General features: G+C 30.0%; 8 protein-coding genes across 12 annotated transcripts in view; 5 read left to right on the plus strand and 3 right to left on the minus strand.

Moving 5' to 3' along the window:
- The first annotated feature begins 8,153 nt into the window (after nt 1-8,153).
- LOC130675912 (uncharacterized) lies at nt 8,154-16,799 on the plus strand. The gene is made up of 2 exons (XM_057481812.1): nt 8,154-9,660; nt 16,739-16,799. The coding sequence occupies exon 1, from the start codon at nt 8,793-8,795 to the stop codon at nt 9,555-9,557; it is 765 nt and encodes a 254-aa protein (XP_057337795.1). The 5' UTR covers nt 8,154-8,792; the 3' UTR covers nt 9,558-9,660; nt 16,739-16,799.
- Nucleotides 12,336-21,479, minus strand: LOC130675911 (uncharacterized). The gene is made up of 5 exons (XM_057481810.1): nt 21,281-21,479; nt 20,279-20,365; nt 19,417-20,216; nt 13,547-13,849; nt 12,336-12,905 (listed from the first exon to the last, which is right to left on the minus strand). The coding sequence occupies exons 2-5, from the start codon at nt 20,347-20,349 to the stop codon at nt 12,487-12,489; spliced, it is 1,593 nt and encodes a 530-aa protein (XP_057337793.1). The 5' UTR covers nt 20,350-20,365; nt 21,281-21,479; the 3' UTR covers nt 12,336-12,486.
- A 1,772-nt stretch (nt 21,480-23,251) lies between these two features.
- Nucleotides 23,252-25,723, plus strand: LOC130675600 (uncharacterized). The gene is made up of 3 exons (XM_057481377.1): nt 23,252-24,835; nt 24,936-25,128; nt 25,493-25,723. Exons 1-2 carry the CDS (start codon nt 23,378-23,380, stop codon nt 24,999-25,001), a joined length of 1,524 nt encoding a protein of 507 aa, XP_057337360.1. The 5' UTR covers nt 23,252-23,377; the 3' UTR covers nt 25,002-25,128; nt 25,493-25,723.
- Nucleotides 25,724-57,041: 31,318 nt separating this feature from the next.
- LOC130675747 (uncharacterized) lies at nt 57,042-60,139 on the minus strand. Its single transcript, XM_057481588.1, has 8 exons — nt 59,840-60,139; nt 59,328-59,592; nt 59,042-59,236; nt 58,812-58,889; nt 58,627-58,731; nt 58,269-58,528; nt 57,351-57,525; nt 57,042-57,271 (listed from the first exon to the last, which is right to left on the minus strand). The coding sequence occupies exons 2-8, from the start codon at nt 59,578-59,580 to the stop codon at nt 57,150-57,152; spliced, it is 1,188 nt and encodes a 395-aa protein (XP_057337571.1). The 5' UTR covers nt 59,581-59,592; nt 59,840-60,139; the 3' UTR covers nt 57,042-57,149.
- A 248-nt stretch (nt 60,140-60,387) lies between these two features.
- LOC130676389 (uncharacterized) lies at nt 60,388-62,564 on the minus strand. Its single transcript, XM_057482541.1, has 2 exons — nt 62,384-62,564; nt 60,388-62,312 (listed from the first exon to the last, which is right to left on the minus strand). Exons 1-2 carry the CDS (start codon nt 62,562-62,564, stop codon nt 60,388-60,390), a joined length of 2,106 nt encoding a protein of 701 aa, XP_057338524.1.
- Nucleotides 62,565-78,324: 15,760 nt separating this feature from the next.
- On the plus strand, nt 78,325-239,230 carry LOC130675746 (hemicentin-1). Its single transcript, XM_057481587.1, has 12 exons — nt 78,325-79,771; nt 138,609-138,744; nt 149,154-149,365; nt 150,383-150,490; nt 153,962-154,189; nt 174,190-174,486; nt 181,604-181,734; nt 210,869-211,028; nt 214,098-214,400; nt 222,369-222,827; nt 228,037-228,246; nt 234,692-239,230. Exons 1-12 carry the CDS (start codon nt 79,675-79,677, stop codon nt 234,733-234,735), a joined length of 2,385 nt encoding a protein of 794 aa, XP_057337570.1. The 5' UTR covers nt 78,325-79,674; the 3' UTR covers nt 234,736-239,230.
- Nucleotides 171,667-173,503, plus strand: LOC130675748 (uncharacterized). Of its 4 annotated transcripts, none has more exons than XR_008991333.1 (4): nt 171,667-171,893; nt 172,025-172,615; nt 172,716-172,908; nt 173,273-173,503. XR_008991333.1 is itself a non-coding variant. In XM_057481591.1 (4 exons), exons 2-4 carry the CDS (start codon nt 172,594-172,596, stop codon nt 173,274-173,276), a joined length of 237 nt encoding a protein of 78 aa, XP_057337574.1. In that variant the 5' UTR covers nt 171,687-171,893; nt 172,025-172,593; the 3' UTR covers nt 173,277-173,503. The 4 variants fall into 4 exon arrangements, 3 of the variants coding, with proteins under 3 accessions (XP_057337572.1, XP_057337574.1, XP_057337573.1); XM_057481591.1 differs by having other exon boundaries at nt 171,687-171,893; nt 172,698-172,908; XM_057481589.1 differs by having other exon boundaries at nt 171,682-171,893; nt 172,025-172,908.
- Nucleotides 239,231-267,646: 28,416 nt separating the features above from the next.
- LOC130675458 (hemicentin-2-like) overlaps nt 267,647-288,358 on the plus strand; it is a 441,088-nt gene continuing 420,376 nt past the window's right edge. For both annotated transcript variants that reach the window (XM_057481164.1, XM_057481165.1), the window contains exon 1: nt 267,647-267,996. The gene's annotated coding sequence lies outside the window, so the exon portion shown is untranslated. The remainder of the gene's footprint in view (nt 267,997-288,358) is intronic.

Raw genomic sequence — 288,358 nt, forward strand, 5'->3', positions numbered from 1 at the left:
ATATGTTATGGTTGCCCTATGATATGTAGTTAATGAGTGGTTATCTTATTTATTTTCTCGCCAGTACGTTAGAATACTGCATCTCCAATTTTTAAAATGTTTTTATTATTTTATCTGAGATATAGGGTTTCCTGTTTACATCAACAGTCTCAACAATCATCTGGCCTTGGATATATAATATTTTTTTATTTCTAATTTTCCTTTTATTTATTAAATTTTAAGTTATTTCCGGAGTTTGACATGTTACGCCGAAGCATACCTCCCTACGTAAAAATAAGCATCGGGGTCTAATGATCGCAACGCGAATTCCTTTTGCCAATCTGGTATCCAACTGTACAATAGTATGTTACATTTTTTTTGCAACTAGAATCTTTTCACAACGGTACAGAAATGATAACAATTAGATGAGCAAGAATATAAATAGAACATCTTACCCATAATATTCAATTGCACAACGAGTGTCATCGGCTTGTGTTGATAACATTACTGATAAGGCACTTCTTGACCTTTGTTATGGTGGGAAAATTATCGCTTCCTGTTAGCTATGGCTGCGATGTTATTATCTCCCTGGCTGTTATTTACTTCTCTTCCATGGTGAACCGACAGTATATAAAATGCTGAACAGACCTGGTGACATCAGTAAAAAAAAATTGTTAGCAGTGAACAGTGTACTATGAATAAATATTTTGACGTGAATTGGGAACGAGAATTTATTATGCTGAGATAGAAAAGATAGAAATTATTATGCTGAGTTTCCTAAGGAAGGAGTGGCGGCTACTGTCAATTCTTGTTCGTTGAACGCTACGGCTGAACAAATGTGTCCTGCTGAACCGGATCCAACACCTTCAGCAACAGCCGCTAGAGATGTTTCACCTGTGGTCGTTGAAGTGGAGATGGATGACGACTATTCCGTATGTTCGCGTGATCTAGTCGTAGGTGAGGATGTATCCTACACGCCAGACCCGTCGCTGACTCCAGAGACATTGGCAATGAGACGAGTGGATAATTCTATTTCTCGGATTCGGGAAATATATCAGCAAGCAGCTACTGCAGCAAACTATGATATAGTGGTTGTTCCGATGGTAGTGGTGTTTTTAACCGACAGGGGTGAATCGACCTGTCGAATCTGGGTGGATCCACTGATGTTACTGGTTGATTTGGCTGATCCAATGATCCGTGAGTGATTGGCAAGAATACCCAATAAGGAGTTGCAGAAGGTTTCCGTTGCGTCCTCCTTGCTAGAGGTATAGTGTTATGGTTGTGGTTATTATCGTGATTATCCAATCACTAATTTTACTTGTTATCTCTAGCGTTTGGTTGACATGTGCCGGTCCCAATTGCTGGATTGGTTTGATGAGTTCAATACTCCATCTCGGGCTGTCCTGCGTTTGATGGAATACATTAGCACTCGTCGATCCAATAGTCTTCACTAAGCTTAATGCCTGGTCAGTAATGTATCTTCTTTATGGATCAACATTTATGTATTCGAATTTAATGGTAACACTTTTTATTTATTATTAATTTTTTATTATTTAAAAATTTTTGGATTACTGTGATTTTTAGTCATTGCATTCCTTATTCTTTATTTTACCTGTTCTTGTTAGAAGGTATGTTTTTTGGTTGTTTTTTTTTTCTTTATTATTAGTTATCATTTCAGTTTCCGTGTCAAGAGATACAAAATTTGATTACTGTATGTATATAGTATTGTTAGTATGAATAATGATATATATATATATATGTGTATTGTGGTTGGTGGGGGTGTACTCAATGTATGTTTTATCATGGTTGTGGTCTTTTTGTAGTTCCCCCGTTTTTGTGACACATCTTTAATATAATTAGAATATTTGAATATGTGTTATTGAACATGGGGTTTAAATTTATTCTTAGGATTAAATACTTCTTATTAGATATTTTGGTGAAAGAAAAAAAATATATATAACTTGTGATTAGATAGTATAATAATGCGTTTTGATTGATTAATACAAAAAAATTTTTTTTTTTTTTATCGTTTTTTTTTAATTATATATTGTGATTAAGATAGGAAAAATTTTTTTAACTTCCCGCTGAGAAAATCGACGATTTTCAAAAAATTCGGGAAGTTATTGGTTTCACCCCGATTTTCAAAAACCGGGTTTTCATCATATGTCGACATTCGAAGGTGCTAGGATGCTATTCTGAAATTTTCAGAGCGATGTCTGTGTGTGTGTGTGTGTGTGTGTGTGTGTGTGTGTGTGTGTGTGTGTGTGTGTGTGTGTGTGTGTGTGTGTGGATATAAACCTCTCATATCTTTTTGATGAATGAACCGATTCAGATGGTTCTTGCGGCATTCGAAAGATATCTTCTGAACATAGATTTTAAAAAAAATTTAGTTCATTTAGTCAAATAAACTCTGAGATATTTAAGAAATACAGAAAAAAAAAAAAAAAATTTTTTTTTCCGTTTTTTTTGGATATTGTGAAAACCGTTGGATCGATCAAAACCGAAAACGGTTTTTTGCAAATATCGTCGAAACGACTAAACCAATCATTTTCAAAATTCTATCAGCTCTAGACCTCAATAAAACGCGCCGATTGCCACCTCAACCGTCTCAATCGGATAATCGGTTCGAGAGATATATCGTCGACGAAAGAATGAAAAAAAATCGTTTTTTTTTTTCGTTTTTCGTAAGTATTTCGGAAACTATCGAATCGATCAATTCAAAAATCTAACCAGCTCTAGAACTTAATAAAACACCTTGATTGCCGCCTCAACCATTAAAATGTGTTAATTCGTTCGCGAGATATCACGGGAGAAAGAAATGCTAAAAAACGGTTTTTTTCGAAAACAATAGCATACAAAAGTATTTCCGAACTCGAAGAGCTCGAAAATGTTACCACAACAATGTTTGCGAGGTCCTCGAGCTCAAAAACAGCGGGAATTTTTAGGGCTTGCCCGCAGGGTCAACCGATTGACAGATTTTTTTTTTTTAAAAAAAGAAAAAAAAATCTTTCCTATCTTAATCACAATATATAATTAATAAAAACGATACAAAAAAAAAAAAAAAAATTGCGTGGTGTCGTGGGACACCAGATAGGAACGAAGTTCCTTCTTATAAAAATATTAATTTCAAGTTCTATTCGAAGTATAAAGAAAATAATTATTGGGGTATACATTTTTATTATGATTTTTTTCTCGATAGGTGTGTATGCTGTAAAGAATAAGCATACGCAATAGACTGGGCCAAAAAAATCGATCATTTTTTTTTTTTTTTTCGATACTGTAAAAATATTATTCCTGATGACCAAAAAAAACTATTGTTCAAGTTTGAGTCCTTAATATTGATATTAAGAGATGTATCGTTACGACTATTTTTATGACAGAAATTTCATGTATTACCTCAAACTCGTAAATGATCTATCTGAAAAATTTGAGCAATGTATAGTCTTAAAGAAATTGAATTCCCTACAAAAAATCTCTATTAGGAAATTGCCGTAAAACGAGCCGTTTTCTCGTAACCGTTCCTTAAACATTGATTTGTTCTTTTAATTCTTTGATTCTATTTTGGATTTTTGTAACTTCTAGAAATATTAAAATTTTTTTTTACGCAAGATTTATATTCTTGAAGAAAATTCAATGCTCTACAAAAAAGGTCTTCTAACATTTTTTGCTAAATTCACTCCTTCGAAAGTTATTCAAGGTTGAAGTTGAGTCAAAACGAGGTCAACAACCTGAATAACGTTCGAAGGAGTGAATTTAGCAAAAAATGTTAGAAGACCTTTTTTGTAGAGCATTAAATTTTCTTCAAGGATATGAATCTTGCGTAAAAAAAAATTTAATATTTCTAGTAATTACAAAAATCCAAAATAGAATCAAAGAATTAAAAAATCGGTCTGTCAGTTGACCCTGCGGGCCAGCCCCAAAACTTCCCGCTGTTTTCGAGCTTGTTGAGCTCGAAAACACTATTGTGAATACATTTTCGAGCTCTACGAGCTCGCAAATACTTTTGTATGCCATTGTTTTGTAAAAAACCATTTTTTAGCATTTCGTTCTCCCACGATATCTCGCGAACGAATTAACCGGTTTTGATGGTTGAGGCGGCAATCGACGCGTTTTGTCAAGTTCTAAAGCTGATAAAATTTTGGATTCGATTTATCGAGTCGTTTTTGAGATATTTCAGGAAAAATAAAAAATTTTTTTTTTTTTAATTCTTTCGACAACGGTTTCTCTTGAACGAATGAACCGATTTTGATGGTTGAGGTGGCATTCGACGCGGCTTATAAAGCTCTAGAGCCCAGTCCATTTTGGAATGAATCCATTGAGCACATTAAAAGTTATCCAAAAAAAACATTTTTGAAAAAACTTTATTTTTGGAATATCTCTGAACGAGCCCTACCGATCAAGCTCAATTTTCTCTCGGCTTCAAGATATTGACAATCCGCGTCGAATGGCACCTTAAAGTTCAAAATCGGTTCATCCGTTCAAAAGATACAAGTATTTACATACGTACGTACGTACGTACGTACGTACATACATACATACATACACTCGGACATCATCTTGAAATTAGTCAGAATAGCTTCCTAGGACCTCAAAACGTCGACATCTGATGGAAATTCGATTTTCGTAAATCGGACCGAAACCAATAACTTCCCGAATTTTTGAAAATTTACAATTTTCTTAGCGGGAAGTTAAAAAACAAATCAATGTTTAAGGCACGGTTACAAGGAAACGGCTTATTTGACGTCAATTTACTGAGAGAAATTTTTTGTAGGGAATTCAATTTCTTTTAAGAATATACATTGCTTAAATTTTTCAGATAGATGATTTACGAGTTTTGTGTAAAAAATGAAATTTCTGTCAAAAAACTAATAGTCGTAACGATACACCTCTTAATATCAATAATAAGGGCTCAAACTTGCACAGTAATTTTTTTTAGTCATCAGGAATAATATTTTCACAGTATCGAGAAAAAAAAAATATAGTCGATTTTTTTGGCCCAGTCTAATACATTCCTATAAATAGTGTATAGCCAGAGTTGCAAATAGCGCATTAAATTTATAATTGCATTAGTGTTTCAATTGAATTTTTTTTATGTTTCATAATCCAAAAACAACAAATTAAAAATGATTTTGTAATTTTCTAATTGAATATCTTTGAATTGAAAATAATTTTTTCATTTTTAATCCAACATTTTTCAATTAAAAATTAAATTTCAAATTTTCAATTCGTAAAGTATCGTTGAAATGTAATGGCTTAATTTTTAAATCTACGTTTTCAAATAAAACATTAAATAAAAAATTTCAATTCAGAAAACCAGATTAAAAAATTTCTTTCTAATCTCTAATTCCATATCTAATAATTGAAAAGTCAATCAAAAATTTTCATTAGCCATAGCTAAAGGGGATTAGAAAATTACATTCTGTTTCTAAATTTTCTATTTTCGAATAAAAAAATTAAATAAAATATTTTTAATTCTGAACATCGGATTGGTGTTGGTTTAATTTTAAATTCTCTGCTTACGCTGAAAATTATTCAAAAAATTTAATGCTCAAATGTCTTAACTATGCATGATCTTCTTAATTCAAATTCTATTATGTCTGACGATCAACAGTAAGTTTAAAAATATTCAAACTTGAAGATCAAGTAAAACAGTATTCTTTCCTGTTATAAGTGCTGTCAAATTTTTTGTCTTGATCACTTATTTGATTGCGTACCAAATCTGAATTAAAAAGTAATTTTCAATATTTGATTCCATGTGTTTGAATTAATAAGTAATTTTTTAATTTCTAATCCCACGTATCTGAATTAGAATTAATTTTTGAAATTTTATACCCACGTGTCAATTTAAAAACTACTTTTTTAAATTTCAATTTCACTTCTCTTATTAAAAATTGGTTTTTCGATTCTTAATCCCATGTGTTAATATTTAAATTAATTTTTCAATTTTTCAATTCAAGTTGTTGAATTAAAAATTAACTTTGTAATTTTAATCGATATAATTTCAATTACGGATTGAAAATTCAATTTTTGATTGCAAATATTCTCATTAAAGAATTCGCAACCCTGTGTATAGTTTCCCTGCGTTTAACGTAGTAGTAATGATCAGATGGTTCCACTTTTGACCACCAGATGGTGTAATTATCAAATGATATAATAATAATAGCAAACAGCAATAATAATAACAGTCAGCCCATAGACTATACATTAGACAGTGTATAGCCACCATACATAGACTATACATAAAAAGGTTACGATTTTTTGTCGCGTTACGGACGTTTTTTGCCGGCTAGGGTACCCCTCCGCAACGCGCCATAAGGAACTTCGTTCCAAAAGCTTTTTCGTATTAATCAATCAAAACGCATTATTATATTATCTAATCACAAGTTATATATTTTTTTTTTCTTTCACCAAAATATTTAATAAAAAGTATTTAATCCTAAGAATAAATTTAAACCCCATGTTCAATAACACATATTCTAATTATATTAAAGATATTATATTGAAGACAACCCGAGATGGAGTATTGAACTCATCAAACCAATCCAGCAATTGGGACCGGCACATGTCAACCAAACGCTAGAAATAACAAGTAAAATTAGTGATTGGATAATCACGATAATAACCACAACCATAACACTATACCTCTAGCAAGGAAGACGCAACAGGAACCTTCTGCAACTCCTTATTGGGTATTCTTGCCAATCACTCACGGATCATTGGATCAGCCAAATCAACCAGTAACATCAGTGGATCCACCCAGATTCGACAGGTCGATTCACCCCTGTCGGTTAAAAACACCACTACCATCGGAACAACCACTATATCATAATTTGGTGCAGTAGCTGCTTGCTGATATATTTCCCGAATCCGAGAAATAGAATTATCCACTCGTCTCATTGCCAATGTCTCTGGAGTCGGCGACGGATCTGGCGTGTAGGATACATCCTCACCTACGACTGGATCACGCGAACATACGGAATAGTCGTCATGCATCTCCACTTCAACGACCACAGGTGAAACATCTCTAGCGGCTGTTGCTGAAGGTGTTGGATCCGGTTCAGCAGGACACATTTGTTCAGCCGTAGCGTTCAACGAACAAGAATTGACAGTAGCCGCCGCTCCTTCCTTAGGAAACTCAGCATCATAATTTCTGTCCATCGAGTCTTTTGAAAGAGCGAATTCTCGTTCCCAATTCACGTCAAAATACTCATTCATAGTACACTGTTCACTGCTAACAATTTTTAACTTCCCGCTAAGAAAATTGAAAATTTTAAAAAATTCGGGAAGTTATTGGTTTTGGTCCGATTTGCAAAAACCGAATTTCTATCAGATTTTGACGTTTTGAGGTTTTAGGAAGCTACGCATGTATGTATGTAAATATTCATAACTCTTGAACGGATGAACCGATTTTGATCTTTGAGGTGTCATTCGAAGCGGCTTGTTAATATCTTAAAGCCGTAAAAATTTGAACATAATCGGTAGGGTGCGTTCAGAGATATTTCCAAAATAAAATTTTTTCAAAAATGTTTTATTTAGATAACTTTTAGTTTGCTCGATGGATTGATTCTAAAATCTAATCAACTCTAAAACTCTATAAGCCGCGTCGAATGCTACCTCAACCATCAAAATCGGTTCATTCGTTCAAGAGAAACCGTTGATGAAAGAATTCAAAAAAAATTTTTTTTTAGTTTTTTGGGAATTTCTCAAAAACGGCTGGATAAATCAATTTTAAAATTCGATCAGTTTTAGAACTTGATTAAACATGTCGATTGCTGCCTCAATCGTCTTATTCGGCCCATTCGTTTACGAGATATCGTTGATTAAAAAAATAGTGAAAAACGTTTTTATTCGGATATCTACAAAAAAATTGAATCATTCGATTTCAAAATCTAATCAGCTCTAGAACTTAATAAAACGCGTCGATTGCATTTTCTTCTAGACAATTACATACAGAAGTTCCCAACACTTCTAGACAATTACATACAGAAGTTCCTGACACTTCTAGACAATTACATACAGAAGTTCCTAACACTTCCAGACAATTACATACAGACGTTCCTGACACTTCTAGACAATTACATATAGAAGTTTCTAACACTTCCAGACAATTACATACAAAAGTTCCTAACACTTCTAAGCAATTAAACCTAGAAGTTCTTAACACTTCTAGATAATTACACACAGAAATTCCTAACATTTCTAAACAATCAAATACAGAAGTTCCCAACACTTCTAAATCAAACACCAAATTACCGAACGCTTTTAAATCAAATACAGAAGTTTTTTACACTTCTAATAAATGGAATACAGAAGTACCGGACACTTCTTGTAACAAATGGTACGGCCTCGAACAAAGGCGGGGTAGGCCGCGTAAACGTTGGAAAAGTCCCAATCATTTAAAATTATATAATAACGTAGTCACTAAGCTACAAACTGACAAGGAAACAGTGTACTCATCGAATGTAAGAGACACCAGTTTCTTGTTGAGCATAGTGGAAGCTGAGACCTCGAGCGAGATAACCGGAATCAGTACCAAACATCCCCAACTGTTCAATGCTGAAGACGAGAACTTGGGATGGTTGGGAAAGAAAAAATTAGTAGTTTCAAATGCAGATAAATTGGACATTTTATTGTACGTAAACGCCAAATTTATATTTGATGAATGCTATCAAAGGTCTCAGGTCCAGACTTTGTACTCAGATGTACTTAAACATAAATGTAGACTAGGAAAGGGGGTGCTGAGAAACACGCTCTCTAACGCATCAACACAGCCAGACGAGGTCGCCTTCAGGTACGTGGAAGGCCCAGGATTCATGGCGGTTGTGGCAGGAGAGGTGATTTACATCGTGGACTGCATTCCAGTGGAAATCAAGATCCAGAAATTTGACGGATGTTATAATCGTATGTCCATGTTACGGGGCAATCAACGACAATTCTTGACCTCAAGGACACACGTGATAATCAACTACGCAACAGAGTTGCCCTGCAACTGTCCGCTTTTACAGCATTACGAATTGGGCTCGACTTGGTATAAATTTATGCTAAGGGCCATTGAGACGTTGTCTACAAACACGTTGGAGCCTAATACAACGATGACATGGAGAGATCAAGGACCCACCAACCTAGCAACTGGTGGGATAGATGAAGTGGTTATGGTAACCATGGTACAACAAATCATCAATGGTAATCGAGGGTCATCTTCTTCAATCAACACCCTCAGCAAGGAAATATTAGAACATCTGGTCAAAATTGCAAGGTCCACAACCTGGGAAAAGTTCATTGGATTCGACACATGGTGGGTCGGTATTATTGAGATCGTCATGCTTCTTCGAACGATCCAGTTGATAGCAGACACCGTAATCCGCGGATATGCTCTGTACTCAGTCTACGGGAAGTCATTGAGCCTCGCAGGAGTTTTCGGGGACTCGCTGATCTACCTGTTACACGTAGGTAGGCAGAGAGAGGCCGAACTGAACGTGTCTCCACAAGTTCCAGTAAAGAAGATGGAAAAGGGGGACAAATTGATACCACCGGCACCCAAGATCTATCCGATCTTGCACAAAGCCGCCATGACCTGATCAACAACTCCGGAAGTCACCGTCGACACACCAACCTATCATCAAGCAACAGAAATCAACAGGACAGGAGCCTTCGTTTAGAGATAGCGTGTCAGCATTTTCCGTAAGTTTTAAATCTCTTGAAAATAAAATTTTGTCGTCGCACTCGCTTGCTTGATTCATTTTGAATCAGCTCGTGCTTCCGTCTAACGGCGGGGGTGTTACGTCCAGCTAAAATGCTGAACGTTGTATTTTATTGCTAATTTCTGTTTCCTTTATTAAAATCGAGTCGACGACCAGATTTCATTTTTTTTTATTATTATTTTTTATTTCTCGATAATATTTAGTGATAAGACATAACGTAGTTGTAAAATGCTTTTAAGGGATTTAGACTTGTTTGCTTTGACATTTTTTGAAATGCTAGAGCAAACACCTAAATGTAATCTTAATGACCCCTCGGGCAATTGTAAAGGCCCAAAGGCCATCTGGAAACTTTTTTTGAAGAAAACCAAAAATATTTATCAACAAAAGTGTACGTGGAATATATTTTTCGTTATAAATAAATATAATCTTAATCCCTTACTTTCTCTTTGAGTACACTTTTGTCGAGACATTTTGGTATCACAAAGCAAATAGAAAAGGTAAATTTTAATGACGAAATAGTCATTAAATAAAATTCAATAATTTAAAACAAATGAAAAATATTCAAATAAACAATTTAAAAGAATAAATAACAATCCAATAAATAATTTTTAAAACGTAATACTTCCTAAAATAAAAGAATATTCAAATAATCGAATTCTCAAAGAATAATTAATAACCAAACAAATAAATAAATAAATAAAAAATCATGAGTAATTTAAAATTTAAGATAGAAAATATAATTTTTAAATATTGTAAATTAGAGTCGGCTGACTAGCAACCTAATAATATTTTCTTTAATTATGATCTTAATAATTTTTACTTTTTAATATTATAAATAGAGTCCGCTGCTAGCCACCTATTTTAAATTCAAATTAGGATTTAATTGACTAACAAAAATATTAGAAAACTTATAACAACAAATAAATAATATAGGCTCAACGCCAATCAAAAAAATATAATGTTAATTAAAATTAATATTTTAAGTTAACAAATCATAATATTACAAAGAATTATAAATAAATTTAAATAATTAAATTTAAAATATTGTTATAAGTAAAATATTGTACATGTGGATGTATTTGTGGGTGCGCACGCACATAGGCCCACATAGGGGTGTGCCCTTACCGCTTTCCTAAGGTGAAAATATTAATGAAAGGGAAAGGACCCATAGGAACTGTGTTCCGATTGGACACAGTTTTCCCCCAAACAATAGACGAAATAGGATCCGATAAAAAAACATAAAAAGGGTCGTTAAATACAAAAATAGTTAGTTCCGGACAAGAGTTCCATTGAGGCAATGAAGTTCAAGTCACAGTGTCTTCACAAAAGTTAAGTTACACTAGTTCCGTACTAGTTCGATTAAATACAAGTGTTCTCACACTTTTACACTAGTTCCGTACTAGTTCAGTTTTTATACAAGTGTTCTCACACTTTTACACTAGTTCCGTACTAGTTCAGTTTTATACAGTGTTCTCACACTTAGATTTATTTTACACTAGTTCCGTACTAGTTTATATTATACAAGTGTCCGCACACTTACATTATCAAGCGTTTTATTAAAATTAGTGATTTTATAAGTCTAAATTTAACGGTTAAAATAAAATTGTAAGCGAAAGTAATACATCGAGTCAGTGTAAACTACGACCATACAAACATCCAGTTGCTGCAACTACAGGTACTGTAATTTTTAAGTTTATGTTGTATTAAAACAAAAACATTTCCAACACCCGAAAATATCGTGAAAGTTGTATTGTATTCAAAATTCTATAGTGCTCTCTAGTTATTAAAACGAATTTTATTGTAAATTAGAGTCGGCTGACTAGCCACCTAATACTTTCATAAAATAATATCAGATTTTATTGTATTTATATCATCGAAATTGTTAATTGTATAATATAGAGTATTTTAATTGGTACATCAAACATCTTTTATTTCAACACACCTCCCAGATAATTACACTCAGTGTGATCTCGCTCTAGTGGTCGAAAGACTAGGGCCGAAAATAAAAATAATAAATTTTGTCATATAATTATGATTTTTGTATAAAAGTTAAATAAATAAAAGATGAAATATTACATGAAGATAACAAACAAATATTATTTACTTATTGACAAAATAAAAGACTTAAATATACTCATATACAGAATGCTGCTGTACTCGCGCGCTTACATCTGTTTTTAGTTCACTGGTTGGAACCAGGGACTAAAAGTTCACTGGTTGAATCAGTGGAATTTCACTGGTTCATTTTAAGAGAGTACAATATTATTTATCAAATGTTTCAAAAAAATTTGTTAATGTTAGAAGTCAAAAAACTGCGTCAAATGCCTTTTTGAACGTAAAAATCGATTCATTCTTTCCATAGGTATTCCTGATTTAAATTTAAAAGCACGATTTACTATTGTATTTTTTTTGTTAGTTTATAACTTCAATTTTTGCAATGGAAGGTGTGACATTACTATATTCGAGCTTGAAGAGCTCAAAAATGTATGAACAATAGTACTTTCAAGCTCACGAGTTCGAAAATAGCTGAAAGTTTCAGAGCTGGCCCGCAGGGTCAGGCGGTTTTCAGATTTGAGAAACAATTTTTCAGGAAATAAATGAGAAAACAACAAAAGTTTAATATTCTGAAAAAATTAATGTAATTTTTATCTTTTATTCATAAAATAATTAAATACAACTGTATAATCGACATTGTCAAGTATTTTATAAAAAATATATTAGAAAATTGACGGCTTTTACTTAGATTTAATGAGGTAATTGAATTTCTGAGTGAGTTTTTGTATTTATTAAAGAAAACTCTTCTTAATCAACATTCAAATTTTTTCTCTTCCTTAACAGTTTCGTCTTTTGAAATCACTGTAACTTCTTGCGAAGTTTTAGTTTCAAGTTTTTCAAGTTCTTTTGCGGTTTCCATAATAGCGTTTATTCGTGATCGGAAAAGGAAGTGCAATAAAATCCAGCAGAAAGAAATTTTCAGTATAAGAGCGTCCCCGTTTTCCCAATGATCGAGGGAAAAAATTTTTATGAATTTTTCGGATGTTCTGAAGTCTTGTAAGAAATACATAAAGTGCTGTAACTTGTCCTCATTGTAAAGTAAATTGCATTCGAGACTGCGGGTGAATTCAGACCAGAGTAAGAATGCGATAGTGAAGAAAACAGGAAGATTTAATCCCCAGCGAGTTCGAAAATCGAATCCGTGGAAGAAACGCAAAATTATACTGTTAGCTGTAAATAAAATAATTATTTAATTATTTCGGAACATAAATAAATTACACTGTAAAAAGTTAACGGAGTGGATAATTTTTTGTTTATGCAATCTTCTCGGAGGAATTTCCACTCCAATGAAGAGTTTTGGAAAATGTTAATTTTAAAAAAACTCTGTAGAATAAAATTTGACACAGAAAACAAGGATTCTTTGCGTCAATCCTTTTTTTCTGTGCATCGCAAAAACTCGCGAAATAAATTACGAACACATTGTGAGGGTTGGATTTTATATTTAAACATTTATAGTGAATTCGTAAATAATTACGAGCTCCTTTTCCATACATTAAAACCTTGATATATTATGTGTTAATTGTTAACACCTGAATAAATTACTTATAAAAATAATAATGTTTCTCATAAAAAAGTTACTTCTATTAAATATAAATTTTTAAACTCCGAAGCAGAGTTAATGCGGATGTAATGAAATCCGTGTCCCAGCAATCACTGCTCAAAAAAAAAATCCCTATTCACTCCGTATGCGGAGTGATTTTTTTCAACTGCGGAACTCCGCGTGACGAAGGGAATTCGGGTTTAAATAAAATCCAGACTGATTTCTGATTTTTTACAGTGTAGTTCATTAATTAATTGATTAAAATACTTACGTTTCATATTAACGACAATAGATAACATTACTTGGAATGACACGATCAAAATTGGTAAACGTAAACCTCCGTTAATTGTAATTGGTTCCGTATTACGGTCAGAAGGCTGCAAAGTTGTATTATAATTCCTGAATGCAGGCCCAGCCATTGTGAAAAGTTCTGTTACGTTATAACGCTGGTTTGCCAATATTGTCAATGAACTTGCAATGAAAACAATTATTTTCCAAAGCGATACCCATGCGAAAATTGAATCTTTTACGGGATTCAATTTTTCACGAGCTTTTATAATAGGGGAGAGATTACCTAAAAAGTACAAAAATAAGGTATTAACTTCCGAAGACTTGCGCAAAATTCTAAGGCTATATAAATTTTTAGAAAATCTTAAAATTGTCTAAAATACTGCAGATTTGTATTTCAATTTTCTAGGATATTTAAAATTCCAAGACTGTCTAGAAAATTCAGGAAAATTTTTCTAATGTATGAAATATTCTAGAAAATTTCCAAAAACATTCAAAACAAGTAAGTGTAGTCTAGGTGGTCATTTTTGAAAAATCGTTTTTGTTTTTTTTTATATTTTTTTAATGTATATGTATATGTATATGTATATGTATATGTATATGTATCCAAGTATATTGTGCCGAATTTTTATGGAGATCCGAACAGTGTTTCGAATCTGTGAACCACCGCAGCTTGGACATATCAAGAGAGAGCAGAGCGGAAAAAAAGAAGGCCAGTTATGAACAAGAAAAAGGCACTTCGTATGATACAGGCATTGCAGATTAAATTTTGGTAATTTTTTTTTTTTTATTCAAAAAAACTTTAAACGCGTTTATCTCGAAACAACGTTTTCGCCGACGCCAATCACGATTTCTCCGAAACCCGTGAGCTGATCCTTTTAACCACATATTCTACACATAAGTACTTACAAGATAGACTAAAATCATATTGAAATTTTTATTTTAACTAATTTTTTTTTACAAATAACTATAACAGGGCTAAGCTGCTACTCTGGTCGTCCTTACAAAGGGCGCCACTGGAAGTAATAACGGTCTCCCAGAGCCGGATCTTAGATCGTCAGGGGCGGTGTAAAATTGATTTGTAAGAGAAGGAAGAGGAAGGATAATTTATAATTAATTAATTTGTTTCACTTTTAACCTTTATTTATTAAACCTTGACAATATTTATTTAAACCTTTATTTTATAAGCCTTGTAACCTTTTATTATAAACCTTTTTACCTTTTATAAACCTTTATAAACCTAACGTCAAGTACCGTTGACAATCTTAACCCAATAATTAATAACGCCAACTACCTTTGGCTATATCACACACACACTCACACTGAGTCCCCTGGACTATTATTACGCACACAACTTTTCTTAACTATTTTTTCCACGCGGTCATCGAGACCGTCTACGTGGCTAAAATCTAAAACTATTTCCCGCGTGGTCCCCTGGACCCTCTACGTGATTACACTTATTCAATTATTACCAATTTCAATAACAACGCTTTCTACACTCACACACTTTACAATATAAAATTCCATTATACCTATTTTCTGATTAAAATTAATTCCCATATAATTATTTATTACACTTTAAAATCACTAGTCAATTAACAACAACTAATTTCTTATAACCGTTAACCTTTTTTTTATTAACACTTTTGTTAAGCCGGTTTTAGGATTTAATTTATTTAACCACTTAACATTGTATTCACTGACTTTATATCCAATACTCAAAACTTGAACACGTTTTACTTTACGACATATCCAACGTTTATATTTTATTAAATTACTTAAATTAATTATAATTAATTTATCCTATTATTAATGACTAGATAATTCTGACTAGATCGCCATTGCTTTTCCGGCGAATGCTTTACACAACCTACCTGGAAAATTCCAGAAGAATTTTCCGGCGATGCTTTATACAACCTGCCTGGAAATCCCGTGTAAAAAAATTTTTATTCATAATGAATTTAGATCTAAATTTCATCACGAAATTCAGATCGTGACACAAATATGACTTTCATCATGAATTTGTATCAACAATTTCAATTACGACAAAATGATGACTCAGTCAAATTTTTACCCAAGTGATCCGAAGTTCATTCACTAAATTAATTTTACAATCGAAACTGATTTACGATAATCGAGTACTTGATAGAAGAAATTTATTGGTAATTTCTGAGTCGATAAATTTGACGAAAGGTTTAATTCAGTCAAGTTTCTATCGAAGTCATCCCAAGTCCAATTCAAAGACATAATAATAAATTTTTAGAAGTGATACGGATTTACTAGACGAAAAATTGTGGGAGCAAATTCATGATGAAAGTCATATTTGTGTCACGATCTGAGTTTCGTTATGAAATTAAGATCTAAATTCATTAGGAACAAAAATTTTTTTTACACGGGATAACAAAGCTAATTATGTTGAGACCGGTTTTCGATTGAATATTACACGAAAATAATTACGACAATACTTCGCGGACACGACGTTTAATTATATGTTTTAATTAATAAATATTCTGGGAGTAGTCTACAAAATACCTATTACGATTTACGTTGATTCTTACACCGTCGGTTGTCCAGTATTAGTTGTCCTGGTTCGGTATTTGTCCTGGTCCGTGTATTATCTCGTGGTTCCTCGGTCCTCCTGGCTCGGTGCTTCCCGGTTGTAACTTTGGGCGTCTAGATGGTTTGCCCGATCCTACTGACTCTGTCCCTGGGTGCGTCTAGGTCGTCACCCAGTCCTGCCGACTCTGTCTTGAACGTCTGTTCAGTCTGGTCGTTCCGGTCACTACTGTCCTTTTTCGCTGTTGTCTTGTAGTTTTATTAATTTCGATCGATTATTTTCGGCAATGATCAGAAAACTCCTCCCTTGATTAATTTTGATTGGGCCTAGCGTGAGAGTATTTTCAATTAGCGCGCCCGGCGACAAGTCGAAAAACTTAATCGAATGCTCATTTGGGGTAGCAGGTAAGGTAGGTGACCATCGGTGTTAAATCACGATTTTGGTCAATAAAATGACCCAATTTACCCCGTTACATAACAGCGAAAAAAAACACTTTTTTTCATTTTTTCTTATTTTCGTTAGTTAAAATTAGTAAAAATGGTCCAAACTTAATTTCGCTAGTCTATCTCATAGCTACTGTCATACCGAATCTAAAACACTTCGATTTTTTTGTTTCAGATAAGCCGTTGCTGAAATATCATGATTGAGCTAACCTGCCTTTAAATTATGGCGCTCCGTGAAAGTATACTTTTTGTATGAACATACTTATAAAAATGAATAAAGAAATTTTTTTTTTTATAATTCAAGACTTCATTTATCATCCCTGACAGTGCTTGTATACTTATCTTTCATAACAAGCTTGCAAGAAATTCCCAAAAATCGACAATTTTTTTAGCCCACGAACTAGACTACACCCTTAAGAAAATTTTCTATAGGTCTTAAATATTACAGAAATTGGTAGCAACTTTCTATAAACTTTTATATAATTTAAAAACTGACAGTGAGAATCGATGAATTTTTAAAACGGTCTGCACTGAAAAAAATAATTGCTAGCTGCTAGCGATTTTTTTCTTTAGCAGCTAACGATTAAAAATCGCTAGCTGGAAGCGATTTTTTCGATAGCTGCTAACGATTCTTTCGCTAGTTTCTCGGACGGTGTACTTTTAACTCGGTGTGAGTGTTATTTTATACACCGTTCGGTGTTATTAGCTATATATGTATATACATAGGGAAAGTGGGACAATATGGGTCACTTAAGAAAACAAGGCTTATATGTAATGTAAGTGCTTATATTAGGGTGGCGCAAAAAAACCGACTATTGCACACCTCAAGCGCGAAAGCGCAGGTGTGCTTTATGGACGGTTTTTTTTATTCGACTATTTTACTCACATAAAAATCTTTCTACACTATTTTTATTCCACCAAGATAGGTAAAATTGTATTCTAGCATATAGAGAATTTATTCAGGAACAATTTGAACCCAACATTAAGTCGATTTATTATTTTATTCGTTTAAAATAAATTAGTTTAACTCAAGAAACTAGTGCTGTCAATTGTTACGTATGAAACTTCGTAAACACGATAACTCTCGATGGATACCGTTAATCGGCCTAACTTTTTTTTTATTGTCTTTGTATTTTTTATTACAAGAACCCTTATGAAAATTACTATCTGAATCCTTTTAGTTTAATTGTTACTAATTAACGACGTAAAACTGATTATTCGTGAAAAATTTAGCTGCTATTTTTACTGTTGTTATTATTTTTTCATTTTTCTCTCTATCAACTACTGGTGGCAGCACTAGCGTTTCAATATGTTTGAAAAAAAAAGACATCTAAGACAAAAGGCGGGATATTTAAAAAAAAATGTTAATAAAAAAATATTAAACTGAAAATAAGAAAAAAAAAATCAAATTGATAATTTGTAAGTTGAATCAAAGTTCATAATAAAAAAAAATACATTAATATTATATAATAAAAGTAGTGATTAAAAATAAAATGAGCGATTGAGGTGTGCACTTTTGGATTTTCCAACATTTTTCTTTTTTTCCATCTCGCATGAAAATTTGTTGGTTTACGATGTTTTAAGAAGCCTCTCCACAAATCAGCTCGATAAAAAATTTTTAAGAGGTCGCTCACGAATTTTGAAAATATCAAAAATGATCGAAATACTGATTTTTATTAAAATTTTTTTTTTTTTCTCGTGGCAGCAATAGTTTACATTTGTAAAATCATGACTATGCTGAAAATTTCAGCCCAAAATTTAAATATTTAAACGGCGCTCAAGAATTTCAAATATTAACTGATAATATGTAACTAATAGTTTGAATTAGTTTTTATAACTCAATTATTGTCATTTCACTTAAATATAACTTTTGCATAACCAAAAATATACAGGACAGTCTTAAACAATAAAATTTGGTAAGTTTTGAATAAGCGAAAAAACCTCTAAATTGGATTAAAAAATAAAAAAGTATGTAAATAACTTATTATTTCTATTTCTCGGGTTATATTTTCATTCATTGTCATGCAAATTGATGGTGAAAAAATCGAGAAGCTTTATTATTAATATTTAAGGGTCGCTCAAAAACGTCCAAGAGACTGCGCTCGGAAACATTCAAAATTCTTGAGCGCCGTTTAAATATTTAAATTTTGGGCTGAAATTTTCAGCATAGTTATGATTTTACAAATATAAACTATTGCTGCCACGAGAAAAAAAAAAATTTTTAAATAAAAATCCGAATTTCGATCATTTTTGATATTTTCAAAATTCGTGAGCGACCTCTTAAAAATTTTTTATCGAGCTGATTTGTGGAGAGGCTTCTTAAAACATCGTAAACCAACAAATTTTCATGCGAGATGGAAAAAAAAAAAATATTCGGTTTTTTTGCGCCACTCTAGCTTATATATATATATATATATATATATATATATATATATATAGCTAATAATACCGAACGATGTGTAAGATAACACTCACACCGAGTTAAAAGTACACCGTCCAAGCTACTAGCGAAAAAATCGTTAGCAGCTAGCGAAAAAATCGCTTCCAACAAGCGATTTTTAATCGCTGCCTGTTAGCGAAAAAATCGCTAACTGTTAGCGAAATATCGCTTGCAGCTAACGATCAAAAATCGCTAGCTGCTAAAGAAAACAATCGCTAGCAGCTAGCAATTATTTTTTTTCAGTGTGATTTTCAAAATTCGTGAAAAAACGTATGAACCGTTTAAAATATTCTATAAAAATTGAGTCTTCAAATGAACTTTCTAGAAAATCTCAAAGTTTGTAAGCTGACTAAAAAATTCTAAAAAAAAATTTAAGCCGTCTTCATTATTCTAAAAAGTATAGAATAACTTACCAGTAAAACTGAATCTAGAATTTGAAACATCTTGCCAAAGTCCGCCATGAATGAAAACCAATGCCAGGATAGTAATCCAGCAATCGCTATTATTACGATTGATTCCATCAAACGGATTGAACATCGTGAAACGAAAGAAAATCCCCAAAATCACAATGTCGGTCACAATCAGCAAACTTTTGAGTTTAATATCTTTAATTTCAAAAATTGTCGATATCAGATTGTGCAGTCCCCACTCGACCACGCACCAAATTATGAACAAAATGAAACGACTGAAATTTTGTTGTGGTAAAGTTTCTTGTGGCAGAGATATTTCTGGCAAGACTGCGAAGATCATCAACGCAATTCCAATAGTGTGGAAAGTTTCTGGAATAATTACTGATAAAAATTGTCCAGCTGAAGGCTTATTTCTAGCTCTTCTGGAGCACACGAATGAATTTATTAATTCGGGAAGGGTATATGCTATAATTAAACACCATATCCACACTATTCCTCTCTCTTTTGTCAGGAAGATATCCACCCTGCCAATTCGTCTTCCGCGATAGTCTTCTTCAAGGACACAACCGTGCATATAGTAGCCACCTATCTGGTTAGTCATCGACAAAAGTGTTCCTTTGGTCGCGACAAGGGTGAACATGAATATAGTTGAGAATATCGAGACCAAAACTAACAGGGGTGGGGTGAGAAGAAATAATAGGACCAGAATTATCGTGAAATGTATAAAATTTATTATCCATCTATTCAGTGAGGGCCTGTGTCGAAATATTTTTATGGAATTCACGGAATCGAATATTCGCGCCCTAAAAGTAAAAAAAAAATATAATTACTATTTATTTTATTATAAATTAGTTAAGATACTTACGGATATTTATAATTCCTCAGCAATGGAGATTCGGCTTCGGATTTGGTCGAACTGAACTTAGCAGCCGTCATTTTTATTTCTTTTGTTCTGAAAAAAATAAGTTTTTTTTAAATTATTTTATTAGACTTTATAATCCACTGCTTAAAAAATTCGTCCGATGAAAAAAAAGTTAAAAAGTTTTCTTTAGGAAATTTTATGCTCTACAAATTTGAATACTCGACATTTTTTATTATTTTCAATATTTCTTGGGTTATTTAACAAAAACAAAACGTTTAGATTCTTCAAATTTTTCATTGCGTTTTCTATGTTCAATTTTTACGCCTAATGTTTAAAGAAACTGTCTAATGAAAAAAAGTTTAGAGTTTTTTCTTAGGAAATTTTATGCTCTACAAACTTGAATTCTTGACAATTTTCAATATTTTTTTAGTTATTTACACTAAACCAATTTTTGATTTATCCACAATTAAATTAAAAATGCTCACGGTCTAATTTGCCCCTCTGTTGATACTCCACCTTTTTAACTCAGTAACTTCTTTTGATAGTAAGTGAAAATTACCTTACTACCCTGATTAAGAAAATGAATTTAATTCATGCTAAGTGTATATCTTCATATGAGTCGATTCAAATTATTTTAAATCATTTCAAATTGTTTCGAATCATTTCCAATAATTTTTCTCAATCAGTGTAGAGGGAGTGAGAGGCTAATACAAATATTGAAAGGAGAAAATCTATTTTATCTACCCCGTTTTTGAATTAACCCTAAACCTGTTGATTTCCCTACTGATATAAATCGCGCAAGTTCACAGAAAATTTTATTCCCATTCACCCTCACAGATTTTTTATATTGTAATTTGGTTGTAAAAAGTCTCATTTCCAGTTCACAATTATTATAAAACATAACCACATTTTTAAAAAGTTATTATAGAAAAATCCGTTTAAAAATGTGATCAAAATATAATTTTCATTTAAATATCAAAATAGTACATAAGTCTTATAACATACCTGCAGTTATTTAACTTGACCTATTTATTTATTAATACTTTGTGTATACAATATTTGATATAGTTTTTTGAAGAACAACCTTTGAGAAATATTAGTGCGTATTACTACTACGCACTAATACATTAACACCGAGCTAATAAACATGACGAATTGGAAATCCTATCAATGACGTCAATAATGTCAACACAAACTAGTAATAAACATCGAGCTAGCGCCTGAAAAAAAACAACTGTAGTATAGCTTATGTTTGCTGCTGTAGCGCGCGCATGCGTTTTTTTTTTTACCTACATTTATTTTCATGAATGCCATTGGGCCTTTTCGGCTGAATACAGTTCTTAGCTATTCTCTTACTATTTACTAAGGGTTGTACTTTCTCCCTAAAGACCAGTTGATGCAAATCATATGAAAAGTAAATCATTGTTTGATTTTGCAATTCTATATGATAGTTACAGTTTGAAAGACCTAAGCATTTTTCAATGATAGATTGACAAGAAGTTATGATAAGTATTTCAAATTTGGATACAATCTGTTAAGTCATATGACTAGTGTCTGATGACACGAAAATGATGCCAACTGCTGATGCCAGAAAATTGGTGACAAAATCTACTAAAGAAACCTGGCGTCAACTTTCTGAGAAAATTGAAGGCAACTTTCCGTCAACTAATAGAATGCAAACTTTTGCCACTAACTTTCTCAGGAAGTTGACAGCAGGTTTCTGTCAACTTATGGAAATGCCAATTTTTGCGGCAAACGGCGACAAGTTTCTGCCGAAAGTTGTCGCCAGTTGGCTATCAGGGATAGTGCTTATCAAAGTTGGAACGAAAGTGTGTAGGTGTCTGAAGCCTCCTTTGTTTTCATTCGTCGAACAAGTACCGACTGTCATAATTGTTCTTTGTTGATGATAAAGTAGTTTTCAAATGGTAAATTGAAGACAGAAAGAGATAGTGGTTTATCGCTTATCATCTCACGATAAATTCATAATATTTATAATATTCATATTTTAAAAATATTAAAATATCTTTATAATCTACCATTAATAATTATGAATACTTAAAGCGTATCCAAATATCCAAATTTTTTAACTGAGTCATGCTTTAGCAGGCGGCAAAACAAAGTTTGGGACACAGCAAAATTTAATGGCTTTTTAAGTTATCTGAAATGGTATGAAAGACTTCCTAAATTCATCTAAAGTTACTTTCTGTGATACTCAGACAGATGATGAACTTGAGCCATAACTTATTAGGGAATTAATATAAAATATGAAACTTTTCGCCTGCAAACCAATGATTTAGATCTTTTGTATTTCAATTGATAGATCTATGTATGTATATCAACGGAAACATTTTATAGGTTTTTAAAAATCTACACGAAAAAAACAAATTTCGTTCTGATAACAAAAGACGGGATAACGAAAGATTTTGTTATAATGACAAACATGATTAGCTTACGGTAACAAATCAATTTGTTATAGTAACAAATGAATTTGTGTCGTAATTAAGAAGTCGATTTGTTATGAGAACACATGATAATTATTATAATAATATCGTCGTATTTTAAAGCCGACATTTGCTACCGTAAGTAATCTTAGCTTATGATTACAAAAATTTTTGTTAATGCTACAAATTCATTCTGTTACTTTAAGGGGTTAGGGGTAGTCAGAATTTTCAAAAAATCGATTTTTTTTTTTTTGCATTTTCTTAAAGTATAATATTTTAAAAATATTGTGTGAAAATTTGAAGTGAATCCGACAAATTCTTTTCGAGTTATTTAACAATGACCAAAGGACGCTCGGGTGCTACGTGGCATTCGAGAGCAGGTAGCTAGAAACAGCTGCAAGCAACCGACCTTTCGGGTTTCATTGTCATGAATATCTCCCCATTTTAATGTATTTATAATTATATATATATATATATATATATATATATATATATATATATATATATATATATATATATATCCTTCTACATATATTCACAATTTGTAGGTAGTACAAGAACTGAAAAATAATTTTTGGTTGCCAGTATACCTGTAGTCGTTGCACTGATCAGTCGATAGTTTTGTGATAAATTATTTCTCAAGTGAATTAAATTATTAACCATGGGACGTGATTCTAGAAAGGTTTCAAGAGAACTTCGGAGTTCTGAAAAAATTAATAAGTCGCGTTCAGTCAAAAGAAAGAATGTTTTTAATCCGAAAACAGCCGAACGTGATGAAAGTATTCAGAGTACATCTTCTAAAAAATTAAAACAAAACACTGAAGATGATGTACCTGAAGACAGCAGTACTGAATTTCGAATAATAAATTTTATTCAGGTATTCACTGCAATTTCTGCTCTTATAAAATGTAAAAAATGTGATGGAAATGTAGTGTTTCAAACAGCAAGTACACGTGGGCTGGGATTCAAAATTGTAGTTGCATGTAATAACTGTGGAAATGAATATATTCCTTCCTGTTCTTTCGTTGGGCATTCTTATGAAATAAACAGACGTTTCATTTTTGTAATGAGAATACTAGGAATAGGATACGAAGGATTGTGCAAGTTTTGCGGCCTGATGGACATGCCGTCTTTTTTAGATAAATCTACGCATACAATTTTACTGAAACAGATTTTGAATTGTAGTAAAGCCGTCGCAGAAACCTTCATGACGAAAGCTGTGAATGAAGAAAAGCAAGCAATGCCAACAACTGAAAATGAAGATATAAATCATCTAACTGTATCGGGAGATGGAACCTGGCAAAAACGGGGATATACATCGTCATTTGGAGTTTCTTCTATAATTGGCTATTTTACTGGAAAGATTCTTGACATAAACATTAAAAGTGCATATTGTAAGCTATGTGAGTATTGGAAAAAAAAAACAAATACTGTTGAGTTCGAGGAATGGTATCAATCGCATGAAGATGTGTGTTCTGCTAATCATCAAGGGTCTTCTGGGAAAATGGAGGTGGATGCGATGGTCGAAATGTTTTCGTATTCTGAAACTAAATATGGAGTTAAGTATGCCAACTATATTGGTGATGGTGACTCCAAGACCTATTCAGGAATTATAAAATCAGATCCTTACGAAAATACAACTGTAAATAAAAAGGAATGTATAGGGCATGTCCAAAAGCGGATGGGGAGTCGATTACGTACGCTGAAGAGTAAACAAAAAGGTCTTGGTGGTCGAGGTAAGCTCACAGGAAAATTAATAGACAAACTAACTGTGTACTATGGTTTAGCAATACGCCGGCATTGTGATTCTATTGAAAATATGAAATCTGCTATAATGGCAACCTTTTATCACTACGGCTCGAGTGATGAAAAACCGAATCATGATATGTGTCCAAAAGGCGAAGAATCTTGGTGCTCTTACCAGCGCGCTGAAGCAAGAGGAGAGCTTGATACCTTTTCTCACGATTATTCTCCTTTACCTTCTGATGTTTTAAAAGCTATCAAGCCTATATACGAAGATCTTAGTAATGAAAATTTACTTTCAAGATGTGTAGGTGGATTCAATCAGAATAATAATGAAAGCTTTAACCAACTAGTATGGAAAATATGCCCAAAAACGGTAAATACTAGTTTTACCATCGTACAAATAGCTGCATACGTTGCTATGTGTATATTTAATGAGGGTATAAATTCATTATTAGTCTTGATGAATACACTAGGACTTAATTGTGGGCCTAATTCTCATCGGTATGCAGAAAGAATGGATGCTGCACGTATCAAAGTAGCAGATAAGCGCGCTAATGATAACACCCGAGAAGGTCGATTGCAACGTAGGCACCAGCAAATCGATATTTTGGAAGCTGCTATGTCGGCTGAAGAGCTATTATATGGTCCAGGAATAGATGACTCAGTGTAAGTTATTAAATAATTCTTATAATTCGACATAAATCCATAGCAAAACTTTAAATGCGTTTTTCTCAAAACTATGTTTTCTGAACTGGTGATCACTGTAACTTAAAAACTGCTCGGTAGATTTCAATAAAATTTATTGTACTTTTGAAATACATTAAAAACTCGTGCCTGATCGAAGGATTTTTTTTTTTTTTCAAAATTTCGATTTTTTTTTAACAATAAACTGTCGGTTTTTTTCTCGAAAATTTGAAAAAAATTTCCTGAGGCCGCCATTTTGTTAATTTCGAAAAAAAAAAAAAAAGCTTCGATCAGGCACAAGATTATCTATTAATAAAACTAATTTTTCTTGTCCGATTGATTTTAGATGAATCTCCAAGGACTTATGATGATCACCGCAAAGGACTTCGGGAGGAACGGGCTCTACAAAAACAGCGATAACTTTTTGAATTATTAATTTTTTTTTTTGAAATTTTCGTGAAGTCAAATCGAAACGTGTTCTAATAAAGCTATGTTTTTATTTTTGTCAAATAAAGTAATTAACTACAAAAAAAAAATTATTGAAAATCATCATTTTTTCATACCCCTGAGTACCCCTAACCCCTTAACAAATCAGTTTTTTTATTGGAACAAAACAGTTTTGTTACAGTTACATACCATTCCTTGGCCCAACAAAAAATTTGCTAGCATTACAAAAACATTGTAGTCCCAACGAATGCTTCGTTATTCGTATATTAAGGCAGAATTTTGTTACCGTAAGTTATCTTATTTTGTGGTCACAAAAAATTTTTTTCCGTGTATAAATTATATATACAGTCCGCGTCACTTGGATAGCCTCACCTATTTTTTTCAATATCTGATTCTTAATCAAAATTTTTTATTCCTTCCGCAAATCATAAAAGTAATAGTTACATCTATCAGGCCCATCTAAATTAAATTTTATTTCATCTGAAAAATTTAGTTGTTGCCATTTATCGGTCCAACTCACATGTTCTTTACAAATAAAAGTCATGCAGATATGTGTTTTTGATTCAAAGCCGAATTTTTCTTCAATTTCATTCTCTTCAGAGGCTTTGACCGTCTTATCACTCTTCTTACAATTGAAATAGATGCTGCTGTTCCAACTTCTCCTGCTATTTGCCTCACAGTCTTAATGGAATTAGATGCCGCGTGAATTATCATTCGACGTTTCCTTGGCGTTGTCGCGAATTTCGTTCAACCTTTATAATTATTTCCGTAGTTTTCATTGTTTTTCACGAAATTATTAATAACTTTAACACTTCTATTCACTCTTCTAGCGATTTCATGATGAGATAAATTTTGATTAAGTAAAAAATTAATTTTATCAATTTCTTCAATACTTGACATTTTATTGAGCCCCATTTTATACAGTAACCAATTTTGGTGTTTTGAATCGATTTTAATTTATTCACCACGCTGTAAAATTGCAACATAATAATACGAAAATGAAACGTATTAGTTCCTTTGCGCAATAAATTTGACTGAGGCTATCCATGTGACGAACTGCCGACCAGTGGCATGTCCCCCTCACGATATCCTCGCTTTGTTTCTCGAAGACTAACAACATATCTTGTTCTGTCTTTAATAAGTAGCATAAAATATACAGATAATTTTATAAATCAGCAAGTAAAGAATCAGTCATTGAAAAAAAAAATAGGTAAAGCTATCCAAGTGACGCGGACTGTATATCTATCTATTTTTCCTGATTAAGAAAAATTATTTGAAATGATTTCAAACAATTTGAATTGACTAATATTTACACTTAACATGGGTAAAATCATTTTTTTTAAACAGGGTTGTTTGTTGTTAGATTTACGTAGACATGTGCTGAATCCTATATAGATCTATGTACATCTAAAAATACTCGTAGATCTACGTAAAACAAAATTGCTTTTCCCGGATATTTACTGATCATCCGTGTTCTTTTTTATACAATTAGGTCACTATAACCAATAACAAATCGACGCAAAATAAGGCACAACCATATTTCAATATTAAAATTTGCTGTCAGGCAAATATTTATTGATACGTTATTTTAATTTCATGTGCAATATCCATTAAAAATTTTAATTTTATAACTGTTCTTGAGCCAGAAAATTGTAATTTAAAAAACCATTTATGTGATACTTCAAATTAGCTTCACTCTAGTTCCTACAAGAATCGTAATAAAGATTCAGATTCTTCAATTATTTTCAAAATGTCAGTAATTTTTTGTCTTTTATTTGTCAGACCTGTCATCTAGTGGCTCTTCTTTTCATTGTCTTAGATTAACATTTTTCCTTTCAATTTTCTGAAATATATTCACAAGGTGTCAGTCATTGTCTTCAAAAGTAGTCTCAAGTTTTTACTACAATGATATCTTTTATTCTCGTCACTTTAGCAGAAAAAGTGTTAAAATTAAAAAAAATTTTAGCATCAATATTTAAATATTTTCATTGTAAAAATAGAGCATCAATATTTTATCGAAAAATAATTTATTATAAAACGCGTCGGTACTAAAAATAAATAAACAATAAATAACAGTACATTCAATTTGTCAAATATCTGTAATTGCATTGAATATTGTATGATAAATTGCAATGTATAGGAATGTATAAAATGGTTTTGAGTTGACTAATTGACAACACGAATGATGACATAATCATATTTGATCTATAACGTATGGACAAATAAATTTAGGGCAGCCAATAGGACTGTTGTTTTCGATAACACGATTCATTTAATAAACATGGTAATATCAAGTTAAATTCATTTCAGAGTCGATAATACTTGATACATAAATTGAGAGTGATCGAGTCCAATATATTGAAAAACCTATATATATATTGTAAAAATGCTAAACCAATTTGGTTAAATTATTGTGTGTATACGAAACAAAATTTCATTTGGGTTTTTTCAAATTTTTTTTTTTTTTTATAAATATTTTTGTTTATTGAAAAAAAAATGGATCAAAAATAAATATGACGACGACTTTTTTGGACAGTATATTCTTTTATTAACAAAAAATAAAAAAAAAAAGTGAATAGTATTACGTTTCATAAAATATTTAATATTTTTTCCACGTTTCCGTTTATAAAAACTAACTTTTGATGTTTTAAATTTTTTTCTATTTAAAATTGACTTAAACAAATAACCTGAGGGGTGACACCAAATACATTTTTCCCGTAAATTTATATATTCGTTTTTACGTTAAGTGAAACAGAAAAATGATGATATACTGTACAGAAAATTTGTTGTCTATTTATTTGATAAATAAGAAATAATTATTTTATACTAAAATAAAAAAAAAAAAAAGTAAATTTTATAAATTAAACTTTTCGTGCAGTCGACCGTTATATTCATCACTAGAATCAACTACAGATGAACGAAATAGTAGGCATAAAAAAAAATGTTAAATAAAAAGTAGTACTTGCGATTCATGAATATTGAAATCGGCTTGAAGCTTTGTATGTTGCTGGGGGGATGAGTCGTCAATAATTTCAAGTACCTTCGTTTTCTAGTTCTACCACTCGGCTTCATCTCAATTATCTGAGGGAAAATTATACGGGACAGTCGGTCGTAGACTGTTAAATTACGTGAAGTGGTCTATCGAGGACGTTATCAAAGTGCCGTTTATTTGTATATCTTTCGTGCGCATCTTTGTTAATTATTCTTATAACGAATTTCGAAAAAACTATTTCGGAAACCACTACGTACACGGAGAGAAATTTATGGTAACCGTTCCTAGTACGTTTATGAAATATCATCCCATACCGTTATGGTAATGATTACTTGGAATTATGGGATATAGGCCCATACTTTCTGGAAAAAGTTCCCATAAGTATGGGAATAATTCCTATAATTATGGTAACAGTTCCAATATCGCATGTAAAAGAATTATGGTAATGATTACAATAATATTAGGGTGATCATTCCCATAATACATGGTAACCGTTACCATAATATTATCGTAATCGTTACCATAATATTATGGTAACCATTACCATGATATATGGTAACCATTACCATGATATATGGTAACCATTACCATGATATATGGTAACCATTACTATATATTATGGTAATGGTTACCATCTCTGAAAATTATTATTAAAAGTATTTTTTTTTTAGTTATTCATTCATTCGAGAAATATTTGTTATTAATTATTCAAAATTCGACACTTTCATCTCAAATGCAATTAATAATATCATTAGAATAGTTCCATTTTATTGCACGCCTCGGAAGCGAAGCGGAGAGGTTGTGCTTTATAACCGACCTGTCAAGGTCACACGATTTCCACTCATTAAAGTGCATATATTTTTTTTCTATTACTCTTACACATTATGAAAAGCACATCAATATAAAGCTGAAACACTAATGAATAATCCTGATACTTTTTTTAATTTGTCCAATATGTATTAATATAAAAAAAAGTTCATTAAAAAAAATTTATCGTGGACGTCCATTAGTCTGTGGTTCAAAAAAACGGCGTGGTACGGATATCTCGAGAACGACTTGACGAAACTACTTAATTTTTTTTTCAAAATTTTCAGAAATAAGCAAAGAAGGTTCCTTTCGAAAATCACTACTGTAGGCCTTCTCGTTTTTTTTAAAATAAATCATTACGGTTAAAACCGGCAATCTTACATGTAAACAAACACACACTGCCGCCATTTTTCATTAGGAATGTTCTCCTTATTTATTTTTTTTTTTACTTTTATTACCGTATATTTACCATGGAAATTTCTATGGGAAAAGAGCGGGATATTCAATTTTATTCGAAATTTAACTTTTAAAAAAAAACATAACACGAGCGTTCGAGGCGTGCACTTTTGGATTTTCCAAATTTTTTAAATACTTTAGCGTAAACAAATAATGAGTAACAAACTTTTATTAGAACGGAGAAGTAGTTAGTAAAGATTTTTTAAGTACATACATTAAATTTGAGTCTGGAGGACCCCTAGAGTAGGTACTATATTTCACAGTCACACATATATGACCATAGGATAGCTAACCCGTTGGTCTGTTGAAGACAACCATCGAAATTTTAACCCCGGAATAAGTTTATCTGCCGAATAACAAACTCCAGTTTATCTCTCTCATGAAAAAATCGGCCATTATTCGTGTTCGGGGAGTAATTATCTAAAAAATGTGATCAATATAAGTGTTGAAAATGGTATAAAACACTGTCGATCATGTAAATACTATAGAATAGGATTTATAAAGAAGTAACTTAATACCAAAGTAAACCATATTATAAAATCTTAACGTCAACAGCTTCGTAATATAAGAAATTTTTAATGATGGAAGTTTCTATTATAAGCTATCCAAAAGATTGGACTACAATTTGTTTATCAACACTTTTCGAGAACACAAAAGAAAACATCAGCTTTTATCGAGAATCGACTAAAATTACATTATACAAAGGCATGCAAACAATTTTCCGCGTTTTAATTATAAATCTATCAGTATTTCATACTATAAATAATATTAACAATGTCGAAATAATTATAAGTTAATTTAAATACAATATCGTGAAATGAAATTGTTATGGCTATTTTATCCTCATACTTATATAGTATCCAAAATTAGACATGAAAGTGAACACACATAGTTCGCTTGTAACAAAATTGGTCTGTACTTATGTTATTTTAGCACAATTTCCAACGAATACTACAAATAGCTTCTGAAAGTCCCTTATCGCTGTAGCAGGGATTTTTTTTTTTGTTTATTCATTAATTTTAATTTTTTCCTTTGACTAAGTTTCAATTTGCTTTGTAGTATGTAATAATTTGTATATGAAGTTTCATAAATGTTCTATAACTTTCTTATTGATAACAATTTTCATTGTTCTTGCGTTGATTCAACTATAATTGCTTTGGTTCATTAAACAGGAATGTAATATTAGTCAATTAGGTTGAGGAACAAGAGAGCATTTTAAGGTATTTTTGAAATAAATATTCCTTTGACAATTACAGACTGTTGCAATGAACGTATGCTGTTTCTGAAGGAAACATTTTTCCAAAAATTGAATTTTAGGACCTTAAAATATCGAGATTTGTTTACGAAAATTGGACCGAAACCAATAACTTCCCGTTTTTTGATAATTTCCGACTTTCTTAGCAAGAATTTGATAAAAGAATCTGGAAACCGGTTGGCCTACGGGGCCCTGGACGTTCCCGCTGTTTTCGAGCTCAAGGAGCCTAAACATTTTTGCTAATACATTTTCGAGCTCAAGGAGCCTAAACATTATTGCTAATACATTTTCGAGCTCTCTGAGCTCAAAAATATCTTTAAGTATATTTGTACTTTGAAGCCCGAAAAAAATTATGTTTTGTATTAATTTCCGAGAATTTGAAAATCGAAAATAGTCAATAAGAATTGGTTTTTAAAGTTTTGCTCACGATTATGCTTGATAAATTCACTGTTTTTGAACAGAAATAAATAGAAATGATCATTGGAGATTTACATGAGCATTTTGAATCATACCCGAGTGTTAATATATGAAACATCCGAAAAAATATCAGTTTTTCCTCAGTTCTTTATTTGTTTATTTCATATACTCTACTATTTTTCACAATATTTTGATAATTTTTATTTCGATTCGTTACAAGATTTTATGTAAATATGACATAATATTCTAAATGTAACAATGTTATATTATATTATATCTTTATTAAAAATCACGAGAAATTGCTTAACCTTCTATTCATTGTTCAACTTACCTTACCCTCTTTTGTTGATGGACAAGCGGAAATTTTCTGGAAATGAGTACAAGTGAAAAACTCTTTTTCCTTAAAGAGTAAGCTATTACGTATGCTAATTTTGTATTCTAATAAACATTTAAATAAATTGATAAGAATTATGATTTTTTCGCTGGAAATTATTATATCATTTATTTCATTTTTCTACACATAAAACTAATGATTTAAATGTAAAGTACTTAATGTACTACACTAAGTTTTTTCTGATTATTCATGTTAATCAGTATCGTTTTGGTGAATTTCGAGAAGCCCTAGTTTGATGAAACTTTGATTTTTGCCCGCGGAACAATCGATCGTAATCATTGTTGAGTAATTTTGTTCAGAAACTAGAATTTTATTTAATGAAAAAGCAGATATCAGTTTGATATTTATTTTTTCGTCGACGATATCTCGAACGAATTATCCGATTGTGATATTTTTGGCAGCTTACGAAAGCTTCTGCCGAGTTCTAGAGATAAGTATTCTTAATATAGTTTTCAAAATATTCAAGAAAAATGAGAAAAATTTTTTTTTGTTCTTCGTGTTTCATAAATGTTTCAGAATTTGTTAGACTAAATGATCTCAAATTCAAACAAAATCTAAGTTTATAAGAACTTTTTCGAATGTCGCAAGAACCATCGAGATCGATTAATTTATTAAAGATATATGAGAGGTATACCCACACACATACACACACCGCGCATCTCTCTGAAAATGTCAGAATAGTTTCCTCGGACCTCAATACGCCGACTTCTGATGAAAACTCGATTGTTTAAAAACTCCGAATTTTTTGAAATTTTTAATTTCTTAGGGAATTCATAAAAAGTAGAGAAAGGGGGGGGGGAAAGGGGGTAGGGTAGGCAAAACGGGGCACCCCCAAAATTTTATAAAAAAAAATTTTATATTTTAAATGGTTTTTAAACATTCCGAAATCACTTTTGTAAATATAATTGAGTTATTTTGAAGTTTTTTCCTTAAACTTTTTCATAAATCAATTGTCAGTTGAAAAATATTAATGACTTTTGTTTTATAATAAAAACTTTAAAAAATTTTTTTTTCTTTCTATGCATCTATAATAATCATGTAAAATATAATTTTTCTTCGTGTAAATTACTTACAAAAAAAATTAAATTAATGAAATTCATTTAAAATCCAGAAATTTTTAACTTCCCGCTAAGAAAATCGACGATTTTCGAAAAATTGGGAAGTTATTGTTTTCACCCCGATTTGCGAAAATCGAAATTTCATCAGATGTCGACGTTTTGAGGTCCTATAGGAAGCTTTTCTGACTATTTTCAGACACATACAGACACTCGGACATCATTCTGAAAATAGTCAGAATAGCTTCCTAGGACCTCAAAACGTCGACATCTGATGAAATTTCGATTTTCCCAAATCAGGGTGAAAACAATAACTTCCCAATTTTTCGAAAATCGTCGATTTTCTTAGTGGGAAGTTAAAAAAAGGCTTAGTGTATTTGAGTCCTCGAAAACTTGGTATTTCCTTAAGTATCTCGTTTTGTCCTTCCCTTTCCTATACCTTTCTGCCACTTTAGCGGAATATTTTGTTGAAATCCACTCATATGATATCTTTAACGTGGCGTGTTTTAGCTCAGTTAAAGAGCTTCACACAAAGTGGCACTTGACTACAATGTCGATGATTGCAATCACTGTGTTGTCAATTCTAAACTACGTTTAAATACAAATTAACTTTATAAACGACTTTATGTAATGGCGACTTTTTTTTTGTACTCACCCCCAATAAATTCCGGAACTCTTGTAGCTAAGTAAGCGAAATTTTATAGATAAAACTACAACGTTAAATCTCCTCAGACAATACACAAAAAAAAAAAAACGATTGGTTAGAGTATTACTATATACTTATTCTTCATTAGTTTTTATTGTCGAGACATGTTTTTCATAAATTCGAGGAAAATTGTTACTGGTATTGAAAATATTTGATTTGAAATTTCCAGTTTACATTTGAAGAAAAAAAATATTAAATTGACAGTACTTATTAACATATATATTTAAAAAAAAATGTGTAAACAACTCATTAAATTGAAACAAGAATAATTTTGAAATTTATCGTTATTTTGTTCTTTAGATTTTTTTTCTGAGTCTGTAGAAATAATCGGTGGCATTGGCTTCAATATATTAGGACAATTAGTGATAGATATTACAATATTAACTTGTCTAATTAATAAATTCGAAGGTATTGGATGCTTAGAAGGTGATAAAACACCGGAATAGTAAAAAACCAATAAAATATAGATAAACTAAAACTCTATTCAGAAAGTTTACAAAGAGCTGGCTTTACTTGAAATTATTTTCAAACATATAACTTGCGAGTATAGTGCATTTCAGTGCACACAGGCAGTTCTTTTCATACAAAAATATATGAACAACAATAGAAAATACACATATGGAAAAAAATACAAACTACTACGCATGTGATTTTTTTTAAATTTACGAATCAATGAATTTCCCAAAAATTCAAAACTAAAACAACGTTATTATATATTTCATTTAATAGATTTACTTATTGAAAATCAATGTAATTATAAGTTTCGTTATAACTATGGACAAGATTTTTGTCTTATTTTTGAAATGAGTAGTTAAAATTTTTGATATTACGGCGAAAATATTGGTCTCATTAAAAAAGTTTTCGAACAAAAGTTGTAGGAAATTTAATTTTCTAAAAAAAATGTTTCTTATGATTTTCTTATACGATCAATATTTCTACCGTAATTCAAAAATTAAAATTCATAATGAATGATTCAAAATTTGAATAATTATGAAAATCTTAATTTTGAAATTATGGCTTTCTTATTAGTCTACGAAAAAATTATAAGAGACATTTATTGTAGAAAATTAAATTTCCTACAACTTTTGTTTGAAAAATTTTTTTATAAGACCAATATTTTCCTCGTAATATAAAAAATTTCACACCACTAAGTATTCATTATTTTTAAATTAACGCAAAAATTCTGGCCCTAGTTAAAACAAAATAAATAAACGGAAATTTAACGTCTCATTTAAATTTTACTTTTGAATACCTCAGCATTATCGTATAAAAAATGAAAAAGTTTTTAATGGCGAGCAAAATAAATGAGACATCCGATATTCAGTTAACCTCTAACAGAAAATAATAATTAACGAAGGATAGAAAGTCCTTGCTATACTGAACGATGCAGACCACTGACTATGCGATCTCTTCATATTTCAATAGCATTCTAAAACAATTTTGCTTGCATAGCACAAAAACCACTGAAACTTTATTATATTGTGTATGTAATGGGTTTTGTGTAAAAAGGGAACGTGTATTGATTATTAAATGCTCTATGAAGGGCATTAATGATTTCATTCTTCGTTAATATCTGTTTCCATTATTATTATTATAGAAGCAAGCTTCAACAAATTGAACTACTTAGGCTATTGTATTAATATCTCGGTACAGTAACATCACATTGATATCACAAGTCGCTGATTTCAATCTAAATTAGTGCAACGATTCAACTGAAACTAATATTCGAATGATTTTAAGTTTTTGATCGTCTAAAGACTCGATAAACTTTTTTAATTATAAAAGAATAAATTTGTTCAAGATCTTACTTTTTGTTCATTTTCGGTCATACTTCATTTATTTTTACTCTTTCCAATCTATAGAGATTATTTTTATAGAATATATATTTTTTAATACAAATAATAATAATTATTAAGTTTGAACTCATTAAAAAAATTAGCGAACGTTTTATTTTTAAAATAAGTATTGAAATTTATTTTTAAGGAAGTTATTGATAAATTTAAAAAATCAAAAAAAGTTTATAAAATTAACTTTAGAAGCTCTAAAATAGTTTTTATGTAAGGTGAAGGGCTCTGTTCCTGACACTTTAAGAGTGACTGCTGAGGTTATTCTATGATAACTAATATAAAATTTATTTAAATCAATAGTATTTTGTATAATAAACAAGTTGAGAATTTTTAGAAAAGGTCATAAGCGCAAAATGATTATTTGGAACTAATTAATAATTTAAATTAATGTTTCAAGAAGTGATATTTGAAGACCTACACGGAGAAAATTAAATAATTATGTTTCTTATGCTAAATTTTTAATTCTAATCACTTGAAATGATTGGAACGTTTTTCAGCCCGAGTAAAAACATAAAATAGCCGCAACACCGCTGCAACAAGTTTATGATGAAATAAAATTATGACTGCCGCAACACCGCCGCAACACTCGACAAACGAATCGTATATATTTTATTATTTTTGAAATTATTTTCTAAGTCGCATGCCATCACTGGTTTCAAAAGTGATGTATTCTTTCAATCTCATAGAGGACAAGTAAACTTTGTAGTCACTATCAGTAGCGTAGCCTAGTTAAAGCGTCGGTCGATCGTTCGTAAGGTTCCGGGTTCGAACCCAACTAAAGCGTGTGCGGTCGGTTGATAATTCTAGCGTTTTTTTCCTGAATTAAAAATTTCTACTGTTAGAAATTAAATTGACCAAAAATCTGATAACTCCCGCATCACAAAAATGATTGAACAAAAAAAAAATGAATAAAAAATACAGACATTGAGTAAGTCTTTTTTTTTAATTTATTTGAAATTTCTATACATAGCTATGTATATATTGGGAATTTGAATATATGGCCATATATAATTCTCTTTTCCCGGACAATTAAATAAGTATTTGATAAATACAATTATTTCTATTCTATTCAATCAAATGGAATAATAATAATTATTTATTATTATTATTATTTATTTTTTATTGCGCTGTGTTGCGGCGGTGTTGCAGTGGTGTTGCGGCTATGACGGCAGAGAATAAGAATTTAGCGTGCGGCAATTTTGTCCTCCAAACGGCTGTGGTACAGCGGTGTTGCGGTAGAAGATGAAAATTTAAATTTTTAAACGTCAAATTTTATTTTTACTCGGGAATGCAAAAATAGTTAGTGATAATTTTTTTTAATAGAATTAATAATATCCTGATGGTAACAGTTACCATCAGGATGGTAACAGTTACCATCAGGATGGTAACAGTTACCATCAGGATGATAACAGTTGCCATCAGGATGATAACAGTTACTATGAGGATTTTAATATTTACCATCAGGATGATATGTACTATCAAGGATGGTAATTAATATTATTGAATATTATGAGAAAATGTTTAAATTTTATTTTTCTTAGATGGTAACTATTATAATTTCTAATGGTAACTGTTATCATCTGGATTATAAATATAACAGTTAAGAATAATAATAATAATAACTAACTCTAGTTAACATACAGGATCGTAACAATGATTATAAATATGGTGAATGTTACAATCTTGATGATTGATTATACAACCATCTAGATAATATTCGCTACTATCGGATTGACGGTAAAAAATGTTACCATAACTAGATAGTAATTTTTATTATTTAATTTTCTCAGTGTAGTTTCTGACACTTAAAATTTTCTGTGCTGTAGATTCTGACTCTGACATTAGCCTAACTTCTAGGACCGATATTTAGTAATGATGTATTATTCGTTAAGTTATGTGATCTTAAGTTTAAATAAACTAAAATTATGAATTGCAAAAAGAAATGATAGATTTTTTATAAATACAACACAACTTTGTTTTAGACAGACACACAATAGTTTTTACTGTGTAAAATCTTTGTGTTGAAAAATAATTTTCTTTACTGTGCTATGAAAATTCTAATCAACGCTGCATCCTTTGAAATATAAAACTCTTTTTAGAATAAAAATTATCTTTTAATTTCCTTAATGAGCGTAATTAGTCTCACGAAAAAATTTAAAACATAATTGATTTACGTTTCTTATTAATTTTCCCTTTGAACTTTAATGTAATTTGTTTGTTTTATTCAGTGTATACCAATTGTCTAACAGGCAGCGTTGAAATTTGTTGAATTTTTTATATCTATTTTTTTAAATTTCATATCTATGCAAGAAAATAAAAGAACGCTTTCATATTTAGTACAAAAAAAAGAAAAAAAAATGACAAACTTAAATTTTCCGACAATTTGTCGAGAAAAATATATTAAATATGTACATCATTAAATTGCTTTATAGTGAAAGCGCGCACCTGCAAGCTGAAACGAACAAGAGTACTCTCATACAATATCACGAACTTTGCTCACTTTAAGGGTGAAAGACGGTATAGAAATTGAAAATTTTATATGTATATGTATATTTCTCAAAGTATTCATACAAGACATAAATGTTACTTTACAATAGAATAATAAGCATACATATGACAGAAACGCTTAATGGATTTTCGCAATTGTTAGCACTTTTAAAAAGTAATTTATTTAAATAAAAATTACTTATTGTTCAAACAATTATGAATTTACCGTAATATGATAACCTTTGACTATAATGATAAAAAATTATATTTATTTATCCAATATAAGTAAGAAATTATAGTACTGTTCTCTAAATTTTTTTAGCAAGTAAAAGTATGGAAGTATCAGATCTTATATTCGTAATTACTTTGACAGCTACCCTGGTAGAAAGTGCCCGACTGTCGACCATTAACTGGTCTGGGAGTGAAAATAAGGCCTGATGACATGTACCCGAGAAAGTGCTAGACCAGGGAAGATTTTGTTGCCCCAATTATTGAAAACCCATTTAGGTAACTGGTCAGGGAGAATGTTGTTAGCCTCATTTCTTATGCCCCGTCAGGAGCCTGTTGAGTTTGAAAATATATATCTTAAAACTCATTGACCCGATCGGGCAACTAAACGGCCAAAAAGCTATGAACCCGATTATACTGGCCCGCTCGGATGCCCAAAGTAGCTAAATGTTTGTATCCCGATAATTTTTTACCCGATCGGGCAACTAAATGAGTAAAAAAATATAATGGACCCACACAGAAAAAAAGGATATCTTGGCGCAAGAAATTTTTTCTTGCCGCAAGAATATTTTTTGCAACTTTAAATGAAAACGAAAATTTTCTTGGTTTAAGAACAAAATTTTCTTAAATTTAGTCATCTTGGCATAAGATTTTTTTTTTATTCAACCGATATAATATATGTTTCTTGAAGTAAGAAATATTTTCTTAAAGTGAGAAAAATAAATATTTTGCCCCAATATATAATCAATTGTCCGAAAAGTAAAATATTCTTTGTTTAAGAATAATTTATTTTGAATCGAGATAATTTGTGACTCGATTCAAGAATTAAAAGTACTCGACTCAATGGTAAGAAATATCTTGGTTCAAGTATTTTGTTGTGTTGCGGCGAGTAAGTGTAGACGTTTGAACCAACAGCAACTGCGTTCACGGCCCAACACAATAATTCTCTTGGGAAAGCTAACTGTACTATACTAAAGTGGCGGTAGTGTAGACTCTACATTGTACAGTGTGCTTACTGGATATAGGTAAAGTAAACGAACGTTCAGGGAATGATCGGATAGCATAATAGTCCAGTCGATGCGCACGAAAAAATGGTCAAAGATCATTTTTTCGGTGGGTAAAGATCGATTTTGAAAAATTTTTTTTTCAAAATACTAGAAAAAATATAAGGAAAAAAGTTACCATAAATTTGGAGGGTGATCTTTTTTTTTTTATAAAAAAATTAGATGTAAAATGAAATATCTCTAAAAGTATTGAGAAGTTATCGAGACAAACTAGTATCATTGTTTTTGGGATTTAATAACGAACAAAATGAATTTTGAACGAAGTCTCTACGACAAATAGTTGCTGAGATAAAAATTATTAAAGCGCGAAAAACGAAAAAGCGCGTCATTTCGTTCGAGCGCGGATAAACAAAAGAGTGTAACTCGGCAGCAAATCGATATTTTAACAATTTTTTTTTACTATTCTCTTAGTAAATCATATATCAACCATAAAAAAATTTGGTAACTTCCAAAAAAATTTTTTCGAATTTTAAATTTAAAAAAAGTAAAAATCACTTTTTGTTAAATAAAAAATAGAAAAAATGAAAAATAAATAAAATGACCTAATGGATAATTTTGTTTGAACCATTACCCAAATAATTACGGGTAATGACAGTTAAAAAAAATTTTTTTTTCATAAAAAAACCCGTTTTGAAAATTTTTGAAATTTATCAACAATTAAAAAAAAAAAAAAAATATTTTTTTTGATACGACAGAAATTCATCTCGCGAAATTCTGAATCGAATGGTATATACGAATTTTTGTCGATTTTTTGAAATTTTTCCTTTATAATTTTCAATATAAGGACTTAGAAAAGTTACTTGCTACGGGACTTAAAAAAAATAGGACTTCGGATATCTTCGGGAATTGCTAGGGAGAGAAAGTAGGCATAAAACGTAGTGTCGTTTTCTAACGGATAACGATTACTTTCTCTCTCTAGCAATTCCCGAAGATATCCGAAGTCCTATTTTTTTTAAGTCCCGTAGCAAGTAACTTTTCTAAGTCCTTATATTGAAAATTATAAAGGAAAAATTTCAAAAAATCGACAAAAATTCGTATATACCATTCGATTCAGAATTTCGCGAGATGAATTTCTGTCGTATCAAAAAAAATATTTTTTTTTTTTTTTTAATTGTTGATAAATTTCAAAAATTTTCAAAACGGGTTTTTTTATGAAAAAAAAATTTTTTTTAACTGTCATTACCCGTAATTATTTGGGTAATGGTTCAAACAAAATTATCCATTAGGTCATTTTATTTATTTTTCATTTTTTCTATTTTTTATTTAACAAAAAGTGATTTTTACTTTTTTTAAATTTAAAATTCGAAAAAATTTTTTTGGAAGTTACCAAATTTTTTTATGGTTGATATATGATTTACTAAGAGAATAGTAAAAAAAAATTGTTAAAATATCGATTTGCTGCCGAGTTACACTCTTTTGTTTATCCGCGCTCGAACGAAATGACGCGCTTTTTCGTTTTTCGCGCTTTAATAATTTTTATCTCAGCAACTATTTGTCGTAGAGACTTCGTTCAAAATTCATTTTGTTCGTTATTAAATCCCAAAAACAATGATACTAGTTTGTCTCGATAACTTCTCAATACTTTTAGAGATATTTCATTTTACATCTAATTTTTTTATAAAAAAAAAAAGATCACCCTCCAAATTTATGGTAACTTTTTTCCTTATATTTTTTCTAGTATTTTGAAAAAAAAATTTTTCAAAATCGATCTTTACCCACCGAAAAAATGATCTTTGACCATTTTTTCGTGCGCATCGACTGGACTATCTGGGTTCGATTCCTACCATGAGCAAACCATTTATTTTTTCTTAAGTTGTTCATAAACCATTAATCGAGGATGTTTATTTCTTATCCCCTCTACTGCCGTATCGTGATATTCTGAATATACACATATAATTTCCTGCTTTACAACATTTAATATTTATACTAGGTTAAATTCACTCAAAAATATAGGACGATATATTTTTTCAAGTAGAGTCATTTATTTTCTTGAATCGAGACTGCATTTTTTTTAAGTCAAGAAAAAAAATCATCAATGGGAGAATTTTATGTCTTCCGTGAAGTAAATATTTGCATGATTCAAGAAAATTTATTTTATTAAGTTAAGATTATAATTTATTTAAATCAAAATTAACATTTTCTCATTACAATAGTCCGTTGTCTTGAGTCGATAATGTAGTTTTCTCAAACTGAGAGTAAATGTTCTTCTGCCACGCAAAAAAAGTTCTTGGTTTGAGATGTTGATATATATTGTGACAATTTACTATACTCACCAACCAAGACAGAAAAGTATCTTGTTTTGATAGTTTTTTTTACTTGGTTGGAAACAAAATAAATTTGATTTAAAATAATTATTCTTGAATCGAGATTATTTAACTTGAATTAAAATTTATTTATTCTTGACACAATATTTTTATAATATTAGTCGAAGAAAATGTTCTCGGATTAAAAAAACCCAATTACTCAGCCCAAGAATAAAAAAATGAAGGCAAAAATTGTCTTAGGCCAAGTCAACCTTTTTTTCTGTGCAATTATACCAACCCGCTTGGGTACCCGAAGTGGCTAAATATTTGTTTCCTAACAACCTGACTAGAATTTCTTCCCGATTTGCCTGAAGTACCATAAGGACCTTATCAGGTTAATATAAGGTTTGCCTTATTAGGGCAAACCTGACGAGTTCCTGATCAGGACCTCATCAGGATATCTCTATTCAAAAAAAAGTTAGTTGCCATCGGGTCAACCTGACGAGTTCCTGATCAGGACCTCGTTAGGATATCCTTATTAAAAAAAAAGTTATCCCATCTCTTTAAATATTCCATTTACAGGCTAAAAATTAAACAAAGTACAAAAGAATATTATATAAAAATCACGTCAATCATTGCAGCACAGATTTTTTACTTCTTCATCAGTTATTCTTTGACATCATAATGAATATTATATTTACACTTTCAAGACCACATGTGTATGTCAGCGCAGTGGATAGCATCGAGGACTTTGAATAGAAAGGACGCAGGTTCGAGCCCAGCAGTCATCGGGATTTTTCCATCAATAAAAAATATGTTTACTTCCTCTAATTAATGCTCTCAATACAATAGATAACATTCTCGATCGAATTAAAATTCTCTTATTTTTTTTTTTGCAATTTAATATTTTTTTGAAAATAATCACTAATAAGGTAATCCTGATAAGAATTTGATGAGGATATCCTGGTCAGGACCTGATAAGGCAATCCTGATAAGGATTTGATGAGGATTTCCTGGCAAGGTCCTGATAAGGCAATCCCGATAAGGACCTCATGGGTCTTGAGCGTTACATCCATATCAGGATCCTCGTCAGGATACCCTGATCGGGATCTTATTTGAAATAAGGTTAACCCGATAAGGACCTCGTCAGGCCCTTATGATAAATTCTAATCGGGAACATTTTACCCGATCGTGTAACTAAACGGGCAAAAAACTATGAACCCGATTATACTGGATTGATTGATTGATATATCAATGTTCTAAATATAAGTATAATACACTAAAAAAAAAATGGCGTTAGTCCATGCTACCCTGTTGTTAAGTTTATCGGTATTAAATTTAACCCCGAAAATTTTTCACGGTGTTAAAAAAATAGTAATTTCATTCTTCTAGTCTACATTCCATGTAGATGTGCCCGGTCTCTAAAAATTTCAGATTTATTTCTTGAAAAGTTGAATGTTCGTGAATGGTAACGCCCAACATCGCGACAACAATAGAGTTTTTATTTTGCCCTAAAAATCAATTAAATTATATTAATTTATTTAATACCAAAAAATTTTGTTTTGAAAGTTAAATCATTACTTTACAATCAAGTATATTGAAGAAAATTTATAAATAAATAATATTCAAAAATTCTTAATCTTAGAATATGTTATTTAATTATTATCAATAGAATAGATTTCATAATCAAGATATGATCTATTTTTATAGCAGTATTATTTTTTTTGTTGAAAAAGCCTTTATAGAAAAGAGTATTAGTAACTATTTAACAAAATAGAGGAATTAACTTAATGATTAATAATTATTAATCACCGGCACACAAAAAAAAATAAGGTCTCTGTACTTTTGACGGGACCGATTTATTCCCATGTATTTTGACCCGCTGAATCCGAATCCGAGGTCCGTTTAACCCGTACACCCTCAGATTTTTAGAAAACTTTAAAAAACCTCAAAAATACACAGAAATCGCCCGTTTTTTAAATTTATAAATTTTTTTAACCCTAACTAAGCATGATTTTTATGTATTTCGGTCCTCCACATACTAACCTGAAGTTTATTTAAAACATTAGCCATTTAAAGTCTGAGTAAATCCCAAAAAACCCCAAAAAATTGCAAAAAAGCAAAAAAATTCTTAGTATTGTGATGAAAACCAATTTTATAGGGCTAAATAAATAATTATTTTCATGTATGTTTATCTGTCACATATAATTCTCGAACATCCATGGCTCAGACATCTCTAAAATTTTAAATAAATGGCAAAAATTCCCAAAAAATCGAAAAAAATAAAATTTGGTATAACAAAAATCAATTTTTAAATCGAAATGAATAAAAGAAATCATATTGTTCGATCTGTGATATATATATAAAAAATATTTTGGCCTAAAACATAAAAAAATTTTAATATGCTTCTAAAAATTTTTTTCATCACAATATTAAAAATTTTTTTGCTTTTTTGCAATTTTTTGGAGTTTTTTGGAATTTACTCAGACTTTAAATGGCTAATGTTTTAAATAAACTTCAAGTTAGTATGTAGAGGACCGAAATACATAAAAATCATGCTTAGTTAGGGTTAAAAAAATTTATAAATTTAAAAAACGGTCGTTTTTTGTGTATTTTTGAGGTTTTTTAATGTTTTCTAAAAATCTGAGGGTGTACGGGTTAAACGGACCTCGGATTCGGATTCAGCGGGTCAAAATACATGGGAATAAATCGGTCCCGTCAAAAGTACAGAGAACTTATTTTTTTTTGTGTGCCGGTGTAATCAATTGGTGTATCAAGTGAAGAATACTACAGTTAAATCTTTTAATAAACTTATCGGCACAGTTATCAGCATACAAATTTAATGTTTCCACTCCAGTTGGGACTTCATCTTTAATAAATTTTGCTAAACATGTGGAAATTTCTTGCGAGTTTTTTTTCCCATCGTATTCAGGCCAAATATAGCAGTATCCTTGAATAAAATTCATATATTTACGTTAATAAGAAACAAAAAAATTATTTCCAATGAGGATTTTCTCGACCTAAAGGATCATTGCTTGGCTCAAGAAATTTTGTTAGAATTAATAATTTAATTTATTAATTTTTTGATAGGAAAACATCAATATTTAATTTTATTATCATAGATAAACAAAAGAATAGCTTCATTTTAATTATTTTAACTAATTTAATGATTTTTTGAGGCAAGAATATATACTTTTGATAATTATCGAGAATATGTGTTTTTATATTGAAAACATTTTTTTGTGAAAGACACTTGAAATCTACGACATTTAGCGCCTATAGCCGGCAGCAAAAAATATTAGATAAGATACAGCTGGTAAAAAAGATACCTAATCGTTCTAATAGTGACGTCATCGTCGGATCAAAACATATTTTTTGGTTACATGTGCGATAACAAACGACCAAAAAATATCGAAGTAACTTAACGAGCCATCTTGTGACAAAATTTATCATCATTTTAATTCGTCCACTTACCGACTTCTCTCTAATTTTCAACAAATTCTCAAAACAATCTTACCAAATAAATAAACGCGGATTTATAACCTGCCATTTATAGGCACTAAATGTAGTAAATTTCAAATATCTGTCACAAAAACTAATGTATTTATCTAGTACAATCGAGTCTAAGACGCTCGTGTGTTGGTACCCTCGCCTTCGGCTCGGGCACCAATCTTCACACTCGCGTCTTAAACACGATCGCACTCGATAGATAAACTACTATTTTAACGGAAGTATGATTTTTCTTACGGTAAAACAATAAAGAAATTTCAACTATTGAAATATTTTTCAAACAAAATAGAATTTACTCAACTCACCATCATTTTTTCCTATGTTGAAAATTGTAAAATTGTGTGTGGCTAATTTTCGGCGGTAAAACAGTTGTTTGGTTTTAAAAAATGGTGAGTACAAAATAGCCTCCATGTCGAAAACAGCTGTCATAGTAGTAGTTGATTTTTTAGATGCTTTTGTATCGAGTTTTTTCTGATCACTGGCAGCATTTTTCCATTTGATATGTAAGTCATATTCACTTTGTTTTTCAGCTTTTTTGTCATCTATTAATTTACAAAATCCAGCACACCAACACTGGTCTTTGCGTGGCTGATGAAAGCCGATTTTTAGTTCTTCCAATTGTTCGTAGTATGTTGTTTCTGAGACCTCGCGATATCCATTCTTGATAGCATAAGACAGATACAAGTCATAAACTGATTTTTTTAAATTAAAACCTTCCAAATATATCTTAGAACTATCTTTTTGGCACCAGTATGCCGGTACTTTCGGCAACAAAGATAGATGGTAACGAATGTATTCAATATCATTTTGCGACAATTTATTTGGTGGCTGACCTTGGCCTCGACGATCAGGTGACAAAGATCCATTAACACAACGCTTTTCTTTCGATAACATAACTCGAACCTTTTTCTCGGAAATGTAAGACTTGAATTTTTTTTTATGCGCCCTTTTAGCATAATTCCCTACTAACCTGTAGCAATGCGCCCTTTTACCTTTTGGCACGCGATATGTTTTTTGATTACGATTATCTAAATTAGTTTTAATAGTAATCATGGCTGTTGGACTTCATCCAAATAACGATAATTAATATTTGAACATTGATCAAACTTGTTGTGAAAATTATAATTCTGTGAACGCCATAACAGACTATGGATAATATACTCTATTTGTAAAATTTGTTAATTCAAAGTACCATTGCTATATAAAGTTCTAATGATTGATCAATTTACCAAGATCGTAACCACAAGGAGTTTGTAGATTTGGGATAGACTTTCCAGGGTATAATAGAACATTCGCTGTAGTTCGTAAGTGGCCAAACTTGAAGGAGCTGTTGTGGTCGGTTGAGGTTTACCACAAACTCCTTCGGCACCTGAGCCAAACAATTTCTGAATTTCAACTAATAAAAGCAATTCCTCATCTTACATATAGACACAACATACTATTGTCTTATTCATTCACACAAACTTGAGCAGCCAGTTTACTGTGGTTAGAAGTAAATAAATGAATATATTATTTCAATAATTTGTTAGTTATTAGTTCTGATAACAATAACTTATTATTACAACATGATTGCGGTAAATTTAAAGAGTTGCTACGTATTAAACAATATTTACATTTTTTCAGAAGCTTAAAACAATTATATATAATAGCTCGTACATATTTTACATAACCGCTTGCCACGGAATTCACGAGAATTTAAACAATGAATTTGATTCCCAGTTTGGAATTCTCATTCTAATAACAGAGATAGGGCCTAGTTCATAATTGATCAATTTTTTTTTGCAATCCGGGTATTATCATTGTTTTATATATATTTTATTATCCTAATAATAAATCAGTTAAACGATATAAAACTTCTCTATTGAAAAAAAATATATATAGATAATAGTAGAGCTACTATATTATTAACTCTTACATAATTTACGACATAACGTACGACCGTTTCCTTAATGTATTTAATAAGGTGTTCTTCACTCTGAATGAGGGTTCAGTACCACATGGTTTTTTTTTATTAATGAATAAATAAAAAATGTTCACTTGATGATGTACAAGGGATTTTTTTTCATTTTTTATTTAAAAATAGCATGATACTTAACTTTAAGAACCTTAATGATGTTTTATCTTAAAGATAACTTTAATGTAATTAGTTCGAGCAGTTTGTAAGATTTCATGGGTCATGTATATGTATATATATATATACTTTTAGTAATTCATTCTCATTGCGTGTAGTACCCAAGCGGTGTTTCACGATTACTATATAGAAGGGTGTACAGTAGTGATATTGTGGATGAATCACCGAATAAGGTGACTGATGTAGATTTATATACATATATATATATATATATGTATATATATAATGCTGTAGGCAGAAAAAAGTCCGTGTTTGAGAATCATAGTATACCCACGCAAAAACGCAATAAAATAATACGTCAATTTATGGCGTGAAATGTGTGAGTCACGATGTATAAGCAAGAAAAAAAAAGATAAAAAAGGCTCCCTCTATTACTATACAGATTGAAATGACAGATCAATTTAGAGAACTGTATCTCTGGGAAAAGTAGATACAAAAAAAATAAATAAGTAAAGTAAAATATATAAAATATTTTCTATTCCATTCTTAAATCTCCACTAAGATATGAGACATTTTTTTTTGTTATTTTTTTTATTAGAAAAACTGCTAAAAATATTATGCAACTAGTCTCCTAAAATTCAGCGTATCATGGAAATGATTTTAGTAAAACATTTAAAAATATCGTTATTTTTAAATGAGAAAAGATGTGGCTATACAGTCTTCACCAGAAGGAACCCGCGCTTTAATTCTGAAGACACGAGTAATGGAATAGCACTGCAAGAATGTCAAGAAATTAAGGGTCTTAGGATAATAGTCGACAACAGATTAAATTTTAATTCAAACTTTGGGACTCATCTTGAGAATGGGTGAAGACTTCCATCAAGAATCTACACTAGTTTAGCTATATTCGTCGTTGGTTATACCATTGCTGGAATATGGTACCATAATTTGATCTCCGTACTACGATATACGTATACGTACATATGCAAATGCATAGGATTGAATTAATTCAACGAAAATTTTTAAAAGTGTACCCTGATTAAAAAAGTGAATTGAAAAGTATTGAAAATTATTTCAATTCTTTTCAATCCCTCGGCGGTTTTGGAAAGTATTGAATGGAATTGAAATTTCGATCGTTTGAATACTTTCCAATTCCAAAGTGGAATTCGAAAGTATTGAAAAGAATTGAGAATTGAGAAGGATTCAGAAAGATTCAAAAATTTCAATTCATTTCAAACTTTTTCAATCCCACACTTGATCCGAAATGTCAGATTATTTAGGTATTGAGAAGGATTCGGAAAGATTCAAAAATTTCAATTCATTTCAATCTTTTTCAATCCCACACTTGATCCGAAATGGCGGATTATTTAGGTATTGAGAAGGATTCAGAAAGATTAAAAATATCAATTCATTTGAATCTTTTTCAATTCCTCGGAAGTTCAGAAATTCTTTTACTATTTTGGGATTGAAAAGTATTCATTTTATGTCAAAATGAAAACCTTGGGGTATAGAAAGTATTCGAAAGGATTCATTTCTCATCTTTTTCAATACTTTTCAATTCACTTTTTTAATCAGGGTATGGCACCTAGCAAAAACTTAAGGTCTTACAACAAGTACTGAAGATATCAAGAATAATCATAACCTATAAGGCTTATATGTGCGGAGAAAATACTTTGACATTTATTTTCAACTTCGCACCAAGAAAATTGAAAATTTTCAAAACTTCGAGAAGTTATTGGTTTCGATCCGATTTTTGAAAATCGAATTTCTAACAGATTTGACCCTTTGAGGTTCTAAAAAGCTACTCTGACTAATTTCAAGATGATGTCCGACTGTATGTATGTGTCTATTAGGGTGTGTCAAAAAAAAATAAATTTTTTTTTTCTAGGTCTCATAGTCTCAAAAGTTTTTTTTGGACCTAAAAAAAATCCTCCTAAAAAATCAGCTCGGTATCTCGAAAATTGAGCTGGTGGTTTACAAGTTCATTTTCCCATTTAAAAAACATGTAAAATATGTTTTTTTTAGTTTTTCGAGGAAAAATCAAAGAAAAAATTGTTTTTACAATTTTGAGTTTCTCATCTTTATAGGAAATTAAATTCCCTACAAAAATGTCTTGAATCGTCATGCTCGTAACTACAATATCAAAAAAGTTGCAAGCTCCCAAAGTTAAAAAAAAAAAAATTTTTTCTTTTAGGTATAATTGTTGTTTCTAATTTTTGTTATTAATTGGTGGTAGTATTTTCTTCTAATTTTAATTTTCAATCTTCCATATAAAAGCTATTTTTATGCAAGAAATATTTATAAAATAATTTAAAACCGTGACGATTAACTTTTTATTTGTATTGGTGTCAGTCACTCGATAAAATAGATTTTTTTATTATTATAATGTTCTGTAGCGGTTAAGTGAGGTACTAAAACGTTTTAAATTTGAAAATTTTATTGAAGAAAAATAGTTGACCCTGCAGTCATCCTGGAGCCCAGACAGTACCCCCCCCCCCCCAATTTTAAAAAATTTTCAATCGTCATAATCGTATCAAAATTATATTAATTAATTAAAAAAAAAATTAAAACCTTAAGTAAAAAAGGGAAAACGTAGTCGTAATTTTACTAAGATATAGATTTAAAAAAATATTACTTACAGTTGATGTCAATTGGAAGCTGAACGAAATTTGTAAAATAAATTTCAGTAAAATCTTCATGTCAATTTTATAATTCCAATTTTCAAATTTTATAGGCTAAAATTTATTCAACAAAGTCCGTATAACTCCTCATTGATATCAATTGCAAGTCATTTTTTTGAAATTATATACGTCGGTGAAATTACAACTACGTTCTCCTCTTTTCAATTGAAGTTTCAATTTTTTTTTAATTAATTAATAAAATTTTCATACGGTTATAATAGTTGAAAGCCATTGAAATTTTTTAAAAATTGGGGGCTACTGCCTGAGAATGCCCGTAATATCACTCAGTAGTATTAACTCTTAAAAATTATAATAATTATCACGATTCAAAATGATCAGTGTTGGTTATGTTGTTGGTTATGTTGAGCTGTCAGTATGCCGGTACTGTATACTATACGCTTTATAGTGTATTAATATATGAGTATACTGACACAAGCGCGCTTGTGAATATAGTTACACGACTGAGCCAGAAAAAGAACGTAGTCCACCAGAGCGCGCTGTAATTCGTGTAAGCCACAAAAGTTGTATATTGTTCTTTCTGGAGCAAGAAGCAGCCAGAAAGTCCGTACTTTCGGGTCGGGGATTAAGAAAAATAGTAGATAGTATAGCGGGTGTGCAAGGAGAGAGATATCTTGATGAGCGTGGTGCGCATGAGCTGATAGCTTATGGCGCAGTCACACGAGTACTCATGTGACTGTAGCATAAGCAGAAGCGACCCGCATGCAAAAACTTTATATGTGAAAACATATATGATAGAATATATGAATATTATAATGTGATATATTGTACAATACATAAAATAATATTTATATTTTTGCCGTATTAATATATGATAATATAATGAAAAAGAATATATTGCTAGAATATATTATCAATGTATTTATCAATCTATGACTTTTTATGTATGTTTTACATATATATTTTAATATATCTTTTTTATATTGATATATTATATTGAAAGTAGTATATTAATTAATATATAGTATTTTTTATATTTTTTATATATGTTTTCCAATATATTGCAAAATATATGGTTTTCAATATATTGTAAAATATATGGCACTTTTTTTACTTTTCTTAGGTTATTGCCAGTAATAATAAGGTCAATGAAAAGAAGGAGAAAAAATAATAAATTTGACTTTTTTTTGTGGAATTGTGTAGAAATTGAAAAAGTATATTGAAAAAATAAAATTTCAATATATTGCGAAAGATATAAGTTTTAATATACTGGAAAAATATAATTCCAATATACCGCGAACTATATATTTAATCGTATAAATTCTTTTATATATAGTCAATTATATAGAGACCATATACCACTAATTATATGAGTCAAAATATATGGATATATATATCAAGTTTATTATATTATACTTATAAATTATATATATACTATCCATATATGATAAGAATATATTGAGCATGATATGAGATGATATATATAGAAAAATACAAAACATTATATACAAGTAAATATATTATGATAAATATATAATCGAATATATGTAAAAAACATATATTTTTTAATATAGATATTTTTGCCGCTATATATTTATCACATATTCACCATATATTTTTTTATATACTTTTAACAATATATAGCTTTTCCATGCGGGGAATGTAGCAACCACGCTCATCAGGTGTCCTTCTCGTTGCACACATGACATACACTGTACTTTTTGTGATACCCGCTGCAAAGGTTCGATTTAAGAGAAATGATGTAATCAAAATTAATTATAATTAAAGAGATAATTCATCATAAAAAAAAGAATAAAATAAATTAATAAATAAAAGAAATAACGTTATAAGAAATATTTTATTACAGAAAATTTTTATATAGCTGGTAACACATTTTTTTTTGTATGACAGGATAGAACTATTATTATTTCATATAGCAAAATTATTACCATAATTATTTATCATTGAAATTAAAGGTGATATTTGAACAGTTTTTAAAATTAAGAGATATATTTTTAAGTGGTCCATTTATTTTTGATGATTGTGATAAATTATGTGAGTTTATTGTACACACAAAAAAAAAAATTCTCGACTGAAGGTAAATATTCTTGATTCAAGAAAATTTTTTTGGAGACCTAAATTTTCTCAGATAAAGTAGAAATCTTCTCCAACCAAGACGAATTCTCTTGGCTCAAGAAAATCTTGACTTGGTTCCCGAAAACGTTTGTCTTCAAAAATATTTTCTTGACTCAAGATATCTGTTTTTTCTGTGTATCAATGTTATTTTTAATAGTTATAGCACAAATATTCATTTAAATAGGTACAACGTGAAACGTATGGTAGCGAAAGTATATTCTTTCGGCATTCGTGCCGAAAGTATTGACGAAATTATACTAAATTCTGATATGTGGGAATCGGCCGCTTTGCTACTGTCAGACGGCGCTCGAAAATCGAACCTTCGCAGCGGGTATCACAAAAAAGTTTTTAACGTCCCGCTAAGAAAATCGACGATTTTTGAAAAATTCGGGAAATTATCGTTTTCACTCCGATCGAGTTTTCATCAGATGTCAACGTTTTGAGGTCCTAGGAAGCTATTCTGACTATTTTCCGAATTATGTCCGAGTGTCTGTATGTAAGTGTGTGACCGGTCTATAACTTTTTAACTAATGAACCGATTTGGATGGTTAAAGTGGCAATCAAAAGAGCTTGTTGGCCATCACCTTTTTTGAAAATTTCAGATCATTTGATCAAGTTAACTCGTAATAAGTATGATATCTTAACTGTTAAGATATTTTATTTGCGGGAAATTTAGATAGTTTTATTATTAAGAAAAATTGGTTTAAATAGAATCGCAGTTCTAGTTGAAAGAAACTAAAATATCTATTCAATATTAAATGATATTTAATTAAATAGAATCGATTGCTCAAGTATATGATCTATTTGTATTAAATGCTCTAAAATTTTGTCATTGTTTGAATTATGGCTATATATATTTGCTATCGATAATATATCTTTAATGTAAATAAGACCTTATTAAAAACCATCAACTCCATCAATATATGTGTGTGTGTGTGTGTGTGTGTGTGTGTGTGTGTGTGTGATCATTTAAATAAAAAGAGACAGAACATACTAATATATCAACTATTTATATCTGTGAAAATTTTTACATAGTTGATAACATTAGTGTAGGTACTTTGGTATGCAAAATATGTATTTGCACATTTAATAGCTACTTTGATCCTCGATGTGATATTTAATTATTATTGATAACAAATTGAAACGATTAATAATCAATTAATTTGAAGATATAACCGCGAAAATATTTAATATGAAATAATTAAAAAATTAAATAATTTAAATTCAATCAAAACTATTCATTTATTAAATACATATTTTGGCTTGGTTACTCATCAAAGCCAATACATCACAAAGGAAATTTATTTAATTACATAATGCGTTTCATAAGAATTAACAATTATTATTGTATTTGACAGTTATAAATTTTTTCTCATCCAAAAAAAATTTCGGTTTTTAATACATAATGCAAAAATTTTATTAGTACAACTAAAATTTTTTTGGAGCGAGTAAAAATTTCTGTCCCTGTGGTCTTCCTAAAACATTATCACGATTTGGAGGCGATTTTGAGAAATCTCGTACTTAAATTCCCTGCGGTTGATGATTTAGTTTCAGAATGTATTCTATGATATAAAAATATTAATTTACTTAATGCCGTAAGATGATCGGTAGACCCGAGTCGAAATCTCAAGTCTGCTTTAATCGTAAAAGTTTCCAAACCCTTTGAAGTCTCATTTACCGCCTGAAACGAGACCTGATTTGAGCGTAGATGACGGTTTCGGAAAATAAATACGATTAAACCAGACCTGAGCAGTACCGTTTTAATCGTAAAGGTTATCAAAAGATGTACCATTATTATTATTTTTTAACTCATTCATTATTATTATTATTATTATGACATTATTATTTTACGACTAACTTATAACCCTTCCAGACAAGATCCAAAAAGTTTGGAAAATCCAAAAGTGCACGCCTCATAACACTTATTCAAAAATACAAAATAATTTATTATTTAATTATCCTACCGAAGGAATTAGAATTAAATAAAAAAATAAATGATATTGGTTTTATTATTATTATTATTTTTTTTTTTAATATTACTAACTTACTTGAATTTTAGGATTCATTTTTTCGCGGTTTTGGCGTCCGATGAGAAACGTACAGCGCATGCGTGTACATATTTATCAGCCTGGCTAACAGCGCCCGAACGTGGCCAAAGGCTGAAGTCCCACAATCATAGAAATACACCCATATATATAGATATGTAAAAGACCAGTGTTTTCAATATTTTTTATTAATTATTATTAAACGACAACGAATTAAAAAGTCATTTTAAATAGCGAAAAATCCGGTGTCATTCTGAAGCTAATAAAACAAGAATGGTCCTGATACGTTAAGTTTGTCGGCCGTGATTGTGGCACATCCACACGTACAGACATCCGGACGAGCACGTCAAAGTTTTTTAATCATATTTTTATTAATGTTAAACAAAATATGTGTTTTAAACACATTGAGTGTAATAATTAGAGCATTGATCTTGATAATAGTGCACTTGTATTACCTTACAAATACAAAATGAATGAAACACAGGCAATTTAAGTCCGGCAAATTGCTTGACTGGGACATGTTGAGAGTAATGCACAACCTCAAACGCTTCGCGTTATGAGGCGTGCAATACATCGGCCGTAGCGTAGGGAATAAAGCGATGGTCTGGCGAGTGTTAGGTTGTAGGTTCGAATCTCGGGTAGGGCGAAAATATTTAATAAGTTAAGCGTATATATGTGTAATATCTAAGTGTGTAGTGTGATTATAACTCTATAAAACGAATATAAGTCACTTCTTCTGACCTTGAAGCTATAACATCCTTTCTCCAATTACGATCCAGAGTAAAAAAAAAAAATAAAAATTTTGCTTCTTAATCCTAATTTTGAATCGCAAATAACATGATAGTTTTTTTTCATATTATGTATTTATCAATATTGATTTTAATGAAGCATTATATAATTATGATCAATACATTCTACAACTAATAATTATTATTAGCAATTATAAATAATGTTATGCTATTTAAATGAAAAATTATAAAAAAAAAAATATATGACCACAGTAGGATTCGAACCCGAGTCGCTAGGTATTTTTAAATGTAATATTACTATTATTATTATATTTCACATTATTATTATTTCGGGTCTGATTTGATCGTAACTGTGTCAGAATGGGACAAAACTCCTATGATTACGATGAAAACAGACCTGCGCCTATAGAGCAACCAAGAGCAGCAGGTCTGTTTTAATTTTAGAAATTTTCTGAAACTGACTTGCGAAAAAATACGATTAAAACAGACCTGAAATTTAGACTCGGGGAGTTTCAGAACGAAATTTCGCCGAAAATTCTTTTTTTTTTAGTGTAAAAAAAGTTCGTCATTGTATCACGTTTCGAAATTAAGAATAGTCAACGCTTTTCCAACCTTTTTCGACGATTTTTCTTTTACACGGGCCATTTTGTCTCAGGTTTTCATGTAATTCACAATTTGTTATAATTTATTTGTTTGCTTTTTTTCCCGGTCGTATTTATAGTAATAAATTAATTTATAATGCGCTTTTATTTATTTTATAAATTTTAAATTAATGTTGTCATAAGTTACAGTTGAGTTAAATCATCGTTTCCCAATATTTATTTAAATATGTCTACATAAATATATCATGAACTATTATTGTCAACACAGTAATGTAGCTAGAAAACACATTAATGTCAAGTAGATTGACTTCCCTTCCGGTCTATGTACTCAGGGTCTTTCCGGTTCTTCTAATGCACAAGCCCGCATGGGTTCCAAATACATAAAAGTAAAAAATCTCTAATGAGGAAGCTGCAGTAAAAGGGCTTCTACTTAATAATAAATCTACTAAATTTTTTAAATATATACAGACATAATTTATATTGAATTATATCAGTCTTTTAAATTATTATAAAAAAAAAAAAAAAATGGATAATTGTGTAAATTTGAGAAATATTAATTTCGATTTTGCTTTTAAATTGAAATATAACATCAGCAGAATTGTTAACATATACTAAAACAAATAAAATATCGTTTAAAATACACAAATATTTCAATAAAAAAAAAAAAAAAAACAAATATAATATTTATAGAATGTGATACGACTATACGGAATCCCAAATATGGTTGAATAATCAAACAATATTTATTGAATTTTATACATAATGAAAAAAAAAAAGTTTGGACAAAAGCAAACAAAAAAAGTTTTTTACTTCATTTAACAAATACTCACAATTTATATCAATTAACAGCGTATATGTAAAAGATAAAAATGTGAAAAAAATTTCTTCCACCTGTACAATTAACATTTATACATATTTTCGATTTTTATACACGGAAAGAATTTTTTGATGAAAATTACTTTGCAATTTCAAGTAATCCTGGGCCATTCCAAAAAATTAGTATTTTTTATTTCAACTTTTAATATTTGTCGTTGAAATCTTAATATCACTAGATTATATTTTACTTTACTAGTGAGTAACCCTGGTAGGAAGGGACCATTGGCCAAGGCTCGGACCAGGCATTGGCCAGTCGTCATGCCAGAGTCCCGAGCCTTGGCGCAAGCCTTGGTCAAGCCTTGGTTGAACCATTGGGTGAGCATTGGTCCAAGCCTTGGATGATGTCCATGTCCCAAGCCTTGGGAAACAATAAATCAAGCCTTGGCCAAGCTTTGGGAAGCAATCAGTCAAGCCTCGGCCAGGGCTTGGCAAACAGAGAGTCGAGTCTCGGCCAAGGCTTGGGAAACAAAATATCAAGCCTCGGCCAAGGCTTGGGAAACGAAATATCGAGTCTCGGCCAAGGCTTGGGAAACGAAATATCAAGCCTCGACCAAGGCTTGGGAAACGCAATATCAAGCCTCGGCCCAGGCTTGGGAAACGAAATATCGAATCTCGGCCAAGGCTTGGGAAACGAATTATCAAGCCTCGACCAAGGCTTGGGAAACGCAATATCAAGCCTCGGCCAAGGCTTGGGAAACGAAAAATCGAGCCCATGGCAAGTTTTGGGAAGTACTAAATCTGAAATTGGACCGAGCCTCGGGAAACTTTATAGGATAAAAGAATATTTTATTAATCATATAGTATGCTTTATATACTTAGTTTTATAAAAAAATATTTAAATTTGTTATTATAACATTGCATGACCTTATCAAATTATAAAAATATTGGATGCTGATATGTTGATAAACATTAAGAACTATAATTAGAATTAATGTTTTAAAAAAGTAAAAATAATCAAATGTAATAAATATATGCTATTAATTCTTTGAACGCGATATTCTTCCACCATCACGATCGCCTGCACCCGAAAGAAAAGTACTGACTATTGTTAATACTTTAAATTGACGGTTTTCATTTCCATACTTTTCTTTAATAAAATCTGAAAATGTTAATTTATATTGCGTATACTTTTAAAATAACAGTTTTACCATTAATTAAATTCTATATAATAAATTTACCTTCAATTAAAGTAAAAGTATTAGTTGTACTAAAATTTAATTTTCCCCCTTTTTTTGTGATCCGTCCAGCACCGCTATATAATAGTTGGACTTCTTTTGAAATCATTTCAGACATTATCATTTTAATGGCTTTCTCATAGTTTGAGCCGTCTGTTAAAATTTGATACATAGTCTTCTGAAATATAAATTGTTGATCCAAATAAGATAATACACAACAAATTAAATGATAATTATTATCTTATAATATTGCTTTTTGTTCATAGCTTAGCAGTTATCAAAATATAAAAAATATAGGAAATTTTATTAAAAGTCGACAACTGAATACATTTTATTTATAATTAAACAATTCAGCCTTGTTCATTTCAGAATTTATAATTTATCGACCATCAATTGATTATTTCAGTAATAGATGGTTCATTTTAACCTTTGTAATTTTGTTTTAAAGATAAAAAAAAAAGAACCGTAACTATAAATTTAAAAAAAATGGATAATTTTAATATTTAAATTTGTATATTTTTAGACGAATTAAAAATAAATAATAAATAATTTAATAAATAAAAAAATATTAACATGATAGCAAGTAATAGAGAGTGATAGCAAGTGACAGCACATGGAAAGGGCAGATAACCATAGATTCTCGACCCAAATCCATGATTATTCACCGTCATTTGGGTGGACCTAACGACTCCACCGTGCATCTTACGGCTTTAAATACTTAATATGTACTTTAAAATGTAGATTGTGGAAAAAATTAAATGAATACTCATTTAAAATTGAATTTATTGAACTTATTATAAGTTCATTTTAAAAAATGAAAATAAACTTTTCAACTTGGAAAATTGTCAGCTATGATTAGTAATTCAATATATAAACAAACAGGTTCTAATAAAATAAAATCAAAATCAAAGATATACATACAAGGGCTGCTTGTTTTTCAAGATTTACTTTCAACTCATCATCAAATGTTGAAAATGTTTCAGCGTCTTTTATCGGTAACTCAATATTAATTTTTTCTTTCCAAGAGTTATCAACTGTTTTGGCAGTTGATGTTGGTTGATTAGAGGTGCTTACATTATCACGAGTTCTATTTTTTAGGTCATAAAGAATGCTGCGCTTCGCATTCGTGATTTTTTTTTCCATTATCTCAAATTTTAAATCGACATACTCAGCCATAATTTCTAAAATTACACGTTATTCAAAATAAATAAATTATTCTATTCCAAATGAAGTTAGAATGAAAAGATAATAAAATTAAAAAAAAAATCGAGTCGAATACTTTGTTTGGAAGTCATGCTGTTTTTCAATTCCGTTAGCTTATCGTCTATTTTCGACGAGCTTTTTTCTTTTGTATTATTTTCAATTACTGTAGGATTTAGACCATCTGTAAAAAAATTTAGTAAAGACTAATAAATAATGTATCTGAAAAAATAAAAAAATTAAAAACTGAGTTTAAAAAATTACCAGAGCTGGCTTTTCGCTTTTTAGCTTTCCGAGAATGTTCATTAACATGATGTGTTTGATTTTGATTGCTTGTTGAAGCTATGGATACATAAAATAATAGAAAAAAAAATTTTCCAATTAATTTTCATAGATAATCATATATATTAAATTTTAAATTAGCCTATGAAATATCATTCAAATATGATAAATGTATTGTGAAATAAATTAAATTAAAAATATAAAATAATTACTTTCTGGTGAACCACTGTTGCCTTGAGGTAATTGTTCGGTCACTATTATCGAAGATGTTTCATCAAACATTTGTTGAATTTCCCTATGAACTGTATCATTTCGCAATTCCGGTTGGTATATATCATCAAAATCGCTCGCAGCTTGAGCGGTTGTAAATGCCCGGTAAAGTCTGCGTAATCCTTTGGTATAATTGTCTACTCAGTACGGAAAGATACAATTATTAATTAAATTCATGTAGCTATAGATTTAGTAAAACTTGCTTCAAGTACACCAACAGACACTTACTTGCTTTAGAGATAATTTCAACAGTATGAGATGACCATGTGTCTTCTGGCTCTTTAAGATTTTTGAGCCATTGGGTCATATAAGCTTGTGCCATTGAAGTAGGTGGATAACGACAAGTGCAGTTATCTTCCTCGTCAATCGTAATCCACGATCTTGGAACAAGTTCGATCAATTTTTTTTGATGATGATCATATTCATCAAATGCGACGATTGCATAAATCGCATCATTTAAAAATTCTTCAGCTGTAACCATGATTGATAGAATCTAAAAGTTTGATTGGTAAATAGTGAAAATTTTTTAATAAAAAAAATATATGTATGTACGTATATATTTTGTAATAGATCAAAATATATAAATTTAGATATTCGCCCCAATTGGAAATATTTGAACATCAACTTTATTACAAAATAGATTCTCTTGATATTTGATATCGAATCAATCACTTCATTTGAGGTTATGAAAAATGCTGCGTTGGATATTATTAATATTTTAAGTATTTAAATATACTTACATGTGCAAAGTATTTAGTTATAACAAAATAGCATCGATAAATAATAATATACCAGAGGAATAATGATGGTTATATTTAATGGTAATTAAAATTCAGCAGTCAGTAGAACTTCGTCTTGATAGAAATGATTAGAAGAGGCAGGTACTGGAGAATCCCCTCCATCGTAATAAAGACGCGAGACACAGCATTATAAGTACATCGCTGCGCAACTTTCAAAAATTTCGCGGCATTTTTAAATTTTTTAGTGGTTATTTTTTTTATCTTTAACAAGATTTATATAAAACCTATTTGAGAATCAAAATATAGTTTTTATATATTGTTGAAATACAAATTTTAATTAATTTAATAAAATAAGAAGGCTAAAAAAATATTTATTACAGTTGTTCACTACATATGACTAAATTTGAAAGTTATTAATGAATTACATATACGAAAATTCAAATAAAATTAGAATATTATTTATAAGTAAATAAAAACTGTGCGCAGAAAATAAAAATATTTAAGTTCATTACAATATAGCTAGCTCTTGTAGTTCTTTGTTTTTAAGTTTACTCGTAATTTTCTGTACAAATAGAGTGCAGAAATGTAATTGCATAGTTGTCATTATTAACTTTTAATAACAAACATTTGCTTTTCATTTTCTTCAATGAGAGACGTTTCATCTTTTCTGAAAATTCATTAATTTTAACAGAGCCTAAGTCACTCGATTTACATGGATTCACAAATATTTCTTCTACTCCAACACCTTCGAAGCCTTCTATATAAAAATCATTTAGATCTTTAACAGTGGAATCATTTTCCCTTAAAAGTATATCACTTATAATAAAGATCTTATTATTTTTCAATTGAACAGTATTATTTGGAGGACTACTGCTTATAAACATGTCATATATTTTGACAGAGTTGACTGGTATCATTCGACCTTCATCATCTCTAATTACATCTGCATTTTCATTAATATTATACTCTTCAAGTATACATTTTTTTTTAATTTTAATATTGCCTAAGGTTTCGACAGCATTTAAACGATTAATAATTTGTTGCAAGGGCTTTGCTGCTGATTGTACGAAATATTTTAATTTGCCTATAAAATTTTCACCCCAAAATGATGAGAAATCGCTCAATGGAGCTTGAAGATGTCTCACATCATCTGCAACGTGTATCAGATTGTGAAAGTTCATTACTTGACATGCTTCTCCATAAAATTTCGGCATTAGTTTAAAAAACTTTTTTAGTAAATTATCAGCATAATCAACGTTTTCAACTACTAGCTCTGCACTGCAGAGAATGCGACAAGCAACGTGTAACAGTAAAAAATGTTTGTACACATTCGTGTCTAGTACGAACTTTAAAATAATTGGGCCAGCATACAACAGCATAAAACGATACTGCGTGGCCTTCCAATGTGACACATCATCAGTATCGAATACCTTTCGCTGAAATTCTTTAGGTACATATCCACTAACAGAGTCCATTACTCTTTTGAAAGTCTGTCGATTTTGACGGCTTAGTCTAACTGAACTTCCCTTTTCTACCCATTTCACCAATAGATATTTCATTGCTCCTAGAAACAATAAATGCATTGAGTCCAGAATAACGTCTTTAACTGGATCGAAACCAGGAATCTTAATAAGAGGGGTAGTAACATCCTCTTGGTGATGTTCAGGTTGAGTTTTATTATCAAAAGAATCTTTAGAGCGTTTTTCAAAATTTGTTTCCGGATAGACGCGTTTTTTTTGTATTGTAACACCTCTAATGGTACAGCGTTCACATCCATAAAATGCTATTGGCCCCTTTATGCACTTCAAGTACGCTCGGGCTTGTCCGTCAGCAATCAAGGCGACTAGTTTAAAAGAATAACTTGTCCCTTGTATTGTCACACCATTAGTAACTAATAATTTAACTTCATCGACGAAATCATTCAGAAGGCTACCAACATCACTAGGTTTAGCATCACCGTAAAATAATCCAGCAATAAAAGGAGGACATATATATTTTTTGTCATACAGCTGTACTGCAATAGGCCAAAGTTGACCTTTTGAATTTTTATATATTTTCATACCATCTATGAACACAACTATTTTAATCGAATCTTCGTTGAATACTCCTGGATCAATTCGGTTTTCTAAACCGTTTAGTATTCCTAAGTATAAATACTGCCCAAAAGTACCATTTTTTGTTAATACACGTTGTGAATTAATACAGTGCTTATAACCTAAAAGAGCATGAGCTGTCGGAGGAAATGTTTTGTAACCCTCACTTATCAAAACTTGTAAAAGCTCATCTACAGATGTTAGAGGTAATTTATCAATATTATTAATTACCCATTTTATTAATTTGGAGTGAAGATTTTCATCTGCAGGTTTTTGTACCTGGACTTCATTGGGCTCTGATATTTCATCTTGAAGCTGATCATTTGATTCAATATGAAAGCTACCAGAAGACGAATTTGTTTCATTGCTATCTACTTTATCTAAAATTAAATATATATGATTATGATTTTTTTAATTATTTACCACAATATTAATTGATTGTTTTATTTACCAAATAAAATTCGAGATTCATCATTAGTAGCACTATGATTAGTGCATATACTGTTTGTAACAATTCTGTCATTGGCACAGTCACTGTCTTCGCTATCAGAATCAGATGCCACACTTTTCATGTACCGCTCTTTTTTAATTTTATAATAAAAATTATGAGAACTCGAACGTTTGCGAGACATTGTGATATGACACTTACCACTTTTAAAGGTTATGTTTACAATACAGGTTACACACACATACGGACAAACACTAACGCAAATTTCATATCTATACACAATTATACTGAATTAAAATTATTTATTGTCCTAGTAATTTTACTAATAATTAATAAATGTGAATTTTACAATGACGTACTGAAGTATGATTACTTGACAGAACTATATTGTATATTTATATTTATAAACTATTTGCACGATTCATAATTAAGTATTTTTTCAATTTGAATTTAGTAATCTAAGCTAATCAAATCGCTGTGTCCAGCTTAAACGAAAACTTGGTCCTATGATTATCTCTCAAGGCTCGATTTAATCACAATCAAAACATTGGACCAAGTCCTGGCCAGGGATCGGGCCAATGGTCACTACCCGAGGCTCGGCTTAATTTAATCAAACCATTGGACCAAGCCTCGGCCTAGACTCGGGCCAATGGTCAGCTGCCAAGATTTGGTTTAATGTAATCAAACCATTGGGCCAAGCACTGGCCGAGGCTTGGGCCAATGGTCAGCTGCCAAGGCTCGGCTTAACATAATCGAACCATTGGGCCAAGCACTGGCCAAGGCTTGAGCCAATGGTCAACTGCCAAGGCTCAGCTTAACGTAATCAAACCATTGGGCCAAGCACTGGCCGAGGCTTGGGCCAATGGTCAGCTGCCAAGGCTCGGCTTAACATAATCAAGCCATTGGGCCAAGCACTGGCCGAGGCTTGGGCCAATGGTCAGCTGCCAAGGCTCGGCTTAACATAATCAAACCATTGGGCCAAGCACTGGCCGAGGCTTGGGCCACTGGTCCGCTGCCGAGGCTTGGCAAGTGACAATAGGGCCAAGGCTCGGCCTATGGTCAATCTTGGCGATTCCTACCTGGGAATTTTATAACAGCAGATAAATCGGTATAATTAGGGGAAGGGGGGGCAAAAGGGGGTATAGGCAAAACGGGGTACCTCCAAAATTTGATAAAAAAAAATTTTATATTTTAAATGGTTTTTAAACATTCCAAAATCACTTCTGTAAATATAATTAAGCGTTACTTTGAATTTTTCGGTAAACTTTTTCAAAAATGAATTGTCAGTTGAAAAATATTAATGACGTTTGTTTTTTGATGAAAACTATTAAAAATTTTTTTTCTTCTTTTGTATCCAATAAATATGTAAAATATAATTTTTCTTCATGTAAATTACTTTTAAAAAAAATCAACTTAATCAAATTCGTTTAAAATCCAAAAATTTTTTTTTTTACCTTTTTTAGGGGGTACCCCACTTTGCCCGCAGAAATGAAAAATTTTTTTTTTCAACGGTAACTGAAAATTTCTTCTATTTACTTTGAATATCATTAAAAAAAAAAAAGATTTAGCGTATTTGAGTCCTCGAAAACTTGGTATTTCCTTAAGTACCCCCTTTTGCCCTTCCCTCCCCTATATGATTTTATATTCTGTTGGGATCCCATATTTAATCGGTTATTGTGAATATTTTATCTGAATCTACCGATTTAGGTTACCACCTATAATCTACGTGTATTAATTTTTACTCCCCAATATAGCATTTCTTTAAACCTATTGATGTTATGATGAAAAATTACTTGTACTTCGAATACAATTTCGAATCTATTCAAGTATTTTTTACTCTAAATCGCAGAGTAATAATTCAGTAGTCTTCGTTAATCTTCGGTTAATATCGGCTTCGATTAAGTGTCTTTTGTTATGCTCGCGACAACTTACATGTTACGCACACAAACGTATGTTTGGAACAAAAGACGATCTCTGTATCTCTCTATAACTTAATATTTAATTTAAAATTAAAAAAAATTTTGTATCTTTTCTTTTTCAACACAATACGAGTAATTTTTTTTTCTTTTTCAAAATATTTATTTTAAGTCATCTTCTAATACAATTGGATGGTTTTAGATTTTTTATAGAAATTTCAACCTATTAATTGTAATTTTTATTTTAACTTAATATAAATTTTATAAAATTAATCGTCAACTTTTTATCATAACCTATGAGTAAAAATTGAATTAGAGAGAATTTATTAAGACAGCCGCTAGGGGTAATTTTTACTCGTAATTGTGAGTAAAAATTAATCTGATTGATTTTTACTCACTAAAAGAGTAAAATTTCGTAATTCAAAAGTAAAAAGTCGTAATGGCTCAAGATTACTTGAATTAGGGTAATTTTTAAAACAAACGACATGACAATATTCATACAAAAATTATTTCCTCATACATATGAGAAATTTATGATATCACTAACACTCATAATTCAATAAAATATGGAATAATGAAGAGAAAAGACTTCTAAGTATTTTTTAAATCATAAAAAAATCATTCGAACCGGGTTATCTAATAGGTAAAGAGGCGACGAATGATCTCTATGAGAGTATACTAAATTCTTGACACGTACAAAATTTAATGAGCTATCAAGATGTTACTACTAGACAAGGCTATAAAAATCTTAAGCGATCCGGATATGGTATTTTACATGCAGCCGTTACACGTTTACAGATTTTTTAAAATGAAACATACGTTCTTGTAAAATCATTCCCTATTAGTTCTCACATAATATTTTCAAACTTTAAAATTCCTCATTTATTATTATATTTATATGACAGTATATAAGTCAGTGTTATGACTTGAAGACTAATAACGTGCAATGTTAAAAAAAAAACATTCATTCATTACAATATTTTATTTATATTTATTAAAAGTAACATTTCTATATATTTACATTTATTTATTATTAATTCATTATATAATGGCTACTATATTGATGCTAACAATGATTGTTGAGGGTACTGCAAATAAAAAATTTGGCATATGATGTTAATTACTAAGTACTCGAAAAAGTCTAAATAAATAGACGAAACATCGTACATTGATATAACCCAACATCTACAAGTTTTTCTTTAGTCCACATAGGGTAGAAGTACCGTTTTTTGCCACTTTAGGGCCAGTCTTGGCTACTTAGAAATTTTGAATAAAATAATTTGTAGAATACGCAACAACGTAATTAATTTTTTTAAATGTGTTTGAATATATTTTCATCACTATTGCAATGAAATTTTTTTTTAATATGTTTTCATTATTTAAAATAAAGTATTAAATGTCTAAAAATGGAGCAGTGGCCACAAATGGTACTTATACCCTACCTACGATTCAAACTACTTAATTAATTATAAATATGGACACGACACTGAATAACGATTATATTTATAGTATTTTGTAAGGGAACATTTATCAAGTCAGTGATGTTTTCTATTCTCGACAAAGATTTAATATAAAAATAAAATAATTATCAGATTTTTTTCGATTGACTCTGCGGGCCAGCCCCAAAACTTCCCGCTGTTCTCGAGCTCATGAGCAGAGTGTTTGAAAACGTTATTTTAAATATTTTTAACTTGACAATACCTTTGATTATTTTTATGTTTTCAGACTTGAAATGAAAATAAAAGGTTATTTTTCATTGTTTGGTTAATTATTTAAACGGTCGAAACTATTGAATTGCATTAAATAGCAATCGAAAAAGACTAGAAAGACGAAGAGCTGGTATGATTTCCGGACCATTTGGTAAATTATATTCTGTGTTATCCAGGAAGAACGAGGTAAATTGTTATTTTGTTAATTTTTTGACACAAAATATCTTTTGAACTAATTAACCGATTTCGATGTTCACTGTAATAATCGACGCGCTTTATTGAGTTCTAGAGCCGACTAGATTTAGAAATTGATCAGATAAATCACTTCAAAGATAGTTAAAAAAACGGTTTTATACCATTTCTTTCTATAGCGATATCTCTTGAACGAATTGACCGATCATAGTAAAAAAACATTGTGTTAAAATCAACACAATCTGTATGTTAGAAACAGTCCACACAATATTTGTGTTAAAATTTCAACAACAATTCGAGTAATGTGAGAAGTAACTTCAACACTTTTTAAATGTTAAAGGCGACACAAAAAAAATGTTAACTTTTACATTTTATTTTTGTACCATGAATTATTTTTAGGTTATCAAAAGTGTCAATAATTATTATTTAAAATTGAACTATTTTGTGATAGTAAACATGATCCTAAAGTTAGCAGACAGTTAACGATTTTTAAATTTTTTTATCAACAAATCAATTACGAAAAAAAATAAAAAATAAAAATGAGCGCACGTAGAAAAGTAGAAAAGCCACAGATGCAATTTTTTTTTTTTTTTTAAACTATACGAATCATGAACTTTGTCAACTTTATTTTTTTATGTCTAATTGAAAATAAATAAAATCAATGTCACAAAAATAATAACTAACCAAGCAAGACTGATGCTTAATGGCGCTTCCCGCGTGAACAAAAGAAAGACATTTTTTTAACACAATTCAACTGTCGCTTCAACACTTTTTTTGTGTTGATTTTAAAGTAACACTTAATAAATGTTGATAATATTGATTTTCGTACCAGGTAACCCTTATAAAGTGTTGAATACTAGATCGATTAAAAATTTTAAAGCAACCCAGAGAATTGTGTTGATGTGACCCAAAATAATCAACACAAAAAATTTAACACGGACCGTTTTTAACACAGATACACAATATTTTTTACTGTGGATTAAGATGATTGAGGCGACGATCGACGCACTTTATTAAGTTCTTGAGCTGGATAGATTTTGAAATCGATCTATTCAGCCGTTTCTAAAAAATTTCAAAAAAAATGAAAAAGAAGAAAATTTTTTTTTTCGTCTCTCTTCTTTATCTTATCGAATTCATTCAGGAATATGGAGAGTTTACATCCATACACACACGCACATACGGACACTCGGACATCATTCTGAAAGTGATCAGAATAGTTTCCTAGGACATCAAAACGTCATCTGATAAAAACTCAATTTTTGAAAATCGGAGTGAAAAAAATTACTCCGAATTTTTGAAAATTTTCAGTTTTCTTAACAGGAAGTTATAAATGTCAAAACACTGATGTCCGTTTAAATTAAAGTTCGTCAATAACCTAACATCGATATTTTAAACTATGAATTTTTTTTATCCTCTTTGTCGATATTTACTATCAATGAAATTCCGCATAAAATCACCAGCTGGCTATTAAAAAAACCTCTCATCCAATGGCACAATCGCCATTTAAATTTAACACAAAGTCACTTAATGATCCCTTAATTTTATTTAATATAAAATCTGCTATAAAAATGACAATTGAATAAAAGTTACTCGTTTAAGTCGTCAAAGAGAAAAAAAAAATATAAAATTTAGTTGATGTCATAAACATAATATAAATGTAATAAATGCATCGTATACTTAGAAATCTAACAATGATTCATTACAATTGAATTCCATCACCTGGAGTGATTTTATTTTTATACCACAGCCCCCATTTTATATTTTACTACGTACGTTTCCACGAAGACATTTTAGCGTCGAAAAATATTCGATGATGCAACAGAAAAAAAAAATATATAAAAAAAAAAAAAAAGAAAGAACCAAAGACATACAATAGGTAAGAAGTATGCAATAACTGACCATAAATCATAATTTAATTTCTCACAATTATTATCCTCAAATTCAATTTAGTTCTTGAATTCCGGTGATAGTTTGCGGGTGGTAATTGTGGTACATCCAATAGTTTTGTTACCACATATATATTGAACGATGAACATTGGTATTGATCTAGCTTTTTGACCATACACACAAAACTATCAAGTAGAAGACAAAGTAATAACTCAATAGCAATCGATCCTCTTTGTCTATTTTCGGTGTATAATGATAATAAAATCGAGTGAAAGTATGCTTTCTATAACTTTTTTTTTCCCTTCATTCAATACTCCGTGGGGAACCAAAACCTTTTGACACCCTGTGTTGTAGCAGCTGTCACTGACCTCTATTCATGTACACGTGTCGTTATTTTTATCCAATTTATAGTATCCTTGTGTTTCTGTTCTTATCAACCGCATATAAGTTAATTACCTATTTAATTTATTGTCTTTTTGACATAGGGGAGGGTGGGGTAAGACGGTTCCCTCCGAAAATTTGATCGAAAAAATTTTATTCTGTTTTTCTTCTAATCACCATAATTTAAATAAATTTGCGCATTTTTAACCCTACGCGTGATACCTGGGGCAAAATAGACCAGCTGAAAATTCTGAAAAAATGTTTTTTTCGTATTTTTATGGTCAAATTATAAAAAATTTAATATATTTATTCAATTTTTGGCTGAATCTTTATGCCTGGGGCAAATTGGGCCACTAAAAATATTTTTAAATAATAATTTTTTTTTTTAATTGATAAATTTTTGAGTTGGACATGGCGGCCACATTTCTGGAAAACTTGGAAATGTCAGGGAATTATAAACATACTGGAGAAGACAGGGAAATGTCAGGGAATTTTGTCACAAAGCTGAAAAAATTTTCACTTTCTTTCTTTTGACTAAAAAAATCCGACAAATTTATTTTCCCGTCAAAACTGTTCAAAAAGTGACGCAGCGCGAAAGCGATTGTAAAATCTTGAAAAAAAATAAGTAGAAATTGATTCCAATAGCGAAAAAATGAAGCAGTTAGAATTATTAAGGCTGTTAGAAAAAAAAGTCTTAGTAAAAACCAATCGCCAAGATCTTCAAGCTATTAACATCCATATTGACAAGTTAAAAAACTAAAAACATTAAATGTATACATAAGTAATAAACTAATAAGTTTCACTATATTTATTATTCGCGTACTTCATAAATACTTTATTAATATTCTATGAAATTTATTCTAGTGAAAATGAAAAATTTATTGATATTTTATTATAGAGTAAGTTATATAAAAACATGGATTTCAAATCAAAAATAAAAAATTATTCATTTAATTAATAAAAAAAAAAAAAAAATGAACATTGACAAATAATAAAAAAATTTTTCATTTAACGACAATGATTAATTATTGATTAAACTGACTCATACCATTTTATTTAAAATTAAATGAATATTTCCAATGATTTAATATTACTACACATAGTCATGGAATTTTTGAATTATTTGTCTGGAATACCTGGAAAAGTCAGGGAATTTCAGTCTCAAAAATCTGTGGCCATCATGATTAGATTAATTTTTGCAGTATTCACAAATAAACTCATCGGAATAATGTTAATCTACACCTGCACAGGAATCATGAGACCATTTCTTACAATCTCTATATTGAATCCACGATTCCTTAGCTTCCGAATGAAGTTCATTGCAATAAAGACAGTTACAATAATCAGTTTTAATTTTTGAACGATTTTTTTTTTGTGTTTTAGACTGCATTTTACTTTTGCTAAATCCAGGTGTTTCCTCCTTTATTTTGGCGGCAATTTCAAATTCAAATTCAATTGTATTGCAATAGTTGTGAAAATATCATTACAATTAAATTTATTTTAGTAAGAGTGGGGGAACGATTTATTACATCTAAACAGGGGTTATCAAATATTTTTGGCTAATTTTTTTTCGCAAACAAAATCTCTAAATACAAAATACAGACTTTACATCGATCCACTACTGTCTAATCTAGCGAAGTGCGCTCCAATTATTTGACAATATTCGTTTCTTTAAGAGAAAAACTCAGCTAAAGTTTCCATTTACTGCACAAGTGCAACAAAGATAGTACCATTTGTGGACTTGAGTGTAACAAAGAGATAAGTGCGAACCCCTGTTAAAAAAATTTCTCAAGTAATATAAAAGTAAATATTGTTGTCAAGAGCAAGAAATACATTTTTGACGTTAAAAACAATTTTACAAAACCAAACAAAAAATTTTTTTTTATCCTTTTTTAGAAGTGGGTCGTTATGCCCCAGTTAAAAACGATTTTTTTTTAAGTTTCGGCAAGATGTCCATGAAGTTGCCCGAGGTAGGACACAAGCAAACTGATTTGATGGTTAAAAGCCACTAAAGTAATACCCGGCTTAGGGGGTCCGTTTTGCCCCACCCTCCCCTACGTAACACAGATACACATACTCTATTCAATATTTAATATATTTTAAAAATATTATACACATAAATTTATCATTATCTTTGTTTTAATTACTTACTATCGTTTATAAATCTTTTTTTTATGACTATATTTATTCAAATAATTTATCGACGTTGAAAAAGTCTGTGTTGAAATAAAAATAAAAGCTAAATATGTGAGTCATAATTATGAAAAAGGAGGGTAGAAAAATTGATTGCGATTGTTGTGGATGACGCATCAGGTTTATAGATATTATAGGGCGTTGTCGTTTGTTTCTTATTGCACAGATAATTTTATAAATGGCTCAATTGGGTTATAAATTTTTTTTTATTATAAATAACATGTCATAGTCATAATAATAATTACCGGGGAAAATTTTTTTATTGTATCAGATTAATAGTAGTCAGAAATTTTTTTTTTTTTGTGATTTTTAATACTAGATATTTAATTTTAGATTAAATAAGAAGATATTGGGAATTTTCTGCTTGCAGGAGCAATAAATATATGCTTTGAACTACAAAAGCGTTCGTGTGAAACGAATTGGTTATAAATATATTTTCATAAAGTATATGATAAATATTAAAACAATAATAATAATAGTAATAATAAATATGCGTCCATTTACTGTTAGCATAAAATATGTATGGATTCTTATAAATATATTTGAATTATTTTTTAATTAATATATATGTATTTTATATTTTTATTTAAAATTAAACAATTGTTTAAATGAATAACCAAAATTATTAATAAAGGTGGCCCAGCGCCCGTGAATTTGACGAGCTTTGTTTTGTTTTTGTCAAAATGAGATAATTCGTTTATTTACTTACCTGGTGTTTGGAGACCTGACACAAAATTATATATTTTTGTTTTAAAGTTTTACAAATTAGTGCATACTTTAGATAACTTAACACGTGTATATAGTATGATCGAAATGCGGTTATCATTATTATCGTCGTTTATACCATTACCGCAGCTACTTCAATTTAAACTGTTATAGAGTACGTGGTGTTGAAAATGTACAAAAGAAGCCAAGTGTACAATTGATTTTACTGATGTTGGAAAGTAACTAAGAGATGAAGAATTAACGGAAATGTTCCAGGAAAGTACTTAATACTTAAATACCGGCCGGAAATGAATGCCCCTCACAAAATCCTTAGTGAATAAATTATTTTGTAATTAATACATACACGGAAAGAAATTTTCTTTAAAAATTACCGTTAAATTCACTGTAATCGTGGGACGAATGACACGACCTAATCATTTGTCGGTAAGTGAGATAATTTTTAACTTTTTTTCAACAAATTTTACCGTAGTCTACTGTAAATTTTATTCGGTTTTCGGTAAATTTTATGAAGTCTACCACAAAATAAATAAATTTTTTTGTAATTTTTATTTCAAAAATGGTAATAAATAAAAGCGCCGCATTATGTCCCACGATTACAGTGAATTTAACGGTAATTTTTGAAGAAAATTTCTTTCTGTGTAAATTTATTTTGTATAAGTCTAATCGTAATTTATCCACAAATCTAATATTGAGTCAAGGAAACATTTCTTCCCGACTAGAAATTTTAGTTAGACAGTGATTAGGCCCGAATAAGGCATGCCTAATTCCAGACTTGCGCCAAATGAGGCAACCAAACTAGGTCGAGATCCCGAAAGTAACGCAGTTGCGAGGCCCTGCCTAATTTGACTTCCTTCTTAGGCAGCGGTTTGTAAACCGTACTTGCTGGTGGTAGCTTGAACCGAGTTCGCGCCAAATTAGGCAACCGCATAAGGCTCGCATCGTATACAAGCCCTATGCTTATGCATGATGCTCTATGTTATGTATGACTGCGTACACGGTGAAAAATTTCCACTAAATTTTACTATGGGTGCATCGTAACGCTGGACTATAAGAAAACTGGTACAAAATTTACAAGTGTTCCATACTAAACGTAGGCGCAGATTACACGATTGTGGCCTATGCGCATACGTTTACTATGGGCCACTTGTAAATTTTGTACCAGTTTCTTATAGTCCAGCGTTACGATGCACCCATAGTAAAATTTAGTGGAAATTTTTCACCGTGTAATGATCATATAACTTTGCTCAATTTTTTTTTTTTTCTTCATCGTTTAAATATATTTTTGCAGGACAGTTATTATCAGATGTGCTAATTTAATGTTTTTTGAATGACCAATCAAATTAGAAATTTTTAATTCAAGGAAAAACGCAAAACATATCAAGGACCGCTATCGTGGGATTCGAACCCGGGACCCTACGCACGAAAGTCCAACGCTTAAGCTACTACGCTGCAGTACCGATTGTGGCTCCTAAGTTTATTTATGCTATTTAAATATTATTCAATACCATCCAGGAATCCCAAAGATATACCTAACTTAGGCAATGACGAAGATTTTCCTAATAACCGCCAAATTTGACATACCTAGCTTTGGAAAGCCTTTAGTTATCCTCATTGCGTTTTAGTCAGGAATTCCAAAGATACACTGAACTTACGTCCAACCGAAAACTCCTAATAACAACCAAGAAGGGAAAAGTGTTGGTATATTTAGTTTTGACTTTCCTCATAACGACCGGACAAGGTTCAAATTAGGCTTGCCGTATTTCGGAAAGCCTCATTCGTCCCAAATCGGTATTTCAGCATGTGCACTGGAATTCCAGTCGGGTTGCGCTAATAAATTTTTTCTAGTCCTAAGAAAATTTTTGTCTTCATTTTATGATGCAAAATTTTTTTTATGCCAAGAAATCCTTTTTTTCTGTGTCGCAAAAATAAATTATTTTTCAATCATTTATTTGAGTCTCTCATTGGACCCCGATTTTATTTATACACATAAATATTTATTTAATGAACGCTTAAGCAATCAATATTGAATATTTATGTTCGATAACTAAAGGTCGATTTAATTATTTAAGTGAAGGAAATGACAAAACTAATTACGTAAATGACGGATAAAAATTGTCATTTTATTTGATAAAAAACGAGGAATTTAAAACATTTAACCATAAATTTAATCCGGATGAAAGTCAGTGACTGGTAAAATAAGGCGTGAAAACTGAAGGGTGAACGGTTGATTAATATTTTTTTTTATGCTCGGAAAAATATTAGAGAAAATCGAGCTTAAAGCTGAACGACTATCTGCACGGGAGATAGCGCCGATAGTTTATGAGCCGCAAGTCTCCGTGCAAACTGAAATCGGGAGTATTCTCGATGAAAATTTACAATGTATTTTCAGAAGATAAAAACAAATAATATTTTTTCAAACTTCAACTAGAACGATTTCTAATGTTTTCATCGCGATTTTTATTCGCAGTTTACACCTGAATTATTAATATCGATTTAATGTACATAATAAAATACATTGAAATTTAATCGATGAATATTGAAATTAAATGGTACAATTTATTTGACCAAATAATTAAAATAATAAAACCTGCATTTTCAAAACAAATATAAAAGCTTTTAAAAAAATGACAAGTAAATAAATAAACTTTAGTGTACCTTACAATAACATATTTTAAATAATATCAACATTAATAATATTTATATTGCCAAAGTATTAATAGCTTGCAAAACTAAAATATTATTGTGATAAACTGTTACTGTAATAAAACAAACTCCGTCAATAACAATTAACAGTTTACCGTTAATTATTAACACGGAAGACAATAACAATTATCGACATTAACATGTTAAATTTTTAGCTGTATTAAGTCTCAATTAAATACCCGAGTCAAAAAATTTGATCTGATTTTAGTCTAACTGGACTGCGTTTGGAATAATTTGTCTGTATTTGAACTAGTAGATCTGTTTTTGATCTATTATTTTAAAAATCGATTGCGCTGCGGGCAGAAAAAACTAGATTAATTCTGGAACCCATACAAAGTCACCGAGCTCCGAAATTTTCCCATAGATTGGCCGATGCTTGGTTTGCAATGAGTGACCAATAAATGGCTAACAATACTGGTGCGTGCATGGTGAATCATTGGCAGCCGTTTTTTTGCTTATAAAAACGGTGCACAATTAACCGCCGTTCGTTGGCCAACGGTTTGATCGAGTGCTCTTGATACCAAGCTTTGGCCGATGATTGATTGCCACGATTGGCCAACGCTTGCGACTGCCATGCTTGGCATACCGTTATCATCCGATATTGAGCCGATCTTCGGCCGATGCTTGAAAATTGGCAGCCATTCACGACCCAGTAATGGGCCGATTCTTTTTTTTGTATGGGAACCTGGAAAAATTTTAGTTCTGAAAATTTGCAAGGACAAAACTAGATTAAATCATGGACTTGTAATATTTCTATTTATGGATAATATTTATGAAAAGTATTCAAAGTTCTGGAATTGATTATGGTTTGTTCACCATTTACTTAGTGTCTTTTGTTTAAAAATGTCGGCACACTCTAAAACCAAGTGTGTTACTAGTGTATTATCTTAACACATATTAAATGTATTCTACACTGATAGAAGGATTTTTTAGTATTCAAAAAGATTTCTTAATATTAAAGAAATTATTTTTTAACGAACTTTATCTAAGAAATTTTTCTTAATAGCTAAGAAATCATTTCTTAGACACCATTTGTTTGTATGAAACAAATATTTCTTAATATTTAAGAAATGAGATTTTAATATTAAATAAATCATTTCTTGTTATTCAATAAATTATTTTTTAATATTTTGTAAGCATTTTTTAATAGTTAATAATTATATACTAATATTAAATATACATTTATTAACATTTGGTAAATTAACTGCTTTACGCAAGGGTAAGACACTCGCGTAGGCTTCACGTATTTCAAGGTATAACCTAATTTTCTCAACATATATATATGTAGATATATCGACAAGTTGTGCAGCCATCTACCGACTAATTCTCCTAAGAAATATATCTTAACTATTAAAAAATCTTCTTTGGTGGTAACAAATATTTTTTTTAATATAATAAGACTTTTTTAGCATTAAAAATATTTATTTGATATCAAGAAGTGACTTATTTCATTATAATAAATGTTTTTAATTAATAAAAAATATTTTTTATTCCCAAAAAAGTCACTTAAAAAATTTTTAAGAAATGGATGTATTATTCCCTAACAAATTCTTCTATCAGTGTATGCTTAAAGTCATAAGCGAAACTATAGTTTATTGTAATCATTTAAAACACGTCTCACGGTGTATTAAATATCTGTGTATTGCTTACGGCGATTCAATGTTATTTGGGAAGTGTGTTAATTTTGACTACACACTCGGTTTTAGAGTGCAATTAATGATAGTTTGACAACTTTATTTTTTAGGTGTCGTGACTGAATACACTGTAAAAAATCCGGAGTGAATTCGGAGTGAAATAAAATCCGAATTCACTCCGCATTCACTCCGCCACTCGGAGTTCCGGAGTTTAAAAAAAAATCACTCCGCATGCGTTTTTTTTTAGCGGAGTGATCTCGGAGTGACGCGGATTTTATTTCACTCCCAATTCACTCCGGTCCGGAGTTTTAATACTTAAATAAATTTATACTAATTTATATTAAACTGCTAAACAATGTGTGTGTGTGTGCATGTGTGCAAATGTGTGCATGTGTGCAAATTTGTGCGTGTGTGCAAATGTGTACGTGTGTGTACAAATGTGTGCGTGTGTGCAAATTTATGCGTGTGTGCAAATGTGTGCGTGTGTGAAAATGTGTGCGTCTGTGCAACTGTGTGCGTGTGTGTACAAATGTGTGCGTGTGTGTGTTTGATTGTGTGCTTGTGTGCAAATTTGTGCGTGCGTGTGTGTGTGAGTGCGCGTGTGTGCCTAAATATGTATGTGCGTATGTGTGTGCATATCAGCTGATCAATAATGTAATACGCGAATTTTTACTTCGATTTTATTGAGTGGAGTTATATTTTATTAATAATATTTTCAAAACTCCGCTCTGGAGTGAATTTCACTCCGGAGGGATTAAATTAATAAAAAATTATCTACTCCGCGAAAACTCCCCTGTGGAGTGAATTTCACTCCGAGGGGAGTGAATAATTAAAAATTCATTCACTCCGCATTCACTCCGGATTTAATCCGCATTCACTCCGGATTTAATCCGCATTCACTCCGTGAATTTTTTACAGTGTATTTATAATATTGAGTAAAAGTAATAACATTACTCTTAAAATGTCAAGAAATTTTTCTTACTTACTGTATAAAATCGAAAAATATTTTGGCAGTAGAAACCATCAAAATTCTTGTGACATCCTATTACGAAAGCGCATTAGCATGTTTCAAATATCAAGAAAATTAAAATAAATTTATAATTCTAGATTATTATTATAATTTTTTATGTTTGTAAAAAGTCCCATTTTGATCTAAAGACGATTAAAAGTAGACTCAAAATTAGTAAAAAAAAGTGTTTTTGTTCTAAGAACAAATGAACACAGACAGTTATAACAAATAAATCTGTTTTTAATCTAAAATCGATTGAAAATAGACTAAATATAATACAAAAATAAGTCTGATATTGGCCTGGATAGGGAATAGTACAGACAAAAACCGATTAAATTCCCATATAAAATAAATCCGATTTAAAAGTCTAAATTAAATAAAAAATATTTGAATTTATCATTTATTTTTAAACAGATTTAATTTTTCGACCCAAGTAATCACGATTATTAAAAATTCAAATATAATAACTAAAAAAATTATACATAAACCAGTTTATTTTCACCCGACTGCAGTGAAAATCTCAGGTCACTCTTAAAATAGACTCGATTATTTATAAACGTTATACAGCAATATAACCCAACACATTTAAATTACAGAGCTCGTATTAGTTGCCCACAATGCGGAAGTAAAACAAAAAAAAAAATGTAAATTTTATTTGTTCGTAAGGTGCACAGATTTTATAGTAGTAGTTCACGGTCATTGGGTTGGTAAATCCCTTCGAATTTATTGCCAGTGCGCCACCCTCACGCATGACTGACTATTTTTTTCCACCCTTCGCAGTTTCACCGTCGGACTGCACAATTCGTGACAACAAAACCGTTTTTCCTCCCCGGTTTACTTCCAACATACTCGAACGTACGTCGTAATCATAGACGCGTGGTGATACATATAGAATACGATACATATACTCAACACTCTTTATCTCTATCTCTCAAATAATAATTTTTTTTCCCTTCTCCTGCCTACTGTCCCCTTCTCAGCGTGCTTTAGTTTGCCCTTCTGACTCGATGAGCTTCCGGGGAACACTAAAGTGAGCACACTGTGCCCCATACATCCCTTCTGGCGTCTTTCTGTCGCATGGCGCTTTCCATTCCCTTTATAACTTACCACATTAGATCTAGTATATGGGTATGGGTATGAGATGTATGCATACATATGTATACATATACAAACGAATCAACGCCAACGCAACAGTATAGTCTGTTATACTAGTAGATAAAGTTACTGTCTGTGACACATGTAGTAAAGTGCCGGTCATCCAATGTTGGTTTATTCCGTCACCGAGCCCTTTATATTCGTGTGTGCATTCAGTCAACTTTGTGTGTTACTTGCTTTACATTACATTAGTATATTCGGCATATACACCGCGACTCGTAAACGATTATAACCATGACATGATGGTAGATTGCATCTGTCTCTATATATGTATTTCTACTACTATGTACACTAATAATAATAATAATAACAGTAATAACAATAATGATGATAATAATACTCCTCTGGTACGTCTACTTCTGCACGACACCAAAGTGGGGAACTTAGACGCGTGTCTTTGGTTTTAGTTTTAGTTTCGTGCCAGTCGTCAGTCGAATACTATCTTTACTCTGCATGAGTAAATTATTATTAGCATTTATTTAAAAGTTTTTTTCAAAATAAAATAGAATTTTTTTGACATTTTGTCTTCATTATTTGGTGAATTATTTGTGCAAAATAAATAAAAAAAATATATATGTAAATTAATTCATTTTTTTTTTTTTATAGTGAAACAGTTTGTATTGATGGTGTAGTGAAAGTTTTTAATTAGATGGTGGTTTAATTGATTTGCTCGATCGAATGAGACTAGTTGGCGTAAAAAAATATTCATAAAAATTTTTTTTTTATTTTTTCATTTTCACGAGCGGTAATAGTCAAAAAAAGGATACAGAACAATAACGATATTGATTTAACTTGATAACGAGTATTGAAATAACGAAAAAAAAAAAAAAGTTTAAATACTTTTTTTCTGCTTCCTCTTAATTTTAGTCTGAAAAAAAAACGGAGTTGGACGGAAGCGGCAAAATAAAAAGATTTAAAAAAAAAAGTGACGGACACACGTTCCCGTAGTGATTACTGGAGACTGGCAGTATTAGATCGCCCGCGAAGTTGAGGATTTAAGCGAGCATTGTATCGCTTTAGATAAAAGAAAAGCGCTGAGCTTAAATCCAAGTTGAATAAAGTTCTTAAACTTCATGAATGGGATTAACATTTGGTGTTACAGTGGGTTAAATTAAAAGTACTGAAAAAAAGTATGAAAGATAAATATTTTTAAAGTTTTTTTTTTTTTACTATGAAATGATTTTGACATAGACCTGACATGGCTTAATAATGAGCACATGTGGCGCTTTCGTCACTACCGACAAACATATACCATCACCATCATCGTAGAATTATAACAAAAAATATATATATATAAAAATGTCACGTTAAAGATTTAAAAAAAAAAAAAAAAAAAAATGTGATGGCAATCTGGTGTACGCGACATATATGCGGGTTGTGATTTTAAATTTACCGCGCACACGAACTATTTTGTCGACAAATAAAATTTTATTTGAATTCGAAATGATAAAAAAGATCATTGATAAGATTCAATAATGAATCGACGAATATTTGGAACTTTTATTTGCGATTCGAATCATCGAGATGTTACGGTTATGACAATTGTGTGTCGAATAAAATTGGTCAAGGATATGAAGATCTTATCTGTAGAGCATTTACATTGATTGGAATCTGTTTTACGTTTTAATAAATATACGTATATATGTATACATATATTGTGTAAAATTTAATATGGATCTCGACTGTGTTAGATGGATGATTGTAAACGTGTTGTTGTGACAAGTTGAGAGTGTCAATAAGTATAAGAAAAAATTTAAAAAAAAGTTTAAAAGCGTTAGAGTGATTCAAGATGCATCTCACGTTATCGTTTGTATTTTTCATGAGTTTACTGATGCTGACATATTGTCTCGTCAAAGGTAATGGCGTGCCTGACTTTGCGAACAAAGGTAAAATATTCATTGTTTGTTATTGAAAGTATATTCATATACAACTGTATATAATATTATTTATGTTTTCTTTATACTTGCTATGAAGTAGTAATATTTTTTTATTTAACATGACCTTAGTGAGTACGCAATGGAATACTTATAGAATCACTATTCGATACATTTCATAAAACTTAGAATCTTTGAAAATAACTATGAGATTATTAAATGAGGGAACACTCAAAAATTTTTTAGCTCTAGCTTTAGCTAAATGAAACAATGGCGCGAAAATATTTAAATTTAAAAAAAATTGAAAACTGTTATAGACACACGCATTTAGGATAGAGGTACTGTTTTTGGCCAGTTTTGGACACTTGAGAAATTAAAATAAAATAACTTGTAAAACACGCAATGACATAATCAATTTTTAAAGTGTGTAAGAAGACACTTTTATCACATTGGTTTAGTGGAAATTTTATTTTATACTTTTTTCATTGATTGAAATAAAGTATTAAGTGTCAAAAAATCAAGCAGTTGCCATAAATAGTACTTCTACCCAATAGATACTTGCACGGAAAAAAAAATAAGTGCTGCAACAGGACCAATTTCTTTGGGAGCAACAGGACAAAATCCTGTTGTAGCAACAAGATTTTCATGTTACAGCAACAGGAAAAATCCTGTAAGAGCAATGGGATAAAATCCTGTTGCAGCAACAGGATTTTCCGTGAAATCAATAAAATAAGGAACAAGTTTCATGGGTTACAGTCCTAAATACCCTGTTTTTAATAACCATTACAATAAAAACTAGTCAAAAATAACCTGACACAATAATATCCTTGTAATTAATATCTAAGTACAAAAATAACCAGATACAATAATAACCTGGTAATAAAAACTTATTGCCACCATTTCATATCAATTTTTTTCAGCCATTTATTCATATCAGATTTATATCATATCGATTGGATATTTATGTATGCAAATATTGTTAACTAGATATTTTAGTATATAGTTTTTATTTTTATGGTTATTTTTGTATTTAGTAATTTTTGTATCAGGTTATTTTTGTCATTGGATATTCTAGTTTTATGGTATTGTATTGTATTGTATGGTATTGTAGCATGGTTATTTTTTATGGGAAATTTTTTTTGTGATATTTTGAGCGGATACCAGTTTCACGTACCACCTTTTTTTGTCAGCATAGTAAAATTTAAAAATTAAAAAAAAAATTAAGTTTGGAAAAAAATTCCACTCTTAAAATTAAAATTTTTTTTCGAAATTTGATTTTTTTTCATAATTTGAATTTTTTTTCAAATTTTGAAACTTTACTATAGTGACAAAAAAAATTGGTACATGAAACTTGTTCCGTATTTTATCTATTCCCAGAAAAAATTCTGTTGCTGTAACATGAAAATCCTGTTGCTACAACAGGATGTTTTCCTGTTGCTTCCACAGGACTGCATCCTGTTGCAGCGCCTAATTTTTTTTCCGTGTGGATATTATCTTCTGAATAAATTACAAGAATTTGGAAATGTTTATTTATGCCATTTGGAAATTTGATTTTTTTAAATAAAAGTGAAGCTTTTTTTCTTTTTTTAAATAATTTTTAAATTGTTCTGTTAAGGAGTGAAAAATAAATAAATAAATAAATAACTTTATTTTTTAAATTTTAACATTTTTGGGATTTTGCGATATGGAGCTAGATTGATATAGTTTCGAATGCACCTTAGAAATGCCTCAAAACTGAACTTATAAGCATACATACATTTTTCGCGGTTAAATAATACGCACACTGTAAAAAATTTGCGGAGTGAATACGAATTAAATCCGGAACAGATTCGGTTTAAATGCAGAGCGAATGACTCTGTAATGATTTATCCCCCTTAGAGTAAAATTCACTTTAAAGAGGAGTTGATTTTCATATTGAAACTCTGGTTTCTAGTAAAATTCACTCCTAAAGGAAGTTTGTTCTAACATTAAATCGAATCGGATTGAATGCGGATTTAAATAAAATCCGAGTCATTTCGAAATCACCCCTGGAAAAATAAACTCCCTATTTACTCTGTATCCGGAGTGATTTTTTCCGAAACTCTGGAACTTCGTGACGGATTTAAATAAAATCCGTAATCACTCCGAATTCACTCCCGACTTTCTGCAGTGCAAATATAAATATTTTTTAGATACCTACACTAAAATAGCGATTCAAACCCGTAAAATTTGAAATGAGTATTCCGAATAATGAATTGAGTTACAGACACATGTATATGGTGAGTAATCCACTGACATTTCATAACTTTTTAAATGTCGGAAACTTCCATTCTTATTGTATTCAAAGTTGGAGCATCAGAAATCATCGGATGTTTTTGAGGCGAGCACTTGACTCATCTGAACTTTAGGGTTTTTTGGTGATCGTAAAATATAACAGCCCTACAAAATTTCTTTCTTTTCTTAAAAAATATTTGATGTTGGAATTTAACGATTGATGACAAATAATTCATGACTAACTCAATTATTCAACTATATCTAACCTCAGAATTACGAAATAATTTATGAAGATAAAATAAGACAGAATTTTAAAGTTTTATTCATTTTTTTTTATATTTATAGTTTTTTTTGTAAATTAAGATTTTTATCTTGATGTGTAATCAACAAATTTTTGAGATGATAATAATAATGATATCTATCATAAAATTAAGGCGGAAGTTCTTTGGTATAAAAACTTATTAATTCAATTAGAATAAATTATTATTATTATTTTTATTAACAAAGTTTATTTTTCTATGATTCCTGCGGCGCCAGTTTATGAATGATTTTTAAATTTATTACGCTGTTAATTATGTGGTTCACCGTAATGGCTTTATTACTTTTATTTTATCTGACTCATCTCCATTCACAATTCTATAGAATATAAAAAAAAAAAAAAAATAGAGTTGCGCAATCTTTTATTTGATTTACGTGAAAAATATTTTTTTCCTCTCACGAACTAATAAAAATAAATTTTTAGATAAAAATCTAAGTGCATCAATAAATAAAAAATTAAATATATGCCCAAAAATTCTTGGTATATATAAAAGCATAAAGTCAACATGATTAGAAAATGACATAAATTTTATTAAATTTAGTTTTTTTTACTCGATGATTGGTCAATTATTAATTCAAATTTATCTTAAAAATTTTTTATTGTACTAAGAAATAAAAAGTAGAGGAGACCGGGGCGCTACGGCCCCCTGGGGTACGGCGGCCCCTCAAGAAAATTGTGTAAAAATTTTTTTTTCCATTTTCGGTCAAATCATGATACCTCTGATGTTTTAAAGATATTTTAAGCTGATCTGCGATATTTGGGGCAAAATGGACCACCAAAAAGAAATTTCTTAAAGAAAATTTTTTTTTTTAAACTAAAATGAATTTGAAAAATTTATTGATTAAAGCTCTTTTAGGTCAACAGATTATATTGTGGTTTAAATCTTTTTTTTCAATAAAAAAAAACAAAAATTTTTTTTAAGCTTTTTTGGAGGGGGGCTGTGGTGTCCCAGAAAATTTTTTTTTTTTTTGAGTTTTGGCAAAACCTTAATGGCTTTGCATAAGAAAGGACTAAATTAGGTTGACCTATAGATTAAAAGTCATAAAAAATAATTACCGGCTTAAGGGGTCCGTCGTGCCCCGGTCTCCCCTATATGAGTAATCATTAAATGAAAATTGATAATTATTATTTTCGTTGAATGTAAATGAAATTTTTTTTCACACAAAGAAATTTATAATTTGACAATATAACTACTATATATATTTAAATACTATCGATTTATAACTTATACAATAGCAAACATTAATCAGGATAAAGATTATTCGACTTTTTATCTACCGGAAAACTTTTATAGCTGATACTCTAGTAAACACTAGAGGCAATTCGATGCAGCACGTGTTTTCATTTTTTTTTAAAGCTATTATCTGCAATAATGTATATATATATATATATATATCCTATATTTCAATAGGAGCGAATGAAATACTAAAAGATTTAAAAAACGAAACTTGAATGAAAACTTTGTTTGTTTTTTAAAATTGTTTTTACTACTGATGAAGACATTTTATGACTACATGCATTTTAATAAGCAGAATAATGAAAATAAAAAACAGAAAAAAAAAAATTTTTCGTGACTGCATCGATTTAGCTAATAACTGAATACTTTTCTGGTATAAAGAAAAAAATCTGAAAACCCGCTGACCCTGCAGGCCAGCCCCGAAACTTCCCCCTGTTTTCAAACTCAAAGAGCTCTAAAACACTTTTGTCAAAATACCTATTCGAGTTCGAACAGCTCGACGCGCCTTATAGAAAAAAATACAATAGGCCCAAGCTTGGCAAAGGATTGGCGCGAAACTTATTAACTCTGAGGGAAGCTTGAATTTCCAGCTTGGCCCAAGATTATTTAAGCATCGAAATGATAACACCGAGCCAAGCTTGAGTGTCAGTATATTGTGCCAAGACTGCATCTTAGTATTGGCCCAATATCGAGAGCCAGTGTTGTGCCAGGACTGAAGCTAAATAACCACTTATACTTATTAAAAATAAATTTAAGAAAAAACATATATTAGTAAACATGTGCGTGATGGTAACGTATGAAAATAAATATGGACATACAGAAATCAGGTAAATCGAAGAAACTAATTTCTTTTGCATTTGCTGGGTCTCGAACCTGGTCCTTCATAGCTGTTAGGTAAGTGTCTTATCCACTAGGCTGCTACGCTATACATAGAAGCCAGAGGTTTTTAGGTACCATTTGTCATTTAGGCTGGTAAACCAGGACTTGTTACTTGAATATTGGCTGAATCTTGGCCCAAGACTGGCAAACCGAGGTTCGTCATCTCGGACCAACCTTTGGAGGCCAAGCCTGGGTAGCCCAGTATTGTGCCAAGCCCGGTCTCGATGTAAATATTTTTTTTCTGCAAGGGACAGTATCTTTTATTATATTCGTATTTTTGAGCTCTCCGAGCTTCAACAAGCAGTTTTTTAATTTTTACTTACGATTTTGCCAAATGAAATCAATGAATTCGAACAAAAATCAATGAATGCGATTAAAACAGTAAGTTCGTTGAATTTTGAATCAGATTAGAGCGTAAAGATATAAAATATCCGAGAAAAGTGTAAAAATCAGTGATGAGTGTTCCGTATTGCTTTGAAACATCTTGCCCCAGTTTTCTCTACTTGTAGTTGAACGAGTGTACCGTCAAAATTTAACTGTAAGTAAGTAGATTGTAAAGTGTTAAAAGCCATAGTATCTGATGTCCGTATTATATAAATTAATGAATAGCATGTTGTAGCAGAGTATTATGAGTTTCACATCCAGCTTGTGGTATTTAAAATATATTGTTCTTGTATTACTGAACCGTAAAAGCGGCGTGTATTTTGCATAGACTACTCGCGACAACCAACAGTTAACTATCAACGTAAAGCAACGATCGAATGACCGCATGATTGCGTGGATTACTCGCTCTCATCCTGAAACACGTAAACCCATGAGCGCATTAGATGAGAGAACTACTATATGCAATTGAATTACCCGTATGCATATACGGTCACGCATATAGTAATCTCCCTCTGCTCCATTATGTACTCTGTTATATAAGTACTTTTTAATGACTTTTGCGTAATAATTATTATGGATACTAAATTATCCAATTAGTTGTAACTTATTATACTTTTCAACTGTCGGGCTCTTTTGATACGTGTAACGTTAGTTTAATAAATTTCTTGTTCTACCAATGAAACTAAGTTTATTTCCATGACTATTCCATCACTGTTTTCGATTGTTGAAAATGCTTTCTTTAAATAAATCAGTAAAAAGTTGTGCAAATCAGGGGGTACTTTTCACAGATCCATTCACTGTAAAAACTCAGAAGTGAATTCGGAGTGATTACAGATTTTATTTAAATCCGTATTCACTCTGATTCAGTTTTACGATTGAAATAAACTCCACTTTGAAGTGAATTTTACTCCGAGAGGGTTAAATAAAAAAACAGTCATCCGCTCGGCCTTCACTCCGAATTTAATCCGCTTTCACTTTGCAAATTTCTTACAGTGTTTTAAAAAAGTATGCTGGCAGATCTTACAATAAATTTTATTCTGAGATATATATAGGGGAAGGGGGGGCAAAACGGGGTACCTAAGGAAATACTAAGTTTTCGAGGACTAAAATACGCTAAATCTTTTTGTTTTTAGTGATATTCGAGGTAAATAGACAAAATTGTTAGCTGCCGTTAAAAAATAAAATTTTTATTTTTGGCGGGCAAAACGGGGTACCCCTAAAAAAAGTTGAAAAAAAAAATTTCTGAAAATTGATCAAATTTTATTACTTGAATCTTTTATATGTAATATACATAAAGAAAAATTAAATTTCACATCATTGGTGGACACAAAGGCAAAAAAAAAAATTTTTGTGGGGCAGAGAGGCCTCCCTCCAAAAAATGATATTTTTTTTTTTTTTTTTTTTTTTTTTAAATTGTTTTCATTATTAAGAATGTATTTCTTTCTCTTGACAACTATTTTTGGTTTTATAATACTCAAGAAAAATTTTTTTCAGTGTAATAAATAGTTTCCCCTCGATTAGCTTAATTACGAATTGCTATTTAATAAAAAAAAACAATTCTGTATTTCTTATTTGTCATTATTTTGAACCCAAAAAACGTGTTTTTTGATTTTTTAGATTGCAGATTATTTTGCATTATTTAAAATATTTTATCAATAAAACAATAAAATATTATTTTCGAATATTTTTAGTGGCCAAATTTGCCCCAGCTATAACAAATCAGCCGAAAAATGGATTAATGTATCATATTTTATTTAATTTGACAATAAAAATATAAAAGAATCATTTTTTCAAAATTTTCGGCTGGTCCATTTTGCCCTAGGTGTTATGGGTAAGGCTAAAAATGCGGAATTATATCAAATTTTTTTTAATTTAACGATAAAAATTTGAAAGAATCATTTTTTCAGGATTTTCGGCTGGTCCATTTTGCCCCAGGTGTCATGCGTAGGGTTAAAAGTGCGCAAATATATCGGATTTATACTAATTGGACGAAAAAAAAAAATTTTTTTTTTTCATAAAATTTTGAGGGTACCCCGTTTTGCCCACCCTACCCCGTTTTGCCCCCCCTTCCCCTAAATATGTGTTTGAAAAATTCATGTAAATGTGAGTGATACTTATGAAGAATTAATCGTTTTAAATGACATTAGTCATTATAATTTGTATAAATGATCCACTTAAAAGTTTTAAATGGCTAATTTGCCAGAAAAATACTAGATTTATTAGTAATTTTGTATTGGATTTTTCAATCTAAAAAAATACTGCGAATTATCACGTCTTATATATGAGTTTAGATAATTAAAATTCTTAATTGGGGTATTAATTTAAGAAAAATTGTTTGTCTTCCATTTCTCATCTTGGTTACGAAAATATTTAGACGATGTAATATTTTTTTTTATTTTTATTAAAAATTGTATTTTTTTACATACACGGAAAAAATTAAGTAATTGGGTTTATTATACTAAATTTTTAATTCCAGTCGTCTAGAATGATTGAAACTTTTTTCAGTGCAAAAATAGTTAGTGTTATAATTTTTTTTAATAGAATTAATAATATCAGGATGGTAACAGTAACCATCAGAATGATAACAGTTACTATCAGGATGGTAACAGTTACCATCAGAATGATAACAGTTACTATCAGGATGATAACAGTTACTATCTGGATGGTAACAGTTACCATCAGGATGATAACAGTTACCATCAGGATGATAACAGTTACCATCAGGATGGTAACAGTTACCATCAGGATGGTAACAGTTACCATCAGGATGGTAACAGTTACCATCAGGATGATATTAATTACTATCAGGATGGTAATTAATATTATTGAATGCTATGGAAAAATTGATCGGAAATTCAACAATTTTCAAGTACTGCTGCAAAATTGCAAACTTTCGAATACAAAAATGATGACAAACATACTCAAGTTTTATTTACAAAATTCTTACAAGAAAATGACAATTTTTTAACAGTTAAAATACAAGTATTAAAATTATTTATATTATAAACTCTTCATTGGCGTACCAGCCCTATTTTAATTTTACTTTTAAATTGTAAACAAATATTTTCTATTTAAATCCATAACTTAGTAATGTACATTTTATTGTTTAAAATGTTGAAATAAGTTACTGTACAATCGTCTAGATTAGCGTAAAATAAAAATTTCCAAGCGAGAGAGCTTCTGTCAATAACTTTGAATGATTGATTATGCTCATCAAAATAAGAATCATTCAAGTACTGAGTAATAAAAGAAATTTGGTCATTATTAACATTTAGTATTTTTTTCACCTTGTAACTATTATAATTTCTGATGGTAACTGTTACCATCTGGATTATAAATATACTTATTTAGAATAATGATAGTAGTTAACTCTGGTTAACATACAGGACTGTAACAATTATTATAACTACACGGAAAGAAAATTATGGGAAGTTTTGCTATGCATTATGGGAATGGTTCCCATAATGGTATGGGAATAGTACCTATACTACTATAGGGATGGTTCCCATATATTATGGGAACCATTCCCATAATAGTATGAGAATAGTTCCCATACTATTATGGGAATGGTTCCTATAATGATATGGGAATGGTTCCCATACCATTATGGGAATGGTTCCCATATTGGTATAGAAACTATTCCTATAATATTATGGGAACTATTCCCATAATGTTATGGGAACCATCCCTATAATATCATAAAATTTTTTTTTGCACAATAGTGTAGAAATTTCCCAAAATTTGAATTTTCTTGAATGTTTTGTGCTGACAAAAAATTCTTGTTAAAAATTTTAATGTTTTTTTGCCAAATACGATTTTTTTTTTCAATGTTTGAATTTTTGTTTCTATGTTTAATAATATTTCTGTGTATTGTAGAAGTGATTACCACACTTCTTTAAAATAATGTTTTCATGATAATATGGGAACCATTCCCATAATATTATAGGAATGGTTCCTATAATAGTATGGGAACTATTCCCATAATATTATGGGAATGATTCCCATAATGGTATAGGAACCATTCCAATTGCATTATGGGAATCATTCCCATAATATTATGGGAATAGTTCCCATACTATTATAGGAACCATTCCCATAATATTATGGGAATGGTTCCTATAATATTTTAGAAAGTATTCCTATAAATTATAGGAACCATTCCTATAATTATAGGAATCATTCCTATAGTGTTATGGGTATCATTCCCATAATTATAGGAACTATTCCTATAATTATGGGAAACATTCCTATAATTATAGGAACCGCTCCCATAATTTATGGTCGTAATTCCTATGATAGTATAGGAAAAAATTTCACAAAATTATGGGAACCGCTGCCATAATTTTCTTTCCGTGTATGGTGAATGTTACAACTTAGATGATTTATACAATCATCTAGATAGTATTCACTCCACACAAAAAAATATATATGTGACATATATGCATCAATGTATTTGCTATATGGGACATATATGTTATTTATATATTTTTTTGTGCGGGACTACTATCGGATTGATGGTAAAAAATTTTACCATAACTCGATAGTAATTCCTATCATTTAATTTTCTCAGTGTAGTTTTTAAAATTGTCATTTATTATATTTACAACTATTCCGTAACCATTTAAGGTGCCAGAAACTTTTTTCTATCTTTTTCTTTACTATTTTCCGCGAGTATGACAAATTACTTTTTTTGACTCTAATTTTAACGTAAATTCTTACTTGAAATGTTGTCAAAAATAAAAAAAAACAACTTTATTTTTAGGAGTATCCAATTTTATTTAAAAATGATTTTTTTAATGCCACTATATATACTTTGTTTTATTTTTTTCTAAATATAAATGTGAAATAAAAGATCCAGTTTATTGAAGTTTAAAAAAGTCCGTTACTCTCGTAGCGTTTCCGTTTTGCTCTGCTTTCCCCTAAATCATTAGATTAAATTAACACTAGACCGTATTAAATATTCACCACACAGAAGTTCATAAACATCAACCGCTTTCAACATAATAACAAAGATTTTTATTGTGTCATTAGAGTAGATCCACTTGATCACATTAAATGATTTTAATTAAATTAATTTTAATCTAATGGTCAGTTATTATTTATAATAAAATTATTTTAAAAACAACTACGACCCTGAATTGGCACGGTAAAGTATCATATACCGCTCGGCTTCAAATGAAAATTGAAAAAATTCATTAATCGAGATCAGTGATCGAGTCTAATTTCGACGGTTATTTTAATTAGCGGAATTTTTACTAGATCAACTATTTTTTTTGTAATGAATTACTGTACTAAGACGATGTAGTTGTTTGAATCTTCCAAAAATCTAAATACAGAATCATTACCATCTTTTTTATTAATAAACTAACTCTTAAAATTAACTAAAAAGATAAAAAAACAAATTTGCATCACTGTTACTGACAAGCAGACAACGAAAAATATATAGGGGAGAGGTGCTGCAATCGTAACAAAGGGCAACTGTAACACTCAATAAAAAACTATTCAAAAAACTAGAAATTATTATTGTTCGTTTTTTAACTAATTTAAAATAGTAAGTTATTGATTAGATCAAAGTTTCAGTTATTAATTTTGTTCCGATATCAAAATATTGAGAATTGTTGAAAATACGCGTGAAAACTTTTTTTTGTACGCTTCATAATTTTTTTCATAACAAATTTATTTTCTAGTATTATGATGTGAGACTTGTATTAATACTTTAAGACACATATCAAGAGTATTGTATAATCGAATTTCATGTCAATTTACTGATTTTTGTTCTTGTAATTAGATTTTTATTAACAATTCTGCGTGAGCGTCAATTGTAACACTTGAACGAGTAGCAATTGTAATACTCAGAGTCGTGTATGGGATCTGTGCAAACTGGATGCGGCACAAATCTACTCTGGGATAGTGTAATTTTTTGATTGTTTCAATATTTATAAATATTTAATAATTTATGTTAAAGATCCCAATATATGTGATACTATAAGTTGATACTTGACTTTGAGAGTTAATAAAGTATAATTGTATGTATTAAGACTGAATAATAAAAGCAATTTGATGAAAAATATCTATTTCGTTTCGTGTTACAATTGCCCCTGCACTGTGTTACAATTGCAACCCACGCGCGCCGCCATCTTGGTCCCTGACTTTAGTTAAATAAATGGATTTTTTAATAAGTTAACATTGACTTTTTACTAATTAACTAAATCAGTCACATAAAAGATACTATCAGCTAACTTTCTGACAGTTTTTAAGTTTACTATCTTAAAAAAAACCTGAAATAGAAAAAATAAAATTTTTTGTTACAATTGCAGCACCTCTCCCCTACACTGTTCATAACGGACGTTTAAAATTTTTATTTCAATAAGGTTCCAAATATTACGCAGTGAATTTTTGAAATCGAAAATAAATTTTCTATTAATAAAAGTTTTTGTTTTTGCACAGAAGTAGGGTTGCACACATTTTTCAAAGTTCCAAGTGCCCACACCTTAAATATCCATAAATAAACTTTCTCACGTGTTAAGTTACACGGCGGATTATATTTTCTGTGTGTAATTTTGTCTCTAACACTAGATAACTATCCGAGCCTCGCACCTCAAGGGTAAAAAGTTGATGAAAATAACTTGAAATCTTACAAAGTTTTTAAAATAAATTTTTAAATATATAATTAAAATTTTTATGTAATACCGCAAGATCGACAGTGAAGTTTTAGAGGTCGATCTAAGAGCTACGACAATTTTTTAGCTCTTGTAATACTTGAAAATTGGCATATTTCTGTTATTTCATTACTTTTTGGTGTCCAACAGCTTACCTAACATTTGGATGTAAGTGGTTTGGACAGTATCTGCCTTGCTTTGCTAGTATAGTGTTGGATTGAAGCCCGCAACACGGTTTTAGCTCGGCGCGTACTAGTATAAGGCGTAGTCTAAGGGAAGAGTACGTTAGCATAGCCTTGCTGATGAGTTCGTTAACGTACTCAGGACGAAACTACTACCTATTATGGCACATAGACATATAACTTAAGTTTTGGTGGTTGACTTAAGAGTCAATACATAGAAAAATAGGAACTCCTGTTAAATACTGCAGTGTGGCGCGAAAGTATGAAATTTCAAAAATAATCTTGAAATTAATCAATGTAACGGGACCGAAGTCCACCTCCGTTTACGGAAAGCCGTTGCCTCGCCTATTTCAGGCATAAACGAACTGCGAATATCCTGTCTTTTTGACCATAATATTATAATTGCGAATTATTGAGCATAAGCTCGTTATTGGCAGTACCCTAGGATCGATGATCAGATCACAGATCCTTTGGCGTGTGGGTGCCGAACTAACAGCCATTACGAGTCCAGACAGTGAAATCCTAGCATTCGGTTTCCCTTATATTATCAAGATCAAAGGCCGGCTTGGAAGGATTTGCCCATAGTAACAATTCTATCCCTAGTAGAAATGAAATCGAGGCACTGGCTAGGGCCTGGCTAGGTTTACTGGCCAGTATAATATCGAGGCACTGGCTAGCGCCTCGCTAGTTGGACTAGTAATGGAATAAAAAGTAGCGATACTAAATCCCATGATTTCCGATTATAAGTTATCATATTAACTGAATACAAATTAACTATTATGAATTAGTATTTAAAAAAATTGAAATAAAAGTCATTTGTAATAATTAAATTACTACTTTTAATTATAGGGAAAGGGGGGACAAAAGGGGTAGGGTAGGCAAAACGGGGTACCCCCAAAATTTGATAAAAAAAATTTTTATATTTTAAATGGTTTTTAAACATTCCAAAATCACTTCTGTAAATATAATTAAGCGTTACTTTGAATTTTTTTTTGTAAACTATTTACTTTGAATATCATTAAAAAAAAAAAGATTTAGCGTATTTGAGTCCTCGAAAACTTGGTATTTCCTTAAGTACCCCCTTTTGCCCCTCCCTCCCCTAATAATTATTAATAATCTGAATAATTTGAAAACTTTTTTATTTAACATTCTTTTATTCAAACTTTTTTATAAAACGAATATTATAAAAAACAATACAATATTATTTATTTATTTTTTTTAATATTTTAAAATTTGAATATTTAATCACTTATCAATTATTGTAGCATTAAAATTATTATTTCTTAACTGTCATCAATACTTAACGATTTAGTATCACGTATTTTTCTACCTCCACCCCAGTCTTTCGAATTTGTAAAAACAACTCCGACAGCTTTCACAATCTCTGAAGAGGATTCTAAATTTTTCGATTCAAAAAATTCATACAAGCATTGCATAATGTTATAATCTTTAAAAACTGTTTTATTCCCAAATCCTTTGGAACTTGTGTTAATTGCATCCATTATAAAAATTAATTATTTATTTATACACTGAGATATTAACTGCATAATTACAAATTAATTTACACTTTATTATTTTTTCAACTGCTCATAATATTTATAAACATAATTTTCATTCTTCTAATAGGTTATTTACTGTATACAATAAAATACACACATACTAGCGTACACGGATATTGGTTCAAGCAATACTCACGCATCAGTTGTAGGTGGCGCGATTTCTAGTTTTCCCTCGATATCGCTAGCGAGGGCCTACAGTCGAAGTTCTCTAAAGTTGCCCTCCCTAAAGTTGACAGGACATGCTCTCTAAAGTTGCTCGGATTTTCTCCCACTCTTCTTTTTACTAAACGAATCAGAATTCAAGATTCTGGCGCGCGATTTAAACTTCTATAATTGATTATATACATATTCTGTTATGCGAGATAGTTAACCTAGAAATACAATTTTTTCATCATTAATAAAACTATCCGAGAAACTTATAATTAATGAACAAAAGTATTTTCGAGGTGTAATAAATTTTATTAGTTTATTTTTTCAAATTTCTGGTCGGCAACCCGGGTAAAAAAGTTTATATATAATTATATATAATATTATATATAATTATATATGGAAATTGGCTATATATAATTATATATAGTTATATATAATTATATATAGTTATATATAGTTATATATAATTATATATAGTTATATATAATTATATATAGTTATATATAATTATATATAGAAATTGGCCTTATTTTTCCTGTTTATTTTTCTCTTTGGTTTATCTATATTTTTCTCAATTTATCTATAAATTGTCTTATTGAGAAGCTTATTTGCATGTTTGCATGTTTAGGTTTCCACTATATTTAAATGGTGTATTACCGTACGAAGGACGGTGTAGCTCAATAAGTTATAGATCAAATTGAATGGAATATAGTATAGGGCCGGATAGCTCAACTGGCAGAGCACTCGGCGCGATATCGAATTGGTCTGGGTTCGATTCCCAGTTCGGGCTATCTATATTTTTCTCAATTTATCTATAAATTTAGTGGAAACCTAAACATGCAAACATGCAAATAACCTTCTCAATAAGACAATTTATAAATAAATTGAGAAAAATATAGATAGCCCGAACTGGGAATCGAACCCAGACCAATTCGGTATCGCGCCGAGTGCTCTACCAGTTGAGCTATCCGGCCCTATACTATATTCCATTCAATTTGATCTATAACTTATTGAGCCACACCGTCCTTCGTACGGTAATACACCATTTAAATATAGTGGAAACCTAAACATGCAAACCTATCAATAACACCGTTTATAGATAAATTGAGAAAAATATAGATAGCCCGAACTGGGAATCGAACCCAGACCATATCGGTATCGCGCCGAGTGCTCTACCAGTTGAGCTATCCGGCCCTATACTATATTCCGTTCAATTTGATCTATAACTTATTGAGCCACACCGTCCATCGTACGTCAATACACCATTTAAATATAGTGGAAACCTAAACATGCAAACCTCTCAATAAGACAATTTATAGATAAATTGAGAAAAATATATATACGTGAGAGAAAGATATATATAATTATATATAATTATATATAATTATATATAATTATGTATAATTATATATAATTATGTATAATTATGTATAATTATATATAATTATGTATAATTATATATAATTATGTATAATTATATATAATTATACGAAATCACAAAAGTCATTATATATAATTATATATAAAGTTTTTTACCCGGGAAATAATAGTTCAGTCAATGTTTCAAATTAGTGATTATTTTATAAACTCTAAGTATTTTCCATTTCATTTCTTTATTATTTATTTATTAATATTAAAATATTAAAAATCACGATTTGAGGTTAGCCTCAACGCATATGTATAGTCGTCCCGGAAGAAGCTTGGGATTTTTTCCCACCATTGTTATTTCCCCTTCTATTATAATATTCTGAAAAAGATATTCTGCGCATGCGCAAATCCAAATATTGTGGTAAAGAAGGAATAATTGCGGTAGGGCAAAATCCCAAACTTTCTACGGGACAACTATATCACACACGGAGAGAAAAGAATACTAATTATTACCATTCTACATGGTAACCATGCTCATTTTCAGTAAAATGGTAAATGATGCTATGTAGAACAGGATACATTACCATTTTTCTGGTAATGATTACTATGCTACATTGAAACGAGTGAAATGGTAAATATCGCTAGTCTGCACGGGAATCAGAGCTATGTAGACTGGTAATGAGTCCCATGCTAGAATAGCTGTCCCTACAGTTTAATAAATATACATGCTATAGTATGCGCGAAAGGTTGCGCAGTAACAAGCGTGTATGTGTTTATGTATGTGCGAAAGTTGGCGTCATCTCCTTTGTTAATAATTTTATTATTTTGTGTAAAAAATTTATTAAATCTACAAACTAAATTAAGAAATTGATTTGACTAATTAGTAATTAATTAATTTGACTAATTATTAAAAAAATATGTTTTTTATGTTCTAACTTACTTTTAGTCTAAGTTATTGGCCAAAATGTAATTCTAATAAATAAATTATTGATTGTTTATTACAAACCATTTTAATTAATTTAATTATTATTAATTTATAATTAGAAAATTATATAATAATTGTAATTTTATTGTTAAAAGTTAATGATTATTAAAAAAATATGTGTTATATGTTCTGATTTGCTTTTAATCTAAGTTATTGAGCAAGTTGAAATTCCAATAAATTACATTTTGATTGTTTGTTACAAAGCATTTTAATTAATTGAATTATTATTAATTTTCAATCAGGAAATTATATTTCATTATAAGTGCTCATTTAATTATTTCAATGAATTAATTTAATTTATGTATGTGTATTTTAAATAACCTGATTTACGGATTCTATCATAACCTTATTCACTAAATTTTACATAAATAACATAGCAAATATTGCTAGGTAAAATTGTAATCTCGTCCATTTACATAGTCAGCTCGTCAATGTAGAATGGTAATCATTCCTATGCTAGCATAGCCAACGTTACCATTTAGAATGGGGGGGATTACTTTGCCACTTGACTCTCATCGCTAAAAAATCCTCGTTTCTATGTAACATAGGAATGATTACCATTCTACATTGGAATCAGATCTATTCTTTTCTCTCCGTGCACTGTTCGTTTTGATTTTGTGACGCATCGAAACGCACATAAGGAAATCAATTATCCTAGCGAGAATGCAGAGTGGGGAGAAGGGGAAAAAGCAACTTTAGAGAATGGTCCTGTAAGAAGAGAGCAACTTTAGGGAGCTTCGTCTGTAGTTTGAAATCTAGGTGGTCTTCGATTATTTCTACTAGGGATATACTGGTCGACGTACCACAATTTGATCAAGAGGGGACATGGTTTCTTCCCCGGTCTTCTTGAGAAGACACCCAGTTATAATCTTTAAATTAAAGATATTTCACAACTTCTGTATAAACCTATAGTATATTGATGCTCATATAACATCTAATGAAGCAAATATATCATCAATCTGCTGACAAATACTTGCGGACAAAGTTGGGTTCAAAGCAATATGTATAGAATTGGTTTTTTGGTTATCAAAAGAATAAGCAGCCCAATTTCTATATAAAGACTAAAATTTTAAAATTAAATTTTTCTCTTAACACCGTTCTGAATAAATATAATGTCATAATTGAATCCGAATAAAAGGTCTAATTAATTGTTTGGTATTTATAAAAAATGTTACTTTAAAAACACATTTTTTTAAAACTAAGGGAATATTAAGTAACTTTGTTTTCTGAACTATGAATACTTAACATTTAAAAAACTATTTTTCCTCCACTTAAAAGTTACATTTTTTTTAAAGGAATGCTTTTGTTCGCAAACGAAGATTTAAAAATAGAACAAATTCCATACGACACTTAGGGAACCTAAAACTTGATTGGAATTTCAAGATTTTAAAGTATCAAAAGACGAAAAAAAATTTTTAAAAGATGAACTAGATCGTAAATTGTAAAGTTACCTTCTATCTTAACTTTTTTCGTCTCAACTTTTAGTAGAAAAATACAAAATAAATAAACTAAAGTTTCTCAAGAATTTTAATTATAAATTAAATGGACGAGCTCCTGATATTATCTCATCACTGAGTGAGAACTTCATCAAATTGATCTTGATAATATTAAATACGCTAAACGTGTTTTTATTTACTTGGCGTTATAAAGTAAACCCACGCTAGTGCTTATTTATATTATATATTTATAAGTTAGAATCCAATCTATTTACGTATAGTCGATGTTAATTTTAGCAAAATTAAATAAGCATGAGCACTAAAATCTATTTAAAATTAATAACATCTAAAAGTTTCAGCGGTAAATGGATTTTTTTTAACTTTTATACAATCTCGATAAAATTTTTTTCCTTGAAATTTATTTTTCAAAGAAGTCTTCATTTTATTCCAAAGTTTAATTAAGGGGCACACCTAGTGTAACGGCCTAAAAAAAAGGTGATTTTTGGGAATTTTTATTTAAAAAACTACGTCATTAATTGTTTCAAAATTTTAAGAGTATATTTAAACATGTTTTAAGAATATACAGCGAAATGTTTGAAAAAAAAAAATTAAATATTTTTCAAGTTATACACGATCTCCGACGGCGCGAAAAAAAAGGTCCTCCACTGCTGCAGTAATTCCGGCCTTCTCCGGGGATGAAATCTAAAAAAAAAAATTTCTCGTTAAACTAGAAGATATTGTCCGTACAATGATCTACGATCAAAAAAAAAAAAGGCAAAAATTTACAAAATGGCGGCGTTTTAAAAAAAAAGTCGAATTTCACCCAAAATTTTGGTCGTTTTTTGCCTACCAAAATACGATTTTTGATCAGATCAAAAAATCGATAGGTCATTGTATGAAGAACTATATAAAGAACATGTAGGAAAAAATTCGGTAGTGATCGGATCATTTGTCTTTGAGTAATCACTGCAGCAACTTCGGAACATGCTGTTTCGAGAAAAACGCGTTTGAAGATAAAATGGTCATTCTCACTGTTGTAAATGGTTTAAAATCATACTTACCCATACAGGAGCTGCCAGAGTTAAACAACGGGTCCCTACTTGGCCCAGCACTGGGGAACCTAGCTTTGGCACACCTATATTGGCCCAGACTTGGGCCAGGACTGGGTAACCTAGCCTTTCCGATCCAATGGTAAGCCAGGTTTGGGCCAAGACTGGGTAACCTAGCCTTGGCTATCCAATGGCAAGCCAGACTTGGGCCAAGACTGGGTAACCTATCCTTGGCCATCCAATGGCAAGCCAGGTTTGGGCCAGAACTGGGTAACCTAGCCTTGGCCGTTACAATGATTAACCGGGCTTGGGCCAAGACTGGGTAACCTAGCCTTGGCCGTCCAATGGCAACCCAGACTTGGGCCAAGGTAGAATTACCCAAGTTTGGATATACCTATGGTTTATATAAGTAGATCATATAAATGTACCAGTTCAACGTTAGTAGGTTCGTCCAGTAGCTACCGTTCGGACCCAGTAATCAGAAGGACGGCAGTTCGCGCCCAGAGTCCAGCAGAATTTCCACCGAGTTTTTTTCACATCATTTACCTCCCTTAGATAATTAAAACGTTAATGATCATGAATTCTACGAGGTTAATAATAATAAATTTTTTTAAATTAAATTTATTCGTTTCCTGGAAGCCTGGGCCAGGTCTGGCAACCAAGCATGGGCCAGGTCTGGTAACCAAGCATGGGCCAGGTCTGGTAACTAAGCATGGGCCAGGTCTGGCAACCAGGCTTGGCTCGAGATTATGATTCCAGGCTTCTACCAAGACTGGGCCAAGACTGGCTTACAAGCCTGGCCCAAGGTTCTACAAAGTTGGCCCAAGTCTGGGCCAAGCCTGGGTCCGTGGTACTTTCCTCTCTGGGTACAGCTAATCTGCGATTCCAGGTATTACACACCACTAGATTGCTAATTGCACTGAAAACTGATATGAATTGTAAAATACAATATTCATGAGATGGGTCAATCACAACATTATTGTCATTATTACGTAATTGTCTCAATATCTCTATCTGCCGAGCGGCTGCACTTTAAATGGCTATAACTCAAAAACCATTTGAGATATCGATTTTAAATTTTGATATGTTATTTTTAAAAATGTAATCCATCGAAATATGAAAAAAAACAAATCGATTTTTTTGAAATTTCACACTAGGTGTGCCCCTTAAATGAAAAAATATTATTGAAGATTCTTTACTTAGGATTTAATAAATTTCGATAAAAAAAATACTCATCTTTAGATTGGCTTCATTTTTTTTATTTAACTTCGAGCCTGGTTGAATTATTGTCGGATTCATCTTTACGAACTTTTAGCTTTCTTCAGTGAAGTTAAATTTTTTTTATTGATAAGAAGCTTTAAAAAAATTAAACTTTGATTTTATACTCAGTTATTAAGACTGAATAATTTACCTGTTCCAAATGGAAAGTAAATTATAAAATTTTTTTATCAATATTACTGATATTCGTCATGTATTTAAATCTTCCCTATATATATATATATCTGTAAAATACACGTGTATATAAGTAAGTATAATAAAGGAATGAAAAAAGAGAAAAATAGCATTATCTGCAACGAGATTCCAGCCATCAAAAAGTCGTGTTTTCAACGACACGCCGTTTCGTAAACGACCTCGAAAATCTTGCATCGAAAATAGGAATCGCACAAGAGGGAGAGCGTTTTAAGATATTTTTGGAGCTCCCTATATTCCTCTTTAATCTTTATAGCAAACATAGGCGCCGGATTAATATAGCTAAAATATGGTTACTGATAATCGTTTTATTATATTCTATCATATCAAACTTTCCATTCCCTTGATTATTCTAAAAATGAATTCATTTGATCTGCATATTTATGTTTATACATCAATATATTTACCATTAGTTTGCCATTTCGTAACTCATGATTTTTTGCTTTTTTTCTTCTTAACCAGATATGGATTAAATGGATCCAAAAATAATTCTGCACACAAGATACCGCAGTAAATAATGTTCATCATATCTTGTTCTGTATGTTATTTTATAATATATATCATGTTCTTTGAACTTAAAACTTCTGATATCTATTTAGAGAATTTTGCATTTAAAATAAAGAAACTAAATCGATTGGATAGGGAGGATAAAAAATTTAACGTTCTATGAATAGAAAATTTTATAATAATTAATTATCTTAAAAAAAAAGAAATTTTAATCGAGTTAATTATGAATTGCTTAAAAAGATATATAATGTGAAAGAACGGTGTAAGCCCACACGTTATCTTGGTGTTGAAGCTATCGGTGTTAAATTTAACTTCGAAAACGGTGTTTTGATTTTTCCAGGTGTTAAAAAAAAGTAGTTATTTTTTCAAAGTATCCAAAGTACCCCGCATTTATACCGTTTTCACTCCGGTTAAATAACAACGATAAGTAACCCCACAACATTGGCGTGAGTTCATTTTAACACCAGTGTTAAAAAAGTACATTTTTGCACCTATTCTTTTACCTTGTACATTTTAGTTCTTTTGTTTGAAAATGTTCAATTGTAGTTTATTTAAAAAGATGCCCGTGTAAAAAAGTTGCGGAATTCCTCAGGTGATGCGCTGAATATCATGTGGAATTCATATTTTGACACAAATATGAATTCTGGATGAATTCCTGATGAATACACAAAGATAGTATAGAAATATAGTTCTAGTGAAAGATTGTATGAAAAATTTTATCAGAACATCATTCAATTTCCGACGTACTTACAGGTTTTATTACAAAATTTTTTTTTTTGCGGAGTGAATTGGGAGTGATCTCGGAGTGACGTGGATTTTATTTCACTCTCAACTCACTCCGGTCCGGAAGTTTAACATTTAAATGAATTTATATTATGTTATATTAAACTGTTAAATATTCCACGAATTTTTTTACAGTGTATTGACCTAAAAGAGCTTTAATCAATAAATTTTTCAAATTCATTTTAGTTTAGAAAAAAAAAATTTTTTTGTAGAAAATTTTTTTTTCAGGTGGTCTATTATGTCCCAGATATCGCAGATCAGCTTGAAATATTTTTAAAACATCAAAGGAATCATGATTTTCTTCGTGCTCCAGGTTCCCCTATTACTTCGGTAGTGCTAATTTAAAAAAAAAATATCTCTCATTTTACGTGTCAACTTATGATAAAATCATAACAATCTATCACTAACTTTCTTTCCATATTATCTTTGGATATTCATCCGAAAATCATCTGAAATTCATATTTGTGTCAAAATATCACTTCCACATGATATCCAGCGGATCACCTGCGGATTACCGGCAGAATTCCGCAACTTTTTTACACGGGTGGGGAAATTGAACAGTCTTCAATGGGTCAATTAAAAAATTTCAGTGTAGAAAATTTTATTTTTTTATAATCGTGGTTCATCTCACTCTTTTTTTTCAGTTGTGTTTTAAAAATAGTGATTCCTTTTGCTCCGTATTTCCCTAATAATATTTATTGTTTCAAAAATCTTTAATTGATTAAATTAAATCTAATAATGGAAAAATAATTACCTTTAATATTTTTATAATAGTCTTTGGTTGACATTTAAGATTAAAAGTTGACTTGAAAAATTACTTCTATCTCGGAAGATTAAATTTGAATGTGATATTTTACTCTAAGCGCTGATTATTTCTTTTTGAAGATTCACTTTCACTTCATCTATAATCATCAATTTAAGATCAATCATCCTTATTTTACAAACAAAAGTTTAAAAAAAAAAATCATCTTATCTTAAATAATTTGAATTCAAATTAAAAGTTGTGCAAGAAATTGTTAAATCGAAAGTATTATTTAAATAAGACATTCATCTATAATATAAATTATAACATTTCAATAACTTGATTTCATTTATTAGATAATTTTCCAATAAGATTATGAGAAGTTTAAATTTAGCGAACAATTTTTCTTAAAGATAAGAATGATTTATAACATAATATACCAAAGACATGAAAGTACTAACTTTTTAATTTACCTAACGTTCAATTCAATCCGATTCTCTTGTGACCACACATTTCAGCGTTATCTCTTCCGCGTTATAAAACTGCATAGAACTACTTTCAATATCCCTCAAGCTACTTAATATTTCGTTTTGCATTTCCTTTTTTTATAAAATATCGCGAGTCATTTAATATTTTATGAATAAAACCGTACAATTTTTTATTTCGATTTTTTTATCAATAATTATTATTAAAGCTTTTAAAAATAATCAAATACACTGTAAAAGATTCGCGAAGTGAACGCGAAGTCGATGTCATTTTTTTTATTCTAAAATAAAAAAGTTTTTTTTTTAACGGTAACTGAAATTTTTTTCTATTTACTTTGAATGTCATAAAAAAAAAACATGTAGTGTATTTGAGTCCTTGAAAACTTAGTATTTCCTTAAATACTCCGTTTCGCCCCTGCCTCCCTAATTGTATATAATTACATATAATTGTATATAAATATTTTTTCTCGGGTAGGTCTTTTACATTTTGACATTTATATATATCTATAGTGGGTACGGAAATAATTACGAGCTTCCTTTACATATATTCACCAAAAAAAAATTTTCAAAAAATACTAAACAGCTGGTAATAAAAAATTTCAGGCTTTTGAAGTTAAAAGAAATAGAGTTTTCCTATTCCACCATTGATATAATTTATCACTCAGTCACAAACTGTCATATGAATTACATCAATCATTCCGCAAAACATTATTTTATATTGTACCGAGAGACAAAATATTCCCATAAAAACTATGTCACTATAACTAGTAAATAATATAATGTTTTTACTATGTATTATATGAAATTATAATTTAGTGAGTTACTAATATATTTTATAGCCCGGGTCAAAAAATTAGATCTGTTTTAAAATAAATGATAAATCCACATATTTTTTCTTGAATTTAAGTTTATAAATCGTATTTATTTTATATAAGAATTTAATCAGTTTTTTCCCGTACTATTCCTTATCCAGGCCAATATCAGACTTATTTTCGTATGATATTTAGTCTATTTTAAATCGCGATTAGACTAAAAACGAACTTTTTTATTATAATTCATGGTCTGTGTTCAATTGTTTTTAAGGACAAAAACAGACTTTATTTACTATAATTTTTAGTCTGTTTTAAATCAGTTTTAGATCAAAAAAAGGAATTTTAACAAATATAAATAATAATAATAATATAGATTCATAAATTTATATTAATTTTGTTGATATTTGAAACATGCTAATGCGCTTCCGTAATAAGATGTCACAAGAATTTTGATGGTTTCTAATGCCAAAATATTTTCGATTTTATCCAGTAAATAAAGAAAATTTCTTGACATTTTAAGAGTAATGTTATTACTTTTATTCAATACTATAAATATTCAGTCAAGACAACTAAAACATAAAGCTGTCAAACTTTCATTAACTGTCGACATTTTTTAACAAAAGACACTAAATAAATAGTAAACAAAACATAATCAATTCTGTAACTTAATATATTTTTTATAAATATTGCCCATAAATAAAAATATTACAAGTCCATGATTTAATCTAGTTTAGTCCTTGCAAATTTTCAGAGCTAAAATTTTTTAAAGTTCAAGAATTAATCTAGTTTTGTCTGCCCGTAACGCAATTGTTTTTTAAAACAACAGATCAAAAACAACTTATAATTTTTATAAAAGATCAAAAACAGATCAAATAGTCCAATTGGACTAAAATCAGATCAAATTTTTCGGTCCAGGTAGATCAAAAACAGATTAAAAATTTAATAGAAGTTCAATAACAGACCACAAAGTCCAAATACCGTCCAGTTAGACTAAAATCAAATCAAATTTTTTACCCGGGAGATTAACACAACATAAAAACATAACAAATTATGTTTAATTATTGATTAATACCTGAATAAATTCCGGATTCACTCCCAATTTTTTACAAAAATTGTCAATAAACATAAAAATAAATTGTCCAGTTATTATTTTATTCGTAATAATATAACAAGAGTTTTTTTTCAAATAAAGTAGAGATGAAATTATTTTAAATTCATAGAATATATGACCATAGATAAAAAATGACAGTGTATAGAAAATGAAATCGCGCCATAAGAAACGAAATGGTATAACGTATTATAGTGATATCAAGGTGAGTTCTGTTAGAGTACCTAAATAAACCGAGTGATCTACATGACAATTCAACAATCAGCATTATATATCTGGCCATGCTTGTCGTCCGATGAGCTCGCAACTCCATGAAGTGATAATCGTAGTTTTGGCTTGAATACAATTGTACTCTCAGAACTATGAAGTAGACGAGAATACAATAAGCAGGTAGTGCTGTGACTAGAGACTATCCAGACTCGAGAGAGATCAAAGAATTTCCCATGACAACCCTCATCTCATGTGAATTGAAACTGTTATCTTATTATCTCTCGGGTATACCGCACTATAATAATATAATACACGGGTTTATTGGATGTTTGTTTACTTATCAATTTTTTACTACCTCTATTTTGCATTGTATATTATTTATCTTTAAATTTTCATTGTTTATTTCTCTTAAATTAAGTAAAATTTTAAAAATAGAATACGATAAATTTATAAAAACCAACACGGAGGAAAAGTGACAGTAATAATTACGAAATATTATGAGAATGGTTCCCATTTCTTAGGGTAACAGGTTTTTTTGAAATATTGATTATAACTATAAACTGGTAATAAGCTAAGATCAGTTTTTAGATACTTTACGATCATTCGTGTGTAGCATCCCGCATGAAATAACGTTATATGTGAAAAAATATACTTTAAAATATATGAATATCATAATGTGATATTAGGGTGCTCCGTTTGAAACGAAGATTTTTTTTTTTCGTTCCCCATCAAAAATCTTGTTCTACATGTAAAAATAAAAATTCAGTAAAATTTTGGGCTCTTAATAACAATTTTAAGAACTGGAACAACGTCGTTGAAGTTTTCTCATGCTAAAAGCATGTAAATTTCCATTCTTTTCTTTTTATCGAATAAAACTCAGCCTCATATTCACGTATCTTATTGGTTCAAAGTTTTCTTGGAAGAGAATTGTATGCTCTTTGAAAAAGCCTGTATGGGCTTAGCAGTACCTTCAACTACAGCCCTCATGGAAGCCTTGAAAGTTTAATTTCCTACGAAATTAGTGGTTTTTAGTTGTTAACTTTTAAACGGTTGACTTTTAGGAAAAAAAGCACATGATATTTTTTGTAGGAAATTTAGTCTTCTACAAAAAAGCTTCTATAAATCTAATCACTAAAATAAATATTTAGAAAGTGCTACGAGGTTTGTATACTCTTCTACCATAAATGGCGACTATTTTAACAGTAACCAGTCATATGTTTCATGTGCTGTGTAACACAGTACTGGTTACTGTTTAAATAGTATTAGTACGTGTTGAGCAATGATTTACTTCTGTTCTAATATGAATCAGTTATGTTAAAATGTATTTTTCCATATATTTTTTTACTGTGCAGCACAGTAATCAGTACTACTTATTTTTTCCGTGTAGATTGATATTTTATAAAGATACTACACGGAAAGAAAATTATGGCAGCGGTTCCCATAATTTTGTAAAATTTTTTCCTATACCATCATAGGAATTACGACCATAAATTATGGGAGCGGTTCCTATAATTATCGGAATGTTTCCCATAATTATAGGAATAGTTCCTATAATTATGGGAATGATACCCATAACACTATAGAAATGATTCCTATAATTATAGGAATGGTTCCTATAATTTATAGGAATACTTTCTATACTATTATAGGAACGATTCCCATAATAGTATGGGAATGGTTCCTATAATAGTATGGGAACTATTCCCATAATATTATGGGAATGATTCCCATAATGCAATTGGAATGGTTCCTATACCATTATGGGAATCATTCCCATAATATTATGGGAATAGTTCCCATACTATTATAGGAACCATTCCTATAACATTATGGGAATGGTTCCCATATTATTATGAAAAAATTATTTTAAAGAAGTGTGGTAATCACTTCTACAATACACAGAAATATTATTAAACATAAAAATAAAAATTCAAACATTGAAAAAAAAAATCGTATTTGGCAAAAAAACATTGTAATTTTTAACAAGAATTTTTTGTCAGCACAAAACATTCAAGAAAATTCAAATTTTGGGAAATTTCTACACTATTGTGCAAAAAAAAAAATTTATGATATTATAGGGATGGTTCCCATAACATTATGGGAATAGTTCCCATAATATTATAGGAATAGTTCCTATACCAATATGGGAACCATTCCCATAATGGTATGGGAACTATTCTCATACTATTATGGGAATGGTTCCCATAATATATGGGAACCATCCCTATAGTAGTATAGGTACTATTCCCATACCATTATAGGAACCATTCCCATAATGCATAGCAAAACTTCCCATAATTTTCTTTCCGTGTAGAAACGGTGACCATAATTTTCTCTACGTGAAAAGTAAAGTTTTCATGACTTTATTCGGAAGGCGTTGACAGCTTAACGGAATTGGTTTGAAATGATTCTTTAATATACCAGAAAAATATAATAAATTTTTGGATAAATTCGACAGTGAAAAGGCAGTTAAAACAAACTCGAAATAGAGGGGAATGAACTTGGGGTTGCTCAATATCAGAGATGGTTTCTAAATTCAAAAGTTGAATAGTGCATATCATCCAAGCAGTTACTGAGAATATTACCTAGCGTATCGATAAAATGACTGAGGAGGTTACTTTAGATTTTCAAGAGTTCAGATCAACATCTGAAAGTCCTTCAAGTGTATAGAGAGTTTACGAAGGATATTCATCGAGGTGTTTCCCTCGAGGTTAGAAGTTTGGCTAGGATTATTCAGTAACCGAATATAATATCTTATCCATGTCAAACTATATGACTCCTAATCCATCGACATCTTAACATAGAGGACGGGGTCAGGGAGCGGGGCAGGTCGGGCAAAACAGTGTACCCCCAAAATTTTATAACAAAAAAAATTTTTTTTAAGCGCAACTGAAAATTTTTTCGATTTACTTTGAGTCCGCCAAAATTTCGTGTTTCCTTAAATATCCATCCCCCCCTCCCTGCCCTACGTTCATATATATATATATATATATATATATATATATATATATATATATATATATATATATATATATATATATATATATATATTCAAGATTATTGAAGTCGTTTTACTTAACTTCAACCTTGAATAACTTTTGAAGGAGTGAATTTAGCAAAAATTGTTAAGAGACTTTTTTTTTTAGAGCATTTAATTTCCTTTAAGATTATTTGTTGGCTTTTTCCGGAAACTTATTTTTACATGAATTACAAAATTCCTAAGTTGAACAATCAAATTTTAAAATCATACTAATGTTCAAAGCATGATTATAAAGGAACGGTTCATCTGACGAAAAATTTTAAACAAACCTTTTTTGTAGAGCATCAAATTTCTTTTTAAAAATGTATCTTAGTCAATTTCGTTTATCTCGATAATTTGAGAGTTATGAGACAAAAACCCGCTCATAAAAAAAAAAATAGTCGATTTTTTTGGCCCAGTCTAATATATGTGTCATAACATTTGATATAAAAAAATAAAAAATATTTATTGTTATTTATTACAATTAAAAAACTTTTTTCTAACCTAATTAGTTAAATAGCTTTATAGGGCATGAAATTTTCTATGAAAAAAAGCCACTAAGTGAAAGCTTAATTTTTGATTAATATTTCAATGAAATTACTCGCAACGGCTAAAAATTTTACATTACATGGAAAAATGAGATTACGATTTTTTCAGAGAATCATATATGGCGATAAAAGGTTTCATGAAACAAATTGATCGATTGAAAATTTCTAAATTGTATCACAAAAAAAAAATTTATCTATTTTCGAAGAGTTATAATTTTCATGCTCTATAAAACTCAAGATTGAAAAGATCAAAAATATTTTTTCAAACTGTAAAACTAAACAATTTTTTCCACGGTTTTTAAATGGCAAACGTAATAAAGTTCAGATTAACCTTTTTAAATTCTCCTTAGAGGGCTATATTTCAAGTAGGATTGTTGATTTTTAACTGTATGCTAAAAAATGTAAGAAAGAAGATCAGGATAATGGGGACGCTACGGAAAAACTGCTTTTCATTCTGAGTTACGCTTAATCTCTTATTTTTCGCTAGTATTTCAACAAAATGAGACAAATTTATACATGGGGAGAAATTTATAGTAACAATTACAATATGTATAGAATATACTTGAATGAATATGTTAAGGGGGGGGGGGGGGCAAAATCGTGAAAAAAACGCTTTTTTTATGAATTTTTTTCCGGCGTATGGATTGAGCTAATTTATTAAAACCTTTTGAACATTATTAAGTATATATTCAACAACATTAGGTAATTTTTTTATGTAAAAGTATTCGCAAACAAACCGGTGACGGAGCTTTTCCTAGAACGTCTTTAAAAAAAGATGATTTGCGGTGAGCAGTGTATCTCAGCTGGAAATTATCTGAAATAAAAAACCTTTAAAATTTAGTCAAAGCATTATCAAAACCTCCCCCCAACGTTCCCTGATTATTATTTTTTTCATTTTTTAATGGTCATTTAAAGTAAAAACTGCTATTTTTTACAAATTTGCGCCGTTTTGGAGCTGGAAAACCCCCTTGATGTAAAAAAAAAATTCTAAACTTCAACGTTGGGGGGAGGTATTTTATACGTAGAAAGTGTGTACCAAGTTTGAAATAAATCGGTAATGTAGTTTTTAAATAGCAGTGCTCACGGACTTTGCTCAACTTAAGCTGAAAAACTAAAAATTGAAAAAATTTGGAAAATCCAGAAGTGCACGCCTCGAACGCTCATATTATAATAAAATTAATTATAAATGTTTTTTGTTTATTACAAAATTTTTTAATAAACATCTAGACATTCCTTATTTTATTTTTTTTTAATTTAGTTAATTGGATAACAGTTGGCAAGTCGATTTGTCACACGATATAATAAAAAAAAAATTATCTGATGGTAAAGTGGAGCCTTACAATATCAGCAAAGTTTCATGATAATCATGCCTACTTATATTTGTAGGGGAAAAATGGCGGATTAAGCATTAGTAAACATAATCAGTTTTCAGTTTTTAATTGATAATAAATGAACGAGAAGGACTACAGTAGTAATATTTAAAAGGCTTCTATTCTACTAAAATCTGAAGCTATTGAAAAAAAAAATTGGACTGATTAATTGAGTTTTTCGAGAGATATCTTGCTCACACACGGACATCCCAATTGACGTCCAACTAGTCTCATGGTAAATAATTTTTTTCTTATTATAGTGTAGCTTAATTAAATTTTTAATTCAATCCAAATTATTCTTTAGAATTTTCTCTAGACATTGGTGGACTTTTTTTTCCACAGAGGTGATTTATGAAATTAGCAGAAATGATTAAAGGTAGGAAAATCCCGTTTTCACGACGAGTCGATTATAGAGCACAACCTCTCCCGCTATCGCGTCCGAGGCATGCAATAGACTAAGGTACCGGTGGGTAATAAGGCCTAGCTAAGGGAGATTTTCAATGGAATCGAAAATATTGCATTTAATTATCGAAATATATCATTAATTTTTATTTCAAAACATTAGCCATAAAATATAATGAACTAATGGTAATTTGTACTACAAACAAACAAAAAATGAAACTTTTACAAAAACCATACGAATAGGCCTTATTTTACTACGATAGGGTAATAAGGCCTACGGGTTAAACAAACTGGAATAGTTAAACTATACTTAATAAAATTGGTATTAGAGATAAATCATCACTTAAATTTAGTAAGAATACTTTTTTAAAGGCAGAAGACTAGATTGTTTTGTTCAACAGCACTTAAAACAATCAGTATCTTTTTTAAGAGTCAGAAGGCTAGATTGTTTTTTATAATTTCTTCTGCGCTATGACAGCATATGACGAATGATGAAGTATAGAAGACAGGGAACGTGGTATCGGGATTCTATAAACTTGTCGTAACATCGCTATGCAAGACCCTTCTACTAGAGAAGCCTTTAGCGGAGGCGATTATTTTAAATATCATTTCTGTCACTTAGGCCTTATTACCCGCGGGTACCATAGTAATCACATACAAATTCGATATTGTCATCATGAATATCCATGGCCGCTTATTACAACTTTGACACTGAGTCTGCGACTTTACAAACTGTACTGCAAATCTTTTATTTACTTAGATTAAATATACACAATTTTATTATAGTCGTTTTTTTAGATGAAAATTAAAAATTGGTTTTCTTTTACTTTTTTTTTGGAGTGGTCCATTTTGTCTGCCCGAAAAAAATTTCTAATATGGCTAGTGAAAATTTGGTTTATTCGCTTCAAATGGAAGTCAAAAAAAAGATCCAGCGCATTCGAATATACGAAAATCCATTATTTCCTTAGCGGTCCGGTTTGCCCGCCCTCCTCCTTATATATAATGTCAATATTGCGAACGGAAAAATGAAGTCCTAAAAATGGTTTCGGAAATGAAGTAATGACAAGTCGATAAGAGACTTGAGGGTGGTTTTGAAGGTTTCAAGTCCACTAGAAAAGTAGAGTTGACACTAGAATTTCATGATAAAAGTGCCTATATATATGTGTATATATATACACACTTTTGTACATGTGTAGGTGTACATTGTGGTCACTGAGCCAATAGCCAATTTTTATCTCGAGTGCTCTATAAATATTGGTACACTCTTTGGCCCTTACGTATTGATTACCGTGTCGAATTTTTCTTTATTTGTCTTTTCTCATTCGTTTCACTTATTTACTATAATTTAATCAGTGATCCATACGGTTTCACCGTTATCAAATTAGCTTTGCTTTTTTCTAAAACAAATGGTACTTTAAGGTTGTGGTTTATTTCATCATATATATATAGGTATATACCAACAATATCGTGAGTGCGTACTTATTTATATCGAGTTCTATTGTATTGATATTGTATTAACTTAATTTGTACGGTATCATTTTTTCAAATCTGCATTTTAACTTTTGAAAGCCTTTTTTTATTTTTTTAAATTTTTTATTATCTACACGGAAGAAAAAACGTAATTTTTCTGTCTTACATGGTAATATTTCTTTTGTTCGCATAAAATTTTTTACTATGCTAATATAGGAAAATTTACTATGTTAACATAGTAGAATTTCTTATGTGATCATAGAAAAATAGACTATGTAACATAGGAAAATTTACCATGCAACATAAGGATAATTACTGTGCTAACATAGGAACGATTTCTATGCTGGCATAGAACTGTTTCTTATGATGACACAGTAATTTTTACCATGTTAACATAGGAAGTTTTCCTATTCCTATAAGAAAAATTCCCATGTAATAAAGTATTTTTTTCTACATTTATATAGGGAATTTCCCCATGTTGACATAGGAAACATTCCTATGTCCTCATAGTAATAGTTACTATGTCATTATGGTAATAGTTACTATGCCATTATGGTAATAGTTACTAAGCCAAGATAGTAATAGTTACTACACGGCAACATAGGAAAAGTTAATATGTCAACATAGTAATAGTTACTACATGGTAACATAGTAATAGTTACTACATGCTCACGTAGTAATAGTTAATATATGCCAACGTAGTAATAGTTACTATATGCCAACATAGTAATATTTAATATGTCAACATAGTAATAGTTACTACATGGTAACATAGTAATTGTTACTCCACGCTAATGTAGTAATATTTAATATATGCCAGCCTAGTAATAGTTACTATATGTCAACATATAATAGTCACTATATGCTAACGTAGTAATAGTTAATATATGCCAACGTAGTGATAGTTACTATATGCCAACATAGTAATATTTACTATATGCTAAAGTAGTAATAGTTACTACATGGTAACATAGTAATAGTTATTATATGCCAGGATAGTATCAGTTACTACGTGCCAACATAGGAATAGTTACTACATGCTAACATAGTAATAGTTATTATATGCCAGCATAGTAATCGTTACTCTATGCCATCATAGTTAAAGTTACCATATGCCATCATATTTATAGTTACTATATGCCAACATAGCAATAGTTATTATATGCCAGCATGGTAATAGTTACTATATGCTAAAGTAGTAATAGTTACTACATGGTAACATAGTAATAGTTATTATATGCCAGCATAGTAATAGTTACTACGTATCAACATAGGAATAGTTACTACATGCTAACGCAGTAATAGTTATTATATGCCAGCATAGTAATCGTTACTCTATGCCATCATAGTTAAAGTTACCATATGCCATCATATTTATAGTTACTATATGCCAACATAGTAATAGTTATTATATGCCAGCATGGTAATAGTTACTATATGCCGACATAGTAATAGTTACTATGCCACTATAGGAAAAATCACTGTTTTTTTTCTCCGAAAAGAGGGAAATTTTGTTGAAAACTTTGAAATAAATTTTCGGAGATAACTTTTAGCGTAATCAACAACTCGCACGCGTGCTTGTAAGTTTTTTGACCATGCATATATTATTTTGTTTTGCTATTTTAGTTGTTGTCTTGTTTTTGAAATTAAACATTCGAAAGACAACAATAAAAACGGTGATAACAATGAGAGTACTGATGACATACCCTCAAGCATTCATACCGTTTCACTATACTGCCTCGAGGTTATAGACTGTACACTGATTTATTTTTCACACAAAAGTTTGTCATACATGTGTCATGAAACTTTCATGTCATGGATTATTTTGACATTTTGAAAGGTAAGAAGATTAATGGAAATTAAAAAAAGTTAAATATTAAAACTCGGACTGAATTCATTTTTATTTTTATTTCAAAGAAAATTATTAATTAATAAATATTGAAAAATATATCAATATATATATTTTCAGTCCGTCTGTAATAAAACAGATATTAACTTAAAAATAAACAATTTTATAAATATTTACAAAAGATATTTTCTATGTTATTTTTTATTAGAAATTTTTTTTAAGAATTGACGTCATTTTGTCAATATTTTTTTTAGCATCGTCATTTTCTTATAATAACACTAAAGTCATAATCTTTGACATTTCTCTTAAAAACACGATGTCACTTAACTGTATCTTTTTTTATTACAGCTGAATAACTAATATTCTAATTTTATTTTTTTTAACCTGTTCTCTAATGCTCGATAAATCATTTGAAAAAAAAATAAAAAATAAATTTACTCAGATATTTTTTTTTATCTGTAGAAAAAAGAGAATAAAATAAAATTATTTTAAAATTCTTTAAAAAAGAGTAAAAAATTCCATTTGTAATCCGATAAAGTATATAGTCGAAAAAATGTAGGATTGAAGGTACTACAAAATGGAATGTTGTATTTTTTGTGAATTTGACATTAACGAGCAGGAGATTCGGTGTATGGATTGATAACGAAAGAGAGTGAAAAACGTGGTGATATAAAAAAAAAGCTAAACCCAATGGAGTACAAAAATAGAAGAGCGAATGAAAACGTGGTTTCCCAGCGTGGTGGAACAAAAATAGCGATTCTAGTCCCCATGGCTCTTGCCACATTTACATAACCAAGCGCCGTTCTCATCGAAATGAGACTATACAACTCGTCACTTGTGTCGCTTTGGGACTTCGGTCAATCGGTTTCATCTAGGCACATACTAATTTTTTTTATTTTATCTTTCATTTTTTTAATACAGTTAAAAAAAAATTTCAACTTTACAATGTCGATATTTCATTATCAAATATTTATTTAGTTATTATAATTTATGAATAAAGTCACAACTTGAGTCAATTAATTTAAATTAAATTACTGCTATTGTATGTAATATTTAAGTGCAATTGTTATATGAGCGTTATAATACTCGGCGAGAGCAAGTGTCTTAAATTAGCAAGCAGCTAAATAGCGTGTAAGACACAAGTTTTCCGTCTGCTATTTAAATGCAAGACACTTTTCAGGAAATTAAATATAACATGTAAATATTAATTATGTAGATTTTTTTCTCTAATTTGGGTGTAGTATACATGACATTTTAGTGAAAATGCAAGGTTGGGCTTCACCTTTTTTGCCTGTAGACTACAGGCTGTAGTTAGCCCAGGTACAATAAATAACCTAATTTTGGGGTAATTTCGAAAATTTAAAATAAAGCAAGTCTAGCAAGACAAAACGAAGTCAAGTTAAAATTCTTTTTTGAATAAATGATAAACATATTTTAAGTTATGAAAACACATTTGGTTTTGACTAAGTTGTCTTACCTTGACTCTACACCCGGTAGCCCAACATTAAACGTTCTATAACTCAAAAAGTATGGACATTAGAAAAAAAAGTTTTAATCAAAAGTTGTAGAAAATAAAGTGATCTTCGAAAATGGTCGGATGCATTTTATTGATTAATACCAATTTTAAGAGTTATTGGCCGAAATAGAAAAACAGGTCGATTAAATGGGCTATAAATCATAAACGGCAAGTTTTACAAAAAAGTTTACTCACAATAAAAGATGCGGAATTTTATTCTCTACAATAATGGTTTTGATAACTTTTGCCCTAAAGTGCATAGTTTCCGAGATATCGGCCAAAAACTTTTCTTCAAGACTGCGATCGAAGCTCCACCTGGATCTGTCAGCATTTTGTGATTTTATGGTCAGTAAGTGACCCTTAACCTAAAAAAAAAAATAAAATTGGATCGAAAATTTATTGCGAGGTTAAATGCTTTATTTACTGGCCTACTAGTACCGATTTGCGCCGACTAGTTAAATTTTTAAGGGGAGGGTAAGGTTAATTCGTACAAAGAAATATATCTTTTTGTGAATTTTTTGTAACGACACAGTTAAAATTTCTTTATTAAAACCAATAGTACATTAAAGTATGGCGTTCGGAGAATATTGTATGAAATTTTCACGAAGAAATATTAGAAAATATGGCAATGGCAGCAATTACTCGGACGTGCCTCGGAAAAAAGTAGGATAGCGGTGCCCCTTATAACTTTGTGATGGATCATCTAAAATCAAAAAATCAAAGTTTATTCATTAGATAATAGTTCTCCCCAGGTAACGCTGGGAGGGTTATTCAAAATTTCAATTTTTCACTTTTTTGGAACACTAAAGGGGGAAAATGCGATTTTTCGCGAGAAAATTGGCTTATTTTGATATTAAAAAATACAAATTATTAATAAATTTTAAAAAATCTCTCCAGCGTTACCTTGTAAATTATGTACAGAAAATAGTGTTCAAAATTTTGAAAGGATCGGTGCAGTAGTTTTGAAGTTATCAGGGGCACCGATTTTGAAAACGTGAGTTGTGGGAAAAACGCTACAAAGTTTTGAACACTAAAAATTCTGGTATAAAACATCTATAAGCGAATTTTATCGGCTTACCTCACACTGAATCATCAATGCCAGGTCCATAAAGGATGTTGCTATCATCCGTGATGTCTAAAGCACCTTTTTGCTCCTGTCTACGACGAACCCTGCCTTCTTTAGTTTGTCTTTCAGCTTCCTGCTCTGCTCGGCTTATACGTATGGAGTCAGTTGATCGCGCCCAGTCATGATTGCTTGATCCACTACTGATTCCCACGTCTTGTAAATTTTGACACAATATTCTTGAGATATTATGCATTCAGTTTATACAATAAAAAAAATACAAAAAAAAAAATTTAATACCATACCCCCCCCCCCCCTTAGTTAAAAAGTCATATTGAAGTTAAGAAAAGTAATGCAGAAACAGTTATTGATAGTATATAAAAAAGATGGAGTACACATAGTAATTAATGAAATCATTTTTTTTTTTTCTGCAATTAAATAAAGAAATTTATAAAAAAAAAACCTTTCAGTAATGATTTATTATAATTTGGAAATATAGTTGAAACAATTGCAGGGAAATTAATTATTATACTCTAAGAAATGTAATTCTGTTTTGACTTACTTTTGGCGCGCTTTTTTAAGTAAGAAAAAAAAAACAAGAATTACGTGATTTTAATTTGCTTAGACCCGTATGTGAAAGCAATGTGACTGTACTTTTACAAAAGTTTCCAATGAGCGGCGTTCAACTAACCGCTTCAATTATATTGTTTTTTTAATTTGGTATGCTATACTTTTGAACGTGACTACCTCGAAACAACTACCTTAACTGGCTTACTTCGTCACGATCTAAGACCACTAAGTCTAAGTCGTTTTATTTTTGACACGGGAGGTGAAATTTGTAGACCATCTTATATAGATTTAAAAGCCATAAAATGCGTAATCGGGGTCTCAAATTAATGCTGCTAATTTATTTTTTAAAGCTTTGAGAAACCTCGTAACTGAGTTAGAGTCGTTAAACATTTCAATTTTGGCATTATGTCATTGCAAACTACTTACAAAAAAAAAATTAAATTAACAAATCCATGTGAGCTATTTATGTTCGTGTCACAATTCAAGATAGTTTATTTGGAAACGTCACTCGAATTGTCACCGAACAGTTTTTTATCTTTTTCAATACCGCATTCCAAAAATAAAATAAAGTAGATACTTTTGTTGGGCTTTTTGTATTGATCCCTTCAAGATAGTGAACGGCTCAAGACATTTATTGATCTTAGCTACTTTCGTCAAATTATTTATGAGTACTGATCTTAATGTTTTAAAATAAAAATTTTAGATCACGTGATTTTATTCTTGAAGTATACTGCAATAAAGCTGTCGATAAGGGTTTATTAAAAAAAATTTCTTGCATTTAATTGAACAGTTAAAATTTTCTTGTTAAAAGTTATTGAAAATTCCTGCATTATCAACCGTTTACATTTTTAAGGTTACAAAAATTTAATTGCTTTAAATTACACGTCTTCTAGTTGCTTACCCCGAGCACCCCGAGCCGATTGTTTGTCCCCACCCTATACTCCGTACCCTGCCAATAGGTTTGAAAAACAAGAGCGACACCTAAGACAACAAGGCGGGATATTTGAAAAATATTTGAAACTGAGAATAAGAAATAAAAAAATCAAATTAATAATTTACGTTAAACAAAAATTCATAATAAAAAAGAAAATAAATTAATATCATAAAATACAAGAAATGATTAAAAATAAAATGAGCAATTGAGGTGTGCATTTTTGAATTTACTAAATTTTTTTGTTTTGTAATGACATAATTTTTCGTTTGATGAAATCACGTGTCCCAAAAATTAAAACTTGAGAATTAAATTTTTGGTTCTCTCTTTAGTTGGCGGTAAATTTTTTTTAACCAAATAGACAATGAGCGAAGGGAGTCAAATTATCGCCAGGGGCATAATTGCCACTTTGTAACTTGCGTCAAAGTTAGTAATCCATAAAAACTTTTTATGAATTATTTCACCTCAGAATGAAAATGTCAATTTAAAAAATTTACAATATTTTAAATATTTTTAAACTAAAAATTCCCAAGTGGCCATTACACAGTGTCTATTTATCTCTTTTCCTTCCCTTATTGACACACATTGATGATGCTTTTTACCTGAACCAAAATTTTATACAAAATAATATAATCCCTTTGCTAACATGTGATATGAAGCACTTTGATAAATTATTAACAACAATTAGCATCAATTATTGAACAATTAAAACATATATTATGTATTCAGTGAATTAATATGCAACAAAGTTAAACCCAACTCAATTTAAATGAATGATTTACGATATGATTTAAATAGTAACTGTAATTACATCGCATCGAAATTCGCACAAAATAGTCGGGAAATGGATTTGTATTAATCAATAAGTCATAAATTTATTCAATTTGATATTTAAACCTTTGAATGTTCATTTGCTATTTCGAGTATATGTGAGTGATTAAAACCATCAATGGGAATGAAATAGACTTTTATTACAGCAATGTATGCAATACAAAAAAAAAAATTGAATATAAAAATGGAAGAGATATAAAAGTTTGTAATCCTTAACGTTAGATTAGATTGAGGACCATTCTGAAAAAGTTTTTCTTCAAGACGAATATACAGAGCGCGGTTGGTTTTAAAAGAAGTCGAGTAAAAAGCTTTCTATATAATTTTTTTATTGCCGGCCTCCATTTCTGATCTTAAATCATTCCTTATACTGAAAGATCCTTTCTATACGAAATCGATGGAATTTCCTCATACTTATTGTCCGTATGATGAATAAGAAAGAGAGAGAAATACGATAAAAAAGAGTAAGAAGAAAAAGGAAAGAAATCAACTGGACAAACCAAACATTATTCTAATGGCTATACTATACGGTCATATTATCGTTGGCTATGTAACTTTATCACTAAATTACGTTGATAACAAAGCAATTCGTATTAAAGTTATAAATTTTGAATTTCAATGCTTTTTATATATATTTATAATATAAATTATTTTAAATATATATTGCGGCTGTTGACATTTTGAAAGAGATGATTTCAATTTTTTTTTTTTTATCATCCACTACGCAAACTTACATCTATACGTTTCATTCATATTTCTATGAGATACGAAGGATCGATAAATGCAAATTTTATCACTACGATTCTTCATGTAGTCAAAAAAATTCATCGCGATTTTTATGAGATCATATTTTTTGAATTATGCTTTTCAATTTTTACAGTATGTTAAAAATAATTTATTGTATGGTAGTAAAAAAATTGGTGACACGCGTTTTGGGCCCAAGACAAAATATCCCCGACAAAATATCCCCGCGACAAAATATCCTCCGACGAAATATCCCCGACAAAATATCCCTGCGATAAAATATACCCGTGACAAAAAATCCCCAGACAAAATAAACCCACACAAAATATCCCCATGACAATTAATTGACGAGAATTTTCCAATAAGTATTGGTCCAATTTTCTTATAATTACAACACATGTGACCTGTGAAAAATGGCACAGTACTATTTCAAGCGTATAGGTTTATATATTTTATAATTACACACACATATAACCTGTGAAAAAAGGGCACAGTATTATTTCAAGTGTATAGGTTTATATATTTTATAACTCTACGCACACAAAATCTGTGAAAAAAGGCATATTGTTTTACATATTTTATAAAGTATACTATCAACAACAATAAAAATAAATATCAAGTGAAAATTTAATAAATATAAAAATTTATTTTTATAAATATATATCAATGATCGATTATTCTGTAATATCATATTTATACTATGATAAAAACATAAATGTCTGATCAACATTATACTCTAATAGTTTGAAATTGAATTATATTTGGCGCCATTACAGTATCATTGTATCGTGCCATCTGTTGGTTTAAAGCACTACTACTCTCTTACTAAATTATTTATCTTTGATTTGATTCGTATCATCATCGACTTTTCATTAAAATTTTCCACGTGCTTTGAGCATACAGTACTTATGAAGGTTATATTTTTCTATTTTATTCTGTCATCATTAAAAATAAATGATTATTTGTAAAAATGCCTTTGCAATTCTTTAAATCACAAAAAGGTAAAAATTTATTATATCATGATGGAATTTTATATTGCAAAAAAAGAGTATTTTGCTCTGGTATCTATATTTTTCTCAATTTATCTATAAATTGTCTTATTGAGAGGTTTGCATGTTTAGGTTTCCACTATATAAATCCACTACCATAGATATATATAAAGAACAATTATTTTCCTTAATATTATGCTGCGAGGATTTTTTGTCGCGGGGACGTTTTCGTCACGGGAATATTTTGTCGGGGATTTTTTGTCGCGGGTATATTTTGTCGGGAATATTTTGTCGGGGATTTTTTGTCGCGGGTATATTTTGTCGGGGATATTTTGTCGGGGATTTTTTGTCTTGGGCCCAAAACGCAGTGGACCAAAAAAATTTTGATTATCCCGAGTCGAAATTTTTTTTAACTTAAACTCTGTTTCGTCCTAGTATAGTTTTTAGTCTGAACGTCAGGGTGAAATGGGTTTGAGAAGATAGAGAAATCCATTGAAATTAAACCCTATTTCAGTCCAGTAGCGCCTACATACGTTCGTTTTCAGACGAGTTAGGTTGAGAAAGGTTTTAAATTCAAACTCCTTATTGGCCCTACTCATGTTCGTTTTCAGGCGAGTTAGGTTGAGAAAAGGTTTTAATTAAAACCCCGTTAGACCCTAGTTCGTCTGATAACCTATATTTACGAATATTATGTACATTATGAGATTGCCCAAGAAATTTTATCTGTCGATCAATTTAAGGTAAATAATGATACTGATATAAATCCTTACCTTCACAGATGTGAAGAAACAAATAATTATTTAACTATTCCTGTGTCTTCTTTAGAACATGTATGCTTTTTTATTTCAATCGATGATCGAATTTATTTATCACAACCAATTAATTCAAAAGAATTTGAGTAACATTTTCATCATACTTGTCACTTTTAACATTTTTACATATATTTTATCACACTATCAGTTTAATCAAGCCAATCAACGTTTTTGACTTGGAAAATGAAATTTTTTATGTACTTTCGAATCTCTAACTCAATCATTAAACTCATTATTCAGTTATTAAATTATCTTTTATTTATTAATTTCTTGCATATTTTTTCAAATTTTAGTTTCCTATCAATACTACAAGAAAAATAATTTATAAGTTTTAATCCCATTTTCATCCTAAACAAAAATTTACAGGTTCGACTAGTATGGGTTGAAACAGAGTCTTAAATTTCAAATTAAATCCTGGTTCATTCTTTTTTGAACTTATTTAAGGCGTACTAGGATGAAACAGAGTTTTGAACTTCGAACTAAACCCTAATTCACTTCTCCTTACCCGAATTTCAGGCGAGTTAGGTTGAGAAAGGTTTTGAAATCGAGGCGGCAAATACCCAGATCAAAAGATTCAGGCTCTACAAGGCTCATATGGGGTTTTAATATTTCGACTCGGATAGTAAAAAATTATAATGTCATATATTTTTTTATTTTTTTATAGCTCATTTACCCCGCCCCCCCCTCCCCCTCCCACACATACTTTCCGCCCCATGACGTTGAACTTTATTAGATCAATATCATTTGATATTACTAACACAGTTTTTATTTTTCGATAGTTATTTTTTTGTTTCCTGACAACCTTTAGATTGTTTTTTATTATTTGAGTGACATTAGAAAACAACGAGACTCGTTGACTTTAAATAAAAAGTTGGCATGTACGGTGTAGATAAAAACTATGAAATGTCAGCAAGAGGAATTGGACGGCAAAACATTTTACGTTATTTTTATTACTATTTTCACAATGTCACCGAATTTTTTAAAAATCAAGCCAGAACATTAGGATGCAACACTTACTATTATTCGTTATGACATTATTATTTGATATTGTGCGATAACCAGGTCAGTTAATGAATAACACCAGCATCAATTTTTGTGCATTGTAAGCTTTTTTGCATATAAATATATCGAATTGGAAGTATGAATGTAAAAGATGGTGAAAGATCGCCAACAAGCATCATCGCGCCTTTTTGTATACATTTTAAAAATAAATAAAAAAAAAATGTTGGAATATCCGAAAGTGCACACCTCAATCTCTCATTCTATTTTTAACCATTACTTATACACGGAGAGGAATGTCAAGTAAATATGCCTACTCGAGTCAAAATTAAAAAAGTAGTTTAAACCTCAAAAGCCTCAGGTCTTTTGATCTTGGACTTGCCGCTGAATGTGGTATTTAAGTCCTCGATGTCCTAGAAGTAGCGTATGAAAGAGTATATCACCTTTTTAAAATGGTGTTTTAACCCTCCAAGGTTTACCATACTTTTAATGTGTAACTTCGAATGAGCTCAATTCTTTAGCATGTTATTATTGTTAGAATAATAGCTGCGCTCTAACTAGATAAAGATATTTTTTCATCCGATCGTGAGCGTTCGAGTAGCAGTGCGGCAGTGATTATGCTTCATATTCGTTAGGTCTTGGTTTCAAATCCCGGCGGCAGCAGATTATTTTTCAGCAGTTTTTTTCAATTTCTTTGGCAGTTTCCGTTATCCTATACATCATTCGTATTTATTGTTCAAATTAAATAATTAATTAAGCATATACTACTAAGTCAAAGGTTTTAATTATTCAAATCGAATTTCGAATGACTTAGTACTATTCTATTCGAACGCCTACTCGTATAACTTTAGTTATTATTATTAATATTTTAGATTTTATTGTTTTTAATCTTACGACAAAACATTTATTACTAAAACATTATTTTTGGAATTTTTAAATTCCAAATTTTCTTCGATCAAGGCAGCCATTTTTAATTAGTGGCCCCCTTTTCTCTTCTGTTTCTTTACCAATTGTAGGCGATCCGATGAGAGTCTTTCTCGATCTATAGATTTAGGCTCTGGAGGCTTAATTTACCTTTTTAAAAAGATGATTTGAACCTAAACTTGATAAAAGTGGACAAAGTTACCACTTTTAGGTTCAAATCACCTTTTTGATGTATGGATCTTCATATTCTAAAAAGATGATTTGAACCTCCTTACCCTCGTCTAGGATTTGGAGGCTCAAATCACCTTTTTAATTTTGACTCGGGTATGCATCATGGTAATAATTACATTATAGTTTGTATAAGCAGTCACATAAGAGCGGCGTGACACAAACTATAGAGTAATGTAATTATTACTATGCTGCATAGTAATAATTACTTGACATATCTCTCCGTGTATTTCGTAATATTAATTTTTTTTTAGTATTATAAATTTTTATTCAGCTTATAAACTATCAATTTGATTTATTTGAAGATCAACAATCCACCATCACTTTTGTCATTACCTTGCATTTGTTATTACCCTACTTCTGCCTTTGCCATACTTACATTAGTTGCTTGTTTGAAGTACGTTGGTAAAATAGGTAAAGTGGCCGCTTAGGGCGACTGCACAAATATACCTTATTAACAAACTATACTTTAGTTATACGAGGCTTCTTAAATATTAAAGGCCAATAGAAAATGACCAAGTCAGCATCTTGTGTAAAAGATGTATGGTATTGACCGTTTAATAATGGGTCATAACGACCAAGGACACTCACTGACCATTCTCAAACAAAGATTACAAGACAGTTGGCGAACGAGCAAAGCTGCCATCTGCAAGCATATTATTGCACGTTCTCTGAGCATTGCTTATAGAAGCTGTCGTATACATTTATTGCCTTATGGATTTTTTATTTCTCTGTTAACAAATGGAAAAAAATATGTCACTGCTACATTTATAGAGAAAAAGAGACACAGGTGTTAAACTATAAACTAATAGTTATATGCACATTAAAAAAACAAGAATTGCAAGAAGTACAAACCAGGAATTCTAATGATAATAATAGTATTCCGTTAAAATTACGAAATCATCGTTAATTGAGATAAAAAAAAATTTTACTGCCTATAAAATAAGCGATGTAACTTTTATTAAACTAAACTAATTCCAGAAATTTTTAATCTCTCATCAAATTACATAATTAGGAATAATATAGGGGAAGGGGGGGGGGCAAAACGGGATAGGCCGGCAAAATGGGATACCCTCAAAATTTCGTCAAAATTTTTTTTTCTCGAAAAACTTTCGAAAATGGTCAAAAATGACATCTAGTATCATTTTACACTATTATAAGCTAAAAAAAAACATTTTTATATTTGTTGCGAAAAAAATAAATGAAGAAAATGTACAAATTTTATCGTACTACAAATTTATTTTCATGAAGTATCACAAATTAAGAAATTTATTTCTTTAATTAACTCAAGAACAATAACAACAATAATACTAATAAAAACTCTAAAACTGTAACATTGGTAATCATCATAATTTGAACTGTTACATTGTAACTTTCATAATTTTGTAATATTTTATAACTTTAGTGCTATAATATCACATTATTAACAGTTATGTTTATTTTCTAATATTCATTTTTGTGTCCACCATTTAAATATAGTGGAAACATAAACATGCAAATATGCAAATAACCTTCTCAATAAGACAATTTATAGATAAATTGAGAAAAATATAGATAGCCCCCCGTGAAAAAATATTCTGATCAGACTATATCAGGCCTGATATGGAAATTGGCCATATCAGACTATATATGCTTTGATATAAGTATATCAGACTATATATCAGACCAAATTTATTTAAAAAAAATATGTAAAAAATAAATATCAATAAATTTTTATTGTGTATAAAAAAATCTATCGTGTTCAACTTTCATGACACATCTTTTCGAATACAATTTGAGGTAACTTGATATTTTTAACCTCTATAAAGGCTTATCAAATTATATCAAGTCTGATCAGGATTTTTATTCACAGGTATATCAATTTATATATATATATATCAGACTATATAAAGTCATATCAAGTTATATCAAGCCTGATCAGGGATTTTTTTTTTAAGTATATCAAAGTATATATAACTTTATAAGGTTATATCAGGCCATATCAGGACCTATTAGAAATAAATATAACATTATATATGAGCTTATCAAGTTATATCAAGTCTGATATAGACATATCAAATTGATAAGGCTTGATCTGGCCTGATATGGCCAATTTTCATATCAGGCCAGATCAGGACCTATCAAAAATCAAATATGGACATATCAGATCATATCAGGCCAGATATGAATATATCAAAAACTTTGATATGGCCTTATCAGCTCATATCAAGCCTGATCAGAATATTTTTTCACGGGCCGAACTGGGAATCGAACCCAGACCAATTCGGTATCGCGCCGAGTGCTCTACCAGTTGAGCACATTCTTTAAAAATATGTTGAGAGTAAATTTTATTACTTACATCAATTTAGAAAGACATTATTACATCAATTTTATTCACTTGAAAAAAAAAAAAAAAAAAAAAATTTACTTTTTTTTGGGGTATCCCATTTTGCCCGCAGAAAATAAAAATTTTTTTTCTGATGGCAGTCTAAAATTCGTTATATTTATTTTAAATAGAATCAAAATGAAGCCAATTTACGATATTTATACCCCTAAAAACTAAATTTTTCGTTAAGTATCCCGTTTTGCCCCCCCCCCCCTTCCCCTAATAATAATTATTTTAGTTATAACTTTGATGCTTTTCTTGAGGTGATAAGTGATTTAAAGATGATAAATTAATCATCGTTAATTCAATTTTATGTTTCCCGCTGATTTCGTTTGCAAAGAGACTTAAGGCATAAAAATCTGTTTCTCAGATTTTATACAATAACCTAAACATATCTTATTACGGTTTGTTCGAAAGGATGGACAAGATTATCAGTCCGGACCGAGCTGCAAATTAAAAATTTTCAGTAATAATTTTTTTCTCCACAATAGTGTCCCACTTTACTTAAGCGTCATTTTACCCTAAATTTTTATAATTTTTTTTGTTTAATTTCCGCAAAGTTTAAGTTGTAAAAAATAACAACAAATAAAACTGAATATAAAAAAAAATTCTCAAATTTATTATGTTTGTTTGTGCAAACTTGAATAGAAGAAAATCAAATTTACTGATTAGTTAATTTTATTAGAAGAATTTATATAAATGAAATAAAACTTTAACTGCTGTCCACATCCAAATAACTAAACAAATAAACTCTGCACTATACTGCCACCAAAACTGTTGAATTGGAAATGCAGACATAAATTTTGTTAAAGCGACATTGAACGAACAGGTCGAAAAGTTTTGGTATCAAACTTTGCAATGATCAATAAAATTATAAACTGGATAATATTTACACGCTCATTACATTTCTTATGAGAGATAACATGACAACCAGATACTAATTTAAACTTTAAAGTTTTTTTTATTACTCAATTTATGTATTTAGTTTCCTTAGAATTTTATGTATAGAATTAAAGTTGAATATAATCTATACATAAACTACAGTCTCACAGTTTTTCATATAAGTTTTTGATTGCTTTATATATTTACACATAAATTTTAAATATTTAAATGCAAGAAAATATACATTCTGAAAACCTGCGTTTTAGTTTTATGTTAATAAACTGTGACAGTGTGGCCTTGATTTGTAACTTGAAAATCGGGCGATGCTAATTTTGTGTTATTCTTCTTACTCTGGGCCCTTTAAAAAGCCTATCAAATCCTATTCTAATTTAGTTTAAGGTCGAAGTTTGATAGATTCAACGTCATCAAATTTAAAATATAAAAGGGCGAGCTACAGTGAGCTCGAGGACTTTGGTCTTGGTTATCACCTAGAGTAGAGTAGGGCTGAGGACGCAAGAGATCCCTAGTCATATTTACAGTTTCTAGTGTAAAGTTTTATTTTCATCTTACCTATACAAAAAAAAAGAATCGGCCTATTACTGGGTCGTGAATGGCTGCCAATTTTCAAGCATCAGCCGAAGATCGGCTAAATATCGGATGATAGCGGTATGCCAAGCATTGGCCAATCATGGCAATCAATCATCGGTCAGAGCTTGGTATCAAGAGCACTCGATCAAACCGTTGGCCAACGAACGGCTGTTAATTGTGCGTCGGTTTTATAAGCAAAATGACGGCTGCCAATGATTCACCATGCACGCGCCAGTATAGTTAGCCATTTATTGGCCAATTGTTGCAAACCAGGCATCGGCTGATCTATGGGACTATTTCGAAGCTCGGCGACTTTGTATGGGCATGTCCGTTATCAAATTTGTATTGTGGGTTCATCCTATTTATTGCATTTTAATTGTTCAACGTATTCTGTGTTCACTGGGACTGTCATCGTCAACGGTGCTGAAGCTAACACGCATCGGCGGGAAGCCCTCGAAGCCACATCATTCCGGGAGTCCAGGAAGTCGCACCTTTGCCAAGTATTCAAGCGTTCAAGTGTTATAAGTGGCCTATTAAATTTATATCTGATCTGGTCGTGTTAAACTCTCTTTTCACGTTATTCATTATTATTGTTCACTGATTTAAATTTACCCCAAGTTAAATTACTTATTTGTACCGATAATTAACTGCTATAGATTTGGGATAACTTAGAGATTACTGTACACCTGCTGACATGATTTATCTACTAAGATATGTTATTTAATACAATAAAATATATATCTATTATTATAAATTTATTTCATATATATGCATTAGTAAAAGGGGAACATATATTGCGGGTCTTGATTAAATAAAGATATTTGTTTATATGTTCGAATATTAATAAATCTTTCTTATTAACTATGCAGCAATCACTAGCGTCCTTCCTTTTTATTAGCTAAGATATTTTACTAAATATTTCAGGCTGCGTGTTATGGTTACAGGACAAAGAAGCACGTGCCCAGTATTCATAATTATTTAATCTATTTCATAAATTTTTCTATTTATTTATTTATTTATTTATTTATCAATAATTAACTTATTAATCAGTAACGTAAGCTTTTATTGGTCGACACAGGCCAGCTAAGGACCGTCATTATAAAATGGATATAAACAATAAAGACTGCCCGCATGAAAATAACATATATTTTGATTATATATAAAAAAATATACCGTAAATATATAATTTTATAGAACGGCAAAAATGTATGTATAATAAAATATAATATTTATATAAATTCAAAGTTATACTTTGATTTATAATTTAAATTATAAAAAAATATATACATATTTTCATAATATGTAATATAATTATAAAATATAATTTTTAACTTATAAAATTCATTATAAATTTACATATATTGGAATGATATATAATAGAATATATTTTTTTATATATTAAATATTATATTGTTAAATATATTTTTTTATATAATTGACGTTGGAGAATCTCAAGATATTGAATTGTCTATTGTATTATATAATACATTATATATCTAAAAATATAAAATAAAATATGAAAAATAAAGACTTTCAGTTTGACGATGATTGTGAGTATCAATGAGAATATATTTTATTCGAGTAAATTAAGTATGTAGATCGAACTTGAAAGGAAGTTTGTAGAGAGAGTCGTTATGACTATAAATTTTCATTTATATGATTAATTTTTAATATAAAAAATAATTACTCAAAATAAAATAAGTTTTAGAGGATACCGAAAGAGCATTCATGGAACTGAAAATTTTTCGAAGCACAAAAGTGTCATGTATATCTTTTAATATATACAAGCTTATATACGAGCATTATATATTATATTAAACTGTTAATAATATAATTTGAATTATAAAATCATAATATATATAAACCTATAAATTGATACTATATAATGACATATATTTTTAACTTCCCGCTAAGAAAATTGTAAATTTTCAAAAATTCGGGAAGTTATTGGTTTCGGTCCGATTTACGAAAATCGAATTTCCATCAGATGTCGACGTTTTGAGGTCCGAGGGAGCTATTCTGACTAATTTCACGATGATGTCCGAGTGTATGTATGTATGTATGTACGTACGTACGTATGTAAATACCTGTATCTTTTGAACGGATGAACCGATTTTGAACTTTAAGGTGTCATTCGACGCGGATTGACAATATCTTGAAGCCAAGAGAAAATTAAGCTTGATCGGTAGGGCTCGTTCAGAGATATTCCAAAAATAAAGTTTTTTGAAAAATGTTTTTTTTTGATAACTTTTAATGTGCTCGATAGATTGATTCCAAAATGGACTGGGCTCTAGAGCTTTATAAGCCGCGTCGAATGCCACCTCAACCATCAAAATCGGTTCATTCGTTCAAGAGAAACCGTTGTCGAAAGAATTAAAAAAAAAAAAAATTTTTATTTTTCCTGAAATATCACAAAAACGACTCGATAAATCGAATCCAAAATTTGATCAGCTTTAGAACTTGACAAAACGCGTCGATTGCCGCCTCAACCATCAAAATCGGTTAATTCGTTCGCGGGATATCGTGGGAGAAAGAAATGCTAAAAAATGGTTTTTTACAAAACAATGGCATACAAAAGTATTTTCGAGCTCGAAGAGCTTGAAAATGTATTCACAATAGTGTTTTCGAGCTCGTTGAGCTCGAAAACAGCGGGAAGTTATAGGGCTGGCCCGTAGGGTCAACTTATAGACCGATTTTTTTTATATAATCTAATATCATATGGAGTTTTTATAATGATAATATATGCCAAAATATAAAATTATATATTATATTGATATACTTTTAAAATATAAAATTTTATATTGAAAACGGCAAAAAAATAGTTATTTTCAAATATATAATTATTTACATTCTAAATTATACTATAATATAATAAATATTATATTATCTGATATAATATCAGAGTATAAGTTTTTTTCATGCGGGTGGCGCATGATCATTTATTGCGAATTTTATTTTTCTGTTCATCTTTTAATTGTAATACAATTAGAGAAAGATGAACAGTTACAGCAACTAAAGTGCTTGCATGAAATATTAATCAGCCATTTAAGCATCTCAATTAATAAATGCTTAAGATGTTTTGATCAATGCAACTCGGAATTTTTCTGAGTGTACCCAAAGTAATAGGGTCAGAGTTATTTACAATGCTATGAATCAAAGTAACTTACTAAGAAATATTTCTTGATTCAATACGTTAATTTCTTAATAATTATTAAGAATGAATTTTTCTTTCATGATTTATCTAAAGCCATGATATATTACTCTCTACATAAAATGTAAAGTTTTCTTACGTGCTAGGAACCTATGCTTCACCAACCATCTAACTTCATAAATTTTAACAATATATATAATAATGTAATTAACCTCCGTACTACAGCACCTGACATGTAGCCTTTTAGAAGCAGTAACCAATAAAGATTTATGAAAAAAAAAAAATATATAAAAAGAAAAGAAGGGTAATTGAGCTCTTTGAGCTCAAAGAAAACGTGAATTTTCAGGGCCGGTCCGCAAGAGCAACCAGTGCCTTAAATATTTTTTATTTGAAGTGAAAAAAAATTATAGTATCATTGTAATATATCTTATAATTATTTGAAGTGTAGACAGAAGTAAAAATTTAGAGACTAAATTTATAAAAACGCACAGAAAAAAAAAATTCTTAGCGCAAAAAATGTTTACTTGCCCCAAGAAAATTCTTACTTACACCAAAAAATTTTCTGTATTATAAATTGAAAACAAAAATTTTCTTGGGGTGAGGAATCATTTTTTTTTTGTGCCTGAGTAATGTATAAAGTTTATTTAGTTCTTAAAGAATTAACAATTTTAATGTTTATTTTATACTTCTTTGTGACATGAATTCAATATTTGGATACTCTCATAAAAGTAACTTCATATATTGATACATACACGTATATTTATATATGAATTATTATGAGTCATAATTCAAAGACATTATAAAAAAAGTTCTCAGACATCTAAAAGGTCAGACAATTTAACAGCTCATTTTTTTTTTTTTTTTTTTTTTTTGCTGAAGACAAAATTTTATTGATAAAAAACATTTCTTCTATATAAAGTATACTTAAAAGTTAATTGCATGATAGCAACCGCATGTTTGACTTTCTTAACAAGTCACTTGAATATTTAGATGATCTCTCAAGTATGCAATACAAACAATGAAAGTTTGAGTGCGTTACATTAGAAGCATCCAACACTTAAAAACGGCAGTTCATCTCAAAATTTCTCTATAGATTAAATACACAATACCCCCTGACATGAAAATTGTTAAAGTCGCATACTACTATTCATTAATAACGTTATAGCGTAACTCCAAAACTAACTGTTTTATCGTTCAAAATTTATTGAAGCGTGAATTTGGTATTCGTATCTACACATGATCACTGAGTTTATAATGTTAAGTTTCACACAGAATTGAATTAAAAGTTAATATTATTATATGTATAATTTTGTGTGTATTTTGCACTACAAATTTCTTGAGTAATAAATTAAACTTATGGTTTTATACTCTTTATAGAAGTTGAAATAAAACAGATAAATTCAAATAATTAAAAAAAAAATCTCTATACTAATTGAATTGTTTCTTCTTGTACATTTTTTGAAAACGTTAAATTTGGAGAAGGAAATGGCTTCTATTTTAAAAAATCGAGCTATAGTATGTTTGTAGATTTTTATATTTTCATGATATTGAAGATAAGGGAACAGCCTTATCGGCAGTAGCCGCTCGAGTCAAAATTAAAAAGGTGATTTGAGCCTCCAAATCTTAGACGAGGGTAAGGAGGTTCAAACCATCTTTTTAGAATATGAAGATCCATACATCGAAAAGGTTATTTGAACCTAAACGTGGTAACTTTGTCCACTTTTACCAAGTTTAGATTCAAATTATCTTTTTACAAAAGTAAAGTAGGCGCCCAGAGCCTAAATCTATAGATCGAGAAAGACTCTCATCGGATCGTCTACAATTGGTAAAGAAACAGAAGAGAAAAAGGGGCAACTAATTAAAAATGGCCGCCTTGATCGAAGAAAATTTGGAATTTAAAAATTCCAAAAATAATGTTTTAGTAATAAATGTTTTGTCGTAAGATTAAAAACAATAAAATCTAAAATATTAATAATGATAACTAAAGTTATACGAATAGGCGTTCGAATAGAATAGTACTGAGTCATTCGAAATTCGAATTGAATAATTAGAACCTTTGACTTATTAATATATGATTAATTAATTATTTTATTTGAACAATAAATACGAATAATGTATTGGATAACGGAAACTGCCAAAGAAATTGAAAAAAACTGCTGAAAACTAATCTACTGCCACCGGGATTCGAAACCAAGACCTAACGAATATGAAGCATTATCACTGCCGGACTGCTACTCGAACGCTCACGATCAGATAAAAAAATATCTTTATCCAGTTAGAATCCAGCCATTATTCTAACAATAATATCATGCTAAAGAATTAAGCTCATTCGAAGTTACATATTGAAGGTATGGTAGGCCTCAGAGGGTTAAAACATCGTTTTAAAAAGGTGATTCAGTCCTACATGCGCTTCGTTTAGGACACCGAGGACTTAAATACCATATCACATTCAGCAGCAAGTCCAAGATCAAAAGAACTGAAGCTTTTGAGGTTTAAACAACTTTATTGATTTGACTCGGGCGGAGACAAAAAGGGTATTTCATTATAAGTGGGGCTCACACATGTTTCAAATTTGATCAGTAAGCATCTTTCGGCGAATTGATGATACATTTGCTTAATTGGGTCTTCAACAAGCATCAATATTCAATGTGTTTATACAAAAGGTATAAAATATACTTAGTTTCAATGTTAACTTTGAAATTCCGTAGTTTCGTGCTATACTGCACTATTTGACATGATTTCCTTATTTTTCCATGTATTGACTCTCTAGCCAATCACCAAAACATTAAGTTATATGTCTATGTGCCATAAAAGGTAGTAGTTTCGTCCTGAGTACGTTGACGGAATCATTAGCAAGGCTATGCTACGTACTCTTGCCTTTGACTACCCCTTATACATACGCACCAAGCTAAAGCCTTGTCGCGGGCTTCGCCGAACACTATACTAGTAGAAGGAGGCGGATACCGTCTAAACCACCTGAATTCAAATGTTAATAAGTGAGCTGCTACATAAAAATTATAATTATAATTATATATTTAAAAAAGTTATTTTGAAAAATTTATCAGATCTAATGTTGTTTTCATCAATTTTTTCATTTTAAGATGCAAGGCTCACATAGGTATCTAGTGTTATAGACAAAATTACACACGGAAAACTTGATCCGTCGTGTAACTGAATACGTGGACATAATTTATTTACGGAAATTAAACTATGAGCACTTGGAACTTTGATAAATGTGGTAAATCCTGACTCTAAACAAATACTGAAAAAGAAGATCTTTTTGTTGTATAATATTGTCTGCTATAACAGTGAATGTATAGCTTGCTCGTCAGATATCCTTCAAGGAGAGGGATATCTGACGAGCGTCAGATAAGCTCGCCTACGGCTGGTGCGTTTGATTTGAGAGGGATATTCTATCCTTGTATAACATAATAAAGGAATATTATATGATGATGAAAATTCAGTCTGCGTCACTTGAATAGCCTCACCTATTTTATTTCAATAACTGATTCTTTACTTGCTGAGATATAAAATTATCTGTATATTTTATATTACTTATTTAAGACAGAAAAAAATATGTTGTTAGTGTTCGAGAAACAAAGCGAGGATATCATAAGGGGGACATGCCACTGGTCGGCAGTTCGTCACATGGATAGCCTCAGTCAAATTTATTGCGCAAAGGAACGAATACGTTTCATTTTCGTATTATTATGTTGCAATTTTACAGCGTGGTGAATAAATTAAAATCGATTCAAAACACCAAAATTGGTTACTGTATAAAATGGGGCGCAATAAAATGTTAAGTATTGAAGAAATTAATAAAATTAATTTTTTACTTAATCAAAATTTATCTCATCATGAAATCGCTAGAAGAGTGAATAGAAGCTCCCAGGTAGAAAATTGTCTTAGTCGGACAAGTTTGAAACTTACAAATAGCTTTATTTTAGCTTAACATCTAAGTCTTGTTTTGTAAGCTTTATTCTAGGTTGTTATTAGGATGAATTCTATGACAAGTCTTTAGAGTGTAACTAACCTTCAAATATACCTTGCTGTTAGCTCTTTTTCCACGCGTATGATAAGATTTGTTCTAAGCTTGGATTCTAAACTTAAAACTACCTTATCTGCTAACATTACTCCAAGCGTACATTGAAAACTGAAGTTTGAGGTTAATTAGGAGTTTGTGTTATTGTTTATAAGTAATAAATAAGTTCAATTTTATTTGCAACATATATAAAGAAAAATATTTACTAAGCAAGTAAGTTTTGATTTTTTTTAATTTATTGAATCACAAGTTTTTAATGCTCATAATAAAAAAATTTGAATTTTTTAGAACGTCCTTACTCTCTTAAGTTAAATCAGTAAAAATGTTACTGATTTTTTCAGTGGTTACAAAATTTACTGAAAGATCAGTAGCTTTGAATAAATTTACTGACTAATAAGTAATTTACTGACTAATAATGAATTTAGCTTCACGGCAATAAAGAGTGCCATCTACTTGGAAGCTTGTTTGTTAGACAGAGGTTGATTGCAAGTTATAATCAAAGTTTATTATTTATATTGCACTATTATTAGGGTAAGTTTAAAATATTTTAACAAACAAAAGTTAATTTATAATTTATATACTAATAAAACTTATATATTTTTCTCTATTGAATGTGACTAGAATAATTCTGAAATGTATTTGTAGTTGATTTACATCTAAGGTAATGCGTAACCTCAAATCGTCTTATTAATTATTTTATGTTTTGAAATAAATATTATTATTATTTTCAGATAAATGTTTATACGGTGACGTCAAAACCACTAGGGAAAATATATATAACACTACACATTTAATGCCCAATATCTGATGTTTGTTTACAAAAAAAAAAAATAATAAAAAATTTTTCTCTGTAAACATGTTTTCAAGCTTGAATTACCAAATCTATTCTAGCTAAGAATAAGATATACTTTTAACCTTATAGTAAGCTAAATTGTCACTGTTTATGCAAGCTAAAACTGCAAGCTTTATGTTAGCGATACAAAGCGTTACCAACTAACCTTGTGTTAACCATAGTTTGTTAGCTAATTTTAGGCTAAAACTGATAAAATTAGCTTAATACAAGCTAATTCCATTGATGACTTTCTACCTGGGAGTGCTAAAATTATTGATAATTTCGTGAAAAACAATGAAAACTATGGAAAAAATTATAAAGGTCGAACGAAATTTGCAACAACGCCAAGGGAACGTCGAATGATAATTCGCGCGGCATCTAATTCCATTAAGACTGTGAGGCAAATAGCGGGACAAGTTGGAACAGCAGCGTCTATTTCAACTGTAACAAGAGTGATAAGACGGGCAAAGCATCTAAAGAGAATGAAATTGAAGAACAAATCGGCTTTGAATCAAAAACACATATCAGCACGACTTTTATTTGTAAAATAACATATGAGTTGGATAGATAAATGACTACAAGTAATTTTTTCAGACGAAGTAGAATTTAATTTAGATGGGCCTGATGGATGTATTTTTTATGAAATAGTATATTACACACCAAGGGAGGAAAATTGGACATTCCAACCCGCGTATATAATTGTCTACTCGAACAGAATGCGAACTTTTTTATTTAAGAAGTTTAGATGAGGGTGGGGTAAATTGATCACATCCAATTGCAGAGTATATTTTACGCAGTGAATTGCAAACTCTGTCTCAAAATAGAGTTAACCGAAAAATCAGTGAAGTAAATACTAAGCTGCATTAAGTTTTGTTAACCCTAAAATGTTTCATAGATTATATATTTTAAAATTATTAGTAGTTATTAATATAAAAAGAATGATCAATGAAAATGATAGTGAGTTATTATTGTACTGTATTGAGTATTTCATGTATTTACTAAAATAATTTTGTTTATCGTCTCAAAAAATGAATAAAATGAATAAATTGTTGAATTAATATGGTTGTAATTTATTTAAGAATATAACAAAAATTGAATGTATATGTATATTTTTTGATCAAATGAAGGAGCATTTGATGGTCAAAGGAAAGCCTTTTTGTTCTTGAATCAACAAAGCTTTTCTTTCTTTTACCAATACTTTTTTTTTCACTCTTTTCTTTTACTCTGTACAGCCTCGGAATGCCAGAGCTCTTTGATAAACTGCGAATAAAAGACCATTTTCAGTGCCCGGCCGAATATATTTCCCTCGTAATCCGTCGACGATGTTATAGAATCGAGAAAAAGAGAAAAAAGCAAGATCGAGTAAGAAAAAAAATTTCATAAATATATATATATACGTATAAGGAGACCACAAGAACAAAGAAATGCAGTGAAAAGCAGAACAGACTATAGCAGATTTAAGCTTTAAAATTTTGGATAAATTCACACAGATCCTCTGAGGATTCACAATGTCTTGAATATAAACAGACATTGTCAACAGATATATTTCAAAATATATATTTTTTCCTTATTCTTATTTAATCAAAACATTTTTTCATACTTTTAAAGCCCACTCATAAATATGGTAAAAGCTTCTTCATGAATTATAATTAGCAAACATAAATCAATTTCCGTGTTATTTTGCACTCAAAAAAATGTACACGGAAAAATTGAAATTTCATTTTTTTTCACTCACATATTTTTAAAATATTCGGTAACGCTGATTTACTTTCTGTTAAAAGAGAAAGAAAAAAAAATTGTTCCATTGTTATAATCGCCCGCATGAAAAAAATGTATATTTTTATCTTATATACGAAAATATATAATTATATCAAACAGCAAAAATTTATGTATGTTTGAATATAATGTTCATATAACTTGAGAGTATATTTTTTCTTATAACAAACTATAAAAGAAAAAGTTTGGAAAATCCAAAAGTGCACACCTCGAACGCTCATGTTCCAATGAAATATATAAATTATTGATTTTCTTTTTAATTACAAAATTTTTTAATAAATATCTAGAAAGAAATTCGTCGTTTTTTTTTTTAATTTAGTTAATTCTATGACAGTTGGTAATAAAAAAAAAAAATATTTGATGGTAAAGTAGAACCTTATGATATCAGCAAAGTTCGATGATAAAAAAAAAAAAAATTCCCGATAAAATAAAAAAATGGCTGCAGTGTGTGTTTGTTTACATGGAATAGTGCCGGTTTTAACAGAAATGATTTATTTAAAAAAAAACAAGAGGGTCTACAGTAGTGATTTTCGAAAAGAACCTTCTTTGCATAATTCTGAAGACAGTGAAAAAAAAAATAAAGTCATTTTGTCAAGCCGTTCACGAAATATCCGTGCCACAGACTTTTTTTGGACTACAGACTAACTGACGTCCTCGAAACATATTTTTTATTGAACTTTTTTTTATTATAATATGTATCGGACAACTTAATGAAAGTATCAGTCTTATTAATTAGTGTTTCCTCTTTAGGTTAATGTGCTTTTTATAACGTGCGAGTGTGACATAAACATAATATATACAGCTTAATGAGGAAAAGTCAAGTGACCTTGACAGGTCCGTTATAAAGCACAACCTCGCCGCTTCGCTTTCGAGGCGTGCAATATATATTTTAGTATAGAGCATTGTATATTTTCAAAATATAATTTGCCGGTTATAAATTGCAGTCTAACGAAATATAATCGAGACATATATTTTAAAGTATAGTAAGTGTTATAAGAAAACAATAATTTTCATTATATTTTTCCAACATATCGCATTATATATTGGATAATATACTTAAAAATATATAATATAAATATTTTTTTAATCGGTAAAATGAACATTCAATTTATCAGTTTAACTCAGGAAAGAAAATAAAGGTACAGATTAATGAAGAAAAAACAGATATCTCAGTACATATTAAGTAGATCTGACCATAGATGTTTATATGTAAGTGTGCGATTCAATCAGGGGATGTCAACATACGACTCTGACTATAAAAAACTGAATTAAACTTTTTTAGGTTTAAAACATGATATAGGCTTGGAATAAACCTTTTAGACTTGAAATTTTATAAGTCCATAATATATATTAGCTTATATATTAACATTATAAAATTACTTATGTGTTTATAATATAATTTTAAATATATGGAGTTCATATAGCTTGAATATATGCTAACATATAATATTATATATCATGTTTGTATATTTTGAAAATATATAATTATATAATTAAAACGGCAAAAAAATAGTTATTTTAATATATATGACTTCTTATATAAATAATTATATTGTAATAAAAGCTGTGTTATATTATTCAGTATAATTTTAGGATATAAATTTTTTTCGTGCGGGCGGAGTTGAAAAAGTAATGAAATAACCTAAATAATTTGTGATTTATTTAAATTTAAATTTCATATATCTCTCAAGCGTAGTTTCATTATTGAAGAGATCCTTATACGAATAGAGAGTAAGCGAAATACTTTTCTGATGACTATCAAGTAAAACTATTTTTGCTGTTATATCTGCACCCTATTCATTGAACTTTTTTTTCCATCATCATATAATATATATACTCATACATATGGCAACTTATAACTTTGAAAAGTAAGCATTCCGGACGTACTTTTGGCGGGCGTACCACCCAGAAATAGATATCGAGGCCGGATGAATTCCCCTCTTATTCCTTCTCCATTTGGCTCTATATTCATTGGTACGTTGGCGCCGGATCCATTCAAACTATGACTTAACCCGTGGAGGTGTGTATCAAACTTTACAGTTCACCCGAGTTTTGCTTTCACGAATATCAGAGTATCAGGACAAAAGAACCTCTTCAATATATCTATATCTATCGATTGATTGCTTTTTCATAAAAGAATTTTTCGTTTCAATTTTTTAAATTACAACGAGATTTTTTTTTGTTTATTCGTTTGTTGTATGCCCATTATCAGAAATGAGTTTGTGGAAATGCCGTCAAGCATTGAATTTTTTTTTTTTATACAAAAGAACAAATACTGAAACAAAAAAATAATTAAAATTATTGACACAAATTATTTTAGTTTCAAATCATTATTTTTATATTAATGTATTTTTTTATCATTTTATTTTTGTAGGAACGCCAACTAAATTGGTGTGGGCTGAGGAATACGACGATGTTGAACTACCTTGCGATCTTACACCTCCAACGCCGATGGATTCTGTGATCATGGTACTTTGGTTCAAAGATGATGTTGGTATTCCTTTATACAGGTATATGCCATTCTAATATTCAAATATATTAATATTATCATTATTTTGTTCGTATTATTATCATGCAATCAACCTCATACAGTCCGCGTCACTTGGATAGTATCACCTATTTTTTTCAATATCTGATTCTTGATCAAAATTTTTTCTTCCTTCCGCAAATCATAAAAGTAATAGTTACATCCATCAGGCCCATCTAAATTAAATTTTATTTCATCTTAAAAAATTACTTGTAGCCATTTATCTATCCAACTCATATGTTCTTTTACAAATAAAAGTCGTGCAGGTATATGTTTTTGATTCAAAGCCGATTTTTTCTTCAATTTCATTCTCTTTAGATGCTTTGTCCGTCTTGTCACTCTTGTTACAGTTGAAATAGATGCTGCTGTCCCAACTTCTCCCGCTATTTGCCTCACAGTCTTAATGGAATTAGATGCCGCGCGAATTACTATTCGGCGTTGTTGCGAATTTCGTTCGACCTTTATAATTTTTTGCCTAGTTTTCATTGTTTTTCACGAAATTATTAATAACTTTAGCACTTCTATTTACTCTTCTAGCGATTTCATGATGAGATAAATTTTGATTAAGTAAAAAATTAATTTTATTAATTTCTTCAATACTTAACATTTTATTGCGCCCCATTTTAAATAGTAACCAATTTTGGTGTTTTAAATCGATTTTAATTTATTCACCACGCTATAAAATTGCAACATAATAATACGAAAATGAAACGTATTCGTTCCTTTGCGCAATAAATTTGACTGAGGCTATCCATGTGACGAACTACCGACCAGTGGCATGTTCCCCTCACGATATCCTCGCTTTGTTTCTCGAACACTAAAAACATATCTTGTTCTGTCTTAAGTAAGTAATATAAAATATACAGATAATTTTATATCTCAGCAAGTGAAGAATCAGTTATTGAAAAAAAATAGGTGAAGCTATCCTTGACGTGGACTGTATATTATATGAATAATATTGACTATTACGTAAAATGAGCAGTACATAAATCTACCAAGTTTATTAGGGTGCTTCATTTGAAACGAACATTTTTTATTTTAGCGGACACAAGAAAATTTTGTTGCTTATGTTGAGAGAAAAATTCCCTGAAAATTTCAGCTCTTAATTTTAATTTTAAATACTTTCTATCGAGCATCAAAGTTTTCCCATTAAAAAAGCATGTAAATCGAATAACTTTTCTTTTTAATTACTGTAACTTAGCCCGATCTTAAGCTTTCTTTTTGAAACCAGTTTTTATTTGTAGAGTAATTATTGCTTTTTAAAAGTGTATGAAACGGTTTTGGTCTAACTCGATCCATGTCTATTGTATCAGCTCCGAAAGTCAATTTTTCACTTTTTTCGTTTATTTTTGTTAATAGTGAAGAAACGGCTCATCTTAAAAAAAATATGCGCAGGACCAATCTTCTAGGAAAATTTGTCTTTTACAAAATAGCTCGTGACACTTATATTGCTAAAGTGCACTGTTCATGAGATACATGCATTTTAACATTTTACAGTAAAAAAGATTAGTACTATAGTAAGCTTACAATTTTCTTAATGTTAAAATGCATGTATCTCATGAACAGTGCACTTTAGCAATATAAGTGTCATGAGCTATTTTGTAGAAGACAAAATTTCCTAAAAGATTGGTCCTGCGCATAATTTTTTTAAGATGAGCCGTTTCTTCACTATTAACAAAAATAAACGAAAAAAAGTGAAAAATTGACTTTCGGAGCTGATACAATCGACATGGATCGAGTTAGACCAAAACCGTTTCATACACTTTTAAAAAGCAACAATTACTCTACAAATAAAAATTGATTTCAAAACGATAGCTTAAGATCGGGCTAAGTTATAGTAGGGGAGGGTGGGGCAGAGCGGCCCCCCTAAGCCAATTATTATTTTTTGTGGCTTTCAACCATATGATCACTTTACATTTGTCCTATTTCGAACAATTTTATGGACATTTTGCCAAAATTCTGAAAAAAATTTTTTTTTTTTTGTGGGGCAGAGCGGCCCCCCTTCAAAAAGTGATAAAAAAAATTTTTTTTTTCGTTTTTTTTTTTTTAAATTGTTTTCATCATTAAGAATGTATTTCTTACTCTTGACAACTATTTTTGGTTTTATATTACTCGAAAAAAATTTTTTAAAGCGTAAAAAATCGTTCACTCTCGATTACCTTAATTACTAATTGTTATTTAATAAAAAAAAAAATAAATTCTATAATTTTATTTTATTTCAAAAATTTATCAACTAAAAAAAAACATTTAATTTTTATAAATTTTTAGTGACCAAATTTGCCTCTTACATAAAGAAACGGCCGAAAAAAGTGGAAAAATAATTTTTTCGGAACTTTCGGCTGGTCCATTTTGCCCCAGGTGTTATGCGTAGGGCTAGAAATGTGGAATTATAATAATTTTTTTTTTAATTTGACGATAAAAATACGAAAAAATCACTTTTTCAAAATTTTGGGCTTGTCCATTTTGCCCCAAATGTCATGCGTAGGGGTAAAAATGCGCAAACATATCGGATTTATAGTAATTAGTCGAAAAAAAAAAAATTTTTTTTTTGGTCAAAATTTCAGGGGGGCCGCTCTGCCCCACCCTCCCCTAATATAAAAAAAAAGTTATTCGATTTACATGCTTTTTAATGGGAAAACTTTGATGCTCGATAGAAAGTATTTAAAATTAAAATTAAGAGCTGAAATTTTCAGGGAATTTTTCTCTCAACATAAGCAACAAAATTTTCTTGTGTCCGCTAAAAAAAAAACGTTCGTTTCAAATGGAGCACCCTAGTCCACATAATATGGTTTTAACTCAGTATAAATAAAAAAAAAAAAACAGGAAAATATAGTTAGGAATATTTTTTTTTTTTTCGGTGTGTAGGTTAGCTTTAGAAATATTGACAATGAAATGACCGAAAATAAAAAAAAATTTTAAATGCATACTTGAAACTTTTAAATCGTTTTTTTTCTCGTTTCAATATGAAAATTTTATATATTTCTGTACAAAACTTAAATTTTATAGTGGGTACACCTTAAGGCAATAAAAATAGAGTTATTTATTTTTATTCAAATTTTAAAATATTTTTTGCTCAACAATAAATATTATCTTATGCATATATGCACTTAATATTTATAATTGAACCATTTGATTTGTTTACAAAAAATAAAAAGTAAATATATTATTTTAAGCATCGCTGAAAAATCAACAACTTTATGGAATATAATATTTTTTTATCAATATTATTGTATGACGCTTGCGATATGAGATATATTATTTTGAATTTATTCATCCGTGACGATAGAATTCGTCTACGCGCTTGATTACCTCAGGTTTTAATCCGGAATTTGTTGATATCGAGAATAGAAAAAACAAGTTTCGCTCACTCAGGATTTTTCTTTATTTATTTCACAAAACTGTTTGACGTATAAAATACAAACGATAAGAGAAATATATATGTTGCCCACGTTATCAGAGGTAAAAAAAAAAAGAATTTTATCGATAGTAGTCGTTCTAGTATACAGTAATACATAGCTTTAAGCTTCAACATCGTTATGTATTACAGAAAAGCTAAAAAGTTGTATTCGTGTCTCTCGTTATAGATATTTGCTGCAGATTTATAAAAAAAATAGTAATAAAAATCAAATAAATCTCTAAATCTCTAAATGACTCAGTGTTAAGTCACGTATTGTTAAAATTTCTACAAACATTTAAATCGACATTTACTTTTAATAAAATCAGCAAGTAAAGTACAGTCCGCTTTATTTGGATAGCCTCACCTTTTTTTTTCAATATCTGATTATTAATCAAAATTTTTTCTTCCTTCCGCAAATCATAAAAGTAATAGTTACATCTATGAGGCCCATCTAAACTAAATTTTATTTCATCTGAAAAAATTACTTGTAGCCATTTATTTATCCAACTCATTTGTTCTTTTACAAATAAAAGTCGTGCTGATATGTGTTTTTGATTCAAAGCCGATTTTTTCTTCAATTTCATTCTCTTTAGATGCTTTGACCATCTTATCACTCTTGTTACAGTTGAAATAGATGCTGCTGTTCCATCTTCTCCCGCTATTTGCCTCACAGTCTAAATGGAATTAGATGCCGCAAGAATTATCATTCGACGTTTCCTTGCCCGTGTAAAAAAAATTTGTTCCAAAAAGATTCCAAAAAAGTTCGGCATGTGGAACTTCTAAACATGAGACAGATTAGAACTTCGAATGGAACTTTTTTGAAACGTTAGTAATTTTGATGGTAAAAAGAAAGTTTTTATGATCAAATTTAGAGTCAAAAAAGTTCCAGAATTACCACTTTTGACTTTTTTTATGAACTAAAAAAGGCATTCCAAATCACTACTTTTGCATCTTTTGTAGACCAAAGACGTTCCAAAAACATGTCAAAATAGTTCAAAAATCACTACTTTTGAATTTTTTATAGAACAAAAAAAAACATCCATAAAAAATTCCAAGAACGTCCTTTTTTGACTTTAAAATTGCCCATAAAAACTTTTTTTTTACCATCAAAATTACTAACGTTCCAAAAAAGTTCCATTCAAAGTTCTAGTCTGTCTCATGTTTAGAAGTTCCACATGCAGAACTTTTTTGGAATCTTTTTGGAACGAATTTTTTTTACACGCCATGGCGTTGTTGCGAATTTCGTTTGACCTTTATAATTTTTTCCGTAGTTTTCGTTATTTTCACGAAATTATTAATAACTTTCGCACTTCTATTCACTCTTCTAGCGATTTCATGATGAGATAAATTTTGATTAAGTAAAAAATTAATTTTATTAATTTCTTCAATACTTAACATTTTATTGCGCCCTACTTTATACAGTAACCAATTTTGGTGTTTTGAATCGATTTTAATTTATTCACCACGCTGTAAAATTGCAACATAATAATACGAAAATGAAACGTATTAGTTCTTTTGCGCAATAAATTTGACTGAGGCTATCCATGTGACGAACTGCCGACTAGTGGCATGTTCCCCTCACGATATCCTCGCTTTGTTTCTCGAACACTAACAACATATCTTGTTCTGTCTTAAATAAGTAATATAAAATATAAGATAATTTTATAGATCAGCGAGTAAAGAATCAGTTATTGAAAAAAAATAGGTGAAGCTATCCAAGTGACGCGGACTGTATAATTTCATAAGTTTTTTTTCTCATTAATGAGAAAAAAATTTTTATAAATATCATTATTTAAAAATAAATTGCATTTACTATATTTTTATTGAATGAAAGTGATGGAAAATTTTTTAATAAAGGAAACAATCAAATATAATTGGTCAATATTATTATTTGAGATTTAATATTTGAAATATAAAATTGTGCAAAGAGAAACGTAAAAAATTTATATAAATGTATAAAACTTCATTAATTATTTTATTAATGAAATGTTTCAATTTATGTATCTTTAGTCTGACTTAATCGTGAGAAATCATATTAAAAAATAAAAATAAAAAATAAATTAACAAAACACTGCTGGCAAAAAGCATTTGGATTGAAAAGAATAATTCTCGTATTTATGAAGGTATGCGCGACATTTATATAAAGAAGTAAAGATTTAAATGAGGTCGCAGTATGAATGAAGAGGAGAAATAGAGCAGAAATGAATTTGAAGCGATAAAAAATCATAAATACAAAAAAAAAAAAAAAAAAAAAAAAAAAACGAAAACAACAATCGTGAGCATCACTACTGGTAACCGTTTATACGAGGAAAATAAAAGTACTGAAGCATAAGTAAAATATGAGGGAAAAAATGTACAGATGTGTCAGGAGATGTTGAGTTTAAAGTTGTATTAAAATTTTAATATATACTGTCAGATTAAGTTGAATATGTGGTTTCATAGAATTGATTTTGTTTTATGTTTTAAATACTTGGATGTCTATCTGGTGCAAAGTATACGCCAACAAAAATAGACCCAGTAATAAAGTGCAACAATTTTTCTTTTTTAACTTCTCGCTAAGAAAATTGGAAATTTCCAAAAACATGAAAAGTTATTGGTTTCGGTCTGATTTTCGAAAAGCGAGTTTTGAATAGATCTCGATGTCTTAAGGTTCTTGGAAGCTATCCTAACTATTTTCAAGAGGATTTCCGTATGTATGTATATATATATATATATATATGTACGTACGTATGTATGTAAATATTTTAACTTTGCAATGGATCAACCGATTTACATCTTTAAGGTCACATTCTAAGCGGCTTCTTAATTTCCAAGTACTGTGAGAATTGGAACTAGATCGCTACAGTACATTCCGAGTTATTCAGAAATTAAAATTCTTCGAAGAATGTGTTTTTTTTATATCCTTTGATATACTTAATAGTTTGATTTCAAAATCTAAGCAGCTCTAAATCTCTATAAGCTGCATCAAATGTTATCTCAATAACCAAAATCGGATCAATTGTTCAAGAGATATCACACAGTAAAAGATATTGTGTATTTGTGTCGAAAACGGTTTGTGTTAAACTAACACAAAGTTTGTGTCACTTTTTGCAACATAAAAAATGTGTTATATACTCTTTATTAACACATTTTGTGTGTTACTGTGGAATTCTTTGCGCCCTCTTGTGGCGATATTTCAACATAATCTTTGTGTTAAAAAGGGCTTACACAAAGTTTGTGTCGAAATTTCAACACAAATTTTGTGTCAACCGTTTTTAACACATACACTGTGTTGATTTTACACAATATTTTTTACTGTGCATTGTCGAATGAATTTCAAAAAAGTGGTTTTTATTAATAAACTCAAAAATCATAAAACCGATTCATTTCAATAATGTTTTAGTGTTATAGGTTGAAAAACTGCGCCGAATGCCGCCTCAAACATCAAAATTGATTAATTAGTTCAAAGGATGTCGGCGATGAAAAATAATAAAAATAACAATTTACTTCATTTTTTTCGGATAACGCATATTGTAATTCCTCATATATTCCAAAACTTACATCGGTAATATTTGGCTTTATAGTGTTTTATGATCACTATACATATTATTGCAATCGGTTCGTTAGTTTAAATAATACCATCATCAAAAATTTTGAAAACTGCCGCTTCTGACATGTTTTTCGAAATGTTTCATTTACATTAATTCACTAGTTTGATTCAAAGTTCACGTATCTTTTCATCTTGATCATTTCTATTAATTTCTGTCCAAAACATTTAATTCATCAAGCATAATCGTGAGCAAAACTTAAAAAATGATCCTTATTGATTATTTCCAATTTTTGGATTCTCGGAGATTAATAGGAAACGTTACTTTTTTCGAGCTCGAAGGGCTTGAAAATGCCAATGTACTTAAAGGAATAAAGAGCTCGAACATGTATTGACAATAACCTTTTATAGCTCCTTGAGGCTGCCCTGCAGGGTTAACCGTTTTTCAGATTTTCTTTTTGTTTTTCATTATTATTGTTGTTCGAAGGGAAAATAGAACCAAAATTTCGCCTGAGGATATATCCTCTAAAGCTTAAATAAACAAAATTTTTTTATCTCTGTATCTTGAAATGTCCCACTATAATGTTAAAAGTTAATAGTATTTTAGATAATTAGTGCCATCGAGTCTTGTACTCAATTTACGCTTACGCTAATAGCTGATTATATTATTGGTCTTAAAATAATTTGATTCTGACAGGCCGCTCACATTAAAAATTGAAATTTCAATGCAGATGATCATGAAAAATATAGCGTGTGACACAGGATAAAACACAATTCCAGACTGTGAGGTTGATGTCAGCCCCCGCCTCCGGCTCGGGCAGCCAACTTCACCCTGGTCTAAAATCGTCTTGTTTCATCCCTTGTCACACAATATACTATTCATTTTTTGTTACCTGAGGGTGACTTAGGCAAAACCATTGCTATATTTTACAAGATTTCAATCAATCATTTCGATACAGTCCGATAAATGGCGCTGATTTAGTTTTTTAAAATTAGTGGGTCACTTCAAGATATTGAGATAAAGAAAAATTTTGGATCATTACAAACTATGAAATGAACCCTAGGGCGACGTAAACAAAATTTTCTTTGTCTTCCACTTCAAGCTACTAGATAATGATGTATAGCTCTTCTGAAAAAATCACACTGATTTTAGTAAGTGAACAAGTATTGTACTCTCAATAAATATCTTGAGTTCTGGCGAACTCAAATAAGACATGAATTACAGTCCAATGGTTTTGTTTATCGACTGTACAATAAATCATGCATAATCTCGCCTTTTTTACTCAATCCACTGTACATAACTAAACTAAATAATAAATTTTAATTAAATTAATGAAAAAGAAACAATCAATTCAATCTTATAAATTAGTAGTTTTTACAGTTATACTTCTGAAATAAATTAATTATCTGCTATTGTCTTAAGTCCGGTAATAAAAAAGAAATTATTGATAATATTTAACTTATTAGACAAAATTGCGGTTAAAATATTGTAGTAAAATTTTTTGTAAAAAATTTCTGTGACTCTCTACACAGTAAAAAAGGATTCGTCAAAATTGACACTTGCCGTGTATAAAACGATCGATTGACACTTATTTATATGTTATTTTAACATACGTCGTTAATGTAGAAAAAGTTACACTCGTTTATGTTAAAAGTAACGCGTTATGAGAGTCAGAATATTCGAAAATGTAACCTTCAACTTTGACACAATCAAATCACCTTTTTAAAAAGATGTTTTAAACCTCCAAGGCCTACCATATTTTTAATCTGTAACTTCGAATGAGCTTAATTCTTTAGCATGATATTATTATTAGAATAATAGCTGCGTTCTAACTAGATAAAGATATTTCCAACGGATCGTGAGCGTCCGAGTAGCAGTGCGGCAGTAATTACGCTTCATATACGTTAGGTCTTGGTTTCGAATCCCGGTGGCAGCAGGTTATTTTTCAGCAGTTTTTTTCAATTTCTTTGGCAGTTTCCGTTATCCAATACATTATTCGTATTTATTGTTCAAATAAAATAATTAATTAATCATATACTACTAAGTCAAAGGTTTCAATTATTCAATTCGAATTTTGAATGACTTAGTACTATTCTATTCGAACGCCTATTCGTATAACTTTAGTTATTATTATTAATATTTTAGATTTTATTATTTTTAATCTTACGACAAAACATTTATTACTAAAACATTATTTTTGGAATTTTTAAATTCCAAATTTTCTTCGATCAAGGCAGCCATTTTTAATTAGTGGCCTCCATTCCTCTTCTGTTTCTTTACCTATTGTAGGCGATCCGATGAGAGTCTTTCTCGATCTATAGATTTAGGCTCTGGAGGCTTCTTCTACCTTTTTAAAAAGATGATTTGAACCTAAACTTGGTAAAAGTGGACAAAGTTACCACGTTTACGTTCAAATCACCTTTTTGATGTATGGATCTTCATATTCTAAAAAGATGATTTGAACCTCCTTACCCTCGTGCAGGATTTGGAGGCTCAAATCACCTATTTAATTTCGACTCGGGAACACTCAGAATTTTAACATACGCTTTTTTTTACACTTTGACGAGTCGTTTTTTACTGTGTACCTCCGTAATGTAAACAATTACTAATTTAAGACGGAATTAACCCCTGTAATTTTATACGCAACGATAAAACTTTAAAATTATATTCATGGTGATGGAAAAATTCCCTAGACATTATGGACAACAATTTCATAATTCAAGTAACTAATCCTATACTCTTCAGGGGATGATTTTCTTGTAACCAACTGGCTGTAGTACCATTCCCATAAACTTGTTCGGGTAATTGAAAAATTAACATATAGAATTTAAAACAAGATATATCTCGTAAAATATATAAGCGCGGTTATTTCAGATATAGTGCATCAAAAAGGGTTTTAAAAATTAACGGTATCGTTATTGTAAATCATGAATGTCAATCAAAATCGATACATACATATGTCTGAATATTCTACATTGATATGAACTGTAATTTGAATATTTTATCGCCATTCCGTAACTTCAATCAAATAGAAATATTTAATTTTTAATAATATATATGTATAAATTTGTAATTAATTCCTTTGATTAATCAAAGGAGATATTTTTTATTGAGTACAGAAGTAAAACTCAACAATTAAATTGGATTTATTTTTCTAAAGCTTTGATGTTTTCACTTGATGTAAACATTTATAATTCAAATAATAGTTAAATAAAAATAATTTATTTTATGGAAACTTCATAAATAATTTTTAATAATATTTTCAATTTATACTTCGAGATAAATGTTTCCATTTTAATTATTATTAATTTTGTTTTTATTTAAAAAATAGTTCTTATGCTAAAATTGTTGGTTAAAGAAGAAATAATCAGGCTCAATTTGATAAATTTTCAAATATATTGTTAACGATATTTTCAGAACGAAATTTTTGAATCTAGTAATTTCTAATCATGAAATTTTATTTTAAAGCCTTGATGCAAGAACTAAAGGAATGAATGACGCCATACATTGGGCAGCAAGTGATGATTTAGGAAATAGGACCCATTTCTTTACTGGCGATGGTCATCATGCAAGACTCAAGGTGAAAGCTGTTAAATTTGAGGATCAAGGAATTTTTCGGTGTCGAGTTGATTTTTCAAATTCACCAACAAGAAATTTTCGTGTTAACCTTACGCTAGTGGGTAAGTTGTTTTGTTTATCACATGATATGAGTTATAAGATCGCTGAAAAACAGTTTTAATCCGGACATCGATTAAAATAAGACAGTGCAGTCTCTCTAACTTTGACTGAGACGAATCCAAAATTCCAGGAATTGAAATTGTAGAAGTACTCCTTCTTTTTACTAGAAGGCGTGGCTTAAAAAAAGTGTAAATAAAAAATATGTCAATTTTATTATTGTTAAACTTCTTAAATAGAAAATTAATTTTTCCAGTGAAACTCATTTTTCATCAAGTAATAAATTTTTTTTTTTTTTAAAATGATTTTCGCAATATTAAAGCTTATTTAACTTAAATGTTTATTTACGTACACGAATTTAGGGTTAGAATACTCAGTTTACACGCAACGCCTATACGCAGAACCGCGCTTCACCTTTGCGCATGTACAATTGAAAGACAGAGTGGGAGAACACTTCCCCTACTGTCGGAAGAGAAATGAAGGGAAGTCAAAGTTACAGAACGAAAAAGTTATAGAGACTCTACTGTACCCATATAAGGGAGGGGGGATATACTTCCGACTCCCCCCCCCCCTTGGATTCCTCTGTAACTTTGTAAAAATATTTCTAATACTATAAAAAACAACGTACAATAGGTCTTTTTTGACGACTAGAACGGAAACTATAATTTTTTTTTTTATCACAATAGTTTAATAAAAAAATTTTTTTTTTTTTTTCACAAAGAAATTTGAGAAATTACGCCATTTTTTTACTAATTTTGGGTGAGTAATTTTAAGAATATACTCACACAGAAATAAATGTGTGTGAGTATATTTTTATTTTATAAAAATTTTTTTTATAAAATTTCGAGGGTACCCCGTTTTGCCCCCTCTCCCTCCTTACTTTATAATAAAAACCATTTTTTATATCATTTATAAAAACAACAAACTATGAATAATTAAATTTATACTAATTATTAATTCAAGACATTGTCAAAGTAATTTGTAATTTAATAATAATATTTACAAAATTTTTTGCTTTTCAGAGCTACCGACACGGCCAATAATTTACGACGCGCAGGGACGTGAGGTTATGGGCGTCCCCCGTTTCTTTGAAGGCTATGATCTCAGGCTTACTTGCCAAGTATCTGGAGGTAAATATCAACAACCCTTGTAATTTAATCCAGTTTATGTTAGCGTTATCGTATAGAACCCGTAGAAATTTAATATCTTCCTAATGAAAAAAATGCAGCCTTTTATAATCAAAATTATCTCACCTAATTTAAACGTCTATATTCTATTCGCTCATTAATATTTTGCATAGAAAAGTTTTAATGAAATAAAAAAAATGACTATGAGTAAATATACTGACGATATAACTCGAAATTAATTAATTGATGCATCGATATATCGATATTTATGATGAGGTTATATGCATTATGTACGAGTTTATCGCGTTTAAGCTAAGCAAATTGAGTTTCAGGGTAGCCGTCTATGAAACAGCGTAGAGTTTAAATTCAAACCAACTTCACATTATCTAAAGATAATATTATTAAGTATTTAATAAGCAAACAAATACAATAAGTAACTCGCACGGAGAGAAAAAAATAGTTCTGATTCCTATACTAGAATGGTAACCATTACTATGTTACATACCCGAGTCGAAATTTTTTTTTTTTAACTTAAATTCTTTTTTGACCTAGTATATTTTTTAGTCTGAACGTCAGAGTGAAATGGGTTTTAGAATATAGAGAACTCCATTGATATTAAACCCTATTTCAGTCTAGTAGCGCCTACATACGTTCGTTTTCAGACGAGTTAGGTTGAGAAAGGGTTTTAATTCAAACCTCATTAGACCCTAGTTCGTCTAATGACCTATATTTACGAATATTATGAACATTATGAGATTGCCCAAGAAATTTTATCTGTCGATCAATTTAAGGTAAATAATGATACTGATATAAATCCTTACCTTCACAGATGTGAAGAAACAAATAATTATTTAACTATTCTTGTGTCTTCTTTAGAACATGTATGCTTTTTAATTTCAATCGATGATCGAATCTATTTATCACAACCAATTAATTCAAAAGAATTTGAGTAACATTTTCATCATACTTGTCACTTTTAACATTTTTACATATATTTTATCACAATATCAGTGTAATCAAGCCAATCAACGTTTTTGACTTGGAAAATGAAATTTTTTATGTACTTTCGAATCTCTAACTCAATCATTAAACTCATTATTCAGTTATTAAATTATCTTTTATTCATTAATTTCTTGCATATTTTTTTAAATTTTAGTTTCCTATCAATACTACAAGAAAAATAATTTCTAAGTTTTAATCCCATTTTCATCCTAAACAAAAATTTACAGGTTCGACTAGTATGGGTTGAAACAGAGTCTTAAATTTCAAATCAAATCCTGGTTCATTCTTTTTCGAACTTATTTAAGGCGTACTAGGATGAAACAGAGTTTTAAACTTCGAACTAAACCCTAATTCACTCCTCTTTACCCGAATTTCAGGCGAGTTGAGTTGAAAAAGGTTTTAAAATCGAGGCGGCAAATACCCACATCAAAAGAATCAGGCTCTACAAGGCTCATATGGGGTTTTAATATTTCGACTCGGGTAGTAACGAAGATTTTTGTGAAAATCCTGTGTGAATTTGCTGGAAAAAATCTTTAGCATTGTGGCAATAATATGAGTGATAGCTCATTCGATGCGGAATCAAATTTTGAGCAAGATGTGTTTTTTAATTTTTTTATTTATCAAACAGGAGAAAAAAAGATTTTATATGATCATATATAATCATATATATTCATATATAATTTTATAAGATCATATAAGCTTTTATGTAATCATATACACTTCTCACAAAAATTAAGGGAGCAAGAAAATTTTATAAATTTTTTAGTGATTTTTGGACGGCTGTATTTTCGTGAAAAATAATCGTATCGAAAAAACGAAGAAATGAAATTGAAGCTTGAAATCTTTAGTTTAAAGATCTTCCGGTAAAATAATTTTTTGAGCCACGGTTTTTGCGGAATCATAAGAAATAGCTCGAGACAAAATTCATCTAAACTTTTTGGTTTTGTTTTTTGGGTCTACGGGGTCGGAAAATTTTTTTTATAAAAATCAATTCATGACTCGTTTAGGAAATTTATTTAGCTACAATTTGCTTTTTTTGTTTCTCTGTTCGACAATTTGCTGCTGAGATATCAACCTTCAAATGAAAAAGGGTCCTTTTGTCTTTGATTATCGATATCTCAGCAACTAATGGTCACACAGTAATTTGACGAGCCGTTTAAAAAACTTGAATAAATTCCCTACAAGCTCCATTTTCAATTTAAAAAAAAAAATTTTTTTTTTCATCCTTAATATCCATTTGAAAAACCCACAAAAAATGGACATTTTATGGTTTTTTAGTCAATTCATCGCTACTTTGCAAATATTGATGGAAAGGTTAATGCTGCCAGGTGATTTTACAGCTAAATGTACCCCCAAAAATCTTGGAAATTTTCAGATTGATCCATTGAACCGTTTGTCTGGGCCGATTGCTCAAAGTTTTACAAAACAATTAAAGGAACAAGTTTTGTTCCTTAATTTTTGTAATCATTACCAAAGCAACAACATTAATTTTTTTCGGATTTTCTTTCATTTTTGCGTTAGTTATTCAGTAAATGTAATGTAAAGAGAAAAAAAAAAATATTTTCAAAAAACGAGATAAAACAAGAATTCTTTTACTTTTTTTTTTTTTTTTACGTTTTACTCGATTTTTTTTTTTGTTTTTTGGAAAAATTTTTTTCACCTTTGCACCAAAATAATTTAAAATAAAATGAGTATGGAATAAAGTGAACCCTTCAACAAATGAATGTTTACTTTGATACAAATAGACACAATGACCCTCTTCATGATGTAAATGAACTTAATAAATTTTATTGAAGAGCACAACTATTTTCTCTATCAACTCAATAATTTCTAGATATTCGATAGCCTTTTACAACTGGTACCTCTTTGACTAGATACAGCTTCACTCGTAACAATTACAACTAATGAAACTGCGTTATATTATCAATTTATATAGAGTTTCATCAATTATTACTTTTCAAAGTTAAAAGAGAAATTAATTTACTCACTGAAATTGTTTGCTATATTGGACAATCGTCGAGACAGAATGGTTATATTAACCTACACAGAAAGCAACAAGGTATATACATAACGCGTTATGTCGAGAGGAAATCCGTTCAATTGTCCCGAGGGCACCATAAATTTAATTTTACTCGTGCTCATATATATATATATATAACTTGTAGAGGAACAAATAGTGAAATGATTGTCGAAATACCAGCAATTATTACTTCTGTGACCTATGTCCCAAGTAAAATTTTATGTATATTTATTCATTGGGGGTGTGTGAATACAGTGTATAAATACACAGGAACTAGGACATTTTGGCTGAAGAAATTTTTTCCCAATTCAGAACGAAAGCTTCATGAAGAACATTTTGGTTTTTCTTCTGGACTGCAGAAAATATCCTTGGGCCAAGAAAATAATTCTTAAGCTAAGGTATCGTTTTTTTCTCTTGTATATAAAATGGAAAATTTTTTGTCAAAATTTTAGGTAGACCAAAACCTACAGTTACTTGGTGGAAAGACGGTCAACTTCTTGATGGAGTTGTTGATGTACCGGAGATATCTGAAATCTCTGGGACTTCAAGTAAATTCACAGTAAATCATCTTTTTATTGGTAAAGTTACACGATCGTTGTGGGGTTCAAAATTGGAATGTAGAGCAAAATCAGGACCTATGAACAAACCTATTGTCAGAGAAGTGCCTCTCGATGTTTATTGTAAGTATATGTGTTTTTTTTTTTGTTTTTCCTCATTTCTTATAATATATGAAGGAAATATCGCGTGACAAATGCCAAAAGGGCGTACTACAGCAATTAGATAAAGTTTTGTGACAAAAGGGCGTATAGAAAAATTTTTTTTTGCCATTTAACTCAAAATCATTTAAAACGTCAAGATCAATGAAAAAAGTTTTTTTAATTACTAACGCCAAAAAGGCTTATAAAAAAAATTTGTTTTTCATTACAAAATTTGAAAATGATGCTATATCAATGAAGCAATATCAGAATGAATAAGAAAGGTGACAAATTGAACTGTACATGGTAAGAAATGCATGGCATTCATCAACATGTTGGTGTGGTCTCAAGACAGATACTAAAATAGTATGTGAAATATTCCAAGGCAGTATTGTAACGAGTCCCAGAAGTATGGCGTTATTTACTATACTGTATAGTACTGGAGCTATTGTATTGCTCACACGTATGCATAGCAGGCACGGCGAAACAGTATGACCCTGAGACCCATACTACAATGCCGAGGGCAGGCGGTGATCACTTCTGCCCCCCACCATGCCCAATTTTGTCAGAGTTAGTCGAGTTTAAATAGTGAATTTGACAAAACGAATTTTCCCAAAATTGATTCCGCTAATTTGGTAACTTTGTGGATATCAACAATTAGTATAAATAACTATAAAAACTCTCAAAATTCTAAGACAGCGCTTTTAAGTTGCTATGGAAAAACTGAGTCGGCTGACAAAATTGAGTCCCATACAAAAGCATTGAGTGATCACCGCCTGGCCGAGGGCACAATGCTACTAGCTTTTCCCGCCATAATTGTTGGCGTGTCAATCAATGTATACTATTGTATTACTGCCAAAACTATATAGATGTCGTTAGAATAGGTTTATCTGCCAGAAGTAATGTGGATACGGCAATGCAGCGAGGGCCTGACGGCCATACTGACATTGCGGCGTCCGCGACATCTATCGCCAATGTTACTATTCCCGCAATGGTCAAATCATCTACGCATACAATTTTACAACGTATTAAAATCTTCGATAACATACAGTATAGCGTTCACGCCTATACTGGCATAGTAATATCCGCAAAATATTTTTTACCGTGTAGAAAGGGGCAAAGTGGGTGGACGAAATTCAATACTGAAAAATTTTTATAGGTTATAAAATTGTATGCATAGACGATTCAACCATTGCGGGAATAGTAACATTGGCAATAGTTGTTGCGGACGCCGCAATGTCAGTATGGCCATCAGGCCCACGCTGCATTGCCGTATCCACATTACTTCTGGCCGATAAACCTTGTCTAACGACATCTATATAGTTTTGGTGGTACTACGATAGTATACATTGATTAACACGCCAAAAATTATGGCGGGAAAAGCTAGTAGCATTGTGCTTTTGGCATTGTAGTATGGGTCTTAGAGCCATGCTGTTTCGCCGTGCCTGATATGCATACGTGTGAACAATACAATAGCTCCAGTACTATACAGTATAGTAAATAACGCCATACTTCTGGGACTCATTACAATACTGTCTTGGAATATTTCATGCTTGGAACGCCATGCATTTTTTACCGTGTATTTTGTGTAATTCAAATGAAGAAGAATTAACTCTTTTACATGCTTCTAAAATAAAAAAACTCAAAACATTTGAATGATTTGAAAAATGATTACGATGAGAAAATATACATTCGAATCGATTGAAATTTCGCGGCTAAGCAGCGAATAGTATTTTATTGTTTTTTTCAATTAGAACATGTTTAAAATTACCGTATAAAATCCTGAAAACTCAAAAAATAATATATAACGAAAAAATAGTCAATCATTGGTTAAATGATAAACTACACCTATTATTATTTCATGTTGATTTTCAAGTTGACTTTATCTCTCTAATGTATTTCTGTACATATAAAATAATCAATTATCAGAATATGACATGTAATCATTTTCAGTAGCTGTTAATATATTTTTATTTTATATTCACTCAACGGAAGCTTCCGACCCTTGATAAGCTAATGTTTGCACTATTTTGTGACTCCATGTTTGTGTTATAATAATCATTATTTATGATTAAATTATTTAGCTTGATATGTTTACAATATTACAATACATACATCATATAATAGGTTCAATTTTCCAAATATTTATGATAATTTCGATCTATACATGGACGGAAGTCAGCCTAAATGGGTTTGTAATAAATTTTTTTCAAAATGATTTCAATTTTTAATTACTTCTAAAAGTTTATCTTTAGGATATTCTGCACACGAGTTGAATTGTCCTACTTTCCTCACTTAGTGTGTAATATACTATTAAGATGAAATAAAATAGTAACCGAATTTTAGTAGATTTATTAGAGGGCCTATTTTGCCTCAATTTTTTATTTTTGGAACATGTTGCTTACAAATACATGGCAGAAGACTAGAAAAAGTAGAAGGGATAAAAAAAATCAATTATTAAAAATTTTTTTTGGGGGCCCATTTCGCCCCAAATTTAAAGATTTTTAATTTTCAATAGACGTGGCACACGCGGAGAAATTATTCTCGTTTGAAATGGTATGGTGTCATAATAAAGCCGGACAGCATTGGCCACCTGATGGAAATCGAAATAAACACATGCAAGAATTACTATGACCATAGTAAAATTTACAAAGGTTACAGTAATTTATAGTGTAATCGTTGTCATTTTTACTATGGCCATAGTGATTTTTTCATGTGTTTAATTCAATTTCCATTAGGTGGCCAACATGTCCGGCTTTATTATGACACCATAGCATTTCAAACGAGAAAAACTTTTCCGTGTATTGAGATCAAAAACGTACATGGAGAAAAAAAACAGGTAATTTTCCTATGTTGCATAGAAATATTTCCGATGTTCGCATAGGAATTTTAACTATGCTAACATAGGGAAATTTAATATGTTATATGGACATTATTCCTATGTTGACATAGAAAATTTCCCTATGTGAACATAGGAAAATATACCATGTACCATAGGAAAATTTACTAAGTACCATAGGGAAATTTACTATGCAACATAGAAAAATTTACTGTGTTAACATAGGAATAATTCCTTTGTGACATAGAGAATACTCCTATGTTAACATGGTAAATTTTCCTGTGTTGCATAGTAGATTTCCCTATGTGCAACTCCGTAAAAGCAATGTGACTTGTAGAAATATAATTTTTTAAAGATAAACTCAACTTAAAGCCTCAAAAGCTAGCGACATGAAATTAATAGTTGATAAAAAATAGTAATTTACTAGATTGAAATGAATATTGACTTATAAATGATTAGCGCAAGTCAAATCAACACTTATTTGAATTAACTAATTAAATCACTACACATTATTTGTAATATATGAACAATTTATTTTGTACTAATTGGCTTAATACAAAAAAAATTTAGGTCCTTCTTCTAAAGGCTTCATTAAAACTAAATCGGATTAGTCAAATTGACGGTTCATTTTAACACGTTTCGATTGGTGATTGTCTTAGTCATATCAGCTTTGTCTGAATTTGAATTTCTGAATTTTGAAAAAAAAAAAAATCTCATCCTTTTATGATTTTTTTAACACAAGAAATTTTCCTATGTTAACATAGGAATTTTTGGTATGTTAACATAGTGATAATTCCTGTGTTTGACATAAGAAGAATTTCTATGCTACAGAGGAAAAATTACTGTGGTAACATAGTAATGTTTCCTATGTTGACACAGTAACTTTTACTATGTTAACATAGGAACTTTTTCTATGCACTATAGGAAAAGTTTTTATGTAACATAGTATTCTTTCCTATATTTTCATAGGGAATTTCTCTATGTTTACATCGGAAAAATCCCTACACGGAAAAAAATTAATCATGAATGCAACATGATGCAGTCTTGGTAAATAAACATGAGAAAATCATGTTGCATTCACATGATTTGTCATGTTTCGGTTACATGATAGTCATGTTGCGGTAACATGAGAAAATCATGTTGCATTCACATGATTTGTCATGTTTCGGCTACATGATAATCATGTTGCGGTAACATGAGAAAATCATGTGGCATTCACATGATAATCATGTTTCGGCTTCATGATAATCATGTTGCGGTAACATGAGAAAATCATGTGAATGCAACATGATTTGTCATGTTTCGGCTACATGACAATATGTGGCAGCAACATGATTATCATGTAGCCAAAACATGACAGATCATGTGAATGCAACATGATTTTCTCATGTTACCGCAACATGATTATCATGTAGCCGAAACATGATTTTCATGTGAATGCCACATGATTTTCTCATGTTACCGCAACATGATTATCATGTAGCCAAAACAGGACAAATCATGTGAATGCAACATGAATTTCTCATGATACCGCAACATGATTATCATGTAGCCGAAACATGAGAAATCATGTGAATGCAACATGATTTCATCATGTTTATTTACCAAGACTGCATCATGTTGCATTCGCGATTAATTTTTTTCCGTGTATGACCACATGGTAATAGTTACTATGCCAACATAGGAAAAATTACTGTTTTTTTTTTCTCCGTGTAGTATGGGGCTATAAAGAAGTAAAACAAGTGCATACAGAGGATATAAGCCCTTTTTTCTTAAGGAGCCCATTTGCCTCCCTCCCCCTATAGTTTGCTCATGGTGTCTTCATGTTATTAGGCGAGTGCATTAATTTCGACTTCATACTTGATTTTACAGTGTTCCAACTTAATTTTTACATACAATAAAAACTTAGAAAATAAGAGCGGCATAATTTTAATTCTAGTCCGAAATAAATTATTAATAAGATACCAATTAAAAGTGATTTTTTATAATAAACATTAAGAAATTTGAATTTTTTAAAATTATATAATGTCTTATGATACAGAATTTTACAGAGCAATCACTTATTGTTAGTGTACCTTATCCTCTCTTCAATTGCAAATCTCCATTTCTTTCACGAAGCTGCTTGAAAGCAGTAGAAGCCGGCATCAATCTGAAAAAAAACCCCGCTCTCACTGTTTTTCCGCTTTATACCCACAACATCCTCTTATTTCTGACTTTCAATCTACGGTCTCTTTTTTCGATTTTGCGCAATCAGAAAATAAAAAAAAACTTAAATAAAAATAGCAAAGTTCTGTTCAGTAGGTTTTGTAAGTGGCTTTTACGAGACGTAATCTGGGAACAAGCAACGTCGGATTTTATTTCGTGGCTTTCCGTGTGATATCAGGAAAATAAACTTTATTGTGACCAAACCGTAAAGGCTAAAAATTCCATTAGTTCGTTCAGTTTTTCTTATTATTGTTCACCTGTTAGATAAATAAAGTGCTATTTGTTTTAAATCAAGGAAATAGAACCTTTTAGATAAAGTAAATTAATTTTCATTCAAAAATTTTTTTTTTTTTATTGAATAAAAATAAATAAGACGATAAATTTTTTGTTATCAAAAACAAACAGCATAATCATAATAATAATAATAAGAAGAAGAATAATGATCACTTATACATAATATTGAAGGGCCAGTTTCACGTTAATATCCTGCTGCCAGTATCAGAATAACGAAAGTACAAGGTAATATTAAAGAGGAAATTGAATAGCTGTTTTGATCTCCGTTTTAATGATTGGGGAAACGTCATATTCTTTGAATACAATGCCAGTCATTTAAGAAAATCATAATAATGTTTAGGTATTTGAGAATCTATTAAATAAATACAAGGGAAGGGAGACTGGGCTAAAAGGATCACTTATTATTTTCTGTCAAAATTGCACGGAGAGAATATTATGATAACCATTCTTAGCATGTTTATGAATTATTAATCCATAAAGTCACAGTAATAATTACTAGGAATGATGGGCTATGTGCCTATAATTTTTAAGAAAAGTTTTCACACCTATGGGAGTTTTACCACCTATTCATATAGTTGTGGTAATAATTCCTATACACGGAAAGAGTATTATGGGAATTTTTGCTATGCATTATGGGAATGGTTCCCATAATGGTATGGGAATAGTACCTATGCTACTATAGGGATGGTTCCCATATATTATGGGAACCATTCCCATAATAGTATGAATTAGTTCCCATACCATTATGGGAATGGTTCCCATAATGGTATGGGAATCATTCCCATACTATTATGGGAATGGTTCCTATATTAGTATAGGAACTATTCCTATAATGTTATGGGAACTATTCCCATAATGTTATGGGAACCATCCCTATAATGTCATAAAATTTTTTTTTTTTGCACAATAGTGTAGAAATTTCCCAAAATTTGAATTTTCTTGAATGTTTTGTGCTGACAAAAAATTCTTGTTAAAAATTTTAATGTTTTTTTGCCAAATACGATTTTTTTTTTTCAATGTTTGAATTTTTGTTTTTATGTTGAATAATATTTCTGTGTATTGTAGAAGTGATTACCACACTTCTTTAAAATAATTTTTTCATGATAATATGGGAACCATTCCCATAATATTATAGGAATGGTTCCTATAATAGTATGGGAACTATTCCCATAATATTATGGGAATGATTCCTATAATGGTATAGGAACCATTCCCATTGCATTATGGGAATCATTCCAATAATATTATGGGAATAGTTCCCATACTATTATAGGAACCATTCCCATAATATTATGGGAATGGTTCCTATAATTTATGGGAATGGTTGCTATAAATTATAGGAACCATTCCCATAAATTATAGGAATGATTCCCATAATATTATAGAAAGTATTCCTATAAATTATAGGAACCATTCCTATAGTTATAGGAATCATTCCTATAGTGTTATGGGTATCATTCCCATAATTATAGGAACTATTCCTATAATTATGGGAAACATTCCTATAATTATAGGAACCGCTCCCATAATTTATGGTCGTAGTTCCTATGATGGTATAGGAAAAAATTTCACAAAATTATGGGAACCGCTGCCATAATTTTCTTTCCGTGTACTGTATGGTAACTGAATTTTGGTAATGATTACTATACTCATGGAAATAGTTCCCATGATCAGTCAGGAATAGATCCTATATTCACATTACAACGGTCACTAGGTGCGTACGGGAATAAACCCTATATGTCATGGGAACCATTCCTATCATATTATGCTAATTGTAAATTGCGTTAAACAATTTTTCCTATTTTTTATATTACTAAAAAATAGATAGTTGGCGTTTGAAATAATTATTGTAATAAGATTCAGATTAAATATGTGGTTGGATATTTATTCAAAACTGATTTCGCACTATATAACTTTACACTGTTTTTTACAAATTAATTGATCGGTATAACATGAATTTTGAATTGAGCAACTATGATTACAAACAATATAGTTGATAGGTATAAGAATAAGATGAGTGTATCAACAAAGGTGTAGAATCAAATGTAGGTATACGAATAAGTTAGGTGTATGAACAAAAATACGTGACCAGCTCTCTCGAGTGGTAATTCTCTACTAACTCTCTTAAGCAATTTTGTTAAGTTACTCCAAGTTCGGAAAAAGGGCTTTTTTCGTTGGGAGAGAAAATCGGCTTATGATTGGTGAAAAACCTCATGACGTGGAGAAGTAGGTAGCACTAGTGGAGGTATAAGGTAATTGCAAAGTTTAGAAAAAATGGTACGGTCAAAGGTGAAATGGATGGGTGCTAAGAGGTAAGAGGCGAAGAAAGTATGAATATTTTTAAGTTACAGTAATTCTTTTACCAGATGTCCGAGGACCTTCTATCTTTAAGTGCATTTATGGAGGGCCATAAAGCACTCGAAGAAATTTGTTATTTCAAAAATATAGGGATTAAAGTAATAAAAAATGCGTATTAAAACGTTTCGAAAGGATGAAGCAAGAACGAAGCAAAGATAAAAAAAAGGTCGAGGCCTTGAAGTAACAATAACGGGCAAGAGTTTTAAAATACATATTGAACAAAAATTTAAAATATATTAAAAATCTAATATAAAATTGTAGTCTCAAACACTAATCGTTCCTATACCAACATAGTAACCGTTTTCATAGTATTATGGTAACTTCCGACTAGAAATTTCAGTTCGTTTTTTATTAGCTCCGGATTAGGCATACGGAATTGCGATTTGGGCTTTAAAACTAGCTTATAAAAGAAAAGTAAAACCTATAATCAGCCTCATGATTTTTCATCCGCATAATTCAATTCCTATTAACAAAAAGTTATGCGAAAAATTTCTTATTGTTTGTATTCTTATCTATTTCAAAACAAAATCTTTGTACAGTTAATTTAAAAACGTTCTTGCGTGAGCTCTTTGAGCTCAAAAATACTTTTGAGTGACGTTTTTTTCGAAAAAAAAAACGTTTTTCACCATTTTTTTTCCAACAATATCTCTCAAACGAATTGGCTAATTGAGACAGTTGAGGTGCAATCGACGTGTTTTATTGAGTTCTGAAGCTGATTAGATTTTGGAATTGATTTATCTAGTCGTTTTTGATAAATTTCAACAATACTAAAAATAAAATTTTTTTCAAATTCTTTCGACAATGGTTTCTCTTGAACAAACGAACCGATTTTGATTGTTGAGGTGACATTTGACGCGGCTTATAAAGATTTAGAGCCCAGTTGGTTTTGGAATTAATCCATCGAGCGCATTACAAGTTATCCAAAAAAACACATTTTTGAAAAAATTTTATTTTTTGAATATCTCTAATCGAGCCTTACCGATCAAGCTCAATTTTTCACAGCTTTAAGAAATTGACAAGCCGCTTCGAATGCCACTGTGACGATCAAAATCGGTTCATACGTTCAAAAGTTACAGATATTCACATACGTACGTACGTACGTACATACACGCATACATACACTCGGATATCATCTTGAAATTAGTCAGAATAGCTTCCTAGAACCTCAGAACGTCAAGATCTCTTAGAAATTCGATTTTCGAAAATCAGACCGAAACCAATATCTTCCCGAATTTTTGAAAATTTCTAATTTTCTTAGCGGGAAGTTCAAAAAACATACGTTTGTAAACAGACAAAGGAGACCATAAAATTATTAGAGGTTATTTTTAAACAGTCAAAATATTTGAGTTGTTTGGTTAATCACAAGTAATTAAACAAATTTCTTTTTAAAAGATCAATGATCATTTCTCACATTATAATATTTATTCTTATTATTATCATCCATGATGTGTATTAATCGTATATTGACATATATATGAATATATTGAAATTTAAAAATTACGATATTGCCGGATTTATTGTGACGAAAAAATCTAAGTCAAATTAATGTCTAATTAAGAAATTACATTTTTTACAATAACTGTAGATAAATATTTTCGATAGTTAAAAAAAATATATAAATTATTCAAAAATTGTTGAGATATTTTCAAAAACCTAATAGCCTTGGAATTATATTTGAAACAGTAAGTCCTCATTTGACTCACAAGTCGCGCAAGAACGTCCTTAACTGAAGAGATTGCAATGAAACAAGCTCAACGAAATTGTTCAGTAAATTCAAAAGTGCTCGCAATTAAATTATATATAAGATCTAAAATTTCAAATTCGAAATTAATCCTGTGTCCTATCCAGGATAGAGAGACGTCATCTCTTTATGTAAAGTCGGCGTATAAATTAAAAACATACACCAACATGAGCACGAATTTCACTCTGAAACCTTTTTGAATGACATTAAATTTAATCTCATTGGCACTCATTTGCACACGACTTCATTTTACCCAGAGCTGTATTATTGCTGCCATCGATCATTTATTTTACTTGCAAAGAGTAAAAATAATTTCTGTATTAACACGTCTAAAAAAAAAATATTTAAAAAATACACCACCAGGTGTTGGTTTTGTTTGATAAAGAAAGATTAGAAAAAAAAACAACCGGGCACCGAGCTATTGATCTTTATTAGTTAATCCATTGTCATTAAGCAAAAATGATGACAGTAGTGATATTTAATAGGGTTTTATTCTATAAAAATCTAAAGCTATATATAATAATAAAAAAAAATTTTCTCAGTTAATTGGGTCTTTAAAAAATTATAGTGCTTACACTGAGAAGAAAAAATTTTTTAGCCAACAACTGGTTGTCGAAAAAATCGTTAATTGAAGCACTGTTTATTTAAAAAAATTCTGTTTCTTAAATTTGAAGGAATTTAAATATGCCGCTCAAAAATTTAATTCTCAAAGTGAATGTTCAGGCTTCGTTGAAGCAACGATGAGTAGCTTTGATAAAAAGTATATATTTATCTAGTTCAAATTTCAAAATATGTACCCTAGTCAAGAAATAGAACCTCATGTGAACCTCTATTGCTAAAACGGAAATAAGCACAACATAGAAGTTCAAATAAGTTCTTTGAAGTTCATTTTTTCGACCCGTGTAACGTTGAAATGATTAAATTACTCCATTAATTCAAATATTGTGGAGTTGACTAAGCTCTTAATAATGTTGGACGAACCACTGAAAAGTTATCAAATGAATATCGAAATAGGTTAAAATCAAAAGCAGCTTATTTCTCATAACGACGTTGGTCAATGACAACAATCCGTAATGCCAACGACGGCGATTCTTTCGGAGAACTGTGTGTTGTTCAGTTTCCTGTATCTAAATGCCCACTAATGCCTACTAGCGTCCAGCCAACAATGACATCGCTCGTAGCGCAAAACTTTTTCTTAGTACATTAAATGTACTTTGTTAAAGGAGCAATTTCATGCTGATACCCGACACTGGTTTTGAGCGTCAAAGTCGGTCACATGGTATACCCGGGTCAAAAAATTAGATCTGTTTTTAAATAAATGATAAATTCAAATATTCTTTCTTGAATTTAAGTTTATAAATCGTATTTATTTTATATAAGAATTTAATCTGTTTTTGCCTGTACTATTCCTTATCTAGGCCAATATCAGACTTATTTTTGTATGATAATTAGTCTGTTTTAAATCGCGTTTAGACTAAAAACAGACTTTTTAATTATAATTCATGGTCTGTGTTCAATTGTTTTTAAGGTCAAAAACAGACTTTATTTACTATAATTTTTAGTCTGTTTTTAATCGCTGTTGGATCAAAAACAGGACTTTTTACAAATATAAATAATAATAATAATAATACAGATTCATAAATTTATTTTAATTTTCTTGATATTTAAAACATGCTAATGCGCTTCCGTAATAAGATGTCACAAGAATTTTGATGGTTTCTAATGCCAAAATATTTTCGATTCTATCCAGTTAATAAGGAAAATTTCTTGACATTTAAGAGTTATTTTATTACTTTTATTCAATACTATAAATATTCAGTCAAGACAACTAAAATATAAAGCTGTCAAACTTTCATTAACTGTCGACATTTTTAAACAAAGAACACTAAATAAATAGTAAACAAAACATAATCAATTCTGTAACTTAATATATTTTTTATAAATATTGCCCATAAATAAAAATATTACAAGTCCATGATTTAATCTAGTTTAGTCCTTGCAAATTTTCAGAACTAAAATTTTTTAAAGTTCAAGAATTAATCTAGTTTTGTCTGCCCGTAACGCAATTGTTTTTTAAAACAACAGATCAAAAACAGCTTAAAATTTTTATAAAAGATCATAAACAGATCAAATAGTCCAATTAGACTCAAATCAGATCAAATTTTTCGACCCGGGTAGTTTTCACAATACTGCCATCTAGGAAAATTCTAGCGTCAAAATTGTTTACTTCTGACGCTCGAATTGTTTATGCTTGACGCTGAATCAATGAAATTAAACTCGATGATAATCGAAGTAATATTAAGATATAGAAGTATAGAAATAATAAGACGATATAGAAGACCCGTGAAAAAATCTTCTGATCAGACTATATCAGGCCTGATATGGAAATTGGCCATATCAGACTATATATGCTTTGATATAAGTATATCAGACTATATATCAGACCAAATTTATTTAAAAAAAATATGTAAAAAATAAATATCAATAAATTTTTATTGTGTATAAAAAAATCTATCGTGTTCAACTTTCATGACACATCTTTTCGAATACAATTTGAGGTAACTTGATATTTTTAACCTCTATAAAGGCTTATCAATTTATATCAAGTCTGATCAGGATTTTTATTCACAGGTATATCAATTTATATATATATATATATCAGACTATATAAAGTCATATCAAGTTATATCAAGCCTGATCAGGGATTTTTTTTTTAAGTATATCAAAGTATATATAACTTTATAAGGTTATATCAGGCCATATCAGGACCTATTAGAAATAAATATAACATTATATATGAGCTTATCAAGTTATATCAAGTCTGATATAGACATATCAAATTGATAAGGCTTGATCTGGCCTGATATGGCCAATTTTCATATCAGGCCAGATCAGGACCTATCAAAAATCAAATATGGACATATCAGATCATATCAGGCCAGATATGAATATATAAAAAATTTTGATATGGCCTTATCAGCTCATATCAAGCCTGATCAGAATATTTTTTCACGGGGATACAGAAGTAATATTAAAACCTTTAAAGTCGTGTTTATTTACAACAATTGAAACAGATACTTGTTGAACAAGTCATGGTTTGAATAGAAGTAAAACTATAAAAATTCGTTACAATTCTAAGTACTTCTTTCGACACTTATTTAAATTGACAGATTTTGTCTAGATGGCAGTTTTGTCGAAACTATACCACGTGGCCGAATTTGACTTTGAAGCGTCAGCATAAAATTGCACCTTTCAATTTGAAATAGTGAAAATATAGTTACTATTCACTGTTTCCAAGTGAAAAATATGGTACTAATTTAAATAGCGGTATACTTTTCACTGGCAATAATAAGTGACTATTCACTGCCAAATAATGATTTTCACTAATTCATTTTTAGAGAGTAGATCCATTTCATTGTAGCTAAGCAAATTAGTGAAAAATTTTTAAGCGAAAGTAAAACGCCATTAATATTCCGGATTTTGAATATGTTCTATAGTAAAAACTTTTATATTTTTTTACGTAAATGGTTGATATATTTTCCTTTTTCATAAAATACTTTATGAACGTAGTGTTTATTTATTTAGTCATCCTTTTATTTTTTAAAAAAATTCTATATTCAATAAAAATTGAAACAATAAAAAAAAAAAAGGTATTATGCTCGATTGATTCTTTTTGTATAAATAGCAGTTACTAAAAGTGAAACAAAAGAAATTAAAAATAGACATACGGCGGAAGCGCTGTAGATTCCCGAAGAGTTGGGGGCGGATTCATTTTACTCCTTTGATGGTGAAAGAATTCTCGGAAGTACCGTCAAACTAAAAATACTTAAAATAAGATGCTGGAGTAATAGAAACAAACTCAACCATTTTCATGCTAATATTCACAAAGTAACGACATTTTTAACGAAATTCATTTTTTACAAAATACTAGAGAAATTAATGTAATTAAAAATTTCTCACCGCTATCATAAATATTTTATTTAATATCTACTCATTTTATTATTTTCTCTTCTTAATATGAAATTTGTTTATATTTTTTTCTTTCTTATATTTGAATATGCACCTCATTCATTTATAAATCACTGAAACTGACGTTTTACAATATTGATATTTTTTTTTTTTTCGATTTTATAAAACATAAAAGCTTGTGCTTAATCGATCCTGTAAATTACATTAAGCTTGCTTAAAAGAAACGTCTAAAATTTCCGCCTATTATCTGGTAATAATTATACCCTTAAGCCGTACGTGCTTGCTGCTACACAACTACCTTTGCTTCTTTGATAATCCTTTTATAATTTACGCATTTAATTAAATATATCATATTTAAATTATTATTTTTCTTTTTTAAAATAATTAGAAAATATAATTAAAACTACAAAGAAATTGTTATATATTTATAATTTCTTGATTTTTGATGACATTAAATTTTTTTTTTTTTCGTGATTTTTTCTAGTTGATCTACATTACAGTATTAATTGTTACTTTTTTTGAAAGATACAAACTATATTTTAGTTACAAAACCAAAACATAATTAAATATTAAAAAAAAAAAAATGTTGGAAAATCCAAAAGTGCACACCTCAATCGCTCATTTTATTTTTAATCATTACTTTTATTTTATAATATTAGTTTATCTTTTTTTTTTATTACTATTTTTTATTCAACTTATAAATTATCCGTTTGATTTTTATATTTCTTATTTTCAGTTTCAGATTTTTTTATTAACATTCTTTTTAAATATTCCTCCTTTTTGTCTTAGATGTCGCTCTTTTTTTCAATCCTACTGAATTGCTAGTGCTGCCACCAGTAGTTGATGGAGAGAAAGAATGATAAAAATAATAACAACAGTAAAAATAAATATGGCAGCTAAATTTTTCGTGAATAATCAGTTTTACGTTTTTAATTATTTATAATTAAACTAAAAAGATTTAGATAGTGATTTTTCGTAGGGTTCTTGTGATGAAAAGTACAAAGATAATAAAAAGAAAGTTAGGCCGATTAATTGTTTCTATCGAGAGTTATCGTGTTTATGAAGTTTCATACGTAACAATAGATAGCACTGGTTTCTTGAGTTAAAATAATTTATTTAAAACTTTTGAAATAACGAATCGACTTAAGATTAGGTTTAAATTGTTCCTTAATAAATTCTCTCTGCTAGTATACAATTAGACCTATTTTGGTGTAACCCAGTGAACACATGACCTTATTTTGACGTCATACGTAGGTCATAGCAATGTCACGATATCTGATGTAAATTTGATGTCAATCTGACGTTCTACATGACTTTAATATGATGTAAAGCTTGTGACATCATATTGATGTAAGCATGACTCGTGTACGACGTCACAGTTATGACTTATGTATTACGTACGTTTGACATAGAATCTACATCACATTGTTATGTAGTAATAAAGTCATTATCCGTATATCATAATGACGTAATTTTAAAATCATACATTTATGTCAGTAGCAAAGTCACGGTTATACGTAATATGGATGTCACTCTTAAATCATATCTTTACATCAGTGACAAGTCAGTATTTTACGCAATGCTGATGTAATTTCCGAGTCATAGTTTTTATCATCTATTTATTGAAATAAAACAATCATAGAATAAATTTTCAAATATGTGTAAAAGTGTAAAAATAACAACTAAACGTCGAACATTTTTGGGGTCAAAGTAATCGATAAACTCGATAATAGATCATTCAGACGTTTTAGATTAAAACATTAGCGTGAGCATAAAAAAATTAACTTTATTTTTTTAAATGATATATTGAAAATATCATTTAGGATGACAAAGGAAATGTAACGACAGTTTGAACTCTTTTGCTATTATGATTTAAAAATTTAGTATCACAATTTTTCAATCGATTAAATTTCATACGATTTTATGAAATTATTTAATGTTCCGCAAAATTTTATATAAGATTTTTTAAATTTCACATCACAACAAAAAATTAAAAAATTTGATGAAACTTAATGAAATTTCATACAATTATCATCGAGGCCGACAAATATTGCTTCTATAAAATTTCGTATCAGTTCATGGAGTTTTTTAAATTTTGTAAAAATCCATCACGAAAACTTATTAACTCTGTCTTTTCCGGCATTTTACTCTAAATACATCAATTAAGCACGAGATTTGAACTCTCGTGATGTGGCCCAGTGAGCAACGTTCAGGACTACCAGTCAAGAGGAGCCGTGTTCGAACCCAGCAGACGCCCAGGATTTTTTCATCATTTAACGTTATCTAATCTTGTTTCAGAATTCGCAATGCGTTCGCGCGGTAATAATCAAATCAAAAAATTCGGTATTTCATTTTATTTTTTTATTTTTCAAAATATTTTTTCCGAATTGATAATTTTGACATCACCCATATGTCATATTGACGTCATAGAAGGTCAGACAGACATCACATTTACATCATGCATACGTCATTAGTTTTACATCATAACCTTACGTAAAAAAGTGTGAAATAATGAGTCACACCTGACTCATTCGTGACTTATATCTTACGTAAATGATGACATAGCGTAACGTCACTCTGACGTCAAATTTACGTCAATGTGTTTACTGGGTAATTAAAAGAGTGAAGAAATATTTTTGTGTGAGTAAAATAGTCGAAAAAAAACACCGTTCATAAAGCACTCTCAACGCTTCGCGCTTGAGGTGTGCAAAATCATTTTTCATGTTTGAAACTCATCCAATTATAACTAGCAGACGATTTTGAGCAAAAACAGTCATTTTGCTCCGTGTGAGTATAAAATTGGCAAGCAATTGATTTTTCCAAAAGTATTTATTTTAGTCATTTTCTTGTTTTTTGTTGAACTGAGATAATGAAGAAACTTCATCAAACATTGTAACTCAAGTATGATTGCTCGTTCGATTTGTTAGCAAGATTACCGAGTCTCCATTAATGATTATTTTCATTACATTATTCAGTCTAATATGAGAATTTCTTTCATCTCTGAGAGACGTAGATGTTGATTTAGATGGTTAGAATTTTAATTTAATGATTAGAATAAGCTCATTTCAATTGATAATGAATCAGAGTTTACCATATTAAATCTAGAACATTTTCCGTCTTGAAATACAAAACTCATGAAATAATATAACAAATGATAATATTTATTGAATTAAATAAATATACTTTATTTTCCCGGTCTGTTAATAAAATGATTTAATTTTCTCAACGAAAACAATAATGATAATAATAATAACTTATTTATGAATAATGTTCTCAAATTTAAATACATAGTTACAAATAACATCTAGAATTCCATTTCAGAAATGTAAGTTATTAAAAAAATTTTTTTTTCAAAGCGAATAACTACACGGAATAAAAATAATCGGTAGCAGCTACCGATTATTTTTCGGTAGCTGCTACCGAACTCAATGGGTAACGGCTACTGATTATTTCGGTAACAGCTACCGATTATTTTGGTAACAGCTACCGATTGTTTCGGTAGCCATTACCGATTAATTTTCGGTAGCTATTACCGATTTTTTTGGTATCGGTTACGTACACATATACAAGCACTCACACACACACGCGTACTCAGACGCACACACGCACTTGCACACATAGGAGTGCACACATGCACACACATGTACACACATGCACGGACACTCACGTGCGCACGCACACGCACACTCGTACATACATCCCGTGTAACATCCCTCAGAAATAGTTTTTTTTTTTGATTATTTATCTTCGATATTTATTTACCCAACAAAGTTTTTCGACTTTTGAAATTACCTTTCGATTTTCCAATTTCTACAAAACCCTTATTCTGGAAACAGGTGCACTTTCATCAAGTTTTTTTTCTGCTATCTTTCTTTTTATAGTTTCATTTATTTTTCGCTTTACAAGCTGTCTATTTAGTCTTTATCTCCTTTCGCCTCTTTCTCTTGTTCTTTCTTCGATCAGAAAAATAGTCGTCTCTTGTCTCATTTGCGTTAACATTCTAAATTCTCGTGGTACCGATAAAATCGAGATTGCTTAAGGGGTTAGGGGTAGTCAGAATTTTCAAAAAATCGATTTTTTTTTTTTTGCATTTTCTTAAAGTATAATATTTTTAAAATATTGTGTGAAAATTTGAAGTGAATCCGACAAATTCTTTTCGAGTTATTTAACAATGACCAAAGGACGCTCGGGTGCTACGTGGCATTCGAGAGCAGGTAGCTAGAAACAGCTGCAAGCAACCGACCTTTCGGGTTTCATTGCCATGAATATCTCCCCATTTTAATGTATGTATAATTATATATATATATATATATATATATATATATATATATATATATATATATATATATATATATATATATATATATATATATATATATATATAAATCCTTCTACATATATTCACAATTTGTAGGTAGTACAAGAACTGAAAAATAATTTTTGGTTGCCAGTATACCTGTAGTCGTTGCACTGATCAGTCGATAGTTTTGTGATAAATTATTTCTCAAGTGAATTAAATTATTAACCATGGGACGTGATTCTAGAAAGGTTTCAAGAGAACTTCGGAGTTCTGAAAAAATTAATAAGTCGCGTTCAGTCAAAAGAAAGAATGTTTTTAATCCGAAAACAGCCGAAAGTGATGAAAGTATTCAGAGTACATCTTCTAAAAAATTAAAACAAAACACTGAAGATGATGTACCTGAAGACAGCAGTACTGAATTTCGAATAATAAATTTGATGAAATTCGAGTGATGAAAAACCGAATCATGATATGTGTCCAAAAGGCGAAGAATCTTGGTGCTCTTACCAGCGCGCTGAAGCAAGAGGAGAGCTTGATACCTATTCTCACGATTATTCTCCCTTACCTTCTGATGTTTTAAAAGCTATCAAGCCTATATACGAAGGTCTTAGTAATGAAAATTTACTTTCAAGATGTGTAGGTGGATTCAATCAGAATAATAATGAAAGCTTTAACCAACTAGTATGGAAAATATGCCCAAAAACGGTAAATACTAGTTTTACTGTCGTACAAATAGCTGCATACGTTGCTATGTGTATATTTAATGAGGGTATAAATTCATTATTAGTCTTGATGAATACACTAGGACTTAATTGTGGGCCTAATTCTCATCGGTATGCAGAAAGAATGGATGCTGCACGTATCAAAGTAGCAGATAAGCGCGCTAATGATAACACCCGAGAAGGTCGATTGCAACGTAGGCACCAGCAAATCAATATTTTGGAAGCTGCTATGACGGCTGAAGAGCTATTATATGGTCCAGGAATAGATGACTCAGTGTAAGTTATTAAATAATTCTTATAATTCGACATAAATCCATAGCAAAACTTTAAATGCGTTTTTCTCAAAACTATGTTTTCTGAACTGGTGATCACTGTAACTTAAAAACTGCTCGGTAGATTTCAATAAAATTTATTGTACTTTTGAAATACATTAAAAACTCGTGCCTGATCGAAGGATTTTTTTTTTTTTCAAAAATTTCGATTTTTTTTTAACAATAAACTGTCGGTTTTTTTCTCGAAAATTTGAAAAAAATTTCCTGAGGCCTCCATTTTGTTAATTTCGAAAAAAAAAAAAAAAGCTTCGATCAGGCACAAGATTATCTATTAATAAAACTAATTTTTCTTGTCCGATTGATTTTAGATGAATCTCCAAGGACTTATGATGATCACCGCAAAGGACTTCGGGAGGAACGGGCTCTACAAAAACAGCGATAACTTTTTGAATTATTAATTTTTTTTTTTGAAATTTTCGTGAAGTCAAATCGAAACGTGTTCTAATAAAGCTATGTTTTTATTTTTGTCAAATAAAGTAATTAACTACAAAAAAAAAATTATTGAAAATCATCATTTTTTCAGGCCTCTGAGTACCCCTAACCCCTTAATTTACAGTTGATAGTGGTCCAAGTAAGTGCCAAGCTATCTCGAAAAATCTAAGTATTGCCAACTCTAAATGACTCTGCACAGCAATATCATTTCTCTTAGTTTTGCTTTCTTCTTCTTCTTCTTTTTCTTCCTCTTTCTTTACAATACCCTTAACAAACATCTATCGTATCGATCGATCAGTGAAAAATATTTCTTACAAAACTTTACGATTTAAATAACCGAAAGCTATAACATTATACAGTTGTATTTATTCGATTGTCAGCTAGGCGCCACGCAAGCGTTTCACGAAATTATATCAAGTACTTTTATATATATACATATATATTTCAACAATATCATCTTCGGTTAATGATTCGTCGTATAAATCACAAAAGTAGCGAACTAAAATCAATTTACCAAAAACTTTTTTCTTATTCTCCGCCATCTTATTCTTTTTCTTTACATCCCTGTCATCAACTTTTTTCGTAACTTCCTCTTTATGACTTTTCATCTCGTCAAGCTTCAGTTTATTGCATCAAATATCCATTAGAAAAAAAAAAATTCAACTTAAGAACTCACTAAATCATGAAAACTCTGTCCGAAAATCGATTTTAGATAAATTCATACTCATACGAGGGCACACAGAAAAATACGACAGTAAAATCTTACATAATATGTTACGTTATTTTATTGCAGTGAAGCCTCTGGCAGTAAAAATCCATCTGCAAGATGATCTGATACTAGTTGGACAGCCAATAGCAGCAAAATGTGAGACTTGGGGTAGTTGGCCAGCGGCGACCCTCACATGGAGTCTCGGTGGACTAAAATTCCGAGATCCGGTTGTTGCATCAACCCAACGAAGCAATTCCACGGTTAGCAAACTCGCTCTTGTGCTTGATCGTGAAGACGATGGCAAAGAACTCAGCTGTACCGCAGTCAATCACAATTTTCCCGGTGGTGAACTCAAAGAGAGTCGGGTACTTCGTGTTGCATGTGAGTATATAAATTGAAAGGGTAACCAACAAAATATTTCTAAACAAAATTCTCTAGGGAAATTTCACATGCACGAAATAGTCATTTAATAGTCTCTCTTTGGTTTATGTCAATTTGTCTAATGTTACTTTTCCTCATAGTTATACACATATATATATATATATATATATTAGTCCTCACTAACAAGTTAACGTGCTGGAGATGACATTAGTGAGATATATAAAATTGAGGGTCTCGTAAATTACGTTTGACGTAAATAAATGTCAGTTATGAATGGCAATTACCATAATTTCAACTGGCGTTAGGGGAATATCCATATCCGACGGTTTAATCTATCACCAGAGAAGCTCCATTACTTATTATTTAACTCACACCATCGCGATACTTAATGCACGCTCGTGACCAACTGTTGACCATTGACTGTTGATAAACATTTATACTTTTTAATTATACGTTAATTCAAAATTTTTACATGAGAAATAAAGTACCGGTGGGTAATAAGGCCTAGCTAAGGGAGATTTTGAATAGAATCGAAAATATTGCATTTAATTATCGAAATGTATTATTAATCTTTATTTCAATACATTAGCCATAAAATGTAATAAAGTAATGGTAATTGTTACCATAAACAAACAAATAATTAAATTTTTACAAAAAACATACGAATAGGCCTTATTTTACTGCGATAGGGTAATAAGGCCTACGGGTTAAACAAACTGTAATAGTGAAACTATACTTAATAAAATTGGTATTAGAGATGTATTATCACCCGGGTCGAAAAATTTGATCTGATTTTAGTCTAACTGGACTGTATTTGGACTACTTGGTCTGTTATTGAACTTCGATAAAAATTTTAATCTGTTTTTGATCTACCCGGACTGAAAAATTTGACCTGATTTTAGTCTGATTGGACTATTTGATCTGATTTTGATCTTTTATGAAAATTTCAAGCTGTTTTCGACCTGCTACTTCAAAAAACAAACGCGTTACGAGCAGACTAAATTAGATTAATTCGTGAACTTTAAAAAATTTTAGTTCTGAAAATTTACAAGGACAAAACTAGATTAAATCATGGACTTATAAAATTTTTATTTATAGGCAATATTTATGAAAAAACATTAAGTTGCAGAATTGATTATGTTTTATTTACTATCTTTTGTTTAAAAATGTCGGCAGTTAATGAAAATTTGACAGCTTAATTTTTTAGTTGTCTTCATTGAATATTTATATCATTGAATAAAAGTGATAAAACAACTCTTAAAATGTTAAGAATTTTCTCTTATTTACTGGATAAAATTGAAAATATTTTGGCATAAGAAAACATCAAAATTCTTGTGATACGGAGAAAAATGTTAGCTCGAAATCTACCAATTTTTATTATGCTGTCGACCAAACTTGAAACAGAAAGTATAGTATCCAAAAAATTACTATGCTCTTATAAAAAATTATTATGCTGCATCAAAATTATTATAATGTATGGAAGTAATTGATATTGAAGCTCATCGATAAGTTTCTCGCGCGTAATAAGTTATGTGATACAGTATAATCATTTTTTGTAAGAGCACGATAATTTTTCGGATGCTTTACTTCCTGTTTCAAGTTTAGTCGACAGCATTGTGAAAATTGGAAGGTTTCGAACCAACATTTTTCGCTGTGTGACATCTTATTATGGAAGCGCATTAGCATGTTTTAAATACCAAGAAAATTAAAATAAATTAATAAATCTAGATTTTTATTATTATTATTATTTATGTTTATAAAAAGTCCTGTATTTGTCCTTAAAAACAATTGAACACAGACTAAATATTATAGCAAACAAAGTCTGTTTTTGTCCTTAAAAACAATTGAACACAGACCAATAATTATAATAAAAAAGTCTGTTTTTAGTCTAAACGCGATTTAAAACAGACTAAATATCATACGAAAATAAGTCTGATATTAGCCTGGATAAGGAATAGTACGGGCAAAAACAGATTAAATTCTTATATAAAATAAATACGATTTATAAACTTGAATTAAAGGAAAAATATTTGAATTTATCATTTATTTTAAAACAGATCTAATTTTTTGACCCGGGCACTTAAATTTAGCAACAATACTTCTTTAAAGACAGAAGACTAGATTGCTTTGCTCAACTGCACTTAAAACTATTAGTATCCTTTTTAAGAGTCAGAAGACTAGATTGTTTTTTATAATTTCTTCTGCGCTACGACATCATGTGATAGATGATGAAATATAGAAGACAGGGAACGTGGTATCGGGACTATAAACTTGTCGTAACGTCTCTATGCAAGACCCTTCTACTAGAGTAGCCTTTAGCGGAGGTGATTATTTTAAATATCATTTCTGTCACTTAGGCATTATTACCCGCGGGTACCTTAATTTTATTTTTCTTGTAGTCTTAGAATCAATACTCCCTAAAAACGAATTAGTGACAATCACTGTTTGGCAGTGAATAGTCTTTTATTGCCAGTAAAAAGTATACCACGATTTGAATAAGTGACATACTTTTCATTAGTAAACAGTTAATAGTTCCTATTTTCACTCTTTCAAATTTCTTAGCACATCAATAGATCTTAGCATATTACTAGTTCTCGTTATAATAGGGGTGGGTAGTTTTTACATACGACTGAGTACGATTTAAACTAGTAACCATTACTATGTTACACATTATCTCGAAAACACGACTAGTTATCGTGTTCACAGTGACCGTTTGCTTACCAGATAATATACACGGAAAGATTGGAACCCGACTGGTTACTGTTCTGCACCCGACTCAGCACGATGCTGGAAGAAAATGCTCAATTGTGGTGCAGCACCACAATTGAGCATTTTCTTCTAGCACCGTACTGAGTCGGCTGCAGAACAGTATCCAGTTGGGTTTCAATCTTTCTGTGCAGGTTTCTTTCAGCAGCAGATGTGTTGCTATGTAAAATAGGCATAGGCGCTGTGTAAAGATGCGAGAGACTCCCCGGACAAATGCGTTCAATTGTCGTTCAACATTACTTACATTATTATACTTATCACGAATTCAAGACAATTCCTGTGACTACGATAGGAATGGACCTGTGGTTGCAACAGGAATAGATCTGTGGCTTCAACAGGACTAATCTTGTAGCTGTAACAAGACGGATCCTGTAGCTGCTACAGAACTTTCTTGTTGCAGTAACAACCCCGAACTGCTCTAAACTTTGATTTAGTTTGAACACTCAGAGCGCCTAAACGCTTGGAAAGTAGAAAATTCATCAGGAACTGAACAAGTGGATAATAGTTTGTTCGAAACTGAATGGTAACAAATGGAGAAAACCTTTTTTAGGGTATTGAGTAGAAGTTACATCTCATCATTTATCTCGAAGCAATCTGATTACAAGTCCAGGGAACTGGGGCCAGGTTGCTTCGGGGGCCTTTCCAAGCCCATTTCGACCAGAGTCTCTTTATTTCCTGACATGGTAGTAGAGGTTGGCCCAAGAAAGGTATGGACTCGTGGTGGCTGTGGTTAGATACCACGCGCATTGTGGATTTTTGATTATACCTCGGGCTAATGTCCACCTTAGTCGTCTCTCGATTATATTTTTCGGCCAAGAGTATCGTCTGGTACGGGGGTAGGGATGCCCCTGCGTGTATGCCCAAAAGGACGCAGAAACAGCCTCCCGAAAAAATTATTTAGTAAGTAATTGATGTGGAACAAAATGAAATATAAAACGTATGTAGGTTGGATAGAATAGTTGAAAAAATTATTAATCCAATATTTAACGACAGTAATAAATCGAAAGTTAACTGTAATAAAAAAAAAAACGTAAAGTAAAAGAAAAAAAGAAAAAATCAATGGTGCAAGCTTCAAATTCAACTGTGATGCCTGAGGGAAAAGCCGCTAAAGCTTGAACGGACGGCAGAAAACGATAAAGGCGACGGAAAAAATAAAAAAAAAACTATTTGCGTCAGCCAATTTCATTCACTAAAAAAGACTGTTATCTCATGAGTTGCCATGAACTGCAGAAGCGTTAAAAAAAAATTTTTTTCTGTTGATCACTGGAGAGCGATTGTTTCTTTATAAAAATTTTTACACTTGCTCGTAGTCGTTTGAACTAGTCTGTTTCTATTGAGCAATAAACTTACTATAAATTACGAATTGATTTTTCTATTTTATTAAATGTATTTTTTATACGAAAATGAAAATGAAGGCATAGATATAACAGTTGAACCAAATAAACAAATCCCCGTAAATAAAATGGCTAGCTCTTATATTTTAAGTTAAGTAACAAAGTTCTCGAAACAGTATATGGTATGTCCAATGGGCTTTAAGCGTATAGTGCAAATTCATGTTAGGCCGCCCGCATTCATAAATTGCTTAGGAACTTAAGGAGACCATGTCGGTCTTGCCAAAGCTGTTTCAATGTCGTCTGTTCAAACCTTGTATCCAGATGCTTTTACTAATATATATATATATATATATATATCTTTTCACAATCTAGTAATTTACTATTTACTTGGAATTTTATTCTGATTAAAATGTTTTTCTCTAAGAAAAGCGAAAAAAAACAAGGAGTATTTCTCATAAATGAATAAATATTGAACATGTACTTGGCATAGTTTTTTAACCTCTTGCTGAAAATCGTCAGTTTTCGAAAAATTTGAAAAGTTGTTACTTTTTTTTTGCTTACAGAAAATCTATTTTTGTGATTTTACCAAAAAAAAAAAATAAAACAAATCGTTGTCAAATGGGAGACGATACTAATAATCAAAAAAATACTTCCGCCAAAAAAGTCAACTAACATCGAATTTTATTACACTTTGAGCTTTAGCTTTAAAAAACTTATGAACGAGTAAATTTATCATAAAATGATAAGAAAACTTTTTTGTAGAGCGTTGAATTTCCTACAAAAGTGTAAATTGGTCGACTCGATCTATTGATGATCTGTTAAGGAGTTAAAAATACTCAACGCTTGGAAAAAAATTTCCTCAGTTATTTTAACGGGAAATCGAATTTTTCAATTTCGATTCGAGCTAGAATTCTGATCGAGATAAATTTTTTTTTCTTACGCCAAAATTTTTCTTTTGTGTTGAATTATGATTTTTTCCACATGCATTTAAAAAGAAATGTTGCTCTGAAATGACGCACCCTAACGTATATATATAATAGGGTGCTGCCTTTCCGGCGAAAGTATTTTTTTCGTTGCTCATCAAGCAAAATATTCTTTTTTATGCTGAAACAAAAATTCCTGCCAAGTTTGAGCTCTTAATTCCAATCCTAAGTACTTTCCATTTGATTTCAAAGATTTTCCGTTTAAAATACACGTAAATTAAATTACTTTTTTTTTAACTTTCTAATACTCAGCTGCGTTTTATAATATCGACGCGGTTTTGGTCGCAAATTGTAGGGCATTTGGTGTTCTTCAAAAGTTCCCGTAGTTACTTAGCTGTAATTCCAGCTATTTCACTTGTGTCCGTTGCGGAACTCATTTTTCCTGTGAAATTGACGTTTATTGGCTTGCAGAACGTAAACCAATGAAAGTACACTAAAAACGTTCAAGACAATTTTATAGGAAATTTGATTCCCTTCGAAAAAAGTCCTATGAGTCAAGTCGCTAAAGCCCATAGTTTCCGAGTTATAGTAATTTTAATAATTTGTCAATCAATTGTAATTTTTTTTTTTTATGTTATATTTTTCAAATTATTAAAATTATTATAACTCGGAAACTATGGACTTTAGCGACTTGACTCATAGGACTTTTTTTGAAGGGAATAAAATTTCCTATAAAATTTCCATTAACAATTTTAGTGTACTTTTATTGGTTTACGTTCTGCAAGCCAATAAAGGTCAATGTCATAGGAAAAATGACTTCCGCAACGGACACAAGTGAAACAGCTGGAATTACAGCTAAGTAACTACGGGAACTTTTGAAGAACACCAAATGCCCTACGATTTGCGACCAATACCGCGCCGATATCATAAAACGCAGCTGAGTATTAGAAAATTAAAAAAAAAGTAATTTAATTTACGTATATTTTAAATGGGAAATCTTTGAAATCAAATGGAAAGTACTTAGAATTGGAATTAAAAGCTCAAACTTGTCAGGAAGTTTTGTTTCAGCATAAAAAACAATATTTTGCTTGATGAGCAACGAAAAAAATACTTTCGCCGGAAACGAAGCACCCTAATATATATATATATATGCTTATAAAAGTAATAACTCTAAGAGTTTTTACTCTCGGAGATATTTATTCAGGAATAAAAATAATAAATATTATTTACTTGAACATATTACTTGACTATTAAATACATATTTCTACTGTTCTCTTGAGAGTATACTCAGCTATTTCATAACTCAATGTCAATTTCCATCAACGTAATGAGCTTTACATATCATCTTATTTATAGAATTAAAAAGTAATATTTATCTGAGAAAAACATGATAATTTAATTAATAAAATAGAAATCAATTTAATTATAATATTCAGTTGCAAATGTTATTTGTATTTCATCGAATCATCTTTTTCCATTAATCAGAAAAAAAGTTGAGAGAAAAACTATATATATAAATATACTGATTTCTTATAAAAATAGAATAAGAAGCATTAGAGCGCCCAGAATTTCGTAACACTAGACATCACTTTGCCGCTTAGTATCATCACATGTTCCTTTTTAGCTGACCTTCTAATGTTTTTTTCATTTTTCTTTTTATACTTCCGTAGAAAATATAAGTAAAATAAAGACGAACTAGTCAGATGATAGTGCTCTAATTAATATTGTAGGTTTAAGTGATTCGACCACCGAGCGCGTTTTTTTACGCGACGCCTCGTAAACGTCGTTGGGGAATATCTCTCAGGAAGTAACCGTCTGAAGATGGCAAATCCAATTATCAAGAACTTGCCGCCAGCAATTAATTCTACTTGTTCATTCAATTTTTATTATTTTTTTTTCTCTATCTAATTTTTATTTCGTTTGACAACTTCTGCTTTTACCCTCGTTCTCACGATTTGACCTGAATAATAATATATTTTCTAAGAATCGTACTATGCATATTAATATACTTTAATAAAAAAAATGTCTGCTGTCTTGAACTAGTAGTTTGAAATTTTAATTTAAGAACATAATTAATTGAGATTTGTTTTGTAGATGGCCCGATTGTTGATATTCAACTGGCTGTGGGCTATGTACTAGAATCGCTCAGAGAAGGTGATGACTTGAAATTAGTCTGTCATGTTCAGAGTAATCCACCACCAAATGAAATTATTTGGTATCATAACGTAAGTATTTTCATAATTTATGAGATCATTCTTATTTTATTTTATTTTTAACTCCCCGCTAAGAAAATTTGATATTTAAAAAAAAAAGAAAGTTAGTGGTTTCGGTCCAATTTCCGAAAACCGGGTTTCCAAAAGAACTCGACATTTCAAGGTCCTAGGAAGCGATCTTAATTATTTTCAAAAGGATGCCCGAGTGTATGTATTTGTGTGTACGTACGTTCCCCTAGTGTAGCGAATTACGGTAAATTACGCTAATTACCATAATTTGCCGCAATTTACGGTATTCGGAAGTATTACGGTATTTTATGGCAAAATGCGGTATTTTATGGTAAACTTACGCTATTTCTACCATAAATTTGCAGTCAGAGAACGGTAATTTACTGTAAAATTGCGGCAAGCCAACGGTATTTTACCGTCAAGTAAAGTATTGCACTGTAAAAACTGTATAAATAAAGAAACATCCCGCATGGAAAAGCTATATATTGTTCAAAGTATATAAAAAAATATATGGTGAATATGTGATAAATATATAGCGGCAAAAATATCTATATTGAAAAATATATGTTTTTTTACATATATTGGATTATATATTTATCATAATATATTTACTTGTATATAATGTTTTGTATTTTTCTATATATATTATCTCATATAATGCTCAATATATTCTTATCATATATGGATAGTATATATATAATTTATAAGTATAATATAATAAACTTGATATATATATCCATATATTTTGACTCATATAATTAGTGTTATATGGTCTCTATATAATTAATTATATATGGGGCATTCCACGCCAAATCGACCACTTTTGACCCCGACCCCTTTCGATTTGGCTGAAAATTTTTTTTCCTTTTATACCCGATTAAAATCATTTTTCAGAAAATTTTCAAATTTTTATACCCAACCCAAAAAAAGTTATGAGTTTTTCAAAAATAAGGCTTTTATTTTATCAAATAGCTATAACTTCTTCAAGAATTGACTAATCGGGACGTTTTTTTTTTCAAAATTTTTGTCATTGAATGTACTTTTCAAAAAAAAATACAAAAAAATTTTATGATGATAAACTCTATGAAATTTTCAGTTTTTTTGAAAAAAACCGTGATTTTCTTAAAGTACGTCATGTTTTATTTTTTTTTTATTTTCTCAAAAAAAACTTCATTTAATGCTGCAATTTTTCCCGCCAATCCTAGAGTGGGCCGACTATTCCTTCTATTTTTTTTTATCAATTGAAAAAAAAATTTTTGCCCAGTTGGGCTTATTTTGCTAAACATCAGTCTGGAAATTTTTGAGGATTTATCGATGACATCCGGCTTTGAAGAATTGAGATGAAAAAATTCATTGATAGTGGTAATCCTTAAAAAAATTTGGATTTTTTTCAAAAAAGTGAAAAAAAAATTGTAGATACATAAACAATTTTATTGTAACTTTTTTTTTAAAACTAGACGTGAAAACAAAGAAAATGAAAAAAAAAATTGCCGTTTGGTTCATTTTTGACCATGCCACAGGCTGTCGAAAAAAAAGTCTAACGTCCATCGCTATTTCGAAAGGATTACCACTATCAATGAATTTTTTCGTCTCAATTCTTCAAAGCCGGATGTCATCTATAAATCTTCAAAAATTTCCAGACTGATGTTTAGCAAAATAAGCCCAACTGGGCAAAAATTTTTTTTTCAATTGATAAAAAAAAATAGAAGGAATAGTCGGCCCACTCTAGGATTGGCGGGAAAAATTGCAGCATTAAATGAAGTTTTTTTTGAGAAAATAAAAAAAAAAATAAAACATGACGTACTTTAAGAAAATCACGGTTTTTTTCAAAAAAACTGAAAATTTCATAGAGTTTATCATCATAAAATTTTTTTGTATTTTTTTTTGAAAAGTACATTCAATGACAAAAATTTTGAAAAAAAAAAACGTCCCGATTAGTCAATTCTTGAAGAAGTTATAGCTATTTGATAAAATAAAAGCCTTATTTTTGAAAAACTCATAACTTTTTTTGGGTTGGGTAAAAAAATTTGAAAATTTTCTGAAAAATGATTTTAATCGGGTATAAAAGGAAAAAAAATTTTCAGCCAAATCGAAAGGGGTCGGGGTCAAAAGTGGTCGATTTGGCGTGGAATGCCCCATATATAAGAATTTATATGATTAAATATATGGTTCGCGGTATATTGGAATTATATTTTTCCAGTATATTAAAACTTATACTTTTCGCAATATATTGAAAATTTTATTTTTTCAATATACTTTTTCAATTTCTATACAATTCCACAAAAAAAAGTCAAATTTATTCTTTTTTCTCCTTCTTTTCATTGACCTTATATTTACTGGCAATAACCTAAGAAAAGTAAAAAAAGTGCCATATATTTTACAATATATTGGAAACCATATATTTCGCAATATATTGGAAAACATATATAAAAAATATAAAAAATACTAAAATAATATGTCAATATAAAAAAGATATATTGAAATATATATGTAAAACATACATAAAAAGTCATATATTGATAAATATATTGATAATATATTCTAGCAATATATTATCATATTTTAATACGGCAAAAATATAAATATTATTTTATATATTGTACAATATATCACATTATAATATTCATATATTCTATCATATATGTTTTCACATATAAAGTTTTTTCATGTGGGATCCCTAGTAAAAATGAAAACGAGGCGCTAGCTAGCATAAAAACGAGGTGCTGGCTAGCGCCTGGTCAGTTTAGCTAGAGATTGTCTTAATCCAAAATGACGGTTTTTTAATCCGTCAGCACTCACGTTATGAGCATTTTGCTCACGCTCGACTTAAAACAATGATAACTTTTTTTTTTCAAATGGAAAAAGTAGATGAAATTTTTTCTACCTTCAAGTAATTTCATCTATTTTCAAATTATGAACTTTTGAAATGCCTTAATATTATATATAATTTATAAAAAAATATTTTTCTTATGCTCGTCAGAAATTGTGAGCATTCTTCTCATCACGGGATTATAGGTGTAACAAAAAAAAAATTTACTTTTGCTAACGTTCGGGCCAGTTCGTGTGTCTTCGTAAGTGAATAGCTGTTCGCCCACACTCGGTATACTTCGTAACTTTTAAACTTATCCTCCGTTACAAGTGCGCCAAAACGCGCGAGATGTTAGACGTATGCGCATAGAGTGTGAGCAAATCTCTCATCATGAGAGTAAAAATTACCGGAATGTTCACGTGAGTGCTGACGGGTTAAATGTCATTGACCATTTCAAAGTTTCAGGTTATACGTTAGAATATTCAAAATGATGATTATAACTATTATATCAAACTAATAACTTGATAATGATAAATTTACTAGTGCTTAAAATTAATATAAATCAATAAAATAAATCAACACTAAATAATTTGAAGAAATTAATATAAATTTATTTAATAAATTAATAAAATCAATCTGCAAAGTAAAAATTCGATAAACTATTTTTTATCATAAAATTTATAATTTTTGACAAACGTACTGAACTATTTTAGTAACTCAGTTAAGTGATTAACTCAAACAATCCGCAATATTTGTTTTAATTGCTCACGATCGGAGTTCTACAATAGTGTTAAGTCTTTTCTCCGTTCTCAAATATTAATTTTCAAAGTTATGTTATTTATTAAGCTACGATATTATTATAATAATAAATTATATATAAACAAATTTATATGCAATTAAATCAATTATGGAGTTATTATTATATTTGATTACACTACTTAGAAATGTTTAAAAAAGAATTAGAGGTTATCAGTGTATTGTGTAAACATAAACATGCATTGACGTAGAAAATACATAGGTATATGCTATGCCAATTTCTTAATTATACACGGAGAGAAATTTATGGTAACCGTTCCTAGTACGTTTATGAAATATCATTCCATACCGTTATGGTAATGATTACTTGGAATTATGGGATATAGGCCCATACTTTTTGGGAAAAGTTCTCATAAGTATGGGAATAATTTCCATAATTATGGTAACAATTCCCATATCGCATGTGAAATAATTATGGTAATGGTTACTAAATAGTATGGTAACGATCACCATAATATATGGTAACTATTACCATACTATTATGGTAACCATTACCATAATGGTATGGTAACCATTACCATAATGGTATGGTAACCATTACCATAATGGTATGGTAACGGTTACCATAATATTATAGGAACCATTACTATAACATTATGGTAATCGTTACTATAATATTATGGTAATGGTTACCATATATTATGGCAATGGTTACCATAATATTATGGTAATGGCTATCATAATCGACATTTCAATAAAACCGGTTACCATACATTATGGGAACCATTCCCATAATTTATTGTAATCGTTACCATAAATTTCTTTCCGTGTAGGTGGCGCACAATCTCTAGAACTGCCTCGATTTCGCTAGCTAGCGCCTAGTTTGAAACGAGGGAGCGCTTGTTTATTTTTACTAAGGATACGGCGCTGACGGTAAAAATGCTGCAAATAGTGATAAATTGCCGTATATTACCGCAACCTACTGTAAAATACTGTTTTTACGGTAGATTACGGCCCAATGAAGTAAATTACTGCAATTATGATCCACTAGGACAGTATGTAAATGTCTACAACTTTTGAACGGATGAACCGATTTAGATCTTTGATTGTCGGAAGAATGATCTAAATCAGTTAATACATTAAAAAATTATAAAAAGCTTACACACGCACATACTCAGGCAAATCCGACTTTCAGATGTTCGAAAATCGGGATGAAAACAATAGTGTCCTGAATTTTTTAAAAATCTTAAATTTTCTTAACGGAAAGTTAGAAAATGTTGGAAAAATTTTAAATTAATTAGAGATTTATTGATATCGTTATAGATCTGAAACTTAAAAAAATCAGTTCTAAGTAAATTTAATTAGATCTCGTTTGATCCAGATTATTCTTTCACGAATTTAAAAATATAATTTACTTAAAATTCACGAGAATAGTTTACTATGACAGATAGTAAATGCCAGATGACGCAGAATTTTATGAGAAAATGAGTATTATCGAGTGGTATTACATTGGGTGAATGTGAAACTCCTGAAAATACATAATTCCGTTTATTGATAGAGATGTGTCAAGTGGCGTACTTACCCTATCAGGTTTTTAATGTTGATTACTCAACATGTCTATCAGAATATTAAGAACGAAAGGAAGTGGTTTGCTCGATAGACCCATAGAAGCCTTGTTCTCTATTCTCGGCAAAAGCAAATAGGGAAATCTTGTTTGCAATGAGAAAACTATGTATTTCATTAGCCAATAACAGTTTCAACAGTAGCTTTACAAATGTCGTCTTAGAATACCGGCTTGTAAGGTTCATAAATAAGTGATTACAATGACGCAGCTGTTTACCCTTTTTTGAGATGAAATGTAATTGATAATTTTCCACGGCTTTGTTACTCATGATTGGCATATTTGTCTTACCACATTTTCGTATGTTTACCCTATCGAAGAATTCATATGGGAATCTAGCCTAGATTCCTATGTGGGTTCCCACATGCCGCTTCCGGATGGATTCGCATATGGTTTCCTATAGGAATCCAGTATAGATCCTGATACATTCTCACATGGGTTCCTATGGGAATCTACACCACTTTAAAATTCATATGAGAATCTTGTATGGATTAGAAATTAGGAAAATTAACAAAAAGCGTCATGTTATTGATACAAATACCATACACGGAGAGAAAAATATCGTCAGAGTGAGTATACGTATCGCTATTCTGGCTATACGCTATATACTCAACTTACTTAACGATACGCCGTATAGCCAATTCAGCTATACAGAGTTTCCTCACAGTAGATCGTCAAAATGACGAACCGTATCCTTATTTTAGGCATTTTAGGAATCTCTGACATGACTATTGCGCAAACTCTGTATTTAGGCAACCGGCAACCGAAAACAATACTACGTGTAGCCAATTTAGCTATATGGATCTTCACGCTGGAAAAACAGATACCTATTCGCTCTGAGTGAAGCCATGGTAGGGCAAATTAAATCGACTGAAGCGTTCGCAGTGGTTACTTTCGGCGTTACGGGAGGCTATTATTACTAAATTATAATTAAATAAATATTTATATATTACATTGAGATAACTACTTAATTATTTATTTTTCATTTTGATTTTTTCCTTAGTATCATTTATTGACTTTGATATGAATTTCAACCAACTTAACCTAAATGTTTACTGCACACTGAAAAAAAGAAATATTTGTCCCAAATAAATCAATTTATTTGTGGCTTTTTTTAAAATATTTCTTAATGACAAATAAATATATTTGGTACAACAAAATATGACAGTTGATTCAAATAATTTTATAATTTGACGGAAATATATAATTTATTTGTGGTAAGTAATTGATATATTTGTGGTAAAGATATTAAATTTGTGACAAATAACCTAAAATTTGGCGATACTATACATATATTTGTAGCAATTGGATCATTTCTTTACCACAAATAAATCACTTATTTCACGCAATTAAACTACTCAAATATTTTATATCTTTCTCACAATTAAATATTTATTTGGCCATATCCAAATATACGATATCTTTGGTTCAAATAAATCTTAGTTGGCTCAAATAAACCTTTTTTTCAGTGCATTCTTTTTTATTTTTTATCATTATACTTACTTGCTGTTGATCCGTTCATCTAAAAAACAGAACTGCAATTACTATAAAACTGTCACATATTTCTTATAACTTTTTTTTTATTATTATTTATAATATTTATTTATTTTTATGTTTCTTGCTATTGACATACGTATAAAAACATACTCTGACAGCCTCCCGTAGTTCATATTTTGGCTGGCGCTGCAGTCACACTCTTAGCGAATATCAACGAAGCTACATATGTTTACAAAGGCTATTTGTCGTATTTTTAAATTAAATAAATAAATACTCATCCTAACCTAAATGCATACCTTTAAATTAACGATACTATAGACTGTTAAATTAACATGTGAGTATTCTTAACCAAGGTATACGAATCGTTATTCTGACGATACGTCATTTGAAGATACATCGGATAGTCATTCTGACGATATTTTTCTCCGTGTAAAATGCGTATGTATTTTCATAAACTTTTCTCGAGTACAATACCTTTGTACGATTCCTAATTTAGTGTTTTATTAAAATATGTGTAAATTTTATTAAGATGTAATACTTCTTGAGTTAATTACTAAATCTATAGCTTATTACAAATATTGATCTAAAGAGCATCAATTAATCAATTTTTTGTTAAAAAGTGTCCTGCCATCAGAGTATGAATTTATTCTTTTATGTAAAATAGATAGAAACCCAGATTCCTATATGAATTTCCCATAAAGAAATCCATATATCCAAGTTCCTATGTCAAGTTTTCATATGGAAATCCAGTACCCATGGTTTCTTACATGGATTCTTATATAAATCCATATTTTCCTACATGAATTCCTGTGGGTTCCCATGCAATCTCACATGGATTTTTTTTAACACTGTAACCATAATTAGGAAGCAAACTAATGGCAAAAAATTTTAAGCGACAGTAATTTTTTACCAAGGAAATGAGTTTATAATGGTATAAAATCATGGTATGATGTCTGAGTATCGCAATCTAGCTGCTTGAAATAATACACTGTCAAAAAGTGTTAGTCTACACGAGATAGAGTAAGAGCAAGACTAAGAGTGGGAGTGAGAGTGAGAATAAGAGTGAGAAAAAGATAAGAGGACGGTGAAATCTCTTGAAAAATGAAACAAAAACGCACAAGTGTAGTGTGGCTGACCTAACGCTACTTTATATTCGCCGGGAGAACAAAGCCAAAGTATCTCGTCAAGTGTCTCTTTTGATACGTGCCGACTGTTCTTGTTAAAGCTGCTCCTTTCCGCGTACAAGAAGCACCTTAATCCTCATTGTAGTCCTCCATTTCCGGCAGTTACGTGGGGATACCGAATATTCTGACAATTTCCTTAAAGTCTCGAAGAAGGTGAAGGTGTCTAAAGATTCCTTCCTTTCTTATATTATATTATGTCTACACCATTGTTTTACACTCTTTTATGATTATTTTAGTGTCTTTACTTTATCATCTTAGTTCGAATAATTTCATTTATTTCTTTATCCCTTACCAAGTTATGAATATTTTAGGGTGATGATGATAATAAAAGCATTCACTTGTGAAATATTTCAATCTCACTAACGCACGATATTGTGATCCTTAAACTCTAAAAACATGTCTGTCATCAAATGTGTTATTTTTTAGTAAAATACATATGCTTAAACTGTGACACATAAAAAAGTGTTTTGAAAATTATTCTGTATGCCGTTGAAGATCATCTATTTTTAGAAAATATAACACAGCTTGGATGTGTTAAAAGAACACTTGTTTTTACAGTGATATCGAAATAGGGGCTCATCATTTTTTTAAGTTCGAAAACATGAAAATAAATAAATATTTTTATGCGATCCCTACTCCAGAAGTTCAATTTAAGACTGTTGGGGAAGCGACCAATTCCTGCCCGATCAGCATGAATGTCAGAAAGGTGTCTTTTTGATAGCAGAAAGATAACCTAATTTATTAAGATAACTTTATGATGCCAATAAAATGACTTTCTGACATTCATGCCAAGCGGGTGATGCCTACACTAGATAACTTTAATATTTCATACGGCTCTATAATGATACACTCAGAGTCCATTAACTTGGACAGTTAGTCTACGGAGGAGCGGAAATTTCCCAGTTAACGGATGTTCCTTCTCCCTTAAAAAGTAAACTATGATGCATGCGCTCTTACATCTACATAAATGATGCAAATATAAATATACAAAAACACATACGGTAGGAGACATCGTAGCTGGTAGTGGGGGTCATGATTGAGGGGAAGTTTCGAGATAATGGAATCCGAGTTAATGGACTTCGACTGTAGAAAACATTATTGCATGATCTATACTCTTATTTCACTAACTTGCAAATCTTATGGTGATACACGGAGAAAAAAATATTGCGCTCATCACTCAACGGTATCGTGATATTCACTCTCCTCGGTTAGGTATCCGTTGTATACGGAAAGTGCTGGTCTATCGGATCGTGATTATCACGATCCAGGCGGATCCCGAAATCATAAGATCGTTTCGCTATAGTAACGATCCGTTTTGTTATTATAACTAATTTGAGGTTAAAATAGATAAATTTATAACTTTAACTTCATTACAATTTTATTTTTAGCTGTCATTAATAATCACATATTAATAATTCTAACAGGTGCAATAAAAAATTATTATTTAATATCAAGAAATGTAAAGTAATAGAATATACGTAATTAATTGATGTAAATTTTACAGCTTTTTTTGTTTCAAAGATAAATTAAAAAATTAATAGATAAAAAACAGAAATTCTTGCATTAGGTATATAATTAGTATTTTTTCATTGTCGTTGTGTGCGCTTTAAATAATTAATAATTTTATAAATAAACACTGTATAATTTGCAAGATATGCATTATAAAGTTTAATAATTTGGTTATGAGTGGTGGCGCTTGAGAAGTAGATCGCGATAATCACGATCCGTTTTGGTACGATATGGATACGTTAACTGACGATCACTATACATTTAAGTATATGCACAATCCGTAGGATCATTATTATAAGTATCTAGTGTTTCATTCATATCGATATATATATTGTGGTAGTAGCAATACCATTTAGAACTAATCACGATACACTTGTCGCTCTCCGTTAGTGAGCGATAAACACAATATTTTTTTTTCCGTGTATAGTTTTAGTTATATACATACTTTAAAGAATGAAATTTTTTTTACCGACTGACGAAATGATGTAGATTTCTATGCTCGAGGTTACTAGTAGGGACTCATGAGGACCTGCGCGTTCGGTGTACTGCGCATTAACCTCTGTTCATATTGTCAATAGTACAATATACGTACAATATTAGTTATTTATTAGTGATAATTTTCTCTACACTAAGAAAAAATAGTATTTTACACTACAAGGGAAGAAAGTTTGAAATTTCTGCCCTGCGCGCCATCTTGCCCGAGGCGAAGCCGAGGGCAAGATGGCGTGCAGGGCAGGGCTTTCAAACTTTCTTCCCGTGTAGTGTATACTATTTTTCTTGCTGCCCGGTCGAAAGTACGGAACAATGACATGTGTTAAATAAAAGATATTGATGCCTGCCCCGACATTTGCGGCACGAGCGAAGCGAGTGTTGCTGGTCGGGGGCAGGCATCAAATCAAATACATCTATAAATAAAAGTATAGTATAAATAAAGGTATAAATAAAAGTTACATTTTAATTAAAGAAATTATGCATATATTTAAACATGAGTATTTATTTCTATCATAATTACTAAACGATTTTCATAACACCTGAGATAACTTTATCAATTATAGCTTACATCGTAACAGTCATTTTTTAAAAGTAATTATCGACATGAATATATTGCATGCATTCAACTAAACTTACTGTTATAATCTATTGACTTTTTATCATTATCACAATCATGAATTTTAATTTATAAACAGCCAAGTTTACTCTATCAATTACTTATTCTATTTTTCTATCATAGTTTATATATAAACTTTTATATATAGAATTATATAGTTATATAGTATTATATAGTTTATATATAGTACTAGTTATTTTTTAAAAATAATTATCAATTTAAATATCTTGCATGGATCATATACTAATACGCTAACAGTAGTATTATAATTTTAAATCTTTTATATCGTAAATATTTTACTGTATTATTAATTTGCTTCAGGATTTTGATTATTACATAAATAAAAATTATTGATTATATTTCCGTGAAACACACAGTTTTCGTACTTCACGTTAGGAGTCTTGCTTGAAAACGTTTCCGTAAGTGCAAACTCTGATTCCTCAAAATTTGTCGATTTAGTTTCCGATGTTACTTGTTCGACTTTATTTTTACTAGTCTTAGACTCAAATTTTCGTTTATTTGCTATTGAATTATTAAATGCTGATGTCGACTTTACACCACTGTTTTCATTATGCAATTGCTGAAGCTTAATTTTCTTTTCTGGAGGTAAATTTTCTTTTCCGTTCGAAAAAACCGAGATGGGCGATTTTTTCAAAAAGTGGCAAGGTCGATCTGTTTCAGGGTCAGAATTTGTTATTATTCTCTTATTATTGGCTGTAGTGAAGAAAGGTGGTGATGATACTGGGTTTTCTGATATCAACGAGTTATCAATTGCCACCAAAGTGTCATCATCAAAAACAAAATCTTCAAAACAATCTTCATTATCAGTTTCTGTTGATACAGGTTGATCGTTTTGAACTAAACTTTCAGAATTAGCTGGATTAGTCCTACTCGTAGATTGTTGCAGATTTCCATCTGACGGAGGAACAACTTGAGCTGCATGAGTAATCTTATCAAAGATTTTTTCTCTATTGCGCAAGGAGTTTTCGATATAACCTGTAAATATATAGATAAAAACATATCGCGTGCTTAAAGGTAAAAGGGCTTATAGCTAAGGGTTAATAGGGATTTGTGGTAAAAGGGCGTATAAAAAAATTTTTTTTTGCCATTCGGTTTGAAATTGTCTGAAACGTAAAAATCTGTGAAAAAAAAAAAGTTGGTATCCTAAAGGTGAAAGGGCGTATCTCAAGACATACGCCCTTTCACCTTTAAGAAAAGTACTACTTAAAGGTAAAAGGGCGCATAAAAAAAAATCGTATTTTTTATACCAAATGTTAAATAACGCGTTACTAGAACCAAAAGGGCGTATAAAAAAAAAATTTTTCGATCCAATCAATGTAAAAATGTAGGAAACATTAAAATCTATGGAAAAAACAAAAAAAAATTTTTTTTATTATACGCCCTTTTGGTTTTAAGAAAAAATTTTTTTAAAGTCATAAGGGCGTATCCTGTTTTTTCGGTTGTTATCAATTATAGGTCAGAGTAAGAGAAAAAATTGCAAGGGTAATAAAAATTATCACTCCATTACTTAATTTATCTGAACAAATATTTATTTAAGTAAAAAACCAAATTTCTTTATTTAATTTTGATCGAATCTTAAGTTTGTTATATTTTTTTTAATTCAACAATTGATGTAAAAAATATGTATAATTCGAGAATGAAAAAAATGCATTTAAAAAATTTTAAATTCTATGAGTGCAGTGAAAATTGATTTAACCAAATTAATAAAATGTACTTTTAGATTTTTTAATTTTTCAAAGGTGCATTTCTTCATTTTTCAATCAAGGTTTCATTTCTATTTTCTGTTTTTTTTTTTTTTTTTTTTTCATCGGTATTATCAAAGTCCAATTTTCAGCGATGATAATAGTTTATAAATTTTTTTCTTATTATCAAGTTATGTTCTAAAAAAAAAATAAAAAATCTTTTTTTTTATAATCTTAGGTACAGATGATCCTGACGATGGCGATGGCATAGGACCAATACCCTGATGAATTTATTTTTTCTTCATTTTTCATTCGTTTTTTCACTTGAATAAATATTTGTTCTTATAAATTAAATTGTGGAGTGATAATTTTGATTGGAGTGGCATTTTTTTGTCTTACTCTGACCTATAACTGATACTAAATCGAAAAAACAGGATACGCCCTTTTACCTTTAGATCACCAAAATTTCAAATTCTTAAAAGTAAAAGGGCGTATAATTAAAGACATACGCCCTTTTACCTTTCAATTTTTTTTTTTTCAATTTTAAGCGTAGAATGTGTCTACTACTCGATTGGCAATAAAAAAAAAAAGTATGCGCCCTTTTACCTTTGCAAAGGTAAAAGGGCGCATAAATTGTTATAAGCCCTTTTACCTTTAAGCACGCGATATTATTTAAACTATTCACAAATAATCAACAATTATAATTTTTTTTAATAAATAATAGAATCACCTTCTGCGATATTTGCTGATTTCCATCCTCCCAATTGTTTAAGCATTGTAATACTAGCACCAGAATTTGATATCAATGTCGCTGATGTCCTGCGTAAGCAGTGTCCTGTGTAGCGTTCTGGATTAGCCAATTTCAGGAACTCAGCGATAATTTTCGGAATTTGACCTATTTTATTCTTCCCTATCGGTTGTCGAGTGCATTTGCCTTTTAGAAATTGCATAAAAAATCTCTCCGAATCAAAATCTTTAGGTCTGAATGAAATATAAGTCTTTACTTGTTTATAAAAAAGTGGTCCGACTAAAAATTTACGAGGAAGACCATTTTTGGAATCGTTTATGGAAACAAGGTATTTTCCATTAATATCCTCGACATCAGAAACTCCAAGCTCTTTCAATTCCTCGCATCTCGTAGCTCCACAAATGCCAAAAATTAAGACAATCTTAAAATATAAAAATAAAGATGATAATAAGTTAATTAATTAAATAATCAATACAATTTAAACAAATATTTAAAAGTACATACTTTATGGGCTAAATGTGTGTAGTCTGGCGCATTATTTATGAAGCTGATTACCTGGTCCCACGTTAAAACAGCAGATTTTTTCGGCTTATGACCTTTTGCATTATTTTTAATAAGTCCTTTTAATTTGTAAAATTTACTGATGTCAATATTATCTCTTGCATTCATTGTTGATTTTAACATGGAATGGATACTCCACAATGTAGTTGGACATAGTCTTGAGGATAAACTTTTAAAATAGACAATCAAATTATTTTCCTCCGACCCAGATAACGAATTCTTATTTTCTTGTTTCCAGTCCTTATAATTATTATAAACCAACGAATATTTGTCAGCAGATTTTTTTGGTAGAGTGTCATTCTGCACAATTAATTGTGCTTCCGCATCAAAATTCTGAGTGACCTCTTCTTCATCGGTAGACTCGTCGGACGATTCATACATTTTTTTACTTTTATAATATCACAACACTTTATTGATCACAATAACTCTATGAGTAAAATTTAATAATTGAAATAAGCGTTAAATAAATGTAAATAAACTGTGAGGTTATGTCATTTGTAAGTAAACGTAAAAGTTGTGGATGCGCGCGTCGGGCTCTAGTGGTAGTATTTTGTAGAGGGGATATTTTTGCTCATGTATTGTGTGTCGGTGTACGCGGCTAAATTTTTACTCCCGCTATGCTAGATGGCGCGCGAACAGCTCGACCAAGGAATAAAAATTAGATTTTCTGCCCTGAAACCAGGGATCAAAACACGTACTTTCGACCGAGGTAGTAAGAAAAAATACTTTTATCAAGAACATTTACTTGAGACAAAAACATAAATTCTTGATAATTTTCAAGAATATATAATTTTGTCTCGAGAATTCGTAGAATTGAAGGAAATAATTTTTATTTAATTCAAGTAAAGCTATTCTTTCGTTTACTTAGAATATAATATCAAATTTATATAATAACAAAAGTAAATTTGATGCTCTTTTCTCAAGAAATTGATAATAATAATAAAATAAATATTTTGAACGGATTTCTTGAACCAAGAAATTCTTGTTTGGAAAATAGTATTTTTTTTTCTCAGTGTATAAATTGAACTTCTGAATTATGGATTTCATAAGATATTGTATATCATTAGTCTGATGTCGGTTATATTATATATCCCTAGCAGTTCCGAATTACCGTAATTTAACGCAGTTTACTGCTAATTTGCCGTAATTTACGGTACATTACCGTAAGTTACCTAGATTACCGTAATTTACGGCAATATGGCGTATTCTACCGTAATTTACGGTAAAATTGAGTATTTTGCGGTAATTCTGTTGAATACCGCAAATTACTGTATTTTACCGCAATTTACAACAAATTTACGGTAAAATACCGCACTTTTGCCGTAAAAATACCGCAGTTTTACCGTAGATTTAACGGTGAATTGCCGTAACTTTATCGTGAATTTGCCGTAAATAGGTATTTTACCGTAATTTGCCGTAAATTACGGTGGATTACGGTAATTTTTCCGAATAAGTAAATTACAGTAATTTAGGTAAACTATGGTTATTTACCGTAATTCGGATCTGCTAGGGATATATATGTATCGCTTCGCTCGGGCGCTAAGATCATAACTCTTTCTTTTATGACACAGCGCAACCTGTCGGCTCATTCTGAAACCAACCCATGCCATAATCTGTTACTTATCCGACTTATATCATAAATAATTATTCTAGTTAAAACTCCGGCCCTCTTTAGCGATAACACTTGCGAGTTGGAATGTCCTGCTTTCCTCTCTTAATGTGTAATAGACTACTTCCATATTATAAGATTCAAATAGATTACCATTGAAATTTGAAATTTCAGTGCCCGCTTGCCAGTCGAAATAAGCCGATATCAGACCAATGCGGTCTAAACAAAAAAATCTGTAACAGTTAATGTAGAGTATTTCACAATACTCGTGTCGTATTTTTTTCATCAATCCACCGAGGGGTAGAACAAAGTGAAAAAAACAAGTAAAAATATAGAAAGGATAATTTTTCAATTTTTCATAGCTAAAAATATATGATACCCCACTTTTATATAATTACCCTATTTAGGCTTGAGATTATATAATTTAAAAAATTATCAATTCTAACATATAAACAAAGTGTAGAAGTCAGTGCTCCACTGTTCTTGTTGTTCAGTATATTTATTCAACGAAAAAACTTTTCTCAATTTTTTAACGGCTAGATTACTTTTCCTTTAATGCATCACAATCCGCGTAAATATTTATTGCAGAGAGAATCGAAATAAACTTGAGTGTATACGTACTTTTCAACTTTCACGCCCACTCAACTTCTATTTCCTGAAAACTGTCCACCTTTTATTTTCCTTTGTTTCCTTTATATTATAAAATTTATATTTCGAAATAAAACTTGTAACATCGGAAATACATTTATCATTAGACGTTTTATAATTTAAAATCATATTATGTTAATACTTATGATCCAAAAGTATTGTATAATACCTTTTTTTTTTAGTTATTCAGAAAAATGTGGCGGGGTAAAACGGGTCGACTAAAATTTTTTATAAGTTAAGACTACACAAGACAAAATGCGTCTCTAGAATTTTTTTTTTAAATTATATATTGAAATAACATAGATGACAAAGAGTTATTTGAGCCACGCAAAATTAGTTACAAAAACCTTTCAAATAAAAAATCAATCGTAAAAATTCTTATTCAAGTAATTTAATTTAAATTTCCACAATTCATAATTGAAAATAAATTTCACATCAATTAGATTTGACCTTTTGGTACTATGATAATTATATACGGAGAGAAAAAATAGTTCTGATTCCTATGCTAGAATGATAACCATTACTATGTTACATAGTAACGAAGATTTTTGTGAAAATCCTGTGTGAATTTGCGGGAAAAAATCTTCAGAATTGTGACAAAAATATGAATGATAGCTCGTTCGATGCGGAATCAAATTTTGAGCAAGATGTGTTTTTTAATTTTATTATTCATCAAAATTTCAATTTTTTATTAACAAAAAACATAAATAAAACAAAGAATCTTAGATTGTTGTTAATAACTCAATAACTATAAGAGATATCGAAAATATAAAAAAAGATCTTTAAAGAGGAGGAAATTTCTGAAAAAATCTTGACTCCCGGAACTCTAGCTCCATAAACAATAACTTTGATTTAATGTTGAAAATCGGATTCCACACGGCTGCTGTCTTATTCTAACCTCAACGCGCCAATATGACAGCAGCCGCGCGGAATCCGACATTCAACATTAAATAAAAGTTATTGTTTATTCGCTCTGAGTGAAGCCATGGTAGGGGAAATTAAATCGACTGAAGCGTTCGCAGTGGTTACTTTCGGCGTTACGGGAGGCTATTCTTACTAAATTATAATTAAATAAATATTTATATATTTCATTGATATAACTACTCAATTATTTATTTTTCATTTTGATTTTTTCCTTAGTATCATTTATTGACTTTGATATGAATTTCAAACAACTTAACCTAAAAGTTTGCTACATTCTTTTTTATTTTTTATCATTATACTTACTTGCTGTTGATTCGTTCATCTAAAAAACAAAACTGCAATCACTATAAAACTGTCACATATTTTTTATAACTTTTTTTTGACTATTATTTATAATATTTATTTATTTTTATGTTTCTTGCTATTGACATACGTATAAAAACATACTCTGACAGCCTCTCGTAGTTCATATTTTGTCTGGCGCTGCAGTCACACTCATAGCGAATAGAGCTATAGTGGCCCCAACGAAAGCTTGGGATTTTTTTCCCGCCAGTTTCTTCCCCCACCACTATAATATTAGAATGGGCGCATGCGTCATTGAATGTGCGCATCTGCCAAACATTTGAAAAGTTGAGGGAAGAAACCATGGTGGAAAAAAAATTCCAAGCTTTCATCGGGACGACTATAGAGTTCCGGGAATCGATACTTTTTTCAGAAATTTCCTCCTCTTTATAGATCTTTCTTCAGATATTCGATATCTCTTGTAGTTGTTGAGTTATTGCCAAAAATCTAAGATTCTTTATTTTGTTTATGTTTTTTATTAATAAAAATTGAAATTTTGATAAATAAAAAAAATAACAAACACATCTTGCTCAAAATTTGATTCCGCATTGAATGAGCTATCACTCATAATTTTGCCACAATTCTAAAGATTTTTTCCAGCAAATTCACACAGGAGTTTTACGAAAAACCTTCGTTACTATGTAACATAATGGTTACTATTCCAGCATAGGAATCAGAACTATTTTTTTCTCTCCGTGTATGTTACAAATGTTATCAATATTTGTCGTATAATAAATCGTTAAATTGTTCAGCTCAAGCGTAAACGCATTGAGGGTAGTTTACTACTGCTAAGCCGTCTCAACGCGATTTACTCACCTTAAATAATTTTTATATCTCAAATAGCACATTGAATTTGTATCAAAAACTGCTATAAAAAGTAGAGATTTCGATTTATGTGACTAATGGACTTTCAGATCAATAAACGTTAAAATATGTTCTCTACTAAAAATATGATTGTTATGGTTCTTTTCTTTTCCGTAAGGCTTAATCTGACGCTGATTGGTCGTTCAATTGAAAGTGGGTATTTTGACATGTCTATTTTTCAGAAAGTATTATTTTCTATGTGTTTCAAAAAATGGACGGAGAGCTTTCTCAAATTATCAATAAAATATAAAACATACAATTAAAATTAATCTTTACAATAACGAGAGATATCCGAGTGAACTCATAAGCTTCTTATTCATTGACTATAAAAAATTAGTAGTGAATACGAATTTGATCTCAACTGGAATTCACTCCATCAATCAGGGATCTAGAGTTTTAAAAATAAATCACCCCGCATACGGAGCGAATAGAGTTCTTTGGGGGTAACGCGAATTTTATTTCAATCCGCATTTACTCTGGTCTATGGTTTTAACGCTGAAATAAATTTATATTTAATAGAAATGACGATTTTATGAGAATAATGATAATTTTAATGAATAACTGATCCAAGTATTAATAATGAAACATAATTTATTTTTCATGATACCAGCATCGAAAGTTGAAGTTTCAGTGTCTCTACAGCCAGTCGAAACAAGCCAATTTCAAGCCGGTGCTGCAAACAACTACTAGCGAATTTGTAATTTACAAATACCTGTACACGGCGGGCAGAAACGTGCATGTTTCTTCCCTTGGGAAGAAACACTACTGTGTCTGCCCGGTGTCAGTTATATTTAATATTCATTTGCAGCATTATTACTTTCATTTATTTACTTGTCACTTCAATTAACTCATTTCATTTTTTATCTGACAGTTTTAATTAACCAAATAAGATTTCTAAAAATGAGTGAAAATAATATTTTGTCTTATTCACTATCTACAGTAGGGCCACGTTATAAGACTACGCGTTATAAGACTCTTCCCCTCACTTTGTTGAAACTCGCTCGGAACGCTTCCCCCACCAACAACTCAATAAAAGTTTTGTGCTGAAACCTCGCTATAAGACTAAAGACAATTACGACTATAATCGAGATAAAATGTACATACATAAAGATTTTAGATTAAATAATTTATTTTCATAAAGAATACTTAAAATTTCGTGGTATCACATAATTAATTAACAGAAAAGAACGACAGAATTCTGTTTATTTATGATTATATATAAAATAGAATACACTGTATAATAGAGTAGAGTCGAACCGAATACATAAATAAAACGAAAAACGGCAATAGTCTTATAGCGAGGTTTGGGCGCAAACGCTGTTAAGCACAATAGTGGGGGTACCTCAATTCCGATAATTCTTTCCCCTACAGCCCCGAGCTAGTCTTATAACAACGTCCTACTGTAATAAGTAACTGTAGATCACAGATTTCTCATTCTCTAACAGTTCTCCGCATCATCGGCTTGAAATTGACTTATTTCTTACTGGCTGCTGACACTGAATCTTTATGTTCCGATGCAGGTAATCATGAATAATATATAGTTGTACTAGAGAAACAGCGTTTCGAACATTTTCGGTTTTTACCCCCACCATGTAAATTTTTTACCTAAAACATTGTGCTTGATGGTGGGGGTAAAAAACCAAAGCGCAATCTCGCTATTACAACTATAGTGTGTGACTCGGGATGAACCAAAATTCCAGACTAGGGTGAATTTGGCTGCCCGAGCCGAAGGCGGAGGCGGACATCACCCGCAGTCTGATATCGTCTCGTTTCATCCCTTGTCACACAATATACTATTATTTTCAATTTATAAAATGTTTTTGTAACTCTAGCAATCTAATCCGCCAATTTTTACTAAGATATTATTATCATTTTTTTTATAGTCAATACTTTTCAAAACTTTCCTTCCGAGTTAATTTTACTTCTCTTCGGAGTGGAATAAATAAAAAATCATTCTCTCTGTAAATTTCCTATAGTGTAATCATAAATTGACGATTTAACGTAAATTAAAAATTTTCCAATGAAATTTTAAACTATTAGACGAACTTCTGCTATAATAATTAATACAAAACAGAATAAATAATTTCATTGAAAAAACAAAGTTAATTAATTTTATTCAAACACTAATTTATTTTTACTATTTACTGTAGTAAATGAAAAGACAACACTTTGGAAAAACTAAATAATATTAAAATTCACATGAAACTATACTAAAGGTTTTATAAATCATGAATTAAACATTTAATTGCACGCAGCTTGAGGCTAGTACTTCATTCCTATAGTAATTATCCAGTTGGTTTAGTAAATATAATAAAAAAGTAATGACTTGTTGAAAAAGGTTCTTTAATTTATTTTTAACTGCGTTGAGATTACTTTTTATTTTTATTTTTCTCTTTCGTTTTCTGTCTCTCTGTGACTTTCTCAGATAAATTGATAATAAACAAAGTAAATCAAATATCTAGTGTACTTTTGTATATAAAAGTATCATCAGAAAAAAAATCGTACATGGAAGCTAAAACTGTGTAATGGGGCATGAGAAAACCAATGGGAATGTGCCTTCAACGAGCCGTGTCGTACGAGAAAAACGGTAATTTAACTTCTCGTTAAATTCTTTTGCCTGTTCATCGAATGTCCCTAAGGAGCAAGATTCAATTGCTCTCTAACGTTGAACAAAAAATTTCTGAACGAGTTACATGTCATCACAATTCTATTACTCGTTCAATTATTTATTTTTGAAGAAACAATTTTTAAAACTATTCAAACTTTTTTCAAAATTATTTTTTAAAAACTTTGCACATCTCGAACGCTAACTTTTGTACTCAATAAGATTTCATTTCTTCCTTTCCTATTTTTTTTTTTTTTTTATAGATAAATATGATTATATTTATTATTTTCTCCTTTCTCGGTACCTTAAAGTTGAGTCAAAACGCCCGAACTAGTGTTAAAGATTTTTTTGTAATACCAACCGCGAAAGTTAGATTTTTGAGCTATACTCTGTCTGGGTAAAGTATGTGATTCCCGACCAACTATAGTTTAGTCACTTTTCCTCGCACACGTTGGGATATAGTTATTTTCGATACATATGCGCAATGGTAGGGATTCTGACGGCTTGAAGTGACGTCACGAGTTTGAGGTTATGGGCGCATTCTTATCAATACCGGATATAGTACGAGGTCTTGATGAGAATGTATCCATAGCCTTAAACGCGTGCCTTCACTTCAAGTCTGTCAGGGTTCCTACCTTTGAGCATAAAGTATCGAACAAAATTTTTTGTCATATCAACGGCGGAAGTTGGATTTGAGAGAGAAACAGTCAAAAATGTTTAATTACTGTTTATTTAATTTAAAAGCACAAGAATTAGAAACTTTTTGAGTTAAATACAAAGCTTGTCGCACGAGATTAAATGGACGTATATGTTGAAGTCGTTTACAAGATTCGACTGTCGCTAAGATTTTTCTTCCGAATTTTACTCTACCTAGCGGACGTTTGTTGAATTAAAAGATAATTCGACTCATCTATAGCGTATTTTAGTAGTCGTGTAGGAATATAGAAACAGAAAGAGAGAGAGAAGTTACTTTTTGACACAAATTCGAGGTTAGTTAACTAAACTATAGATTGCCAGAAATCGTATAGTTTGCGCTCTCTGCATGTTGCTCGAAAATCCAACTTTCGCGGTTGATATGACAAAAAGCAACTTCTCACTCTCTGTGTCTCTGCATTCCCACACTTCCATTTACAAATGCTACAGTTCATAATAATTTCTTTTACTTTTACAATCACTCGCTAGGTGGCATGGAAATCGGATAGAGGTTAGCAATTGATTCTAATAAACATTCCGATCCGCATTTTATTAAGTCAAATTTTTAATAATGAAAATTTTAAGATATTTTTCTTTCAAATCTAACTTCCGCTGTTGATATTTCGAAAAATTTTGTTCGATACGTTATGATCAGAGGTAGGAATTCCGAAAAACTAAGAGTATCCTAACTCGTTTGAAATTGTGATACGAGCTGCGCTCGCCCGTATAACAACGTCCTCGGTCTGTTGAGAATGCGACCTAATATCAGTCTCGTGACGTCACTCCTAGCGTAACGGAACCCCTACCTTTGCACATGCGTACCGAAAATAACTATTTTTAAATTTGAATCAGTGACTTTCACCTGATGATTTATTGATTCTTTAAATCTGAAGACGTCAAGTTGAACAATTATTGATTCAATTATTCTTGGAAAATTGTAATAAAAAATTTGATTAATAAAATAGATAGAAAAGTAAAATAAGTCCTTTAAATTTTTCTGTGAATAAAAATTGTAAGGGGTAAAATGGGTACTCAAAATTTTTGCTCAAAACTACATAAAGATCCAATATGAGCCCTTTGGGGTAATTCGGGCTACTCAAAATTTCTTAGAAAATAATTTTTGAATCACATAGTTAAATTTTTTATTTATTTTTAGAGAGGCTCATTTTGCCCTCATTTCGCTTCCCCTTTTTTTTCTTATTACAATTTTTTGAGCCGCATTAAAGTTATCAGCCGCGAAAACAAAATTTTACAATAACGTATTAAAGTTATATTTTATTAATATATAAAAAAAGTTTTTTTAAAGAAAGTATTTGAGGTGTGCACTATTAGTATTACAAAATTACATTTTTTTTTTTTATTTTAAATTGGCACGTTAATTTTCCGCAACTGTAAAAATCATAGGAATCAGCAAACCAATTAAGGAAGAGCTGGTCTATTGTAGTAACGATAGAGATGACGTTCATGGCTTTATGCATGCCGGCAGCAATACCACTTCAGTATCGACTAGATGAGCATGAGACTTGCACACCTCCACCTGACAGTGCATATCAATCAACATCGAATCAATGGTGTTATATGCGTAATCAACGTCCTTTCTACAAACGAAGTATAATGAGGGATAAAAGAAAAGGACCTAGAAAAACAAAATGTAGAAAACTCGGATCTAGAATTAATGTCGTTGACAGGAAAAGAAATAAACGTAACAATAGAACTAAACGATTTTGATATTGTTTTACTGATTAAGAGTGTTTTTTAAATATAATTTTATTGGCTTAAAATCATTGTGAGTTGTAATAAAAATTATGATAATTCTATTTCGAATTTTAATCGAAATAAATAGTTATTTTATTTACTTATTGATAAAATATATCATGTTTTAAATTTTATAGTGACATTTACTTCTTATTCACTCTATTTTTTGCATTTAAAAAAAAAAGTATCTATATTTTTATCATAATTAACTTTTTAAGGTGGCCCATCTTTACACTATACGGAAAAAAATCCAGTAAAATTTACGTTGTTAACATCGTGATCGTGGATTATACTTTAATTACCGTCAATTTTCAAATGTCTTATTTTAAAATTTACTATGTGAGCTACTTCTTCCACTATTTGAGATCGTAATTTTAACAAAGGCTTTTTGAATTAATATATTTAATTCAATGGATGTATGAGCGTGACAACAATTTTCAATTTGAGGGCTCCAAATTTTTTTTAAGTAGATTTCATATCAAATAACTTACTGTCAAAATTTCAAGATAGGTAACCGGTCATATTCGAACAATAGTATATTACATACCTAGGCTAGTAAAATAAGAAAAGTTTCAGAGCACATGTAATTGTTGGCCGAGGCTGACAAACATGCGGTCTGAGACTTTCTTTTTTACTGGCCAAGGTGCGTATACTATTTTGAAAGTCGACATAAAATACATTGCTCTTATAGAAACGGCGAGTGGGTAACCCCCGCCATTTTGTGCCTCAAAACATCATGGCGGCCACAAAAAGCTCGCAGATTAGAGATCACTAGGTGATGGATGAGGGCATGTGTTTATAATGGCGTGTTTGAAATCTTGGTGATTATATTCCTAAGTGGAGGTAGCCCTTATGGGTTGGGGAAGAACTTGCTCCCCACCACTCCTATGCAAGCAGTTCACCAGAGCTGAAGTCTGGTACCATGGGGGCCCCATTTCCAAGCTCCATTTCGGTCAGAGTCTCTTTATTTCCTGGGATGGCAGGAATGGGGGGCCGAGTGAGGTAGGACTCGTGGTGGCTGTTGGTGAGACACCCACATGCAATGCATGCCTAATGGGTAAGTTAATGTGAGCTTATGCTCATATTTTGCTTTTATAATATATGGTAGTGTTGATTATAAAGATAGGGACCACACGCAACGCGAGTATGCCCAAAAGGGCGAGGTATCGGCTTCCGTGGAGGAGGTGGACTTAGGTCCCGTTACATTAATTAATTAATTGCTCTTATAGAAAAATGGGCGGATGTGATGATTGATTAACAAATATCAATATGTTAAATTCAAATTATTTTATTTTAGAAATATTTTCTCGCCATAACCTGACACTTGGTGACGTTTCACTGCTACCATGAGCGCCGCAACAGGCTAGCGGGAGTAATAGTAAATAGATATAAATATAACCTCATTTATACTTTATTTTTATACTGCTACAAAAATATTATTTTATCAGAATAAACAGAATTTCAATGAAAGAAAATCCAAAATCAGCATAGATAAAGAATTTTTTTCTTTAATATGTAGATTACTATTTACCTCTAATGGCTATTTTTTACAAAATAATCATTTTTTATTACGTCTTTGAGGTACAATCATTTTCTATGAAATATTTAAATGTCACCGACAGGAAACTAACCAAAAAAGCTATGTTGCCAATTGTAAACTGTACGTCACGTGGTTATTTTCGTCACTTCATCCCGTAACTATACAAGCCTATTCCCACTCATCAAAATTAACTTTTCCCTCACGCCCTCACTCATATTGGCAGGGAGCCTAGTATATAGTGGAGACAACTGAATCGATCGCAGCGCCCGCTGTGGGCACGATTTCGTTGAATCATGCTCTCGGTGAAAATGAAGTTTAAAAATAGTTCACAATAGTTATTATGTCGTTAATGTTAGCCTTCGCTCATCATTTGAGGTTAAAACAATATTTCATAATTTATTGATTCAAATCCGGTTTGGATAATGATTTTCATCATTGCCTAAAAATTATTTTTTAAAACAACATTATAAGTTAGTACTTTCTTAGTAACGATTCACAAGCAAATTATCATGAATTAAAATAAAATTATTTACTTCAATTTTGTTAAAAAACCAACACCCGTCCGAGCAATCACTATTTTATACTCTTATTTAAACTTTCTATTACATTGAATTCTGATATTTTACATATGAACCATCGTAATTTATCCAATAGAGTTTTTTAGGACTTTACGTTATTGGTAGGTAGTATTATTTCAAATAAAATTTACAATATTACATCGTAAAAATTGATATTTTAGAGGTATAGTTCACCATTACAATGATCAATAGTAAAAATTACGACGTTAGCATCATAAATTTAACTGGTATTTTTTTTCCGTGTATCTGTCCTATGATATTCTGTTTTTTATCACAGTAATAATTTTTTAATAAAAAAATGAAATAAAATAAAAGAAAGAGTGAATGAAAATTGAAACAAATCAACACTAAAGTGTATATTATATTTATGTGTGAATAAGTTTGTTTTTTAATCTGAGATTTTATGAGCATACCAATTGTAATAAGTCAAACATGAGTTTAACGATTGCACGAAAAATATTAAACTAGATAAATATCCGCGTCGAACGTTTAAATTTCTGCCCTGATTATCGGGAAGAAAGTCAAACATTTTACTTATGCGAAAACGAATAAAATAACATAACGCAAAAATTGAACTTTGAGGTGCAGATCTAGTGGAAAATAGTATTTTACACACCGCGGAGGAAGTACTTCTCGCACAGTTTCCTCCTTCGATGTGTAATATACTATCCACCATTTTATTTTCATCTAAAACACGACAACATTATTCCCGAGTCAAAATTAAAAAGGTGATTTGAGCCTTCAAATCCTAGACGAGGGTAAGGAAGTTCTAATCATCTTTTTAGAATATGAAGGTTCATAGATCAAAAAGGTGATTTGAACCTAAACGTGGTAACTTTGTTCACTTTTACCAAGTTTAGGTTCAAATCATCTTTTTAAAAAGGTAAAATAAGCCTCCAGAGCCTAAATCTATAGATCGAGAAAAACTCTCATCGGATCGCCTACAATTGGTAAAGAAACAGAAGAGGAATGGAGGCCACTAATTAAAAATGGCCGCCTTGATCGAAGAAAATTTGGAATTTAAAAATTCCAAAAATAATGTTTTACTAATAAATGTTTTGTCGTAAGATTAAAAACAATACAATCTAAGATATTAATAACAATAACTAAAGTTATACGAATAGGCGTTCGAATAGAATAGTACTAAGTCATTCGAAATTCGAATTGAATAATTAGAATCTTTGACTTAATAGTATATGATTAATTAATTATTTTATTTGAACAATAAATACGAATGATGTATTGGATAACGGAAACTGCCAAAGAAATTGAAAAAAACTGCTGAAAACTAATCTACTGCCACCGGGATTCGAAACCAAGACCTAACGAATATGAAGCATAATCACTGCCGCACTGCTACTCGAACGCTTACGATCAGATGAAAAAATATCTTTATCTAGTTAGAACGCAGCTATTATCCTAACAATAAGATCATGCTAAAGAATTGAGCTCATTCGAAGTTACATATTAAAAGTATGGTAGGCCTCGAAGGGTTAAAACATCGTTTCAAAAAAGTAATTTAGATTGACATGCGCCTCATGTAGGGCATGAATGACTTGAATAGCATTTTAAAATATATGGTAGGCCATAGAGGGTTAAAATACCATTTTGAAAAGGTGATTTACTTCTTCATACCCTACTTCTAGGATATCGAGGACTTAAATACCATATTACATTCAGCGGTAAATCCAATCAAAAGAACTGAAGCTTTTGAGGTTTAAACGACTTTTTTCATTTTGGCTCGGGTTCTTAATTGCAGATAGTTAAGGGTGACATTGTTTAAATTTTATTAAAATTAAATGAACACTTAGTTTAATATTTTTCTCAATGGTTTAATTATTTATTATATTTATATAAAATGTTATACACTGTAAAAAACTGGAAAAAGTTGCTATCTCGGTGTTTAATGTAACCCCGTAAACGGTGTTTAAATGTCGCTGGTAGCGGTATTAACATTTTTTCTGGTGTAAAGTGCTGTAAAAAACAAGTAGTTTTATTTTTGAAGTCAAGAGTGAATTGTCTCGGTTCCAAAACGCAGTGGGCCGAAAAATTTACAAATAATGTGAACTTTTCTTGCGGATTTTTTTTTTAAATTTTTTAAGCAAAATTTATATGAATTGACAAATTTGTGAGTTCATAATTAGTTCCAATCAAAAGATTTTTGGACTATTTTTGAACTAGTCTAAAAGTCAAAGAAGCTGACTTTCCTAATAAGTTCTAATAAAAGTCAAAAAATGCCCATAAGTATTTTCAGTCCACTTTGAGAAAGTCAGTTTTTTTTCACTTTTGGACCAGTTCAAAAATAGTCCAAAAAAAAAAAATGTTGGAAAATCCAAAAGTGCACACCTCAATCGCTCATTTTATTTTTAATCACTACTTTTATTGTATAATATTAATGTGTTTTTTTTATTATGAACTTTTATTCAACTTACAAATTATCAATTTGATTTTTTTATTTCTTATTTTCAGTTTAATATTTTTTTACTAACATTTTTTTTTAAATATCCCGCCTTTTGTCTCAGATGTCGCCTTTTTTTCAAACATATTAAACGCTAGTGCTGCCACCAGTAGTTGATAGAGAGAAAAATGAAAAAATAATAACAACAGTAAAAATAGCAGCTAAATTTTTCACGAATAATCAGTTTTACGTCGTTAATTACTTACAATTAAACTAAAAGGATTCAGATAGTAATTTTCATAAGGGTTCTTGTGATAAAAAATACAAAGACAATAAAAAAAAAGTAAGGCCGATTAACGGTATCCATCGAGAGTTATCGTGTTTACGAAGTTTCATACGTAACAATTGACAGCACAGGTTTCTTGAGTTAAACTAATTTATTTTAAACGAAGAAAATAATGAATCGACTTAAAATTGGGTTCAAATTGTTCCTGAATAAATTCTCTATATGCTAGAATACAATTTTACCTATCTTGGTGGAATAAAAATAGTGTAGAAAGATTTTTATGTGAGTAAAATAGTCGAATAAAAAAAACCGTCCATAAAGCACACCTGCGCTTTCGCGCTTGAGGTGTGCAATAGTGATTGGAATTAATTATGAACGCACAAAATTGTCAATTCATATAAATTTTGCTTAAAAAATTAAAAAAAAAAAAATCTGTAAAAAAAGTCTACATAATTTGTAAATTTTTCACACTTCTAATTATTTCAAAGTTTCAAAAATGTTCAACTCAAAGTTCAGAATTGTCTCAATTTTGTAAGTTCACTGTCGGGATCGTTTTTGGATCATTTTTCGAGCGAATTTTTTTTACACGGGCACCGTTTAACACCAATCGGATAGCACTAATAAGAAACACCGCTACAGTCGTGAGTCCATATCAACACCGCATCGGTGTTAAAATAAGTCCATTTTAACACCTTTTTTTTACAGTGTAATATTATTTTAATTTTTTTGTTATAAAAAATGATATTTATACTACATCTATGAAAGCTAATCATTAAATCACCGTGTTAATAAAATGAATAAAAGAAAAATAATAAAAAATGTCATTGTTATTATTACCATTACACATAATTATTCAAAATTATTTTCAATACTATTAGAGCATAATCCATTATTCAAAATTATTATACAATTGGAGATATTGTGTTACATCCAACTATTGGTTTTTAGTGAAAATAATTAGCTTGAGTGAGTATTCAACCGAAGGTGGTAAAATAAATTGATATATTATGCAAATATCTATGCAAACACAGAGTATAATTCTAATTCAACGATTAATTTGCTTAATTGTATTTTTTTTCTTCACAATCAACTAATCAATGTAAATAAGAACTTGACTGGATTTAAAGTTAAATACAAATAACTATTTGTGATGATCACATGATTATTAAATAAATCGATATATTTGGCCTTATTGATTTAATTTGATTATGTTCTATTAAATGTTTACTGTTATTAGTTGAACAAATTAAAACAATAAATTTCAAAATTAATAAAAATAACAATTGCATTCAAATAACGTTCGATATGTTATAACTTTTTGCGAAAATTTTTCTTAATGCTTTTTATAAAAAAATTATAAATCAAAGTTTACAGTTAACTTTTTTTTTGGTTATTTCAGGATACACGTTTAGAACATGATGTCGCAAGAGGAATCTTGATAGCTGCCAATACTTTAACGTTGAGGATCTTGACTCTTCAATACTCTGGAGAGTATTCGTGTTTTGCTAAAAATAATGTCGGAGAGTCAAGAAGTTTGCCGATATTTATTTACATGAAATGTAAGTAATTTTATTTTAAAATATACAGAGAAAGTTTCTTTATTTTAAACTAGAGGCTAAATTGTATAAAGCGCACACGTAAAAATGGTGTAGTTGAATTTACCACAATCGGGGATACATTAGGGTGGTCGTTAAAAACTAAATTTTCTCAGGCGCCCCATCAAAAGCTTCTTTTTAGTGAAAAAATACGTGGGGAATTTGGTTTTTTCTTTTTAAGTAAAAAGAACACGTGCCAGGACGATCAAAGTTCATTTTTCGATACAATCGCGGTTTTTTTTTAATATCTCATGAAATATGCAGATTAAAGGAAAAAATCATAGGAACAATTTTGTAGGAAATTAAATTCTTGACAAAAAAGGTCATGTTCATTTTTTTTATAAAATGTGTATTTATGAAGATATTTTAAAAAAGCTTTTTTAGATCTTAGCAATTGAGAATTTTAAGGATAACGAATGTCAAAAATATCGTTTTTTCTTAAATATAGACAACTTCGTAACTCGTAACATATCAATCATTAATGCTTGTTGTAGTTTCTATATACTTAGAAAAATGTTATTTTCAAAATTTGTAATTCTTAAAACGCTCAATTGATAAGATATAAAAAAATTTTTTTCAAAATATCTTCATAAATACCCATTTTATAAAAAAAAATGAATATGACCTTTTTTGTCAAAAATTTAATTTCCTACAAAATTGTTCCTGTCATTTTTTCCTTTAATCTGCATATTTCATGAGATATTTAAAAAAAACCGCGATTGTATCGAGAAATGAACTTTGATCGTCCTGCGGCACGTGTTCTTTTTACTTAAAAAGAAGAAACCAAATTCCCCATGTATTTTTTCACTAAAAAGGAGTTTTTTATGGGGCGTCTGAGAAAATTTTATTTTTAACGACCACCTTAGGATACATACACTACACTGACTAGTAATATATAGGATGACTACACATTTAGTAATGACTACTAGCCTATTGTGGTACACAAACTGTAGTAACACCTACTACTGTCGTTGGTTAAAACAATTCTTTGGTAAATGACAGCTGTGATTCTTGCTAGCCCACATCATAGTTCTTAATTTTTTATTTGTAATTTATTTATTAAATATATATTAATTGATATTTATTATTTTTCATGGTTTTTGAAAAGTCATAAAAATTTTGGAATATATATCATATTGTTCGCACAAAGAGTTTTTGAATGTATTAAAATGGATTTGTAAATAATTAATTCGAAATGTCACACACACAAAATTTTTGAAGTAGATTTTTTTTTTCTATAGGTCATGATATTTATTTTTCATTTGGAATTATCTTTATGACAAATTAATTCTTGTATTACTAACATAGTTTCATTAAATATTCAATTTTTATTGATATAAAATACGAGCACCTAATTTTAAAAGTTATAATTCACACATTTGAACATGTAGTAATTATTACTACAATTGTGAAGCTACACGATAAGAAATATTTTGCGGATATCACTATGCCAGTATGGGCGTGAACGCCATACTGTATGGTATCAAAGATTCTTATAGGTTGTAAAATTGTATGCATAGATGATTTGACCATTGCGGGAATAGTAACATTGGCAATAGTTGGCGCGGACGCCGCAATGTCAGTATGGCCGTCAGGCCCATACTGCATTGCCGTATCCACAATGCTTCTGGCAGATAAACCTAGTCTAACGACATCTATATAGTTTTGGCGGTAATACGATAGTATATATTGATTGACACGCTAAAAATTATGGCGGGAAAAACTAGTAGCATTGTGCCCTCGGCATTGTAGTATGGGTTTCAGGGCCATGCTGTTTCGCCGTGCCTGCTATGCATACGTGTGAGCAATACAATAGCTCCAGTGCTATACAGTATATTAAATAACGCCATAGTTCTGGGACTCGTTACAATACTGTCTTGGAATATTTCACATACTATTTTAGTATCTGTCTTGACACCATACCAGCATGGTGTTGAACGCCATGCATTTCTTACCATGTAGTGCAACCACACAGTGGGGTACAAAAGGTGAAAGTGGTGCTGTTGTTTTCGTTTGTCAGTCATTTTACTCTACATTAGAGTAAATTGTACAAATTATCTGATATTCTGCCCTCCAAAAAAAGTAATAACAACCAATTCTTATAAAATTGTGTGGTTAAAAAAACCACTGGATGAGTTTTCCATACTACATTGAGTAGTTACTGAGTCCACAAATTTTTACCCCAGTCGAATAGTAAATAGAACTACTACAGTAGAGATTAATCTTATACGGTGTCATTTATGCTACTCAATTTATCGATACGACGACCGAAAAGTGTAGTTTAATTATTACTAGTTTAGTGTGGTAAATGTAACCCCAGCATTTTTTTACGTGTAGCTATAAATCAAATTAAACATGATTTAGTATTTAAAAATAATTGCGCACTCCGAACGCGAAGCTCAAAAATTTTCTACCGATCCTAAGACATTATTTTCAAAAAATAGTATGAAAAAATTTTGAAAATAATAATAATTCTTTTTTTTTATTATAGATGAAAAAATTAATTGTTATAAATTTGATAATAAAAATTCAAACGCCAAAAGTTTTTGCTAACTTTACTATCTTATTTAAGCATACAAGAAAACTTACATTGTAACTCTGTGACTTCATTTCTGTTTCAATCGATCCCGTTTTTCATTCTGAATACAATAAAATTTTATTTTCCTTTTAACATGAATCGCTAATTATTTTTTATTAGAAGTATTACATATTACATCAGAAATAAGTATACACAGAAAAAAAGGATTTCTTGGTGCAAAAAATTTTTTCTTGTTCTAAGAAAATTTTTACTTGAACCAAGAAATTTTTTGTATTATAAAGTAAAAACAAAACTTTTCTTGGGGTAAGATAAAATTTTTTTGGAACAAGAAAAAAATTTTTTAGGCGAGAAAAAAATTCTTGAGCCAAGAAAAATTTTTGTCTTCAATTCATAATACAAAATATTTCTTGCGCCAAGGAATTTTTTTTTTCTGTGTATTGTTGTCAAAAAATGAATACTTAATTCTATTTATTTATTTATTTTTTCATAATCAGATGCTCCGAGATGTAAAGTTGGTTTTGAATATAATAATGTTGTTGCACTACTTGACGAAACTGTTAAATTACGTTGTGAAGTTGAAGCATCTCCAATTGATGGAGTAAGATTTTCTTGGACTTTTAATGGAACAAAGGGAGATGTATTGCCCATTCAAAATTCTCGGCCGAGAAATCATGAACGTACAAGTACTTTGGAGTATACACCCTTAATTGATAGTGATTATGGTACTCTCGGCTGCTGGGCAAGTAATAGCGTTGGGAGACAAAGAACACCTTGTATTTTCAACATCGTACCTGCCAGTAAGTTTTAATAACTACCTATTTATAACTCGAAATAATAAGCTGATTTATTATTTATTCAACAAGTACTTCCCTTATTCATATCTTATGACGATCTAAAATAATTACATATTTCCTTCATAGAATACATTTTTTTTTATTTTTTCTCGGTTAAAATTTTTTTTTTTAAATTAATTACCTGCATTAAAAGTTTAATACACTTTAAAGAAAGTTGGAAGAGCGTATGATACTATTACTCGGTATTACACAACTAATGCTTGAAATTACGTAGCATAACACTGGGACTTTGTAACTTTATAACAATATAGTAAATTTAATTTAATAGAATTTAAAAAAGTTCAACGTTAAAATTTATTTTTAATTATGTACAGAATCTGAAAATATTCATTTTTATTCACGGTTATAAAAAAAAATGTTGGAAAATCCAAAATTGCTCACCTCAATCGCTCATTTTATTTTTAATCATCACTTTTATTTTATTTTTTTAACTTCCCGCTAAGAAAATTTCAAATTTTCAAAAAAGGGAAGTTATTGGTTTCGGTCCGATTTTCGAAAATCGAGTTTTCATCAGATGTCGACGTTTTGAGGTCCTAGGAAACTATTCTGACTATTCCCGGGTGGACGTCCGTGTGTATGTGTGTGTGTGTGTGTGTGTGTGTGTGTGTGTGTGTGTGTGAACTTTTTTTTGTCCGACGATATCTTTGGAACGGATGAACCGATTTGAACGTACTTGGTGGCGATCGAAAGAGCTCACCAAAACTTAGTCTTGATTAGATTTTGGGGTAAATCGGTCATGTAGTTTACAAGTTATACAAAGAATAAGAATTAAAAAATTTTTTTCATTTTAGTTTTTTATTGATTTCTCAGAAACGACTTATACGATCAACTTCAAAATCAAATCAGCTCTAGAACTCAATAAAACACGTCGATTGCCGCCTCAATCATCAAAATCAGATAATTCGTTCGAGAGTTATCGCGGGAGAAAGAAATGGTAAAAAACAGTTTTTTGCGAATATCTTCGAAACAACTGAACCAAACAATTTCAAAATTTTATCAGCTCTAGAACTTAATAAAATACGCCGATTGCCGCCGCAACCATCAAAATCGGTCAATTCATTCCTGAGATATCGTGGGAGAAAGAAATGCTAAAATCGGTTTTTTTTTTTAAAACAATGGCACACTAAAGTATTTTCGAGCTCGAAGAGCTCGAAAATGTATCCACAACAATGTTTTCGAGCTCGAGGAGCTCGAAAACAGCGGGAAGTTTTGGGGCTGGCCCGCAGGGTCAACCGATAGACAGATTTTTTTTTAGAAATTTCTATCCAATTTTTTAATAATAAATTTGATTTTGTTATTTCTTATTTTTAATTCATTTTGAATTTTTTTTATATCCCGCGTTTTTGTCTTAGATATCGCACTTTTTTTTCAATCCTACTGTTACGCTAGAGCTGCTGCCGGTAATTGATGGAGAGAACAAAAAAGCAAAGAATAAAAATAATTTTAAAAATAAAAATGGCAGCTAAATTTTTCGTAAATAATTAGTTTCACGTTTCTAATTGATTAGAATTAAACTAAAAAGATTTAGAAAGTGATTTTCGAAAGGGTTCTTGCGATTAAAAATACAAACCCTGGGGGATCCGAATTACGGTAAATTACCGTACTTTACGGTATTTGGAAAAATTACGGCATTTATGGTAAAATACCGCAATTGACGGCAAAATACCGTAGCTTACGATAAAATATGTGATTTTACGGTAATCTTACGGAATTTCACAGCAACAATACAGTATTTTTATCGCAAATTAGCAGTAAGATAACGGTAATTTACCGTAAAAAAATTGCAACCCACCTGCAGTATTGTACCGTAGAGTAGAAATTTACACTGTAAAAACACACGGAGCTTACGGTGAAAATGCCGGAAATTACGTCAAATTTCCGTCCCTAGTGGATCCGAATTACGGTAAATTACGATAATTACCGTAATTCATGGTATCCGGCAAAACTACCGTAATTTACGGCAAAATACGGCTATCTACCTGAATTACGGTATCTTACCTAATTTACGGTGAATTGTCGCAATTTGCCGTAAATTGCCGCATTTACCGCAAATTACAGTAAATAGCTGTATTTTTACCGTAAGTTACGGCAGTTCTGCCGGGTACCGTAAGTTACGGTAATTACCGTAACTAATGGAAGGAGTATTTTTCCTAATTCACAGTAAAATGCCATAAAGTACCGGAAATTTTTGTAAATGGCCGTAAAATAGCGTTAATTACCGTAAATTGCGAGAAATGTGCCGTAGAGATGCCTTATTTTTCGGTAAATTTAGCAAAATAGGTAAATTACCGTAATTCGGATCCATCAGGGAAGACAACGAAAAAAATTTAAGTCGATAAGTCGTGTTTTTTCAGTAGATATCGTGTTCTTACGAGTCCGAACACCACAATTCTGCCCTGTTTTGACAAAACGACGTATCTCGAGATACGCTGTTTTGTCGTAACAAAGCTAAAAAGGTTTATTTAGTGTCACTTAATACTAGGGTATCATCAAAATTTTACTAATTTAATTAATTATGCCAATAATATTGATCAAATGTGCGTATAAAAGAAATGAAAAAAAACGTATCTTTTTTGCATTGGAAATTTAATTCTTTGAGTTATAACGTTTTGTCATAACAATTTCATCTATTTGTCAAAACAAGCATTAGTTTCTTACGATAAAAAAAACGTATCTCGAGATACGTCGTTTTGTCATAACAGAAATTAATTTTTCTGTTAAATTGTACTCAAATTCTGTTAAAACTTTTAACGCTATTTTCTCGAAACTATAATTTTTGAGATACGTCGTTTTGTCATGACAGGGCAGAATTGACCCTCTGGGGGCTTCGGAGTAAATCAATTTTGTTTAGTTACTCTCAATATGAATCAACTAAACGTTATATTGAGAAATGTTCTTTAATAACTTTCCTTTAAGGTGGTATTTACTTTTAATAACTTTGGTGTACTACAAAGAAGGTAGAGAGAATTTAAAGTCAGTGGAAGGGCCGAGAGCGAAAGAGTGACAGCAAAGCACACTGAACGCCTTCGCGATTAAGGTGCAATTATATTAAATGCGGGAATAAAATTTAATATTTTTTGCTGCAATTAAAAGAGTTAATTACGGCTTGGATCTGGTTTGATTCGAGGTATACAAAATCATTACTTTACAAGTTATTTAACAGATAAATCAAAATAAGTTTAATATTAAATTTCATTTTATTCCTTAAAATATATTTAAATTAAAAATATTCTTAAAAATGTATCGAATAAAAAAAATTCACTCAAAAATGATCAGAAGTAATTCTTCACACGGAAAGAAAATTATGGAAACGGTTCCCATAATTCTATAAAATTTTTTCTTATACTAACATAGGAATTTTCACCATAAATTATGGGAGCAGTTCTTATAACTATAGGAAAGTTTTCATAATTATAGGAACAGTTCCTATAATTATGGGAATGCTACCCATAACATTATAGGAATGGTTCCTATAAATATAGGAATGGTTCCTAAAAATATAAGAATGGTTCCTATAGGTTGTAGGAATTGTTCTTATAAAACTATCGGAATTATTCCCATAATAAATAGGAATGAACCCTATTATTTTATAGATATCATTCCCATAAATTATAGGAACCATTTCCATAATATTATACGAATGGTTTCTATAATAGTATGGGAACTATTCCCATAATATTATAGAAATGGTTCCCATACTATTATAGAAGCCATCCCTGTAAAATTATAGGAATGGTTCCTATAAGTTATACGAATTGTTCCTATGTAATTATGGGAAACATTCTCATAATATTATGGGAATAGTTCCCATACTATTATAGGAACCAGTCCTATAATATTATATGAATGGTTCCCATATTATCATGAAAAAATTAATTCGAAGAAAAGTGTGATAATCGCTTCTACAATACACAGAAATATTATTAAATATGAAAACAAAAATTCGAAAATTGAAAAAAAAATTCGTATTTGGCAAAAACATTAAAATTTTTAACAAAATTTTTTTTTTTTAACAAATTTAGCGTCGCAGAAGCGTCATTTGAATCGCTCCATATCATGAAGGAAATTTCTACACTATTTTAAAAAAAAAAATTTTTATGATATCATGGGAATTGTTCCCATAGCATTATGGGAATAGTTTCCATAATGTTATAGAAATAGTTCCCATAATATTATAGGAATAGTTCTCATACGATTATGGGAGAAGTTCCCATACCATTGTGGGAATGGTTCCTATATTGGTATAGGATCTATTCCCATATATTATGGGAACCATCCCTATAATAGTATGGGTACAATTCCTATACCACTATGGGAACTATTCCCATAATGCACAGCAAAAGTTCCCATAGTTTTCTTTCCGTGTAGACATTAAATTAAGCATTAGCATTTGTAAAAAAAACTAGTCTTAAAAATCTGATCAATTAAATGCAATAATTTCCTCATGACAAAAAAAAAATTTTATAAAAAAAAAAAGTATTAAAATTAAAAAAAAAAATTGTCGTGTTCTTGATTTAGTGTCTTTTTCTACATATACGTTAAATATTATGCATAACATATTTATATTCCAAGAATATGGTTTTAATTTACGATTAATTTTTGCTCGCGTAAATTACTCAGCTTCACCAACATCAAAGTAATAAATTTAATAATATTTATACACACTTTATCACATGATATTCACTCAGCATACTGGTATTATTCTTTGAGTAATGTATACCCCTGATGTGCCACTGACTTTAATCTCTTCTATTATCTATGTGCTATGAAAAAAGCGTCAAAAACGTCGTATTTTTTAAAAACTATTTATTCAATTAACATATTAATAGTTACTTTGTTATATATTTTTTTACCCACAATACTCTAGACAATTAAATTGTTTAACTTGCTTCTATTCTGTGGTTACTTAAGCTTAAAGATGCTTTCGTAAATTATTTAGTCATGTTTACAAGCCCAAGACGACCAAGTTTCCGACATCAAAGTTCTCAGAGTTTCACAAGAGATAACTTTAACATTTTGGGTTAACCAATATAATAAAGATATTAAAATTAATGAATCATACGATAATTAAAATTTAATAAGTGGTAGGGGAGGTGCTGCAATTGTAACAAGGGGCAATTGTAACACTCAATAAAAAACTATTTAAAAAACTCAAAATTATTATTATTCTTTTTTTAACTCATTCAAAATAGTAAGTTATAGATTAGATCGAAGTTTCAGTTATTAATTTTGTTCCGATATCAAAATATTGAGAATTGTTGAATATACGCGTGAAAACCCGCATGGAAAAGCCATATATTGTAAAAAATATATAAAAATATATATGGTGAATATGTGATATATATATGGCGGCAAAAATATATATATTTATGAATATATGTTATTTACATATATTAGATTACATATTTTTAATAATATATTTCTTTTTATATAATGTTTTATATTTCTCTATATATATTATCTCATATAATGCTCAATATATTTTTGTCATATATGGATAGTATATACGTAATTTATAAAGTATAATATAATAAAATTTATATATATTTTGACTCATATGATTAGTGATATATTGTCTGTATATAATTGATCATACATGGAAGAACTTATATGTTTAAATCTATGGTTTGCGGTACATTGAAGTTATATTTTTGCAATATATTAAAAATTATATTTTTCTCGATATATTGAAAATTATAGTCTTTATATATCTTTATTTTTTGAGAAGCTGCCCGATAGCATAGAAATGAAATTTACAAACTAAAATGCATAGTTTTTATTATGTAACATATCATAGTACGAAAAATATGTATAGTACTAGTTTTGCAATATATTGGACGTTATATATTGCAAAATATATGGAGTACCATATATTTTGTAATATACTGAAAAACTTATATAAAAAATATACATCACATTGTATATTAATAAATATACTACTTACAATACAATATATCAATATATAATGAAATATACCAAGATATAGGGGAAGGGGGTAGGGTAGGCAAAACGGGGTACCCCAAAAATTTTATAAAAAAAAAGAATTTTTTTTTTTCGTCTAATTAGTATAAATTCGATATATTTGCGCATTTTTAGCCCTACCCATAACACCTAGGGCAAAATGGACCAGCCGAAAATTTTGAAAAAATGATTCTTTTATATTTTTATCGTCAAATTAAAAAAAATATAATACATTAATTCATTTTTCGGCTGATTTGTTATAGCTGGGGCAAATTTGGCCACTAAAAATATTCGAAAATAATATTTTATTTTTTTATTGATAAAATATTTTAAATAATGCAAAATAATCTGTAATCTAAAAAATAAAAAATCACGTTTTTTGGGTTCAAAATAATGACAAATAAGAAATACAGAATTGTTTTTTTTCATTAAATAGTTATTAGTAATTAAGCTAATCGAGAGGAAACGATTTATTATACTTAAAAAAATTTTTCTTGAGTATTATTAAACCAAAAATAGTTGTCAAGAGAAAGAAATACATTCTTAATAATGAAAACAATTTAAAAAAAAAAAAAAAAATATCATTTTTTGGAGGGAGGCCTCTCTTCCCCACAAAATTTTTTTTTTTTGCCTTCGTGTTCACCAATGATGTGAAATGTAATTTTTCTTTATGTATATTACATATAAAAGATTCAAGTAATAAAATTTGATCAATTTTCAGACATTTTTTTTTTCAACTTTCTTTTAAGGGTACCCCGTTTTGCCCGCCAAATATAAAAATCTTATTTTTTAACGGCAGCTATAAATTTTGTCTATTTACCTCGAATATCATTAAAAACAAAAAGATTTAGCGTATTTTAGTCCTCGAAAACTTGGAATTTCCTTGGGTACCCCCTTTTGCCCCTCCCTCCCCTATATGCTAAACATACATGAAAAAAGTTATATTGATAAATATGTAGTTAATATATTGTAGCAATATATTTTTTTTCAATATATTATCATATATTAATGCGGCAAAAATATAAATATTGTTTTATATATTGTGCAATATATCACATTATAAAATTCATATATTTTAAAGTAGATTTTTTCACATATAAAGTTTTTTCATGCGGGAACTTTTTTTGTACGCTTCACAATTTTTTTAATAACAAATTTGTTTCCTAATGTTATGATGTAAGACTTGTATTAATACTTTAAGAGACATATCAAGAGTATTGTACAATTGAATTTCATATCAATTTACTGATTTTTGTTATTGTAATTAGATTTTTATTAACAATTCAGCGTGAGCGTCAATTGTAACACTTGAACGAGTAGCAATTGTAACACTCAGAATCGTGTATGGGATCTGCGCAAACTGGATGCGCTACGAATCTACTCTGGGATAGTGTAATTTTTTGATTGTTTCAATATTTATAAATATTTAATAATTTATGTTAAAGATCCCAATATATGTGATACTGTAAGTTTAAATACTTGACTTTAAGAGTTAATAAAGTATAATAGTATGTATTAAGACTGAATAATAAAAGCAATTTGATGAAAAATATCTATTTCGTTCCGTGTTACAATTGCCCCTGCACTGTGTTACAATTGCAACCCATGCACGCCGCCATCTTGGTCCCTGACTTTAGTTTAATAAATTGATTTTTTTATAAGTTAACATCGACTTTTTACTAATTAACTAAGTCAGTCACATCAAAGATACTATCAGCTAACTTTCTGACAGTTTTTAAGTTTACTATCTTAAAAAAAACAAATGAAATAGAAAAAATAAAATTTTTGTTACAATTGCAGCACCTCTCCCCTACTCTGAAAATTTTTAATACAAAAAAAAATATTTCTCTTTAAAAATTAATGAATCGAAAAAAAAAAAAAAATCATTAATTACATCGTAATAATGATTTACAAAGACACGGGAAAAAAAAAATTAATTTTCACTTACAGAAGTACCACAATCTCCAATAGACTGTACTCTTCACAACGAGAGTAGTGCACTTGAAGTCAATTGCATTCCCGGCTCGGACGGTGGTTTACCTCAGCACTTCCTGCTGGAAGTACGTGGGTCCATGGTAGAGACGCAATTGCTCCAAACTTCACAGACTCTTCAAACGCCCCAAAGTGACCAAGGAAAGATAGGTGAGGCTCCGCCTATTTATCGGACTGAAAATTTACGACCGAGTTTTCAACTAAACGATTTGGAGCCTGGTTATGATTATACTTTAGCAGTTTATGCTATCAATAAACACGGACGAAGTCAACCGAAACTTTTCCGCAATGTTCGTATTTACGGGTCTGATGGCGGAAGAAATATGGAAGTTTCCGGTGAATTTGTTATCGATAATGTACAAAATATCATTCCAAGAAGTAATTTAGAAAATTTTTTCATCACTGTTGGAGTTATTGGTAAGTTTTCATTCTTGATATTGATAATTGAAATTATGATTTAAGTTAATTTAAGTAGCTCATGCCTAAAGAATCCACCATTAAATGCCTAAAGCTGATCTCATAAAATTTCACATAAAAATACAATCTATTCTGATTGGCCAAAAGTGTGAGTTCCCGCGCCGCACCGGTGACGAGTTCTAGTAGTTTAGCATTCGGCATTAAAACAACCTACGCTCATCTGTTAATTGAATTAACCAATATTGTAAGAGCTCATTCTAATATAAGAAACTTAAGAATGTAAAAGTTGCCAGCAAAATCGTGCTGCTATTAATCTTTAGTAATTAATTTGTAGCTAAATTTTATACGATAGTTTCCTTTACCTGTTAATCAAATTTTTCGAGCGCCGGATCATAGACATAGTATCGTATACTAAATAGTCATTAATAACTAGCTACCACCTTTATAACTGCTACAAATTATCTGTAGCCAGATGTAAACAGGTAAGGTAGTATTACTTTGTTTCTCTCACCTGTTAATTGAAAAATTCAATTGCAAGATTGAATCGCGCAAAATTCTGAACACGTTAATATTTGGCTGCAACCCTAAGAGCTGCTCTACTCTGCAATAAACAATATTAATTAAAAATTATCCATGACTGCGAAAGTTCAAAATGAAACGCCATTGAGGAACATAGAAAGCCATTTGCTTTTTCACAAATTAGTTACCACTGATCGGTAAACGGCCATTTAGAGTTTGCTTTGCAGATATGATAAGGCCCAATCACCAAATATGCGTTGAATAGACTATTGTATACATCTAAAGACATCAGGTATTATACTGCTGTACTTAGGGAAAAGGTAAAATTTTCACTTATTGCTTTTCGATTTAACTTATGTTAAATTAACATCGGTAAGATCGAAAGGCAGTAACCCGGGGAAAATGATTTAGATTTGACCTGATATAATTATATCTGATCGTATAAAATTATATCTTGGCAGATCTATTTATATCTAATCAGATCTAATATTTAAACATGATCAGATCTCATTATATCTGGCCAACCACCGTTTATATCTGGTCAGATCTAGTTAGATATAACTAAATCTAGGCGAGATACAATATCAAACATGATTATATCTAGTCAGATTGGCATATATCTCATAAGATCTGACCAGATATAACTATATCTGAACTAAATACAACAATAAACATCATCAGATCTTGTTATGTCTGCTCAGATATAGTCATGTATGCATTGTATTTTTATTGAAAATTGTTCATATCTGGTTATTTACTCTCACGCGATCGCATATGTGGGTCAGCGCAGTGGATATCATCAAAGACTTTGAATGGGGAGGATGCAGGTTCGAGCCCAGCAGCCACCGGAATTTTTTCATCAATCATAATCATGTATAATCCTTTTAAGGAACGTTCCTAATACATTAGATTACATTTCGGATCGAATTAAAACTATCTTATTTTGTTTTGCAATTTAATATTATTTTTTATAGGGATCCCCCGGAACCAAGGTTTAGATCTGATTACATATAATTATATCTGATCAGATCTGTCCAGATCTCGTCAGATAGAGACAATTTAAAGATCTGGCCAGATCTGATTTGTCAGATCTGATCAGATATAATTATATATGATCAGATCTAAATCTTTTTCCCCGGGAAGTTAACTTACTGCCCTTTTTCTAAGCACGGCAGTATAATACTCGATGTCACAAGATGTATAAGATACTAGGTAATTAGTATTAAGAATAACATTATTATTTGGTCATTGAGTACTTTTAATGAATTAAATGAGAACTGAGATGTCGATAGATTCAATGAAATAACAGTGATCTCACATTGAAATAACTTCTCATGCAAATAAGAGTCGTTCATCTGCAAGTAATTTTCGACAAAAAAAAAGTGAATTGTAAAAATGTAGAAAATAAAAAACATGGAGTTGAAATAAAAAAATGAAAAATAACAGTCGTGCAGTTCACTTTATTCAATAGTTTGCTGAAAAAGTGAACGTACGACTAGTCTAAGCGAATTGATTCGCTTCAAGTGGTTGACAAGGTCAATCTGTCGAGTTTTTTCCAACTTTGCTTGCTTATAAATTGCGCGTCAGATGTTTTTATTCCAATGAGTTTTTTTTTAAATCTGAAAATTACTTTACTCATGATTTTTTTAGCTTAAATTAAATTTAACATGGTATTAAATTTTTATTTAACAGGAAAAAAAATGAAGATATTGAGAAAAAAGACAATTTGTTTTAACTTTCATCGGTTGGATCTTTTATTTTTAGCAGAAAAATTAGTAGATTTCCAAAAAACCATTTTTGGTGGCTCGGTCTGCCCCATAGGGCTCACTTTTATCTTCACTCTCCTTTTGTCTATACTTCGTTAATTTAAATAGAAATTCAATTGAATTTTTTTACTAGTTGAGATAAGTAAAATTTATCTTCAGTTAATAAAAACAAATAAAATCTTCCATTAAAACTGGAAAGAATAATTAAAATTTTTTAAGAATAAATAATAATTTGTTGAGTACTTAATAAAATTACTTTGCTTTAAAGTAAACTAAAAAGTAATTATGATTTATTTTATTTATGATAAATTACACGAATCCGTGTAAAAGTTTCGTATACACTTGTTTACTGAGAATAAAGTGTTTTTTTTTTGTTATTACGTTATTTGTAATACTTTTATAAATTGAATTCCATAAATAATGTTTTGTTTGATATTCATTGTCTATGGCATGAAAATAGTTGAAGATACAGTAATGCTGCATTCTAGATAAATTTATACTTCATTGTATTCGACAAAAAAAAAAGTTATGGAATAAAGAATGAAGTTCTTAGATCGTAAGTCTCAATTAAGTAGCTAGTTAGTTAAGTATAGAAGTATAGAATTATAAGTACACTTGTAAAATTTTCCTTGAAATTCAAAGCAATTCACTTGAAACTATTAACAAATTCAAGACGGTCAGAAATACAAAATACAAATATAATTGTAAATTAACTTATTTACATATATATCTTCTTTTTATACGGAGAGAAAATTATGGTAACAATTATAATATATTATGGAAATTGTTCCCATAATGCATGGTAACCAGTTTTTGTAAAATGTTGATTATAGGAACGACACCCATATATTGTAGTTATCATTGCTATAATATTATAGTAATCGTTACCATAATATTATAGTAACCATTGCCAGAACATTGTGGTAATCATTACCATATGTATGGTAACCATTACCGTATTATATAGTAATCATTGCTATAATCTATAGTAACCATTATCATAATATTATAGTAACTATTACTATAACATTATGGTTACTATTACCATATATATAGTAACCATCGTCATATATATGGTATCCGTGACCATAAATATGCTAACCATTACCATATATATGGTAACCATTGCTATAATATATAGTAACCATTACCATAATATTATAGGAACTACTACTATAACATTATGGTAACCATTACCATATATATAGTAACCATTAGCATAATAATATGGTAACCATTGCCATATATATATGGTAACCATTGCCATATATATGGTAACCATGGCCATATATGTGGTAACCATTATCATATATATATATATTGACCATTACAATATAGATGATAACCATTACTATAACAATATGGTAACCATTGCCATATATATGGTAACCATTGCCATATGTGGTAACCATTGCCATATGTGGTAACCATTACCATATACATGGTAACCATTACTATATATGATAACCATTACCATATATGATAACCATTACCATATATATGGTAACCATTACCATATATATGGTAACCATTACCATATATATGGTAACCATTACCATATAGATGGTAACCATTACTATAACATTATGGTAACCATTATTATACAGATGGTAACCATTACTATAACATTATGGTAACCATTGCCATATATATGATAACAATTACTATAACAATATGGTAACCATTACCATATATTTAGTAACCATTACTATAACATTATGGTAACCATTATCATACAGATGGTAACCATTATCATACAGATGGTAACCATTACTATAACATTATGGTAACCATTGTCATATATATGGTAACCATTACTATAACATCATGGTAACCATTGCTATATATATGGTAACCATTGCTATATATATGGTAACCATGGCCATATATATGGTCACCATTGCCATATATATGGAAACCATTACCATATATATGGTGAGGATGACCATATATATGGTAACCATTACTATATAAATGGTGAACATTACCATGTATATTGTAACTATTACCTTGATATTATGGTAACGGTTACCATAATATATGGTAACCATTGCCATAATATTATAGGAATCATTACTATAACATTATAGTAACCATTACCATAATAAATGGTAACCATTACTATAATATTATAGGAACCATTACTATAACACAATGGGAACCATTACCATAGTATAATGGAAACGATTTCTATAATATTATGGTAATCATTACGATAATTCTTCCACATGCGATATGGGAACTGTTACCATAGTGATGGGAATTGTTCCCATACTTATGGGAACTTTTTCCAGAAAGTATGGGCCTATATCCCATAATTCCAAGTAATCATTACCATAACGGCATGGGATGATATTTCATAAACGTACTCTGAACTGTTACCATAAATTTCTCTCCGTGTATACTGAAAAAAAAAAAATTGCTACAAGAACAATACCGTAGGCAGATAGTAATAAATTATAGACTCGATCACTAAGAATCGAGTCTTGATCGACTCTGATAACTGGAAGTCGAGTCTAAATGATCGAGTTTTTTTACTAAGTCGGTTCTCGGGTAGAATCGGAATCGATTTTACTATCCCTAGGACGAGGGTAACCCCGCACTGAGCTACGCGGTATTCAGAAAATATTGAAGAGAGATAAATTTTTATAAATAAAATTATGATAAAATTGGAAGATATTAACATAAGAAATCATTTTTTAAGACATGATTTCTTAAATATTAAGAAATCATTCCTTCAATAGTAAGAAATATTTATTAAATACAAAAAAATGAGGTTTAATAAATGATTTCTTAAATACTAAGAAATCTTTCTAAATGCTAAGAAATACTTCTACCAATGAGTAATTAATTAAAAACTTTATTGTTAAACAATAATAATATTGTGGAAATCAAATATTACAATGAAACATTAAATTTTAAAGGTGGTGCTGCTGCGATTTTAATTGGTATTGGAATTATCATCGGTGTAATTATCTGCCGCAAGCGTGTTCACACACCTAGAGTTGAATACATAGAGGACCTTACAACTCCCACATATGTATCAGCACAGAGAATAGAGCCAAGAGTTAAGTACGGTTCTGATCGTAGAAGGTCTCAGCGGACAAGTTTGTACATGGAGGAGAGTAAGAATGGTAAGTTATCCCCAAATTAATATGTATTATCTAATTTCATTAGTCGATATCTGAATCTATTATTAATTACTATTAATTCCACTTCAATACCTTTAGACAAGTTAATTGTTATAAAATATTTTAACTTGTTCTTCGAGTATGATTTATTTGTTTTTGGGAACTGACTCGAAAATTATTTTCTACATTGTATAGCTCAAATATTTAAAAGAATTTAAACTTTAAACAAAGTAAATTACATTCTAAAATTATAAAATAATCGAGGCCAGCAGCTCACTCTCCATTAGCGGAACAATAATTATTACTTTTAATAAATGACAACAATTGAGAAGTTTGAAAGTAATTTTGAGTTTCTGTTTTTGCAAATTATATATATTTAAATCCATATAGATATTATTTTATGTAACTCGGGTCAAAAATATAACTTGATTTAGGTTTGGTTTACCAACTCGAAATTTGGAGCTGTTTTTCACAAGACAAACTCGACTTTTTTTTACGGAGATATAAAATACATTGAATTTTCGTCTTGGTTTAGACTTAACTGGCTTACTTTGTCACGATTTAAGACGAAAAAGTCTAAATCAAATCGAAATTGACTTGGTTTAGACTTATTCAAATTAAATTATAAGGCAAGTGTCAAAACTACGGTGAAACGTAATGAATAAATTTTACACTAAACAATACTGCTTGCCATTGACTCGGTTGAGCAAGTCAAAAGTAAGGTGAATGACTGTTGTGCTCGAAGTGAAGACGAATAAGTTCAAACTAAGATCAAAAAAGTTCTAAAAGTTGACAAAAATTTAATTTAAGTCGAAAAAGTCGAGATCTTATCGGAAAATCGTCGGCAAATCGATAACTTCAAAAGAAGATTAAAATGAAACGAGCCTGGATCAAAATCTATTTTTGACCCGGGAATACATGCTCAAAATGCCTTATATCGACCTCATAAACTTTTTCATTAAACACTGATTGTTTCTGATTGTTTGGAAGCAGTGTTTAAATTTTTATTAAAGCATCAATGCATCCCTTCTACCTCGAAATTTGACAAAAATGGGCGCGATATATCTCTACTCTGTAGTCGAAGTTATCGAAATATTCAAGATAGGTTACTTTAGATAAATTTTTTAGCGGGTGTTACAAAATAGTAGATTGCATTGTAAGGATACTAAAGATAGTCTTTATGTGGCGAGGGCAATATTTTCAGCACAAGTCGTAGGGTGACATGAACGGGCTGAAACCTGCGTATGCGAAGTGAAGTCTGTGGCTCTTTAGCGACACGGCGCACCCGCGAAGTTACAAAAAACCATCGACTCTAAAATTCAGAACTCATATTTAATTGATTTAAAATTTACTCGAATGTTTTAATTATTATTTTAAATATTTATTACTACAAAAAATACAACAACAACCACGTGATACAGCACTCTACATATGATGGAATGAAGCAACTACATTTAGTGTACTAGCCGTTCGAACTACGCGTTGTGAAATTTTATTATAAGACTCACTTTTCGCAACGCCGTAGGAAAACGAGGAAATCTACTTCGACTTTACTCAGCTTCTTTGCACCGGTCGATAAACAGTCGTTTAGGGTTCGCAACGCAGACGTCATAAAGCGCGCAAATCAGGCCTGCGTTGAATTAGTTATTTTCGATACATATGTGCAATGGTAGGGATTCTGACGGTTTGAAGTGACGTCACGAGTTTGAGGCAATAGGCGCATTCTTATCAAAACCGGATATAGTACGAGGTCTTGATGAGAATGTATCCATAGCCTGAAACGCGTACCTTCACTTCAAGTCTGTCAGGGTTCTTACCTTTGAGCATAAAGTATCGAACAAAATTTTTTGCCATATCAACGACGGAAGTTGGATTTGAGAGAGAAACAGTCGAAAATGTTTAATTACTGTTTATTTAATTTAAAAGCACAAGAATTAAAAACTTTTTGAGTTAAATACAAAGTTTGTCACACGAGATTAAATGGAGACGGATTAAATGTACGTGTATGTTGAAGTCGTTTACAAGATTCGACTGTCGCTAAGATTTTTTTTCCGATTTTTACTCTACCTAGCGGACGTTTGTCGAATTAAAAGATAATTCGACTCATCTATAGCGTATTTTAGTAGTCGTGTAGAAATGTAGAGACAGATAGAGAGCGAGAAGGTACTTTTCGATACAAGTTCGAAGTACCCGCACTGAAAAAGTATATATCCGTATATGTTCGGGCAAATCTGAATATATGCCGCATATATGAGACATATATTCAATTTTGCCCGTATATATTCCGGATATCTACTTTTTTCGTACGGGTAAGTTAACTAAACTATATATTGTCGGAAATCGTATAGTTTGCGCCCTCTGCATTTGCTCGAAAATCCAACTTTCGTGGTTGATATGACAAAAAAAATATTTTGTAGTTGTACGTACTATATCTAGCGTACGAAAAGTATCGAAGTAACCCATTAAGGTAGTTCCAGCATAAAACCACTTTTCGACAGATTCGGCTGAAATTTTTTTCACAGGTTTAGAATAGTTTTATTTATGAATTCCTAAAATTTCATAATTTTTGACCGTTTAGATCGCGAGATATTTGAAGACAAAGTTCGCGGTTTTGAGGGTCATGTCCCATTTAAAGTATGTAAAATGTCCGGTCTCTCCAACTATTTTTTATTATATTAAAAAATTCTCTCGACAGAATAGGAAAAAAAAGTAGGAGAGTGTTGAAAAATATTTTTAGAATAAGTTAAAAAAATAAAAATAGCACCTCGCCGTTTTCTTATCGAGATATAATAATTAAAAAAAATAATTTTCGATCCATTTCCAACTTGCTCATTTAACAAATTATAGTGATCTGGCAACGCCGTGCGCAACGCTCTCTGAAATAGTGTAGAATAAAAAGCGGGAAATTCAAATCTTTCACGGTTTTAGTAAAATTCAGCTGCGTAACTAAAATATTAAAATCACTATTTAAATTAGTTATAAATAAAAAAACAGTTAAATAAATAAATATATTACTATTATTAGAAAGCTCAATACTATTTGTATATACTGAGACCATAAACAAAAATACATAAACACTCAGAGCAACGTTGTCAGATCACTGAAACTAATAATATGTAATTGTATGTGTGAACGTCTGTGTGCCGAGGCTTCTAAATTTTTGTCTATAGTAAATACTCTGACTGAAGTATACCACGTTGGAACTACCTTAAGAAGGTTCATCGGTAGCAGTAGTTCGCAACTTTTAGAACGATTTCTCTCGTATAAAACATTCTAAGTACAATAAGAAGTAGTTGAGATACAGTACACTTTTGTGCATCCTCTTATATGCGCAGAAGTATAAAAATGATCCCATTGCGTCTTTTCTCAGACTTGGCTACGTTGCATTCTAACTTAGAATATTTATCCCCTTGAGCATGTGTTGTAGAAAGTGTTTTGAATAATTTCGAGGTTATACATAGTTGGAGATAACAAATAATAAATAATAATGACTTTGCGACTAAAGAATGGAAGATTTATTAAGAAACGAGTTGCTGAGAAAATAAATAATGCTTTAGCAGATATGCTGATTTTTAGCAGATATGTCTGATGCTAAAAAATTAAAAATTGTTTTTATAATTATTTAAATCTGTTGGGTTTCTACTGTGTTTTAAACTTCCCGCGCACTGCAACGTTGCCAAGTCACTATCTCTCACTTGTCAGGTTATGGGAGAAAGCTTAAAAATCATTAAAAGTAACAAACTTTAAAAATTAATTACAAAAAAATGAATACCGCTCGTTTATGTTTTTATTGAAAAAAACAATTTGTTATAAATTGAATTAATAATTTTCAACTTTTAAAAAAATGTTGTAAAAAAAGTATGATTGTTGTTTAATAAAATTTTTACTCTAACTACGGTCAACATAGGGAATGCATGTTAAATGTACGATTTTTAATTGTTAATATTTCGAAATATAGTACCGCAAGGACTATTTTAAAAAATTCCTACGTATACAGAACACTTCAAAGTATTTGTATTTAAAAATTGAAAGATATTGTAAAAAAAGTGATTACCCGTATGAAAAAGCAATATATGAGATTCAGTATAATTCAAAATATATGATAAATTATATGGAATTATAAGAAGTCATATATGGAGCCATATACAAAATTTTGCCAAAATATTATATGATTTTATAATTTGCAACATATATATCGGTAATATATTTTTTTTCCATTCTAACTTATAAATATTGCTTATAATATTTTATACTATACTTTAAGTTATATGATAAGATATATGATTTAATTATATGACTGACACATAATATTTATACATGTAAATATATAATTATATAAATATATGTTCACATATATTTGTATAAATGTATGTAAATATATATTTACATAGATATATGTTTATATATATTTGCACAAATATAAAACAAGAGATTTCAAGCTATAAAATGCTTTTTTTAAATCTCGATACGATTATTTTTCATGAAGTTACAGTCTTGCAAAAATCACTAAAAAATTTCAAAAATTTTTTTGTTCCTTTAATTTTTGGTATGAGTGTATTTTTTAAATTATTTATATATAATAATATCGAAATTATTATAATATTGAAATTATAAGTTTATATAGAAAACGAGAATATAATTTGAGATGTAATATCATATGTATACAATTACATATATTATAAATTATATGGATTATAATAATATTGAAGTTATAAATTAATTTATAAGATGAAACATATATTTTACGTTATAAATCAATATATAAAGCGGACATATAATTTTTTATACAATATCACATGTATATAATCACATATATTATAAATGATATGGATTATTATAATATTAAACGTATAAATTATTATATATGATTTATCATATATTAATCAATATTAATAATTTTGCCGCCATATATGTTCAGTTTTTTACCATATATTTTTTTATATATTATCGACAGTATATGGTTTTTTCATACGGGTATCCGATGAACTTCCTTAAGTCATCTCGTGACAAAATTATTCCTCATATTTTTGTAAGCGCTCTTTATTACCTGCCCTCTATAGACACTCATAAGCATACTTTTCAAGTATTTCTCACAAAAACTAATGTGTATATCTAGTACCATTTTGTACAAGCACTACTGCTATCGTTATCCTAAATAAATAAAAAAATCCATAAATATTCATAAAATTTCTATAACAAAAATAAATATCAATTCACCCTTTTTATTTTGATTGAACAAAGTCTTTATATAATAAAATCCACAATTAAAATACCAGTGTCGCTAAAAAAGCTCAACGCAAACAATCCAATAAAATACAAAACTTTAAAGAAGCATTTACGTCCGAAAGTATTTTATTATTATTAAAAAATTATGAATAAATTACATGAATAACATAAAACTTAATGTAACCTTGTCAAAGGGGATTTTTTTATAATATTTAAACCCGACTCAACAGAAATAAAAACTAAATTATCTCTATCTCTTTATATTTGGATCTAAAGTACCGAGGTTGTGAAAATCGTGCGAGTAATTTACAAAGTTTTACCGAGACTGGGTTTTGGCTCTTCTGAACAGCAAGTAAAGTACCATCCGGTGAAAACAGTTGAATAATACCGGAGAATAATATATACATATACATATATATCTATACCTATATCTATATCTGTATATATTTGTAAAGATGTATTTTCTATGGTTACTTTACCTAGTAGTGAAACTATTCTGATGTAATTTCTGGCTTGAAACTATTTAAAACTTGTAAGTTAAGGTAGTGAGGTAAGTGGCGCGTAAGAGTGTCAGTCGCGATAGTTCGCCATACTATTGTTACTCTATACTACTTTGGCCAATGGTTATAGCTAAATGGCTCTAGTTAGTTGGGTTTGGGAATGGGTTTTAGGTATGAGTTGGCAGTACACGCCAAGACGAGAACATGGAAAAGGTGATTAAGTTCTTAGGAGAAAGGAAACGCGAAATAGTGCACGATGTCTGCAAGGGGCGAAGTATATATAGCAAGTAGTAGGGTGTCGTGAGGTACGAGGATCTATAGAGGGTAGTAGGGTGTAGAGACAGGGAGAAGAACGATCTCAGCATCCAAGCAAAGGGAACTACGTCGAGCCGGAAGCTACACTTCTATCTCGACGTCTCGGTTGCAAGGTGCACGATTTATAACTCTGCTGACTTATTTTATCCTTATTTTTCTTATTTATTTTCTCGGAGGTTTCTTTTTATTTCATTTTCATTCCTTAGATTTTTTATACCTTTTTTCTTGTTTGGTTGTCTCTTGTTATTTTTTATCACCATAAACTGCATACTGGCACTTGGCTTGTCATCAGCTAATGTTCAGCCATCACAGACAAAAAATATATTTATCAAATACATCACAACCTTACATTTATCATGTCATATATTTTTTTTGTTTTTTCATATATATTTTTATTACTGTTTCAGATCCCGATCTTCTGCCGCAGGTTGAAATTGATCTCCACAGATAATTACATTATTTATTTATTAAACTTTTTTTTTTGTATAAAGATTTGAATTGTAAATTATTTTTTAATATAAATAGTTAGTATTTTACGTACAGTCCGCGTCACTTGGATAGCTTCACCTATTTTTTTTCAATAACTGATTCTTTACTCGCTGATATATGAAATTGTCTGTATGTTTTATGTTACTTATTTAAGACAGAACAAGATATGTTGTTAGTGTTCGTGAAACAAAGTGAGGATATTGTGAGGGGGATATGCCACTGATCGGTAGTTCGTCACATGGATAGCCTCAGTCAAATTTATTGCACAAAGGAACTAATACATTTCATTTTCGTATTATTATGTTGTAATTTTATAGCGTAGTGAATAAATTAAAATCGATGTAAAACACCAAAATTGGTTACTATATAAAATGGGGCGCAATAAAATGTTAAGTATTGAAGAAATTAATAAAATTAATTTTTTACTTAATCAAAATTTATCTCATCATGAAATCGCTAGAAGAGTGAATAGAAGTGCTAAAGTTATTAATAATTTCGTGAAAAACAATGAAAACTACGGAAAGAATTATAAAGGTCGAACGAAATTTGCTACAACGCCAACACAGAAAAAAAAATTAACTTGGATCAAGTAAATTATTTTCTTCAAAATAGTATTCTTGTTCAAAACATCTAAACTTCTCAATTAAAAAAAAAGGTCAATCTTGAATAAATCAATTATAACTCTTCAATGGAGAATAAAAATTTTTCTTTCAAAAATTTTATTCTTGAAAGAAGCGTTTTTTTGTGTTCAAACAAGATGCATATTTATTTCTCCCAAGAATTTTTTTCTCTTGGTTTGAGGCCGATAATATTGACTCAGGATGATACCGACTTAGTTTGAGTATAGCGAATTTTTTGAATCAGGATGTTATTTTACTCGATTGAGAAATATACAAATATATTTTTTAAAATTATTAATCAGTTTATTACTACAATAGTTACTTATACTAATTTTCAAATTTGAAGTTTAATGCATATTTGTATTTGAAAAAAAATTTATTTATGCTAAAAATTTAAATAATATTTTCGTTCAATGACCACATTTTCAATAATAGAAAATTTGAGGTTACCCAGTAAATAAACATTAACAATTAAATACATTTACTGTAAAAATCTTTAAAGTTTGAACACAGTCATTATTTACTACTTTAGGTATCATGATAACGAAATTTGTTCATATTTATATCCATTAAACAAAAATAATTATCAACGGCGAGATATATGTTTTGATGTTTATACATAGTTGTGAACTTACAATTCAAAACTAACTACAACTAACTGAGAATTGAGAAAAACAAGCAAATACGATATACTCATCGAGGCGCCACCTGGTGTCAAAATTTTTACTTCACCCAAGTAAATCTGTTACTTGGTTTGAGAGTTAAATTTATTGTGTGAAAAAAATGTACTTTTGAACCAAGCATATACAAATCTTGATTTAGGAATCCTGAAACTTCTTGAGCCAAGAAATAAATTCTTGAAGCAAAAAAAATGGAATTTTTTAAACTAGCATTCTTGGTTCAAGAATATTTCACTTGAATCAAGTTAATTTTTTTTTCTGTGAAGGAAACGTCGAATGATAATTCGCGCGGTATCTAATTCCATTAAGACTGTGAGGCAAATAGCGGGAGAAGTGGAACAGCAGCATCTATTTCAATTGTCACAAGAGTGATAAGACGGGCAAAGCATCTAAAGAGAATGAAATTGAAGAAAATATCGGCTTTGAATCAAAAACATATACCTGCACGACTTTTATTTGTAAAAGAACATATGAGTTGGATAGATAAATGGCTACAAGTAATTTTTTCAGATGAAATTAAATTTAGTTTAGATGGACCTGATGGATGTAACTATTACTTTTATGATTTGCGGAAGGAAGAAAAAATTTTGATCAAGAATCAGATATTGAGTAAAATAGATGAGGCTATCCAAGTGACGCGGGCTGTATAATTCATAAATTTCATAGTGAAATTATGAAGATAAATTTTATCATTAAAATTAAATATCAGTAGGATGTAACTGAAAAAAATTTATTTAATTATTTATCTTTGTTCAAAATATTGAACGAACAATACTGTATAGTGTACATAGTACGGGAAACTGATAATTATCAGAATCGTAATTAAATTGTGTCATAATTAATTTTATTATTTATTTTTTTTATCGATAACTCGGTTAGTATTTACATCTACTTTTTATTGTAAAATATATTTATGAATACAGTAATGAAAACTGTTGGCGTACGAAATGAAATATCAGGTAATTTGGATCATATGCTCATTAATTTTGAAATGCGGAAATTTAATAAAATGTTATTTCGAAATGAATAAGTCTCCAGTTTTATATAATAGTCAAAACTGTTTAATTTATTATTAAAATCCCAAATCTCTTTGAATTTCGACGTTTTTAATTTTCAATTAAAGCATTCAGCTCGAGTATTTAATTTTACCCTTGTCTGAAGTTGTCTTATTGTTTCATTCCTTGCCATGCAATACTATTAAAAACTAAAAACTTAGATTTCTAGGTTATAGAGTAATGCAGAAAAATTTCGAATTATCAGTATACACGGAGAGAAATTTATGGTAACCATTCCTAGTACGTTTATGAAATATCATCCCGTAGACCCATACCGTTATGGTAATGATTACTTGGAATTATGGGATATAGGCCCATAATTTCTGGGAACAGTTCACATAAGTATGGGTACAATGCCCATCATTGTGGTAACAGTTCCCATATCACATGTGAAAGAATTATGATAATGATTACCATAATATTATGGTAATGATTACTATAATATTACAGTAATGATAACTATAATATATCACGTTACTAAAACCATAAGGTTGTATCTTTTTTTATCCAATCAACTTAAGAATGTTTTTTTCATTTAAATAGGGGAGGGAGGGTCAAAAGGGGGTACTTAAGGAAATACCAAGTTTTCGAGGACTCAAATACGCTAAATCTTTTTTTTTTAATGATATTCAAAGTAAATTTTCAGTTACCGTTGAAAAAAAAAATTTTTCATTTCTGCGGGCAAAGTGGGATACTCCCTAAAAAAAGTAAAAAAAAAAAATTTCTGGATTTTAATTGAATTTGATTAAGTTGAATTTTTTTTTTAAGTAATTTACATGAAGAAAAATTATATTTTACATGTTTATTGGAGACAAAAGAAGAAAAAAAATTTTTAATAGTTTTTATCATAAAACAAACGTCTTTAATATTTTTCTACTGACAATTGATTTTTGAAAAAGTTTACCAAAAAAAATTCACAGTAACGCTTAATTATATTTACAGAAATGATTGTGAAATGTTTAAAAACCATTTAAAATATAAATTTTTTTTTTATAAAATTTTGGGGGTACCCCGTTTTGCCTACCCTACCCCCTTTTGCCCCCCCCCCCCTTCCCCTAAATACTGTTTCAAATATATTCACTCTAAAACCAAGTGTGTAGTCAAAATTAACACACTTGCCAAATAACATTGAAACGCCATAAGCAATCTATAGATATTTAATACACCGTGAAACGTGTTTTGAATGACTACAAAAAACTATAGTTTTGTTTATGGCCTTAAACATAGAACACATTTAATATGTGTTAAAATAATACACTTGTAACACACTTGGTTTTAGAGTGTTGAGTTGTAACCTTATCTATTTTACCATTCTTGTGATTTTTTTCGCGAAAAATCGATAGTAATTTTTAAAAAACAAAAAAGATACGTCCTTTTGGCTCTAAAATTTTTTTTCTTCTTCAAGCCGAAAGGGCGTATGTCAAAAAATTTTTTTTTGGTTTTTTCATAAACATATACTGTTTTAACATTCGCAAGTTGATTGGAGATAAACCATTTTTTTATACGCCCTTTTGGTTCTGCAAAGCCCTAAGGGCATATATTTTCAGATACGCCCTTATGGTTCTAGTAACGCGATATATGGGTGCCGTTCCTATAATCAACGTTTTAAAAAAACTGGTTACCATACATTATGGGAACCATTCCCATAACATATTGTAATTGTAACCATAAATTTCTTTTCGTGTATAAGAATTATTCCTATAAATTCACCATTCGTTTCTTTGAATTTCTCTCCGTGTACAAAATGTTCTTTGATCTTCAGTAAATATTATTAAACCCGATAAAAACAGTGATGTATCTGTAGTATTATGAAAATAAATCAAATTATAAATATGAATAATACGCAATAGCATATGATCCCAAGTAACAGTAGATCATTATTTAATTAAATTACTACTTTTAATTAAAAGTGTTATTTTTATATAGAAATTAGATTATAATGATCGATTAAGTAAAAAATGTGCAATTATTTTTTCACAATTAGATAATAATTATAAAAAATATAACAATAAGTAACAAATCATTAAATTAATTATAAAAAATAAGTAAATAATTACTTAATAAGCTTCAATGTATTATTACTCTGTAGTAAATTAGTTTGTAAGGACATTTGTACTTGATGTTATTTTTATTATTTAAAAATAAAATTTCAATAGTAAAAAGAAAAAAGAAATTAACGCTTATTTGAGAGTACGAATTTAAATGAAGGCAAGTAGACGATCAATGTTTAAAGTTCTTAATGAGTTGTGTATATCTAGCATAATCTATTCCACTTATTCATTCCTTTCCTTATTATCAATTAAGCTGGTGAGATGGAGCAAATCGCAGAGACAGGCAATCGACAAGTTTCCAACAACTTTAAAAGATTTTCGATTTGCCAATTGGGGGAATGTACTCCACTGTGTTGCTATTTCGAGGCAAAGTTCCGCATTACTTTATTGGAAAAGTCGCTGTGAGTTAAGATTTGTCGTATTTTTAAAAGCTTTATTATTTTTTTCTCATAAATAATTCATAATTTAAAAAAAAACTCGGTATACTCGACGTTAAGTAACTATAGAAATAAAATTTATTGGAAAATACGTTTTTTATTGAATTTAAAAGTTCGGTAAATTTATTATTTATTATCGAATACACAGAGAGAAAAGAATAGTTCTGGTTCCTATGCTAGAATTGTAGCCATTACTATGTTACATAGTAACGAAGATTTTTGTAAAAATCCTGTGTGAATTTGCGGGAAAAAATCTTTAGAATTGTGGCAAAAATATAAATGATAGCTCATTCGATGCGGAATCAAATTTTGAGCAAGATGTGTTTTTATTTTTTTATTTATTAAAATTTCAATTTTTTATTAACAAAAAACATAAACAAAATAAATAATCTTAGATTTTTGTCAATAACTCAATAACTATAAGCGAAAAAAAGTCTCGTCTCCCGGAACTGTAGCTCTGTGAACAATAATTCTTATTTAATTTGGAAAATCGGAATCCGCGTGGCTGCTGTCTTACTCTAACCTCGAAATTTTTACTTAATTGCCCTAAGAAATTTTAAGTATTAAGAATTGAAAACGAAACTTTTCTTAGAGCGAGAAAAAATTTTCTAGTTCTAAGAAATTTTTTGTTTCCATTTCATAGTAAAAACTTGTTCTTGGGCCATAAAATCTTTTTTTTTTTGGTGTTAAGTAGGGCTGCACTCAAGCCGAGACAAGACAAGATTGGAACGATCTTGTCTCGATCTTGACACTTTCCGTCTCGTCTTGATCTCGAACTCGAAATGTAAGTCTCGCATTGATCTCGAAAATCAGTCAATTGATTATATCGTCTTGTCTTGTCTTGTCAAGATCTTGTCTTGGTCTTGAATTACTCTGAATTTCTCTTAAATTAATTTAAAATAGTTTACACAATTATATTTCATTGGTTTGTATTTTATAATTGGGATAATTTTTAAAAATGTCTTGACTTTGTTATTAAATTCTTCGTTCTTTTTTAAAATAAACGAGCTTCCATAGTATTTTTGAAATACTATTTTAATTCCATGTAATAAAATTAATAATGTTAAACTATAGCAGCAGGTTAATGAGCAGCTAGGGGTCTTACTCATCAAGATACTTATTCTAGAATCTTGCTTAAACACGTGTTACCATGGCACCTCTAGTATATCGTAAGAAAAAAATTCTGATTTATTTAATGCGAAAAATTCAGAAATCAAAACTAAAATATCCATTTAATATTTCCCAATAAAATATGTAAATTTAATAACAGTAAATTAAATCACAAGTTTTATTCAACAGTTTTTTAATCATTTTTGAAATTTTTTTTTAATCACAAATTTTTTTTTTAATAGAGCTTTATTACACTGTCGTAAACAACAACGATTGACTACATGAATTATAGTCATGTGTAAACACAAAATCTTGATAAAACTATTTCACATATATTTATTATATCTTGTCAAGACATTGCAAGATTTTCGATGGTCTTGGTCTTGGTCTCGATATTGCTATCTATAGTATCGTCTTGGTCTCGTCTTGACAAGTCGAGACGAGATCGAGACAAGATCAAGATAATCTCGATCTTGAGTGCAGCCCTAGTGTTAAGTAAATTTCTAATTTAAGGGCATTCTCCGACAGAGCCTCCCACTTTTTAAAATATTTGATGACTTTGAACTGTCATAACAGTATTAAAATTTTATTAACTAATTTAAAAAAAATTGAAGCATTAATTCAAAAAAGGACAACGCAATTACAGATTTCGTAATTCTTAATAACCTGATGGTAATGGTTACTATCAGCCTAAATAATGATGGCCATCTAAGCTAATAAAAAATTAGGGAAAGGGAAGGGAAAGGGGAAGTGATTAATCTCACACACATGCCTACACTCAAGCATACATACGCACACACCCTCGCGCACATATGTGCACACACACACACACACACACTCACCCGCACAAATGTACAAACACGCGCACACACATTCACACACACTCAAGCACACATGCGCATACTCATCCGTACACATACACACACGTGCACACACACGCGCACTCACATTAAAATTATAAATTTTGCATTGTAGATAGAATAGTTTATTTCTCTCCGTGTAGATTTTTAAAAAAATTACTCACAGTTAAATCAATAAGGAGTTAAACGAAATTTATTAAACGAATTTTAGCTTAAAAAATTTGACATATTTCAAATTATATTGACATGACGATTTAACTGAAATTTATTTAACAAATTTTTTTTAACTCTTAATTGATATAAACTGAAAACAATTTTTTTAAAAATCTATGTCTTGGCGGAATTGTAACTGCGTTGCCCTTTTTTCAATTAATGCTTAAACTTTTTTTTAATTAATTATCAAAATTTTAATACGGTCATTACAATTGAAAGTCATTGAATATTTTTAAAAAGTGGGGGGGGGGCACTATTTGAGAATGGCCTTAACTGTTTATCAAAATCTCTACTATAAAATTTACTCTAGAATTCGTTTTTTGTTTTGATTATTATTATAGAAATTTAATTAAACAAATCGCTCATTGAAAGAAAATAAAAAATTGCGATGATACAGTCTTAATATTAATAGTAAGGGCTGAAAATTGCACGATAATTTTTTTTTGGTCATCATCGTAATATTTTCACGGTATCGTTAGAAAAAAATTGTTGTTTTTTTGGCTCAGTCTAATATTTACAAATATACTGTAAAATCAAATAAATATGAATATTGCATAATTACCTTAAATTCCAATTTTCGACGGTTTTCAATTTTGAACTTAATAATTAAAAAGCGACTTAGATATAGTAAATTAAAATTAGAAAAAAAAAATTAATGTTAATTAAAACTAATTAAAATTAAATATTAAAATAAACTTAAATTATCTTTCTTATACAGAATAATTAATATTATTTATAACTTATAAGTAATGGAATTGGGGGAATGTTGGAACTATTTTTAAATATTAAAAAAATTATTTAAATACAAAAAAATAGATTTTTATTAAAAAAATAGAAATAATTAGTCATGAAAATTTTTACACAAAATTGAAAAAAAAAATTATGTAACAAAAAAAAATTAACTTTGTAGTTATGTCTAATATATAAAAAAAAAATGCTCATTATTATTAAAAAATTAATTATTAAAAAAACTACGTTGAGAAATGTGTCAAACTTATAACAAATAATCACAAAATGTAAGCAAAAAATTAGAAAATAATTGAACATATATGTGTCCTTATTTCACGTCAATCACTGAGATTTCTTAAATATACACATGAGCACCAACAGTAAATTAAATATATGTGAAGAAAAATATTTACAAATAAGCGATATATTAGTCCACGTGGTTGGTTCACATAATGGAACAAAGCCCAGACTTCTCGTGGCTTTTACAAACTGGCTGCATCTCTTGCAAGTGTTTCCGCTGAAGATCTGGTTTCACTAGCTTAGGAACCGTGATCAGTTCCACCTCCTCCTCGACAATGACAGGTTCAGGCACCGGAACTATCGTCTTCTCGGGCACCATTTTCGTCTTTATATTGACGCTTATGGTTGTTCTCACCCGTTGAATGCTCACTGGACGGTAGTTAAAATTTCCGTCCATCTCACATGTTGGCAAAAAACTGTTGGATGAAGCCACTTCACTAAATTCTTCAATTTTTTGTTTTTTGCATTGAGCATCATCCTCAATGTCCGAAATATCAGAGCACCGCTTGGATCCAGTTGTAGATTGTGGACTTGAAGTTAAAACACACTGAACACTCATGATGATTCGGTTATAAAAGTGAAAGATCGTTGCGATTATTAAAGTTTAAAGTTGAAGCTTTTGCTTATGCTCAGAGACAACTTGGTTCGAGTTTGAAACTGAATGATGTTAAAATTTTAGGGACCGGCATTTAGATGTATTGCCAAGCTTCAAGGAGGGGATTTTTGAACCAATGGGACATTTGCACCTACACATCAGTAATTAGCTCTTTATGGTAAGGGTCAATGAGTACTTTACATTGTCCATTACTTTCCCATTTAGACTCATTTTAATATTAATCCTAAGAATTTGGGCAGATAAGAAACGAGACTATCCGGCGACGTCATTATACCTGTATGTCTGCTGCTTTTTCTGGGAAAAAATACATTGTACTTAGGTACAGGTATATAACATATAAGGTAATGACTAATGACATTTTGAAACCATTAAATATTGAGTACATTGTTTGTATGGTATTATCTATTGACTAAAATACATTTATACTTATACTGTAAAAAGAGCGGTGTTAAAAATGGACTCATTTTAACTCCGTCCGGTGTTAAAATGAAATTACACCGGTGTAGGAGGCGTAATTCAGCGGTGTTAAAATACCGGTGTAGGAGCAGAGTAATCGGTGTAGAACCGGAGTAATATCGGTGTAAAAGCGGAGTAACCGGTGTAAAAGCGGGGTAAACTGCGTCCGCTTGGAGTATTAATTTTAAAGATTATAAAACACAAAAAATGTTAGTTCTTTATGAAAATTAATAAATAAATATCATTTATTAACAAGTATAGTGATCGAGTAAGTAAAAATATTCACAAAGTACAATATTTTAACACCGGTAAAGAATATCTACACCGGCGGCGGCGTTATTTTGACACCGGTACAGAATATTTGCACCAGTGATGGCGTTATTTTCCCGGGTCGCAAAAAAATCTTAATTATGACTTAAAATTTAGGAAAAATCCTTCAAATTTCACCTACGTTAATTTTTTTAGTCAGTGTAAAATTTCCATAACACTTGACTTAGATTTGACTTTTTCTGGCTTAGTTAGGATCGATTTAAGACAAAATAAGTCACGTTTAAGTCAAAACTGGTTCAGTTTGACGCTATTTCTTTTAGATTTAAGACAAAAAAAGTCACATTAAAGTCAGAATTGCGTCGATTTAAATACATTTTACTTAGATTTAAGTTAAAAAAAGTTACATTAAAGTCAGAATAAAACAAAATTAGACAGTTACAACGCAATTTTAAAAAATACTTACAATTAGTAACATATAATTAATGATAGTAATAATTATTCGAGGTGTTTATGGTTTAGAATATTTTCGATTATGATTAAATGGTATATTGTTTATATCAAAAAATTATAAAGAAACATTAAAAAATAATTCTTCTTATGTAGCATTTAAATACTTGAATGAAAAACGTTTTGGTCTTCTTCATTCTTTTATAAAAATTATTGATAAAATATGCGATTGTCAAAAAATTAGTAATTGTAAGTGCCTTGGCCATCATTTTGCAATAATAACTCTTCTGCAAACAAAACCTTTCAAAGAGCCTGTCAGACTTCTCCAACTATCACACTTTTATGAATTCATTGTAACTGAAAATGTATTTGCGATTCCTGTCAAAAATTTACTATCGGTATGTTTTTATATTAATACAGGTAATAAAACGTTTATTGCAGAATTGGTTAATCAATATGAAAATGAATGATATTGTAAACAAGAGCTTATACATATTCTTCAGGAACAAAAAAAAAAAAATCATTGCAATAAAAATTTTTTTTATAGTAATTTTAATTTAATCAGAAATAATTTTAAAAAAATTTGCTATAATTAAAATTGAGTTTTAATTTTAGATTAGTTTAATTAATAAATAAGTATAAAAACCACATTCGATTTGACTTAATTTTTAAGTTACAATTAAGTCAAATATAGAACTAGATTTCGAATCGATAACAAGTTGTTTTTTTAAGACAAAATAAGTCAAATTTAAGTCAATGAAATAATTTAAGCCAAAAAAAGTTAAATTAAAGGAAACTAAACAATTTAAGTCAGAAAAAGTCTAATCTAAGTCAAAAAAGTTAAAAAAAGTCAAGATTAAGTCAATGAGCAAGATCACGTCAAGTGGACCCCCCATTTTCCACTTGGTCATGAAAATTAAGTCAATGTATTTTTTTCGTATGTAGTCACTATGAAAAATTAATCCCTCAAACGATTTTTCAAAATTTTCATTTTAACAACAATTTTTTTTACAATGAAAATTTTGAGTACTTTTAATTAAAAAATAGATTCCAAAACAACCGTTAAAGATAAATTAACAAAATTTCCAGGATTTATTGTCGAATATCTATATTTTATAAAAATATTAATAGCATAAAATTATTTGTTTATTATCCCGTTGTTAATTAACTTTTAAGTAAACAAATGAAAATTTCATTGACTTCTCCCTCAAAAAATGAAACTTTTTTTCATGGGTTACATGCGTTTATTATTAAAGTTTAAGATCCCAAAAGAAAATTTGAGTGCTCGTCATTAATTTAAACAATATGAATTTATTTATCACCGCGCGCCGGTCGCTGAGCGTTCTCAATACAGTGCGCGGCCGAGCGTCTCAAGCTCTACTGCAGCTTTGGTTAGTCATAATTGAAAGTAACATTTAAAAATATTATTACTAAACAAATTTTATTTTTTTTAAACAATATCATGATTAATACAATAAAATAATTTTTTATTATTAAACTGAAAAACAGAGAAAACAAACTAATAATTAAATTTATTATTAATAAATAATAATTTAGAAATTATTATTGAGTGATTATTAACACATTAGTTATTTATTAAATAATAATCAGGCAAAAATAAGTAATACCTAAACTTAATTATTAATTAATAATAATTTATAAATTATTATCAAGTAATTATTGATACATTAATTATTTATTAAACAATAATCATGGAAAACTGACATACAACTAAACTTAATTACACCGGCACACAAAAAAAAATAAGTTCTCTGTACTTTTGACGGGACCGATTTATTCCCATGTATTTTGACCCGCTGAATCCGAATCTGAGGTCCGTTTAACCCGTATACCTTCAGATTTTTAGAAAACTTTAAAAAACCTCAAAAATACACAAAAATCGACCGTTTTTAAAATTTATAAATTTTTTTAACCCTAACTAAGCATGATTTTTATGTATTTCGGTCCTCCACATACTAACCTGAAGTTTATTTAAAACATTAGCCATTTAAAGTCTGAGTAAATTCCAAAAAACCCCAAAAAATTGCAAAAAAGCAAAAAATTCTTAGTATTGTGATGAAAAAAATTTTATAGGGCTAAATAAATAATTATTTTCATGTATGTTTATCTGTCACATATAATTCTCGAACATCCATGGCTCAGACATCTCTAAAATTTTAAATAAATGGCAAAAATTCCCAAAAAATCGAAAAAAATAAAATTTGGTATAACAAAAATCATTTTTTAAATCGAAATAAATAAAAGAAATCATATTGTTTGATCTGTGATATATATATATATATATATATAAAATATTTTGGCCTAAAACATAAAAAAATTTTAATATGCTTTAAAAAATTTTTTTTATCACAACACTAAGAATTTTTTCGCTTTTTTGCAATTTTTTGGGGTTTTTTGGAATTTACTCAAACTTTAAATGGCTAATATTTTAAATAAACTTCAGGTTAGTATGGGGAGGACCGAAATACATAAAAATCATGCTTAGTTAGGGTTAAAAAAATTTATAAATTTAAAAAACGGTCGATTTTTGTGTATTTTTGAGGTTTTTTAAAGTTTTCTAAAAATCTGAGGGTGTACGGGTTAAACGGACCTCAGATTCGGATTCAGCGGGTCAAAATACATGGGAATAAATCGGTCCCGTCAAAAGTACAGAGAACTTATTTTTTTTTGTGTGCCGGTGTTATTAATCAATAATAACTTAGAAATTATTATTATCTAATAAATAATAAATTAATTATTTATTAACCAATAATCAGGGAAAACTATCTAATAATTGAACTTAATTATCAGTTAGTTTTCCCTGTTTCAGTTTAATAATAAAAATTTATTTTATTGTATTAATCATGATATTGTTTAAAAAAAATAAAATTTGTTTAGTAATAATATTTTTAAATGTTACTTTCAATCATGACTAACCAAAGCTGCAGTAGAGCTTGAGACGCTCGGCTGCGCACTGTATTGAGAACGCTCAGCGACCGGCGCGCGGTGATAAATAAATTCATATTGTTTAAACTAATCACGAGCACTCAAATTTTCTTTTGGGATCTTAAACTTTAATAATAAACGCATGTAACCCATGAAAAAAAGTTTCATTTTTTGAGGGAGAAGTCAATGAAATTTTCATTTGTTTACTTAAAAGTTAATTAACAACGGGATAATAAACAAATAATTTTATGCTATTAATATTTTTATAAAATATAGATATTCGACAATAAATCCTGGAAATTTTGTTAATTTATCTTTAACGGTTGTTTTGGAATCTATTTTTTAATTAAAAGTACTCAAAATTTTCATTGTAAAAAAAATTGTTGTTAAAATGAAAATTTTGAAAAATCGTTTGAGGGATTAATTTTTCATAGTGACTACATACGAAAAAAATACATTGACTTAATTTTCATGACCAAGTGGAAAATGGGGGGTCCACTTGACGTGATCTTGCTCAATATTAAGTCAAAAAAAATTAAAATGTGGAATACAGTTGTCGGCATATCGACGACTTCAAAGAAAATTAAGTTAAATCAAGTCAAATTTAAGATTTTTTTTTGACCCGGGATGGTTTCTCTTGAACGAATGAACCGATTTTGATCGTTGAGGTGGCATTCGACGCGGCTTATAAAGCTCTAGAGCCCAGTCCATTGTGGAATCAATCCATCGAGCACATTAAAAGTTATCCGAAAAAAACACTTTTGGAAAAATTTTATTTTTGGAATATCTATGAACGAGCCCTACCGATCAAGCTCAATTTTCTTTCAGCTTCAAGGTATTGACAAGCCGCGTCAAATGACACCTTAAAGTTCAAAATCGGTTCATCCGTTCAAAAGATACAGATATTTACATACGTACGTACGTACATACATACATACATACACTCGGACATCATCGCGAAATTAGTCAGAATAGCTTCCTAGGACCTCAAAACGTCGACATCTGATGAAAATTAGATTTTCGTCAATCGGACCGAAACCAATAACTTCCCGAATTTTTGAAAATTTACAATTTTCTTAGCGGGAAGTTAAAAATAGTCGATTTAAAATATATAAGTACGAAAATCGGCCAAAAGTTAGCTATTAGAAACATATTTTTCATATTTTTCTTAAACTTAAAATATAGATTTGCTATGTTTTGACATATATTTTTTTTTATAAATTCTTTCATGGGGGATGGTCTCTCGTGCCCTGAGTAGTCTGTTTTGCCCCGGTCTCCCCTACTATTTATTAATATGCGTAGACGTACGTGGGTCAGCGTAGGGGATAGCAGCATTTAGTCGAAGCATTAAGTGCATCATCCCTTAGAACACATATGGTATGCACTCGGATTATTCGATTGAGTTGTATTTTAATCTAATAATTTTTTTCAGCCATAAATACTGTCTCTAAAATTTTTTGAAATTCAATAAATACTTATGGAATTCCATCAGCCCATTTGTTGTACAAAATATTGTAACATCATTCTTTCACGAAAGGGATTTCCATAAACGTTTTAATCCTAACTTAGTTTAACAATAGTTCACTATAGACGCCAGACAGATAAAGTATTTGTTATTTCAAGGATTCTTTGTATAAGTATGCATGTATTTTAGTCAATAGATAATATTATAAAATCAATGTTCTTAATATTTAATGGTTTTTTAATCTCATTACCTTAACTGTTCTATACCTGTACCTAAATACGCTGTACTTTCCTAGAGAAAGCAGCAGACATATGGGTATATTTATGTCTCCGAATTGTCCCTTTTCTTATCTGCACAAATTCTTAGGATTAATATATTAAGATGGGCCCGAATGGAAAAGAAGTAAGTGTAAAGTATTTCACTGACCCTCACCATAAAATTCTATTTACTGATGTTTTAAAATTACATGAAATAGTTCGAAATTATAACTTAATCTTCTTCACTAGAATGATAAACACTCCAGATTTTAGTAAATGGAAAATTTAAGATTTTAATAAAAAAAACTTTTTAATTAAATTGAGCTTCATAAAATCTCGATTTCATTTTAATTTGTATTATAAGTTATCCACGAATAGTGATTCAGTTTTCAACACAAATTTTGTGTCAATTTTGAAGTAACACCAAGTAAGTTTTATTTGTTTGAATTTTTTTGTTAAACTTTTTTAAAAATCAATTGTCAGTGGCAAAATGTTAATGACTTTTGTTGTACGATAATGACTATTAAAAATTTGTTTTTCTTCTTTTGTATCCAATAATCATGTTAAATATAATTTTCCTTCATGTAAATTACTTACAACAAAATTTAACTTAATCAACGTCATTTAAAACCCAGAATTTTTTTTTTTACCTTTTTAGGAGTTACCCCAATTGTTCGCAAAAAAGAAATCTTTTTTTAACGGTAACTGAAAATTTTTTGTATTCACTTTGAATATCATTAACCCTTAGCGGCCACACAGGGTAACTAGTTACCCCAGGCTCAGAAAAAGTTAAATCAGACGTCTAAATCCTCTTTAAAATTGATACAAATAACGGCATTTGCCGGTAGTAACAAGTGTGAGATGTGACTCCATTACATAGGAAGTCGAAAAACTGGTCACATCTATGACCAGTTTTTAGAAGACCATCTATAAATTGACGATAAAAATCATTAGAAATGTTGAAGAACTTTTCAACAAACATGAAACATTCGGTTAGAAGTCTGAAAACACCCATATATCTTGTACAACTAGGTTTTTCCACGTGGGGTAATGAGCTACACATGTGGCCTAGCTGAGGAGTGGCCGCTAAGGGTTAAAAAAAAAAGACGAAAACTTGGTATTTTCGTAAGTACCCCGTTTTTCCCCTCCCTCTCCTATATATAGGGGAGGGTGGGGCAGAGCGGCCCCCCTGAAATTTTGACCAAAAAAAATTTTTTTTTTTTCGACTAATTACTATAAATCCGATATGTTTGCTCATTTTTACCCCTACGCATGACATTTGGGGCAAAATGGACAAGCCCAAAATTTTGAAAAAGTGATTTTTTCATATTTTTATCGTCAAATTAAAAAAAAATTATTATAATTACACATTTCTAGCCCTACGCATGACACCTGGGGCAAAATGGACCAGCCGAAACTTCCGAAAAAATTATTTTTTCAGATTTTTCGGCCGTTTCTTTATGTAAGAGGCAAATTTGGTCACTAAAAATTTATAAAAATTAAATTTTTTTTTTAAGATGATAAATTTTTGAAATAAAGTAAAATTATAGAATTTATTTTTTTTTTTATTAAATAACAATTAGTAATTAAGGTAATCGAGAGTGAACGATTTTTTACGCTTTAAAAAATTTTTTTCGAGTAATATAAAACTAAAAATAGTTGTCAAGAGTAAGAAATACATTCTTAATGATGAAAACAATTTAAAAAAAAAAAAAACGAAAAAAAAAATTTTTTTTATCACTTTTTGAAGGGGGGCCGCTCTGCCCCACAAAAAAAAAAATTTTCAGAATTTTGGCAAAATGTCCATGAATTTGTTCGAAATAGGACAAAAGTAAAGTGATCATATGGTTGAAAGCCACAAAAAATAATAATTGGCTTAAGGGGGCCGCTCTGCCCCACCCTCCCCTATATATTTTTTTAACAATTTAGGGGAGCCTGGGGCACGAAGGCCCCCCTCAAAAATTAGGTAAAATATTTTTTTTATATTTTTTGTCAAATAATGACCTCTACAATGTTTTTATCATATTGAAGGCTAACAAGTGACATGTGAGGTAAAATGGGCCACTCGAAAAAATGATTTTTTTTTTATTTTCCGTCGAGTTATGACCTTTATAATGTTTTTATTATATTTTAGGTGAATATGTGATATGTGGGGCAAAATGAACCACTCAAAAAAAACATTGTAACAAAAAAATTATTTTTAGTTTTATTTTCCGTGAAGTTAATTTTTTAGTTACAACTTTTTTTTTTTAATTGGTTCATTTTTCCCTACATATCACATATTAGACTAAAATATAATAAAAACATTATAAAGGTCATAACTTGACGGAAAATGAAAAAAAAAAATTTTTTTTCGTCACAATTCTTTTTTTTGAGTGGTCCATTTTACCCCACATATCACATATTCACCTAAAATATGATAAAAACAATGTAGAGGTCATAATCTGACGGGAAATAAAAAAAATTTTTATTTCATAATTTTTTAGGGAAGGGACGTTCGTGCCCCAGAAAAAAAAATTTTTTTTTCGATTTTTTGCAAAATTTCGACTGATTCTTCCAAAATAGACGGAAAATAAACGAATTTGATGGTTAAAAGCCACAAAAAGAAAAAATCGGCTTAAGGGAGCCTTCGTGCCCCACAGGCTCCCCTAATAACTAATAAAATGTTTTAATGTTTTTACATTATTGGAATATAAATAGATGATGTTGAATTATTTAGAGACAGAGAAATTACACAACTTTTTGCGAAAAGCGAGAATCAAATAAACAAAAAAAAAAGCTTTTAAGAATAAGTCTTTGATAATAAAAATTGATGTAGAAAGTAATGTAATAACAGCTTGACGATGTGTCGCAACAGAAAGACGTACAGAACCTTTGCAATTTATTTAATTGATAATTTTAAACAGCTGATAAACGATGAAGAATAAAATTAATCAATATTTATGAATCGAGAAGTATATTAATAAATTATTGAGTTGAATGAGCCTTTAAGTTTTTATTTTATTATGTTTTTTTTTTGCAAGCAACCAACGAGCAGAAATTACGGAAGTTCTCGTATTAGAGTTTGAATAGCAATTTAAGAATTTTATAAAGAAAAAAGTAACGTTGAATTCGAACATCGAAGCTAATTAATTTTCTTTTCTTGAGAGTTGTAAAAATAAAAATATTATATTCAATTGGATAACGGGCTCTTCGCCAACTATTAAAGTCAAAGTTTGACAATAGATGAGCTTGCTGAACTTAAAATTCAGGCAGTTTCAAAATCTTTAAATATATATTATAACTGTCGATGTTACCGATTTTTGCTAGCATTTTGTATAATTTTACATACAATTATCTTAAAAATATTCCAAATGTTATATAATAAAATACATAAATTTTTTCGATTTTTAAAAAATTATTAACTAAAAATTCAAGAATTTTTTTCAACTGAAAAGTCTGGATATAAATTTTTTATATGTATAATCTTTTTTTCCTTCTACAATAGGGTATCACATGTCAATAAATTTTAAGAACTTGGTTAAGGCAGGAGAATAATCTATTGTACTCTTACGACAAAAAAGGACACAAATAAAATAGTAAAAAATTCTGGCTGTGCGAAAGAAAAAAATTCAATAAGCCACTTATAGGAACTGTCATAAATTTATGAAATATTTTTAGTTAGTTATTTTCACTATTGATTCAAAGTAATTCATACATCACAAAGAATTAGAAAAGAGTAAGAGGTTTTCAGGTTTTGTCTCGAGAGTCAACCATTCTTAAGATTTTTTTTTTAATTCTTAATCAATTGCTCTGTTTACGATGATATTGACGGAAATCAATATAATTGAAAACTGATAGCATTATAAACAAGGGTACTCAAGAAACGAATCAGCTATCGAAGAGTTCTTGAGATTGTATATATATATCTTACTCTTCATATTTTTCAAGACTCAAGAAATTTTTTAAAGCAATCGTGTATGTTTACTAGGGTGTCCGTTATTTACCGAATTGATTTTTTTTAAGCAGCGCTCCCTAAATTTTTCGTTTATGTCCTAAAGAAAATTATCAGACCCATGTAAGCCCTTAATATTCAAATTAAACCGTGCCACAAAGACAATTCACTCCCCATTTAAATTGTTCCAAGAACTAAACGCGTGATAGGAGTGTGGTAAAGTTGCCGTGGAAAAGCTTTGTGACAAATAAAGAAACCTAAACAGTTACAAAAATATTGGCTATCAATAGTAAGTATAGTGTTTAATTACTTTTTTGCTATGAAAAATTTCTAACTAATAAATAAAATGAAGTGAGCTTAATACTTATTGCAATAATTACGATAACTCTCATATTATTAGCCATTACAAAGGCTTGACTTATTTTTTTGCCTATGTTTTACCATTCGAAAAAGTTAGGTAAAAAAAGTTTGTTATTTCTGTACATCTGTCGTAATTTTTACTACTTTGTGAACTAATACTTCATTTAGAAAAAACAGCGAAAATTAAAAAATAATTATTTTTATGTTAAGAGTGCTAGTTCCTTTCAAACAATATTTTTTTTATTATTATAGATTGGATCAATCATTCCGAAAAAAGGAACACACTTGAACAAGCGTTTATTAATTAAATAAATAAATGCGCTTACAACAAGGACAGGCCGAAGAAACAAGCGATAATTGAAAAATATCCACAATTACGTAGTGAGGATTACGGTAATTTTCTATTAAACTCAAAAATTATTTTTTTCTAAAATCAGTAAAGTAATAATATTTTCTATTTGCATTAGATTGTGATGACAAACAACGTGATGAACAGAAAGACTACAAATCAAGCAGTGATGAAGATGAAAATGAAGATTTAAATATATAAATAACATCCTAAGAAAAATATAAATGTAACTAATATTATTCTAAAAGCTACACTATATGCAAAATATTAATTGTTTTTGAACTGTAGCTTTAATTTAACAATAAACATGCGTCATAATAAAGTGAAGAATTTATATTTTGTAGAAATATATATATATATTAGACTGGGCCAAAAAAATCGACTATTTTTTTTTTCTTTCGATACTGTGAAAATATTATTCCTGATGACCAAAAAAAATTATTGTGCAAGTTTGCGCTCTTAATATTGATATTAAGAGGTGTATCGTTACGACTTTTAGTTTTTTGACAGAAGTTTTATTTTCTACCCAAAACTCGTAAATCATCTATCTGAAAAATTTGAGCAACAAATATTCTTAAAGGAAATTGAATTCCCTACAAAAAATCTCTCTTAGTAAATTGACGTGAAACGAGCCGTTTCCTTGTGACCGTGCCTTAAACATTGATTTGATTTTTAAATTATTTGTTTCTATTTTGGATTTTTGTAAATACTAGAAATATTAAAATTTTTTTCAGTCAAGATACATATTCTTGAAGGAAATTTAATGCTCTACAAAAAAGGTTTCTTAACATTTTTTGCTAAATTCACTCCTTTGAAAGTTATTTAAGGTTGAAGTTGAGTCAAAACGACTTTAACAACCTGAATAACTTTCGAAGGAGTGAATTTAGCAAAAAATGTTAAGAGACCTTTTTTGTAGAGCATTAAATTTCCTTCAAGAATATGTATCTTGACTGAAAAAAATTTTAATATTTCTAGTATTTACAAAAATCCAAAATAGAAACAAATAATTTAAAAAACAAATTAATTTTTTAGGCACGGTTACAAGGAAACGGCTCGTTTTACGTCAATTTACTAAGAGAGATTTTTTGTAGGGAATTCAATTTCCTTTAAGACTATAAATTGCTCAAATTTTTCAGATAGATGATTTACGAGTTTTGGGTAAAAAATAAAACTTCTGTCAAAAAACTAATAGTCGTAACGATACACCTCTTAATATCAATATTAAGAGCGCAAACTTGCACAATAATTTTTTTTGGTCATCAGGAATAATATTTTTACAGTATCGAAAGAAAAAAAAAATAGTCGATTTTTTTGGCCCAGTCTAATATATATATATGTATTATTGACAACTACACACACACACACACACACACACACACACACACACACACACACACACACACACACACACACACACACACACACACACACACACACACACACACACACACACACACACACACACACACAGTAAAAAAGTAAATGAAATGGTATGAGGCTAAAGAGGGTTGTATAAGGCTCAAAAATTTCGCCCTTATATCGTCCTCACTATGGTATTTTGTCCGATAACTATACTACATTGAGGGTCACATGAGGAGCAAAATTTGTATGTGATTTCATCCTCATTTGACCCGACACAACCTTACCAAAGTTGGTTATTTGAGGTTGAAATGGGGGCCAAAATTTCGACTCGGGAACATATGGAGTTCTGATGCGTTTTACATTTAATTTATTTTCTCCTGAGCAAGTTAATATACAGATATGAGAGATACATAGGTTTGTAGGAAATTGAACGCTTTACAAAAAAAGTCTCATGTGATTTTTTGATAAATTTACTGGTTTAAAAGCTATTCAAAGTTAAAGTTAACTTACAGTAAATTTTTGATTTTTTTACTTTGCAAAATTCGTTTATTGCGTACAATATTCAATTTTAACTGTGGTATTAAAAAAATTACTGTAAAAAGTTCAGATAACTGAAAAATAATGTAACTGACGAGTTGAGTTAAGTTCAAAATTTTGCGATTTAACGGAAAAAAAGTGACAGATTAAATGAATTTTTGAACAAACTGATCGACACTTTATTTCACTAAACATTCTCTGGTGGCATTTGGAAATTTTATTTAAAAATCGGTAAACACCCATAAGTAGTCATTAATGCTGCAGAAATAGCTGTCAAATTGACTGAAGAATATATTAATACTCTGACTAAGAACGATAATCAAAAACAATATTTTCATGATACCAGCATCGAAAATTGAAGTTTCATTGTCTCTACAGCTTAGATTTTTGTTGGTTTTTTTTTAATTTCTCAGAAACGACTCGAACGATCGACGTTAAAATCTAATCAGATTTAGAACTCGATAAGACGCACCGATCGCCACCTGGAACATCAAAATCGGTTCATTAGTTTAAGAGATATCGTCGGAAGAAAAATGCTCAAAAACGGTGTTTTACGAAAACAACGACATACAAAAGTATTTTCATGATACCAGCATCGAAACTTGAAGTTTTAGTGTCTCAATAGCCAGTCGAAGAAAGCTAATTTCAAGCCGATGCTGCAAACAACTGCCAGCGAATTCGTAATTCAAAAATACCTTCATACAGCGGGCAGAAACACGCGTGTTTCTTCCCTTGGGAAGAACCATAATTGTTTTTACCCGGTGTCAGTTATATTTAATGCTTGTTTCCAGCCTTATTACTCTCATTTGTTTCTTTGTCACTTCAGTTTACTCATTTGATTTTTTAAGTGACAGTTTTAATTAACCCAATAAGATTACTAAAAATGAGTGAAAATAATATCTTTGTCTTATTTACTATTTAATGAGTGACTGTAAATCAAAGATTTCTCATTCTCTAAAAGTTCTCCTTATCATCGGCTTGAAATTAACTTGTTTCTTACTGGCTGCTGACACTGAATCTTCAAGTTCCGATGCAGGTAATCATAAAAAACATAGTGTGTGACTCAGGATAAAACACGATTTCAGACTGCAGATGATGTCAGTCCTCGCCTGCAGCTCAGGCAGCCAACCTCACCCTAGTCTGAAATCGTCTTTTTTCATCCCTTGTCACACGATTTACTATTTATTCAAATTGTAAGTGAGTAAAAAAAAAAAATCCCAATACCACAGGTGCACGAAACATAATTCAAGTGCGACAAGTTTATTTGTCGCACGCAAATAAATATTTGCAATACGTCTAAGTCGTGTGATAATAATTACACTGATAGAAGGATTTTTTAGCATTTAAAAAAGATTTCTTAATATGTAAGAAACCATTTCTTAAGCATCATTTTTTTGTATTTAACAAATAAGGTACCCGCGGGTAATAAGGTACCCGCGGGTAATAAGGCCCGTCGGGTAATAACCCGGGAAAAAATGTTCAGGCCTGATCAGACATGAGCAGGCATGAGTCTTCAGGCCTGATCAGACATGAGTCTTCAGGCCTGATCAGACATGAAAAATGGCCATGCCTGACCAGGCCTGATCAGGCATGTTCAGGTCTGATCAGGTTTGTTCATGCCTGTTCATGCCCATTCTGGTAAAACAATTATATATAAAAAATGGTCCTATATAATTATGCATAACTATATACAATTATATATAATTATTTCTATAAAAATGAAAAAAAAATAAAAAATATGGGAGTGTCTAGGATTCGAACCGCGGACCTTGCGCTTGAAAGTTCGCCTCGTTACCTGTTGACCTAAGAGATTGAGTTGAAAAATAGGTCTCGTACGAACTTCAAGTACTGAAAGTCTTAAGACTCATGCCTGATCATGTCTGATCAGGTCTGATCCTTTTTTCCCGGGTTATACGTGATAGATTCTTGGTCAAAAAAATTTCATATCTATGAACATACATAACCAGGCATGAACAGGCCTGATCAGGCCTGAGCTTATTCAACGCTTCAGACATGACCAAGCATGGGCAGGTATGATCAGTCCTGAGCGTAGTTAACGCTTCAGACATGAACAACCATGAACAGCCATGAACAGACATGATCAGGCATGACCAGACCTGACTGTATTTAACGCTTCCGACATGAACAGACATGACCAGGTATGGACACGTATGATCAGGCCTGACTGTATTTAACACTTCAGACATGAACAGACATGAACATGCATGAACAGACATGGACAGGCATGGACAGGCATGATCAGACCTGACTGTATTTAACGCTTCCGACATGAACAGACATGACCAGGTATGGACACGTATGATCAGGCCTGACTGTATTTAACACTTCAGACATGAACAGACATGAACATGCATGAACAGACATGGACAGGCATGGACAGGTATGATCAGGCCTGACCGCATATAACGCTTCAGACATGAACAGACATGGTCAGGCATGAACAGACATGAACAGCCATGAACAGGCCTGAGTGTATTTAACGCCTCAGACATGAACAGGCATGGACAGGTATGATCAGGCCTGATCATGTCTAATTTCAGGCCTGATCATTTTTTCCCGGGAAGGCCTAATTGACAGAAATGATATTCAAAATAATCGCTTCCGCTAAAGGCTTCTCTAGTAGAAGGATCTTGCCTAGAGATGTTACGACAAGTTTATAGAATCCCGATACCCCGTTCCCTGTCTTCTATATTTCATCATCCGTCATATGCTGTTGTAGCGCAGAAAAAATCATAAAAAACAATCTAGTCTTCTGACTTAAAAAGGATACTGATCGTTTTAAGTGCTGTTGAGCAAAACAATCTAGTCTTCTGTCTTTAAAAAAGTATTGTTGCTAAATTTAAGTGATGATTTATCTCTAATACCAATTTTATTAAGTATAATTTAACCCGTAGGCCTTATTACCCTATCATAGTAAAATAAGGCCTATTTGTATGGTTTTTGTAAAAGTTTAATTTTTTGTTTGTTTATGGTAAAAATTACCATTACTTCATTATATTTTATGGCTAATGTATTGAAATAAAGATTAACAATACATTTCGATAATTAAATGCAATATTTTCGATTCTATTCAAAATCTCCCTTAGGCCTTATTACCCACCGGTACCTTATTTCTTAAGGCATGATTTCTTAATTATTAAAAAATCGTTTTTTAAACAGTAAGAAATATTTGTTAAATACAGAAAAATGATGTTTAAGAAATGGTCTCTTAAATACTAAGAAATCCTTCTATCAGTGTAAGTAGCCAAACAGCCATTTACCCCCCGTAAAAATAAGCGCTAACTAGTAGGGGAGACCGGGGCAAGACGGCCCACCTCAAAAATTAACCAAAAATTTTTTTTTCTTGTTTTCTTTTGATTGTCAAAAATTTAGATTATTTACTCATTTTTAGCCCGATACGTGAAACTTGGGGCAAAATGAACCACTCAAAAATTCTAAAAGAAAATGTACTTCATAGTATTATAACCTAGTCATGATTAATTTAATAGAAATATCATTTTTTGGTTAATTATATGGATTTGGATTAAAATAGAGCATTTGAAAAAGTTGAAAAAACCAATAATCAATTTTTTATTCAATAGAAAAATAATTATTAATCAATTGTTATTTTTTATTAAATAACTTTTAATTTGTTCATATAATTGGTTATAGAACCCAACAAAACAATTATAATTATTATATATAACATTATGAATAATATATTTATAGAATTAACAACATTAACTATTAAAATGTAACAAAAATACTTTTTGAGGTATTAAATTTAATTTAAGTATATTATAAATTAATCCTCACAATATTCACAAATGTACGTATCGGAAAAATATTCGTCAACTCCTGCACAGGAATCATGAGCCCATTCTTTACATTGTTGACATTGAATCCATGATTCGTTTGATTCTAAATACAGTCCATGACAGGAGAGACAGTAACAATCGTCATTTTTCAAATTTTTTTCCTTTATTTTTTTTCGAAGGGGGCCGTCTTGCCCCAAAAAAAAAAAATTTTTTTTCAGGAGTTTCACCAAAATTTTGGTGAATTGAGTTCGAGTTGGACAAGAGTAAATCGACTTGATGGTTAAAAGCCACAAATAATAATAACCGGCTTAGGTGGGCCGTCTTGCCCCGGTCTCCCCTACTTATCCGCATGAGTAAAAAAAAAAAATTTTTTTAATTTAAAGCCAACAAGTTTAAAAGATAATCGTAATTATGGATAAGTGTAATATAAATTATGTGTTAAATGTATTGAAAATCTGGTGAGCATCAATTTATAATCAAGTACAACATTTAAGTGATTTTCAATTATTATCTTCATTGTATTCTGTTTAATCAATATTTACCCGGTACCGATTGCGTTTTACTTTATCTTGTCCATTGAGATAAACCACAGCAGTCCATGAGTGCAGTTCCAGCTTTATCCTGTCTACACTCCTTCGATAAAACGAGATTGCTGCGAACAAAGAAAGAAAAGGCTGAGAGAAAAGGTACGATAGACACTAGTTTTACTATAGCGATAGACTAATGGAAATAGTTAGAGAAAGAGCTCCGATACCGACGTTTTATTTTACTCGATTTTTTTTTTGTTTTATAAATCTTTATCAGACTTCTTTTCTTTTATTTCACATAAATGTTGTACTAAACTTAAAATATTTTATTTTTCATGTCTAATAAAGAATTCAGAAAATAATAAAAAAATTCGTGTTTTTTTAAATAATAAATAATTTATTTTAATTTTTCTATTTCAAGTTTTAACATTGTTGAGCTTGTTATTCAACTCATTTAAAATTGTTTGTAAACTATATAGTTCAGAGTTATTTAAAATAGAGACCTTTTATAACTTCTCTACATGTATGTTAATTGACTTTGTTATTTATTATTGAATAAATACTCAAAATTAACTACACTCCGAAAATTCCACGGTATTTTTTATTTGACATGAAAATTATATAGAGAAATTACTGTAGTAATAGCTGTATGTGCACATGTGCATTAAAAAAATTTATATCTTAAAATTATACTGAATAATATAACACAGTTTATATTGCAACATAATTATTTATATAAGAAGTCATATATATTAAAATAACTATTTTTTTCCCGTTTTAATTATATAATTATATATTTTAAAAATATACAAATATGATATATAATATTATATGTTGGCATATATTCAAGCTATATGAACTCCATATATTGAAAAATATATTATAAACACATAAGTAATTTTATAATGTTAATATATAAGCTAATATATATTATCGACTTATAAAATTTTAAGTCTAAAAGGTTTATTCCAAGCCTATATCATTTTTTAAACCTATAAAAGTTTAATTCAGTTTTTTATAGTCAGAGTCGTAGGTTGACATCCCCTGATTGAATCGCACACTTACATATAAACATCTATGGTCAGATCTACTTAATATGTACTGAGATATCTGTTCTTTCTTCATTAATCTGTACCTTTATTTTCTTTCCTGAGTTAAACTGATGAATTAAATATTCATTTTGCCGATTAAAAAAATATTTATATTATATATTTTCAAGTATACTATCCAATATATAATACGATATGTTGGAAAATTATAATGAAAATTATTTTTTTTTTATAACAGTTACTATACTTTAAAATATATGTCTCGATTATATTTCGTTATATTGGAATTTATAACCGGCAAATTATATTTTGAAAATATACAATGCTCTATAATAAAATATATATTTTCTTTTATAGTTTATGTTATAAGAAAAAATATAGTTTCAAGTTATATGAACATTATATATTCAAATATACATAAATTTTTGCCATTTCATATAATTATATATTTTCGTATATAAAATAAAAATATACATTTTTTTCATGCCGGCAGTAAAACACGAATTCTCAAAGCGTATGTTTAAATTCTGTGTGTTGAATTTTTAACACTTTTGTGTGTCAATTTAACACACAGTATTTTTCTTGTTTGAACTGTCGCAATCGATTGATTTTTTAACGCACAAAAATGTTATTTTATTCAGAAGTATCACTTTTTATATGTTACTGTCAAATCAACACACAAAATATAATAAAAATAATGTCGACCATCACAAAAGATTCTTGGAAACTTTTTATTTTTAACATATGCGCATGTAACTTTTTGTAACACTCACAACATGTTAAAATAACACATAAATATTTGTAAAACGTTCGTTTTACACACGATATGTGTTGCTTTTGACGGTTCCTTTTCTACGGTGTGGGTAGTATGGAATTATGGTAAAAATTACCGATAACGTAGAAATTTTTAAATCAGACGAATAGAATTCATGATATTGTAATGTTCAGGAGACAATAGATTACATTTTATTTTGGAAATTTTTAGCAGCTGCATCTCAATTGATTATGCTAATTTAGAATATTTGGTAAAACATTCGTAAAATAAAATAAAATCTAAAAATTAACAAAAAATAAAAATATAGCTAAAAAACCTGAATAAATTAGGTTAGGTGCATTCAATTTTTCGACATACATGCAATCACTTAGTAACAACAACAAAAAAATGTTGGAAAATCTAAAAGTGTACACGTTAATCGCTCATTTTATTTATACTCTAGTATAAATGAAATCGAATTTTTGTCCAGTAACTGATGGCCAGTTTGACTAGAGATCCAATGAAACATGGCGGCTTTGAAAAAACTGTCACTTTTAGACTTCAGGTTTTGAGGTTATCAAAATTGTCAGTTGCTCGGAAAAATAAGAAGATTTGTTAATTAAAACAATACTTAGTCAAGTTAGAGATTAATTCAAATTAATTTAACTTTCTCAAAATTATTCATCCATTTTTAAATATGTATAATACTTATGTATGATAAAACTATTGACGAACTGACGTACATAAATTTTGATTTATTAACGGAGATTTTTAGTATTCATTGCAATAATTTTTGATATAGGTTATACAGAAAGAAATAATCATACACACTAGTATAGATCGAACGTTTGTGTGACCAATGTGTTTACGCTTTAGTTGTAGGTGGCAGGATTTCTAGTTTCTACTCGGGATCGCTGGCTAGTTACTGGTTTGAAATCGAATAAAAACTTGATTATTTCTACTAGGGTAATGATTGCTTGTATTTTATGATATTAATGTATTTTTTTGATTATGAATTTTGATTCAATTTTTAAAATATTATTTACTTTTTTTTTATTTCTTATTTCCAGTTTTTCATTATTTTATTAAAATTTATTTTCAAATATCTCGCGTTTTTGCTTCATATGTCGCATTTTTTTTATCCGACTGTCCCACTAGCGCTGCTGCCAGTAGTTGATGAACAGAAAAAAGGAAACAAATAATAATAACAGTAAAAATAAAAATGGCAGCGTTATTTATCCGGTGTTAAAATGGTGTACATACGGAGTAGATTCAAATCGCTACCGACACCTTTTAAAATTAAGTTAAAAATTTGTCCCCACGGGAAAAAAGAAAATTCGATGGGTTGGTTCTTTTCGATCACCCTAATATATAAATATATTTAACGAAGATTTTTGCTTTGAATAAAAATAATAGCATCTCACTAATGGTTCTGTACATCTTTGATCAATCTCTTGGGTGATAATCAAAACGCACATGACAGTATGATGACAGCTGACGTGTACCACTGATTGGAGAAACATCACTGATGATTCTAAACTAAGTCTTGCAAAGTCAACCGACAGTAACAACCAATCAGTTGATGTTGTAATTAGACCCACACAGCATCTCTATATCCACATACATACATATGTATATATATATATATATATATATATACATATCTACATACCAGCAACGTCACTATTTAATTGTACTGACGTTCTGTGATGGTATTTTCTACACGACTCCATTTATCTACAGTTTAGATTGTCTATGTTAAATTAACATCGCAGCTATTGACATTTACGTCTCATCAACAATCTCATATATTAAATAATCCTACATATATATAGTTATTTAAATATTACACGGAGAAAATTAAGTAATTGCACTGAAAAAAATCGGTCTGTCAGTTGACCCTGCGGGCCAGCCCCAAAACTTCCCGCTGTTTTCGAGCTCGTTGAGAATTATTGTGAATACATTTTCGAGCTCTTCGAGCTCGCAAATACTTTTGTATGCCATTGTTTTGTAAAAAACCATTTTTTAGCATTTCCTTCTCCCACGATATCTCGCGAACGAATTAACCGATTTTGATGTTTGAGGTGGCAATCGACGCGTTTTATCAAGTTCTGAAGCTGATCAAATTTTGACATTGATTTATTTAGCCGTTTTTGAGAAATTTCAAAAAAACCAAGGAAAAAATTTTTTTTGAATTCTTTCGTCAACGGTTTCTCTTGAACGAATGAACCGATTTTGATGGTTGAGGTGGCAGTCGACGCGGCTTATAGAGTTTTAGAGCTGATTAGATTTTGGAATCAATCCATCGAGCAAATTAAAAGTTATCCAAATAAAACATTTTCGAAAAAATTTTATTTTTGAAATATCTCTGAACGCACCCTACCGATTAAGTTCAAATTTTTACGGCTTCAAGACATTAACAAGCCGCGTCGAATGACACCTCAACGATCAAAATCGGTTCATCCGTTCAAGAGTTATGAATATTTACATACATACATACGTACGTACGTACGTACGTACACACATACATACACTCGGACATCATCGTGAAATTAGTCAGGATAGCTTCCTAGGACCTCGAAACGTCGACATCTGATGGAAATTCGATTTTCGTAAATCGGACCGAAACCAATAACTTCCCGAATTTTTGAAAATTTACAATTTTCTTAGCGGGAAGTTAAAAAGATTTATTTGAGCCAAAGATATCATATATTTGGACATGGCCACATAAATATTTAATTGTGAGAAAGATATAATATATTTGAGTAGTTTAATTGCGTGAAATAAGTGATTTATTTGTGGTGAAGAAATGATCCCATTGCTATAAATTAATGAAGGCTTCAAATATATGTATAGTATCGCCAAATTTTAGGTTATTTGTCACAAAAATTTAGTATCTTTACCATAAATGTATCAATTACTTACCACAAATGAATTATATATTTCCGTCAAATTATAAAATTATTTGAATCAACTGTCATTTTCCTTGTACCAAATATATTTATTTGCCATTACGAAATATTTTTAAAAAACCCACAACTAAATTGATTTATTTGGGACAAATATTTCTTTTTTTCAGTGTGGGGTTATTATACTAAATTTTTAACTCCAATTCAGTGTAAAAATAGTTAGGGTTATCATTTTTTTAAATATAATTAATAATATCAGAATGGTAACAGTTACCATCAGGATGATAACAGCTACTATCAGGATGATGATATCTAATGTCGAGGATGGTAATTAATATTATTGAATGCTATGAAAAAATTGATCGAAAATTCAATAATTTTCAAGTACTGCTGCAAAATTGTAAATTTTCGAATACAAATATGATGACAAACATATTTAAGTTTTATTTACAAAATTTTTACAAGAAAATGACAATTTTTTAAACGTTAAAATACAACCCTTATAGGAAGAAACAATAGGCCCAAGCTTGGCCGAGGCTTGGCGCAAGACTTATTGACTCTGGGGAAAGCTTGAAATCCAAGCTTGGCCCAAGTCTGTCTAAGCATCGAAATGATAACACCCAGCCAAGCTTGAGTAACAGTGTTGTGCCAAGACTGCATCTTAGAATTGGCCCAATAACCAATGCCAGTATTGTGCCAAGATTGCATCTAAGTATTGGCCCAATATCGAGAGCCAGTATTGTGCCAAGACGGTTGCTAAATAAGCATCTATGCTTATTAAAAATAAATTTAAAAAAAAAAAAATATTAGTAGACATGTGCGGGATGGTAACATGGAAATAAATTTGTACACAGAGAAATCAGGTGGATCGATGAAAATAATTTTTTTTTTTTGCATTTGCTGGGTCTCGAACCTGGTCCTTCATGACTGCTAGGCAAGCCTCTTATCCACTAGGCTGTTACGCTATTCACAGAAGCCAGGGGTTCTTAAGTACCATTTGTTATTTAGACTAGTAAACCATGGCTTGTCACTTGAGCATTGGCTGAACTTTGTCCCAAGACTGGCAAACCAAGGCTTGTCACTTGAGTATTGGCTGAAACTTGTTCCAAGACTGGCAAACCAAGACTCCTCACTTGAACGTTGGTCGGATCTCGGACCAACCTTGGGAGGCTGAGCCTCGGTAGCCCAGTATTGTGCCAAAACTGGCCCCATTGTCAATATTTTTTTTCCTACAAGGGAAGTATTAAAATTATTTATATTATAAACTCTTCATTAGCGTACTAGCCCTATTTTAATTTTACTTTTAAATTGTAAACAAATACTTTCTATTTAAATCCATAATTTAGTAATGTACATTTTATTGTTTAAAATGTTGAAATAAGTTACTGTACAGTCGTCTAAATCAGCGTAAAATAAAAATTTCCGAGCGAGAGAGCTTCTGTCAATAACTTTGAATGATTGAGTATGTTCATCAAAATAACAATCATTCAAGTACTGAGTAATAAATAAAATTTGGTCATTATTAGCATTTAGTACTTTTTTAACCTTGTAACTATTATAATTTCTGATGGTAACTGTTACCATCTGGATGATAAATATCACTATTAGAATAATAATAGTAATTAACTCTAGTTATCATACAGGATTGTAACAATTATTATGAATACGGTGAATGTTACAATTTAGATGATTTATACAATCATCTAGGTAGTATTCACTACACTTTAAAAAGAGCGGTGTTAAAAATGGACACATTTTAACTCCACCCGGTTTTAAAATGAAATTACACCGGTGTAGGAGGCTTAATTCAGCGGTGTTAAAATACCGGTGTTAAACCGGTGTAAAAGCAGAGTAATTGGTGAAGAAGCGGAGTAATATCGGTGTAAAAGCGGAGTAAACTGCGTCCGCTTGGAGTATTATCTTAGAAGATTATAAAACACAAAAAATGTCAGTTCGTTATGAAAATTAATAAAGAATATTATTTATTAACAAGTAAAGTGATCGAGTAAGTAAAAATATTCACCAAGTAAAATATTTTAATACCGGTAAAAAATATCTACACCGGCGGCGGCATTATTTTAACACCGGTCTAGAATATTTACACCGGCGGTTGCGTTATTTTAACACCGGGGAATTGTTTTTTAACACCGGTACAGAATATTTACACCGGTGGCAGTGTTATTTTCACACCGCTTTCGGTGTTGAAATTTAAGACCGCCGATTTTAACACCTACACCGCTTGGACTCACCCCGGTGATTTTTTACAGTTTTCAATCTATTGGTGGTAGAAAATTTTACCATAACTAGATAGTAATTCCCATTACTTTATTTTCTCCGTGTACATCAAACAATTTCACATTTACTTAAAATAAAGACTTGCATTTTTTTATTAATTAATTTCGTATGAAAAAAGTTAACAAAGAATTTATAATATAATCAGATCCTTCGCGAAATCACCTCACGAATCCCTAATTAATTAATTCTGTTAATTTTTAATGAGGAAAGGGGTAATTTTATATAATTAATTTGATGAATATGTAGTTAAAATTGTTTAGTTATTAATGACTAGTTTCATTTTTTTTTTTATTTTTCTTTATGTTAATAATTAATATAAATCAAGTGGTGCGTGCGCTTTCAGTAAAATATAACTGCGAATACTCCCGAGCTTGCACGAAAGCTCAGTGGCGGGGGTTGACGTTCTCTGTATACGAAAGTTGTACAGTCGGCAGTATGATCGTGAGCCTCTGCGCGCACGTTGCTAATCTAACTAACAATTAAAAAGCTCAGGCTCTACTAAAACCCGCGATTAATTTTTAAGTGGATTAACCCGTGTAAATAATTATTCTGTGTGTGAAATAAAATTTATAAAAATATTGTTATCAAAATATAATAAATTGTTCGTTTTCAATAATACCATAATTATTATGATCTATAAAAAAAGTGATTTTTTTTTATATAATTACAAGAAGATTAATGTCAGTTAATTTAAGTGATCTTGTGATTAATTGACAATTTTTGTCTTTAAGTGGAAATAATTAATTAATTATTATATGTGTGTTTGTTGTTTCGTTTTAATATTCTCTTTTTTTAATGAGTGGATAACGAAATGAGTGTAGGTATTAACACGTATTTTTTTTTTTATTTATACCGTGAATTTTTTTTTTTCTTATCGTTTACACTCAAAAACTATTTTACTAGGGAATATTTTTTAATTAAAAAAGTTAATTTTCTGGTAATTATCGATCGTAAATTGCATGGCTAAGAATGAAACAAGACGATTTTAGACGAGGGTGAAGTTCTGCCCGAACTGAAGGCGAGGGCTGATATTACGTGGAGTCAGAAATCGTGATTTTTTTAGAACCAGGCTCTGTATTTTTCATATTACTTTCAATGATACGGAGTATTAGTGTCTGGTCAGTTAAAACGGGCTAATTTTTGACCGATAGCGCGGCAAAGTAATGATGTACTCGAAATATGAAACTTTAAGAGATAATGGAGAAAATGTTGGCTTTTATCAATTTAATAATTTTGTTTGGGAACTTAAATTATTTTTTTAATTAAGCGGACAGAAACTAATGAGTTTCTTTCCTGAAGAAGAAACCGATTAGTTTCTGCCCACTTAATTACATTGGTCTGAAATTAACTTATTTCGACTGGCAAAAAGCTCGCAGTTTCGATGCAAAGGATGTGAAAAAAATTTAGACAGTATTTTGCAATTATGCCACCCCCGAAATTTTATTCAAAATTTGGTCAATAGCAGACTGTTAAAAGAGCAGTGTTAAAATGAAACGACCGGTGAAGGTGGTGTAATTTGGCGGTGTTAAAATACCGGTGTAAAATCGGTGTAAAAAAAATTCCGCGGACAGAAATTAGAAAAAAAAAGTATCACGTATAAAAAAAAATAAAAATTTAATGAATATTATCTGGACAGGGAAAACTGGGAATATCGGAAATTATCAGGGAATTTAATGCAACCGGGAAATATCATGGAAATGTCAGTGAATTTTGAAAAGTATCCGGGAATTAAATTGTAACAGTTCAAAATTAAAAAAATTTTAAATTATACACTAGTTATAAAAATTAAGGGATATTAAAAAAATTCAAATTTTAAAGTGATTTTCAACAGATTGTAACTCGAAGGAAAATGGTCATACGACAAAAACAAAAAAGGCAAATTGTAGCTTTAAGTGTCTAGTTTTCTGATCTGGTCTTTAAATTTTTTTATTATGTGCGGTTTCGGAGTAATCCTAAGAAAACCATCGAAAAAGAAATTTATCAAATTTTTGCCCGTCTTAAAAACGGTCTTCGAGCTTCAATAAATTTTTTTCGATAATTATGATTGATTTTTGATTGCTCCGAAACCGTGCATAATAAAAAAATTTAAAGACCCAGATCAGAAAACTAAACACTTGAAGCTACAGTTTGACGTTTTGTTTTTATTGTACGACCATTTTCCTTCGAGTTACAAACTGTTTAAAATTAATAAAAAATTTGAAATTTTTTTAACATCCCTTAATTTTTGTAACCAGTGTATTTTGAATTTATTTAAATCAGAAAATTTCTTATTAAATATTTCAACTTATACAGTTGTAACATCGAATAATCAAAAATAGGCAATACTAATTTATTTTATTGCCATTTTTTTGGTTTCTCGCATGATTTAATTATCAAATTTAATTATTAAAAATGAAAATATAATAAAAACTTTGAACATCTAAATGATACGATTAAAATTTCTAAATCCGGGAAAACTGTGAAAAACTTTACTGAAAAACCGGGAAATATCAGGGAATTTTGAAATAATTTTTTTGTGGCCACCCTGATTTAGACAGTATCTTGCAATTATGCTACCCCCAAAATATTTTTTAAAATTGCGTCATTAGCACACTGTAAAAAGAGCAGTGTTAAGATGAAAGAACACCAGTAAAGGTGGTGTAATTTAGCGGTGTTAAAATACCGGTGTAAAATCCCGCACGAAAAAATATATATGTGACATATATGCATCATGTATTGGCTATATGGGACATATATGTTATTTATATATTTTTCTGTGCGGGATCGGTGTAAAAAAAAAATTCCACGGACAGAAATTAGAAAAAAAAGTATCACATGTAGAAAAATTAAATGAGTATTGTCTAGAGGAAATTTAAAATTTGCCACCAAAATTTTTACACCTACACCCCTTGGACTTACCCCGGTTTTTTTTTACGGAGCATACTCTGATTTAGATTTCTGTAGTTTAACTAGAATTCGTTATTAATAATTTTTTTTGTCAGTTTAGACTTCTTTGCAAAAATCCATTTATATCTTAGGGTCTAAAAAACTCATCGTCATGATGAATTTCAACTCTAGTTAACTCATTAAAATATTTTAATAAAAAATATAAGAAAATTTTTCTTTTTCAAAAAACGTGATTAATGCAAAAAATTAACTGCAATAACTCTTGAGTCACGAAAATCTGTTCTGAGCAATATTATTAATTTTTATGAGCGTAATGTATCAAAAATGTAATCATTATAAGAAAAAAAAATATCGCTACTTAACACGTTTTTTATTATAAGTCTTGAATTTTTTATTTTTTTTAAAAAAACTCAAACTATACTTTCGAGAGAGTGCTTAAATCAGATCGTAATTTTTCATACATGCTTTGCTCTTAATTTTTCCCGTGTCACGTGAAAACCATATACCAAAGCTACTATACTATTCGCACCACCGCCGGGATACGATAAATGGCCACTTTCATTCGCCGCTCTGAGGTAAAAGATAAAAAAAAAAAAAAAAAAAATTGCATAATTTATAATTTCACGATTAGATGCATTCTTTTAGTCAGTGATACAGCGATATGATAACGCGTACTCTTGTTATTTTAAAATAATCGAGTATAAAAAAATAAAAGTTTTTTTTATGGATAAAAAAAATGTCTAGAGGTGATGTGAGAAAATTCTAGTTGAAGAATAAAATTTAATAATCATAAAAAAACGAATAGTAAAATACGGTCGTAAAAAAATTTTAGGTTGACGGTTGAACCTTCGACCAGCCCTCGGACTTCCGGCTATCTGAGGTTAAAAGTATACATAATTTTTTTTTCTTTTTTCGTAAAAAATATTACAAGATATAAAAATTCAAATTCACGTAAAATGAATAAATTTCGAACGTTTTTAGTTACGGATTTTTTTTGCCAACAAATCAATTTAAATAAATCTCGTAGTAATTGAATGGTTTTATTGGAACTGAAATCTGATGTGATTTTAAATCTGATTGGGCTCGCGATTTATGTGGTCGTCACGTAAAAAATCAGTTTCGTTTTTTTCCGACTGTGTTCTATAAAGTATTCAATTAATTGACCTTAAAATTTTTTAATTTCTTTGGAATTACCATCGAACGAAATTACTTTATGTCGACTGTTAAAAAATTTGCGGAGTGAACGCGAAATGGATGATTTTTTATTTATTTAAATCCCTCGGAGAGAATTTCACTCCGAAGGGGAGTTTCGGAAAATATTAGTTACGAAAAAAAATTACTGATACATAGTGAGCTTAGATCTTTGATATTTCGACATTTACATTGAGTACGTAAGTAATTACGAGCTCCCGGTCCATAAAATCACGTCATCAACCATACCACGAGATAACGTTTTATATTGTACATAAATAACAAATATTCCCAAAAAAACAATGTCACTATACACGGAAAGAAAATTATAGAAACGGTTCGTATAATTCTATGAAATTTGTTTCTATCCCAACATAGGAATTATGACCATAAATTATGGTAGCAGTTCCTATATTTATAGGAATGTTTCTCATAATTATAGGAACAGTTCCTATAATTATGGGAATGATACTTAGAATATTATATAAAGGTTTTCTATAATTATAGAAATGGTTCCTATAATTATAGATATAGTTCCTATAATTTACAGGAATAGTTTCTATAATATTATGGGAATCATTCCCATAATTTATAGGAACCATTCCCATAATTTATAGGAACCATTCCCATAATATTATAGGAATGGTTCCTTTAGAAATATGGGACCTATTCCCATAATATTATAGGAATGGTTCCCATAATGCTATTGGAATAGTTCCTATACCATTATGGAAATGGTTCCCATAATTATATGGGAATAGTTCCCATACTAATATAGGAACCATTTCCATAACTTATAGGAACCATTCCCATAACATTATAGGAATGGTTCCTATAATAGTATGAGAACTATTCCCATAATATTATAGGAATGGTTCCCATAATGCTATTGGAATAGTTCCTATACAATTATGGAAATGGTTCCCATAATTATATGGGAATAGTTCCCATAATATTATCAGAATGGTTCCCATATTGATATAGGATCTATTCCCATCACATTATGGGAGTGGTTCCCATAATGGTATGGGAACTATTCCCATACCATTATGGGAACTATTTCCAGAATATTATAAGAATGGTACTCATAATGCTATTGGAATAGTTCCTATACCATTATGGAAATGGTTCCCATAATTATATGGGAATAGTTCTCATAATATTATCGGAATGGTTCCCATATTGGTATAGGATCTATTCCCACCACATTAGGGGAGTGGTTCTCATAATGGTATGGGAACTTCCCATACTATTATGGGAACTATTCTCACACATTATGGAAACCATCCGTATAATAGTATGGGTACAATTTCTATACCATTATGGGATCGATTCCCATAATGCATAGCAAAAGTTCCCATAATTTTCTTTCTGTGGAGCTTTTCAATAATTTAGTGAGTGACTGCAACATTTTATGAATTAAAATCATAATATTTTAAGTTCAATTATTAATATCTTAATGAATAATTCATTGAAATAATTATATTTCTAATTAACAGCTGTTTCTATTGAATATACATTTATTTAAGTATTAAAACTCTTGACCGGAGTGAATTCGGATTGAAATGAAATCCGTATTTACTCCTAATTTTTTACAGTGTAGTACCTCAGAGTTTATGTTATTGGTTTATCAACTATCTAAATCATCAAAGTGAAAAGTTCATTTGTTGATTTTGATATCAAAATAAACTTTCGATTAAATAGAAAAAAAAACGGTAAAGACCAAAAGCTACGACATTTAGTTTCATAATTTTCCCTATAAATTTCCTATACAATCGCATCCGACTTCTTATACACTGAGGCAAAAAATTTACAGCTGATACAAATTTACAACAATTTTTTTTTACGAGTAAATATGGCCAATTACGAACGCCGTGGGGAATATAATTACTAACAGTGCTTAGGACGACGGTGAACAACTTGAAATATTATCCTGATATAAGTTTTTACACCTTCTACTCTTGTTTGAAACACTTTTTTACCGTCCAATTACTTTTTGTTCAATATATTTATCTTTTATCATGTTGTAGTAACTCAATATGCTAGTAGTTTGCTATATCTTAACTCTTATTTGCTATTTCTCCATACGATAAAGAAAGGAAAGAAAATAAAAAGTTTTAAAAATGCAATGAAATTTTAATTTATAAAAAATTATTATGGTCAAGATTTTTTACACAGGAAACCTAAACAGTAAAAACTAATGCTAAGATATTAGATGGTGGCTTTCGAGTAATACACCAACGGCTGGACCTTCGTGTTTTTATCGTGAGTGAACAAGCAGGATGTGAATAGTGTTATCTAATAAGGTTTTGTTATAAAAAATGATAAATTTATTAAGCAAAGAATTAAGTCAATTTATCTTGTCTTTTGGAAATTTTCATGTAAACATATGAAACTAAATACGGCAAATGTAACACGATGATATTTTATAATTAATCGACTTAACATACTTTCAGACTTGTCTCTCAGATTCTTATTTCTTTAAAATAAAGTGACTGTTATACCTTTTTAGTGCACACTGTTAAAAACCAAACCGGTGTAAGTCCACGCTATCCGGGTGTTAAGGTTATTGGTGTTAAATAGGAGTGTGCGAATATCATTCGAATCGAATAATAACATTCGATTCGTAAATTCGAATATTCGCACACCCCTAGTGTTGAATTTTTCCCCGAAAACAGCATTAAAACAACACCAGTATCCATGTCAAAATACTTTCTAGTGTCTTAACACACAAGCAGTATTAAGAAAAAGGAAGTTTTATTTTTGAAGTATCAGAAGTATAATTATATTTAAAATACTATAAAATTTTTTTTTGTTTCAAAAATTATTATTACAATAAATTTAACAATTGCACGGAAAAAAATTAATCGTGAATGCAACATGATGCAGTCTTGGTAAATAAACATGATGAAATCATGTTGCATTCACATGATAATCATGTTGCGGTAACATGAGAAAAATCATGTTACATTCACATGATAATCATGTTGCGGTAACATGAGAAAAATCATGTTACATTCACATGATTTGTCATGTTTCGGCTACATGACAATATGTGGCAGCAGCATGATTTTCATGTAGCCGAAACATGACAAATCATGTGAATGCAACATGATTTCATCATGTTTATTTACCAAGACTGCATCATGTTGCATTCACGATTAATTTTTTTCCGTGTGATGGAGAAATCCTGAGAATATTTGTCTACAATGAAATTTTAATGTTTAGATTCATCTAAAATTTCATAAGTAATCAAGTGCATATCTATAATTATAATACAGAAGAAAATTTACAAGGTGTTATACACAAAGACAAAGAGTCTCGCTCACGCCTTAGTACGTCACGTAATTACTCTGTTATAGCCTATCAGCACCGAAATCACCTAAAAGAGGCGAATTTTCCGAACAAAGTAGAATTCAAGAGATATTTATAAAATTACTATGCTGTGTAGTACAAAGTTCTAGAAAAGTTGGAATTTTTGAGTTTCAGTTGATAAACTTCCTAATGCACGGCATCAATCCTTCCCGCTGTTTTTAAGCTCAGAGAATTTGAAAATGTTACTATGAGTAAACTTTTGAGCTCTTAGGGGTCAAAAAACGATTGGACCAAAAAAAAATATATTTCGCCGAAGAAAAGTAATTTTTGTCCGACGATATCTTTGGAACAAACCGACCGATTTGCACTTTCTTGCGGCAATCTAAAGAGATTGTTGAGTCTTAGATTCGATCATACTTAAAAATAAATCGGTCGAGCGTCTTACGAGTTATGCAACAAAAATCAAAACACACACACACACACACACACACACACACACACACACACACACACACACATACATACACACTCACACATGGGCAGACGTCTGCCTGAAAATTGTCAGAAGAGCTTCCTACGACCTCAAAACGTCGAGATATGTCGAATACTCGATTTTCCAAAATCATACTGAAATTAATAACTTCCGTATTTTGAAAATTTTCAATTTTCACAGTGGAAAGCTCAAATGATCATGCCCAGCACGATATAATTTCCTGACTGTCACGATATCCATTTAGCTATTCAGCGGTTAGTTAGGTTAGCAAAACGTATAGTGGCGGCAACGACCATATTGTGAATGGGACGAAATGAATCACTACGGTAGATATATATCTATATTTATACTTGAGCTTATACAGATCGTTTTTTAGTGAAACGCGCATGTGAAAATACGTTAGATGCTTCCACACTGTTAGAAGGATCTTTTGCTAATATATCCAACTACACATGATTATATGCAGCCATCTATTGATAATATTCGCCAAAGAAATATATATTAACTATTGATAAGTATTATTTGGCGGGAACAAATATTCGTTCAAGTCAAAGAAAGCTTTGTTAATATTACAAACATGTATTCGAGATAAAATAACGATTGATTTAATTGCAATAAATATATTTGTCTCAAAGAAGCTTCCCACAGTTTTAAAAAATCTGGTTCATATATTACTCTCAAATAAATCCTTCTATCAGTGCAATTACAATAATTTTTTTACCGGGTGCAAGCAGATTTTTCATTGAAAGTTTTAAAATAAAGTAAAAGATTTTTTGATGAGTCAAAAATATTGTTATTTCTCAAGAATATCGAATAGTCTTACAGTGGTCTATTTAAAACTTGATTTTCCGAAATCAGACTGAACTACACGGAAAAAAAAACTTTAGAAATGAGTGTTTGAAATTAAAACCCGGAATCCGAGTGTCAATATGAGGAATTTTAACATTCCAAATAATAAATTTAATAACACGTGTCGTAAATTTTCTAAATATCAGTTACGATTTTTAAAGTTCAAATAGTAATTTTTCTTGCATAGACAATAAATTTTAATACTTGTCCTGTAATTATTCACGTTTTAATCATAAATTAAAAAATTACTATTTAGAATGGAAGTATTTACTGATCACTTTATCAAATAATGATATGACTTCCCAGAGAGGAAAGTACTACGGGCCCAGACTTGGCCTAACTATGTAGAACCTTGGACCAGGTTTGTAAGCCAGTCTGGGCCCAGTTTTAGTAAAAGTCTGGAACGATTATTTCGGGCCAGGCCTGGCCCATGCATCGAGGAAACGAATAAGTTTAATTAAATAAAATTTTATTATTACTAACTTCGTAGAATCCATGATTATTAACGTTTAAACTATCTAAGGAAGGTAAATGTGAAAAAAACTCGGTGGAAATTCTGCTGGGCTCTGGGCGCGAACTGCCGTCCTTCTGATTGCTGGGTCCGAACGATAGCTACTAGACGAACCTACTAATGTAGAACTGATACATTTATATGATCTACTTATTAAATCATAGCAACAGCCAAACTTTGGGAATCCTACCTTGGCCCGTCTGGGTCGCTATCGGACGGCCAAGGCAGGGACACCCAGTCTTGGCCTAAGCCCAGGTTATCATTGTAACGGCCAAGGCTACTCTCTTAAAATGAACCAGTGAAATTTCACTGATTTTCCAGTGAAATCCACTGATTCTCCAGTGAAATCCACTGGTTCAACCAGTGAACCGAGCGTTCACTGGTTTAACCAGTGAAATTCACTGATTCAACCAGTGGGCTAAGATGATCGCTTGGCTCACTGATTGAACCAGTGAGTTTCACTGGTTCAACTAGTGAAATTCACTGGTTAAACCAGTGATACGCCGGTGTACTACATAAATATAAACACAATAGGTTAGATTAATTTTATTTTATTATAAACGTTTATTTATAAACAAAGTGAAGTCAAACAAAAAGAGTCTTAATAACAATTATATTTAATTAAAAATTATTTTGTAATAAAATAAATAAAATTTATTAGGATTTATAAAAATTGAATTTGTTTCCATTTTCAATGGGCTTTTTATATTGTTCAATTTTAAAATTATGTCATTCATTTTTGAGGTTAGCTCCAAGCTATTGAAATTACTCCAAAGTTATTTATTTTTAAACTCCGTAAAAATTGTGTCATATAATTATTATTGTTATATAAAAGTTAGTTAAAATATTACATGAAGATAATCAATAAATATTACTTATATATTGACATAATAAAACACTTAAATATACTCATGTACAGAATGCTGCTGTACCCGCGCGCTTACATATTTTTAGTTCACTGGTTGAAACCAGTGAGCGCGACGTTCACTGATTCAACCAGTGAAATTCACTGGTTCAACCAGTGAACTTTTAGTCACTGGTTAAACCAGTGAACTTCACTGGTTGAATCAGTGGAATTTCACTGGTTCATTTTAAGAGAGTAGGTTACCCATTCTTGGCCCAAGTCTGGCTTGCCATTGGATGGCCAAGGCTAGATGACCTAGTCTTGGCCCAAGTCCGGGTAATCATTGTAACGGCCAGGACTGAGTACCCAATCTTGAGTCAAGCATGGGCCAATATAGGTGTGCCAAAGCTAGGTTTCCCAGTGCCGGGCCAATTAAGGCCCCGTAATTCAAGTCTGGCAGCTCCTGCATGGGTTGTCGTTCTCAACTTAATAGTTCATTTTTGTCCGTGTATAAAATTTGTTATTTACTCATTTTTTTTTAAATTTCAATTTTCGCACTAGAAAATTAAATGTAAAAAAAATGGATTAATTAAAACAAGTGCCTTGGATTTTTATTAATTTTTTTTGTCCCTAATAATGCTTCAATTTTTTTTTATAACGAGATAAGGAAAAATTTTCAATTTAACGAAAATAAAAATGACATCGTTATAAATTGTTTACATGAAATTATGAGGATAAAAAAAAATTGATGAACAAAAAGAAATAAAAAATGAGACAACCTTACTACTTCATCATGATGAGTATAAAATAAAAAGGCTAGATAATTATTTTTCTTTTAATCTAAAAGCTTAACGAGCAACTTGAACAGGGAAAAAATTGTCTTGATTCTTTTGTAAATCTGCACCAAAGTTAAATTAAGTAGACGTTAAAATGAAAATGATATAAGCTTCTTATCTGACGTATCGTTATCGTAAAGGAAAAATTATTGACATAAATTATATAGTTTACTTTTAAATATTAAAGATTTATTTGCATTTCGTTACTTATAAAGTTTATATTCTTCAATAATAAGCTCAGTAGATTTAACGATTTTTCATTTTTATTGTACATCAATATAATTTATTTTTGATTTATCAAATAAAAGTATTCGAGCATGAGTTTTCTCATTAAATATAATCTCTTAACAAAAAAAAATAATTTTTAAAATCAATATTGGACGACTGTTTTAGGAATAAATCAATAAACACTAATACGTTACGATTAAAATAATAAATAATAATGTATTTAATATTGAATCGATTGAAGCATAAATAATTTTGCCCATAGTTCATTTAAATTTATTTTATCATTCATTTAAGGTGTTTGATTAAGAACTTTCAATACATATTTATTACAATTATTGAACTTCCTGGGGTAAAAATTTAAGTCTTATAAAATGCCGTTTATTCTCGTGTGAAAAAAATTCGATCCAAAAAGATTATAAAAAAGTTTGACATGTGGAACTTCTTACCTCGAGATAGATTAGAACTTTGAGTGGAACTTTTTTTTAGTAAATTTTATCCTTGTGCCAAAAAATTTCTCATGAGAAACCAATAACCCCAGAAAAATCATAAAACGTTCATAAAAAGTATCAAATTTAAAGTTTTTGAACTTTTTCTGAACCAGAATAAACTGTAGGGGAGACCGGGGCAAGACGGCCTACCTAAGCCGGTTATTATTATTTGTGGCTTTTAACCATCAAGTCGATTTACTCTTGTCCAACTTGAACTCAATTCACCGAAATTTTAGTGAAGCTCCTGAAAAAAAATTTTTTTTTTTTGGGGCAAGACGGCCCCCTCCGAAAAAAAATAAAGAAAAAAAATTTGAAAAATGACGATTGTTACTGTCTCTCCTGTCATGGACTGTATTTGGAATCAAAAGAATCATGGATTCAATGTCAACAATGTAAAGAATGGGCTCATGATTCCTGTGCAGGAGTTGACGAATATTTTTCCGATACGTACATTTGTGAATATTGTGAGGATTAATTGATAATACACTTAAATTAAATTTAATACCTCAAAAAGTATTTTTGTTTCATTTTAATAGTTAATGTTGTTAATTCTATAAATATATTATTCATGATGTTATATATAATAATTATAATTGTTTTGTTGGGTTCTATAACCAATTATATGAACAAATTAAAAGTTATTTAATAAAAAATAACAATTGATTAATAATTATTTTTATATTGAATAAAAAATTGATTATTGGTTTTTTTAACTTTTTCAAATGCTCTATTTTAATCCAAATCCATATAATTAACCAAAAAATGATATTTCTATTAAATTAATCATGACTAGGTTATAATACTATGAAGTACATTTTCTTTTAGAATTTTTGAGTGGTTCATTTTGCCCCAAGTTTCACGTATCGGGCTAAAAATGAGTAAATAATCTAAATTTGTGATAATCAAAAAAAAAAAAGAAAAAAAAAATTTTGGTTAATTTTTTAGGTGGGCCTTCTTGTCCCAGGTGGGCCGTCTTGCCCCGGTCTCCCCTAGTGAAAATCCGTTTTTAGAAAAAGTTCCATTTGAAGTTCTAATCTGCTCAAGTTTTAAAGTTCCACATGTCGAACTTTTTTCTAATCTTTTTGGAACGGATTGTTTTTACACGGGTTGTATTTATATCAATTTATGGAAACCACACTGAAAAATTAAATAATACACGGAAAGAAAATTATGGGAAGTTTTCCTATGCATTATGGGAATGGTTCCCATAATGGTATGGGAACCATTCCCATAATGGTATGGGAATCATTCCCATATATTATGGGAACCATTCCCATAATAGTATGGGAAGTTTTCCTATGCATTATGGGAATGGTTCCCATAATGGTATGGGAACCATTCCCATAATGGTATGGGAATCATTCCCATATATTATGGGAACCATTCCCATAATAGTATGGGAAGTTTTCCTATGCATTATGGGAATGGTTCCCATAATGGTATGGGAACCATTCCCATAATGGTATGGGAATCATTCCCATATATTATGGGAACCATTCCCATAATAGTATGGGAATGATTCCCATACCATTATGGGAATGGTTCCCATAATGATATGGGAATGGTTCCCATAATGGTATGGGAATCATTCCCATACTATTATGGGAATGGTTCCCATATTAGTATGGGAACTATTCCTATAATATTATGGGAACTATTCCCATAATGTTATGGGAACCATCCCTATAATATCATAAAATTTTTTTTTTGCGCAATAGTGTAGAAATTTCCCTCGTGATATCGGGAGATTCAAATGAAGCTTCTTCGACGCTATATTAGTATGGAAACACAAATTTTTTTTTGTGTTTCCGGCTAATCAGCACATTGAATTTATAACGTATACACTATACTTGAATATGATTGGTTGCAGCATCTACGAGCATGCGCAACGAACCGCGAAGAAATTTAAAATTTGAAATTTTTACACATAAAGCATGAAGATAAAGTGTGAACTGCTTTTGATTAAATGTTAAATATGATAATATTAATAAACTGTAAATAATTATGATCCTGAAGTTAGCAGACAATTAAAGATTTTTGGATTTTTTTTTTTTCAACAAATCAATCACAAAAAAATAAAAAATAATAATATGCACATGCTGAAAATTTAAAAAACTACAGGTGCAATGTTTTAAAATATTTTTTTTTTTATAATTTATTGTTTAAAAAAAAAATCCAAAAATTATTAGACGTCGGCTAACTTCAGTATCATGTCAAATTAAAATTAATATAAACTTTTTGAGAATTTATACAAAAAATTTCAATTTTTGAAAATTTGAGATTTTATCAAAATTTAAATTTTTATTTCCAAAATTTGAATTTTTGTTTTTATGTTTAATAATATTTCTGTGTATTGTAGAAGTGATTACCACACTTTTCTTTAAATTAATTTTTTCATGATAATATGGGAACCATTCCCATAATATTATAGGAATGGTTCCCATAATGATATGGGAATGGTTCCCATAATATTATGGGAATGATTCCCATAATGGTATAGGAACCATTCCAATTGCATTATGGGAATCATTCCCATAATATTATGGGAATAGTTCCCATACTATTATAGGAACCATTCCCATAATATTATGGGAATGGTTCCCATAATATTATAGAAATCATTCCTATAAATTATAGGAACCATTCCTATAATTATAGGAACCATTCCTATAGTGTTATGGGTATCATTCCCATAATTATAGGAACTGTTCCTATAATTATGGGAAACATTCCTATAATTATAGGAACTGCTCCCATAATTTATGGTCGTAATTCCTATGATGGTATAGGAAAAAATTTCACAAAATTATGGGAACCGCTGCCATAATTTTCTTTCCGTGTAGGAATTATAATCTAGGTATGGTAAAATTTTTACCATAAATTCGATAGAAGTGAATACTATCTAGATGATTGTATAAATCATCTAGATTGTAATATTCACCATATTTATAATAATTGTTACGATCCTGTTTGTTAACTAGAGTTAATTACTATTATTATTCTAAATAGTTATATTTATAATCCAGATGGTAGCAGTTACCATCAGAAATTATAATAGTTACAAGGTTAAAAAATTACTAAATGTTAATAATGACCAAATTTTATTTATTACTCAGTACTTGAATGATTGTTATTTTGATGAACATACTCAATCATTCAAAGTTATTGACAGAAGCTCTCTCGCTCGGAAATTTTTATTTTACGCTGATCTAGACGACTGTACAGTAAATTATTTCAACATTTTAAACAATAAAATGTACATTACTAAATTATGGATTTAAATAGAAAATATTTGTTTACAATTTAAAAGAAAAATTAAAATAGGGCTAGTACGCCAATGAAGAGTTTATAATATAAATAATTTTAATACTTGTGTTTTAACTTTTAAAAAATTGTCATTTTCTTGTAAAAATTTTATAAATAAAACTTAAATATGTTTGTCATCATATTTGTATTCGAAAATTTACAATTTTGCAGCAGTACTTGAAAATTATTGAATTTTCGATCAATTTTTTCAAAGCATTCAACAATATTAATTACCATCCTTGATAGTAAATTTTACCATCCTGATAGTAACTGTTACGAAATTTATTGCAGAAGTTATCATCAAATGATTATTATTTCTATTAAAAAAATTATAACACTAACTAATTTTGCACTAAAAAATGTTCCAATCATTCTAGATGATTGGAATAAAAAATTTAGCATAATAAACACAATTATTTAATTTTCTCCGTGCACGTTTAACATATACTGAAAATTCTGAGATCTTGGGAATTATTTCCTACTGTTTTTACAAGAAAATAAAAATATTACTGTATTTTATAATTCATAAATTCATTAGGAACAAAAGAAAAATTGATGGCATAGTAAATGAAGGGATTAGAGCTGAAGAGGTATAAGTGACAAAAAATTTTTGAACTGATAGTGGTTTTGGGCTTATAAAATTTTGCTTTTTCAAAATATAACATATTAGAAAAAAAGGTTTTTTGACACTTACACGCGTTTAGTTTGAACCTTTTCAATTATAATGATAATTACAGGGATGTAGCCTTTATTCTTGTCATGAACAAAGAGTTATAAATTGAAACATATTCAAATATCATGAAATTTTTTTTTCCTATCTATAAATGTCAAATTGTTAAAATGCAATGAAAACTCAACGAACAGACATTGAGCGTTTTCAATGCAGGAAAAATTTTATGCAATTTTATAAATTTTTACGTGGCCGTTTTCGATATAAAATTTAATAAAAAGAATTTTTTACGGATGACTCATACGATTAAGTAATTGAGGATGTCTAATAATATGACAGCGTATATATTAGATCAGATTTTCCCTTAAATAAGATATACGGAGGTCAATTAGGTCTGGTCGGATCTAAATTACTTCTTCTCAGACTAACGTAAGGTCCTACCTAGTGAATGTTTATAGGCTACATCTTAGGGGTAGCTAACATAGAAAATGTCACTAAAAAAATTGGGTCAATTTCTAATAAATTGTTATTTACAATTTGTTTCTTCACCAACGAACAAATATAAACTCATTTACTTCAAGGGTGTGTGCTGGCGGTTCTAATGGGAGCCGAAAGTTTCAGCAGAGGGTGTTGTTAATGTGTTGCATTAGATTACTATTGCTACTCACTTATACTCATTTAAAACATATGACTTCCAACTTCTCATAGAAAAAGAGGTCGCATTAATATATGTGTGAATTGATATAACTTTCAGTTTAATATAAAACTAATGGGATAAGATTATATAAGAAAAACTGCATTTTCGGAAGTAAGATTACTCTTATTGTTAAAAATAAAATAAAAAAAAAATTACTTTGTATAGTCTGGATTACTGTGTAAGTCTATTTTTACCCCGCACTAGTGTTGAAACAGTCTATATGTTGACAAGATGTTTTTCAATAGCATAGGTAATTTGAGGAATAATTTTCTCAAAATAAAAAAAAGAAAAAACGGAATTTACTAAAGCAATTAAAAAAAAAAATTAGATCAGCATATTTTGAACTAATTTCAGCTTTGTTCGATAAAGAAAATTAACTCGAGTCAAAAAAATGAAAATTGACCCGAGTTAAAAAACTGAATTCTAGTTTAGTCCTCAAAAACCTCAATTCTTTTGATGTTTTATTTGCCGCCCAAAAAGTAACTTTACTTTAGTACTCAAAATCCTCAATGAGAACTATGAGGTCTAAATGCAAATAATAAATGCCATTTAAATATAGTGGAAACCTAAACATGCAAACATGCAAATAACCTTCTCAATAAGACAATTTATAGATAAATTGAGAAAAATATAGATAGCCCGAACTGGGAATCGAACCCAGACCAATTCGGTATCGCGCCGAGTGCTCTACCAGTTTAGCTATCCGGCACTATACTACACGGAAAAAAATGATGCTCAAAATTTTAATAGTTTGTAGTTTATTTTTGACTTAAAAGTATTATATTCGATACTAATATCAAACCAGGATCATTATATATATTACAAAATGGCTATTATTTATATAAAAATTTGATACATATGGAAGAGCAAAATTTGTAATTTCGTATATTAAAATTAATATGAAAAAGAATCGATAAATTGGTATCTACAGTTATTACGATTCAAATAAACATAGAAAAATTTAAAAAATGAGGAACTGAAAAATTAGTAAACGTACATATTAATATATAAAGATCTAGTATAATAATTTTTCATTTTCTTATTTACCACTTATTCGATATATGTATACAATAAATTAATTTATAATAATGAATAAATAACATTTTATATTAATTATTAGTCAATGGGATAGAATTTATAAAATAAGTTAAAAATTTTCGATATTTTTATGAGCAATAAATCAGTATCTAGTATACTAATTTTTCATTTTATTATTTACCACTTGTTCGATTTATGTATATTGTAAATTAATTTATAATGATGAATAAATGATATTTTAAGCTAATAATTGATCAGTGATATCGAATTTATAAAATAAAAGTTAGTAACTTTTGCAATTTTTGGCTGGAAAAATCAGTATCTAAGATAGCAATTCTTAATTTGACCAATCATTACTTTTTAATAGATTATGCCATAAATTAATTAACTTTCACTAATAAGTCACGTATTATACCTAAAAGTGATAATATTTACTTACTTTTTGAAATAATTGATAGTAGTTTTTAGGAATCTACAAAAATTAGTAAACTACTTTGCATTAAGTACATGATAGTACTAATTATTGATAACAGATTCCGCTTTTTACTGTTATTTATTAATTTTTAATATTCTGTTTTTTCCGTGTACACAAATGTTGACTTACTTCCACTTTTTTAATATTTACCTTAGCAATTCATAATATAGGTTAAACAGAAAAAAATTGACACACACATACACACTAGTACATATTAGTGTGACCAATGTGTACACCTTAGTTGTAGGTGGCGGGATTTCTAGTTTTTAGCCGGGATCGCTGGCCAGTTACTACACGGAAAGAAAATTATGGCAGCGGTTCCCATAATTTTGTGAAATTTTTTCCTATACCATAATAGGAATTACGACCATAAATTATGGGAGCGGTTCCTATAATTATAGGAATGTTTCCCATAATTATAGGAATAGTTCCAATAATTATGGGAATGATACCCATAACACTATAGGAATGGTTCCTATAATTATAGGAATGGTTCCTATAATTTATAGGAATACTTTCTATAATATTATGGGAACCATTCCTATAATTTATAGGAATGGTTCCTATAATTTATAGGAACCATTCCCATAAATTATAGGAACCATTCCCATAATATTATGGGAATGGTTCCTATAATAGTATGGGAACTATTCCCATAATATTATGGGAATGATTCCCATAATGCAATTGGAATGGTCCCTATACCATTATGGGAATCATTCCCATAATATTATGGGAATGGTTCCCATATTATCATAAAAAAATTAATTTAAAGAAGTGCGGTAATCACTTCTACAATACACAGAAATATTATTAAACATAAAAACAAAAATTCAACATTGAAAAAAAAAATCGTATTTGGCAAAAAAACATTAAAATTTTTAACAAGAATTTTTTGTCAGCACAAAACATTCAAGAAAATTCAAATTTTGGGAAATTTCTACACTATTGTGCAAAAAAAAAATTTAATGATATTATAGGGATGGTTCCCATAACATTATGGGAATAGTTCCCATAATATTATAGGAATAGTTCCTATACCAATATGGGAACCATTCCCATAATAGTATGGGAATGATTTCCATACCATTATGGGAATGGTTCCCATAATGATATGGGAATAATTCCCATAATATTATGGGAGTGGTTCTCATAATGGTATAGGAACCATTCCCATATCATTATGGGAACCATTCCCATAGTGGTATGGGAACTATTCTCATACTATTATGGGGATGGTTCCCATAATATATGGGAACCATCCCTATAGTAGTATAGGTACTATTCTCATACCATTATGGGAACCATTCCCATAATGCATAGGAAAACTTCCCATAATTTTCTTTCCGTGTAGTTAGTTTTAAATCAAGTAAAGTCTAGATTATTTCTACTAGAGTAGAGTAGAAAATAATATCTTTCCATAAATATCATTGATTAATATTGATTGAAATAGATTCATAAATTTAAAATACAGTGAAAGTATATTACTGAAAAATACTACGATTGCACTTTAATAAAAAAAGTTTTTTATTTGATTCTATCATTCACGAAGACTACAGTTTTAATTTAGCTCATCCATAAAAAGTTTTAAATTTTTTCATTATTATACTGGACTATCAACGTGTTGAATGAAAATGAATTTTATGAGTTAACTTTAATTTATTAAATTGTATCATTTGGTATTAAAACAAAGAAAAAGAGCGAAAAATTCTAAATAAAGTTGATTTGCTAAACCAATTTACAAATTATTATTTTAATGTCATAAATTAATACAAACACACTGTCGATTATTAAATTTAATCATTTCAAGTTACACACACGGATATAATTATTAAATATTTCGGTTGTCTCTCACAGAGCAATACGCATGAATTCATAAAACGTGAATACGAATCTCTTTATTTTGTTATTTAGAGGACAAATATTTTACTATGAGACAGTAATCAACATAATTCATATTATTATTAATTTTTTTTGCAGTAAATATTTAAAATAAAATATTAAATTCAGCTAAAGTAGTTTCACTCTGACCTACATGGTGAACTTGTCAGCGTATTTTACATACATCTGCTATAAACTGCTTATAATATAACAGCAAATATGCCGAACATAGCGAGTAAATCGACGCAATATAGCTCTAGTAGATGTATGTGGATAAAATGGTATTATGAGTCGACTATGTACATCAGAATGAGATTGGCGTAACTGAACACAATATGTTATTCATCATTTTGTTCACATTTGTTAACACAATTGTGTAGAAAATTCACCAAAGAATAAGCCAGTGAATTTTGGAACCACTATCGGAGCTTTAATTTGCTGGAAAATTTAATAAATCTCAGATTTTAGTCTAAAAATAAAATTTCTGATAAATTTTTTTTTAAATTCGATTTTTGATTTTTCTGATTTCCTGGAAAATTCGTTGGAAAATTGATGGCAATATTAAATTTTTCTGTATCATTATAATTGAAAATTCAAAATGAATGCATATTCTGAGAAGAATCAGATGTGAATCTGGATTGAATCCAGATTGGGGGGGGGGGAGGGGGGCAAAACGGGGTACTCCCAAAATTTTATGAAAAAACAACTTTTTTTTTAAATGTTTCTCAAACATTCCAAAATCTCTTTTGTAAATATAATTGAACATTATTTTGAATTTTTTTTGTTAAACTTTTTCAAAAATCGGGTGTCAGCTGTGGAAACACCGAAAACTTTTAGGTGTACTAAGCTCAGACAATAACCATTATGACAATTGCTGGAGGAAAATATGAAAATTTTTTTTTGTAAAAACTGTTCGTTAAAAGTTAGGCGGTGTACTAATGAAAACGTCGATATGAGCCATTGGCGATTTCCGGTACATTTTTAAAACAAGGTATCATCATCGTTAGTCATATTTTTTTTTTGCGTCATCTAAATTTGCATGAGCACCAATAATGAAATTTTCGTTTGAACTGTTAGATAGCATTCAATTAATAGACAATATTTCTATAATAAAATGAATGAATAAAAAAGTTACTCATAAATTTTGGTAGCAAATTTTTAATTTCCCGATAAGAAAATTGTAAATTTTCAAAAATTTGGGAAGTTATTGGTTTCGGTCCGATTTCCGAAAATCGAATTTTCATCAGATGTCGACGTTTTGAGGTCCTAGGAAGCTATTCTGACTAATTTCAAGATGATGTCCGAGTGTATGTACGTATGTAAATAACTGTATCTTCTGAACGGATAAACCGATTTTGAACTTTAAGGTGTCATTCGACGCAGCTTGTCAATATCTTGAAGCTGTGAGAAATTGAGCTTGATCGGTAGGGTGCGTTCAGAAAAATTCAAAAAATAAAATTTTTTCAAAAAT

Source organism: Microplitis mediator, chromosome 10 (assembly GCF_029852145.1).
Source record: "Microplitis mediator isolate UGA2020A chromosome 10, iyMicMedi2.1, whole genome shotgun sequence".
In the NCBI taxonomy this organism is placed as follows: Eukaryota; Metazoa; Arthropoda; class Insecta; order Hymenoptera; family Braconidae; genus Microplitis; species Microplitis mediator.

Coding starts and splice junctions, on each gene's coding strand:
- LOC130675912 (XM_057481812.1), top strand. CDS start 8,793: ATGGCGGTTGTGGCAGGAGAGGTGATTTACATCGTGGACTGCATTCCA.
- LOC130675911 (XM_057481810.1), bottom strand. CDS start 20,349: ATGACGGCTGCTAAGTTCAGTTCGACCAAATCCGAAGCCGAATCTCCA. Junction 20,217..20,278: donor CTGAGGAATTATAAATATCC/GTAAGTATCTTA, acceptor TTTTACTTTTAG/GGCGCGAATATTCGATTCCG. Junction 13,850..19,416: donor TTCTAGATTCAGTTTTACTG/GTAAGTTATTCT, acceptor TGTACTTTTTAG/GTAATCTCTCCCCTATTATA.
- LOC130675600 (XM_057481377.1), top strand. CDS start 23,378: ATGGGACGTGATTCTAGAAAGGTTTCAAGAGAACTTCGGAGTTCTGAA. Junction 24,836..24,935: donor GGAAAATATGCCCAAAAACG/GTAAATACTAGT, acceptor TGAATACACTAG/GACTTAATTGTGGGCCTAAT.
- LOC130675747 (XM_057481588.1), bottom strand. CDS start 59,580: ATGGTTACAGCTGAAGAATTTTTAAATGATGCGATTTATGCAATCGTC. Junction 59,237..59,327: donor TGAAATTATCTCTAAAGCAA/GTAAGTGTCTGT, acceptor CGTACTGAGTAG/ACAATTATACCAAAGGATTA. Junction 58,732..58,811: donor AAAGCGAAAAGCCAGCTCTG/GTAATTTTTTAA, acceptor ATTTTTTTACAG/ATGGTCTAAATCCTACAGTA.
- LOC130676389 (XM_057482541.1), bottom strand. CDS start 62,564: ATGTCTCGCAAACGTTCGAGTTCTCATAATTTTTATTATAAAATTAAA. Junction 62,313..62,383: donor TGAATCTCGAATTTTATTTG/GTAAATAAAACA, acceptor ATTTAATTTTAG/ATAAAGTAGATAGCAATGAA.
- LOC130675746 (XM_057481587.1), top strand. CDS start 79,675: ATGCATCTCACGTTATCGTTTGTATTTTTCATGAGTTTACTGATGCTG. Junction 79,772..138,608: donor GCCTGACTTTGCGAACAAAG/GTAAAATATTCA, acceptor TTATTTTTGTAG/GAACGCCAACTAAATTGGTG. Junction 138,745..149,153: donor GTTGGTATTCCTTTATACAG/GTATATGCCATT, acceptor TTTATTTTAAAG/CCTTGATGCAAGAACTAAAG.
- LOC130675748 (XM_057481589.1), top strand. CDS start 172,382: ATGTGTCCAAAAGGCGAAGAATCTTGGTGCTCTTACCAGCGCGCTGAA.